Here is a 287376-nt window from a genome sequence, read left to right as displayed (position 1 = left end):
TGTGTGTTGCTTCAGGTCCTGAATGTTGACAGGGATCATAGCACCAGATATCAGCGTCTGAAGCTCATGGTGGTCAAACATCCGCAGCCACTCCAAGTTAATTAGGTCGGCCATGCCCTGCCTGAACGCTGTGCAGTGCGTTCTGATCTATAAGCAATTTGAGATTTTATTATGAATAAAACATGAGCTTTTAAAAAGTTTGGTTTATATCAGCACTGTTGAAATCTGGTACATTATATGATGCCCATGAATCAAGGAATATGGTGAAAACAATGCCTGTGTTTTCACACTTAATATTTTTTATTCTGTGTTTTCATTATTATTTATAAGGATAATGATAACTTTTTTAAGTCTATGGATTTCATTCTTGAGTCTATCCACAAAATTTAAATATTAATTCAAGCATTGATAAACTACTTTGTGTTGTTAGAACCTTATGTGCAAATTTACATATCTTTAAGTTTAAAACTGTGATTTTTTTCGAATCCATCTCAAAATATGACAACTAAAGGGTAAATACCTGTAGGACCAGAGAAAACATGTATTTCAAGTGAAATATACTTTGAAATCTGATTTTGCAATTTTCACATTCAGAACATGTGTAAACATTATTGTTATAATTCATTACCGTAATCTGATTGAGACATACCTGCTTGTTGATTTTGTAGTCTGCCATTAGGTGTATGTACTCTATTTTGTTTACCTCGGTCACAGTAATATTTCTTCCATTATATTTCAAATCTACCTCCTGTTCAAAAAAAATGTCATCAAGTATAACAACTACAAATTGTGTTGGTTATTAAATTTGTTCCCTAAAGTTTCATAGAGGATACTGTAAACCAACTTTTACTTGTGAGCGAGAAAATTTTTACGAGGTTCCGCAGAGCTTCTTTGTGGCAAATAGCAACACGAATGTTGATAAGGCTTAATCAGGAAAATTAGACCCTGCAAACTAGTTTATTTCTTGTACATCAGAAAACAGTCGTAACAAATAAAAGTTGGTTTACAGAGTACATGTATATGAGTTTATGTATTGCTGAAAAACTTTTTTATCATCTTATCATTAAAGTGTAACTGCAAGTCTGCGTTTTGAGAGACATATATATATAAGAATAACCTTTTACCTTTCTAATTCCAAAATTGTCATCTACTGTCGTGAAATTTAAACCTAGATCCTCCACTTCTTTACCATTTAATGTCTTCAGTGACAGCAAGTTCCTAATGATAAACATAATGGTCACAAGAGCTGAATTCCCAAAACATATTACCGGTACTACAGGTACCGATACACAAGTTTGTTGAGAAATATAGGAAAAATCTTTAACATGGAAAATGAAAAAAGTTTTTATACATGTAGAATGCTACATAACCTTTAAAGCTTCCCTATTTATATCTCACTTTTTATCTTGCATATGTTATAATGCCTAATATAAGAGCATGCAAAAAATGAAGGTTAATAATGATTTACATGTAATCCATTAAAATAAATCACAAAAAAATGGCAGCTCCTTCCATGACCTACCTGTACATTTCAGGGTCAAGAGAAGCCAGGTGATGAATGTCCAAGTCACCTCCGTGTCGACTAAGAATTTTGGATAAAAAGAAAGTAGCAAAAGGAATTTCCACCAGCATGTTTTCATAGATGGCCTGTCAAACAAGAAGAAAAAACAGTAAGTTTCTTCTGACTCAAATTCCAGAAAAAATTTCAATTCTAAAGATAGAATATCAACAACGTGACAGTAATCAGATTGTACCTTGCCCAGCATGCGTCCCAGGAAGTAGTAATGCTTGGTATATTTTTCCATCAGAGACACAGACTGTGGATTTGGATACAGCAACCTGTCTGTTGTCATTAGAAACAAGCCTCTGTTTGGATCAAATCCTGTCTTTAGGAGCTCCGACAGAAATTCTCGGAAAATTCCGCCACCATCTATACCAGCTTCATCTAATCCTGCTGCATTCATGAGCTGCACTCTCATTTTAAGTTTAAGGTTTGGTTCTGAAAAAAAAACCCAGAAAAAATTTACTATTTTAAGATATTCTTCTCTAAAACTGGCCAAAAATGGTTCATTAAGTTTTCTGAGCGGTATTAAATGTCTTTTTTTCCCATAAAATGTTGCATACCGTTTTCTGGTGAGAGTTTGTCATAAGCATCCTCATAGATGTAGTTCCGTCGGATGGACACATTAATGGAGGGACCAGACAGGAAGTTGTGGGCGTCACCCTGGTTCTCATCCTTGTCATTCTGTATAAGCTTCTGTAAAATCTGAAGAAACATTTTATTTTTGAATGCATTAAATCATTAAAACATTGTCAATTTTTATGATTTGTAAAAATTCAAGTTTTAAGTTCAAAATTCAAGTTTCCATGCTATCAACTAATAAATGTTGGTTTTAAATAAATCATTATTACTGCTCACATATGCATGCAGTTATTTGTTAATTATCATCATACAACTACATTAAAATGAATGGAAATAAATAGAGGCATTGCAACAACTTTTTGAACCTGTTTTCAAAATTAGTTTTACCTTGACTCTTTCCTCAAATGAAACAACAAATGGGAGTTCAGTGAGTATCACCAGATTCTTGACATCTGTGTTCGATAATGGAGGACCATCATCATCTAGAGAAAACAAGGAAGGTTAAGATATATCGTTGTGGAAAAATATTTCTAAATTAACTACCGGTAGATGTTAAGATATATACTATAAATTCCTTAATTATGCAATTACGTGGTACTTAATTCCGCAATTAAACGTTTTGCATCAAATGATTTTTTGCGAAAAAATAAAATCACAAATGCCAAATGTTTATCATATTTTCATTCAGTTTATATCTGTACAAAAAATTTAAGTGAGATTTTACACTCCGCGAGATGTGCTTCTCGCGATTTTACTTGAAATATCAGTTCCTCGCATTTATTAAGGAATTTACAGTATTGCTTGCTTGTTCAATTAATATTTCCCACCTATCTGTACTTTAGTGAGGTGCCTCATCGTGCCAAATGGACGCCGGCAGAAGACGGATCCTCTAGCTCTGTACATCTGGGATGGCTACAAGGATAATGATAGTATGAACCTTGTAAGCTAAAATTACTTCATATCAATAAACAACATGAGCAAGAAACAATGACAGGACTTACCTTATCAGCATGTATCTGTACCCTGTCAGACAGCCAGGAGTTAGGAGGACAGAATCGTCTTCTGGAATCTCTGGTGTAAAGCTGTCTGACTAGGGTCGCAATGACCTAGGGATAAATTGAAATTCTGTTAGCATGAACTATAAATAACATGCACTTTAAAATAACAAAATTAACACATACAGCCAAACTTCGTTTTCTCAAACTAGATGGGACTGTTTAAAAACTTTGAATTATCAGAGTATTCAAGATATCTAGGGTAAAATACTTAAAAAAAAGGTGTTTGGGACAATTAACTTTGACATATGCGTTGTATTCGAGATATCAGTGTTTGAGATATCAAATTCAGCTGTATATAGTATATGAGTCGATTTAAAAAATAAATTTCAAAAGAAGAAACATACCTTGAACAAATATGCCCATGTTTTGGTGTGTCTATAAGGGGTTTCTTTGTTGTTGACCGACCAGTCGCGAGGATCCTTCATGGCGGTCCTGCGGAGAGCCTCTCTATAGTCTTCGGTCAGACTCCTCTGGGTCTCAGGGTGGGCCAGTTCTATGATCCCCAGACAGGTGTCCCTGAGCATTAACACCATGGGCACCAGCTCCCTCAAGGAGAAGGGCATGCTGCTATCCTTGCTGCCTGATGTCAATAATAAAATTAGGGATAAAAATGACTGTACTCTAAAGATATTGATTTATAACAAATGTGTTCAAATTTGCATGATAAACTTTGATATTCATTGAAACAGTATTAAACCAAATCATATGGGTACTAGTAATTGATAAAAAGGTTCATGTATCATAATTTCAGATGTGTTCTAAATGCATGTATTAAAAGATGGCCTATTGAGATAACTGCCTACTTTTCATGTCTCCATAGAAGTCTGCATCATGAAGGGTATAAAGTGAGTGACTAAACATGGAACAGAAGACAGAGAGCAGGGGGACAATTCTCTGCATGTCCTCATCCGACATCTCCAGTCCACGAGACAGTGTCTGTAGCAATGTAATCTGGGATCTATGGAGAAACAAATACATGTGTTGTGCACAGAATGGATGACTACACAAAGAATTTTAAATCTCCGCAAATGTTGTCAAAGTTAGATCACCCACAAGAATATGCTTAAGCACTTAATTGACAAAAGTGAAATGGAGAATATTTCAACTAAACTTGCAAGAAAAGTGTGCATTATATTGCAAAATTCTGTTTGCTCTCTCTCTTCCCATTGGTTGATGAAAGAAACTTACCCTGTGACTGTAGTGTTGGATACACGAGTACAGGTTATCCATAACGCTTTCATAAATTTTGTGTTAAAAGCTAAACTATACAATAACCTGCAATGAAAAATGCATGCCAGTACTTGGTAAAATCAAAAGCCAAAACATGTTACCAATTCACAATAAAATATTCCATAGAAACAAACAAGTTACTACAACTTAAATATTTATAAATTTTCAAGTTGTGATTCAGATTTCGTATCAGAGTCAATCATGTTTTCCTTGCACTCATTTCTATTAATATTTAACTACATATATTGAAATAGAAGAAACAAACCTAAGTCTGTGAATGGAGATATGCTGTTGTAGCATGAGAGAATGACATATCAGACAGACAGAGGAGAGAAGATGAGCGTCCATTTCTTGATTTAAACATTTCACCACACAGCGCACAAACTTCTGGGAATTTAAAAACTTCACACATTCTTCAGCAACTTCGCGCAATTCCTTTGAGATCATAACCTGAATGATTAATAAAAGGTTTATTAATCTCCATCATTTCACATTTTATCACTGCATTTTTAAAAGATCAAAGCTTCTTTTTTTATCTTTCATTACATATATTTAATACATGATTATAAAGTGATCAATCTTTTCATATTGATGGTCATAAGTCTTGAAGGAATGTGTCTACATGCTATATTTACCACAGAATCCTCCTCATCACTACTGTCACTGTCACTGTCATTGTTGGACTCTAACACACCAGCTGGTAGGTGTGGTAGTAGTGTCTTAAGTACCGACAAAAAGTCTGCGGCATCACTAACACTCAAACTCTCTAATAAACAAAACATTCCTGATTGAGAGTTAAAATCCTCACAGAAAATTGTTACTGTCAACATTCCTTCACAAAATTGTATCCTTTTTCTTCAAATTTAACATAACAAGAAATGCTGAAATTTTATGCATTAAATCATAATTTTTTTTATACTGAAGATAAATTTCATAACAATATACAAAGGGGTGATGAAACTTTTAAAAATACCTTGCGTGAATTCTTATCACTTACGTTACATGTATTTCTATGCTTACCAATATTTTTGTCTGCAAAAGCAATTACAGATCCCAGAAGCCATGGAGATGGTTCAATGACATTTGACCTTTTTGAGGAGTTTGGGGTGGGGGAGGTCTGCTGAAGGAGAGACTGTATCAGCTCCACAAAGGGGAAGGGGAATTTACTGTAAACCATGGCAGGAATCAGGAACTGTTCCACTTGTTCAGAGTAAGCAGGGCAAAACAGGTAAAAACAGGCACTCTTCAGTACCAAATCACTGCAAAAATGTGTAGAAGTGATAACTGATAGAAATAAATATCAAGAGAGAGACAGAGACAGAGAGACAAAGAAACAGACACAGACAGAGAGAGAAATATGTGCAAAGATAAACAGTGAAATGTTTTAATTCTTGGGTAACATTGAAAAGAACTTGCATGCAAATTCAAGTTTATATTCATTTACTTTCAATCTTATGTTGATGTTAATAGACAAAATCATTAACAATATATTAAGTCATATCACTTCTCATGAAGCTAGCCTATTCTAATCCGTGTATCAGTACTCCTAACTAAATCTGTTCAAAAGAACTATTATCATATTTTTTCATGCTATTTCATCATCTATCATTCTTCTTTTTGAGCGTTATAAACTTGAACAACAACAATTACAATGGAAGGCAATTAGGTACCTAAATTCCTTATCTTTTGACATAACAGCAAACTGAATAGGGCTAATGATCATGTTAAAGATGCTCTCTGCCTGAGGGGTGGGTGGAGTGGGAGATTTGTCCAAACTTTGTGGTACTTTGGCTTCCAACAGATGTCTCATTGATCCAAAATATTCTGTAACAAAACAATTAAAATGCATAAACATGCCCAAAGTACCTCTTATCAATAAAACAAAATATAATAACATAAACATCAATAATTTCATATTCAAAATCATAATCAAAAATTTACAAACCCTTTTTAATAAGAAATATCCAAATGTTTCCCAAAAGCTTCTTTTTGTCTTTAAAGGTATCCACAGAAGTAAATATTTCCAGCATTCTCATTGGAGGACCCCAAGATCGAGTGTCAGAAGCATTCTGCAGGTTCCTTTGATTAAAAAAAAAAAACCCAAATCCAAAAGGCTACATTATCACAAATTAACCGAAGGCCATTAAGTAATTATTTACATGCGTGTTCCATGTGTTGTACATTTTCACTTATCATTTTAATTCAATATTTTTGGGCTTACTTCAGACACAGTAACAGAAGATGCTGGAGAAGAAAAACACCAGACTTCCCACTCTGTGTCACTGATGACTTGATCATATCTTTCTGCTTGATGACAGTCTGGCAAAGCTGAATCTGAACAATATTATCAACTTACATGTAGTTTACTTTTGATCCATTTAGTTGTTGCTTACTGGGATATATATCATTGGATCATTTAAATAATCTGCACATTGATGAAATTTTCTGTAAAATTTTTCCTTCGATACATAGATCAATAGAAATATTATCAAATTCATTTCTTAGATGAACAATATATATTTACAGATTTCTTCTAAATTGAATTGAATAACAAACCAGTCTGTCCTGATCTTTTCCAGAGTCTGTCCTGTAGAAATAACAAAGTCTCCTGATGGCATTGAAGATAGATGCTGGGTCAGCAATCCCTCTGCTCATAAGTTTATCATACTCATCTCGAAGGATTTCCCTCTATGCACACAATGTAAATAAAAAATAAACAGTCATACAATTTTGTCTCAAAATCAATGGAAATAACTTTGATATTTCATTTTGATCATTTCCAATGATTTAAGACACAGAATTGAATTTGAGATACTGGTACATGTATCAATGTTTGAGAAACCAAAGTCAAACTGTATCTTTAATATTCTTACAGTGATTTATTCTATTCAAAAATGTTCATAGCTTTGTGGTAAAACAATACCATGGTGTATTTTAAAAAATCTGACAATTGGTTGAAACAATACTTTATAGCATACTTATGTATGAAAAATGTAAATGAAAGATCTTACCTGTCTTTTCCTTACAACATGTCCACGATAAGCAGACTGAATTTTTAATGATGAGCTATGCCTTTGTCTTATTTCCTGAAAACAAAACAATAAATGGTTTACACTGAAACAAAACCTAAATATGTATTATACATGTACATGTACATACAATTAAGGATTCAGTTTAAAAAAATTTCTTTTCTAAAAATATATCAATGTCCCAAGTAAATTATAATTTATTTCTTAACATATGTATACATTCAACTATTGTGGCTAGTATACTAAATGATGAAAACAATATTCATCAATTGAAATATAGTTACAATGTCGATACAATTATCATGATTATACCTCCCTTCTCTCTCGCTCTGCCTTTGCTCTTGTTAGTAAGGAATCTGTTTGTTCCTACAAAATGAGAGGAGATCTAATTTGAATTTTACATTGAAAACAAATAAGAGATGCATAGACTGGAGAATAAAAAATTAATTAGTGAAGTAGTTTTCATGCACACACAGGAACATATGCCCCACCTAGGATCAAAGATCAACTGGCTTTAGCACAGTAAACTAAATAAAACATTTCAGCTTTCTGGGTATGTAACAACTTCAGGATACTGTGACCTCAAACAATTAAGTATCAGGTTTATCTACTATCTACCTGTTTTCATGAGTCTGTTTTACCCAGAGTCTGTACTTACTAATTCTTGTTCGCTCTATATTCATTTTAAAATAAAATTAAACACTAAACCTCAGCCTAAATTATGAAAACAAGTTTTAGGTAACGACGACAAGCTATGGGCTAATGGCAATAAAGTCAAAACAGACTCAACTATGGGCTAATGGCAATAAAGGCAAACAGACTCTGTATGAAAAAACATATATTCCAACAAAGAAACCAATAATGAGGATAGTGATTCAATTAAACAAATAATATGCTTATGTATATAATACATGGAGTTTGAAGTGTGTTTTACAGACTTGGTAGTATGAAACACACTGGATTGTTTTAATAACATTTGTGGTTTCAATATGATAAATATCATTTGGTAACAATCAAAATTTGCCTGTTTTCTATATTTCAGGTTATTGGCTAATATAATCTATACTTCCTTAGGTATAAGTACTATCATGGTACTTACAGGCATGAAAGTCAAAAGTGTGTTTTTAATAAAATATCTTACTTTCAATCACTTAGTTACCTTTTTACTAGCCCCTCTTAAAGATTGAACTGGTTTTCTTCGAAAATCTCCTTCAAAACTATACATCTTGTTGGTGAAATTCTTGAAAAATGTGAAGTTCTAGAATGTTGTCAATGTTTTGTCCAGCTGAGCTGAATCATGTATAAATTTATCTTACAAACGATGAACATGATTGGTCTTTCTTTTTCCTTTCGTCCAATGACAGGAAGTTTTACAAACGATACCCGACTTCCGGTTAACTCTGTTTACATTTTTAGTTTGACACGTGTTTTGCAAAAATGTTAGTTTTCGTAGGTCTTGGTTTAGGAGATGCCAAAGACATAACAGTAAAGGGTTTAGAAGTGGTGAAGAAATGTAAAAGAGTGTATCTAGAGGCCTACACGTCGATTTTGACCGTAGGGAAGGATGCCTTGGTATGGATTTCAATTCATGATGTTATTACATTACATATGATATGTCAGTTAATTGTGGTTTATACAGTTATAGAGGCATATATGTATCTACTCTTTTTACTCATCTTAAGAAATATACTATTATCAATTATGACACCATGTATCAACTTGAGACATAACGTTAATTCTTTTAACCGAACCAAGGATTCTGATTGATATAGTGCCTATGACTCAAGCAAGTGATCACTGATCATGCTAATAACACTGATCTTTGGCTCATGTGTATTATGAGTGCAATGAATGCTATTTCAATATTACTTTCAAATTCACCCTCAAAGACATAAACATTCACAGATTAGTACTTAGTTCAGGTTGATATTATCAGAGACATAAATAACATGTTATTTATGTCTCTGATATTATTGACGGTTGATATTTTTTTCTACAGGAAGAGTTTTATGGAAGAGAAATAATTCTAGCTGATCGTGATATGGTTGAAACAAATTCAGGTAATTTTTTTATTTCGATTTTTATAAGAAAAGGCTGTGATTTGAAAGGGAAAAAAAGAAATCATTCCCTTGTATGACATTTTCATTACATATTTCAGATGAAATATTAAGTGGAGCTGAAGAGGAAGATGTTGCTTTTCTTGTTGTTGGTGATCCATTTGGGTTAGTTTATAAATAATTTACCAATGCTTTACATCTCAATTTGTTACATATGTACATGTGCAATAAAAAACAAGACGGAGATGTAACGGTATATATGATATAGTTCCATTGTTCTCTGTTTTGCTGTTCACTTTTGCTGTACTGTTCATGAATCTTGTTGAACCCGTCTTTCCAAATGTGTGACAAATATAAACACTTTTGATCATTGGTGATAAACATTTTTTTTAGAATTTGCTCTTTGAATTCCATACTTTTTACAGGGCAACCACTCACACAGATTTAGTTCTCAGAGCAAAGGAGAAGGGTTTGGATTACAGAGTTGTACACAATGCTTCCATAATGAATGCCTGTGGTTGTTGCGGCTTGCAGGTAAAAAAAAAACCAGTTTGAGTTAATAATTAATAATTTGCATTTCCTGGTGTTGCTTTGAGTTTTAATTGTGTTGTGTATTTGGTATGTTTCATTGTATTTATTTATCATTCTTTAATCTAGCTGTACAACTTTGGAGAGACAGTTTCCATAGTGTTTTGGACAGATACATGGAAGCCTGACAGTTACTATGATAAAATCAAGTCTAATAGAGATAGAAACATGCATACTTTATGTTTATTAGGTAAAATATTACAATAACACTTCGTCCATTGTCTAATTGAAAAGTTTTAATATTCTTTTCTAAATGAACACCAAAATTTTTTTTGAACCTTTTAATAGTTGATAAAATTTTAACTGTGAAGTTGCAAACGTTTAGGCCAAGGGCATGGTGATGTAGTGAAAACTTTTGAAATATATTTTTCTGCTATATAGATATCAAAATGAAAGAACAAACCATTGAAAATTTAATGAAGTAAGTATTCTTTGATGAACAATTCTTTTGTGCCATTGATTTCAAATGAAAGATATTGCCTAAATTTGCTACAGGCCGATTTATCTTTTGAATCATATATAAGAACTAAGAATATTTGTTCTGTTCAGAGGAAGGAAGATATTTGAACCTCCCAGATTTATGACAGTGAAACAGGCCTCAGAACAGTTGCTGGAAATAGTCGAAAATAAACGACAAGAAGGAGACAACTCACTAGGTAAACTGTAATCTCAAAAAACAAATAGAAACACTGGAAATTCTGTAATACTTTACCAAGAGAGCATGAATATTAATGGAAATGCAAACTTGAAAAGCAAAGGCTTGAAAAACGATTTAAAACTTATGTACCGGTACATGAATTGTCACTTTTCAGCATTTACTGAAGACACAGTTTGTGTAGGATTGTCTCGCGTTGGGTCCGATGCTCAGAGAATAGTTAGTGCCACCTTACAGGAAATGACCCAGATTGATCTAGGGGAACCCCTGCACTCATTGATTATCCCTGGAGAAATGCATTCATTAGAGAGAGACATGCTTTTACAGTTTGCAATTAGTGATAAAACAAAAAACATTTTGTCATCCATATGCATTTGAGACAGTTTCACTCAAATAAAAGTATTTATTATATCATTTTTTATTGATAAATGTTATTTAATTAATTACAGCTATCATACTTCTTTAAGATACCCAAAATGCTTTTTATTAGCTTTTGGCTATTAATATTCTTGTGCAAAACTTTGCAACTCCATGAAGTCTTTTAATGGAAAAAAGAAGAAAATTGACTTAAACATTGAGTTTTATTGTGTTGTGTATTCAGATGCATTAAATTACATTGTATCAATATAATTATCATTCTTTACTCTGGCTTTACTAGTATCCATCGTTTCTTGGACAGATACTTTGAAGCCTGACAGTTACTAGTAGCAGAGAAAGAAACATTCATACTTTATGTTAATTAGGTAAATTACTGTCACCATAATAATGAATTAAAAATTATACAGAAATTTGTTTAAATATTGATTTTTAAATTGCACAAATTGTCGACTTTAGAAATGTGTAGCCATTGTGTCAGAGAAGAGTCAGTTGATCGTGTACAGGTGAGCGATATGGCCTCAGGACCTCTTGTTAAGGATTCGTGTTTGAGCAAAAATCAAAAGTGTACATGAAAGATTCAATTTTTGTGTGCCTACTGAAGATGGTATGCAATGAATTAAATGACGCTTGATGTTTCACATGCACCAGTATCTTGATCGTGAAGAAAGTTAACATGTAATGTACGACATGTATTAGCTGTAGCTTTCCCATTTGATTTTCAGACAAAAAAAAATAATGATAAAAAGATTTAAAACTTGTTCAAAGTGGCCAAAACGGCAAGAAGAAATTATTCTGTACTATAAATGTCAATTGAGATCAAGAAGATGGATGGATAAGGCGTGTAAAATCTCTTTAGAAGAACTGATAAGATATTATTTAAACAATAAAATGCTTCTTTGGGGATTCATTCGGGATATGAAGGTAGCGACATTGCAGAAAAAATACATAACCCGCATGTAATTTTTGCCTGCAATGATCGCTACCTTCATAACCCGCATGAATCATCAAAGAAAGCAATTTATTGTTTATATTAACATATCTCTTTTAACTAATTAATAAATTGATTATGAAAAATAAGTAAAAATCACTAAATTACTGTTAATGTACATACGTACGCTAGCTAGAAGAAACAGCCAAATCGTCTTCTGTGAGACTTTGAGTCTGACATCATCATGATTACTTCGTGCAGTCCGTGATATTTTGTAGGTCGCTGAAGGTTTAGACCAATTGATAGACAGGGCGTGTCAATTTCAGACCTGTCAATATCTTCTCAGTTTCAGCCGCTGTAGATTTTGACCAATCGATAAACGGGGCATGTAGATTTCAGTCTGGCTGTTTCTATGGAGCTATGAAGTTTTTGTAAGAAATAGAGGGAATAATACTTGGTAGATTTAAATATATAATTTTAAATATCAACAAATCTAATAATTAAAAAAAAAACATTCAAACCATAATATATTTAACATCGTTTTGTAACTATTAGAATATGTTTAATATTGGTACTTGGAATATGTTGATTGAAACAGGTGTAAACGTATCAAATCCTCCAAAAAATGTTTTGTTTTTAGAACGTTAATGCCTTTTGTAGTGTGGGTCTGTGCTCCATATTTTTTCCATAGTCTAAAGTAGGTCTAATGGAAAACAAACCGATTTCAATCAACAAAAGCATGGAGAGATGACCCCTATACATGAAAAATACCATTTTGTATCCCCAAAGTTGAAAGAAAAATAATGCAAGTCCATAAATTCGTGGCTTAAGTCAAATATACCGGTAGCTCTGTGGTTAGAGCACCAGCCATTATGTAATAAGACTTTTTATGTTATGGGTTTGATGCCACCAAAACTCAAGACAATTATTTTATATCGTTTGTTAAAATATTCAAAACTAAATATATACAGTTAGAATTCTTGTATTATAATATTATTAAATTCATTAAATAGAAAACAATTGAATTTGAAATTTGTTTACGACTAAATCTAATGGGAATTTGCGCTATCTTATACCCCATCTTCTTTGTAGCTATTGCGCAAAGGTAAAGGACTTTGGTAAATTACATATGCCAATCTAGAAAACACAATTTTTAAAGATTTCATCAAATATATAATCTTTTGAAGAACGAATTTGCACAACCCGTCGTCGTGCAAACACAGTGTTGCACAAAAGGAGGTGTGAAAAGTTTAAGCACGATCGCGTATTTGGAGGGTACAGGTATGGTGTTAGAGTGACGGTTTTTGTCGTTTTCATGTTGTTGAACTGCGCGAAAGTGCGTCAGTCACAGTTGTTGAAATGGTATATTTTGTCAACGGTACTAAGTAAATTACTGAGTACGTAAAAAAGGGGGACTTTGCTTCGATGGTAAAAATTTGTAGATTAACTATTTGTTGTCTAAACCCTGATGAAGGAAACTATAGCTGCGTTACGGCGAAGAAAAAAAAGGGTACCCCCCCCCCCCCCCACACACACACACGGTAGACGGACATCTCGGCCCAACGACACCTCGGCCAAGGGCGTTTGACACCTCGGCCCAGACGGGTCGGCCCAAATTTATTGACACGTCGGCCCATGTAAAAGACACCTCGGCCCAATGAAACTTTCGGTTCTAATAAATATAAAAAAAAATAGGGGCAGATAATTACTTTATCTATTCATTGATTTCTTCTTTCTATCTCTCTTTTGAAGATAATGACCAACGACATGAAATATTGAATTGGTGCTAAATGTGATAAAATTGTCAGATGATATTTAGCATCAAAATGTTTGTACAAGACGCGCACATGATCATTATATTTAAAATTAGTATGATCATATTTATTTAATCAACACTGAATGATTAGTATATCGTTATACACAACATTAATGAATAAAGTTCATTTAAAGTCTATAAAAAAATATTTTTTATGTGGAAGGTTAGATAGAAACATGCCTAAATCAACTTTTAGTGAAAAGGTCATGTCTATTTTTTTTTAAATTTACATCGATATGTACAATAAGCGCGCATAACTGCGGACATCATAGTCGGGTCACACTTGCATACATGTATGACTAAACCTGTCAATCAAACTCTGTGTATTTGTTTCATTGGATGGTCATGCGTCTCATTTTTTTTTTGTCAACAGCCAATTGAAATTTGATGACTTTAAGGTTGTCGAAATCTTATTAACTTTTTTCACTACAATAATGATAGAATATGTGAATTTTGTAGATCGGAAATTTCAGGAATTGATGACACACTTGAAATGTATATTGGTGTTAAATCTAGGATTAAAAGATTGCAATACTAAGTATTTAGATATTTTCATGAATTTATTAAATCTACAAAGATTGACCAGAAAGTGGACACAATAAAAATATTTTGCGTAATAATGAAATGAAATGTCATGATGTGTTGTTTCTCTGACGATTTTGTAAATCTGATATGGGGTGGTAATCATCCAAAGGATATATATGGACTTCGGTGATTATCGTCTTATAATCAACTGTTCGTAATTAAATCTTCATTGTCACCCGTGACTCGCGTTTGCGACTCCAAAGGAGAGTGCTGCATCCTCTTGTTTGTTTAACTATTAGCGTCATTGTCGAAATTGTCGTCATTTTCTTAATTTTACTTTCTTGTTTGCTTACAATTAGAACTTAATGGTCTCATTTTTTTTTTTATTAATTCAATTTCTTTTACAAGTATTTGATATATAATATTTTGATAAAATATATATGTTGATAAAATAAAAACATTTAAATCAAATATTTTTGTTTTAATTTTGCTTGAACCGAGATGTCTTTTACGTGAGCCGAGGTGTCTCAAATTTTGGGCCGACCCGTCTTGGCCGAGGTGTCCTGGGGCCGAAGTGTCGTTGGGCCGAGGTGTCGTTGGGCCGACATGTCTGACATTCACACACACACACACACACGATACGTTGAAAAACAGTGCAGGATGTCTAAATATACTGCTCCTGTAGGGATACCACCTATGAGAAGAAAAAATATTATGTGTCTATAATTTTCTCTACGTTTTAGTTCGATCTATACCCCACTGCTGTCGACAAGCGCAGTGTTTGACGTACATTTGTCATTTTACAGAATGCGCACTCGGAATTTTCAGAACGAGTCTACTTTCATTTTAATATTTCCAGTTGCTTCTTGGTCGATTGCTAGCTTCAAGAGAGAATTTTATCAAGGTAAATATTGATATATATTAATATTTCGTTTCCAAAAAAGTAAATTTAAATCCAAGCCACTTCTGAAATGTTGGTTTTGGGGTGAAACTTTGCTTGTTATAACGTCAGGCCGTCCAGCCGTCCACTCTAGCGACAAGTGCAGCTGAAGTGTTGTTTACGTTGAATTGTACGTCAGCATTGGTTATTGGACTTCTCATTATTCCCTTATTTAAGAAATACTTAGTTTTTGAAAGGTTCTAATCAGCTTGTTTTATTTTATTTGCAACACGCGTTTTAGAAGAGTGTACAGTATAGTTTTCTTAACGCAGTGTACGTTAAACAGTTCAAGTTGACCTTATTGCACTAATCATATAGCCTCTTATGGTTATTTTTACGAAGTACAATAAAGTCATAATATACGGTATTTGCAATCTAATGTTGTATCCCAACCACTGAAAGTAAAATGATATAAATTAACAGGCATTTATATTTTTTTATACCAGTCAAGTACAGTTAGTTTAACGTTAGAGAATCAATAAATTTATTTGTAGAATTGTAGCCTAGCAGACAACAAAATTATTGAATCTTGGATAATCATGCTCTTGTTTAATACCCAAACCGTGGTTTAGCGGATAACCTCTAGCCAAATGAAAAACTGGCCTGGTCCAAGTATTAATTAGTTCACTTTGTGAGCCCCTCATCATCCAAAATAAGTTATCTTATTGGGTGTTTATTTCTCCAAAACAATGCATACTCTAGTAACTCAGGTTCAAAGAAGACAAAAAAATTTCATAATGATTAAAAACAAAAATAGAATTACGGTAAGTTTTACAATCAGTTACTTCTTCCTCATGGCCCTAGGCCAACACTGCGACTTCTTAAAATGATATCATGGGATGTATTGCTTTTGTGCCTGTGTTTGTTTATGAATTAAACTTTATTGCTCCATGATAAGTGAATAGAGTGGTTTGAATTTTACATGTTATTTGTAGAAATTTCATGATGTCTGATAATGAAGAGGGCATACAGGAATTTCAACCTGTCAGTGGGATGGTACAATCCCAGGACATCCATCCTGATCCCAGCATTCCATTTCCTGAATCTCAGGTAGTTAAAGAAGGTATAAGTGACATCCCTATGGACACACCTAAACCAGGATCAGAGGACACAGACTTTGTCCTATCAAAGAGCGATGATGGTGGCCGTACGTCTGAATCTGATTCCATTGTTATAAGTGAGATCCCTACGGACACTCCTAAGCCAGGGTCGGAGGACACAGACTTAGTTCTATCAGAGAGTGATGGTGGCAGTAAGTCTGAGTCTGATCCCATTGCTAGCATTAATGGCCCTTACACTGAAAATGAAGATGACTGGCAGACTCCACACAACCTTGATCTGGATCAAAATGAAAATCCTCCTAAAATGGAGTTAAGAGATGGTTTTGAAGATAGGAAATCTGAAGAAGCCACCTCTGGAGATCTTCTAAAAGGCCAGCAGGTTATTGTGGAGAGTGTTACAGAAAATGAGAAGCCTAAACTAAGTCAAGAATCATCAAGAGCCAAAAAAGCCAGGAAGTTAGAGGCTTATGGTGATAGGTTGAAGCAAATGAAAGGAAGCACAATGTACATAGACTTTAAATGTGCAGTGTGTGAGAAATCTCTCTCTGATCCATGCTATCTGGATTGTTTACATGCCTTTTGTGCTGGCTGCTTAACTGTGGAGGAGGAACAGAAAATAAAATGTCCCACATGTCTCACTGAGACAGGGCTTCCTGAAGGTGGACTTGATGCTCTTCCAAGAATTAGAATCCTAGAGGATCTTGCTGAAAAGAATTCTGGAACCAAACATTGTGAGGTTTGTAAGCTGATGAAGAAGGTTAATGATGCAACTGGTTTTTGTGTTGAATGCAAGGACTACCTTTGCCAAAATTGCTGGGATGTGCATAAGTTCACTAAGTTTACTCTCAATCATGAGGTGATTTCTTTAGAGGGAACATCCATTGAAGAGTTAGAGAAACAGAGTAAAGGGCAGGAGGAACATTCCAAATGTAGCAAGCATTCCAGTGAAGACCTCAGGTATTTCTGTAAGGGTTGTGAAGAATATGTCTGCACTGATTGCATTCTGCTGGATCATCAAAATCATCCATGCATTTCAATCCAAGAAGCTTTTGAAAGGCAGATGGTAACATTTGATATGCTACTGAAAGGGGTTGATGAAAAAATTCAAAGAATAGAAATGGAAGAATTTAAACCTGAAAGAAATGTTGTAGAACTTGCTGAAGAAGTTCAAGTTGAAAAAATCAAATCAACCATTGAAATGGTTATCCAGGGCTTACGGCAGCAGGAAGCAGAGGCAATTGCCTCAGTGCATCAGAAATTCCAGAACTTGAAACAGCATAGTCAGAAAAGACAATATTCAGCCCAAGAGATTCTATTCCATTTGAAAGAGGTTAAGACCATTTGTGGTCGCCTCTCTGCACTTAGTAATAACGAAGAATTCTTGGCTCTTGAGAAAAAGTTTTCGAAAAGACTTTTGAGAGTTCTTAATATGACTGTTATGCCAGAACCACTCTCTTGGTTTTCAACTCCAGAAGCTGAAGTTGAATCCTGGCTGATTGATGATAAGAAATTGAAGTCTCTCTTCAAAATTACTACCCATAGCAAATGTCATGATTGGGTTGAAGATATGCCATGCATTGGTTCATTGAAGGAATTCTATCAGGACAGAGAAGCCAGCAAGAAGGCGGGCCATCCAGAATGGTACAAAGGCAATGTTCAGAAATCCATGGAATATAACCATAAAGTGGACGAGGATCAGCACTTCTTTAACAGAAATGCTGACTTGGATCCAGTGAGGTCTATATCCACACAGAGTGAGAGTGGAAGCACTGCTAATTCTGAGAACTATGAAGATGCAGGAGCTAGGCCAAAGATAATTAGCCCCAAAAAGAGGCGTGGTCGAAAAAAAAAAAATGCTGCTATCTCTATGGAGAACATTACCCAATATCATCCGATGGCTGATGAAGGGTCATGTGAAGTGCAGGAATCTAATTTCTATGATTCATCTTTGTATGGGCAAGTTCCAGGATATGTGGGAATGTCAGAGTATTTGAATCATTCCTTATATACCGGTAGGCCAATGCAGTTTCCTGGGGAGGGTTTCCATCCTGGGGCACACTACATGATGAATTCTGTGAGTCTGAATTCTTTAACAAACATCTCAAAGACAGGCAAAGTTCCAACCAGAAAACCCCAACAACAATCAAGCCAGCCTGCCAAGCCTCAGAGCAAAACTTCGAAGGAAAAAGATAAAATTAAAGTAAAGCCAGCTCCTGCTGAAAGTACCAATAAGCCAAAGAAAGCAAATGCTGCAAAAGTCAAACCTGCATCGGTTTCCATCACTCCAAAATGGAGACTGGACACTAAATGCTCAGATGACAAAGACACCCCGTTCCTGACATCAGTACACCCCATTCAACATAATAAAGTGGTGGTTTCTGATAGTGTGAACAACAAGATAAAAATATTTTCCATCGAGGGAACCTTTATCAAAGCCTATAATGTGGAGAACCCAACTAGTGTCATTTTTGTGTGTGGGGTATTAATTTGGACCTCAGGTCCCAATGTTGTCATTAATGAGATGAATGATGAATTTGTTAAGGTCATCAACTTCCATAATGCTTCAATTCCACGCCCATTGTCCTGGTATCCTCAGAGTCAGTTTGCTGTAGCCAATGGGGATCACTTGAGGATTTACCATGTGGACAAGGAGAAGTCAAACTTTACCAAAAAGAGCCAAGTTTCTTTTGAACTTCCCAATCAACAAAAGATGTCCAACATCTTCTCTGTAAGGTCCAATGGCAATGGCAAGAGTATTGTAATGACAGACTGGGACTTGAAGGCCGTGGTCATTGGGGACAATGAGGGCAAGGTCACAGGTAAGTCCATCAGTTTCCTACCATACATGGTAGTTTTGCATTGTAATCTTACAGCTTTACATTTCAGTAAACTTTTACTTTATACACTAGAATTAAAGAATTTTTAAGAAAAAATGAACAGAAATTCCTTTAAAGAATTATTTTTTAAAAAGGTTGTATTTTATTTTTAAAAGGGATGTATACCGGTGATAAAGGTACCAGCTGGTACCCAGGAGGGGCCTGCTTCAATAATGTTGGGGATGTCTTTACCCTGGACTACACTAACAACCGGCTGCTGCTGCTGTCAACTGACGGGGAGATGATACAGGAGTGGAATACCGCCCCTACCATTACCCAGCCGTGGTCCGTCGTCTGTGGGTCGGCCAGACAGCTGTTCATCACTGGGAGTGACCATTATGTACATGTGTACCAATACATGTATGATGAATAGTAGGGCTGATTGTGAAGTTTGCAATATTACTGGATCTCATTGGATATTTGATGTAAAAGGATGTGATTTTGTTGGTATAATTGAGACTACTAACACACACCAATGCTTTTTATAAGTATGTGTGACTATAAGTATTGGGTTACTGCTTATGGAATAAATATCATTTTAGATTTAACATCAGAATTAGTTAGTTAAATTATAGACCTTGTGGGAACATGTACTAACTGTTAAATGTATTTGTAATTCATTTGATGAACTACATGTTCTATATAAGGGTTCTACACAATGCTTGTTTGCTTTAAACTGATAACAAAAAGATAATTGTCTTATCAAGTTATGTGCTGGTGATTTTTCTTTTCTTTTTTTTAATCATATTATGCACATTATCATTGTCAAAATATCATTATCAAACTGCAACTATTGTGATCGCAATTTTTTTTATCTGAGGCTAAAGTAAACCACATACTTACAATTGTTATATTTTACACATGTAGTTGTTAGTTGGTGCAAAGGGGAGAATGTTTTGATGTTCACTGATAGCTATATTTTGGAACTCTCACGTTTGATCTCGTAGGTTTAGTATTACTTATTAGTGAGTTAATTTTCTGAACTCATGCAATGTTATTACAATCATTTCATCCAAATGTCTGTCTATACCTGCTTCTTTTGAAAAGCAAAATTGCAATACACATCACTTATTCTTCATTTTTTAGTCAGTCTTAGGTTGATTTCTCCAAATGGTTTTAATAAGTTTAAAATTATTGATATTATTATCAGTACTATTAGCGTTGGTGGTGCTCACCATCTGAAATCCTTTGACAAACAAATAAAAATCAGTAATATGTATGTAGATAATGAAAACTAATTTCTTTGTTGGTTTGTGGATAAGAAAATTCAATACTAAGTCACGTGAAATTTTTTTTTGAAATAGAGAAAAAATGTATTAAATTGATTGTTAATGAGAGAATATTGTGTATGTAAACTTTAACCATATCACTTTAAATCATTTATTCCTAAAGGCAGTTTATCATTGATTTCTGTCATTATGATAAAACATGCAACATGTTGCTTTTACTGTTCACCATTTCAGCATTATACTAGTAGAACCATGACATTTACCATGCTTAAGTTTCCTTTTACTACTGTGTATATTACATATTATTTACAATCTCTTCATTGTTTACCTTTCTCTGTTGATTAAATCTAAATTAAAGTTTCGCTGCTACACTAATGTCAATCATCTCGATGGTTTTGATTTAAAATTGACATCAATTTTTTAAAATCTTGCTATAAAACGAGAACAGCCTAAAGAGTAACCTCTCTGCATTAGGCTTTTATTTTTGTATAAATTGGATATGGGATAAATGTGCTACAAGAATTTCTTTAGATGTATGTACCAGTATTAATGCATTGGTCTCTTGTCTATTTGTGTGCTCCTTTTAAAGCTGAGATTTATTGAGTTGTAGTAAGATTATTAGACATGGGCATCTGAAGTCTGTTGAATATAGGCCTCTCATCATTTCGTATATTTTTTAAGGTAAAAAATATTTATCCTAAAAATTGAATTTTTAAACTGAATTTTTTAAAATTCCTAATACTTTATGTAGTAGTATGAGTTTTGATTAAATATTGTCACTATTTCTGGACTAGAGTACATACAATTAGTTTATATTTAGGCCAATGATATATGCGAGAAAGTATCTTTGTTCAGGGACAACATAAAAAGCAAAACATGTGGTCAACTTTGTTTAACTTGCAGAATCATTCATTCATCAAGTGCCATATTCGTTAACCTTTACAGAACTATGTTCTTTAAAATTTAGATCAGTTGAATGGGAAACTTATTTTGTTACGGCATGTTTTATCTTTTTCGCCATTGTTATATCGCTAAATAAAATATTTCTTTTATTTGACTTGATTCTGTTTGATGTAATTCTGAAGGCGTGTGATGAAATATTCATTACTTTTTTCAAAAGTACTAATTTTTTCACGTTTGTGAATTTAGTAACAATGGAATCCCCTTAAAATATCAGATATTTTTTTTTATTTAACTAGGATATTTATACATATAAATTTAATATCTGAAATTCCTAAAGGGAGGGGGGGGGGCAGATCCGTGGATGTACCATATTACTTCCTACCAATACTGACCGAATAAGGAAGCGTAATATTAAAAATTAAGTGAAAGATTTTTCAAAATTTAATACATTGTATTATTGTATTCATACAGCATAATGTCGAAATGCGCGCGAGTGCATTTATTAGAAGTAGTCAAAAATAGCAGTCTTCATAAAAATATTGCATTCATGTTTAAATCGGATGTCAAATCCCAAGTGCTGATATAAATGCTACACCTTTGAAATTTTTTCCACATTTCGCAAAATTTCGATCGCGTAATGCGCGTGTGTATCATGAACAATTTAATAAATTGCATATTTCTAGAGTATTTCTAACGCTCAATTACAACGGTTTATCGAGCTTATGAGACAAAAATTGTCAGGATTATGTAATCTTTTATCTCGCACTCAATTTGTTTTGGTCTGTTGTGACGATAGCGTTATTACTGTCGAATGTGATCAATGGTACAAGCATGCAACTCAAAATTCACAAAACTGTCATAAACATAATATCACAGTCGGTAGGCATCGTTTATCGACTTTAAACTATAGTTTCCAAAACGTAAACTGTAAAGTTTGCGATTTGTTAAGTGCAGTTTTCATTTGCAAAATCATAATAGTTTACAAAACTATAGTTTACAGCCAATTTTCTAGATCATTTTTGGGGTTAATTTTGGCGTGCCTATACGAGCATATTAGCACTTCTATAACTCTCAGATTTATTGATTAGTGAATAATACATATTTCCTGAGAATGCCCACGTCAAAACTAAGGACAAATGCAAAAGTCTACAATTATGCTACAAATGCTCTTGGTTTTTTTTAAACCATCTCTAGTACTATCCATTGCCTACAAATATTTGCAAGAATAAATGTTGACGATGCCATTTTTGCCTGCAACTAGAATCTGACCAGAACTGTCAAAGGCAATGTTCATGGGTCTCTCGAGGTAGTCCTTCTTCGTCGAATGTTTCAAAATTACTTTAAATTTGGGGCTAAGAATGGTGATCGCACCTTTCTGTTGGTCGGCAATGAAGACGTTGTCATGGATATCGACACACACGCCACCTGGTATCCAGTCCCTCGTGGACTCGCTTTTACTGTGATATTCGTAAAGAGTTTTCCCGTTCTTCCCGACAAGGAAAACAGAATTCGTCCCCCAATCCGATGCAATGATTTCGCCCTTACTGTTGCAACAAATGAAAGACAAGTTTCGTCGTCTGGTCCTCCTGCTTGCTCTCGGTAGCTGGATGCTACTGATGACGTCACCAGCTTTGTCGAAGATATACACTTCGTGCGCACTGCTGTCGGCGACTGCGAAATTCTTGTTTTCGTAAACGCACGTAGGGTATGTACTGCTGGTGCCATCCATGGCAATTTTACGACTGTACCCTGCCGAAAAGAAAGCAACGGAAAAACTGTCGCTGCAAATAACTGTGTCATCACAGATGGAAATGCTATATGATTTCGATCTCGATAACGTTTCCAGAAATTTTCCAGTTGAACTAAACTTCTTGATTTTTCTGTTGGCATTGTCTCCGACTAAAAAGAATCCCTCGGTGCTAGCAAGACTGCTGATCTTCGGACAAGTTTCGTCTTCGTTGGTGAATGTGTTTACTTTTTTCACCATCAATAACTGGGACACTTGAGGCGCTCCGCTGACATCCGAATTCTCCTGCGGCAGTAAAGCTACTGAATTCGACGAACCTGGCAGGAAATCGAAAAATCGAATTGTTTCCACGTTTCCAAAGATATTTCGAAGGCGCACCTCTGGAAACTGGCAGGTCATTTCGTCGCGCAATCGTGGAAGATTTTCTAAGTTGCGAAGCCTATGAAGAATTATTGGCTCTAAATATATAACCTCATCATTTTTTCCAGACTGAGCTACTTCGTTGGAAAACTCGCAACTTTCTTGGATCGTCTCCTTTCTCGATCTCACTTGAATGACATGATCCCTGCAAATCTGTCGTTGCTTTTCCATATGCTCCTTTACCTTTTGAGTGACATCACGCTTTTCTGTTTGAATTTGCGTAATAAGCTGCTCTGTTGCGTTCTCCAGGTCTGCAAGAATGTGCTCTTCTTTTTCGTTGATGGTCGCTTCCGTGTTGTTTATACCTTCTTCTATGTCGTTCAGATGTTTCAGCTTACTGTCTAGGAACTGTAGAGAGGTTGCTATTTCCTGACGTTGATCAATGTCGGCGTCATCCACAGCCACCGTGTGATGACTGAAGTGGTAGGAAAGCTGGCACTCATGACATACTAAGAAGTTGCAGTCGTAGCAAAATATGTCCAGCGTCTCTTCTGGGTGGGAAGCGCAAGGTATCCTGTTCAGTTGTCTGATGGCCTTGTCGTGTGTGCCCTTTACAACACTCTCCAGATCTACAACTTTGTGGTTGATGGTTTGGCGGGTGGCTGAGTGAGAAGTACTGCAGTCCTGGCAGAGAAGATCGCCGCAGTTCAAGCACTTGGATGTAGCGGTGTTTTTCTTCTTCCGCAGGCTGCATATATCACAGACTTTCCCCTTGCTGTTGTGCGAATTATGTACGCCAAGTATCCCGTTCAGATAAACATTGTCTTGGAAGCCCTCCACTCCTCCTATTGGTATGATCGTGGTTTCCTCGCATTTTGGACAGTGGAATTTATCTTTGCTTTTGTTGCTATCGAGAACGGACAGAAGACATCTCGAACACAGCGAATGCAAACATGGAAGGACTTTTGGTCGTTGCAAAAGCTTTTTGCAGACTATACAGTTCAACGCATCATTCTGTTCTTCTTCAATCTTTCCAGACATAGTTGGAAAATAGCAACACAAGCACTGTTGTATTAACTGCTGACATCTATGGTATGCCGTGCTCATACATGGGAACAGATTAAAGGTATATCGAGCCTGCCAAACATTTTAAACACACGGTTTCGACAGCTTGCATTGACAGAAATAATTTGATTTATAAGAGTGAAACAGATAAGGCTCTGTGTACTTGCTATCCACATGTATTCCTAAGGTGAAACATTCGAGAAATAAAAGACAGATTGAGTATCACTGTGTTTTACATTATGTAGTTCTGTCGTGTCTTGATCTGTTGATAATAAGCATGCTTGTACGCACCTCCTGTTTTGTTATGTTTTTTAAAACGTGAGTTAAACCGTATTGCTGCACATTTATCTTTGGTGATTCGATTTTGCATGAAAGAAAGTGGGCGCTTAAGATGTACATTCGGCAGGAATCTGGGCACACAAGGAGAGTGAAAATTTCATCAATTAATTTTGAATATTTTTCGAATTATAACCGTTATTAGGTTTCTGTTGGATGTGGAATAAGTGGAAAAATATTAGAAATGCTAAAGGTTTTATCATAATATGGGTCTTAATATAGCAACACGATGCAATTCGTGCAAAATCCTACTTACTTACAACTGTTTTTAAATGATTTTGTTGTCTCTGGGTCTTCTCTCCACATATTTGAAACGTGTAAAGATAACATATTTCAACATTAAAAATGTCGCTTTTTAAAAAAAGGTGGAGGGATGACCCAGAGATGACTAATTATGTACTTTTTCAAATTATTTTTTGAAGGATAAAAAACAAAGTCCATTGATATAACAATGTTGTTTCAAACAGTACTTTATAGAGCATATTGACAAGTCTCGCATGGCTCAGTGGTTTCGTTCTGGATTAGTGAATACAAATATTCAGTGTTTTGGGTTCAAATCCAACTGGTGGTCTTTTTAAACAAATTTAAACTTTTTTGTTTTAAATGTTTGTCATTATAACATGATGTTGAATTATAATATGCCGGTATATTTTAATTTGTTGTTATTGATTTCTAGATCTGCTGAATGAACACTATTTTCTTTTCTTATTACTAGCTTTTTTAGGATATACACAATATAACTTCATTAAAATATGTTTGCATTAACATTTTCAACTAGTTATCGGTATACCTCTCATTGCCATTTTTTGAAAGCTTGTGAATTTTTTAATAACCGGAATAGCCATGTACTTCAACTCTCAACATAATATATTTTTGTTGAAACCTGTACATAGCCTTTCGAGGTTATAGACATTTAAATCCCAATTGATTCGTGTCGAGGATTCCTGCAAACTTACAATCTTGTGCGCTCACTTTCTTTACAACTTTATTCTATTGCATGCAATACGCCATATGTATATAGCAGACTCAATGGGTCTCGAAATTTTGTGGCGCAACCTTACGCGCAAGAAATCTATATCAAAGCTTTTTCACCAGTTCTATATATTTTTCCAGTGAGTGGTCCATTTAATAAGTACTAGTAATCTGAAAGTAATGCAAGTATTTACAACATCCGTCGACTGCGAACTGATCACACTTATCAATCTTATATTCATCTGAATTTTGTTATTTTTTAAATTTTGTCACAGAATCAATGTATATTTTAGGTTTCGCTCTCTGAATAGCCAGTTTTTCTTGCGTACGCTTGGTGACCGTGGGCCTCTAGCTAAATTGTTTATACTTCTAATTCATGCCTTCCAACTTTTAACAGAAATCTTACCATTCGCGTTACAACTTATGCACGAATCTATATACTGCATTTTTCAAATCATAGCGCGATCGGTCTTTTCCGTCAAATCAACGAAAAAGAGCGAGCGATGTTCCTATTGCTTATCAAAAAATCTTAAAAAATCGAAGAGTGTCACTTGTTTAAAATTGAGAATAATACATATTCATAAGACAAATAATTTGACCATGGTCATTGTGAAATAACCAATGTGAGCCCTGGATATTCACAAATGCTTCACCATACTAAATCAATAGTTCCATTAACGGGAGGTCAAAATCAGGAAATTCTGGGCTCTAAAAGATATAATTGTTCCAAAAGCTATTCTTATCTCATTAAACTACAACCTTTGGATCTGTATTTGGCAAAAGGTCAGGTAATTGCTTTAATCTAAGTGTGACGTTGTTTGGCGTGTTTCAATCGAAATTAGTTTTACCTGTATCGATAATGAATTTCCCTCCATAAATATACACCCCTTTATTATTACGCAGAATTTAAGAACGCTTACGGGTTAAAATGCAAGGAAATGCTTTAAGTAAACCGCGTTTAAAAACCGCAGTTTACATAATTTCACGAAAAATATTTGAAGAACCAAAGTCGAAGACACATTGTAGAATTCTTAGCAGTTTGATAAGCAATATAACGCCCGAAGAACAATCAGTAACGTCCCATCTCTGACACAAATACATTGAACAGTTGTTGAAATTAAAAAGTACACGAAAATACAAATACCATATTTTAGTTTTAAAGAAAATTTAACGTTTCCCCTTGGTACGTCAATAACATGCGCATCATTATAGAAGGCATTGATGTAATCAGACAATATCCCCAGCCTATTTAAGAAATAAACGAACGCCAAGGCTTTTAATTTCAAACATGTCTCGATTTCGGAGGTTATTCATAATTTCTTAATTCTATGCTGGTTAATACCTGCAGACATGAAATTAATTTTTGTTCCAACTCCCAGACGCGCGAGCTAAAGGTATGTAAAGACAAAAACAAACGTATGCAAATTGCAGTCTTTTATTTCAATACGAAATAGCTGCAGTGAAGCAAAAAATAAAACCTGTATAAACAATCGATCTGGATGTACAAAGTTTCTGCTGATTGGTAGTAGAGCGTGGCCCTGGGCCAGCTACCCTCACTGATTAGTAACAGGTCTCTCACCTATTGCTACAAATGATAAAGGAAACAATCATATCCAATCAACTACCAATGGTCACAAGATACAAAATCATTCAGTCTAGAGGAATGCACCACACTGATGAAATTTGGATCAACTTTATAAGATATTAGGGGAAACCCTCTAGCTTTAGTTGATATGGTTTGAACTCAGATCTACTTGGAGATGGGTTGTAACCTTAATTTTTTTTTACCCCACATCGTGTTGATTTAACATAGTTGATTTAACTTATTCCCTAATTTACATTAAACTATCTCTGAACAACCAAACCCTTACTCAATTTTTATCAGCATCAATTTCTGTGATGATTATTATAAACATTTATAGACTGTACAGCTATTAGATGTTCTATACATCCATTAGTAAATCAAAAGGCAAACTCTTTTCAGGCACAAGTACAAATGGTGAAAAGGAAGTTTCATCAAAGGAAATATGTACCTGATATTATAACTAATGTTATATCAAAAGTTTTAGAAACATTGTTAACATTTATATTTCATCGTCAGCAAGACAAGATTTTTCTAATCTAACAAAAATCATGTCATAATGTACTTCAAGTTCTGCTAATTAACTTTCTATAACAAAAAAAAAAAATACTGCTTTAAGTGTTCAACAATCTTCACGTGATTAAACAATGCAGGCTGTTTTAAATGCCCTATCCTTTTTTTTGCATAGCATGATTTACCTCCCCTCCACAATGAGGTCAATTTGAAAATTAACTACTACACATACCACTACAAAATTTAACAGTTGGAGTGAGAGCTGTGAAGTATGAATACATGTACTACAGAATGTGCTTTCACAGAAAGTGATCTTGTTGTCCCTTGGTCAAAGTTTCATCGCAGAGAAATCATGGACAACAAATTCTTTATCATATTTGGCATAACAAAACCTCCCTATACATCAAAGTGCCAACCAATGCACACATCATTTTTCAACATTCCTCTGTAAAAACAAGTTGTAAAGTCAATGGTTTAAGACAGTATAAGTGTATAACATTGTGCCTGAATAAGAGTAAAATGGATTTGTGTAAAGAATGTTTTAAGGTATACAAGTTTCATTTTATGGATTATGGTTTTAACTTCCAAGATATACTGCTGCCATTTTCTTGCAAATGTACAAATAGGATGTTTCTTTCTATTTTAGCTCCGACACAAGATATTGCATTATAATTTTCTTATGAACATTGAAAAAAATAAATAGAAATTGACACATTAATACTGTAGATTCAATTCAAATGCTACAAAATATCAGAGCATTTTCTATGTCAATAACCTGGATAAAAAACGTTATACTGCTTCCAACAACAATTTGCTACAAAAATAATCAATTTACAACTTTAACAAATATTCTGCAATAACAATGACTAAACTCTCTGCAGATTTTATATTAACAATTCTGGAAAGAATCTGTAATTTGCTTCTTTCAAAAAAATTTTAAGCACCCTTTTAAAAATAATCAATGAAACCATAGTTCAGAAATATTTCCATCTGATAATTTAAGATCCTGAGGTCTAACATTGTTTCCCCCTTTTTGATACCGGTCGTCGGATCAGCATGGCACGTGCACCTGGTAACAGTGAATCAGTGAGGTGCATCACAAAACTTCCAAGTTCTTTGTGACTTCAACAGTTGATGATTTTCTCTTAGTATTGTCACATACATGTATTTAACACAACTCTTATAAAGGGCAGTAAATGTTATGAACAATCAACATTTTTTCAACTATAATTCTTCACAGCATGCTATAATGTGTCTTTAAAACATTGTCATATTATTTGGTAATAGAAACATCTGATATTGATATATGAAAGTGTTCTATCACATCATTTAAAAAAAAACATACAATAATTAAAATACACTCTTAAGAATAGATTTTTTTTCAATTTTCATACACATTTCAAAAGAAAAAATTCATACAAACATAAGTATTAAACCAATCAAATCTTTCATTGTTCATGGGATGCAAAAAATGGTATGTCTGCAAATACAATTGAGCACTTGATGACTATATTTGAAATATTTCTTAAAGCTTGATATCTTGATATCATTTCAAAAAAAATCATGCAAATTATAATCAGTGTGCCTGTGTACATGTTTATGTAATTGAGCAAAGTGATAATGACGTAGTTTGACTTAGATGTTATTCAGTTACATCTGGCTGAATCCATACAAGATGTTGCATTTTAATTCTATAAATCTACAAACTACTACAGGTGAAGTATTTAGAAAAGAAAAACCAACATAGATAAATATATTTACATTATGGAAAGCAAGGTTTAAATAATTCCAAAATGCATAATACAAAAGCCAAACAAAGTAAACTATATTCAAATATAGATATCCCAAAATTAATCCACATTCCAAAAGAATGAGCTAATGTTAGATTTTTCAAATGAAAATCTATTTAATCAATTGAATTTAATTTATTATCACAAAATGTTAACTTCTAATTTATTGACTTATCTGAGCTCACTTAACCCCATTGAAATTAATGAAAAATGAGGTGTTTAGATAACCAAATTGTCTATTCACAGAACAAGTCTTTGAAAAACTGAATTTCACCTACAAAAATAGAAATATGGGCTTCAAAAAACAATGATATCCTTCCCAGGATATTTAAGAGAGTTCAAGTTTTATAAGGAAAAATTCTCCGTAGAGAAAAACTTCACTGGACTAGCAGAGACAGTAGAGTAGACAATGCACCCAGTGCATGACTTGTGGCACAAGATATGTGTGATGAGGGTGAACTGGAAGGATCTGGTATCATGCATTGTCATCAGTGTCTGAATCTGATGAGGATATAGTGTCATTCAGTTCCGAAACATTGGGCTGGTAAATTGGAACATGTTTGGGGCTTAGAGTCTTCTGAAACCGGCCATTGTTTTTCTGTATGGCACTCTACAATATTAAATCACAAAAACGTTCATTGTAAAACTGAATTGCATATTAAGCTACAACCATCAAAGAAAAGCACTATGAACAACAAATTAACCTGTTTGGAACATCTGTCTTGAAACTCTTTCTTCTCATCTTCAGTGATTTCATATTCCTCTTCATCACTCTCAGTCCATCCCATTTCCTTTAGTAACCTACAAAATGTACCACAACATGAGTACAATAATCTAAACTATTACTAGACTACACTACACTACTATACTACATACTCTAGACACTAGAGTGTGTGAAACACGTATGCTAAATTGAAAATTCCCCTTGCTGGATGTACATCATAATGTACTCCAGCTACAAATGATGTTTGTTCAATTATCACATTCAAACATTTCATCACCTTTGTTCTGCTTCCAAGGAACTAGAGAGAAGACCCTCAGAGTTGTCATTCATTTCAAGTTCACCAATGCCGTTGGTGACTAAATCCAAACCATCGCTCTGTGGAACAAACAATGGTAAACAGTTATTCATCTTGTTAATCATTATTTCATCTTTTGAACTCATGGTCTATCGAAATACAGAGTGAACATAAATCTATATAGTTAACTTTTTACAAAACTTTATGACATTTAAAACAATCTACTGTAGTAAAGTCTGGGCAGATGGTTTTGAAAACAGAAACTGATACAAAACTAACAAATTACATGTACACAAATTAACAAAACAGTACTGAAATATTCCTGCATCACAGCTTCTACACATCCACTACCTTTTGTCCGGCTCTTTCAACATCTTCTGGTGAATACCCTGAATTTTCTCTTCGCAGAGCTCTTAGAAATTCACTTTTCTTGTCACCCAGATTCCTGGGCTGGGTAACAAGGCGTGTGTTTAGAATCTCCATGGGAGGTGTGGGAGACAGTCGTGATCCCTGCACAAATAAAAGCTACAACTGTTGAGCAACGTTCAACTCATATTTCAATGAAATAGAAAACAAGAGCAACCTAACCCACCCCAAGCTCCAACATCGATTGACGAAACTACATTTGGGTGACTGGCAAATATACTGTGCTTTAATGTTGAAATGCCATTTAATTGTATGTAACACTCTAAACTTTCAAGGTCATTGGATAGATATAATATCCAAAAGTATATACATGTTTATATGTACCCATGTCCAAATACAATCTGAGGGAGTATAATTTTACTGTATATGACAACATACCTCTTTATTGGGTGTCACGCCTGGTGGTGTTAATGGTTTGCTGCTACTCGCAAATCCTCCATTGAATCGAACGTTCTCCTTTGGCTTTCTGTTCACTGAACCCTGGAGCTAAATTTTTCGAAAAATGTGATAAATCTTTTAAAATAACAAAAAAAAATCTTACTTCTAAATACATAACAAAAAAATTTACTCAGTGTGGATTTGTTTGAATCAACAGTAATGGACAGGTTATCCTACACGTAACTGATTACTATTCATTATATTAATATCTAATGATACATTTTAGTAACTATTATATGTTTATCACTGAGGATAATAATATGTCACAGAAGAGAGGTAACTTTACCTTATTTGGCACTAATGTTTTATAAATGTTAGATGAGGGTCCTCGTTCTCCAAACTTAGAAGTATTGTTTTTCCCATGAGGAGGATGTTCTAGAAATAAAAGTTAACAGTTTAATTCAATATCATTATGGAATTCATATGGAATTCATACAAAACCAAAATAAACACAAGTATGCATAGAAAATACTTCAGAGAGAGAGAGAGAGAGAGAGAGAGAGAGAGAGAGTGTGCATTACCCCAAACACTTCCACCATTAGTTATCTTGCTGGCTTTTTCATTATTTTCATCTCCATTAAGTGAGGGCTGAAATCATATGAAATGAAAATTTAAAAGAAATACAATCACTACACTATTATTATTTATTGGTTTTATTTAGAAGTGCAAATATTTCTCACTGTCGATTAACATTAGCTATGAAATTCTGAACTTATTTATATCCACAAAAAACAAAGTATAAAGTTGTGGATGAATAGGTTTAAATTTTGAACTATTCATTGAATAATGACAAAGCAATTGATAAGAAAGACAAGTGTTACTGAATATTGATTGGCTTAACAACCCGTAAACATAAACATAATTAGTCATACAAAATCCTCCTGTAGGATTGGCTTCTCCCCTTCCTCATCTTCCTTTGTCTTGGGCTTCTCATTGCTGTCTTTCTCCTTTCCCTCTTTGGAATTTGATCTTCCTTCCTTTTCATAATGGCTTTTCTTGGAATTTCTGTTGCTAGGATAACTACTAAAGAATGGCTGCTCTCCATAGTAATCAAATGGACCAGCATAGAGATCATAGTATCCAGGATAGCCGCCATTCATCTATAAGACACACAACCAATACCAATTCTGAATAACGTTTTCAAATAGGTGTATATTTAAAAGTTATGACAGTTTGTCCTGTGATAACTTTTGACAATTCAAGATCTATCGGAGTTACACAACTCTGCTTAGAATATTGTCTTAATATATCGGCAGAAAAACATGCTGCCCACTATAAACTAAATCCATATTCTATATAATATTAATGTTTAATTTTGCTAATGCTAAATATCCCAATGATTAATAAAAGAATATCTCAAAGCAGAACTTTCTGTGGGTAAAAAATTTCATCAATTTTTTTTTAAATTTTAAAATGGTCTTAAGTGAGAAATTGTCATATACTCGTGTAACATCTTGCTGAATTTTCCATTTGAAACTGAATGAAGTTTTACATCTATTGAACGTATCAAATACCTGTCCAAAACGCATGCTGGGATGTTGGGGGTATTTGGGCTCTCTGCTTGGGGGTGATCTGAATATGGAAGGGTTAGAGTTGTAGTGCATTCCATAGCCATTGTAATATCCATAGTGCCCATAAGGAGGGTAAGGGTAATAATCATCATCTACAGAGTGGTGTCGAGGAGGGCCCCGTCTTTTTCCTGAAATCAAACAACTGGTCCATGAGGATTTTTCTATGGTTGTATTGAATATTTTATCAGTATCTATGATCGGCAAGTTGAAAGTTTGAAACACGCTGAAAAATCTGACCAGCATTTACAATTTTAAAACTTTATAAGGATGACAGAAACTATTGATTATTCTAAAGTCCCACAGTACTAGAAAATATTACCATCATAATAATTTTCAAACGAGTTCTGTCTGTGAAGTTCTGCGTAGTTTGGATGCCTGCTGTAATAGTTTGGTCGCGATCTTGCTGATTTATCACTCTCCAAAGTTTTGGAACCTGCTGGCTTCTGGAAAAGACAATAGATATTTTTACTGAACAAGCAACTGAACTAAATAACAATCATTGAGATAATAAACATTTCCGAAAGCCTAGATATAATCTGGACAAAGATTTTAGATAAAGATCAGTATAAACTTGCCCAAAGACCTAGAAAGAGTTATCAAACTGAAACTTGTTTATCAAAATTGCATCAATTTTGATGATGATGCATCATTTCCATCTTAGGCTAGAAGGAAGTCTTCGAAATAATACTAAAAACAAACGTCTCAAAAACCAGTATGTTGAAAAGATAAATCTTGATTTCAAACACAAGGATAAGACTGACACACAAGAAGTGTTTGTATAAAACAAATGCCTGAACATGTTGTGATGAAAAAATTAGTACTTGACCATACTGTTTTTGTAATTATTGTACACAAAACAATTACAATGAATGCCAATTCTTGACTTATCACCATCCATAGTTATTATTACTGTTTTATACATATTGTGAACAAATCATTCAGTCTTTGAATTGTGTACCTCTGACAGATCTTTTAAAAAATCTGAATACATTAAAAAAAACCTTCCTTTTGTTAATTCCCAGAGTAAAATTTTCAATAACTTTCCTTTGTGTAAGAGTAGCCAATTAGATAATTAAGGGTCCTCAACACCCTGTGACTTATATTTTTATGCATCATAACATGGTGATTTCAATCCTTTGTGAAACTGTATATTGTCAAACTTAGGTGTCTATATCTGTAATGCAATTGGTTAAAGTTCAGTTTACTGACCCTCAGGTCACGAGTTCGAATTCAGCAAGGACTTTTGTTTTTATTATGAATATCAATACATTTTAAAAAGTTGATTTTCCCTCAAAACTTGAACCTTTTATTTGTAATTTCAAGTTGAATACATGCTTGAAATCCCTATCTCTAATGAATATAGAAGTTCAGGCTTGAATGCAATACTTTTTCCAATTGTATAGAGGACACTAAACACACTTCATAGAATTTGTGATTCATTAAATTTTTCTGCAATGATCGCTACCTTCAAAACCCTAATGAATCATCAAAGAGAGCATTTTTATTGTTTATATTTATTATTGTCTCCTATGGGAATTTGAGTCTGACACTATCATGATTATTTTGTGATTTTTCTTCGCTCATTGTAGGTTTTGACCAATCGATAAACTGTATATTTCAGTCCTGTCCTGTCAATTTTAGTTGCTGTAGCTTTTGACCAATTGATATAAAACAGGGCATGTAGATTTCAGTCTGGCTGTTGCTATAGAGCTATGAGTTAACTATAAGTTTCCATAAGAAATAAAGGGAATCATACTCGGAAGATGTTAATATCAATTTACAATGGTTTTTTGACATCCCCATGTTGGCATACCATAGTATGAAATGGTCAAGGCCATCCAGCCCTCTAGAGTAATTTATATACTCACAGGATTCTCTTGTGATGGAATCTTGAGCCATGCTGGTGCAAAGTCGTGCTTGGGAGCGTTATGTGCTGCCATCACATCATGATGATGACAAAGGTCTGTTAAAATGAAGAAAAAAAAACCCCTAAAATCTTAGCAGTCATATACTGGTGTGCGACCAGTTCTCGCCAAGTACCGTTTCTCGCCAGTACATTGTGACGTCATTTTATCAACACATAAAATTATATACGAAAAATGACATCACAATGTACTTGCGAGAACTGGTCACACGCCAGTATAGTTCTTATATGTCTTACAAGATGATTTCTTTTTTTTAGGAAAGATTGAGCATAAATAATATTTGAAAAATTTTGACATCTAAAAATGTGCATATTAGTGATTTAAAATATTCAATATCATCATCAAAGAGAACTGTCAAAAAGTTAAAAGAATATAGTTACCTTTTGTTGTAATCTATATCCAAAATATTCAGCACTTCCTCTCTTTTAAACAGATGCACTTCCAATATTTTCATGAAAGTTAAAACATCTAAGGCACTTGCACAACGTGATAAGTTTTTGAACAACTCGCACACTCTTGGATTCCGACTCTAATCAATCATTGGGACTTGTAGCTTACACATTCCACACACAGACAAATGCCGTAGCACTTATCCCAAAGAGGATAACCCTCAATCAAAATTCGATCATGTACTCATAATTTTATCTTGGCAATATAAGGATGATCTTCTAATGAAACAAAAATAGTCAAAAACTGATAAAGTATGGGCTAGCTGGCCATGATTCGTTACATATTTTCTTTCCAAAATAGAACTATTAAAGTTGTATGTTCCCTGCAGCAGATCTGGACCGATATATAACCATAATCAAAATTTAGGATCCGTCACAAACAGCCATTATTTTCGTCAGCTGGTCTTTTTCACGGAATGGCCTTGAGGTGTCTTGAAGTGAAGATATGTTTATGTTCTTTGAAGTGACCGATGAATCTACAATAAAATCAGATTTTAATGTTCCTTATACACTTAATTACTTAAATAAGCATGTAGTTTTCTCACTCAATGCATAAAGCAAAGATTTTTTCCCGCCGAATAACACCATAATATGTCACATTTCAAATGCACATGGAAAAGTGTTTACGTCAGATAATACTCAATGCATAAAATTCTAAACAAAAGAAAGGCACTCACTCTAATGATTAAATATAACTCTATGTTGTCTTAAGCTTTAGTCTGGTACACTGTCAATCCCTCATAGTTATGCAATTAGAAAATATAAGCAAATATTTTATCACTCTCACTGCAAAATCGCAACAGAAACAAATATGGCGTCAATTATTTCCCACAATGCAATGCCGCGTAAAAATACTTTAAAATAAATATTCACAAATATTATTGCATCTATTACATTTTACTCTAATATAGCATATCTACTAGTTATTAAAGAAAAATATTCAAAAAAATACTTTTTTTTTAAATTCGACATCCGGTGATGATTAAAAACGCCTCCATTTGGTTTCGACCCGGACCAAAACTTCACGAACATGAACCGAAAATAATTGATTGGATAGGCTATATTGTTTTTTAATACATGCAGCAACATCTGGTCGTATCTTAAACTAGTTAATTAATTACATTTTTAAATAACCAATGTGTGAATAAGGGCCGAATTGACAAAAGGATTTCTTAAGGACTGTACAGTCTACAACAATCGAGCTACTGCGCTCCACATCGCTGACTTTTCAAGGGGGTGAAATATCCTACATATATGAGAAATTTTTTAATGCTGTTGAATAGGAAAGTAACGGAAATTTAATTGCAATTGGGGAAAGTGTTCTAATCATTATTATCGGGGGAATTTATTGAACAAAATGTTACAGCTGAAATAAAAATCATACCCCCTTCCAAAAAACTAAGATAACACTCTAAGATATTATGATGGTTTTCAATTTTTAAAGCAAATTAAAAGAATCATTATTACAAAAAATATTAATATATCTTGCTTTATAGGACTCGATCCTGAGCCTCAATATTATCGGATCATCTGTTCTGTGCGTTACTGACTAATCTTAATTCTCTTCGAACACGTAAATTGTTGACACCAGCCACATCAGTTTATGATCATCAATGGCTACTTATACCGGTCATTTTGTTTCGAAATATTAAATAAAAGTACTGAAGTACTGAAATCCGGGCTCTTTTGATGTGTCTTTATGCATATTGTGCAGTAAAGACTGAAAGTCTCTCTCTCTCTCTCTCTCTCTCTCTCTCTCATGCTTTTAAGACATTAAAGCGTCAGAGAGGCACCAAATTTTGTAAGCGACTGTAAACAAAAATATGTCTGTTCATCATTAGAGTATACTTCTACTCTCACATCTTCGCTAGCCAAGGGTTAACGATCCGCTCCTCTCCTCGACAACCCTAGTCTTCGCTAGCCAAGGGTTTACGATCCGCTCCTCTCCTCGACAACCCTAGGGTTGTAGAGGAGAGGAGCGGATCGTAAACCCTTGGCTAGCGAAGATGCTAGTCTCATTACTCATTACAATGTAACTTGCACCATCCATGCATGTTTATGAATCTTATCTTCAATCAAGAGCAATTTAAATAAGTCTAAATTCCAGATATTTGCAGTGTAGTTAGGGTAAGATAAAACAACGAATTATTTCATTCAACGCAGTTTAAAACCCATCTTCGCTAGCCAAGGGTTTACGATCCGCTCCTCTCCTCTACAGATGTTTAAAACCATTATGACATTAAATTTCTATTGGAAATTGACCAAACTCTATAACAAATTACTTGAAGTAAAATTAAGGTCAAGATCTGGTAAATGAAAGGTGCCTACAGGTTAATGAAATTCGGTATATATAAGTTCTTTCACTAATGTTTCATAAAAATGGAGTGAATGGGGGCTTAAATTTTTGGTAGACAGAATGAAAAAACGTATTTTGAACTTTCATTTTCCATGAAATATGAAAAAATTATTTACAAATATCGGAGTCACGTCCATTTTTACATATAAAATGTATCTAGTCCCAATTTTGCTAAACAAGGGACCATCCAACCCCTGTCGTTTTAAGGGAGTACAAAATGGAAATTTTACTCAGATATGTATTTAAAGATGTTCTCAGAATGTGGATGCTTTATATCATGAAATAGAACCATTCTAACAAGACCTTGGACTTTCGGTATTATGTAACTATCTATTTCTTGTGTCAAAACAAGTGAAAAATGACGCTGGTTTGAAGTGAAATATACAGCGATTGCGTGGTTTTAGCTCAAAAGTCTTGTTGATTTCAATAAGCTAAGGCAGAGTGGTCAGCAAGGGCTATGTCACATTGCTGTTTGACATAACTACCCAAAGTACAAGCTCCTGCTAAAATGGTACTAAATATCACGCAGAGACAAATGTTTCTAATGCATTTGACAAGCTAGTTATATGGCTACTTGTTTCAAAGTTAGCATTATTGTTGCTCTGGTGAGTGATGTGGTCCATGGGTCTCTGTGTTTAAAAAAAATTACTGGTGTTACTTTTGAGAATGCTAACAACGTTTTTTGTATCTGGTAAATAACGCCTTGCTCTTATTGTTACACCTTTTGGTAGCTACTTTAATTAATTACACCGTTTTGGAAGGCGTTATAACGCCTTTCTTCGATCCGCTTTATAACGTCATTTGGAACTGTGGAAGGACGAGACATAACCAATTTTAATTTTCAGAAATATTAATAGTTCATGAATTCTGTTCGGATTAACTTTTAAGACAACACAAAACTGAGTTAAAATTTGTTAAATGGGGTGTTTAATTTTTTTCCAATCTTATGAAAATCATATGATGTTTTACCGTCCTTACAAAATTTGATAAATATTTAAATTGTATTGGAACCGCAGTCGCTCGGAGCCTCCACATATTCACAAGTGTTTAAAAAAAATGTGTTCCTTTTCTATACAAACAAAAAAGCATGTAACTCATTGTATGCCGTTTTCATTATACATGTATATGGGTGAATTCTTTTCCACTGATTAAAAGTGGGTAGGGCGTCTATGAAATTTTGGAGGCTAAGACGGTCGACGAGCAAGAAAAAAGAAGGTTTTGTATTATTATAAATGACGTTGAAAAATATATCAATGACAAAGAAGATGGGAAGATAAGATCGTGCAAATGCCCACTAGTTCGGTTTGGTCGTGAAATATTTTTTTCCCAATAAAATCATTTCAAATACATTATAATACAAGCTTGCAAATGCACAACTTCTAACTATTTGCATAATTTTTAATATATTTAATAAACGATCAGAAAAAAAAATGCCTAAAACTTTGGTGATATCGAACCCACAGTTATCAGTAAGCCTGTCTCAGGTGCTCTACCCACTGAGCCATTTCATACACAACAAAGTGGGTTGTTCAATTACTATGTGTGACTTTGGTCACGAATTTAAGGACTTGTATTATTTTTTCAAAATTAACGTTCAATTGTTGGGATACAAAATGATACTTTTAATGTATAGTGGGTCATCTCTCCACGTTTTTGTTGATTGAAATAGGTTTGTTTTCCATTAGACCTTATGTAGACTATGAAAAAAATATGGGGCACAGGCCCACTCTATAAAAGAAAGACCCTTGAAGTTAAAAAAAAAAAAGAAACTATTTGGAGGTTTTCATACGTATACGCCTGTTTGAGTCAACATATTCCAAGTACTGAACATATTTAAAGGTTTTAAATCGATGATAAATATATTGTCTAAAAAAATCAGATTTATTGACATTTTAATTTGTCAGTATCATATCCGTCCGTGTATAGGCATTTTACACGCCTTATCCATCTATCTTCTTACAGAAAAGTTTGTTTCACAATCCATTTCTTTAAGAAAGTGGAAATTCGTTATTAACAAACATACATTTCATTTTAATTTGATTTTAAACACACTGCCTTATAATTATACGCAGACAACCGTAGCATTGTAAACTTCATCTTTGAGGGCATATCCAAATGAATTTCTGAAATCTATGACCATTGCTGATTACGATACAACATTTATTCTGCTGGTGGTATAACTCTTTACAATATAAATTCACTAAAAAGAATTTATATACAATGTACTGATATACAGTGTTCTTGACTTACATCTGTACATGTACCTGATATTTACTGAAAGTCAGGTTGTACTGTACCAGAATAAATAATTAAAGAAGACTTGAAGATACTGCATTTTAATTCTCAATGTAAAAATAGACACTGACTGTATTTGAGGTTCCATCAGCATACAAGTGAACATTCATACATGCATTGAAATCCATGTGAAACACAAAATTGAATGTGGTTAATGTATTAAACATTTTAAATGTAAAAACATACAAAATGTAGCAAAACATAAATGTACAAAATTACATTATAAAATTCTAGTTCATTACAGTTTAACTTGTCTAGACTATTAAAATCATGTTAAATCTTTTTTACTTTGATTTTCATTTTTGGAGGGACCTATATCCTGAATTTTGTTGTTCTTGCCCAACATGTAAGGTGTATACAAATACTGCTGCAGATAACAAAGAACATACAAAAATACCCTAAAAACCTTGTTCTGGAGCCCTCTTAGCAATACAATGTAAACTCATTCATAGACCAGCAGAGTATAGATGTAAACTCACATGCCAAAATTATGACAGTTTATCAAATGCAACACCTATATAAAATTTTGATAGGTGCTGTATTGCAACATGTACCAGTATATAAAATTTCGATGCTGTATCATTTAACTGTTGAAGGATGCAAGCTCAGAAATGGAGGCCAAAATGATATTTCAAAAATACATGTAAGCTACAAAGCCTAAAAAAACTCAGCATCTATCTATTCAAAATTTTTTTAGAACAATTCTTTGAAAAAATGTTGGTTTTAAATGGAATAAAGTTTTAGTTAAAATAAAATAAAATTGACATACTATAGGCACCTGGGTGATTTATGGTGGTATGGGACATCTGTCAATATTAATGTAGAATAAAGTAAATTATAATAAGGATACTTTCACTGATTTAGAATTTTCAAATCTTAAAATATTTAACAAAAAATACATTTTAAAAATTTGTGGAAAGGCAAAAATTTTTAAATCCCCAGTTTTAAAATTGATACTCAAAAACAACACAAACAATAAACTTGAAATGGTATATCGATGACAATGGTAGAAGTTACATTTGTTTAAAGCAACAGTTAAGATGGTATGAGACATCTGTCGATATTAATGTGGATTTAATTACATTATAGTGGTAATACTTTCACCAGTTTGGAATTTTCAAAATTTACAATATTTAACCAAATAATATGTTTTAAAAAATTTTGGAAAGGTAAAAAAATTAAAATACCCATTGGGACTCGAACTCATGACTTACAGATTCGTAGTGGACCCTCTCACCCACTGCGCTACGCTCTTAGGTGACAATTTTGGGAAGGAAACTATTTCTAAAATTACACTTGATTTTATTGTTTATTTTGATAAACAGTACAACATGGAGGTGTCCCATACAATCTTAAAAGGTGAAAACAATAGATAATGATGTTCATACATACACTTCATGTTAAAGTAATTCTACATTAAAACATGTAAATCAATTAAAAACAGTCATGACTTATATAAGAGATTGTCAATTGTTATACGCAGTACTTGTATAACTGTTCCCAAACCTGACTACAAAGGGAAAAAAAACAATAAACAAAGATCAAAATGATGCTGGCGGGTAACCAACTAAAAAACATGTCATATAAAGGTAATTCAATAAATGAAATATCATATTAATGCTGAATATCACAGGAATTCCTAGCCATTAGTCGAACACTACTGTCTTTAGAGCATCCTCTTCTTTGATTTCTAGTGTTGCGACGGCTCCATCGTTAAACTTAAATGAAGACCCACCATCCACAACTAAACAAGCATCCCACATACGAGAACAGATCTCAATCCTGGAAAACAGATGGTTTTTATCAGTTAACATGGCTTATTTTTATAAGATGAGAATGAGAAAATGACAAAAGCATTCATTATCATAGGTTGGATTTTAAGGCAACAGAAAAAACATACCACACATTGTATAGCATTTTACATCATTCTTCTGTTATTTTGTGATATTATTTTAATTTGAACAGAGACTTGGCAATGTATACAACAAATAGCATGAGGGTGAGCATCCACAGTGAAGATACAGGTATTTTCACCTAGAATATACTTGTTAGACTTATATTACTGGTATGAAGTAAAAAGGATTTTTCGGACACATTTTAGTTGTATACATGTATGATCACTTACTTTTTGGCAAATCCATTCGGATGTCCCACTTGAAAAACACCTAGAAAGCAACATAGTTCTCGGATTCAGAAAGTGAAAAAAAAAAACCAAAACAATAAATGCATGATACTTCCATAAAATCAAATTTGATAAAATGAACACTAGACAATCAATCCTAAGCTTTTCATGAAATATTACTTAGAGATGACAGATTTACCATTTCTGACAGGGTCCCTGGTTGTAAAGGCCATTTTTGGTTCACTAGGATCAAACTTCAAGGAATCATTGTATTTTTGGGTGACTTTGTAGATCAAATTTGGATCCAACAAATTCACATGTTTACCAGGCATTAGATCACTGGCTGTACAAAGTGAAACAAAATGATAGTGAAAAATAGTACTGAAACAGAATGTGTGAGACAAGCACTAATAACATAGCTCATGGAATACTATTCTCTTATTTGGACAGGCATAGTCTTCAGGCTATACCTGTCCACTTCCCAAAAGAGAATGATAGAATACTTGTACTTGTGCAATTATTTGTGAAATTAAATATGCTGGTGGCCACATAGTTGGCTCCATAAACCTTTGCTTGGTATATAAATGCTGGATTGATGTCTACTTCTCATTAAAATTACTGTCAGAAACTTTTCTAGTGCTGTATTTAAGATGTTTATTGGATTTTTACCTTGAATACGGATAATGTACCAAAGTGGTTTTTTATGAATATGGTAAACAAACTATTTACCATATCCCAGTACGGTCTTTATAGCTTGCTGAGGGAGGTTGTTTATATGGTAAAACCATGATGTCGACCCAGTGCCTGTGCAAATGGCAATTCCAGAACTCTTGTGCTTCTCACTGGGATGATCATCAACTTTTATTTCATAGTATGAGACTCTGTCAAATAAATAACACACCAAGGTACATGTATTAATCTGTCAGCTGCAAGTCAAATATACAAAACTAATTTAAATGTTGTTTGAATTTCATACATTCGCTACTCTATTAAAAAGGTACTAGAAAGTAATACAGAAAGCATTTTGCAAGATTTTAACAAGAAAAATTATACCTGGAGGACAAGCTCTCTCCGATAAAGACCTCATTGAGAGCAAGCACTGGCAAAATTCTTGGACTACTGGCATTCTCAGTAACATTAACATTTTGTCGGTATGTTTCACTTTCCATAACATGTTCTGAAAATCGGTGTTCATAGAACTGTAGCTGTTGATCATGAAGTTCTATTGGTTCATCGTTTTCATGTATTCCGGACATAGTAATGCGAATTCTTTGGCGGCGTTTCCACCTAAAATAAAAATAATACAGTGTTTCTCAGTTAATTATTTTCTGAAATATCATTTAAGGTGGCTCACTATACCGTGAAATATTTTCTCAAATCAGCAGAAAATTACTTGATTATGATCATAATGGATAAGAAGTATTTAAGTCTAAGGCAAAAAAATGTGCAATTTTGGATGAAAAATTACATTTTCAAAAATTTAATTCAGTTATCAGGAACAAAAGCTCCAGGCGGATTCCATCTCATGACCTGCGTTTCAGAAGCCCAATACTTTAACCACTGAGCTACGATGATATACAACCAAATCAAACGATATCAACAGTTTAACAAAACATTTAAATCTCCACCTTGTGACATAGTGTCTTAAAAAGTATAAGTGTAGGTGAAGTGAGGTACCTTAATTTTGAGTAACAATATATTTGACATTTAGATTGCTGTTATATAAATATGAATGCTAATTCAGTTCATGATTTTATATTAACCATAACTGAGATTTGGTTCTCGTTGATATTTGCACCAATACCTTCAAATATCAAGTACCCAGTACAGTTGAATGTCAGCCGAGATTAGAACACTCAACAGAATTATTAACCGCTGAAAAAATCTGTAAGACACAACTTTTCAATAACGATTTGACTGTATATTGTGATATTTTTAAAGAGCCTGGAATGTTTTTTCCAACATTGATGTCATATAGTTCTACATAATGAATATCATTGGAAACAAATAATATATTTTAGAAGTCTTATGGTTTATACAAAAAACTAACTTGTATATTACTGGTACCTAAATTTTCCTTCTAGAAGTCTCTTTAAAGCATGTTCAAATCTGGCCCCAGAATACTTCTCTTTAGGCAGACAAAGACACCCCTCTGACCTAAATAAATATGACTTCATTTGTTATTATAATTGCAATGCATATTAATGTATGTAGCAATAGATAATAAATAAATAATCACAATAGAGTTCAACATCTACGGTACATGCATATCATTTTGCAATTTTCCCCGTTACTTCATGTTTTTTGGAGGTGTAATTATTAAACCTCATTAAGACACACCTTCGTCTTTGAAATACTGGTTACCGAAATTGCACTATGAACTTTGATGTTAATGGCTAAAGAAAGGTAAGAATACTACACTTGTATAAAAAAACTCAGGGCATGATACTTATTAAACCATCAACAAGTTTACCTGGAGGGGTCAGTGTTAATTCCAATTAGTGGTTTGTTTTTGTCTGTTACTTTGCTTGCAGCTAACAAGTATGTGCCATCTCCTCCAGCTGTGAATAAAACATCAGCCCACCGAATCAGCTCTGGAGTGAACTGGTGACGTGAAACAACTTTTGTTTCTATTCCGTGATTCCTGAAAAAAATAACCACAAGAAAACATAAAGATACCTCAAATCAATCCCCAATAGTGCCATGATAATCAAATTTACTGTCAATATTAAATAACAAATACCTGATAAAGATTTCCACTAATAAATATATGATTGTACATTGTAATCTGATTTGAAAAAATATGTGAACAGAATTGGAATATGAATTATTAATTCAACAGTTACTATAATAATATATCCTACACATACCAGTTGTCAAAAATAGAAAAAAAAATGTGTACAGAACTAAAATATGATTCATTAATTCAACAGTTTCTACAATAATATCTACTGCACATACCAGTTGACAGATCAGTTTATAAATATCAGCATTTCTTGTTGCCAATAAATGTTTCCAAAGATAAGACTTATCCAACATTTAAAGCTTCTTAAAGATATGTATAGTTTTATGTACTGATAACCTTTAAATAAGCACCTCTTGTTAATACAAAACAAATTTATGAATTTTTGTTAAAATTTCAACTAGACTGTAATAATAAATGTGAAAACATACACCAAAGACTTTGTGATGCTGTCAATACTTCTACAGTGGTTTTCATGGCGGCTTCGAAGTCCATTGTAATCAGATCGTTTCCCTTCTAGCTGTAAAATAAAGTTAAAACTAGGTTTGTATTTATGTTCAGTTCCAAGTTAGGGCAGCTTAACTTCGATAGGAGGTCATCTTCACATGGCCTTTACTTCCGACCAATCGGGGAAGGACTGTCACAGCTTTAGAAAATATATTTGAACTCTTCAAAAGGTGATAGAAAAATTAATTCCTGCTTGTTTTCTATGTATTAAACCTCCAGAGTTGAAGAGTTACTTGTTATTTTAACAAGGCCTTGGACTTTCAGTAGGACCTAACAATCTATTTCTTGCGTCAAAATAAGTTAAAAATGACTCTGGTTTCAAGTGAAATATACAGCGATTGCAGTCTTTGCTCAAAAGCCAGACAAATCTTGTAGATTTCAAAGAGCAATGGCGGAGTGGCCTTCAATGAAATAGACAGGCCTACGTCACATTGCTGTTTGTGGCAACTACCCAAAGTCCAAGCTCTTGTTAAAATGATTCTAAAAGCAAAGCAATACATTACATGTATTACAATTGTATGCAAATGTAGTGATCATGTGGAGATGATCTCTTATCAGTACCTCTCAGACCATGACGAGTGAAAGGAGAATGGGTTGTAGTGGATTTAATCAGTTCTTAGAATGAAACACACAAGACTTTGGTGGCAAGAATATGTACTTTTGAGAATTGGTATAAAGCTAGTATAATAATTAGTTTATAGCACACATACACGAGTTTACATAGAATCAGAACTGTAGCTCGAAAGGAAATTTGGGTTAACTAACCAAATCAAATAACTTTATATGTATTTCGTGCACAAAAGGTTTCGCATGTTTTTGGACTTGTTTACCTTATTTATGTATAGTCTGTAAAAATATTAACCGTAATACAAAAAAAATCCAGAGACATTTCATTACTTTAGATGTCATTACTTTACTTTTCTCCAAGCCCTCACCAGCCCCAGTAAGTGAAATGGTATGGTTCGGTACCAGTGTGGTTTGTTTACAAGTAAAAATGGCAGCATTTGATATTAATGTTAATTTAACATTCTTCACTTTTTGAGGTCAGTTAGGTTGTTTAGGAAACATTTGAGGCAAGTAAACTGGTGAATTAGTTACTGGCGTGTTAAGTTTTGGACTTATTAATTTAATCATATTAATATTTTCATAATTCCCGAGATATTTTACTACAGTACTGGCATGCAACCAGTTCTTGCCGAGTACCATTTCTCGCCAGTGCATTGTTACGTCATTTTTCATATATCATTTTATGTGTTGATAAAATGACGTAACAATGCACTGGTGAGAAATGGTACTCGGCAAGAACTGGTCGCATGCCAGTACTGTAGTAAAATCTCTCAGGAATTTTTTGGTACGAAATTTTTAGTGCGCAATATATATACAGTTTTTTGCATGCATGGAACTGTAAATCTACAGTCTGTCAACTGTGTACCAAGTGCTATGCCCTGCACTATACTGGGAGAAAAAGCAAAACCCAAACTTCCCGTAGAGTTACAGTTCTGCAGCGCAGCTAGACTAGAGTTTACATATTTATTTACATAATGTTTAAGTTCCTCCTCGGTTGATCCTTTGTGTACTGTTTTCTCAAATTCATATCTAGTCATTTTCTTCAAAATCACAGCTTTCTTGGGTTGAAATTGTTCGCTACCATACGTTCTTATAATACTATACGCAAAGTTGCAGTTGTTCAGCACTTGCAGGTGCGTGACCTTGCTGGCAAAAATGGAATGGAGTCCATGGAGTTGGGTCAAAATTTGACAAGCCATGTTTAAAAGAAGCTGTCTGACAAGGAATGTCTACATCTAATCCTGTAGCATTAATGCTCAAGTCTAAAGACCATTATGCACATTTTGTGTGCGCATTTTCTGTCAACATGACACCATATTGAAATCAAAAGTAGAGTAAAAAGGTTGCCTTCGTACAATTACTAATATGTACATGAATGAACATAATTTTGGTTTTATTAAATGTTCATTTTTTTTTGTTGCATAAAAAAAATAAAACTCGAGTTTGTATTTTCTTATCGTAAAAAAATTGCCGGAAATGTGAAAAGATACGAAACCATCACTAAATAAAAATTTCCCATTGCAAGACGAGAGAGTGACACGACACCGGTAGTCTGGTGAAGATAAAACAAAAAATTACATCTACAGGTATACTCTAGATAATAAAATAATGTTACCGCTTCATAAAGACGATGGTAGCTACCGACCTGGTTGGAGGATCAAAGAAAAATTCATGGGATGGATGAGGTAACGTGCATCATCTGTTGTTGTTGATAAGCATGGCATATGTTCATATGTTATGCATGTTTACTATATTCATGTCATGCAAATTGTGATCTGCAGAGATTTTTAAATTTTTTATGTATAGTAGATAAGATTGATTTTATAATAAAACTTTATTCATATTTAATTATCATTAGAAATCTTCTTAGCTTCAATTATTTATGTATAAAGTATTCTATAAAATGAAATTTAAAAAATTAAAACCACACAATGAAAACTGTTGAAAAATTGAAATAAATTATGATTAAACAATGAAATTTGGATTTAAACAATGAATTGTCATGTGTTTTTTCTCTTTGCAGGTTGATATTTTCGGAGAAGACTTCAAGAAATATTTTTTTCTTTCTTTTACTGAACTTATCATTTGCTTTTGTGGAACTCCTGTATGGGGTTTGGACTAATAGGTAAATATAAAGCAGTCTGTTTGAGAAAAATTTTGTTCAATGTATCTAAATAAATTTCAATAATTTGCGTGCTATTTTAATATTAAAAAGAGACAATATTAGAATGAAATGACACTAAATGTTGTATCTTACCGCAAATGCATTTTAGATGGGGTTGCTTTTGTAAATGTATTCATTTTCATTTTGATCCTATATACTACCGGTAATACTATTACAGATGGATATAAAATGTACCTTTTTAAAAATAAAAATTACTGGTACACACCCAGATCTAGAGTGTTTTGTTGGATAGATTTATATTGTTTTTAATTTTTTAATATATTGAAAAATAAATTTAGATAATGGATTTCCTTTTCATTGTAGCCTTGGGCTGATTTCCGATTCCTTCCATATGTTTTTCGATTGTACGGCCTTGTTAGCGGGATTGGCAGCTTCAGTTATTTCCAGATGGAGGGCAAATGAATCATTCTCTTATGGGTAAATATTTTACAGTACATACACGTATTTTTTGATATCATATTCCTTTTTGTAGAACCCCACTCTGTAGGTCCCCTTTGCTGATCAGTCTGTCTACCCATTACTCTTTCCATCTGATGTCAGTTTATATCAAAAAAATATTTTTATTTTATATTGGAAAATACTTTCTTTTTTCCATGGCTAAATTTGACCAAATTTCACACATAGAGTACCTATGTGTAAAGGGTTTTTGTGACCAAGTTCTTGATCAGAGGTCAAGGTTAAAATCACCTTTGTGTAAAATCCTTGTCTGATGCACATTTTCTCTTATCCTTGTATATGGCTCATACTTTACCTAAGGAGTGCCTGTGGGTCAAGGTGCAAGTCAGACAATATGTCCATCTCTTTGTCCTTGCCTGGATATCCCTTTCCTGCAGTATATTTCTCTCCTTTATATGGCCCAATTCTTCTTAAACTTTATCTGTGTGTAAAGGATATGATACGTGATGGGTATGCTGTTATTTAAAAGCAAATTCCTAGGTCAAAGGTCAACATCATGGTAAAAAATTTATCTTTTTTACAATCCTTGTCTGACTTATGTCCTTTACTAAAAGTGGCACCCTTTGAGATTTTGGTTTTAATTGTTTAAAGAATATACAAACCTTAAAACCAATAATTTAATGTTGTATGTTGAAAATTTTATTAGGACTGAAAGTTCAAGAATAGGGAATATAGCAACATGTATTTGTAAAAGATTAGATCCTTGGAGAAAATATAACATGTGTCTGCAATCTATATCAAAACAAAAAATATTATCTAATAAAGTTATGTATGTTGTAAACAGGTATGTGAGGGCTGAAGTTCTGGCTGGCTTTGTGAATGGGCTCTTCCTGCTTTTCATTGGATTTTTCATTTTCTCTGAAGCTATTGAGGTAATGATTTTGAATCTGTGATATTATTATTTATTTATGAAAAGGAAGATCAAACATATAGTCTTTATATAATGAAACTCCCAGAGAATTATCTCCATATCAGAACCAAAATGTTATATCAGTTTTCATAAAGGTCAAGTTCAATGAAGTTCAATGTTACTTTCTACATTCATGTATAAGCATTGCTTTTTTGTAAAATGTACCATTATATGTGTAATTGAGTGTCTATTGTGTTTTTGATCAGCGTTTAGTGGAGCCTCCAGAGGTTAAACATGAGCGTCTTTTTCTGGTGTCGGTTGGTGGATTCATTGTGAACATGATAGGAATATTTGCGTTCCAACATGGACATGGACATTCCCATGGAGGAGGAGGTACATTGCCAATCAAAAAATTGTTTAAAATTTCTTAGATTCCATGTCAGCTCTCTTTCACAAAATGCTTTTATAATAATTACCTTTGTTCAATGTCTGGTAATTTTGCACAGTTCTGCATATAGGTAAACTACTAAACTTATGTGTATGACACAAAGCATCAGTGCGTATCAAATATGGAAGCAAGTTTGTGTAAAGAAGTGAGAGAGAGAGAGAGAGGGAGGAGAGAGAGATTATTCCCAAGAGACTCTTTTAATGCTTGTACATTCGTGGAGCAACCCTATATCACTCTTTTACTAAATTTTCCTGTTAATTTTTATATTGTGTGAAGTATTTGATACTTAAAAATTTGTTTTAATTTAGGTCATGGGCATTCACATGGAGGTCATGGACATAGTCATGGTCTGGGTAAGAGATTTTTAGTTGTAGCATTTTTCTTGGTCAAAACTCTATTCTAAAGACTTTAAAACTAGAAAAAGAATTAAGATCTTCTGTTGTTTTAATAGAATGGTGAAAAATTTTGACTGGTAGTATTGATTTTATTTCAGGTCTAGATTCTCCCGATTCTGATTGTTCTAAGGATGAAGGTCATGGTCACTCTCATGGGGACTCGGGTCATGGTCACTCTCATGAAGGAAAAGGTCACGGTCACTCCCATGGGGGAGACAGTCATGGACATTCTCACAACACAGCCAAGGCATCTCAAGCACAAATCATGCAGGGTATAGAATGGCTTAAACTCTTTTCAAGGTTTCTTGCAAAATAACCTAAATGTTGTTGCACCTTTTTATCACTTATTTTTTTTTGTACGCAGGTGTTTTTCTACATATACTGGCAGACACTCTAGGCAGTGTAGGAGTGATAATCTCCTCCTTACTTATATATTACTTTGGCTGGATGATAGCTGATCCTCTGTGTTCCATGTTCATTGCTGTCCTTGTTACAATAAGGTTTGAATCTGGTACATTTGTACTATTGTACTACTATCTGGAGGATCTCTCTTACACTTCTTTATGGTTATAAGGGACGCTGTCTCAATTTCAGCTGCAAATTTACAAAATTACATTTTTCTGATTCTAACATTTGCAATGCTTGACTGAGGTATTTAAGGTCGACTAAAATTTTAACCCAGTAAAATTACATTAAATAATTAATTGATGTTATCTATTTACAGTGTCTTGCCTTTGTTAAGAGATTCTGTTGGGATATTAATGCAGAGGACTCCCAGAGAATTAGACCATGTGTTGCCCGGTTGTTATCAAAGAGTAAGAAATTTATCTTATGATATTTGTAGAAAGTACATTGAAGAACCTAAAGTTACTGTTGCCAATTTTTAAAGTTCTTTTGGGCGTAATTCTGTGGATTTAAAAGTCTTGTACATGTATTAATATAATTAGAATTTTCAGTTAAGAAATGCCTTTTTTTTAAGTGTTCTTTCTGTTTATATATCTGTTTTGATAATGCAGTGTGTCTTTCTGGTCATATGCTGACAATGCACTAGATTTCTACCAAGGTTTGACTCTATGTTTTTGTTTCAGGTCTCACAGTTAGAAGGGGTATACAGTGTACAGGAGCCTCACTTCTGGACTCTGTGTAGTGAGGTGTATATAGGGACCATCAAGTTAGAGGTAGCCATGAATGCCGATACTCGATACATTCTAAGTCAAACGCACAACATTTTTACTCAGGTAAGAATCATTAGATGATCAGACTAATCAATTATTAGTTTACAAGATTATATACATCAAAAAAGTATACATGTAAATTCATCATAGTCAATTTTAAAACATGTATCAATTTATTGAACCTTTACATTGAGAGAATTTTTAAATATATTAGTGTTGCAAAATGTGTTTCTATGTACTTGCAGGCTGGAGTGAGGCAACTTTATGTACAAATAGACACTGCACCCATGTGATCCATCCATAAAAACTTTAGATCAAACACTTAAAATAATGGACATCAAACAAGGGTCATAATAATTCGTAGTTACTACTGAGCAACTGTTAACATTTTATTACATTTGGCGGACAAAACAGAAAGAGCATTAAATGCCAATTCAGCAGCCATGGCAGTGCTCAGTAGGGTGAGGGAGTAAATTTTGTTTAAGTGCCATCACTGTGGGGGCTTATGTAGATGTAGAAGTATCTGGGATTATGTCACTGTCATTAAACAGTGTGAAGACTCTGATCCCTGGAATGGTCGTCTTACAGGGGAGACTTCAGTGTCTTTGTCATATAGCTGTTTGTACGTGCATCATTGTGCAAGAGAGTGTCTGTGAAGTATGTGCCATTGTACTTGTCTGCAAGTGTGTGAGGTTTTAAAGTGTTGTGACAAAAGTGCGATTGGAAAACAAGTTGCTTAATTTATTTTTTTATTGTTTTAAAAAAATATTTTTATAAGTATGAGTGTAATTGTTTATATGTATGTCAAGCTTATGTTTAAAAAAAAATTTTGTTCATTTAATGTGTATGAAACGGAATCACTGCCATGTCATTTAAGAGATCTGTGTATCTACGATAGGGTTGTATATAAAAAAAAAAATCAATGTCCATGGTATATATGTCATGATTTGATTATCTAAAAGCAGTATAATTGATAAACACTATGGAAATAGATAAATTATAAATGAAGGAATGCAGCACCTTTTAAACTTATACTTAATGGTGTTACGGCACAAATGTATAAACGAAACAGTTCAGACGAATCAGTGTAGACAGCATTCTGTAAAAATAAATGTCTCTTAATATAAATACTGATACAATCCTCAGCAGTAATGTTAAGTGTTTTAATTGCTTGTTAATGTCAAAGAGAGATATTGTTGGTGTTGATGAACGTTGTTGGATTAATTTGAAATTATCTAGTCTATGAACTGGTACCATTGAAGGACCAAGACATTAAATGTACATAATTATAGTTTATATATGGTGCTGGTGCAATAAAGGCACAGCTTTTATGCTAAAATAAAATGCATTATTTTGTCTTTTTGTTTTCTTTTTTACTTGAAGTACACTTTTTCAGTGTTCAATTGTAACACTTTGTTTTAAAATATGTTAATATTTTGCCGACGGTGATCTGAAAATTACTTCCGTTACAGCTTTAAATTTGTTATAACCGTGTTCGTTATGAACTGTAATTTTCTATAGGTTTTTATAAGAACTTTGCCGGGATATGAATAATTATTCGTTATAGCAGTAAATGCATTATGACTATGTTCATTATATTCAAGTTTTGCTGTAATTTGAATTAGTTGATGTTTAAGCACTTTCAGGTCAACCATTGCATAGTCACAGATCACACCAACATTGATGTACCGGGTATTATAATTTTTCATCAATGGCATAGACTTTAATCTTACAATTATAACAAACATTAAGAAGGGATAGGACACCCATTTGGTGATGATCCTTCTTGTAGAGCTCTATCCTATACATGTTTATCAATAATTTCTTTAAATGTAAAAATCACATTATATTCCTCCTTATATAAATATGTGTTTTATTGTGAGGAGTGTAATGTCTTAAAGCTGTAACATGTACTCTAAGGATATAAACTCTGCTGGTTAAGAGTAAGGTACTAAGTTTGAGACTCGCCAGATTATCAGTAAACAATTTCTAATGTTTATTATTGTAAAAGGACTACATATGGTTTGAGCCCAAAATGGCCTCCAAATAATGAACGTAGTCATTTTTACTTTGTTTGTTTTATTTGTATAGATATACATTTGAAGTTTTTTCATAAATTTCATTTTGATTAAGTGCCCATAATTTAAAAATATTACATTATACAAAGTTTATGTTTCCCGCCATTTTCGCATTTTTAGCATAAAACAGCTTGTTTTCAAGCAGTTTTTCTTTTAATTAAAAAACATTAAGCGATTGCTTGAACAAACAAAATATTTTCACCAAAGTGTATCTCTAAAGTACTTATAAGGGACAAAAAAATTTGTTCTTGTTCAAAGGGTCGCTCTATATTTCCCATTTGAAAAAAAATAGGAAAAATGTCAAATATTGACAGATTTTGATTTAATTCTAAAAGTAGCGTCACTTCTGACATCATTTACTGACAGCTAGAAAGTGCATATAATTAAAATAAATAGGTGAAAAACATTTTATGTCAACTCTTCTAAAAAATAACACAAAAAATTAATGTACCTGAATTTTTTACACTTTAAAAAATTGCTAATTAAGGTCTTTCGATTGTCGCATGAAGTCATTGGGAGCATTCCGGAATATTTTACTGTTATAATTAGTGTCATGTGATGTATGGTTTTGCCAATCTTTCTTAATTTAACTTGTGTTTTACACATTTTAAGCTATGAAAAGTGAAATGACACTATTGTTTAACAATTTATGGAGGGTAGTTTGAGTTGAAATCACTGAATTCAATGAAAAACTGATAAAACCTTACATAGGAAAAGTTGACAGAGACTACAATGCATTATTTTTCACCTGGCAAGGTATTCATTTCTTTGCAGATTTCGATAGGATATATAATGAGTTACAAATGTACCAATATTCAGTGAGTTTGCACCATTATTTTAAAAGTTATAGATGTTTTATGTTGCTAAACTGTACTTATTCATGGTTGAAAAAAATATATCAAAATTCACTCTAACTGTGATGGCTTTCATACTGGCAAGTTTAAATTGCCTTTAAATGTTAAAATACATAAAATAAAGGATTGCAATTAATTTCTTTCAAAAATTGCTTTATTATATAGAAATCAGTAAAAAAAAAAATGTGATGTTTGATTGGAGAGCAGTCATCGCTATAATTGCGTTGAAAGTGTACCTGTGTTAGCTCCTACAGCATGAACAAAATATTTACAACATACCAATATTTAAAGGACAGGTGACACAAAATTATTTTCTTCTAAAAACATTTTCTTTGATAAATATAAATCAGTTTATAACAATTTTTCCATTTGACTAGCATCAGATAAGAACACACAGCTCAATTAAGTGTGCTGAAAATCCCAGCTGCAACAGATCTCCGAGTTTTGCCGATCTTTAATGAGATAAGAAACCCCTGTGTGTTATTTGTCAAAGATGATCATGACATAGTCAGCTATCGGCTACATAGTAAACAGTCAGCAATGGACGAGGATTTACTTACCCATATAGGATAGTGTATTTGTGTTCCAATGATGATTTTGAAATAAAGCACTATCAGATTAAACTGAATTTATTAAAAGCATATTTTATTAAACAGCTTAGTGTATGAACCCTCCTTGAAAACAAATTTGTAGTAAGATTATAGGTTATATTGGTTAATGGAGTTTTTGAGAAATTTTGTGTACATAAGATAGTGGTAATAGAAATTGAAAAAAAGTAATTAAATTAGAATGAATCTGAAGATTCTGTAATTGATAATCATTTATAGCAGATTATCATCCTGTCAGCCAGACAGGCAACAACTTGTTCAGATTCTCAGTATTCAGTAAATATATTGTTTGAATATGCAGATTAATCCAATCTTGCAGATCCAAAACATTGATTGAAATAAGTTGATATCAATCTAAATATTTAAAAAAAAAAAAAAATTCAACTTGGAGCACGATGAGTTAGATTTTTATTATATCGCATATAAATCCTTTTTTGTGTACTATTTGTAACAATTAGTGTTGCTGTAAAAAAAAAATAATTCATTGTCCATCTGAATCTAATGTCAGTATATAAGAATTATTTAAGTCATCAGTGTGCATAACAGCTCGTTTTTGGGCTTTTTTTAAGGTTTGATCAATAGAGAATAAATTATACACAACTCAGAAGTACACTGTACTATCAAAAAATGATCTTCATAAACTATATTAAAAGAAAGATCAAATTGCATTTGGATAAAATTCAAGGAGTCTGAGCTAGATTAGTATGTTTTTAAACCTGAATACTATGTTAAAAACTACTGTTTCAGTCTTAACTGATTTTGAAAATTGGTAGTTCTTTTAATTAAATTCAATAAGCAAACATGATCAAATACCATACTAAAAAATGAAATTAAAAGATGTTTGGGTTACTAGTATTGAGATTAAGGTAGACCCCTGATTTTGTGGAACTAAAGAAATTTACAAATACATGTATATTTGCTTACATGCAGGTACCAGGATTTCTGGTAATACTTCTTAAATAAAAAAAAATCCTTTATCAAGTCCAATTAACTTAATTGGGGTTTATTTAGGGTTTAAGATCCGGTGAAATTCCTGGTTACGAAAAGTCTCTATACATTATCACTTACTATGTGTTGACAAAACAAAATCCTTCCTTCAGCAACAATGATTCCATGTTTTTGATGATTTTTTCTTTTAAAAATGCAACATCTGACATGTATATTTTTTTCCAGCATGAAGCACATAGATCAATGAAAAGTTAATAGAACAGGTCATATTTTTACTCCTATTCATAATTGCTGAGGAAACAGAAATGGGGTTTCTAAGCTTAGAATAACTCTGTTTATGTACAGGGTTTTCAAACTTTTAGTAGCAATGAGCAAAAGTTAATGACTTCAGATTTTAGATAAGAGCAAGTTAGAAATCCCTATGATTGAAAGATACAGCGAATGGGCAGTGTGTCGGCTATTACGTCGCACTGAAGGTTTCCGATCTCAGAGGCTTCAGATATGCATATTGAGGTCACGCGTCTTATCAGCTCAGTAATTCAGCAATAGCTGTGAAACAGATGGGAGTAGTAAGGACAATTTTGCAGAAATTGTATCCCACTCACAATCCAACTTGTTGGTCAATGTTTTTGTGATTGTGTCACCTGTCCTTTAAGTTCAATTTGAATGTTTACATATTTAAACTTCAAATTTAAACAAATGTTTCACGGATTTAACCAAAAAAAACCCATCAAGGGTGGAGAAACCTTAAGGGGGCAACATTTGACTAATATCATATATTAATAGTTATTTGTAAATATAAAATAAAATTTTGAATTTCACCCATTTCCATTATCTCAAAGTACTGGGATGACCCATTCCACTTAAAAGAAGAGCAATCCCTGTCTCATACTCTGTGCTATTCCTACATCAAACTGGTTTTCAAAATTTCAAGATGGTTTTAAGACCTTAAAATTGGAAAGTTGTACCATAATATATAATGTAGAACAATTTTTGGGATTTGACATGAAGTACATGTACATTAGGAACGGGATAAAACACAATTTTCATCAGAAATGATATTTCATAGAAAGAAAAATTGGATGTTAATGGTGTTAAAAAGTTGCCTCAGTATGTAGACAAATACACAAGTAAGCATAAATGTACTAATAAGTGCACTTGGCTTGGAGAGAGATTTTATAACTAAATGAACTGAAGTAAAAAATCCAGATACTTGTACATTAAGTGAGTTTATTATACATTGATGATTGACAAACAAGAATAATTTGATTGACAAACAAGAATAATTTAACTTTCTTTAGCTTTACTCTGCAGACTGTCAGCCATGAACAATTTTCCAAAACTCTGAGAAGCAAACTCCTCAATTTGATGACAGTAATTGTTAATCTGTCCCGCCAAAAGCAGGCTGTCCAGACGGGCTGGAGTGGGGATCGGCTTGAAGATCTTGTTGATATCTTCCTCAGGAAGTGCGGTATCTCCTTTCGATATTCTCTGTTGGTTCTCCTGTTGCTGTAATAGTAACAAAGGAAAAGTAAATAATCTCCCTATAAAATCTGAAATCTGTGTATGATCAAGTGACAACATATGTGTCTCTTGTACATGTACAAAACAACCTTTAAAAAATAATTAGTATCAATAGGTAACTGGATTGTGTTGAGAACACTGAAAGTAATTTTAATTTCAATAGAAAAGAGAGAGAGAGAGAGAGAGAGAGAGAGAGAGAGAGAGAGAGAGAGAGAGACTTGCTTACTCTTTTCTGTAGGTATTGTTGTTTTTGGATCAACTGTTTTTGATATTGTCTCTGATAGTTCAAAAATCTGTTGGCATCCATGGCCACCTCATCAACACATCCCATCAACTGTCTCAAATTCTTTTCTAACATGGAGCTAGAAGTGAAAAGATGCTATTTATTATTACTTAAGTGAGAATTAAATTAGTTAAAATAAGTTTCTAACCATGTCACTTAAAGAAATTCACAAGGATTCCTGACTCTTTTTCTCCCACTGCCTAACAATTATCATCATTGCCACATGTTCAGTATAATTAAATTTTAAAAAACCAAGGGTTATAGAAGTTTATTTCAAGTAACACAAAATGGGTTTTATGTCTATTATTTTAGCTTCATTTTCTACCTATGGCGTCTTCACAGTATTCATTATACAATGTACATGTAAATGAACTATTTGAATTCTGTCTGATATATGAAAAAATTTCTGGTACAACTAACTACTCGTATTCGATAGAAACAATTAAACAATCATTCTTGTACCTCTAAAAAAGGGAACACAAAACAAACCTTGTTGCCAAATCCAAAAAGTTGTAAGTCTCTTCTTCTCTAGATTTAGGACATTCATCTACTTCACACAACAGTGCATTGACCAGATGGGAATTCTTTACCACGACTGGTATTTCTTCAAACATTGATTCAAAACTAATGCTTGCTGCTTGTATAGCCTCAGGTGTGAAATCTCCATCCCTGTAGAAGTCCATCATTGTGGGTGTCAAACGGTAAGCTTTCAAGGCAACGAAACCCTGAGTTGTACGCAGTGGGTCTAAAAAAATTATGAAAGAAGTATTACTCAAACATTTGTGGGTACATTTGAATGTAGTTCAACATCTGTGGAAAAATCACAATTGATAAACAAATCTAATTTGACCAGGACTTATTTTTTTTGCATGTTTATCATGCAAGTTAAAGAGAAACATACACCACAATTTTAACTCCTTGAATTGCATTTCAGTACAAACTTAAAAAGCAGTTGCTATTTCCTCATGGTTGTGAAAATGACAAAATGTATGAAACTTTAGCATGATTTGTAACTCCTTACCGTAAATCAGCACCACTGACTCTTCAATAGAGTGCTGGTAGTTAAATTGAGAATCAACAAAAGCTCTACTGATGAAGGAGCCAAACAAAGTGCTTTGATACCATCCAACATGAAGATGGTCAATATTCACATGCCTCAAATTCCTCATCATTTCCATCTGGTACTGAACTGTAAAAGAGACCAAAGTCTAACTATATCAGAAAACAAGATTCTGCTTTCAGCATATGGATAAAGATGTATGTAAAACTCATTTTTTAAATCACTTATCTCAGCAAGATGTCTGGAAAACTGTATGATATAAATAACAAATGGACAACAAATAAACTCTACGAATAATTCCTTGGCAAAATTCTCAATAAATATGATAAATGAGTGCACCATTAAACAAGAGGCCCATGGGCCACATCGCTCACCTGAGGAACAATAGGTATGATAAAATCAGCTTAATGGAGTCATAATACAAACTTTCTGGACAATGTACAATAATACATGTAGATCCTGTATTAATAAAATCTGTTTTTCCCCTGGATATTCTTATGTTTACAATCATTAGCCCCTTTTCTAACAGGATGATTTTATAGTCATAGCACAGTCTTCGAAATAACCCAGGAGTCCGATGCCCGGGACCAGGTAAATTTGTAGGCGGGCATGTAAAAATTGCCAAATTACATGCCCGAAGGGCATGTGTAAATTTTTTTGTCAACGTACAATATGATAGACTGGTCCTTGGTCTCTTAGTGCGAAATATCGCGCATTTACTGTGAATATCAGACAGGCATTGCCAGTCTAACAATTTGTTTACTTGCCATTTCTTCCATCCTACCCAAGTTATTCGCGTAACTTGCTTTGTGCAGTCTACATTCTCGGTACTAATTATCAAATAAGCGTCAATCGTAATCATTGAAGTGTTTAGTTAAACCTATTGTATATGTTTGCTAAATTACGAAATGTACATCTTTAGCTATTTATTTATTTTGGTTGCACCATACATGTACTGGTCAATATAAGAATTTTGAGTTGGGCATGTAAAAATTTGAATAGGCTGGGATAAAATGATGGGTCTACATGCCCGAAGGGCATGTGCTGAAAAAAATTTGTCGTGAAGACTGATAGCATATGTTGAGTATTGCAGTTCTCAAAAATATCCTTAACAAAAGTTCATATATGGAATATAAACCTACAAAGTGTACTACATCAAACTCTGAACCTTCTTGTGAGGCCAAAGAATGGTCCTGGGGCCAAAGTCTTAACAATTATAAAGAATCATCTGGCTGATTAGTTTCTGAGAAGAATATTTTTAAAGATTTACTCAATATATTCATATGTTAAACTTCGACCCCCCATTGTGGCCTCACTCTACCCCCGGGGATCATGATTTTCACAACTTTGTATCTACACTACCTGAGGATGCTTCCACACAAGTTTCAGCTTTCCTGGCTGATTAGTTTCTGAGAAGAAGATTTTTAAAGATTTACTCTATATATTCCTATGTAAAACTTGAATCCCCCATTGTGGCCCCACCCTACCCCCGGAGGTCATGATTTTCACAACTTTGAATCTACACTACCTGAGGATGCTTCCACACAAGTTTCAGCTTTCCTGGTCTTATGGTTCATGAGAAGAAGATTTTTGAAAATTTCTCAAAATTTTTAATAAATTCCTAATTATCTCCCTTTGCAAAAGGGCGTGATCCTTAATTTTCACAACTTTGAATCCCCTTAGGCTAAGGATGCTTTGAGCCAAGTTGAAATTGGCCCAGTGGTTCTTGAGAAGATGTTGAAAATGTGAAAAATTTACAGACAGACGGACGACAGACAAAATGTGATCAGAATAGCTCACTTGAGCTTTCAGCTCAGGTGAGCTAAAAATGAATCTGAATATAGTTATACATTTCTAAAAAAAAAATACCTTCATCAAAGTCTTCTTCTTCATTGTGTCTTGGGAAGGGAAAGCAGTTGGTAATCTCTAGGCGATTGTCCACCACTAATCCCAGAAGAACACCCTGTACAAGATCTGTGCCTCCCGCCCCCTCTTCCTGGCAGTGTTTGATAATTTTTAACACAACCTGCAAAACATACTCAACATTGACTTCATATAAACCGAATTTCACTGTTTCTTATTTCAATGTGACAGTCAGACTGGTTTTAATTCTGGTGCCAGATAGCTCTGTAATTAGTAGGGCTATCATGGGCCACCAAAATAACAAAAAATCACAGAACAATATGTTCGATTCAGTTTCCATTCTGATTTTCCAGATTTTGGTTTGGTTCCGATTTGTGTAAAAGAATCTGTATTCTATAAAAAATGGCATCAAAATTGAAAGGTTCATTAATGTGGACTTGTTGTTTGTAATGAACATTGACTTGTATACAACTGGCAATGCATACCGATGGTTGATAACTCATTCTAAATGAAAAATATCACGCGATTTAACTGTGTATAAAGGAGAAACACTTGTTCAAAACCCGAAATCAAACTGAAATTTTTTTGTCCCGAACCAATCAAAATTTTTTTTTAGAAACATGACAGCCCTAGTTGGTAGAGCACCTGACTAGAGATTCAGGGGAATCACAGTCTGGTCCGTCATTATTTCTCCCATCCCATAAAATCAATATTTATGCTTTGGAAATAGAACTTTCTTTTGGGATGAATGGACATTTTGAGGCAATTTAATCCATCGCTGACTAAAACTAAATAATATCAGTTTATTAGTTGTCTGATTTTTTAAATAATTTGTTAGAAAAGCAATTAACTAAAATTCTACAATTGCCACCGCTCACCGGTGTGTTTACATGACATATTCTGAGAAAATTCGAAATACGTAATTTATGCTGAGCGATATTTCTGACTGAAAAGAGAGCGAGAAAAGTTACATCGTAAACTTATGTTAAAAATCAACATGATATGTGGTATATGGATTAAACAACTGAAGAGAAAATAGCCATACCAGTCCATCTATCTGAACATATTGTACAGGAACGTTTGCATGCTTCTTCGCCGACGCCATGACGGAAGTAAAGACTGAATCTTTTAGACGCTTAAGGAAGAGAAAATTTGCATTGCTGCAAGCGTCTCTTTCACTTCGTTAGGCCACTGTACATGCTGTAGATGATGTAGATGAAGGTAGACAACAGTCTGTATACTTTAAAGGCTTGTGCTTGTAGTAGAAATCTCATTTAATTTTTGAAGTAACATAAATTTATTTTGATTATCTTATCCTTAATCATATGGTCATATTTTGTTGTTTATCATGTTTCTCAGCCATTTGATTTTCAAAAAAACCCTCTATCAATCTATACTTTATCATCATTTGTAGCTATTTGTTTTACAGATATGAAGCCATGGGTATCAAACGCCAGAAGCAAGTACGGAAATCATTAGCATTTTACAAGAAAAACTTTGGATACTCTCCCCCATACTATGTTTTAGTGGACGGCACATTTTGTCGAGCTGCATTAAAACAGAAAATCAACATCAGAGAACAGCTTCCTAAATATCTAGAGGCAGAGGTCAACATCTGTACAACACAATGCATTCTTGATGAGTGTGAAGCCTTTGGTAAGAACCCCTTTATGAACAACTATGGTGTCTGCATATGTAGGGCCTTCACAAAAGCCCTACAGCATGTTCAAATTAAGTCCTATCAAGTACAACTCGAGAACACACCTTAAATTTGCACAACACACAGTTGCGCAAACAAAACTTTACGCAACACACTATCGCACTGTCACAGAACACATCTACATATATGGCCAGAAATTAGTCCTGACTTTTACCCCTTTTTATTTGTAACCAGTAACATTGGTTATATCAGTAACAAACCATCCAGCGGAAAGAAAATAATCAGTTTTGTCATATACATGTATGTTACTTTTGTCACCAGAAAACAGTGCATTGTTACTGGTTACAAATGAAATGGGGTAAAAGTCAGGACTAATTTCTGGCCATATCTAACAAAACATGCAGCAAGAGTTTTGTGAAGTGGCATGTTGAGTGACAGCATAATGAAAAGTTGTGTAAAAACTGTAACAGTGTTAATAGTAGTAGAAGTTTTGCTAGCCAAACTGCATGACAGCACAATGGCTAGTTGTGTGAGGTATTGTTAGCGCAACATTAGGTTGTACAAAATTTTGCTGGTGCGACAAAATCTTGTGAAAATTGTGTGTTAGTGCAATGACCTTTTTTACAAAGTTGAGTTAATGCGATTGCATGTTGTGTGCTTTATATGGGTACCGGTATTTGCATTGGCGCAACAGTGTGTTATGTGAAGTTTAGTTAGAGTGACTGTGAGTTATCTGGGATACAGATGTTTATTTATGAAACTTTGTTGTCTTTCTAGGTTCTGTTTTATATGGACCCCTAAAAATACTTCAACAATATCAGAAAGCCCCATGTGGACATTCAAAAAGCATCAAAGGGGCAGATAAATGCATCCAGCACACAACCAAGAAGACTGTAAAGTATATAGTAGGAACACAGGTATAGTCATTGCCTATCAGTATATCAATTTTATAGTACTGTAATTGATGTTTATATTAAAGACTTAGAATCTAAATGCATGTAGAATTTATTAGTAAAATTGGGGGGAAAAAAACAAATGTATTTGTTCTCAGACACCACCATATTAGGTCAAATGCAGACATACTGATTATTTCATTGCCATATTGAAAGGGGGAATAGCTCAACTTATTAAGTTAAATTTTAAAATTAATTTATTCCCCTCTGCAAGTCCTCGCTGCAATAAAAATGGAAATAAGATACCTGCCTCATTATATCTTGAACTTTTTGGCTCAAGAACCAACAAATGAAATTTGTTTGGCCTTACAAAACTATTTGTATCTTGTTTGAAGGACCCTGTCTTAAGGGAAGTCTTACGGAACAGGACAGGACAGCCGATTCTCTTCATAGCTTTCAATGCGATAATGTTAGAAAATCCATCCACAGCATCACTTATGGCAGCAGAAAAGAAAACAGAAACTGAATTAAAACCGACCTCACACCAACAGACTGTGATACAAAAACTAAAAATACAAACATTTGGAGATGAGAAGGAGGTTGTAAAGAAAAAGAAGAAGAAAGTGAAGGGGCCAAATCCACTTTCATGTAAAAAGAGTAAAAAAAAGAAAACTGATATAAAACCTAAAACTGGTTCAGAAGAAACAAAGAAACGCAAGAAAAGGAGGAAAAAACACAAGTCTGCTCACACTACTGAAGCTGTGTTATAGACTTTTGAACAATTGATCCAAACTGAACATGACATGATTTAATACAGTGAGACACATACTGTACTGTTTAACTGGTAGTCATTTTTACACTTTCCTAATAAACTCTGTCCAAAGATATCCTCACATCATATTTTGCTTTATTGTTTGATATTTATAGAAACCTCAGGGTTTCAATGATATTTATTCAGGAGTGCTTATTCCTATAACTTTAATTTCTCTGTTTGTTTCCTTATTTTGACTTCATTATTTAACGTGCTCCCAAATCAGTGGGGGGCAAACTCCATGATAAGTTTTTTTCTATATGTACCGGTAATTTAAGAAAAATGTTTGCTGCGAAAAAAAGTGGATGTGGGGGGTGGGGCAGGCTCACCCTGATTTTTCCACATAAATCTGCTATGACCTTAACCTTAGATTAAGAAACTTGGTCCAAGGTCACTGTACAACCTTTACCTAATGCCGTGTTAATCATTATCCTAATTTTTGTTCTTTAATATTTTGAGACTTATACGGTAATATAAGACTGGTCAGTTGATGCATCTTGGAACTTCTGTTATGATGTTCCAAATGTAGGTTAACCAACTTAAATATATAAAAATTCATTCCAAGTTGCCAATAGGCCTTAACAGTCACCTGAGTAGCATATAACCCATACACAAACTTGTTGAGGAGTCTCATAAATGCTTCTAATTAGGTTCCATTCTGGAGTAGAAAAATTATAAATTTGTAATGATGACCACCTCTTTGCCTGAATTAATTAAATCTTTCAAAAAGATCTATGAAACCTATAATTTTGGCGAAAAACTTAAAGATCTGGTCTACAAAATCATGAATTCAGTTTTCCTTTCAGGTGTGAGAGAGTAAAGAAGATAATTTTTTAACATATATGCATTAACACCTATACATCCATTTTGGCCCTGCCCTGAGTCAAAACCCATACTCCAGGGGACATGAAATTTAAAATTTTAGTAGAGGACTTCTAGGTAAACATATATTAATATGAAGTCAGTTTTTCATACAGATGTGTGAGAAAAGAGAAGATGATTTTCAAACATTATATGCATCAACACTATATTGCTATATTGCCCCCCCCCCCCCCCCATATCCTGAACCCCTGACCCAGGGGCCATGAATTTCACAATTTAGGTAGAGGAGTTAGTGGACACCATAACCATTATTCAGTTTTTTTGCCCACATTTGTGGAAGTAAAGAAGATTTTTAAAGATTTAATACATTTTTACTATATGGCCATATTGGCCCCACCCTAGAGCCTGAACCCCTGACCCAGGGGCCATGAATTTCACAATTTTGGTAAAGAGCTTCATGGACATTATAACCATGCAACCAGTTTTTTCCTCATGTGTGGTAGTAGAGAAGATTTTTGAAAATTTATTGGCCTTTTTTTTTTTTTTGCATATTTGGCCCCACCTGTGGCGCCCCAGGGGTGGTAGAGCCATGAATTTCACAATTCAGATTTATCTTACCATAGAAATGCCTCACACCAAAAATGGTAACAATTAGCCTTGTAATTTTTAAGAAGAAGTTCAAAATGTAAAATTGTTAACGAACGACGACGGACAAAAAACAGATAGCAATAGGTCACCTGAGTTTACTCAGATGACCTAAAAATACAGACCTCGTAGTAGCATATCATTATAAATGGGAATCTTTGAGGATCTGATTTTAATTAATCAGACAAGGGCAAATACCAGTACTTTCCAAAAAGAAATTTGAATGTGAAAAGCATTGATGATGGACAGCCAATGATCTCACAATTGCAGTTATCTAAACAACTAATGAAACCCTCAGATTTTTATAATTTATTGTAATTCATTCAGATTTGAAGTTCTGACAAGAGGTGATGTTGTAAGCATGTGTTTCGCTCTTGGTTCTCTGTAGTTATAGTCAATAAGTCCTGGGTTTAGAAGACACAACTGTTCATATGCATAACATAATTCCCTCCACTCCTCCATAGAAAGTCGGAATGACTGCTTTGTGGGATCCACACGTGAAATTTTGAAAAAGTCATCCACTAAGTTTGACATAATTGGCGGGAACAGATCTCTGAAAGACAAAATTTGAGTATGAAAAATGAATTATTTCTTTGATGTTTTATTCAGAATTTAAAAAGTATCGGTATATGAAAACAGGTTAAATAGATATAAAGAGCAAATGGCCAACCCTTGAAAGCTGTTTTATTTGTTTAATTTTTTTTTTTTTCGTAGTAACTCTACATACCAGAGTATCTGTGATAGATCAATAATCATGTCATTAACTTTTTGATGTAAAAAGGAGTACAAGAACAAATGCAAAAATAATCTTACTGTGCTCCCCTCTTGATATGCTTTTGTCTGTAATGAAATATTGTAGATACAACTTTCTCAACCAATGAAAATGGTTGGTCTATCAGGGGAGTATTTAATGGTTCTATGTATAAAACTGCCGCATGTACTTTTGGTGCTGGCACAAAAACTTTCCCTGTTAAAAAAAACATATACATGTATAATATTTTTAGGATTGTTAAAAAGTAACCTGTTATTTAAGTAGTTTAGTACCTGTAGGGTGGACCAAGTACTAAATTTAAGAATCAGTTCTCAATGAAAAACAAAACTTTGCAATATACTCTTTATGGTTCGTCCCTCATTTTAATGTACCAATATCTCAATTATCAATATCCATAATCTAACATTAAATCAAAATCTTGTCCTGTTTTAATAAAAATTAACAGAATACCTTGGTCATCTATTTCGTTGTTGTTTTAAATTGGGAGTATGAACTATGAACATGCTTAAATTTTGAATTTTATCTTGAATAATAAAGTCCTTCAGTAATCAAACAGAGAGGCAAGTTAGTACGGTAACCATTGATAAATAGGGATTGAATTGACAAACTCTAATGCATTATATATATTTCTCAAAATACTTGTATTAAATATTTACTGTATGTTTAAAAAATTAGGATTCCCGCACCCTTTCAAATTAGAAAATACAGCAGTCCTTACCAGGTATATGATATCTGTATTTTATTTTACACAAATACTGACTCATGATTGAAAGTCTACATCTGTGTTCAGAATCTACATCTGCTAGAATTCTCTCTGCCACCTCATGTTGAAAAGTAAGAGTCAACGGCACACGTCCAAGTTGCCAAGGTCCACTTTTCTTGGAAATCTGTTCCAGCCATTTTAATAAAAGTCCAAGAGACACATTGAATGGCAAATTTCCAACTATGTTCACTTTGGGGGTCATTTTTTGCCATGGCCTTGCACAATAAGGTGGAAACAAACTGTGCATGTCAAAATATTTTGCATCTCCAAGATGCACATCTAATCTGCCTCCAGATGCTGCTCTTAAAGCCTGAAAAAAGTTAAGTTTAAAACTTTGGCACAAACAAACAAAATTTATTGAGAAAATTCAATTTTTGGTCAAACCTCTAAACCTTTAATAAATCAAGAAATCTTGTGTCTTAATAAAATTAACAATTCTGAAAATATATTATGGTACTCTTCAAGCAAGAGCATAGAAAAATATGGTACATGTACCTACACCCAATTAAAAAGATAGAAAAATCTGAGAGTTTATGAAAATTAAAGGGATAGGATAAATTCTTCAATGAAACTACACATGCATATTTGAACAGGTTTATGATATATGCTATGCTCTATCTATACTTACCTCCAAAGGTGGCAAAAATCTCTTGTCTTTTTCAATCACATGAACTTTTTCTGCATCACTCTCTAGTAATGCCCTAGTTATTCCCCCTGGTCCAGGCCCCACTTCACAGATATGTGATCCTTTTGTCACTGAGATGCAGTTCACAAACTTATGACACACATTCATGTCAAGGAGAAAGTTTTGAGAAAGCTTCTTTGTTGCACTAAGTCTGTAGAGTTTTACGATTTCAGATATCCTTGGCATTGGTGGCAATCGGCTCCCCATTCTGCTTTTTTTTCTTCACAAAATGACTGTAACATAAAAAGAAGACAGAAAATTGTTAGTTATCTTTCACAACGACCACAAGTTTTAATCTAAATAATAAGTACCGGTAAGAGGCCCTGTGCTACATCATTAATATAAGTTACAATACTGAAGTGAATTTTGAAAAACTTTAAAAAACCATTGCATCGACACATTATCTTTGCATCTACACACTATCTTCATGTTTCATTAATAAATTGAAGACTCTAATTCTTTACCATACAAGAAAGCATTTCTATGTATCTATAAGTTTTAGGCATAGTAATTCCTAAGATAATAATTTTCCAAAAATTGTCCTTGGAAAAACTTTGCACTTATCAAGTGGACCCATTATTTGTCTGGGGTTTCAATTAAACAAAATTGAATTGCAAAATTTAGATCACAAATTGGATTTATGTTTATGTTCTCAAGATTGAAGATCATTGTTGCAAAATGCTGAGAAGTTCTTGCAAAGTACTAATAAAAATTATGTTATTGTTATGGCAAGCAATGTAAAGGTCTACTAAGGTGTCTCGGGAGAGAATGTTTCAAACATATAATTTCCTTTATTAATTTTTTTACAGTGAGAGGTCAACTTATGAGTAAACTATGTGCAAAGTATAAAGTAAATTGAACGGATATATCATATGTCCGAATCATCCCCAACATTTATATAAGATTATATAGGGAAAAGGGGGTTTTCATTTTCAACATCATATGTAAAAAATTACAAAGTTTAACATACAATTTTCTTTTAATTTTCAGTGATGGAAGGTTAATGTTGCCAAATTAAAACAAAATTAAATGAATATATTTCATGCCATCCGCCCTCATAGTTTGGTCCTATAACGATGTCGTGCCAGCTATTTAACATATAGAATTGTATAGAATAAAAGGATGATTACGAATCAAATTGCCGTAAAGCAACTTTTATTCGTGACGACTTTATTTAGCGATTTACTTCAGATAAACTGGTTTGTGACTACTAATGTTCACGACCAAGCCGCACCCAGACCCCTCTTGTTAAAACAACCATACGACAATGACTAGTTCATTGTCAGAAATTTTTGTGACGACAATGTCCTCGTGAACCTCACAAAAATTTCTCGCATGCAAATAAAAGTTGGTTTAACATAAATTATATTTGTAATAGATAAAAAATACCTTTCCACTCACACAGAACATGAAAGGATCGCTGCACATATGCTCTTTTGGCAATTTATATTTTCGATTTTAATTATTAACGCTGCAATAAAAATGCACAAAGTTTATGTTTGTCAATTGTTACATCACAGTCTCAACTGATGTCATCATAAGATGTTGACTCTGACATGGATAACATTGATTTTGAAGAAAGGAAAAAATGATTAAAATACTACTGAACATTATTCTAACGATTCATTTCTACTTAATACTAATTTCTTATCCCCAAACTGCAAATCATATCTTTCATAATTAAATAATTTACTGTTAATATTTTGAGTGATTTTTTCCAGATGTGTTATTCCACCTTAAAATTCATAAACCTGTAGGCATCTTTCAATTTCATTGGCTAGATCTTGACCTTAATGTTTAATCTAAAAATATTACCTCGACCAACCTTGTGAAATGAACAGACAATAAATATCACGACTGTCACTATGATAAGACTAAAGTTTCTTCCATCAATCCATGTTCCATGCCTGGAATATATGAAGAAGGAAATTCGAAACGCTCGATAAAACACTGAAACAACTACGGTGATAAAATAAATTTCCGGATTTTTATTCCGGACTTGAATAGATTTTAACTATTATGTATACCCAAGATGGCAGCTAGTGTGCGCCAAAATTTGAAATAATGAATCGTTAATACCATTGTAACCATGTATAAGAAGACTTTTACACTATATGACATATTTGTGACAGTTTTGTCATTTTTCTCATATATACTAGACGTAGTATCAGGTAAAGATATTGTCGCTTTATTGCACCAGAAATGATTTATGTCTTAAGATATGGCTACAATTCTTTTGTTGAGTTTAAAGTATTAAATGGGGATTTAAAGTCATAATATGAGATTGTTGACCGATGTAGAGAGAGTATGTAGGAGTAGACTGCAAATAGATTTGTCCAGATAATCTGGATCTTTGAGTTTTAATTACTAACGTTATACCAACATGAATTCATGTGGCTGTGCTATACCAATAATATTCCAGACATTGTTTCATATGACCAATGCCAGGTTCATTCTTCAATATTAGTGTTTTGCATTTTCTTACCATTTCTGTTATAGATAGGGCTGGTTCATCCCATTTACACGTCATTTAATATCTGGTTAAAATTTTTGGGGGTGTGACATGTACACTGTATAGAGGAAGTTAAAAATATAAAGTTACACTATGCTCAGTATTACAATGTCTTAACTTAACAACTTAGGGGTATAATTTAGTTACCTGTTAAAGTATACACTTCAACTTTAAATTGGGGGAGGGGGTTTATTTTATACTTGGGGATAAATTTTCCAGTCCCCTTTTTTCTGTACGCTTTTCTTGCCTTTCATATTAATTCTACTTATAAAATGCGCTCTTAACTTCAATGACAATAACAAGTTTATGAGTCTATAATATCAATATCGTGTAAATAAAACTTACTTTATTGCTGTTATATTATCAATTTACATTTATTTTTGTCATAGATGTGGCTGTGATAGTAGTCTTTTTCCTTGATGGACATGCTGTATGGGGAGCTATATCACTGGCATTTGTGGCACTTTCCACATTTGCCATGCAGATTTTCAGCTTTTGTTGGCACGTTACAGATGGGTCCATGACAGTCAAGAACTTCTTGATTCATGCCTTTTTCTTGGCTCCTTTACACAGGTATTAAATGTCTTCTTGCTCCTTCATAGCAAGCAGTATTTTTGTATTCACTCATATGCAGCTATGTGTTTTTTAATCTTTATTTTATTGATATTTCATCAGTTTTGTTTGTAAGTACATACAGTCTGTATACATAGTGTAAATTCATTTTCTACCATAGGTACTGGAGAGTATTAAAGCTTGGAATTAAGTCAAGAAGAACCAAAAGCCATGATGATTTGGATGCAGTTTACTGTGCTAACAATGACATCTGCTTGCTGCGACTATTTGAATCATTTTTGGAGTCGGCTCCCCAGCTTTTGCTTCAGCTCTATGTCATCATCACATTCCAGCATTTTGATTGGATTATTGGTAAAGTGTCATCAACAACTCAGAAAATTTTTGTCAACCTTTCAAAAATTATGTATTTTTTGTATATTATTCAGTGAAGATTTCCATTTAAAATGATTCAGTTAAATCTGATATATTTTGTTTGATGCATCCAGTGTTTTATAACACATTGACTATAAATCTAATTTTTTTTTTTAGGAATATCGACCTTTTTTTCCTTGACATCAATTGCTTGGTCTGTGTCGGCATACTCGGATGGTTTGCGCCTGGCTTATCAGACAGAGTATAAAAGGAGTGGACTGACAATGCTTGTACACACATTATGGCAAACAGCCATGCTTAGTGGCAGAGTCCTTGCTATTGTTGTATTTGCATCACATTTCAAGGCTTGGACCTTTCTGGTTTTGGGTAATGTTTGCATTTTTTAAAACAATACTTTCAACTTAAAATCTGATAAGCATTTTAAGGAGGCTGGTTGGTCAACTTACTCATCAGATCTGCCTTAAAATCTTAAATTAATATATTGTTGGCCATAAACCATATTTTATTGATTTTTAAAAAAATCTTAATACAAAGCTCTAAATGAGATTATTATAGTCTAAAAATGGCCACAACCATCAAGTCCTCTTGATGATAAGCTTCCTTTTACATAATTAGTTTACATTGAAAGCTCACTGCAATCTATATTATGCACTGTATTGCTTAACTCTCAATACAAATTGTTGGAGGTTTAAACTTGTTACTGTTTGTCTATTGCAGGATTACACTGGTTGCTTATGACAGCATGGATCACTGTACAGAACGCTGATTTTGGTGATACAGCTTGTGAGAAACGTATCTTCAATGCAGTGTCTGGCTTTATCTACGTCTTTTGCTTCTTGAACTTGAAGGATGGCTCTTCACGTAGGCGACTGGCAGTGTACTACATTGTGTCTATGGTAGAAAACACAGCTCTGGTTATTCTGTGGTTTCTTTATAAGAGTGAAACTTCACCAGATTGGCTGAGCATTGTAGCACCCACTGTCATATATGGAGGATTTGCCTTAGGTATAAAAATATTAGAATTTTCAGAACAAATACCAAGATAAGACATATAAAAAGACATATTGATTTATGTTATCACTATAAAATTCCATTTAATAATTTTCTTTTATTTAATCATTATTAAGAGCAATAGAATCTACATGTATACTGATTTGTGAAAGTGTATTCATGAATGTTCAGTTATTAAACAAAAGAAAAATTGTTTGATTTCCTTCTTTGACATGAACATCATTGGTAAGTTATAGGGTTCTCTCTTATATTATTCAGGTTCTATCATGATGTGTCTGTATTACTGTTGCTGCCATCCATCAATGCCAAAAGTCAAACAGGAAAAAGAACAGGAAACAAACTGGTTCAAACGAATTGTTGCAATGAAGGTTCGTATATTTAATACACATTGATAAAAAATATGAAATTGCAATAACTTCTATGAAAAAAAAATTCTAAAATACATTTATATGAAATGTTATCCAAGATCTACAGAAAAATGTATGTTTAAATAATTCAAAATTTTTAAATTAAAGGTAATCTGTAACATATTTTTTCTTTTTTGTATTAGCGCCAGGAGCATAGAGATTCTTTCTTCAATACATCAGACTCATCATTTCGTATCTCTGAATGGCTAACCACATCAGTAAACCTCAGCAATTGTGACAGACAAAACAACAGTGTTCAACTATCACTGAATTCTGCTGTACCAGATGTCATTCCAGTGAGAAACTCTGCACGCTTTTTGAGTGGAAAATCCTTATCGACTTACCACAGAGCCCCTAGTATAGAATCTTCTCTGCAGGAATCTGATGGAAATCTGACCCTTGAATCAGGCCGTGTGTCATATATCAGTGCAAGCAGCTCAAAACAATTAATACCCTCAAGCTCCAAAACGCTTTCTCATAAAATCAAAGCAGAAGTTAATCGAGCCTTTTCTCGCGATCATGATTCTTCCAGTGGACTTGTGTTGACACCTCAAGATAGTCCACAAAGTTTTCAAAGTTGTATGGATTCAAGTAATGAAATATATACCAATAAACATTTCTCTCTATTAAGCCAAAAGAATGATCAACAGCAAAAGAAGGATAGTCCACAAAGTCTTCAGAGCTGGAAAGAGGATGTGGCTACTGGTAGTGGAAGTTCTTCTTTTGAGTATGGCAGGAACAAGTTGTCAATGTCACCACTTGATCCAGCAAAACTTTGGGAGCTGTCGCAACAGAGAATTACTCTGGAACCTTCCAGTTATTTCAATGACTCTAAGCAACAAAGTGTTTCCCAACCAGCCAGAGAAAATGATTCATGTCGCCTGACTTCTTATTTTCCAACTCCTGTTGATTCCAGTATCAGTGGTACTAAGAGCTCTTTAGCTAGAACAAGCCATCGTAGCACCACATTTAGTGACTCTCAGTACAATTCAAACTCGGAAGTTTCAGGAGAAAGATATGATGGAAGCTACAGCTACAGTGGTACATCCGGAAGTCAGTACCGGTCGCAGAGTAACACTGGAACGTCCGATCAAGTGGAGTCCTCAGAATTGTCCAATTTCTTTGCTGATATTTCATCCCTTCATGTGCCTGTTCCCAGCCACGGTAGATATATTTCTTCTGTGTCTGATATTACCGACCAAACGAATGCTTCATTTCCATGGCCAGATGACCATGAGGTGTTTTATGATGAGGGTGACATATCAGAAATGGTCTACAAGCAGAACATAAGGGAATCGTTGCAAGGGAAAAGCTATATGTATCATATTTGCCAAATTTCTGATTTCACTCAAGCTGGTGAAACTCCAAGAAGGCTCTCCTACAGTGGACCATCCAATACAGACCCCCGTCCTAATAGCAATGGAAACCAAAGAATTAATTCCTTGCCTGGAAATTCATTTGAAAAAAATAAAGATGATAGTGGATATCATTTTTCAGAGACAGACGAAAACTCAAGTTCAAACATCAACCCTTACAAAGGTGCTTTCAATTTTGAAAATCATCAGAAATTAAATAAAGCAGTAATAATTAATTCCTCATCAAGTGATATGTCCCAAATGAAATCAGATAACGCAGAGGGTGGGACTCCAAGAAGAAGGTCCCTTTTACCAGGTTTAAGCTATTTGATGAGCGATTCGGATACAAGCTTCATGGATAGCTCTACTGAGCCTGCAAAATTTCAAGCTTTTACCCCTGAAGTGAATGATAGCCCAGAAAACTGTGATAAAAATGGCTACTACACATCCTATCAGAACAAAAAAGTCTCCCCATTGCAAGTCAGCACTATTGAGACATCTCCTATGCGATTGGGAAGAAGTGTTGATCTATTTGATTCCAGCAAGCTAGAGATGAGTGATTTGGAAACTCCAAAAGCTATTTGCTTGAAGCCCCCTATCATTCCTCCCATCTCAAGACTAGAAAAGCTGCAAGTGGTGGATCTCAAGGAATCCCCATACAAATTTCGAGGAAGATCCCAAGACAATGTACTTCACTGCTCTTCAAATGAGAACGAAAGAGATGAATTGAGTATATCTGATTTGACCGAATCTCCTTACAAATTCCGCTCCAAGTGCTCAGATAATATCATTCAGAGTAAAACTAACAGAAAATTTTACACCATTCCTGAAAAGAGGGTGGAAGGGGTGAATATCCCCCACAAAAGAAGTCAGGCTAGATACAATGACAAAGAGAACAGAGTCTTGGATGAAAACAGACACCACACTGCACCAATGTTAAGAAACAAAAAGAAAAAAGGAATCAAAGCCAAATCAGCAGAAAAACATTCCAAACCCAAAACACATGTCAGTGCCCTCAAGTACTCATGTTATGCCTATTCAGATACTGACTCTGATGGAGACATTCCATCAGATTTTAGTGCAAGAAGTCATTATGGAGATGCATCTGAACAGGAATTTGAATTCTCTCCAATGAAAAGCTACAGAAGGGAATCTACCAGTAGAACTGCTCTTAAGTCTGTGGAGAATAGCCCCACCTTTTCTCCAATAATCACACCTGACCGTATGAACAGGGAAAAGGTGTGCAATGCTAATGGGCCTCTCATGAAACCATTTGTCAGTACACCAGTACCAAGATCTGCACATGGGGGTTCAGAAAATGCACTTTATTTGGTTGATGAACCCTCAACAATAGCTGTGTAACCATTTTGTTTCATTTCATTGTGAAATATCTGTTTCAACTGTACCAAAGTATTATTGCCATTTAAAAAAAGCATTCCTTAAAGAAAACAAGGTGCCAATACTATATCTGTTCCTTTATAATTTTATCTAACCTATATTATTTCAAATCTTATGCAAGGGATTTAAAATATTGATATGAATTCTGTACACTTTGCAGTGTTTGTGAAATGTATTGTCAGCCTTGTTTGAATGGGCAGTTTTACCATATCAGTTATTCATATATTTTAATGATACATGTACTTGTATCCTTATTCTACATTTCTTAATGTATCTAAAGACAGTAAAAAGTAATCAAACCAAATCAATTTTTTTACAAGTATGTGTAGGGTAATAGAATTATAATGAATTAAACATGTCCTGCACTTTTTAGTGCTTTTGCATTACAAGACAAGGGCTTGTGATAGATTCCAGTGCATAAATTATACTATAGGTTTATTGGCTTTGTCTCAGTAATTAAAAATTGTCGAGCTGGATGTATCTGTGATTAATGAAATAGACAATATTATTTACATTGACAAACAATTTGTTGATGCACAAGGCTTCTTGTTATTTGTTGTACCTTTATAGCTTTTGTAGTCTGAAACAATCTCTTTTGTAGATTTTTATGCAGTAGGCAGCTTTATAATACAATCATATCATGCTGGCAGGGTTTTTCTGTATCATTTTATATCTGTAAATGTCAATTTGTTAAAATACCAGTATCATTTTAGTTTTTAATAAAGAAAAAAATAATGTTTGTACAATTTTTCATTTTTTTAAATGTTTATCAGCAACTTCTGTAATATCATGTTTACAATTGTTTTAAAATAATTCATTCAAAGATAATTTACATATTGAGACTGAACTTAAAGGGACTTGGACACGATTTGACAAAAAAATTTTCAAATTTTGTTTTTCCATTTTCAATGTTTATACTGATAAATATAGAAGTTTATAATACTATGTCAAAATTTGAAAGTCAAATATCAAGTTATAAGCAAGATACAGAGTTCATAATTCTTTGTTTTGTAAACAAAGCTCAAATGTTGTCATTTTTACATATGTGTTGTATTGGTGTAAGTTTAATCAAATGTAACTTTCTTTTGTTGAAAATAGTATTTATGAAGATATTGAATTAGCTTAAATTGTTTTTTACATGTCATTTTGTCTAAGAAATAGTAAAATTCTACATTACATTTTTTGTAAACAACTATAAGACTCGAGCTTTGTTTACATGACTATCAATTCTTACCTCTGTATCTCGCATGTAACTTGACTTTAACATTTAATATTTTGGTCAATCATTTAAAATGCACAAGTAAACCATTTTATACATAAAAAATAAAAATAAAATTTTTGATCTCAAATCGTGTCTAAGTCCCTTTAATTGTAACTTGTATTATTTATACCCGTAGAATGTAGACGATTGCTCTCTTGATATCCACGGCAGCAAGACATTGACCTATACAACATCATGGACTTTGACCAAAAGAAAGGAATATGTCACAATTTGAAATTGAATCTTTTCGAATATTTGTAATTATTGTGTGAAGGATGAGATCTTGTTACATGTCGGACCCTTTTTATAAAACGAAAATCTATGATGGTTACAACGGTTTTCTAGAGTCAATAACATAGACAACACTTCCTAATAAGACCGTTTTTTATTGTGATGATTGACATAGCACATTTATTATACTTTCATGTTAAAGACTGAAATCTGATTGGTTTAGACGTTCTATTACCCTCAGCGTTAGCAACAAACTTGGCAACGGGTAACGCAACCAACTGTTACATGCGCATAAATTATTCGCGTACGGTTTGCCGTAGAATTCACGCGGTGTGTCTTGTTAGGTTATTTTCATTTTGTGGAAGCTTGCGCCCAACAGCATGTCAATTGCGTCACTGATGAATTGTACGTTACTTTGATTCGTAGTCTTATCGCAGAAAAAAAAAACATTGGTAAAATTACACTCAAATCTGGCCATTTTTCTTTCCGTTAGCCCAGAAATCTAAACCTAAATTAGGAGTCTATATACGATACCAAATTTAAAAAAAATACTTTTTTGAATTGATATTCAAAAATCGTAAAGTTCGCCATTTCTAACTACAAAACTTAACCTATTTTTTTTTTTATAGATGGATGTAAATAGAAAGAGGCGCTTCTCAACCCTATCTATTTTTCTCTTTTCAATTTTGCTGATGGTAACAATCTGATACAAGTTCATTGTCAACTGACATTATTTATTGCTTTGGAACAATGCAAACAATCTGAATTTATTTAAGTCATAAAAACCTTGTTGACAGTGGAAACAACACAATTCAAAATTTTTGTAAGTATGTAATAAAACTAGGGAAAACTGTAGGAAAGTTACAAAGTGGTTTACGTATGGAAAATCGGGTCTCCGTCAATGTTCTAGGATGTAACCCATCTGGTTTATACTAGTATGATATAAAAGAATTCTAGATATACATGTACTTAACTGGTCTAAAACATCTTAATCCCTAATTTCAAAATCATAAAATTCATATCCTGGAGGTTCAGGCCCCATGATCATAAATAAATAAATGTCTTAATGTCTCGATCTTGATGGGAAACGCAATTGCTGTTAATCCTGTCTTGGTCATAACGTAGTCAATACGAATTTCAATTGTCATATTATATTAAAAAAAACAAAACAATTATTTTATGAATGACTGAAATTTTGACAAAGTCTGACATTTCTTCATGATCCAGAGGATAGGTGTTTTATTAAGAAGACGAATCAATATTCTTCCATCATTGATTTGTAATTTGATAGAGTGGGGGGGGGGGAGAGGACTTTAGCCCTGTAAAAGATTTTGCAAAGCAGCACAACTTTCCTTGTTAAATAGTCTTAACATTCAACCGTGAAACTAGTTTAGCTTTATTTTCTCTACTACATGTCTGTACAAGTTCTCTATCTTTGTCTTTTTCTTTGCCGCATTTTCCTAAGAATTTCTACAGAAATAAATAAATTATTTGAGGGACTATTGTTTGTTTTGTTGGTTTTGTTTATAACGCATAGAATGGTGGATGTGGCGCTTTGATAAACGGCACATCATTATTAATACATGTACTAGAGTTGAATACCGATCCATTCCATGTGTTATTTTAGTAAGTCTTTATTTAGACCTTGATAGTTTAATTTAATTTAATAAGTATTTTATTCAAGTATATAAATACATTGAATTGGATTGAACAGCAGGCACAATGCCTATTTATGTTCTCTCCTGTAGTCAAGGTATAATATGAGTAATTATATATAATATATATATATACATATATATTGCCATGGAATTTTGTATAATAGATTAATATTGTAAATAGTATTGGAAGGAGGTACAGTGCAAAAAAATAAACAAAACAAATAGCTCATGATAGGAAAATGAAAATAAAAAAAAATTAGAAAAATAATGGTTAATTGCTAAGGTTGGAAATAAAAAAGTATATGTAATGTAGGGAAAAAATCAGAAAGAAAAGAAAAAACATGTAATAAAAACAAAACAAAAATTAATAACAGAGTAGAAAAAAAATGGAAAGTTTGGGGGGATGGGGTGGGAGGGGGAGGGGGAGAACAAATAAGCAATAAAAAAAGAAAAGAAAGGAGTGTAAGGAAAGTCAGTGGTACCCATTTTGATACATTTTTTATACAATGTGTACATTTTTACCTATGCATTTACTTAAATCTGTTTGTACTTTTTATGTAAAAATGAATTTTATCAAATAATAGTAGGTTATTTTGAAATGTTAGTTTATCACTTCCAAAAAGTAGATTCTTAATTGTGATTGGTATGGAATTGTCGTTCATATAATCAAATAGAGATTTTCTTTGGGAGGCATATGATGGACAGTGTAAGAAATAATGTTTAGAGTCTTCCACTTCAAGAAAGCACTTCTGACATAGTGGAGAAGCAATAAGGTGGTGTGAATAAAGGTCAGCATTTAAGTTACTACTGTTATTTCTCAACTGACAATGCCAAATATTTTCTAATCTTTTGCCATGGTTAAATAATTTATGCATATACAGTTTTTTACTATTAATATTTTTGAGGCTGTTCTTAAATGCTGAAACTGTAGTTATATTTTTTGTATTTTGAGGTAGATTGTTCCATAATATAATTGTAGATGGTATAAAACTATTGAAGTAAGATGTTGTTCTTGCAACAGGTGTGCGATAGATGAAATTGTTTCGAAGATTGTAGGTATTATGTGGGGGGAAACATTCATCAACAATATTAGATAAGTATTCAGGGGTATAATTGTTTAATATTTTGAACAATAATATTAATTTATGGTTACTTCTACGTTTCTTAAGTGTTTCCCAGCCTAATTCCTGATATAGGTATTGTTTAGATGAGTTTCGTCTAAGACCAGTAATTATTCGTGCAGCTTCAATCTGTATACTTTCCAATAAATTACTTTGTTCATCTGTACAATTGTCCCAGATGAACAGCATGCTTTTTTGTAGATATTTGATATATGATGTGACCATCCCCCATTTGATTGCAAAGTAAGTCCTAAATGACAATGATTATTTTTTTTGGATAATATTGTTTATAGTGTTACCAAAAGAGACCTGGGGATGGGTTTTTTTCTTTCTGGAAAAGTTAACATTTATTGTTTTGCTTGGATTAAAATCCACCAGCCATTGATTAGACCACTGTTTGATTTTTTCAAGATCAGCTGTTAATGATTTAGCTGAATTATTATCATTATCATCAACTATTACAAAAAGTGATGTGTCATCTGCAAAGAGTCTTATTTGGTTGCATATATTTTCAACAATATCATTAATGTAAATAAGAAAGAGGAAGGGTCCTAACACTGACCCCTGGGGTACTCCTGCATTAGTGGTTTCAATTCCTGAGGAATAGCCCTCGATGACAACCTTTTGTGTTCTATCAGTAATATAGTTTTCTATCCATCCAAGGATTTCTCCTCTGATTCCATATTTTTGTAATTTATAAATGAGACCTTTATGCCAGACCTTATCGAAAGCTTTTGATATATCACAAAATATGAACATAATATCTTTACCTTTATCGAGGTTAGATATTATAATATCATAAATTTCAGTAAGCTGATTAATAGTGGAATCAGAGGGCTGAAATCCTGATTGGTTTTTAAATAAAAGATTGTGGTCCTTCATATAATTGTGCAGGGTTTTTAAAAGAATTTTTTCCAGTATTTTACATAAGGTGCATGTGAGTGCAATTGGTCTATAGTTTGAGGGGTCCTCTGGGTTGCCCTTGTTCTTATATACAGGTGTAATATGTGACAATTTCCATATAAAAGGTAATTCTTGATGTTGAAGTGTAAGGTTAAATAATTTAGCGATTGGATGTTTGATTGAAGGTATGATATTTTTAAGAATCTTTGGTGAGATACTGTCTGGGCCTGGAGGTTTGGTGATATTTAGATTTGATAATGGATCAACAACATCTTGGGCTGTGATGTTAATTCTTTCTATGCTGTGAGGGGGCCCTGGGCCCTGAGGTGGAAGCCTGGGTTCATTAGTTGTTTCTATATGTGATATGCTTGCAAAATGTTTGTTAAGTTCTGATGCTTTATCTACTGGGTGTATATGTATTTTACCATTAGAATTTATTGGAGGTGGTACTTTTTTTTTATTGTTACACTTTGATAATGATTTCACTATTCGCCACCATTTACCAGGAGGAATTGATTTATCTAGTATTTGTGATGTAAGCTTTTGTTTATACTTGTTTTTTTCAGTACGAACCATGTCAATAACCTGATTTCTTAAGCAACGGTATTTGTTCCATTGGTAGTCACTATTAGTTTTTTTTTGCTTTATAATGGATCCTATTACGTTGGCGCATTTTACGTCTTATGGCATTGGTCATGAATGGTTTATCAGAAGGGCGAATGACAACTACTTTTTTAGGAATGTGTTGGTTCACATGCTGTGTGAATACATCTGTGAAGTTTTTATAGACCTTGATAGTTTGCAATATTGTAGTCCAAAACTATGCAATTAAAAATTAGAAATGAAATTACTATGGCATTAGTAACAACTAGGTAAGCGAGTAATACATTTACTGAGACATTCTCAATTTTGGTAGTATCAATTGTCAGCTCCATATCTCTGCCAGTTTCACTATCTGTAATAAAATTTGTTGGTTCTACATAATTATTACTTATACAAAATCACTGTAAAAGATGTTGAATACTCACACAGTAAATTATTACTATAATAAATACAAACAAGTTCACATTAAGATAAGAGAGTAGGGATATTTTCTTTTTAATATCCGTAGCTCCATAGCTCTTCTATTTCCCAGATTCAAGACACCAAATTAGGACTATACTTAAGGATTGAATGCTTATTTTTGGATGTCTTTATTTATGGTTACATTGAAATTAATGTTAAAACGGGCTTGGCCCCTGTGACCGCGCGTTAGCGTGGTATGATAATTTGTCTGCACCGCTTGGTGTGTCATAGAACCGACGACATCCAAAAATAAGCATTCAATGCTTATATTTATATTTTCATACTGATGTCTATTTGTATGAAATATAATTGTGTATCGCAGCCTTAAAGCCATTTTTACGCTCTTAGTCAGGGATATGAAACATACATGCAATATCCATATTAACATGTTATTTACTTATTTCATGAATGAATGAATGCGACAAAAAATATAGTGCGAGAAACTTTCTGGAGAAAAATCTTTTTTATTAAGAAGTAAATATGTACATTAATGATAGTTTTTCAAAATGACATATCAAATTGGTTTTGTAAATTGAAAGTTTCATTATATATTGCAAAAATAAATATACTAAAAAAACACGTGGAGACGTTTATATTTGTGTTCACGGCGCATGAATTAGCAAGGTGTACTGTATTCATAGCAAATAGAACGTTGCAGATTTCCAATGCAAGCATAAGGGGAAATATATACTGAATGTAAATATATGTATATACACGATACCAATTATTTTTAGGTCACCTGGGTCACTGAGGCGACCTATTGCAAATGGTCTTCGTCCGTCATGTGTCGTCCGTTAACAAATTTACATTTTTAACTTCTACTTGAAAACAACAAGGCCAATTGTTACCATTTTTGGTGTGAAGCATCTCTATGGTATGAGGAATCTAAATTGTAAAATTTATGACTCTACCACCCCTAGGGCGACACAGGTGGGACCAAATATGCAAAAACAAAACAAAAAGACAAAACCAAAAAGACACAAACAACAAAATTTTTAAACATCTTCTTCTCTACTCCCATACATGTCAGGCATGTAGCATCACACCCCCCCCCCCCCCCCCAATTTTTGCAGCAGGAAAGATTTTTCTTAAATTTACAATACAGTGAAATTGAAGAGGTACTAGTACACAATATTGTGAAATTGATGGCCCCTGGGTTAGGGGCTCAGGCCCTAGGGTGGGGCCAAGTGAAAATGTATTAAATTTTAAAAATCATCTTAATTCTCTACTTTCATACGTATCTGAGAAAACTAAATGCATTGTTATTATATTCATAAGACCCTCTATCAAAATTGTGAAATTCATGACCCTAGCTGGGACAGGGGTACAGGCCCTAGGACGGGACCAGTATAGCTATATAATGAAAATTTAATAGATCTTTTAAAGAATTCTTTTTTACTCCCATAAATGTTTGTGAAAAACTTATCGCATGATTATGATGTCCACATAGTCCTCTACCTTAATTGCGAAATTAATAGCCCCTGGGTTAGAAAAACACATATTAATCCTAAACAATCTTCTTCTCTACTCCCATAAATATTTGAGAAAAACTAAATGCAAGGTTATGATGCCAAAAAAGTCCTCTACCTAAGTTGTGAAATTCATGGTCCCTGAATCAGGCGTTGGGGGCATAGGGCGTGGCCAATATGGCCGAATAGTGTAAAAGTATTGGTTTAATACTTTTTCTGAACTATCACAATCATGGGAGATAAAGTCGTGCTGTGCATTTTTATTTATGTTCATAATGTCCTGATGTTGAATTGTGAAATTCAATGCACAGGCCTAGGGCAGAGGTTGAAGCTTTTATGGGTTAGGGGATGTGAGAAAATAAGCTTTATACGCGTTTTGTATTCATTATATTAAATGAAACTGTTAATATAATAAAATATTTAGGCCAGAAGGTCTCTCAATACCAAAAATTTTGCCCCCTGGAGCTAAGGTTTAGGTAATCCGAGATTCCTCCGACTCTTCATCACCAACCCTCTTTTTTGTGAATGAATATTTTACAAACATCAAGCAATAAAAGCAGGATAACAGTCAGAGGAGTCTCAGATTAGGGTTTCGATTTCAAATAAAGCTTAAAATGCAGACATGAGAATCTCTGACATTTCAGTCTGAGGGATATGGGACTCAGGTGACCGTCAAGGCCGGAAGGCCTCTTGTATTTTTTTTATTTATTTATTTTCTTTTTTTGCTTTTGTGAATTTATTTCTACTAATAAAGTTTCAAATCAGAAAAGCTCAAGTCGGTTAAATTCTGACTACAAAACATAATCTAGCTGATAAATAAAGAGCTATTTTCCGCGATATATATTCTATATATATAAATCTTCAAACTTGTTGATTGTTAAAATCTGATACAAGCTCACTATGTCTTCACACAATATTTATTGCTTTGGAACTAAAGCAAACAATCAAAATTTTGTTGAACCATAAAAACCTTTTTGAAAGTAGAAACAACACAACTAATTGTTGATTCGTTTACAAACGGTAGGTACATACAAAATCATTGCGCTTAATTTGAATGCTATGTTGATTTATGTTATTATACTCATTAAATTTCATGTTGATGTGGATATCTAGTCTTGGATTTATTAGATGTCATTCTATCAACAGGATTGAAGATTGTGAAAAAACCTGAAGGAATTTGAAGAGAGTTTTAATTTTACGATGGCAACTTTCAAATCTCCAAAGAGTAATGCTCAATACGTGGTGGAGTGCAAATTTTGCAAAAACCTTTATGTTAAGTTCTATTGTAGAAATTGCGGGGATGAGATGTGCGAAAATTGTCATGATACACGTATAAAGGACCCCACCTTTTCAGGTCATACAACTGTTCCTTACCATCTGAGACACATAGCTGGAATACCATGTCGGGATCACCCGGCCTAATCAATTTTATGATCAAGGCTGTGAGACTTGTTGTATATACCAATATGTAGCGAATGCAAAATAAGGTCTCATTTATCACATACACCGACTGATCTCAATACAGTATGTGATCTTGCAAAAAGGGTAATTCAGGAGGGATTAAAACAGATGCAGATCAGAAAAAGAGAAGTAGATACTAGTATCAACTATAACAGAGGTTTGGTGTTTAATCATATTCAAGATTTCACCCAAGCCAAGGTAAACCTGAAAAGCAGAGCAAAGGAAATGAAATCGTGTATTGACGGTATCCTCTCTACGTCAATTGAAGAAGTTGAAAATCAGGAAATGCTACATCGCAGAAGTTTTAAGGAATGTTTTGGCGAACTTAAAAGACAGAGCGAAAAACTTGGAGAAAAAATAAGGTCGTGTGAAATTTCTCTAGATACATTAGATCCTATTAGTTTAACTTTTTACAGAAAAAACACTGCTTGGAATGGCATTTTTCGACCATTTACTAGTAAAACCAAGATACCAAAGATTACCCGCATTATGCCAAAAGCTTTGGATCAATATAACATGGAATGCTTATTTGGAGCTTTGTGTTTTGAAGAGGAAATTCTTGGACAAAAAGAAGAGATTTCTCCGGCAAACCGACCCCACATAGCTGTACCAAAACCAGTGGCAGTACCAAGGCCTTTGGTGGAGGAGGGACAATTTCCACATCGTCACATACAAAAAACTCGAAGAGAGAGAGATGAACGCAAACGCCCAATCTCTGCTAGTTTTCATAGTCCTGAAAATCTGAAACGCTATGGAATGGGACTACTTGAAATACCCTCGCAGCTCGGAGAGTTCAAATTATGTTCAAACTTTCTGTTTTATATTGTATACAGCGAGCAATTGTCATGTGTTTATGTCAGTGGTGACAAATCTAATGTCTATGCATATTGGAATGTTTAAGAAGTTAAAAATCCTTCATCTAAATTAAAAATAATAGATGTTTCACATGAACCAAATGGACTTGCGATCGGTTTCAATAATTGCCTTGTATATTCTGTTGGCTACTATGGGGTCTTTGAGATTGGAAGAAACATCAATTCTGACCCAAAACGACCGGTTTCTGAAACAGTGCAAAGCACCGGTCGGTTAATTTTCCACAAAGAAGGATATACTGTACATGGTGTGTTTTACACCATGTCTGGGGAGTATTTGATCTGCATGATACCTTATAATAACAATAACCTTGCCGCTGTTGTAAAAGTTGATGTACATAAAAAGGTAAAATGGGAATGCATGTTCATCTTTAACTCCAAAAAGGAACCACTTTTTTCAAGACCAACATTTGTTTGTGAAAACAGAGTAAACCAGAATATTTGTGTCTCAGACTATGATATGAAAGTCATCGTTTTAACTTCTAGAGGAGATTTTGTTTTTAATTACACAGGTCAACAACCAGTAATTAAAAGAACGCCATTTTCTCCTCGAGGAATCGCTTGTGATGGACGGGGAAATATATTAGTTGCAGACGTTGGAAACGATCTAGCTAGTACATATGTTGAGAAGTAATGGAGAATTCATTACTTATATCCTGTCATCCATCAGTCCGGTATCTAGACCTTGGGGCATCTGTGTAGATTCTGAAAATAGAATATGGTTGGTAGAAGAAAACACTGACTCAGAGTACGTTAAATCATTTACCAAATTTAAGGTCTTTCAAATCTACAAGACAATTGCACGGTCGTAAGTCATATGATGTAGTTAAAGATGACGTCATAATCACAACTTCTAATGTCTAGTCCTGAAGTTGAAGCATCTTCGCTAGTTAAGGAAGGAGTCTTTTCTGGTTTTCGACTTGTCAAACGTAAATTTGATTAATTGTTCATTAAATCAAGATGAAAGGAAATTAAAATAGTATATTTTTTCTTTCTTTTTTACTATCATACAACTTGGCATAAAAAATGTAATCAATGTTTAGAATGGAACAAGGACTATATTTTTGGCGTAATATTGGCGTAGGAAAATATCACATGTTGCGCAATCAAGAATTGCTGCAGATTATATATATATAATGAGTCTGTTTTAGCATTTAAAAAACAATAACAATAATGTTAGATTTTTTTTTACTAATGTGAACTAATAATATGATACTTGGGTTTCAGAATATGTTTTTAAAATATGATTTGCCTATCAAATAACATTTTTATAAGCTTTTTAAAGCGCCCATTCTATACATTGATTTTTGTGAAAAAATCACTAAAATCAGTTTTTCTCTCTTATGAAACGGTCAATATATTAGCTTTTCTGTCAATTTATATCTTTATATAAAATCTTCATAATACATAAAAATTAGAAATATTTTATTATTGTAAGCATAAAAAATAATCAAAATTTCTTCAAAATTTAAGAAAATTAGAGGAAATGCAGGCTAAGCAATATCAATTTTAGTATAAATATTTATTCCAATTTATTAGTATAAGCTGATAGACACTCTCATGCTCTATGATTTCATTGAAGATTTGAATCTTCAAATCTCAAACAAATGTCTACAGAACTATAAAGAGCTACACTTATTCTTATCACTCTTTACGTTGAGGAAAAGGTAGTGACCTTGACCTGACCTTTATCCGAAAACAAAAAGGTCAAATTTAATTAAACTGATAGAATCATTAAGTATTATGATCCGTTTGACTGTGTCAAAATTTCATGCATTTCTTATTATAAGAAGTATGTTTGATAATAAAAAGACTCCTTCCTTAAGGGTTTTCGGTCCACTTCGCTCCCCTGGCTAGCGAAGATGAAGTTGAAGACGACCTTCGATTACTTTTAAAGATGTAAATTTTGAAAAAAAATCATTAAACAAAAATATCATTTAAATGACAACGACAGACATCAAATGTATTATTTACGTATATTACATGTATAGTCTGTCCCAAGATATCCTGAATTTAGATTTTGCTTAATTGCTTGATATTTATAAATACCTCAGGGTTTAAACGATGTTCATTGAAAAGTATGAAAAATTTCCAAGATTTCTCGGCCAAAACGCCCGTGTCAGGTTATCAGGTTTCAAAACAATGCTTAAAAATGTGATGTCTACGGGGATTTTGTATTGCAGCAAGCCCGGATGATAACGTTGAAAAATTGCGCGATGTATTTCGAGTGTATTCCGAACGGAGAAAAGATGTAAACATTCCCCATTATAAATCTCCGTTAATATTTGTTCCTGCGAATTTTTCCGAGTGAAAGATAGTAATGTGTCAATGAAATTATCTTGGAAATTATCCCTTTCAACTATTTCAATTGCACTTCTTTCACAGGTATATGTATTTTTATTAAAAAACGTCCAAATGTGCTGCATAAATATTTTGGGACAGACTTTATATACAATTGTAGTTATTAAATTGAAATAATCAAAGAAATTTGATATCGAGGAGTTCTGTTTTCAAAGTTTTTTAATCACACCAGAAAATATGTTGTAACAAGAGATTTGAATGCCATAGTTAAAAAATCCAGTGTAAATATATCGATTGGTTGTCAAATTCGGATGCTCGACATGGTTCCTTCAATGTTGTTATAAGACTGTGACTTACGGGGTTTTAAAAATATATATATTATTGAAAAACTACATTTTAAGATTTCATAAAACAATGATATACCCAATCTTAAAGGGGGTTTATCCTCGCAGAAACATTACTTTATATGTGTATACTAGTATGTAAAATATTGTTGAAGTGTTTGCTCTACAGAATTTGATCAGATGACCAACCAAGTTCATATTCCGGTGAACTGTTTAGCTTTACTGTTTGTTTCTGAATTGAAGCCGATATAGCATTTGTTTTTTGCGTTCAAGTTTGAGTTTTATCGTAACAAGCCATATGCTTTATGATAAATATGCTAGCTATTCATCATTTGTAAATCTTAAACTGAGAATACTTTTTTGTTTTTAAGTTAGAACAATGTAACATTAGGTTACTAAACAAAAATGATAATTTCAAATGAAATTAATGTATATATACAGACAAAAAAATGAAGTAATTGTGTCTAAATGATGCAAAATGTACGTAGAAAATGAGTAGACCTGATCCCGACAAGGCTTCACCTATTGAATGCTACATATCGGTATATGTACTTTTATCATATTGTATCAAATAATAGCCTAATGTATTCTATATTATGATATGGTACAATTCATTTTATACATCATTCTATTCAATGCAATGAGATATATTGGATATGACTAGCATTTACTTCAATCTAATCAAAATTGCATTTATTTTAAAGCATATACAAGGTAAATAATCTCATCATATGATTAGATATCAAGATGCACCATCCATCAATGCTTTTTGAATTAACAAAGATTGAACAATTTAGACATGACGTTCACAAAGGCACTTGCTTCAAAAACTTTAAAATGTTTGAAATAGCATGTTTATTTTTTCTGTGTCCATGTACGAATAAATGATTGAATTGCTCAGGTTGATTCTTTTATTTCATCAATAAAGAATAAGGTTTGAAGCTTTTTACTTCCTGCTTAATCGACATTTTTCGAACCACAGAAAAATAAAGCATTCATTGCATCTCACATTTCTTGAATTTTAACATGATGATATAAAACAGTGAAATATATTTTGACGAGTGCCGCACATAGACAATAGAATTTTTTTTTCGCCGGGCTTTGCTGGTTGTAGGGGGACAAATTGCCTATGTTACTTTAAATAGCACAACTCCAAGGGTAATCACTGATTACAAAGCTCACCAAAACGAGGCATCACCTTTATGAGACATTTTGATTGTAATAAATGTACATGAAAATCATAGTTAATGATCTCTTATATCAAAATATCACACATTGTAGCGTAGTTTGACACAATATCATAAATAATTATATAATAACAAACTTGTATGATACAATATCAAATTATACATCAAATTTGATACAATATCATCACATTAAAAAAATTGTATCATATCATAATGATACATTATCGCTTCATATAATACTTACAATATCATATTATGTGATACAGTATCATATCATACAATATCATAGTAAAAGATTAAATATCATATTAAATGATAAAATATCTCATGCATACAATTATTGTATATTACATAATACAATTTCATATGATACAATATCATACCATGATTCATATTGTTTTATGATGTAATATTGTATCAGATGATATGACACTGTATCATATCATCTGATATTGTACACGGTGTTTTATAAGGTTGTATGAAAAGATATTGTATTTTATGATATGATAAGGAATTCAATGCTAAAATATTTCATTATAACAAACGATAAAAATATCATATGATATGATACAATTTTGTATCATGAAATGTGACATTGTATCATAAATGTTGTATCATATGATACAACACTGTATCATATTACACGATACAGTATCAAATCAAATCAAGCAAGATTATATTATAAAGTATTATTTAACGTGATACAATACCATGACACAACAATATCATATTTATACAATATCATATATGATACAATACAATATCATATCATATGGTATAACGTTTCTGTATTCAGGCAGTAATAAACCTAAAAATCCTACACGGTCACAATCATATAAAATTGCCCGGATTTCAGTATATCAGCTCTTTGATTATCAGAAGAATTTCAGTTTTACTTTTATCTGCTATAAGTAAAACATACATGTATCTTGTTACTGAACAGCATACTCAAGTTGACCATAAGAACTTCTAAAAACTTATTTGAAAGTTGGCACAATAAATCTAGAGAATTTTGCATGATACTGGACACATGAACGGGGAAAGGGTGGTACAAAAGATTATATAACAAAAAGCCCAGGGGCCACATCGCTCACCTGAGCAACACTTGCCTTAACTCTGATCAAATTAGCATTACAGTATCAAAATATCTTGACCACTAAGTACAGTAGATCTTGCTCAATTTTTTTTAATCTGCCGATTTTTATCCCCATATTTTTTAGGTAAATATCAAGCCCTCTTTGTTGTTGTACCTGTAAGAAGATTTTTCTCTATTCCTTAATCCCCCCCTCCCCCTCCCCACTTACCGTTACTGTTTTTTGGACTGAAAACTTTCCAAGAATAATTTTGAATACTAAGTATTTTCTCTATACATGTATATTCTTATGTTAAAATGCACCCCCCCCCCCCCCATTGTGACCCGTCCTACCCCCAGGGACCATGATTTGAACAAACTTAAATCTATACTATCTGAGAATGTCTCCACTCAAATATGAGCTTTCCTGACCTAATACTTTTTGAGAAAAAGATTTTTAAAGATTAAAGATTTTCTCTATATATTCCCATGTAAAATTTGATCCCCCCAGTGTGCCCCCACCCTACCCCCGGGGACCATGATTTGAACAAACTTGAATATACACTACCTGATGATGCCTCCACACAAGTTTAAGCTTTTCTGGCCAAAAAGTTTTTGAGAAGAAGATTTTTATAGATTTTCTCTATACATTCTTATGTAAAAATCCATCCCCCATTGTGGCCCCACCCTACCCCCGGGGACCATGATTTGAACAAACTTGACTATACACTACCTGAGGATACTTCCATACAAGTTACAGCTTTTCTGGCAGAACAGTTTTTGAGAAGAAGATTTTTGAAAAATGCGAACAAATTTAAAATAATTCTGACTTATCTCCCCGTTAAAGAGGGTGTGGCCCTTCATTTGAACAAACTTGAATCTTCTTCACCCAGTGATGCTTTGTGCCAAGTTTGGTTGAAATCTGCTCAATGGTTCTGTAGAAGAAGATGAAAATGTGAAAAGTTTACAAAAACGCCAACGACGACACACAACGGACAAACTTTGATCAGAAAAGCTCACTTGGGCTTTCAGCTCAGGTGAGCTAAAAATCAATTCAATCATAAATAAATATAAAAAATTTGCCTATGTAAACTTAACATTCTGTCTGGTATCCATTATTTACGAAGAGGTTATTATATGCTGTTTAAATTAATTACTTCATAGAAAGAATTTTTTTTTATGTTTTTCAAAAGGAAAACTTTTAAACGCATCAAAAGAAATGATATCATTTTCTATTTTTTCCTTTATTCATTCTCAAATGACCCATTACGAATTATTCATTGTTACGTGATATCGCAAGCTTATTTTTTTCTTTTACCGTGTAATCTTGACATGTTGATCTAAGTGAAAAATGTGTAAGGGTGAACCAAACTTCACGCGGAATTATAAACATGAGCTTTCCAACAGCTTGCTCAATGACTGGTCAGTACACAAAAGTTTTATTTGTACGAAATTAGATTAATGCACTGATGTAAAATGATATTATGAAGAATAAGCATATGATTTAATTGATTTAAGTTGACCATGAAATTAAAACTTGTAATTGGATTTTTAATTTGAATTGAATAGAGCATATATTTTTTCAATCGATTTATTCAATTCAAATTTAAAATCCAAGTACTATTTTTAATTTCATTATCGACTGAAAATAATAAATGCATATAAAAATGGTTGACAATCACATGCTGTAGGTTAATTATAACCCCTTTTTGTGTATTGTAAATTGCAATTAATTTAAATTATGTGAGATGTTGTAGCTCTGCAGCATGTCAATCCAAATTCGTCCGCAGTGTTATAGATTTGCAGCTTTTAGATGCATAGGTGTTTACATTATTACTCTCAAGCCAATCTTTTTTTAATAAACCACCAAAACTCATTACTACATGGGTATAGTATTTTAATATTCTTTTCATAATACATGTATATATTAACCAAACATCAGAATACATGCATGCTTCTGGAAATGGTTTTTATACATGTATACTGGGTATTCTGTAATAGGTACCGATATCAATTTTTTTTTCTGAAACCAGAAAAATCCCCCATATTTTTAAAGGAGAACACTGACATTTATTATATGAAATATGCAAAGTTACATTTCTTTGACTCTTTTCAGGTAAAAAAAAATTCAATACACAAAGGAAGTTCTAAAACTGTATTCATATCTTTTCACAAAAATTTACTATTTATAAAGGAGCACCCTTGAACTCTAGCAGGTAATAAGCAGATAATAATGGAGTTTGATAAATCTATCAGTTACCAGTATATACTCACATCTCACCATTTTACTAGTAACACTATAACACATAAATGTTGTTCCCATTTGTAAATGTCATAGTTTTAATCCTTTATTAAGAAAAAGAAAACTATAGCATGACAATAATGGTATATGGTTATGGCTCTGATGAAAAAAAAAGATGCATGAACCTTGCAAATTACAGTAAATAATACTTAACACTGCGGATGCATATATACATGTACGTTGCCAAATTGATTTCAACTGTTTTGTGTGCAGAAAAATCACCTATCAGTTCTTATTAAAAGGTCTTCAAACTTTTTATCATTTAAAAAAAACCATATTCAATATTACCAAGCATAAGACCCACCCCCCCCCCCCAAAAAAAAAACAACATGTACATAAATGTGATACCGGTAATTCAAATAAAAATACTATACATAGTACATGTACACATATGTATGAACTGCAGGTATTATGACACAACATTATTTTTATTAATAAGTCTGATAATTATTTACTCCCAGCTTTCCCAGTCCTCATCCTAAAAATAAATAAAAATCAATTTATTAATTATATAAGATGAATAAAACAAACCAATCAAAGCTGAATATGATACATCTATTGCACAGGGGTTCCAAATAAATCTCATCTTTCCACAAGGAAACACCTATGGGAGATATGAGGGGAATAAAACTTCATTTTTCCAGAACATTCATTCAATAAATTATTTATCAAAATACTATGTGATGATATAAAATAATAAAATACACTGGATTCTAATAATTTTTCAGTTGTGTGTTTCTTAGGAGGCTGGGTGGTTAACAAATTATCCATCAGGTCTTCTTAAACTCTAATTCATTTTTTTTGCCATAAAGTAATATTTAGTAAAGAAAAAATTCATTCTTGTTAGCTTTAAAGTTAGTATTTTACATTAATTTTGTGAAAGCTTAAATTCAATAACTGCCCATGTTGCCACTTACCATTTCCCCAGCAATTGTGGTATAGTCAGCTGCAGACAGATTGAGCTTTTTGGCAATTTCATCGGCAGCTTTCAGTTCCTCCTCTGTTAACTCCACATCAAAGTCTCTCTCCCAGTCATCATCAGTACTGTTCTCTGTAAAGAATTGGGAATTACATACATGTACATGTATAATTGTAATGATCAATTATTGCATATTATTACCTGACCTGAAAACCTGAACTTTATTTATTTTACAACGATTGATATGCAAGTTCTACAACTTATATTAATATCTCTCGTTGGCACGGATGTTAGCGCGAGGGGGTCATTGGTGTGGGAAGAAGCCGGAGTACCCGGAGAGAACCCACGTGTCCAAGCGGGCGACCACCATACCCTATCACATACAATATTATTACCATACATAACACATACATGTACCGTTTATCAGGGTTTTTTTCGCGTGTCACAAAATTTGCAAAAATTGGGAAAATGTGTAGCATTTTAAATTTGCGTCAGTCATTTTTTGCGATTTAAAATGTTTCTTATAGAAAATGATACAGAATATAATTTCTGCGTATTCAGTAATTTGCGATTTAAAAGACATTGCGGAAAAAGCGAAAATTTGATCATCGCGAAAAAGTTACCAAAATACGGTATTTACATTTTAGTATAATTGTTACATTTGGAAAGATTGACTTTACTAAAATTTGATATGGAACATCAGTTAACCTCATGCAAATACTGCATAGAAGATCCATTTTGAACCTTGCTGTTTTAAGATAGAAATTTTTTAACTTTCTTCAATCATAAATTAAAAACTACTTGGTAAACTTTTATCTCACCCCAAGTTTATCATTTTTAAAAAGAACAAGACAACTGCAATCCAAGATAAATCTTACCTTTGTTGGAATCAGACGATGGGGTGACTCTGTCTGGGTTGACCAACACAATGTCCCCTTTATCCTTTGTCTTAACCTCTTTCTCAGGCATGTCAGGTTCAGACTGATCAGATGTACTGTCTTTTACTATGGAAGCCATTTCCTGTACATTAGTCACATCACTCGGGGATGGACTTGTGATTTCACTGTCTTGATTCTCACTCTCTGGCACAGTTTCCCTTTCATTTATGTGTTCTTCTTCAACAGATTGTTTTAGATTTTCCTCAGCTGGAGGTTCAGCCACTGAAGAGTCCTCTTCTACCTGTGGTAAATCAACTGTTTTCTGTTTTATTTCATGAGGAGTTTCTTTGTCAGTTTCCTGATGGGGGTGACTGACCTGATTTTCATGTGTGCTTCTGTTCCCAGATACCGGTATATTTTCTGTTGTCTCTGTTTTTTCTGCTGGTGAAAGTCTCACACTAAGTTCCTGCTTGCGACTAACTTTCTCTAGGGTAGATTCCTCATCCCCACTCCAATCATCTGAAATGAAAATTTTCAAACTTTATTTTGAAAATTGCAAAGTGAAACATTTACAGTAATCAAAACTTGACATCTTCAATTGCATAGATTCATACTGTGGAATCATTTAATTTCGTGGGGGCCAATTTTAGTGGGTTGTTGGTTTTCTGCTTATAGGGATGGAATTTCGTAGATGCATCGACCTTTAGTTTCAGTAGGAAAACTAAATCTTTTATAATTAGTTTTTGTCAAGGATGTAAATTTGTGGGTGACGGCAATCCACGAATACCACGAAAATTGCGCTAACATGAATTCTAATGATTCCACAGTATTCCTAATATTTCTTATAAGTATTCCTATACCTTCCCAGCTAATGGAGTCCTCCTTCTTCTGAGCTTGCTCTGCTCGCTTCATTAATGCCAATTTTCTTGCTTCATCTTGTTGAAGTTGATGGACCTTATAAAAATATCTTTTCCAAAAGTCTGCATGTGATATTTCAGCAGGAACCTTTTTAAAAGAATTTAAAAAAAAAAAGTCATGAAAATAATAAACAAAGATATTTAACAGGACATGAATTTATGAGGTAAAAATAAAAAACAATTACTCATTTTGTGAAAAATAAATGTATTTAAAATCCAGATTATAGTAGAGGATTTTCATTGATAGAATATTCACATAAGAAATTTACCAGTTTGGTGTAAAAGGCACGAAGCTCAACTTTGGAAACAAGCAGTTCTGAAACTTCCCCTTTGTATTTGTCTATATCAAATGACTTTTGCCATTCCTGATATCTTTCTTTCGAGCCTGATGGTTCACTGCAGTATGTTTCCGGATCAACTTGTATTGCATGGAGCCTTGCCTTGGCTCTGTCATACACTGCCTCTGATCTGATTGGTGTTGCGACCGGCTCCTCTTTGTCCTCTGCCTCTATGACCAGAGCCTTAGACAAGCCCTCCAGAAAAGACGTTACACCAGTCTTAAATCTGTCTTTTGCCATTGACGTGTTCTCGGCCTGTATTAAACATATTTGTACACAAGTGTAAATAACATACACAGGTTATGAGGTATAATGAATTCATTTATTAAAACACTAAAATGCTTTCTTTAATTAGTGATTCATGAGGGATAAGAAGGTGGGGACATTGCAGAAAAATACATGACCCGCATTAGCGGGTTATATAACTTAACAAACTGATAAATTTAATGTAAAAAGTAAGTGAAATTAACTAAATTACTGTTAATGTACATCAGTATGTTAGCTAAAAGAAACAGCCAAATTAAGTTTGAGTCTGACATCTGATCATCATGATTATTTTGTGCAGTGGGTAATTTTTCTTAGGTTGCTGTGGGTTTCCGCCACTTGATAAATGAGACGTGTCAATTGCAGTCGTGTCAGTTTCAGTTGCTGTATTTTCTGACCAATCGATAAAATGTGTGTAGATTTCATTCTGGCTGATTCTATAGAGCTATGAATTAACAACATGTATAAGTTTCAATAAGAAATAGAGGGAATCATACTCGGTAGATGTAAATATATATTGATGCAATAGTCTTTGGTTCTTATTTTATTACCAATAAGAATGTTAACACACCTTTAATGTCTCCTTTAGTTTATCACTTGTTTTAGCCACAGCTTTACTTGTATCTGTTGACATTGTACATGTGTACTCCGCCAAATCCTTTTGCACCATTTCAAGTGCAGCTTTTGACTTTGAAGAAAAAGAATACAGAAAATAAAAAAATCATACAATATTGAAAGCAAAAAGCTTAGAATCTCTTAATATGGAGTGATATTGTCAAGAATACTACCGTATTATCAGATAACATTTAAGGAGGCTGGATGGTCAACAAATTAACCATCAGGTACTCCTTAAATATGATCTCTTTAGCTGCATGTAAACTGTTATTTAGTAAAAGAAAAAGTCCATATCAGTTACCTTTTAAATTTCAGCATTTTCCTATATTCTTATAGAGAGCTCTCATTTTAAAGGAGATAAGTAAAGTCTAAAACTGGCCATGACTATTGAGCTCTCTAAATATAAAGTATATCCAAACCTTTTCTTTAGCAACATTGATCCAGCTGCCCCACCAGCCCCCATCTTCTCCTTTTTCATTTGAACTATAAAACAAGAAAACCTTTATTGAAACTGATGAAGAAATTGATCTAAAAATCTCAAAACTTAAAAATTAATACAAACTCAGGTACTTTAGCTTTAATATTGACTACATTATATAGGCATGACATAGTTTACAACATTTTCTATGGAAAATATTTGTTAATGCAGAACAGTACAACTACAAGACTTAAATTAGTGTGAAAAAAAGACAGGAAAGACTGAACAAGTAAACGTATCAAATAGATACATGTATATTGTCTTGATGGGGTTTGAGTCTAGGTTCTCTAGCTGACATAAAAATTCTACAAGCCAGAGCTAGTAGGTAGGAATGTCATTTATCCGACTGTTCAGCTTCATCAGGTTCTCTTTGACCACCATCGAGCTACATGTATCCTGGTTAATTAATATTTACAGTCCATACAACCTAGACTTCAATATCCACAGTTTTCTCATGTTAAATTATCATGTAAATATTGTATTTAAAGGAAAACACAAGACCATATCTGCTCTGTCCCAAGATATCTATCAAATTGTCCAAATGTGATGGAAACATATTAGAACCATTTTAACAGGAGTTTGGACTTTGGATAGTGATGTCAAATAGCAATGTGATTAGGCCTGTCCAATAAGTCTGGCTTTTAATTGAGCTAAGACTTTGCAATCTACCATGTATATTTCACTTGAAACCAGCATCGTTTTAACTTGTTTAGACGTAAGAAAATGATAGTTACATCTAATAACGAAAGTCCAGTTAAGGTCTTGTTAAAATCCTTGTAAACAAAATAGACTAGTTCATCTTGCTTTTACCTAATATATTATTATGTTTACATGCACATGCATTGCAAAAACAATAAAGACTGCATGTGATACTAACTTTCTGTAGAAATGAATTAAGTGCTTACAAATACTTTGAACAAACTTTTATTTGCGTGCGAAAACAAAACAGGTTAGGGTAAGGATTGGCCGCGAACTAAAGTCGTCACGAACTATAGAGGTAAATCGCAAATTAAAGTTGTCGCAGATAAAAGTTGGTTTTATAATACTAATCTAATCAAGGGTTCTTTTTATTTTTAATCAAATCATAAATTTAGAGTTTTCTATCAAAAACTACTACAGGTTATAATCACTTGGTTCATACAGTATTCATTAATCACTTGATATAGCACAAATATAACAATACTTAATGTTTAAAATTATACTGGCACGCCAGTACTGATCAAATATTTCCAATTTCTGGATTTAGTTGATATCGTTTAGTGTTGTGATGTCACGGAAAATTGATATAATATTAGCATCTCAAGTAAATGTTATCCGTCTTAAAATAACAATTGTATTACAATTGTGTATTACGGACAGCTGTATGAAAATAATGAAAGTGTTATTGTTTACAAAATATTACCCTTCTGCCATCTGTCAGTGAAACAGTCTCTAACCGAACGTTTTTGTTCCAAAATATTTTCCGAAGATTAAAGTTATAACTATTCAGTGATCCACAGCAAAAATATAGTTTTCATCCAAGTTTTGTAATAATACAACAAAAGAAATGACGTTGTAAGCAATCTATATTTATCATGTTTATTCGAGATTAAAATGCAGGAAATCGAGCCCGACTTTAAACCCGAATCGTCCTGGAATATGTGGCGGATCTAACAAACTTATACGCATAACAGTCTAAAAAGTACAGTATTTCTTCGTGGGCGAGCAGTTTCTAAACATGGATGCTTTGGGGTTGAATGTTGGACGTATGGGAATACTAGAAAACTAAATGGAAACACAATTCTTTGAATTTATCAAAAGCCAGCAGAGTATCATTCACTAAGTTTCGTCAGGGACGTATATTCTACGTTATACGTCCCTGGTTTCGTCTTATCCTTAATTGAACACCATTCCTCTGATTTTCCAGTTCCCTGGGATTTTTTATTACTTCTTTTTTAATTCTAGCTGCAAGTTAGCTTGTCTAACAAACATGAATGTCGGTTTAAACATAAACTGTCTATCTCTTCATCACCGGTATTGATTAGTCGTCCATTCAGACCATTAAAGAGCAATTAAGAGTAACATTGCTAATTTTTTAATAAATACCAACTCTTTTTGACAGAGATTGAGGAAAAGTATTTTTTTTTTTATGAAACTCAGATAGTTATATGAAATGATAACCGATTATATGCATGGAGAACTCGAAGCCTACTGCATGACCCGGCCCAGTGTGTAGGTCACGTGACCGCAATGCCATTGGGGATGTGTTACATACTCAGGAGTGGGGACACTAGTGCAAATATCTGGAAATATGAACTCTGAGTCTGAGAAGTATATTGGAACTCTTGATCAAAATTTATGCCCATCTTGTTTTGCAAAGTGTTAATTAAAGACCACAGATCACATAGGCGTCGGAACCGGGGGGGGGGGGGGGGGGGGCTTAGCCCCCCCCTTTTTTTTTTCAAAGTTAGATCTAACCATTATGGACATTATAGCATCATAGAAGGTTCAGCCCCCCCCCATTTTTTTTTCAAAGTTAGATCTAACCATTATGGACATTATAGCATCATAGAAGGTTCAGCCCCCCCACTTTTTTTTCAAAGTTAGATCTAACCATTATGGACATAGCATCATAGAAGGTTCAGCCCCCCCCCCCCCCCCACTTTTTCTCGCAGGAAAGATAATTGTTCCTAAATTTACCTTGAAAGATTGAGAAGTTGGAGTCATAGGTATACTAGCCCCCCCCCCCCCCCCCCCGGAATAGGAAATTTCATGATTTGGGGGAAAAAAAATTGGTAGATAAGATCCCCCCCCCCAATATTTCTGAGGATTAGTCTAGACCCCCCACTTTCAATTTGCTTCCGACGCCAGTGGATCATGAATACTGTGCTGTTTTAAAAAATCATTTTTCTCCATTTATATTCCAAGATGATGTCCGATGTCATGCTTCACAGTTATATATATAACGACTGCCTGAAAAAATAAAAATGACTTAGATTGTCTGGACTGGCCATCACAGTTAACAGGCAGTGTTTTTGAAAACATATAGTTAATACCGGTATTAAAAATACGTTAAAGAAAATCATTGACAGCTATATCAGATCCAGAGATGATTTGATTACTGAAGTTTTGAAAATATGGTTCTCTCTATCTTTTCCCTATTTCAGAAGCTTATACCACCCAATTCCAAGAAGATTAAAAGAAGTAATTGCATCTCAAGGCCACATTACTAAATACTAAAAATTTCAAGTAAGTGTCTGTTGTAGTTTTTAGAAAAAAGTTGCATCAATTTTTGGCACGTCACTGTAAATCTAAAGTTTGTGAATTTGACCCAACCCTCTCTGCCTGCATATTTGTCCTTCTATCGGTGTCTTTCACTCTCAGATTTGAATGTTTTGATAAATCGAAGTCATCTAAATCTCACCCTTATCTTTCTATCTCTCTTATAGTAGGAAGTTTCCTTATGATCAGTTATAAACATTTTCATTCAGAAATAACAAGCACATGAAATTGTTTTCCTTATTTCTGATTATAAAACGATATATTTTATATCGATTTTTCTGGTCATTACAATAATGTTTCCTTGTTTTTGCCAAATCATGTACTTGTAAAGGCGAAGACTACGGGAAATATTGCCCTTTCCTTCTTGTTGTCATTTCAAAATGATTTCCTTTGAGCTTTCCTTGTTAATTCTCACAAATTTTTCTCTGTTGTCATATTCTTCGAATGCTAGTTGCTCAAACGAGCCCAAGTGCCGCTGTTACCAAAGCCAAGAAGATTTTGTTGCTGACTGTAGCAATCTAAAAGTATCGTCTTTTCCGGAATTTAGCGACAATGTGACTGTGATTAATGTGAGTAAAAATGATATCAGTTCCTTTCCACAGGAGTTTCCACCAAAACTCAGGTATCTGGATATATCTGAAAACAATTTAACAAGCTGTACAGCATCTGTTGAAATCCCGTTTTTGGATACATTAAAGATGGACGCTAATCACGTGGGTAATGGCGAAGCAATGGCAGGTTTGTTTTACAACCTTCAATCTCTGCGATTTCTTTCGATCAAAGACAACAACGACCATTTACAACTCAAACACGAAAACTACCCTAAAGGCCTGTTTGAGAGACTAGTTAACTTAAATAGTTTGTTTATAGATGGATTCGAAACTGCGGCTATTGGCGACCTTTTTAACGTTACCAATAATCTAACCCTCTTAGACATGTCTGGGATTAAAAGAACATGTTTCTTACCTATCATAAGAAAAGACATGTTCCAAAAATTTAAAGAAATCGAGAATCTGTCGATTTCATATTGCGAGATTAAAAGCATAGAAAAGGGTGCTTTTGAACACTTAATTAAGCTTGTACATTTGGACATTTCCCATAACGAAGAACTGACACTGGTCGTGTTACCTAACGTTACTTTTAACATCAACGCAGGAATAAAGCATTTGAACTTTGAAAAGCTGCAGTGCACCATGGGAACAACTCGAGTCTTCAGAACAGAGTATGTAGAGCACCTATCGAACACGTCACTGGAAACAATTAATATTGCATCCAACAGAATCGCTTATCTACAAAAGGAAGTACCCAAAACTTTCCCCACGACGCTGAAACTTATCAACGCTAGTGAAAACTTCTTACTACCCGGAATTTACTTTTTTTACATGCAGGAGTTGAAGGGGCTTACTACAGTGGATGTTAGCTATCAGTATCACCAACATCAAAGGTTCGACGAATTTTTCCAGCGTTGCAATGATGAAAACAATCAATTACCCTACAGTCAAAAGGGGAGGGAGTTGACATATGGAGAGACAGATATAGCCGATGTAGATCCGACCAAGAAAAGCAATAGTTTGCTTGACTTTCCTTTTGCCTTAAATGACAAACTTAACCTAACCTTTTATATGCCACCCAAATTAAAGATTTTATACCTTCATCATACACATTATACTTTATATGTGAATTTGTCCATCATAGCAAACAACAGCCAATTAACACATATATATGCAAACAACAACTTTTTTATCGAAAGCTTGTATCCGATTTTTGGAATAAGTAAGTTAATCTACTTAGATTTATCGTACAACCTTCTGAATAATATTTCGGGAATGAGAGTAAACGATTTCTACAACTTAAGATATCTAGACCTGTCATTCAACAATCTTGGCAGTTCCTTTGAGGATGAAGCTTGCGCGGCCTCTTTTTCATCTCTTCATAATTTAGAAACATTAAATTTATCAACAAATCGAATATTACGAATTGCGTCGGGTCTTTTTCAATCCTTGAAAAATATTAAACACTTAAATTTCAGTTTCAATAAACTTAACGAATGGCCAATACAAATGAATCACATGAAGCTTCTAACGTCCTTAGACCTCTCTTACAACGAGTTAAAGGTTCTTAGCAAAAGAAATATGGATGATCTTAATTTTCTTGCCTCGGCAAATCTGACCATTAATCTTTATGGAAACCCGTTGATCTGTACGTGCGATAGTGTCCAGTTTTGGGCGTGGTTAACTGATTTATCGCACATGACTATCCGTAACGTCGATCATCACAAATGTGTCCTGTCCAATGGTTCCAGTGTAGCAATTGGAAATGTTTCTCACTTTGTCCAGGAGCTGAGAAAAGAGTGCACCACCTATCTTTTCATTACTCTTGGAAGTTCAATATGTGTTCTGGTTTTTCTGGTTATTACGACATGGAAAATTATCCACAGATACCGCTGGACTTTACGGTACTGGTACTACGTATCAAGGAGCGCGCCAAAACGTTACAAAAGTTATCAGCATCCCCACTTCCGCTATGATGCGTACATGTCTTATGACGAAGAGGACCGTGACGTAGCCTTGCGTTTAACTGAAATGCTTGAAACCAAAAAGCAAAAGAAATGTTGTCTCCCGGAGAGAGATTTCATGCCAGGAACCAACATGTTTGACAACGTCATCAACGCAGTTCACGTCAGTAGAAAAGTCGTGTGTATCATGTCTGAAAATTACATGATATCTTATTGGCCAATGTTTGAATTTCAAATAGGACAAATGGACGCAATGCACTCAAGCTACCGAAAGAACAAGAAGGTGTTCATTGCTGTACTTCTCAGAAGGAGTCTCCGAGTGGAAACCATGCAACCTGCCATTTTAGGGGTACTAGAATCTGACTGCTGTATTGCATGCAATTCGGACGAAAATATTCTATTTGTATGTTCAGAGAAACTTGATAATCTTTTACAACTGGACATGTAACTGTAATTGCGATACAACTGACATACATTCGTCATTTGAGATAAGTACGATGGCATCTTCTGTAGAAAATTAAAATCGAATGTTCTCATTTATTCTAGAATTGCTCATTTTGATCATTGAAGAAACTACCATTGCTCACGCTCACACTCACTATTGACACATTTAACACACGTGCACAGACGAAAAGGAAAACCATATGTGGTTCTTTTGTTGTTACTAACATGTGGTTGTATGAGATTTATTTATCAAAAAAAAATCAATTAGTTATATTGTCATATATAAGTTCATATGATATTTTATATTTTGGCTTTGTAGTTTTAGAACCACCTAAATAGAGCCGTAGGCTTACACGTACCTTTAAGACATAGTTTCTACGTATGTTCTGTTTCCGAAGGGGTGTTTTATGTACGAAATTTATTGCTTTTTTAAGTTTGTTTAACTTTGTTTTATTGGTTTATTGGTTCCCTCGTATTTTTTTGTTTAAATATATTCTTTGCTTAATCTTCTTGGTGACAAGTTGACATGATCATGACTGTTCTAAAGACGTTTACTGAAACAATATTTATTTCTTATATGGTTTTGTCTGTGCCGTGAGGAGCACTCTCGGAGTGTGTGGGGTTGTCCATTCCCATCAGAATGGTATGCATTATGTTTATTACTTTTATAATGTATTTATGAATATGTCATATCTACAAAACATTGTATGAACTCGGTGTAACTGCTAAGTATTTTGTAACAATAATTACTCAGATGGAAAAATATGTAAAAAAAAAAAAATATGCCATGTATTAAGAATAAGGCATTATCTACGAGTATAGCGTATGTGAATTTTATGTTGTTTATTACCAATAGTTAATATTATGGACCAGGCAATATTGATTACAATGATGGGACCAGTACAAACAGGCATGGGGCATTGACTTTCTTCATAAAAAAAGAATGGGACATAAACCGTCTTTTAGTATAAAGTACTCATGGGACAAACACTTTTTTGAATTAGTTACAGTTCTCAGCTCAAGAGAAACATTTCTTATTTTTAAACATATTTTAAATCAGAAAAAGTACAAATGATACAGACATATTGCATATTCATTGGTTTAGCCTAAAACAAGATTTAGTGATAGAAGCATATGACAGTGAGGGTGAAGAGAGTGGGGGTGAGGAGAGTGGAAATGAGACAGAGGAAAGTGAAAGACAGCAGACTGAAGTGACACGGAGAGGTACAAATAATAATTTGCTTGTTACAAATTCAAAGAGATCAGTTAAGTTATCATCTTGGTTAAAAGATTACTCTTTATTGTAAGTGAAAGACATTTCCAATTTTCAGTTTTTGACATTAAACTATCATGTATGCAGTTTGTACGATTCTCTAAAGAGCAGTATCTGGTACAGTATATTTAAAGGTATTCATCAGAAGCATTACAGTGTTTGTTGAGGGAAAGCATTTTACATTTTATTGCATCTGTGTTATACATGTACATGCACTGTACTGTAGTGTATAAAAATAATTGTTAACATTGTACTTTTGTAATTTTTGTTGCAACAATCTTACGAATATGATAATGCACATGTATATCCTTGAGACAGTAACTTTTTTAAGCCTAAAGACATGGGATACATATTTTTTTTCATTGTGAAAACATGGGACAAGTAAACTTTTTAATGAATATTTCTTTTGTATCGGTCCCCTCATTGTGATAAATTTTGCCTGGTACCTTACGTTATACCAGGGTTTTTATATATCATCTGATGCATTGTCACATCTGTTGATGCATTGTCACATTAAGTGTTGATGCTCAGAACCGACAACCAGTGTCAGATACATATTTGATACATGTCAGATATATATATATATATATATATATATATATATATATATATATATATATATATATATATATATATATATATATATAATACACCTCTTCCATCCTGTCGCAATTACATAAAGATATATTGTGATGATGAATGAAATATCTTATAGTACTTGTTAAATTTAAGTTAATGTAATAATTTTATCATGTTTACAACATTGTATTTGTGACGGCGGGGGTGGAGTGTTACTATTTAGCTTCGATACATGCTTCCCATAACATCCCAATCCAAATCTGTATTTATCTATATACATGTATACAGGTGCTACACAAGAAGTAGACCACCAGAAACACAATCCAGTTTGTGCGTCCCAGTAAGAATAATACCGTCGGTTCGAAGCTCGACGATAAAGTCTCTACGACAGACTGTGGAGATATACTATCTCAAATGATTTATGATAGAAGACTTTACTGGACAAAAAGAGTTATCGCTCGTGATATAGTCGTCATAAGTAATTTGTCACTCTTGGTTCTGTAGCTTTTAGCACTTAATAGAGGACCACTTTCGTGACATTGTGAGCTAATTTCACATTATTTAGTTTAGCTGAAGACTGAAGGTCCAACTTGTGTAGTTTATGGAGCTAAACAAAAGAGAAAAGTTTAAAGATGGACAAGATTCAAGAATGAAAGCAGAATATAAATTTTGAGACATCTTGACGATTAAAACCAGTTACATCTTATGCGTAATATTCATGCAGCATTCAGATTGATTTAATAAAAGGAATACATATGATTTGAGCCTAAAACAGCCCCATTGAAATAAACATCGTCATTTTACTGTAATTCTTTGTTTTTTTTGTACAGATATACATTTGAAGTTCTTTTCTTAATCTTCATTTTGATTTAAGTGCCCACAATTTAAAAATATTACATCACAAAGTTAACCTTAGATACAACACAATGGTATCTCCTTTAATTTTTCATCCTAGTGAATATAAGAAATTTTTCTACATGCATATTTAAAATACACGTGAAGTTAAGTAATCAATTACTCTCTGGTTGAGTAAAGAAGATAATATAAATTTATGGTGTGCCGTAGGTGGCATCCAGAGGGAGTTAAGAGGCACGGTACGTTTTAAAGAGATGGTTACTTTTACGGATATATACAGTACGCACGGCAGAATGGCAACGATACGATGTGATTATAGCTGCAAAAGAATCTGTATTAAGTTTTCATCTTTAACCCGTATCTTATCCCGAGCTGCACATCATTCAAAGTATTTCATAGTGTACATGTACATGCATGCATACGCCTTAAACATTGGCCGAAAGCTTAAATAGTGCTCATTAATACTCTATGGCCCTGGGCATCATTCGTTTACATAATTTACTTTCGTTTTGATTTTGCTTATTGCAAATAGGGTGAGCCGTAAAATTTTACCTTTTATCCGGTATAATCAACAAACCAGATATATTCCTATATTTAGTCTGATTTGAAAAACCTTCCTGGTTATGTTACTGCAATACATACAGACGCTCTCCACACAGATCATGGTGTAAACCATGGCCTTACCGTTCACAGAGGATACAATCAAGTGGTCGGACGATACATTCTCCATCCGAGATGTGGCTGACAGCAATCTACCGACAGTGGTCAAAGTGGCGGATGGATTTTACAGCGAAAACGAAGCCGAAAGTTTCTCAAATGGCGACCTTATCAAGTTGGATTTTAAGAAAAACTATTCCAAAGTCCGTGCGCAGTGCGTGGGAAGAACACCAAGGGAAGATAGCTCGGGGTACATGTCTCCCGATAAAGACATTCTGATTCCTCTCGGATACAAGGGAAAGTTGAAAGTAGAGTGTATGAAGAAAACCTTCAATACAATAGAAGAACTTATTGCGCATTTTCCACACTATGTTACAACGGGTCGTCCTTTGACTGGAAAACGGGGAGTTTATTCAAGCGAACAATTCCGGATTGAGAAGGGGGTCCGACTTGAGTTGGACAGGGTGATCCCTAAGGCAGGGTTAGTTTGTAAAATAGACGGTAAGGAGGTTCTTCTACCCCTGGGTCAGCTGGCGCGATTTGATGTGGAAGCCGATGACAAGGAATATACTATCCGTGAAGTTATAGACAGTTTCAAACTACCACAATATGTTCGCTTCTTAGATTCCGATTTCGAGAAAATTGTAACGTCTGATTTAACAGAAGCTATCGATAATATTAGTCATTTTGAAGGATATTTAAGGCTTGTTGGGCTCGTCCAACAAGAAGTGGTAGTCGGCCACCACAAACCGTCTGGAATTGCGGCGATCACATCGGAAAAGGCCAACCAAAGAGCGATCGCCATTCTCCCTCTGGACAGCGAGGCTGTTCAGAATATAGAGGTATATCTCCCAGTGTATGAGGAGGAGAGTGACTATGAATTCTTCTTGGCGCGAAATTTCTCTAAAAACATGAACTTGGATGTTGTCGATGGTGGTTTATATTTGGAATTCAGTAAGTGTCCAAGGATTCACCTGCTGAACACTGAGGATGATGACGACACCCCGCCTCCCCGACCACCCCCTCCTCCCGGCTGTAAGTTTGTATCATATCTATCTTATATACTCCGAACATCTCAACTCAAATCTGTAGATCTACATCATATAATTTCTTTAATCTGTATCCTACAAAGGCTACAACTATCATCCCTGGTTTTCCCTACTTTTCTTTCGTTATGCTTTTGAGAATTGGTTTGTGTAGATTCAAAATTAGAAGCAGATACCATGGTTACAGATCAAGTTTAATGGTTTTTTTTTTACCAACAGGTCATGGAGAATATAATTGTAAACGACTTGTTTTTCTCTGATTGAACTTGTCCCCGAAAACTCAATTTTAACTCCGTAAAATTTCTAATGTAGATCTTATATGTTGCAATTATCTCTCTGTTCATTTGAGCAAATATTACTTCAAGTAATTTTTAGCGCGATAACACATAATGTAAATCATCATATTCTTTTCAATTAAATTTTTATGCGTTTATACAGCAGAAGAAGGTAATATACAATGTACATGTATTGTACACTTTACATATTTAGATAATCTTGTTATATTAACATACCATACATATTTATACAATTAACAGAAAAATAACTCTAGTTTTATATATTCATTCGGACGTGTCTCTGGCCATGTTCTAATTATAAAAATAGCATATCTGTGTACTCATAATATAGGTGTTCCCAGAAGATGATGCAAGCTTTGAACAATTGCCATGCATTCCATGTAATCGTTATAAAACGATACAAGCTTTGAAAAATGTTTCATCCGTGTTCTAATTATGAAATGATATGCACAAGCCTCAAAATTCGCCATTCCGCACGCAGTTGTTTGCGTTTAATGAAATCAAAATTTACATGAATTTGACAAAATGTCATTAGGCATTTTAAATTATGATCGGTTCCTTTTGATTTGACTTTTCGCATTATGTCACGTTCAATTGACATCTGCGCCGTCAATTTGAATTTAGTTTGATTTATATTGACTATATATAAATGCAAGGGTTTTTTTCATGTTAAATTGTTGTGTTTAAGTGGAAATGAGGAACAATTAATACTGCATGTAAATGTAAATAAGGAAATGAACAGAACAGAGGATCAATGATTGTCTAACAAAGGCAATACAGTTACAATGTACATGTATATACTTTTTAATATGCATAATAGGTTTCCCCTATCATTCATATATTTTTAATGATTGGATTAGATCTAACCTTATCTTGCAAGTTCCTAATATGCAACTTGGCTACAGCATGCTTGTATAGTTTATAACCTTGTTTTAGTTCTAAATGGCTTTTCTTTTTGCATTAAGATGCTCAACGTTAGATGTAATAGCAAGTAGACAGCAAGGCGGCTATTAGTGCTGATGTGCAAAATATACTTTCGTTTTCAAAGAATCTACAAATATATATTTTAATTTTCCTTTAAGGAAATAATTGGATTGACTAAATCCACTCTATCCTGCAAATCAGCCGACTGGATGAACCAAATATAACCTCAAAAATTAAAAAGGATAATATAAAACAACCACTCTGGGAGCATTTGGCAAAAAATGCACCCTTGCGACTCTCCAAAATTATCTAAGGGGTGTCTTTTAATGTGATAAGTTTTTTTCAAGAAAACATTAGATATGTGTATGGAGTTATTTCACATGCACCTGATGTTATTTGTTTTTCTCATAATAAAAATAAATATGTAAAATGAAACTAAACATATTCTTGTGCGAAGTCCATTAATAAAATATGTTTTAATAACACAATTTAAATTTAGATTTATAAAACATTATAAGATATGTAGAGTAGACAATATATGTCAACACAAGATCAGTGCTTACTCAACTCTTACACAACATTAATAAACATTGACAGTCCGTCATTTTATCGGTATTTTCCAGTGAGCGATTTTGAGCGCAAAATGTACTATTTATACACAATGACCACGTGACTTGCGCACATTCTTCGCGAACACTCTAACCATGCAGCCATTCTACACAGAAGAATTCCCAGTGTTGAAATATTCATGTATAATGAATGGAGACAGAATCGGATAAAGTTATGTACGTTAATCTGTAATTATGTAACTGTAAATCCAGGCGATCAATCATCTCAACGCTCATCTCATCGAAGTCAACTACATTCTATCAAAGACCCATTTTACTTTTACTGATACACCTGTTTAAATCAAGATGTTACACTGGATCCCCTGCTTGGTATTCTGCAGGTATTTCATAACAATCAGAGCTTGATACGCTAATAAAAACTTTGTTTTTGCTCAGAAAGGAGCTTTGAGGGGGTAGGGGGTGGGGGTGTATTCATATATTCTCAAAAATGACGATATTAAACAGGTTTACCCAGAAGACTTTCCTTCAATTCAAAAAAATATTCTATAATCCACTCAGTCCAGTAGCTTCCGGGGCCTTTGCTTCGTTGACCTAATAAATACCTCCACCCCCTGCCCCCCCCAAAAAAATAAATAAATGAATAAACACACACACGACAAACTAACAAATTTCGAACCCTTGATCCGCCCCTTTAGCTATTTTGTTTAAGCATATATATATATGCAATATATAAATTGGAATTGTTTATAGTAGTTTCTTCCTTCTAATTATCAATTGTTTAATAGAAGTTCTTCCTTACGAATATGATAATCATTGTGTGTACTTAACACCATCCGATTATTATCATACTAGTTCATTGTAAGTTCGAGAAAAAACCCCATTATACCATCAAATTAATGTAAGGGGCGTATTGTTCCGTTCTCTACAACCAGATTATGCATTGATAATAATAAGTGTGCTTTGAGTAACTGGTCCATTTGTTTGATGGGTGTTTAATTTTTTTTTGGGGGGGGGGGTGTAAGCATTTTGACGTTTTTTCCTTTGTGAAAGCTTTTGAGTTATAATCTTAAACTACATATATAAGACCATTCATATCTTCTATTTCATTTGTTGACGATAAAAAAGCACATGCACACTGAATGATATTTTTGCCTTGCATAGGCATACTAGTACCTCATTTACATTTTACAAGGATACCGAACAGTTTTTATTAATAAGCAGTTGGTTTCAAATACAACATACAAGTTTTATTGAATGAATTAACGGTATATGTATATTTAAAAGTTCGGTATTAAAAAGAATACGGATTTTTATGATACGTGTAATTAAATGTTTTGGAATCAAATACTATAGTACAACATTTTCACAGATGTGAAACCCTTTAAGCAAGATAGACTCTAACGTAGGTTTGCTGGATATCTAAACAACCCATAGTAAAGAAGTCATATCTGTGTTATGTTCTGGTCGAAGTCCTTTAAAGCTTTCATGTGACATTAATAATTTATTGGAAAGAAATTTGACTTTTATGTACACTGTGCATATATTACTTACTTCAGATTGAACACATACTATAGGTTACATGTTCCAAGCACTATCAACAAAAATACGCCCGATTTATAAAGGAGAGGCTTATAAGATTGCAACACTTTTTTCGGAAAACATTTTTCTCCAAAAAAAAAATATTCATCATTGTTTAAACAATATGCTTAAATCGTTTAAATGTACCTGTTTTTGAGACCCCAAAAACTTTGCTGAATCTACAAAATGAAGCATTTAATGTCATTTGTGTAGTGTTTTCTGTAGGCATGTAGAGAGCTGGAAAAAGCTAAGGGAATTGACCTTTCTAAAAGTTGTACAGTATTATCTTTTTTCTAAAGATAAGCAAACTAGGCTTGTAAAATGCCTAATGTAGGACGTATAAAAATTGGGGGAAAAACCAAATAGTTTTCAGTGATATGTACATGTATGTACTTTTAGTATACTATGGATTTTAGGGCTTATGGTTCAGCACTAAAAACTTACAGACATGAAATTCATGAACTGGTGTAAGAGAACATTGTCAAATTTAGAATTTGTATTTCACAGGGAGTGTCTAGTCATAGATGTAATTAATATTAGACAAAAGTTTGGAGTGATGACCCTGTATACGTCATACTTTGGATTTGTTTAAATAATTTAAAATTAATGTTTCCTGATAAATTACGATATCGTGATTTTATTTAAGACTACAATTCTCGCCAGCACTTACGGAAAGGAAAAGACCCGCAGTATTTATGTTGTTTACGTAGAATATACTCACTTTGAAATTTTAGATGACGTCCTATATAAGTTTTATTCAAGAGACAACAATTGTGGAATCTTTTTTTCATGTATTATTAGCTTTTGGCGAAGTAGAAAAATTACTTGATTGACACAGTGTATTGTTTAAATTTTAATTGGTGGTTTTGTTATAGCATTTTCCTCCATAGGCAATCCTTTTATAGAATGTGAGCTGACCAACTTTTTTTTATGATAGGCGCTTTTCTGGCAACCAGTATTTTTTTAAAATATAGGCATAACCATTATACTTACAAAAAATTGTTGCATCACATATTTGATTAAGTTGTCTAAATTTGCCGCGCTCACCTCTAATTTTTCCGCAATTTAGCTTACAAGTTGTTATCCTCAAAATTTGAAGATTTCCACCAAGTAATTACATAATTATATTTTCATGTTATATAATGCTTTTTTTATTTAGATATTTTAGTATTTTTTTAGATATACGTATTCAATTGAAAATATTTACTTTGGCGTTATTCGTAAGCATTCAAATGCATTTTGCATGTTAATTTAAGGAAAATTCTAAATACTTTAGCTCCGAAAATAGCCTGGTAATGTACGATGAAGTTTTGGGAATTATTTGGTTTAAATGTTAATAAATAAGAAATAATGATTCAAGGAAAATTATATAAAATTGAAGAACGTCTCGTATATCCTTAAGTTTTACTGGACACCATATTACTATAGTACGTATAGTTTAGTTGTAGATAAATACATTTTATAAGGAATCAGTAATGAATCATTCTGTGGGAATATTAAGATCACACCTATGAACTATAATTTGGGACTATGGGCATAACTCAGGAACATGTGCCACTCCTACATATGTGAGGGTGCGACAAGCAAAATACAGGGAGTGATCTCAAGCTGGAGCCCGTTTCACAAAGATTTCCTAAGATGTTTCTTAAGATAGAACTTAACATATGCCCCTGTTATAATTTAACTTAGGAAGTTCCTAAGATGTGTCATAGCTGTTTCACATAACGTTCATAGCGTAACGCACTTTAATTAAGAAACATTCTAACTTAGGCCGTTATTGTTGTGATGTACGTAAAGAACAAACTTTCAATTCCTCCTCCCACCCTTTTTTATCAATTAACCAAAATTATATGCCCCGCTTTATAAAATAACAGAAACCATTATTGTGTACTTCAAATGTAGCTAAATATAAATATATTATTATAGCACATTGATTGCAACGCACTTGACGCATATTTCCTCATAATACACAATAATCCGGATATTCCTGTTGAAATAAATAAATTTCAAATTTTGTTTATTGATCCATCCATGATTATTAAGATGGCCGAGAGTTCAATGCATGAAATAGAATGGTCCAAAGAGACGGTTGCCATCACATCTATTGTTGACGATTTACCTACCATTGTAAAAGTTGCCGATGGTTACTACTGTGAAAACGAGGCAGAAAGTTTTTCAAATGGCGATCTGATAAAATTGGACTTTAAGAGACGTTACACGAAAGTCAAAGCTCAAGCAATACGTGAAAATTCTCTCCACATGGACGAGGAGGAACCAGGTATTGTTGAAGAAATTCTAATCCCTTTCGAGTATAATGGTAAACTGAACATACACTGCCAAAAAGACACCTTTTACAACATGAAAGAATTGGTGGAACATTTCCCAAGGTTTGTTAAAGTTGGCAAAGCGTTTAATGCTTACAAAGGGAAGCGATGGAAAACACAGACTCGAATACTAACAGACGATCATGTAGAGCTAGACAGAGAGATTCCTAGCATGGGACTTGTGTGCAAAGTCATGAGCACGAGGGTCTTGATTCCGTATGACACAGAAGTATTATTCCATCTCATACCGGATAAAAAACAGTACACGGTTCGTGAAATTGTTGAAAAGTTCAAAATGCCACAATATGTGCGTTTCATTGAATCAGAACTCAAAAAGTTTATGACTGAAAATTTGAACGACGCCATTGCAAACATTTCTCATATTGAGGGCTGCTTTAAAATTACGGGTGTGTTAAATCAGGAGGTATTGATTGGTCATCATAAGCCCACTGGAGTGTCGTCACAGAAAAGCCAAAGATCAATTGCCATTTTGCCTCTTGACAGCGAGGTGGTGCAGAATCTGGACGTCTATTTACCAATTTACGAGGACATCTCCGACTACGAACTTATGATGGTCCAGAATTTCTCTTCAAACGTTAACATGGATGTGGTTGAAGGGAGTCTCTATTTAGAATTTCAAAAGAAACCCAAAGTTCTCTTTCTCCCTTCGTCCGATTCACACCAGGATATTCCGCCCCCTCGACCTCCTCCCCCGAGTGAGTATTTTTTTAGTTACCCGTGTTCTAGCTTCCCGGCCTACATGAAATTATGATATTGAAGGAAATAACAGTTTTATTGTATCGTATAACATCATTTTCTGATCTATTATGATACAATTTCACCAAATTGCTCTTTGCGTACATTTTTAGGAAAAGCAATTCGTATTCATATTATTCCGTTTTTAAAAATGTAAAAGAAATCAAAATGATTTATCTTGTCCGCACTTTTTGGAAATATTATGAATAAAAGGGTAAATCATAAATACGTATGCAATCTTAAATCACACACTAATATACATGTAATCTATGTATTTAGAATATTATATTATCGCGGTCACAGTGAAACCTAGTCATGGAAGTCTCATCCACACTATTTTCTATTCAAGTTTTTAAAGAGACAGGGAAATATATTGTAGAGTTTGGTTGTTATCCCAATCAAATTATTAATTTATTCATACCAACAGCTCATATTTTATCAACTTATATATATATAAGCCCATCTTTGAACGTAAAGATTTAATGGTTATTTTTTTAATAGTTGAAATAAGGATATAGGAAATGTTAACCCTCTGATCAAGTACGATCACTTCCTACACTTAATACAATTACAGCATGCTTAAATCCTTACGTAATTGAGCTTCGTTTACCTAGTTACCTATTTTATCTATTAAAGCTTTTACATATTTACTCCCAATGAAATCGTTTTCTTCTTTTTTCTTCTGGGTTTTGTTTTTATTATTGGCTGTTTTTGGTCACACTTCCTCCACAAATAATGCCGAGGAAGCAAGGTTACTACTTTCAAAAGGTCCAGATTTAAAACAATTGCAAACTGGAAAGTTTTTAGTTTGATTTTAACTGCGACCACTTTTCAAAAGGTTTCTGAGTACCGGATCCATTTGTCAACCCTGCAGAGTACTTATCACAAGTACAGTACTCTTGTACACTGTATTGTCATCTCAGCTACTTTATTTTAACGCTGTCATATGATATTCTAACCCGTATTTCATATCATGGAAAGAATTACTTTAATAACTCAAAATAGTGCTTATACCAGTATCTATCTGATATAATTCCAGAATATTATAAATACAGTTTGTTCAGGAAATATGATATACGTGTATTGACTTCCATTTTAAATATAAAAGCATTTTAAAAAGCTGTTCTCCGGTATTATTACAATTTATTTTATACATGTATTTACATTTTCCAGTTTATTTGTCTATGATAACCTACGAATCGATTTTGTAACATGTACATGTAGTCCCGTCATTTCATCAGTGACTGTTTTAATAATTAATCGTACAATTGCTGAAAATTATATAAGAACTCTTCGATATTTAATTGTCTGACCAATGCATCATAGCGATTGTAACTAAATGTATTTTATCTTAATTCTTTGTGTAACTACCATCCGTGAATGTTTAACAGGGAATTAAACAAACTGCTTCCAAATGTTGTTAAACAAGAAGGGCCAGAGTCTTAATGACAAAATATTCTCAAAAACCTGTTTTGAAAAAGGAAGTTTTAATCAGTATTGCGCAGTATTTTGGTTCCTTTGTACCAAATATTTAACGCATGCATTGGCTCAAATTATGCAACAGAATCTTTAAAAGCCTGTTAAGTTACGAGACTTCAATTCAAAGAAAAAAAATATTGCTAGCTCTTTCTGGATGTAAAACACAAATGAAGAGCGATGGTTGACGCTAAGAAGTCTGACATCAGCCCATGCAGTCAAGCACGAAAATATTTTCGCTTATTCAATCTAAAAGATATAGAATTGGACACGAGTTAACGATGTAAAAATTAATACTTGCTGGTACTTAATGAAATAATGTTGTTAATAAACACTTGTTTAATTGTTTTTTATACGCGGACAAATTGCCTTTAACTTGTAAGCTCGTAGCTGCAGGTCTGTAGCTCCCGGTCTGAAAAAACGACCTGGGAGCTACAGTGCCTCCAATCTCTCACCAGAGGGCGTATTACGCTGTGTTAGTGAAGCTTGCGGAACGCGCCCTCTGGTGAGAGATTGACAGTGCCTCCCATAGTAAAAAAACTGCAATTTACGGCGCACAAAAAATTGCGCTAGTTTTGGACTGATTACTCTCATTTTCGAACACATTCTGTACAAATATTTGATTCCAAAAAATTCCTCAGACAATTTACTATAGACATCGTTATTTCACTTGCCTCTGATATTCTTTTAAACACGATCACCAGCCCTGTAAAGTGAAGTGGTGTAGTTTGTTTACATGTAAAAATGGCGACTCTCGATCTCGATGTGAATTAATAAACTTTATTTTCCGAGGTCGGTTAGCATGTTTCAAAGAAAGTCTGAGGCAAGTAAAGTAACAATATCAGTAGTAAATTGGCTGAAGAATTTAATGGTATTAATTTTTTTCACAGAACTTGTGTGAAAATAAGGTTAATCAATCCAAAACTAGCGCAATTTTTTGTGCGCCGTAATTTGCAGTTTTTTACTATGGGAGGCACTGTAGCTCCCAGGTCGTCCATCCGAATTTTTTCAGACCGGGAGCTACAGTCCTGCAGCTAGTAAGCTCGCAGTTAAGTGTTTTGTTTGAACACAATATAAAAACTGTATGACATATAGGAATTTATAGGAAATATTTCCCCGTGCAGTGATTATAAATCTGATAATAAAATATATGCTAGAATGAAATTGAATACCTATTATGCGCGTGCCTAGTTACAAATTTGCAAACCACCAATCCAACTTATTGCAATAACATTCAGGATAAAGAGCCATTTTAACAAGACCTTGGACTTTCGGTTGTAAGTAGCTATCTATTTCTTGCGTCAAAACACGTTTAAAATGACGCAGTTTCAAGCGAAATATACACCGATTGCGTAGTCTTAGTTCAAAAGCAAGACAAATCTTGTTGATTTCAAAGAGCAAAGGCTGAGTGGCCAGCAATGAAATAGACAGGCCTACGTCACATTGCTATTTGACACAACTACCCAAAGCCCAGTCTCTTGTTAAAATGGTTCTAAAACTTTACTAACCATAAGTCACTTGCATATGCTTGCAAGATTATATAGTTATAAATCAGTACTTCTCGTGTACATGCATGCATTCTGTCAGTATGTATTATAAGTAAAAAAAAAAATAGTCATGTGTACATGTGACCAAAACAAACATGAAACAATCTTAGAAACTTGAAACCATAATCACATATGTGGCGCCCTTGAAATGTGGTCACCAGTCCAACCAGTGGCAACTCAAAGCTTGTGTCGAGGAAATTAGACTGTACCACTGTACACTATTTTTTACCTATAATCTTTACACTGCATAATTTTAATAGCAGGTATATGTGTTAAGTGTAAATTGTAATGTCCTGTTAAGGTTATAAAAAAAGGGCAATGCATGTCCTATCGGTTTTGAACAAATACTTCTTTATTTGTATCTCCCAATCACATACATGGACTTGTTAAATGCACAAGGAAGTTTGAAAGTCGCAATGTGGTTTGTAAATAGAACAAGCGCTATTTAATTTATCCTAACACCATTGCATTTTTAGACTGTAAAAATTGCTTTCATACAAATGGGTACTGCTTTTGAAAGAACGTATCGTACGCACTTTCATACACTTAAATTCTCTCAAAAGTTGCACTAAATTAAACCAAAAGCACTTCAGGCAGCTTAATACTCATGTGTCATTTCTAAGCAAGTTATTTATCAGACATATCTTGAAATTATTTTGAATGCATATATGTACATCTTGCACAGCAAATATGCCACAAATATGTTAATTTTGTTATTTAATTTTGTGGTTTTAAACAATTTAATAGTACTGCAGTATGTTAATTTTGAATATATAATTTATATCAATATTATTTTACAATGTATGTACATGTAACTTATTAAAACAATGTTAAGGAAGGAGTTTTCTCGTTATCAGACATACGTCTTGTATGGAGAAATTCAAGAAATTTTTACGCAGTCAAACAGTCAAACAGACTATATTACCAAATGAGAGTGTCAGTTTAATCAAGTTTTCTAATCAATGTCAAGTCAAGGTCACTATCTTTTTCCTCAGCTTTAAGGGTGATCAAAATTGCTGTCGTTATCTATAGTTAAGTAGACGTCTATTTAAGATATGAAGTTTCTAATCTTCAATAAAATTATAAAGATATTACAATGTCTATCAGTTTATGATACGCAATTGAAATAAATTTTTAAAGAAAAATTGATATTGCCGAGCCCGCTTTTCATCTGAATTTCTTAAATTTTGAAGATATTTTAATTATTTTTCTATGCTTCCAATATTGAAATATATCTCATTTATACAAATTATGAAGACTTATATATAAAGGATATAGATTGACAAAAAAGCTAATATATTGACCACAATCGCAGCTTATCGGACCTTTCCGACAGAGCTTGGAAAAACATCTCGAATGTTCATGACAAACCCCCCCCCCCCTCCTTTTTTTTTTTTTTTTTTATAAAATTTGATATCAATACAACTCATTTTACGATTTGTTGAGATGTGAGCTAAACTTCATTGAAGTCAATGATATACCCTAAAATATACAACAGAAGCGATATGTATACAAGGCTGTCTAGCCATCTAGCAACTCCATTTTGTATCAATCGCAACTTCTCGGGCCTTTCCGGCAAGCTCGGAAAAACACCTCGAATGTAATAACCTAGGCGTCCATGACAACCCCCCTTTTTGTAAAACTTGAAATAAATAGAACACATTTTACGATCTGTTGAAATGTGAGCTATACTTCATTAAAGTAAACGATATTCCCTAAAATATAACACAGAAGCGACATACAAGACTGTCTAGCCGATACTTATTTTAATGGGAAGCGACTCCATTTTGTATAAAATTCTAACATCCGGTGATGTTAATACATTCGAAGTGTTTTTCTGAGATTGCCAGAAAGGCCCGAGAAGTTGCGATTGCATTTTGCATAAAACTCGAACATCCGGTAATGTAAATACATTTGATGTGTTTTCCCCCGAGCTCTGCCGGAAAGACCTGAGTAGTTGCGATTAATATTGACCATTTATAATGAGAGAAAATCCGGTTTTAGTGATTTTCTTTTACAAAAATCTATTTTTAACTTATTCTGAATCCCAAGTAATTTATTATTAGTTCACATTGGTTGAAAAATCCATTAATGCTATTGTTTTAGATATGCTAATTAAGTAAGTCCATGAATCTTCAATAATTCTGAATAGCAAAAACATGTGATATTTGCCTACGCAAGTGTTCCACCAAAAATATAGTCCTTGTTAGATTAGTTGTAAAAACCGAAAGATAGAAATGTAATGTATAATACTTATTTTCTTTCCATCTTGATCTAATAAACACTTAATCAAAGTTGACGTACTTTTCATATTTTGACATGTCAAAAACTAGACAAGACTCCTTCCTTAACTCAATGATTGTAGTCTGTCTTTGGTATATTGATGATATTTTTGCTACATTGCAGACGCAAGCAGTAGAGATCTTTCAATTCCAAAGGGTAAGATCTTTTTTGTTTAATAATTCAACAATGTAAAATTTACAACATTGAGTACGAAATGAATTTCATCGTTGAAAACCAACGGCCAGATTTGCATTTGCTTAATTGGTGGGTCAACTAAGTTAACTTTTCTCGTTTTCAGTAATATAAATTCTTTTTACGTGCATTTCAAATCCATCTTTGAGAGAGCAAAACAGATATACATGTATTGTTATGAAAGTATACCGTTGTAAATAGAAGCATGCGTAAGCAAGAGCGCGATTGATGATATTTCCTTCACGGAAGTGTGAAGGAGCCAGCAGGAGAGCAAGAACAAGAATTACTAGAACTCATAAGAACGAGAAAAATACAGCGAGTTGGTCTACAGGCTGACGGTCAGTCTGAACGTGGATTTCGATGAATAATGAATAGAAATTAAAATGCATCTAGCTCTAGAAAGAATCATGATGTTATAATTGGATCATTACCAAGTCAATTATTCTATCGATCTGATCCTAATCATTGATAAATGCAAAAAATAATGTTAAATAACACACAAACCAATAAATCTGTAAGCCCTTTTCAATTACAGCTACCCCACAACGACCCGATGCACCCCACTTTCAGGATTCAGACAAAGCCAAGACTAGGAGAAATCCTCCTCAAGTTCCACGTTCTTCGAAGCCCAAAGCGCCCGTAAAAAGTAAGCAGTACTTGTATACACGTACATGCATTTTCGCATTTCTTCAGCATGGTGTATATCTATATGAATGGTTTTTAGCTAATTTCAAAGATGTGCATATGATTGTCCTGTTTCTCTTTATAACTACTGCATGAAATATCATCATGTAGAAAATGTAAAGAAAGTGTTGCCGAGGAAAGTTCCTGAGCCTACAATTTATTCGGACGAGGAGGAGTGTGCCTATGAAGAAATGAGTGCTCTGCCAAAAACGTCAGTGGTTAAACCTATACCACGTAACATACCAATACCTAGGGTACAAGCACCAGTTAGACAGCATGCCTTACCGGGTACTTACTGGAATGTTTTTCATCATCTCCTAATGCAAGCAATATAATATAACCTTTAACTGTAGCTACATTATATCCGGATTCATAAGCATGTAATTTTGATTTGATGGAAGTTGATTAACACATGTAGTTACCGGTGTTCTTCATAATTGTATGAGTGAAATGTAACCTCCAAATTCTAGTTTTTGAAATGATAAACAATCGCTAACGAATGCCTATGACGAGTAAAGGATGAAATGTTATTCATGTCGGTTTAAAAATAATAATCTTAGTAATAGATTGTTAGATATCGATCTATGGTTACCAATTCAATATTTAAAAAAGATTGTCACTTTTTTTCAATCATCATTCAGTTATCTAAATATTTCTTTACAGTCCTTACAGATCCAAAAGCAGACAGCCTTTCCGATGACGACTCAGATAATCCTTATGAGGAGATACCGGAAGTGCATGAAATAGAGGGTAAGCTGTGCTTGATCCAAAAATACTATTGTAGAACCCCAACCAAACGCTGTGAAAATATATTGAATTTCTCAGTAATTAATCTTCAAAATTATTTTTTTTAATCCAGAAAAATTAACAAAATATTCAGTGCCATTTCTTGCATTTTAACAAAACATGAATCGCAGAGATTAAACGTAAGTAGATTCAACTAGATCCTTGCTAAGAACAGCTTCTAGCAGCTTGCTATGTTTTCAGAGAGTTGTTTTTTCCGGTTAAAAAAAAAGGGTCCTTTTCTAAATGAAGAAAATCATTTAACTTTTCCTTTTTGTATGTAAATATGCCTTCAAACGTCAATCATGCTAGTTAGTCATGTACTCATTTTGTTTGGTAAAAGAAGTCGTTTTATTGAAAATAAATTTTAGACGTTGATGGGCATTCGGGAGAGCGTAAGTACTATAGTATACTACTACTAATAGAACACTGTCTGAAGTACTATAGTAGTTTGCTTTATCTTACCAGAGCACAGTTATGCTTCTGACGTTATAAATATTCACTTGCTTCATAATGTTGTTTTTTTTCCAGATTTTTTGTCAAAATAATGTTTTAATTATATGTAAAAGAAGGGAGGATTTAAACACCGCCATGAGTTACTGTCTAGGAAAATTCGCATGTCTTTGTGTTTCTCAAGCTATGTATCATATACTAGTATTTGTTTTGTGAAAGACAAAAAAACGAACTCGAAAAAATATAAATTGTTTTTGATCGGTCCATAATAAATAAAAAGATTACAATGAAGTAACTTATTGATATCAAGATGGCCTCTTGGAGATTTTATCATTTACCTTGTTTATTATATATATATATATATACATATATTTTGGAGGGGGGTGTTGTTGTTGGTTTTTTTTTTTTAACAAACTAACAGGTCAAACTAAACCTAAATCTGTTTAATGAGATCTGAATCAGACCATATAGCTTTTTGCCTTTAACAGTGTGGTTCCGGTTTATGAGCGCCAAGTTAATGTTAAAGTTAAAAATACAAATTTCAAGATAATACGATTTAAATTTAATGTGGTACTTATTTAATTCTATAAATGCTATATCTATGCTCTACATATAGGAATTTTAAACTTGTATTAACGTGTGAGCTAGTTGGGTTCCTATTATCGGCAATCCTTGTGTGCTTCATTTGTTTTCAACGCACAAATTTCTTTTTTAAGAAAAACAATCTTTTAAATGAAATACTAATAAGCTAAATTTTATATGATTGAATGAGGTGGTGTATTGCAAGATATACTAGTATTTAAAAAAGACATGAAGCCTACTGCCAGCTGATAGCGTTTAATTAAATTCATAGTTATTTACTAGTAAATCTGTATTTCAGATTATTCAAAGAAAACTGGATTAGACTTTACGAAGTTACCAAAGGTACATTACTATACTATACTTGTCATCATCAAAATAGTTAAAGTACAGCAGATTTAGTCAATTGATTACGTCAGCTTGGTATACAAACAGCTGGCGCAAATTATAAGAGACAAGTATATAGACACAGAGCAATATGTTGACAGTAATTATTCATCACATTCGTTTTTTTTTTATTTTATTTTTTTTTTAAATATTTTCTTTAAGTACATGATATAATTATATCGCATCCCATATTAGCCCTCTGTCGCTGTATGTCAGCCATCGGGCCTGGCGGCTCTCGGGCTAATATGCAGCGAGCTCGGGTTGATATAGGATGAGATATGAAATGCCATGTGATAATCTATGTATTGCATAAACATGCAAATATGTATCTTATCATATGGAAAATTAAATGACAATAATCTATAAATCTATAAAAGCATATTTTATCAAAATGGCAATGTTGAATTTTGATTGTATGTTTATGTTGTGTAAAGGGTCAAAGTTCTCTTGGTAATGCACGAAATCATGCTTTTTAAACCTTTTAACTGTTTCTTTCAGACTTTCAGGGTTGGCCTGAAAAAGGTTCACCATGAGCTAAAAAAGCTGAAACGGTCCCATTCCACAGAACTTAAGCACCCCAGCACTAAAGAAAACCACGTTCTTCCGAGCAAAGACGACCTGTGTCTCGGCGAGATCAGAAGTAGTGACGATGACGACGACGGACTTGTGGAATACGACTACCCGGATCTGACCAAGCTCGCGTCCATGCGGCGTCCGCCTCCTTCCGGCGATGATCCCCGTTATCAGTCATCGCCGAAGCCAAAGCCGCCTAAACCCGTCGGCAAAATCCAGCCAATGTCGCACGAGACAAGCGATTTAATGAAGTTCAGTGACATGACTACCGGCGAGGTTGTGGACCTTTTCAAGCAGACTATGCTGCCGGCTCTTGCGTCAGCCTGCGAGAAGGAAGGTTTGGATGGCAGCTTTCTGAGCTCGCTGAGTGATACACAGTTGAAGACTGTTTTTAAACTTAGTGATCTACAGTTGATTAAAGTCAACAAAATCATAAATGACGGATGGCGCCCACACGTAAATTAGATACTAAGTATCTTGTAAGTTGTAATTTTTTTTCTCAAAAGTCCGTCGACATACCGTAATTGTCTCCGAAAAACCCTTATATACTATCGAAATCAACTATTGGAGAAAACTGCAGTCACGTTTATCAAAATTCGTATATTTTTAATGACACTTTTTTATAATTTTATGCATAATTTTGCGACGTGCCATCTTAATGTTTCGAAGGCAGCAAAAAATATCAATCTACAATAGGATTCTCTAATTTGCGATTCAAAGAGTAATTTCTTAAACACTGATGTCCAGGTGAAATCAAGATTCATCGGTTAACACATATACTTTTTAATTGAAAGCATGTATATGTCTTGCAACACGATAACAGGACGGACTTGTAAGTTCTGTCTCTTGTACACCCTATGTGTTTATGGTCGAGTCTCTGGAACGAAAGGGGGAATGGATATGACATCACTGTGTATAAATTGATATCAATTTAACAAGGAAGTGATTGGAAGGTGGGTTCGACGGATAGTCGTTTTGACATCACATGAGAATGTCGGAACCTCGGCACTTTATGACGTTTCCCAAGCCGGAACTAAAAACAAAATGGGGTTCATTACTTTCAACTTCCTTGTATTCTCCATCTGGATAACTAGAATCATCCCTTTTTCACAAATGTCCCCCATTTTGGGAAAACCGTGACAAAGAATACATGTAGTACAAGACAATACAAGAGTACATGAGTCCAAACTTTCAACAAACAATATGTGCAAGATATTTTGTCTTTCAATTTTAAAAAACTGTAGAAAGTGATTTAATATTTATTTCAATATATGAACAATAACGCTTTCTTTTCCAAATCTAGTGGTAATGAAATGTGGTCAAGGACCTTTACTCATTTTAAAGACCCTTAATTACGCTGGGTTTTTCCCCCTTTAATTATTTATCCAAACAATACACACTCAATAGGAAAAGAATTGGCCTATACCGATGTGATCATATAATTTTCAGTCCTGTGTACATGTATACAGCACATATATTCAAAGAGAGTTAACTTGTTTTTGTAATAGAGTCTATAAATCATATCTATGTATGCATTATAGGAGTAGGAGCATCAAATACAGAAGGTTTATCGTCTAACATACCATTTCATACTGCCAAACTATAACAATTACGTTTTACTTAAATAATTAGCATGCTAAACTAAAGAAATCATCACCTTTGTTTCGTGTTTTTGTTTCGTTTTTTTTTATTACTAACAAGTACCTGTATTTGACAAAGTCTTTCGGACAAGACTTTAAAGGTAGAGTCCTAATAAACAGCTTTTGTCATATATATTAATACATGTATGTATACATTTTATACAAATTGTTGTATTACTCGGTTTTTCACTTTTATGTATTATGTAAAAATCTATGTTTTTCTTTAAACTTGATAAAAAATTAAGGAGACTCGGGGGTCAACAATTAAACCATCAAATCTGCCTTTTATTTTCAGATGTTTTAAACTTTTCAATTTTATTTTGTAAAGAAAAACTCCATATATATTAGTTTTATAATTTTAGTATTATCCTATATTTTCATATAAAACTCTTATCCTAAAGGAGATCAATATAGTCTAAAAATGGTTACGACCATCAAACGCTCTTAACCATTCATTCGAGGGGTTATTGCAAGGTAACAAGGAACGGTCTCTTTAGAAATGTAATTAACACCATTTATTAATGTCCTCTTTACACTTGTATTTCACGAGTCTCTTTTGCAAATTGAAATCGCTCGAATTTAGATAAAAGCATGTGAATTTATGTATATTTCGACGGATTTAACGTTAGGGCTGCATGTGATATAGTACTAGCAAGTTGTAATTATTTGTTTTGTTTTATATTAATTTATGTTAAACTTATACATTGAACCAATTTAATTGATGGCTTAATTATCTTGGACAACAGGCAAAGCCTACAAAAAAAACCCTTGTCCAAACTGTTGAGCAAGCGCACGGGATCGATTTTTTGTCTTTTAAAGACATGTGTAAATATTAGCTTTTCGGTATGCTGTATTTTGCCTTACACAAATAAATGTTCAGAAAGAAAAGTTGGGTGTTGTTTAAATCTTTTTTAATGTGGTACAAGTTTTCAGTTTCTCATCAGAAAACCCCGGTAAGGAAGAGATGCAATAGTTATGACAGTATATCCGTAATCATCGGTACTGTGCAATCGTTAATATATAAGAGCTGTTTGAAATATTATGAAAGTCTTGATAATCTAAGATCCTTCAAAATTCAGCACAAATCTTGAAATACACGAATGATCTTAAAGTCAAGGTTATTCGTATCCAAATTTATCCGAGATGATTATTATTTATTTAAAACTGCATGACATATTTGTCATTTAGAGCACATATAAACACAGCATTGACGACCTTCATAACTTAATATAAGGATGACGTTTACTCAGAATGAAAAAAATCCACTGATGATAATGAAAAACCATGTATTGTATGTTATAGACCTTTGATTGTTGTGTTATTTTTTTACCTTCAAAAAGTAGGTCAATGACCTACTTTTTGAGTTTATGGCCATTGAATATTTTTTGAAAAATCAAGAAAAATCCCTAAAAATTTACACTACAATTGAGATTTTTTTAATTGTAAAAATATTACAAATGAAATACAGTTTATGAATGGTAGGGGCACTAGATAGGTACAACGCATTAAGATTTCAGCGATAATTTTTATTAAAAATATTCCAGTCCGAATTTCCTCTATCAGTTTTCAAATTCCTACCCATTTTTTATCCAATTTTACAAAAAATTGAATGATAATACAAAAACATTTATAGTATTAAACCTCTTAAACTGACTTTATTCTGTTGGCATAAAATTTATATGAGGTCAATGATCAAAATTTTGAGATATGGTGTCTTTTATCGTTTTTAAGTATTTTTCAATATTTTTACAATTCGTGTCATTCGATTGATTTTTAAATAATTAAGTGAGGTAAAACCAACAGCACTTAAGCAAAATTATATAGACTAAATTATAAAGTCTTAACTTTTAATATTAGAGTACTGCCAAAAAATTTTAAGCGGAAAACAAAATCTGCAACATTTAGTCGGAATTTCCTCTGTTTGGCTAATAGTCTATTTTTGTTTGAGCCTAATTTCATAATAAAGAAAAAATATCGAATGTAATGTCAATAATAATTCATTTCATAAATACTTTTTGTGTTTAGAACAAGTTTTACTCATGAATTAAACTTATAACAATCCGAATTTGAGAACTCAAACCCTGAGTAAACAACTGCCTTAATGCTACCAACGACAGTCCAAATTCATTTTTTTTCAATGTTGCCAACGACAGTCCAAATTCATTTTTTTTTCAAGTTTAATTTTTCAAAACAAAACAATTAAATAACTAAAATTCACTGTCGAATTGTTAACAAAAAATAATGACAAATTTTCTCAAATTTGAATCTTTATGAAAATTGTTCCATTGGCATTGGAGTTTCAAAACAGCTTTCCGTTTGTTTTAGACCTTTTCGTTGTGGAGTTTACTGTAGGGATTATGGGATACTGTGCTTATTTTTGTTAAGAAGGCATTGTGACGCAAGTGGTTTCTTTTTGTGTCCTGTTCTTCTGGGGCCGCATCTCCAGGTAAACTTCTCTTTCTGAATTTCAAACAACTGTAACAAAAAGAAAAAAAAAGATTTACTTACGAGAGATGGTCGTGACCATTTTTAGGCTGTATTAATCTTCTTTAGATTAAGAGCTCTAGACAGAGGAAAATATTCAAATTGATAATTAAATCTAGATTCTTTTCCTCTTTACCAATAAAAAAGCTATAATATATAATAATAATACAGAGTTAATATAGGAAAAAAATAGTATAGAACACTTTTAAAAAAAACCCCATCGCTCCTCAATATAGAAAACTTTCAAAATAAAACTCCATCGCTTCTCCGGATGGATATTTCCTAAAATCTTACCACATAACCACCGTCAGCATGATGATGACAACTCCAGTCATTGCCAAAGCTCCCAAGAAAAACATTCTCCATGGGTTATTTCTCATATGATGCTCGTCGTCCGACTTAGAAAATCCGAACTCTCCTTTATCTCCATGTTTTCTTTTGCGGAATTGTGGATCAGAAATAAACCTGTCATCGTTTTTTCTTTTGATTAACTGTGGATCGGAAATAAACAGGTCAATGTTATCCTTCTCGTAGTTAATGTCCTTTTTACTGTCATCCGTCTTCTTGTCCAAATCCACACCCGAATCTTTGTCTTTGTTATCTTCACCGTCTTTCTCTTTGTTTTCATCGATACCCAGATTATCCTTGTCTTTCATCTCAAAGTTCTGGTGAAGTATCATCAACATTTTGTGCAAGTGTCGATCTTCTGAAGAAATAATGTATCCCGTACAATTTTAATTTATGTATGTTCCAATTTGTTGTATTTGTGATGTATATATTTCATTTATATTGTACTTACCAACAAGACACAACTGTTTGTTGAATTTTGGGAAGTCCACACATTTGGCAGCCCCAGTACAGTCGCTCTCAGACACACAAGACTTTGGTACCCCAGGAAGGCGAGCTACTTTCATTTCGAGCATCTTAGTCAGAGCCTCTGTAATTAAAAAAATGTTTGATTTCATATCAACAATTTTAATTAGAATCACAGCAATGATCTTTTCAATACAATTTAAACATATTTTTAACTTTACGGAAATTTTTCCTTTGAGAACATATTTTCAAATAAAAGAATGTATCATTTTTATCTGGACCAGGTTCCAGACTGCAAAAGGTAATTTTTCTATATAATGTTATCATACTGAATTCCTACATCGTATTATAACATTTTTTATTCGCAGGATGATCTAATCAACGATATCAAAACCTTTAGCTTTTTCTTTCGCTGCTGATACATTGTAAGTCTCTAAGGTTCTGTACCTGACATACACATGTTGATTCCTACTTTAGGCAGCTCTTTGCATTTCATGGCGCCCTCACAATCGCTGTCCGCTGAACAGCCTCTTAGTTCAGATATCATCTTCTTGAACATATTCTTCTTCTTGTCGAAATCCACAACCGAATCCTTGTCTTTGTTATCTTTGCCATCTTTCTCTTTTTTGTCATCGATACCTAGGTTATCCTTGTCTTTCACCTCAAAGTTCTGGTGAATTATCATCAACATTTTGTGCAAGTGTCGATCTTCTGAAGAATAAAGATAGCCCCGTGCAATTTTAATTAATGTATGTTCTTATTTGATGTACATGTGCTGAATATATTTCTGTTTTATAATACTTACCGACAAGACACAACCGTTTGTTAAATTTTGGGAAGTCCACACATTTGGCAGCTCCAGAACAGTCGCTCTCAGACACACACGACTTTGGTACCCCAGGAAGGCGCCTTACTTTCTTTTGAAGCATCTTAGTTAGAGCTTCTGTAATTCATAAAAAATTTGCTTCCATATATAATTTTTGAAGAAAAAGAGATGCTCTACTCAATACAATTTACACACATATATTTTACTTTATGAACATATTTTCATTTGAGAATATAAGTTAACGAGTGTGTCATATTTATCTGAACCTCTTTCATTACACAAAGTTCCATGTACTAGTATTCATATTTTTCTATATAATATTATCATATTGAAATCCTACATCATATTATGACATTTTCAATACGAGGGAAGATATCAAACTCTTTAAGTCTTTCTGTTGTTTTTTTCTTCCTGTTGACACATTTTAAGTCTCAAAGATTCTGTACCTGACATGCACATGTTGACTCCTACTTTAGGCATTTCTTTGCATTTCTCGGTGCCCTCACAATCACTGTCCGCTGAACAGCCTCTTAGTTTTTTGAACATGTCCGCCTCTTTTTCTTTTAATCAAATATGCATGGAAATTAAGCTGATTATATATAATAATAAAAGTATTTTCTCCTATTCAATTTATCTTATGCCTTATTATGATGATTTGGAAATCTTTTAAAATTAATGTAGTGAATTTTAATCTTACTTGGAACACAAATCCCGTTTGGTTTCGATTCTGGATTTAGACATGTCGCTGTGTTTGGACAATCGCCGTCAGTTGAACACAGTTTCGGCGGTCTCGGAAACTTTTTGTTCCTAAAACCACCTTTTCTCTCTATAAGGATAAATTAAAAGTTTCATATTGCCTTTAAAATCATTTGATATATACATGTATTTCTAAAAAAATCACAGATTTTTTTTAAGTGTATATATATATATATATATATATATATATATATATATATATATATATATATATATATATATATATTTATATATATATATGTATATCACAAACAAAAAATCAGTTTCAAGATTAATCAAAGTACTGAAGTACTGACGGGAGTTGATTTTATCGATTGTTATTTATTTTAAAATCAATGATTTGTTATTTAGCATGGCAATTAAATTCCTATAAGTATTTGAATTACGCACATATGAATCCTACAAGAATTTCGTGAAAATCCAATATCAATCATGTTGTGTAATATTCAAAGAATTATTCCATCTATGTATTAGTTATGGAAATAGTTATGAGAAATTGTATGGATCCAAGCAAAATTGAACTCTACTCTCGTTCAACCAGACTCTCAGCTGTATCCGTTAATCTCCGACAAGCAAGAGAGACTTTATGCTTGTCGGAGATTTACGGAGACAGCCGAACGTCTTATATTGAACTCTGGCGTAGGAATACATAAAATGTACGACTTCAAAAAATATCTAACTTGTTCGTACCATTTAAAGTCAGACTATTTACAAGGTATCTATAAATGAGTTTCCTTGAAGAACAATGCTTAAGAACTCATTACATCAAATTTATTGATTAGAACTAAACGTTGTCAGCGGTGTTAATTTGTGCTTAGGTCCAAACACTGTTTCACTTTCGGTTTGCCTGAGTAACTGCATAGGAGAGTTGATTAAAATCAACTCCCAAAAACGATAATTTTGTTCTATTATATCATGTATAAATTATTTCCTTATTTATTTACTGCCTTATGATTAACATGATTTACCTAGTAGATATTACGCTAAAAACTTATTTATTAGTTTTCCTTTCCTAAAAAGATAATATAGTAATTTGTAAAATACTTACCTCTTTGTGCTAAAGAGAGAGCTATTAGTAGCGAAATAACGAAAATCTGAAGATACTTCATGGTTACTCTTCTTCTCTTCTCTGGATCTGCGTCCTGTAACTTTACCCTTTAAGTATACTGGACACCAATATCATGTGTAAAAATAGCCCGCGATACACAACAACATCCGCCTCGCGTGTCGGACACGGTCTCCACGCATGAATTCATATCCTATTGGCGTTTCTGGCAGTATCAAGTTATATCACTTTATCGAACGTCTTCGTAATGGGAGAATAAAAGTTCATCGGTGGCCTAATTATTGACGGGGACCACGAGACATGCAGGTGTGTAAACAACTTTTATAATAATTTATTTAATTTGTTTCTTTCTTTTCACTTTCTTTTTTTTTTTACTTGTTTAGATTAAATTTATATTGAATTCATTTTCCAGGCCATTGAAGTCGTGTAGAAGCCTTTTGTTTGGTCTTTGATAAAATATTTAATTTTATGGTTATATGTATGATTTTTGACAATTTAAACAGGTGTAAAATATGAATGTATTAGTACTAGTAGTTTTAGTTGTTTCTTTTTAAATGATCATTGTATCATCTTTCTTTATTTAAAGTTGAAGGGTTAGCATTTCAAAATGGAGAGAAATGATAATGATGGTACCAAAGAAAGTGCAACATCGTCCAAGGTAAAAAACAAAACAAAAAGGAAAACGAAAAGTAAATATTGTATAAATTTATTAAATGCTTTCAGATACTAGCAATGCATGCACTCCGGGATATCAATAAGAAAGTGCTTGATTCTCTCTTTCTAATAGCTCCAAGCGGTCCGCGATGTCTTCAGAAGAGCCCATACATATCTCTTGGTGAAGCTAGGTCGCCCTGTCTCTGCAGCTGGAGACGGAAATAGAACCGTAAGTCCCAAACAATCCGGTAACAGAAGACTCCCGTCGAATCAAGAAATACAAGAGGCTGCACACGATTATAATTATCCGGACCTTACACTACTTCAGAGAGATGTCAATCTTCCTCCGGCTCCAGACATAAGTACGCTTCCCAAAAAAAATATGAAAAGAAAGCAGGCCCTGCGAAATGTGAACAAACTGAACTATCCGGTGGGAAAGAGATCTTTTAGTGTTCCTGGAACTAGTGAAAGGAGACACGATGTTCCGATAACAAGAACAAATGTCTCAATGAAGGCAAGATTATTTGAGCGAAAGGATAGCGACAGCGGATCGGACGAGTACTTGTATCCAAAAGCGTCGCCAAAACATACTCAGAAACGTTTTATCCCGCCAAGTTCAAAACCGCCGTTAGTAAACAAGCCATTCCATATTAGAGTAGTGCCAGAAAACGGCACTAAAGCCGAAATTAACGCGAACCATGTCGGCAACGCACGCAGTTTCCTTGCGTCAAACCTGCCACCGTCTTCGAAGTTTTCAAACACATCGCCGCGACCTTGGAAGCCCCCATCCCAGCAAAAAATAGCCAACATCAATACTCCCCCAGAATATGTAGATATGGAGAATTCGGAGGTCATTTCTTTGAATCCAGGAAAAGAAAAATCGTTTGAAACTCCCAAAATCAAACCGGTGGGTAAAGTGGTGGGGGAAAAAGTACCGATATCACGGGAACCGTCGGTAAAACAATTTCCTTCTGACAAACTCTTCAATCAGTTGAGTGTGGTAGAACTTGTGGACTGTCTCCGGAAATGTGGACTGGCGGAAATGGCCAATGTCTGTCAGTCGGAGAAGCTGGACGGGTCTTTTATCAGTCAGCTTTCTGCGGAGGAGTTACAAGAACTCAATTTGTCGCCAATACAAATCATGAAGCTTAGCAAGGTCAAAAGTGGTTGGAGACCAAAAACTTCACAGTTTTCGTAGATGGATTTGCCAGTGTATTTGAAATGAGCTGTCTATTTAAAGAAGAACTGTGATTTTCCCAAAATTTACCGGTGAATAACATGAATAGTTTCAGTTCCAGTAACGAAAAAACCACACTCATTTCATTTAGTACAATGTTATCTGTTATCAGTTTAGTACAACAAACGCATTTGTAAATTGGGTTTGTTTGACAGACAGCAACTAACATTCATGACATTGTTCAATTTGTTTGTACCTTTTCCTTCATTAAAATGACTATCGTGATTTACAAATACAGATTCTTTCATGGCAATCATCTCCAGTCATCTTTGCCAATAAAGCAAATGATTTCTCTGGACGAATTACTCATTTGTATAATGCAAGCGTACATGTAGCTGAATATAGGCAATTAGTCTTGAATAGTATTTCAGTTTAGCATACCGGATTTGAAATCATGTAAACCTAACTAAAACCGTTAACCTCGGAATGAACCCAATGGTATACATGTACATGTGATATGATTACATATTTGCCATATTGTCAGTCAAATAAATAATTGCATGCACTTCTTTCTAACATACTAGTAAAGACCCTCAACAGTTTAAAAGAAACGTACGAAATTTTGTTCTATCTGAGAAGCGGAAGTTACAAAAGTGCCAGTGTTGCTGATGTATGAGATGGGCTTACTTTTGTGCAATGTTTCACATTTTTATGTACTTGTGCAGTTTGAATTATTGACCTAAACTTTAATGTTAGAAGTCAAGATACAAGCGAGATACAGAGGAAAGAAGTCGTCGTTATGTAAACAAAGCTCGAGTCTTACATTTGTTTACAAATACTAGTAATGAAAAATAAAGAAATTAACTTTGACAAAATAACTCGTGAAAATAATCGGATTAATTGTGTTCATGAATAATTTTTATCAACAACAAAAAGCAACATTCTATTGATATTTCATACGTGTCCATAAAAAGATATTACATGTTTCTTATCTCACTATTTTCCTTGCCAACACCTGACCCTTGATTTGGTCACACTTGAATACCATTTACCCAATTATACTCAGATATTAAAAATATAAAGTAAATAGACGGACTGAAGATTGATTGAAACTTGTTCACCAATACAACACATATGTAAAAAAAAAAAATATAACAGGACTCGAGCTTTATTTACCAAAAAAAGAAGTCTAACCTCTGTAACTCGCTGTAATTAGATATTTTGACAAAGCATTTAAAACATCCATATTGACCATTCTAGACATTAAAAAATGAAAAAGGATCAATTGTATATAACAGAAGAATTAACCTATAGGGCCTATCGGGCCGGTATTGATTTCTGTCTTTACGAAAATCATATCGATTTCCGTTTCACTTCTTAATTTTAGGCCATACACAGTAAACTCTTAGGTTCTAGTTCTCACAATGTATATTGTTTGAAAAAAGTTTCACAGTCGTTGTCCGAGCAGTATGAGTTATGAATGCTTTTTCACTTTATCTTTAAATTTAATTTTCCCGTATGTGATCATAATTACGATGATTAAATTCTCACATATTCCGTGTCAACAATGACGTTAAAATCGGGTTTTCATTTTTTTAAAATTTGAACATTATAATTCAAAATTTATGAAACAGATCTGCATCAAGAAGAAAAACACATTCATTTGCTTTAATCAGAAGCAATGTTTATAATAAATACAATATTTTTAAATTTTAACTTATTTACTTCACAACGATTAACATGCAAGTTCTTATATAAACGTCTCTCGTTGGTACAAATGATTTACCCGATGTAGTTCTTAATGTGAGAGGATAACGCAGATTTTGCGATTTTTTTTCAAAACGTGCATGATATTTTCAGAAGTTAATATAAACAGAGGTAAAGTAATGGCTAATCCCGTCAGTGATTATACGTCCTTTTACAACTGCATTACTTCTCCCACAATTGTACGTTTCCTACAGATATTCTGGAAAGGCAAACGCAACAGTGAGGGTTTTTTTTATTACGTGGCACCTGTCTCTGGTAACACATAGTGAATGATTCTTGTCCCCAAACAAAGCGTGCTTACACTAAGGTATAGCTCTGATTGCTTTTACATGTAGTAAAGTATGCGCTTACAGTATATATATACTTTTTTCATCGATATCTTTAATTCAAAGAGCAAATATGCATTTAAGGAAGAAGATCGAAGTAGAATATACAAAAGGCGCAATTCTGCATAAAAAAGGAAATAAAATGGTGATTTTTAATGCTGTTAACTTTAAAAAAGAAAAGGTAACAACCGAGCCAGAGCACATAAAACATCATGTATGACATTCATGTAGCCAGTGGTTATAACCTACTGAGCTATCCAGAACTTACACTATTCGATGTAAATATAAACCACTATGATAGAAAAAGTTTCCGAAATTTTGTTGCTGTTGTTGTTGTTTTTGTTGTTGTTTTTGTTGTTGTTGTAAATTTGGACACCAAGACTGGGCTGCCCCTAAAAAAGTCTATCTTAATTTATTCATATGAACAAAACCTATAAAATGTCTAAGATTTTTTTAAGGGCAGGCCCAAATGCCATTTTACTGAGAAAATGCTGTTTTAGCCAACTTCGAATAATAAGGATAAATTTGCAAAGGCAACATGATGGGTTTCAAAATGCAAATTCGAAAAATTTAGAAATATGTACGATAGAAAATGTCAAATAAAATTTGATTTTTAAATGTGATTTTTTTTCTTCGGGAAGTCAATCTCTCTTATAGGTCAATTCTTTTATTATATACAAGTGTCCCTTTTAGCTTAAATTGAGTCAAATCCCTTAAACAACAAAGCTGCCACCAAAGATAACTTCTTAGAAGATCAAACCGTTATTCTTCTGGACCAAAACTGAAGCACCACAGATAATGCAAAGTTTTACATTATCAGTTATGTTTGTATAAGAAAAATCTTAAAAGTTCTTTTTTTTGTCAAGAACAACAATAGTAATGAAGAGCCGCGAAGAATTAGATAAATGATTATAACCTACATAACATTATTACAAATGTCTTTTCATCGTCCATGAAATTAGATAAATGAAAACGTGTCTTTATGTATTACGCACAAACTAGCGAACATTATAATTTTATAGAGCCCTTGAAGTTTTTAGTGTCATCCTGTCTTCATTACACACAATGTAGTGTCCTATATAATTTATTTCTGATACAATCTGTAAAATACTTCAAATAAATAATGATTGATTTCTTCATTGTGAAAACATGGTCTACAGCTAAGTGCATCAATATCAATAATCTTGTTTATAGGGATCAATTATGCAATAATGAAAAGAAAATGTTGTTGTTTTTTTTTAATTTCAATTTTCATTTTAAATTTTTCTTCGTCAAGTCTTCATGTTTAATTTTGTTTTCTCTTTCTTTTTTTTGTTGTTGTTGCTGTTCTTTAATTTCTTATTTTTTAATTAAAAATGTATATACCTGTATCTGAAAAGTGGCTTTGCCATAAGGAGTAAAAAAGGCGAGCTAGGTACATGTATTTAAATCTTTAAATTGTATCGCATATTATATAGGTGTCTTTTAATTTATTTTTTTATGTTCTTTGGAAATAAAGTGAATAAACAAATACATTGCTTTAACAGTTATTTCAAATAAATTTGAGTGAATAGTGATAATGTCTCTTGCTTTCAAACACACCTATAATCTTATAATACCAGAATGTAAATTGCAATTGCTTATACGTGCATATATATATTCATTGGTTGAAGTTACAGCTTCGTTTGGGTTAAGTCTACTGCAAACACCCCCTGGATATGTTTTCTGCATGGTCTCCATGCAGACGTGACATTTATTCGGTGAAAAGTCAAAGTTATGTAAAATCCACGTTCCAGCTTTTGCTGTGTACAAATTACTGCACTTAGCAATGCAATCCTTTAGGCAACGAGGTCCGCCGTATCCCGGCACATGAACTTATGCCCGACGCTCCAAATGTCATGTTGCATTTAATTATAAAACATTAGAGTTTCTAACATATGTGAAGTATATTAGTCTGATCATAATTGAATTCTTGTATTTTTTTTCATAAAAGAGATTTATGCGGTATAAAAATGTAATATGTAAAAATGGCAGTTCAGGTAGTTGAACAGGTGTGTTAATTAGGATTTCTTTTAATGTGCTTGTGTTTAATTGGCTTTGTTATAATTCTGGATGTGTATTTTTTTTTATATATGTAAATAACAATGTCAATGTATGTACTGAAAAGTTGCGTTGATGCATTTTGTCAGCTCGCAAGCTCTTTGATCCACCAACCCGTTGCCTTTTGTCTATTACGTCACTAGGGTAAAGTTTATTAATCCGGGCACCTTGCTGTACTTTGGAGGCGTGTAAGTTTGTTTTGCATGGGAGAAGAGGGGAGTCGGTGATATGTCGATTTGATACAGTTTATAAACAACGCATAAAAGATTTAAGAGAAGCATACAGAATGGTAAGTATTGAAGTCATAATTTCATTATTTACGTATTAGAACGTGAATTTCTGCAATAGTGCACACTGACAACGGTTTATATTGTCATAAAATGTAAGGCCTAGGGGGTGTTGTTTATATTATGTTCCGAACTTCCATAGTCTACGTACAAATGGCTTTCACGACTCTAATATTTTCATTAATGTCTGTCTTAATTACTTGTTTTCTCCTAAGAAGTAAGCATTGCTTGCACAGAGGCACTGTGACTTGGTGTAAAGACAGAATTTTCTCAGACCAAGTCTGATATTCTCAGACTATTTCAAAATTCCAATGACCTTTAGGTACCAAGACTACAAACAAATAATAATTATTAAATTAATTGTTGAATTAAGACATTATTTTAAAGGGATATCCATTTTGAAATTTTATTTCTGATCTGTAATTATGGTTACAACAATGTAGGCCTACTTTGAAACTTTATATACACCATGTCCAATGTTTTCTCCTCTGTCAATTTTTGGTGGTTTTCATAAAAGATACACTGACCAGGTATATAAGGTAAACATTCCAAGATCTCCTCTTTAAAATGTCATCTCTTATTTTTTTTTCCTGATGAAAATGACATCAGATTATGATTTGGAAATCTCAGACATCTTTTATTTATATATATATTCTCTGAACATCTTGCACGTTTTTCAACATTATCATGGTGGTACTTTTATGTCCGTTGCATGGCAAATCACAGTAAACTTTTTTATCATTGTAAGTCATATAATTTTTCAGTCTGACAAGCATGGGGGTGAATCAAACTATAACAAAGGAAAAAATTACGGAATCTTTTCATAATAGCACAGAATGTTGTTTAAACCCTGGGGTATTTAAATAGATAATATTAATGAAATATAAAGCAAGAAATAATACAGGTATATTTAGGGACAGAGTAATTAGTGCACTATAATTATTGATTTTATTTCAACCTATATTTGATTATCAACCAATTAATATTGATATAGAGTTTGATAATATTTTAAAAATGGGCCCATGAGAAATGAATTATGTTAATTTAATTTTGTGTATACAGTTCATTTTTTATAGGCCTATTAGTTAGTTCATGTGAAAAAAAATCCCAGTTAACAAACGTTGATATAGCATATTATAATTCCTATCATGTACATGTTGATTTTTTTTTTCATTTAAGCCAGGGTTTGGGGGGGGGGGGGGGGGGGTTACCAACCCATTTTGATGTAAATCGTTTGAGAGATGATGTATGTGGTTCAAAAAAAGTTTAGATTAAATAAATTGGATAGAATTACATTATTGCAGCTAAGATGAACCCATTGTGCAGTGCACTGTCTATGTAATGTATGCACTGTCATGTTTATGTAAATTGTATCTATCTCTGATGCTAGTGATACTTCCAGTGATTGATCCATGTAGAAATAAAAAGGGAGTATTTATAAAATGAAGAATAATCTTGAGCAACTGAACATACCAATTACTGAAATGTTGGAAATTCTAGATTTTGAAATTCAGCAAGGATATAAAGTGTCGTGACGTGTTGTTGAGAAATTTGCAATTAAGAAGACTTTCCAAAAGTGGTGAAAATCCTTCACAGAAGACTTGAATTTGATTACCAAAGTGATTAATGATTTAGCACAGTTGAGGGAATTTGTAAATAATGTAAATGAGAAGTGCATGGTTTATAAACAAGCTTGATTGTCAACAGACGTCATTACACAGTTACAAGGTCAGAAATAAAAACCTCACCCATGGGATATATGAAGAAAAGGGAGAAACAAGCGTCACAATTACTAATTACATAACACAAACTTTTGATGCTGAATCCATAGTGCTCAGTTTTTCAAATTTTCCTTGTTTTTATGATCATTAAGAATTCTCATGTAAAGTGCATTTGACAGCTACTGAATTAACATGTATGTACAGTGTTTTACACAGTTGAATACATTGAGAGACTCTTGACTTACTTTTTGAGGCAAATAAAAATTGCTGTAAATGTCGCACATTCTTCATAAGGCTCTATCAGCTGAAGTAATTTTTTTTTTGTATTTGACTGTATGATTACTTGTATTTTGTATTATGTATGTATAGAATATGGATTGTGCAGCTAGAGTATTCTGTACATTTTGTAGGCATTTATTGCAGCAGTACCATTGCCATTTTGAAGAGTGAATAATTTTGCTAAAACTGCAGATAGGCACACAACTAACAGCATTCTAGTTGCTTGATATCTACATATCAAATCAAAGGATTCAATAAATTCTCTGTCAAAAGTCAACCACCTGGTTAAAAAACACTTCATGCAGATGTACCAGAAAATAGTTAAACTACAAGAATAAGTAATGTGCATTGCAAAATGGTGCAAGATAACTGGAAAATGTATTTGTACCTTTGCTTTTCTGTGGCATAAATGATTATCTATATTGATACTGATACAAGTGCTATTGTAGCTTACAATGCACAGATATCTGGATAATTATAATCATGGGACTGTTTATCTGCGATTTTATTGACGGTATTTTATGTAGATAGTACAGATTATGGACCATTGGATTAGGTCGGAGGGTACCTAACCAGAGGTCGTTATCTCCACAGATGGGAGGAGTGGATAGTGGTAGGATTTTCATTTTCAGTGTCCTTTTTGTTCAGAGGAAATATTAATAGGGATTACAAGATTTCTTTCCTGAATGAGGTAGCCTGCTGTTTTTTGAAGTTGGTGATGTGATGTGAGAGAGAGAGTAGAAGGATTTGGGGGTCAGACAGCGTAAAAGGTTTTATCTGTGTAATTAGGTTATTTAAGATAATGCAAGGATGTTGTCATGTTACAGCTTGCCTTGATGTAGAGAGGAGTGTAGGCTACAGTGATAAATTTTTATTACTTACTATGTTTAGATTTGTTTAATGGAGTTTAATTGTATTGTAAATGAATTTAAAGGTTGGACTAGGTAGTAACAGTATCACAAATGTGGGCTATTTATCCCAATAAATGGTTGCAATAGATATAACTTCATTTTCATAATTGATAACAACCAGATAACAAATATGATATGTAAAATTTGACATTTGACTTTTTATGCATTTACATCTAATTTGATCATACCTGAAATCAGTGTAAGCTTTGGTTTTCTCCTCGATAGAAAGAAGAGATAATATGTTACTTGTATTTGTAAATCTTTAATGTACATTTTAACTCTGTAATTAGAAGATTTTACTTTGAACAGAAATGAACTGAATTCATCATATTTTCTTTCTTAATTCTTATAGTTTTGACCACTCTGTCCAAATTATAGCTGAATTCCCACCACACAAGACTCTGAAGAGGAAATTCTGTGTATCATTTAAAAATGTCTGAAGAAACAAATGCCACTGAGAGCTCAGTGAAAGAGCCTGCAGTAACTGCTGCCGATACACAAAAGAAGGTTGTCAAAAAACCCTCCTTAGGTAAATACTGAACAACATTACAAAAATCACTCAACTCTGTCTAACTAAATATGTACACGCATCCTGTAATCATCCACATGTGTACTTTCAACAGCAACAAATGAAAGTTGTCAAAAAAACCCTCCATAGGTAAATACATCAAAAATGAATCTAGAAAGGGGGGGGGGGGGGGTCAGGCAGGGGGGTTTGCCCCCCCCCCCCACTCCAAAAAATTCAAATTTGCTGAAAATATACCTTTGGACCCTCCCCCCTCCCACAGAAAATTTTTCAGGAATCCACAGATGTACACATTACAGTCAAATAATCACTAAACTCTTTGCATCCACAATTCTACTTTCTGTTACAAGTACATATGCTTTCTGGTTTGTTATTGTATGTGATACCATTTAAATACCATACGTAATAGAAAAAAAAAGATTTAAAAATAAAGAATTCTTCCTGTGTGTCAGGTGATAGGTGTCCATGTTAAATACAGTGTATGTGTGTCAGAGTCATGATTGCATGTCTCTTTTGTGTGAAGAGAATGTATGCTGAAGGGAAAGGTGCTTAGTCACAAAATGAACTCCATCTTTCGTTTGGTTACTGACGTAACATCATGTAAGTAACACAGCAGACATCTGAAAGAATTTACGGATTTCATTTGTCATTGTTAGGTCAGTGAGTTTAGGTAGCAAATGAAAATTAAGGTGTAAATTTGTCATGTTCTATCTTTTCAAATATTTGTTTTCACAGGAAAATAAGCAATTGAGTATAGACTGGATTTGAGAATTTATTTTAAAGTCTTTGTTGAATTTGTTGAAATGTGTGTAGCTATAAATTACTGGTACATATTCATCTACCAGTTAAATACATGGTATCCTTTTGTTATTTGACAAAAATACATCATTTTATTTTCAACACAACAGTTTTATCTTCCTGATATTTTAATTTATATTTTAGATCCCAAAAATGACCCCTATAGATTTAAAGGTGAAGGGGTGGTGTTTAACGCTAAGCTGATCGGAGCTAGTGACGTTCCTGAAGCCCGTGGGGACAGGATGTGTCAGGAAACGATTTTGGCCCAAAAAATGGCTGTGAAAACTTCAGGTCAGCATAAGCAGAGAATCATCATCAATATTTCAGAGGAGGGAATCAAACTCATTGACCTTAGAACAGCTGTAAGTGTAACAATCACCATCAGGTTTTAGTTGTGGGGGATGGTTAGGCTTTGATGGACAGTTTCCTTGTTTGATTTGTGTGTTGCATTTGATATTAATCAATGTGTTATCACACAGCTGGGTATTTTTAGGCTTATACAATATGTTTACTATTGAATGGTATCCTTTGTTTGTATTTTCAGACATTATTACATCATCACCCTGTGCACAAGATATCTTTCATCTCAAGGGATGTAAGTGACAGAAGGGCATTTGGTTATATCTATGGGACAGAGGAAAAAACACACAAGTTCTTTGGAATCAAAACGGAAAAAGCGGTGTGTACACGTAGGATAGATTATATAACAACTTCATTCCTCTTTTAAGGAATATTGCATTTGTACACATAAAGCATAGCATGTAGATACAATATATGTTTAAATCTAGGGAATGTATGATTTATTTTATGTACAGTTGAACTTCGATATCTCGAAAACTGACATCTCCAATACAATGAATATGTCAAAGTGATTTGTAAGTCCCAACCACTTATTTTTTAAATAATTTACATTTGATATTCAATGTTAGCTCATATGAGAATAATCTTTGAAATGTTTACAGGCAGAGAATGTGGTATTGGCTCTTCGGGATCTGTTCCAAGTGGTGTATGAAAACAAAAAGAAAGAGATGGAGGCTGCTAAAAAACAACAGACAGAGCCCACAGATACGGCAACTAAAGAAGAAACCCCACAAACCGGTAAATCGCCTTATACTGCCACAAAATTACTCTTTTAGTATTGGTATTCAGCTTTGAAAAGTTTGAAAATAAAGAGGCTCTGTGCAATATTTATTTTTTCAAACACGTAACCAATGTTAAGATTTTGTCTGTTAAATATTTACATTTATTGTGCAGTGATTGGGAAGGACCTGCGCCACGCGCCATAGTTGCATTTAAGAGAAAAATGGCGCATTAAATCAATTACTCTAAGCGCCGAAGTGCGCATTCAAATTTCTCATCGGTAATATAAAAGGTTTTAGCGATATCCGCTGGAAATTTACTCTGTACAACTTACCTAATTGTTTTTTAATACATTCGTGTTGAAACAAAGAATTTCATTGGTCTTGTTGGTAAAACAGAAATAAACAACTGATAAAACATTTTCACTTATTTATGCGTGGTCTTAAACAAGATCATTCCAGAATTTCCTCCGAAAGAGAAGTTGAAGTCATCCAGTATTCTGAGTTCTCAGTAATATAAACTAACCCCAAATGCAGTAAAATGATGATTATCTAATTGAAAAAGATGTTTTCACAGCCTCAATTAATCCCTGTTGTGATTATTAAAACTTGTGACTCAGGACTGCCTTATCATGCTTATCGTTAGGAGTTATACATACGGGTGATGCAACCACACTGTGCATTGAAAATTACAACCGATGTTTATTAATTTAAGTGTTGATACTACAATTAGTTGTAACTTGTAATTAGTTAATAACTCGCAAAATTAATGTTTGAATAATTTAGAATAAAAACTGTTTCCCTACAGTGATCTTCAAAATTTGAAAGATTCTCTACATAACGGTAATAATTGGGTCAAAGGGTTTGACTTATACCTCCAAAAAAAACCAGAAGTACAGAGACTGATTTATTTATCATTTAGCAAACATCATTATAAAACATTGCATATAAACACATCAAATAAGTGAAATTTAACCAGTTGGTTAAGTTTTTAAATGTTTTAGAAGTTGTTTTGCTCTAGGTTGGTCCTTGGTAATTTCAATTTTATAAAATGGCCCCAGTGAATAAATAGATGGCCCTTTCATTATGAAAATGGCCCATTAAAATTAATAACTGTGGGGCCATAGTCCCATTGACATTTTTGGCCTTCCCAATCACTGATTGTGGCTATTGACTCTCAAAATAATGTATTTGACACTTGCCATATTGTAGAGCTCAGATAATTATTTCTTTTAATATTTATGATATTTAGTTGAAATAATGTACTGTGTCTGTTTATCTCGTAGTTGTGAAGCTTGGAGGAGATTTAACTGCTGAGTCATCCACAGATGATGAACCAACATCGAAGGTAAGCAAAGTGTGGCATAGAATGTTTACCTGGGGTTTTGTATTTTTGTGAAAGAGAAATTTGGAAAGATTCCTTGCTGCAACAGCTTGTCAGATATGACCATCCTCCAAAAATTAACATGCAGATATACACTGTATAGATTATGCTATCAAAAGGAATCCCTGGATTGTATTAATTTTAAATTTTAAGTTTTTACATTGATATTGTATAAAATCAATAGGAAACACTAAATGAAGATGAAATAGATGAACCTATATATGAAGTAAGTTTTTGTTTAATACACTGACTAGTAGAGACTTAGTTATCAAATGCATCTAATATTTTAGTAAAAGTGTGTGGCTACTGCTAATCTATCCTATGTTTTATTTGCAATTAACTGTTCTTCTTTTTAATCTCTTTAATCTTCTTTTTAATGTTTTCCCTGAGATGGGGGGGGGGGGGGGTACATGGAAAGGTGGTTAATGATTAAGAATGAGATCTAAAAAAGAAATATAATTGTAAAAAGTTTCATCAAAATCCATTTCTTAAATTATAATTGGAAAGGATTATGTTAAAAATATGCAGTTTTTAAAAAAAGTATCAAGTTATTTCTTGATACTTTTCATGATTAAAAATGAATTAAAAACCTGTAAATTGTTGTTAGCATGGACAATTATAAGTGTATCTTTAGAACACCTGCGTGAATCTTGTCACACCTGAGCTACTTCATGACCTGACATTGAACTTCATGGTACATTAGATTATTCAGTCTGATCTAACGAGCTAGTAAAGCTTCCTCAGATTTTGTGATTTGTCACTCACTTTGCTTTTGAAGTTACTTTAGTAAGATATTGAATGTTATTTGTTTAATTAACAGGCATTATTTCTAACAGAACTGCTCAAGTTTCTCTTCTTCCTTTAAATCTAACTTTACTGATCAAACTGTTGAAATTTAAACTAACATGGATTGTATTCGAACACCCTTCAATAGCTTCTAAGTTCTAACACTTTTTAGTGTTTTGTAATGCTGAGAACCAAAATCTGTAGAATGCAAATATATATATTAAAGATGTTAATGAAAACAAACTCTCTGGCTGCCATATTGTCATCTATTTCTAGCATCTTGCTTCTACAGAAATTGAAGGCAACCACATTGCTTGTTTTATCCAAAGACAGTCTGTTGTTCTATTCCGAGGCTAAACAAAATGAATTGTTTGCACTATAAAATTAATTCAATTTCATTTGAATCAGTGTCATTGTTCATATAAAAATGAAAAGATGTGACATGAAATTAGTGTATTGGTACCTAGAAATTAGTCTTATGAATATTTCAAATAGAAAATTAGATTTGAAATTGTTTTTGTTTTTTATGCATAATGATTAGAGATCAGTTTTTGTAGAATGTTTCTAGTATCAATTTCCTTATTTTTTCCTAGTACTGGTAGTCATATTTAATTGATTGATTATTAAATATGTTGATTACTGTTTTTATTGTTAAAACTACTTTTCTTGTTGGATTTTGTTATATAATAATTATGATATCTACCGATACATTCTATTGGTCAATTACAGGGTTGTACTGCACTCTGGTGACTGTTTTAAATGTGACATTCTGCTGTTTTTGACAGGTTCCCCCTAACAATGGACCAGTGGAGAAGGAACCCACAGATTTGTTTGCTCTGCAGACTGAGATAGTCAGCATTGAACAAGTAATGGACAAAAACATTAAAAAATCTTTGTATGACAAAGTAAAAATTGGTGTTTCATCATCTCTCATATGTTGACATATTCTTTGTCTCTTGTACAGGGCATAAAACAGATCAACAAGATGGAGTCTCTGTTTGATGACTTTTCTGCCCCACCCACCTCTGCACCAGCAACCTCATCTGCATCCTCCACCACATCTTCAGATCCTTGGGGAAGTTCAACAGAGAACACAACCTCAAACAAATCAGCAAGCTCAGACCTGGATGAACTTAATCTATTCAGCAATGAACCGGCCCCTGTAAAGAAGAAGGATGACATCATGAGCCTGTTTGGCCCAGGTGGTCAGCCTGGATTTGGTGGTCCCCAACCACAGCAAATGTTTGGTGGTCCTCAGCCTGGTATGGTGGCACCACAACCAGGGTATGGAGCCCCTCAACCAGGCATGGGAGGGCCACAGGGATTTGGAGGACCACAGCCACAGCAAGGGTTTGGAGCATTTGGACAACCAGCAACACCGTTTCCACCAACTTCCCAACCAAATCCATTTGGTGCTCAGCAAGGGGTATATATGCATATTTAAGCATGTATAAACATAACGATGAATTTGAGTTATTAGAAATTTTAATTCAATTGAAAATATCTAATTGAAACTCAAGAATGTTGAATATGTACATGAATAGTACACTGTTGATATAATTTTAGGGAGGATTTGGAGGTCTTGCACCTCCACCAGTTCCCCAAAGGCAACAGAGCACTCCTAATCCATTTGGAGGGCAACAACAACCAGCTGCAGCTCCTCAGCAACAGAACTTTTCATTGTTTGATGAACCTGTTCTGGCTCCAATGAAAGTTGAAGATCCATTTGCTGCTCCAGCAAAATCTGCACCCGAGAAAAAAGATGCTTTTGCTGACCTTTGTAGCATTGGCACAGCAACTACAGCCAAGTCTCCAAAAGACTTGTTTGCTGCACGCAATGCTCCTCCAAAAAAATCTATAAATGATATGATGGGGAAAACACCTGATACAGGTCCACAGCAGGCAAGTGATCCATTTGGAAATGTTGATGATACAAGTCTTCCTGCTGCCGTCGATTTTTCCTCACCATTTACATGTAAATCATCAGACCCATTTGACACTTCCTTTCTCAAGTCTTCCCCTGCTGTAAATATTCAACCCACCAGTGCTTTAAATGTGTCTGCTTCTAGCAATTGCACAGAGGAATTGACTCTGAATCAGAATTGCTTTGAAAATTCTGAAGACTTTGATCTGCCTTCACCGCAAGGACCACCCCCTCCCTTGCCAAATGACCCACCCCCACCTGCACCCCCACCCAGACCAGTTTCTTCTCATAACGGACATTCAGTCTCTTCCATGCCTCTTCCTCCCTCAAGAATCTCAGAAAATGTGCCAAAAACTGTGTCACCTTCATGCAATTCACAAACCATTAACGGTAATACTCCTGTTCCACGGCCTCGACCAAGGACGAATATTACGCCATCACTACCCCCTAGAAACAATGTCAATGCACAGGAAGCACCGCCAACAGAGCAAAGCACCAAAAATTCTCACTCGGATTCTTTCAGCAGCTTTACTATAGAGGATCCATTTGCAACAAATGATCCTTTTGCAGACGCTGATCCTTTCTGTTCGGATGGATTCGGGTCATCTGGTTTTGACAGTTTAAATAGTAGTGACCCATTTGCATCATTTTCTAGTCCAATGAAAGATGGCTCCAGCACAAAAAATGGAGATTTTGTGAGTGATTCCAGAAATGATCCATTTGCAGTGTTTGATAGCTCTTTTGGAGACTCGTTTAATTTTAAAGGTGGTAGTTTAAAGAAAAAGGGTCATCGAAAATCTAGTGGTGGTAAACCCATGGTAAGTAGGAGTAGGAAAGTTGTAGTTTGTGTTTGCAGTGGCTGATATCTTAATGCTTTGTCGTTACTAACAACTCATAACAGTAACAACCACAGACAAGTTTCTGATTGTATCAAAATACTTATTTTATAGTACATGTACCGGTATGAGTAAAAGCTTAATACTACTATTTTATTTACTAGAATGATGATTTTACCATTAATAACTAATAAAAAATTAACTTCTGATATGATAACATGGTTGCTTTTACTCATCAATAATGTACCGGTAACTAAAATTTGAGTTTTTGTTTTATTCTTGCATGTAGTTTTGATATAATGCTTAATTTTCATGAGCTGCAAAACAGAATTTTTAGAAAATCAAGTAATACATGTGTACATTGCAAACAAATCTGGATGTAAAAGAAGGAGTAACAGCTAAAGGCACATTGTGAAAATACATCTAATATAATTTTTGTACATGCCTCACATGTAATTTGTTTAAGGTTCCTCGACACATCAAAATTTTATTTTATGGATCGATAGAGAATCTTTTTTGAAACATGATTCCACAAAACAGAGATCAATATCGGCTTTCAGTTATTTTATACGAATTTTTTTGTATTTTTTCAGTGAAATAGGAAAAACTGTTTGGCAGACAAACAGAATATATTAGAGCTTTAAACTTGTTGTCAATTAATGTGTAATATAATTATAAATAAATTCATGCCAAAGATCGTTTGGTCAAGTGTTTAATTTTTTAATTAAAAAAACATTTCTGAAAATCAAAATTGTAATTCTTTAATATCTTTTTAATCTATGGATAAAATTTTAAAAATAACATATAGTCACATAAACTATTTACTAAACAATGATATTTTACAAAGAAATTGAAATGAAAATGCGAAATTTTGGAAAAATTGCTATTTATCAAATTTTAACCGATCCCGATTGAAAAAAACTGATCCTGATCAGAATTATTTTAAAATTGAAATTTTACAAATAAACTGCAGTTTTTTTTCTAAGTAATTGATATAAATTATAAAGTTAGTAAAGGACGAAACCATTTTACAGCTAAACAACCTGAAATTTTTGCAAAATTCTGATTCATTCTAACTTTATGTGATTTCGTTCGGGATCAGTTTAATTACGATCGGGATCGGTTCGATTTTAAAATTTTCCATTTTTTCTTTAATTTCACTATTTGGTTTCAATTTCTTGTTGAAATATGTTAAATGCGAGTAACAGTTTATCTGCAGTTTTTATCCATAGATTTAAAAAATATCTACAATCCTTTTTTTTTCATTTTCATAAATATTTTTTTTACAAAAATATTTCAAAGTTTATCTGGCCGTTTTTGATATATATTTATAGATAATTGTATTGTGCAGTAATTGATAACAAATTTTTAGCTCTAATATATCTTGTTCGCAGCTAAAACGATGTTTCCGGTTTCTATCAAAAAATACAAAAAAATTCATATAAAATAATCAGAGGCCGATATAGGTGTCATTTTTGTATAATCATTTCTCAAAAATGATTCTTCATCGATCCATCAAATAATGCATTGGTGTGTCGAGCCACCTTAATATGCTTTATTTTGATAATTTTACCAGTAATTTTTTCTTGCCTGCTTCTCCCTGCACTGAATTATTCTTTATCATATTTTATTCTACCCTATCTTTTATTGAATATTATGCACTTGTCTTAAATTTTATTCTTTTTTATTATGTATGTTGTTTTCATTTCTCATTCTCCAATTTTGAAAATGCTGTGGAAGCATTAAAATTCAAGGGGACCAATTTTCGTGGATTGCCTAAATTTTACAGGTTTGTGGGGATGTAATTTTGTGTATTATCTTATACCTACAAAAGGAAATAAACTTATAATCCAAATTTATTTTAAATTATTGGAGGATGTTAATTCCTGGATGAGAGATACCCATGAAATCCAAGAAAATTTAGCCACCAAAATATCTAATGATTCCACAGTACTCAAAATTGGTAAAAAGAAAAAATTCATTTGGAGAATTGCATTAATCTGACAGACTATTTTCAGAAAAAAAATATAATAGAGATATTAATATTTAGAAGGTGAATGTAATGTTTTTCATTACCATCAATAACTTGTACTGGTACCTACTTACATGTATACTGAATACAGGGTTCTTTTTGCCCCATTTTTTTTTTTTTTTTTTTGCCTTTCTTTGCTTGTTCATGGTTTTGCCCTCTTGAATTTGCTCAGACAGTTTATGATAAAAACTCTTTCTAATTAACACAGTAAAGAATTGTATTGAATTTGCCCAGGCTTAAATTCGCCTGCTAACAATGATGGCAGAATGAGCAAAAATATAACTAAGGGCAATTGATTCTCTGCATACAGTATGTATTATCTATCAAATGTAGAGAGGTCATTATATCACCTTCAAAAAGGCAGTAAATTAAATAATAATGTACTCTAAAAATGTTTAGGTATTATTTTCATACAGAAATGTATAACCTTTCAGAAGTTGCATACCATGATATATCCTTGTGGGCTGTGACATCAGTCAGATTAAGTTTTGTGAAGGGTAAAACCAAGGTTATATTCTTCACCAAATATGCTATCTATAAAATGTTTTAATTCAATACACATTTGAGTTTAAATATTATGATACATGAGCTTTTGTTACCCCTTTCAATATTTCATTTGAATCTTTATGTTAATTCATAAAGCAGTGTTTTTTTTCTTGGAGATTTAAGGTTGCCTTTTCAATTTTTTGTAGCCTGCAGCCGACCCCAATGATCCTTTTGGATTTTTGGTAGCATCTAAACCAGTCCAGAATGGCTCTGTAAGTTTTACTAACTTGTTCTGATATACTTTTACTGCGGATTGTTGTTATAAAATTTGGTTTCCATTTTGAATCCATTTTTAAGGAGGCTGGTTGGTCAACAAATTAACCATCAGATCTGCTTTAAACTTAAACAAAAGATATTTATCATTTTCCTATATCTTTATACAGTGCTCTTTTTCGTAGGAGATTTAAATAGTCTAAAAATGGCCACGACCATCAAGCCCTCCTAAAACTGCTTATTTTAAGTGTATTACATAAACTTGTAAAAGTATCATACATGCTATTCTTTATACTTCTGTGCCAGCTTATTATCTTTCTGTGGTATGTGTGCTTGCAGCAGCTACGCTTAAATTATGCAGATACAAATTTAATTGGCATTACTTGTGAAAAATCAGTGTGCATACTGGCGTGCGACCAGTTCTTGCCGGGTACCATTTCTCGCAGTATATTGTGACGTCAATTTTCGTATATAATTTTATGTGTTGATAAAATGACGTCACAATGTACTGGCGAGAAATGGTACACGGTGAGAACTGGTTGCACGCCAGTATACTTAAAAGCTTTTTATAAAAAAGGAAGGTGAAAATAAAGGCATTTATATATAGCAAAGCTTTATCTTGGCTTGTATCCTAACCTCTGCTTTCTATTATTTTACAGTAAATGGATTTTAACCTTAATTTTGTGTAGGAACCAATATATGCAACAGTCAATAAAGTTAAGTAACGTCGAGTGATGGATGACTGGACAATCTACAAAAACCTGCTGTGATGATGTCATCATCGATGATGTCACAACATTAAAGTGCTCTTCTGCTCTGTGCTTCATTCAGAAAAGTAATATATAAACAATATATATATAGATATATCGTCACGTGTCAATAATGATTTGTTTTCCTTTTGTGATTGTTTTTACACAGTTTACTGCTTTGTTACTGTAGAATATAATGATTGTGTTACTTTGTTCCTTTGGACTTGTTTGGAGCAATGATGATTGGATTCATTATATTGCTTGTTGGTTTGTTTGCAAGATTTTAAATTATGATGAGCCTGTTTACAAACAAAAGAATATTGATGCTTAATGCATCATTGTGAAATTACCAACTTGGAGATTAATACCTGTTTGTTTTTCCTTGAAGGTTTTTATTATTTATTTTTTTTACTGTTATAGAAAACCACGTGTATATCATCATTGAAGTCAGAAAATTATTTAAGATTAACAGATTTTAAAATTATGCAAAAGATATGGTATTTGGAGTTAAGAGCATCTTTTATTCTGTATGAAAAGCTCTTATTTTTAAAGCTTTATTGTTTCATTGAAATTACTTGCTATTTATCAACAAGAAAGACTGTTTTGCCATTCTTCATGAAACCATTGGGGGGGGGGGGGGGGGGAACAACAAATATTTCCTTCAATTCAAAGAGTAGTTTGTAGCATTTGAAACCGGTATTTTAACTGTGATATATGTGATTTCAGTCCTGAAGTAGGATTTTGACAAGTGACGGCACGGTTGTAGTTTTTCATCTTTGATATAAATTATCAGTATTTGTAACCATTATGCATTGTTTATTAAATAGACCCAAGATTTTAAAAGAATTTTATTTGCAAGTTTTATTAGTCTACAGACAGCATTTTTCAACCACCTAAAGTACACTGTCTTCCACTCATTTTACCGAGATAAAGAACAATACTCCTTACTGCTGAAAATTATGCATGTTTGTTCAAGAATTCAAGTGCAATATAGTAGTGTTTAGATTATTAGATCATTATACATATGCAAGTATATTTGTTTATTTTTTGTGGTTTGTTGCAAGGTTCCTTTTGTTTGAGAGCTCAGAATTTTGATCCCTGTTACAAGTTTCATATGTGCAATAATAAAGATATGTATTGTTGCTACTCATTTTAACAGAAAGCACGCCTGTAGTACAATAAAATATATGAAAGAATTCTGAGCGTGTTTTTATTTTTCATTGAAATGGTATGAATATTGGCATATTTGGCACCTGTGTTGAATAATTTATCAACTGTGCATGCAAAGTTAAAATTATCAAACAAACATGCCTTTGGAATAAAATATACAACTATACTACTTCAGGGGAAAAAATACGAATTACAAATACCAGTATACATGTATATGCAAAGCTTGGAAAACTAGATTGATATGTGTATACAAAAATTATTACTGTTTTCATTCAAAGCCAAAGATTCCTAAATTAAGATTACAATATTTTAAATGTCATGAGCATATATACCCAGTTTAATAAGAAAAGGGTTCTTGAATATTGAATGGACAATATTAAGTCTGCTGGTCATAATGTGACAGTCTGATCGGTTTGAATATCAGCACCAGATAGCTTAGTTCTTGGAGCACCTGACCAGAGATTCAGGGGGCCCATGTTTGAATCCTGGTCTGATCAGTCAATTGTTTTCCCATCCCATTATATTTGGTGCTGTGCAAACCCCTAGAACTAATAGGTTAACTCCTGCCAGAGGAAGAACCTGGGGTGGACTTCGAGGGCATAGATCACTTAAAGGGGGAGGAATGTGATGGTCAGACTGGTACAAATACCGACGCTAGATCTACACAGTGTACATTAAAGGCAATGATATATTTTGAAACCTGTGAGGAAATTCAGTTAACTGTAGATGTGCAGATGCAAATTACTGTAATTATGCTACTGAGCAATGTACCGTATATAAATTGTTATTGATGTCCATTCTCACCTAAACTACCCTGCCCTTTCTCTCGGTGTTGACTTGAAAACAAGTTGTCTCAAAGATTGTAAGAACATAGAATAACTATTTTATCAGATCTTATATTACACTTATTACTATATAGAAATGTATTGCATATCTGAAATTATCAATTCTCTTTCATTATCACCTTCAAATGGAGCAACTTGATAAAAAAGTACAATTAATCTTTGCACACTTTGAGAAAAGTGTATGACCTTAAGCAGGTGGAATTTGCAGTAGTTTGATAAGTACTGAACTAGCAATTGATATGAAATACAACCGTCAAGCTATTTTCTGCACCTCTGGGAATATTTTAATGTTTATATAACCAATTTCTGTTTATCCAATAACTTCAATAAATAAGCTGCATTCATTGACACCACCACTTTTCTTTTTTAAAATGTTAGACATAAAAGCATTTTAGTTCTTAGAACAATTAACCTTATAGCTGCAGCTTCAAACCTTGATGCTTTAGTTCTTTCTCATGCAAAGCTTCATCAGATTAAATGCTGTTGCATATATTTTAAATTCTGAAATAAGAGATAAGAAAATTGAGTTATTCCCCTTTTAAATTGTGGACTAAAACCAGCCTGCTGCATTTTGGCAGGGAATTAGAGATTATTCTGGCTTTGGTAATAAGTTTGTTTTTTATGCCAACATTTATATCCAGATTAAATAAATGGTAATTGTAAAGTGCTGGGACTCTTATGCACTCAAACTGCATGTGCTTATAAACTTAGTAACCCGACATTCAACAACAGACAACGTTTAAATATAAAAACCCCACATTTATTCAATTCTCATGAATAATTCATACTTAACAACACATTTCAATTTCAGTAACAATGGAAATGAAAAGATGGGCAACCAAGCTTTGATTTTTTCACATAATTAAGTAAAGCTATCTGCTGAAAAAAAACACATGAATAGAAAATAATAAATAAAGTCCCCAGAGTAGAAAACAATATTCCATCTAACATTAAAACACTCAATTCACACATGCATCCACAATCACGCTTCCCCATTCAGATACAGGCATACTAAGTCAGTTACTCAATCACATTCATAACTGGACGATCATGAGTAATGGAATTGTGTAGTGAGCAATGAAGAGGTATTATGATGTTGCCCAATTGGTCTGTCTATATGCTGCAGATTGTACTCATATATCCTAACACAGCTGGTGCATTATAACTCATCCTTCACTTTATCTTCATCATCCTGAAAAAAAGATTAAGAGAAAATTAATACTTGTTAGAAATTATCACAAGAGGATGTACAATTAAATACATGCAAAACTTATTTCCAGTTTCGAAAGATTAATTTCTGGTAATTTAACAAACCTTCTTCTCATCATCATCATCACCACCCTCTTCATCATCGTCTTCATCATCATCATCTTTTTTGTTCTTGTCTGTAAAACAATGAAAGACATGTCATTAAATAATTGTAAATTGAATCATTCTGGAACTAAAATTTGGACCTTCTTTTAGTGGAAGTTGCTTTTAGTAAATCTTAAATTCATACCTTCTTCCTCTTTCCTCTTCTTCTCCTCCTCTTCCCTCTTCTTTCTTTCTTCCTCATCCTGTTCATCCTTCATCTTCTTTTCTGGATCTTTTGTTGCTCCCCATGTTGCTTTGCCAACCTCCTCAGCATGTTTTTCATCATCAGTGACCAAGATGTTATCAAAGATTGTTCCTGATTTCACCTACAAAAATCGCCAACATATCGTCTTCATTTAACTATCAAAGATATACACATCTTTAAACTGTGTTCTTAACATTTACAAAATGCAGTCAACAAACTGACTTTAAGTTCCTTACCTGCCAAAGATCAAATCCAACGGCACCAATGTCGTCATATTTGTACAGGTTGGAATCGGGGGTGTATTCTGGGTTATCAATTTCAGGGTGGACCCATTTTCCTTTATAATCAGGGTTATCAATCTGCTTTGGTTTCCATTCTCCCTAATCACAAATAAAATTAAAAAGATTATTAATTTTTGTGTAAAAACAAATTAGATTGGCTGTGTATGCAAGTTAATATTTTTCATTTACAAAATTAATACCATTAAAAAAATACAGATGCATGGCATGAGCATACCTTGTACTCTGGGTTGTCAATCTGGGGTGGCTCCCATTCTCCGTCCATCTCATCATCCCAGTCGTCGGGTTTCTTAGCATCTGGGTCGGGGATGTGCTCAGGCTTGTCCCAGTCCTCTGGTTTCTTGTCATCAGGGTCATCAATCTTTTCACGCTCATCCCAGTCATCGGGCTTCTTGGCTTCTGGATCCTACAGTATCAATTTAAAATGTAATTTCATCAAATAGCGAGGGTTTTATAGTCATTTTTATCGAATTCTTAAATATCTTCTGATTATCTTGAATAAACATGATAATATAAACTTCAGAAACATGTTCCCTAAACTTGGCTTTTCATACATGTCACTTGTGCAACTTTTGTAATATGAAACAGGTGCTCCTGCATAATTCAATCATGACTTTATAAATGTTCAGTTCTCACCTTGATCTTCTTTGGTGGAAGGAAGTCCCAGTCCTCCTCAAGTTGTCCACTTTCTACTTTCTCATTATCGATCTTGACCACATAGGAGTTATCAGGATTGACAATAAGAGTGTACAAGTGAGTGAAGACATCATCTTTACAACGGATTTCTTTCTTGCAAAGCAAGTTCTTTCCTTTGTAGTTGAAAATGACATGAACCTTCTTGGTGCCTGGTCCACAAATATCAGGTCCTAAAAAGAACAGAACAAATGCATTATAATATATTACAATTTCAATTGGGAATTGAAACATGTATTTTATTGGTCTTTGTTATTTTTTACCATTGACGCAGAAATCTACTTACCAAACATAACAAAGTATGGAGAATCTCCATGGAGTTTCTTCTGATCAAGATCTTTAGGGTAAAGCTTGATGTATCCACCCCCACAGTCAATGTTTTGTTCGTGTTTTACTGTGAATTGGATAACCAGTGGTTTCCCTTCATTGCTAAAGGGTTTTTCCAGCTTGGAAGAAATTCCATAGAATTTAGCATCCTGAGATGTCTGGATACCTTTAGGATAAAGACAATTTCAATTTATCATAATGCTAATTGTAAATTCTACACCTTCAAGGCATTTGGGCAAATTAACAAAAATCACAAGGCAAAATGATTAATTAATAAGCATTTAATAAAATTCAACCCAATTGTACTTTTCTTACCCCAAGGAACATAAAGACATGTCAGATCTAAACTTTAACAAGAATTACCTTTATCTTTGTCTGCATCTCCATAGAATTTTCCAGCTGTCCAGGCAAATTTACCCTGGTCTGCTCCTTTAAATGTGGACTCCACCCATCTGTCCCGCCAGCTTTCTGCGATTAGAAATACGATATTTTAATAAATGACAGTCACGCGAAAAAAAAAATGTTTTGGCAAGTAGGTATATGCACATGTTTAAAAAGTTACATTTCTAAGTAAATATCCACAAATTGCATCTAAATGAAAATTCCACTGTTAATTTAACGACAAATTTTCAATTTTTCGACATATATATATATAACATAAAATTATCACATAACATGCTTCTCTGTAATTTCAACTTTCATTGATCGGCTTTCCATAAAATAAAACTGCATCTTAATAGCAGAATGTTTCCAAGCAAAGAATGTTATTACCTGAGTCGAATTCTTCCCTGAAGAACTCTGTTGGGTCTGACAGGACAACTCCCACCAAAAGGAGCAAACAAACACACGTTTTCATCTTGGACGTGTCCTCTGCAATAGTGATGTTGGTAGTGTAAATGCCGGCTTGTACCACGTGACTCGACAGATGGAACAGTTTCATTGGTCCACATTGCAAAACTTCAACCAATTAAACCCCACCACGCGCAGGGCGATCGAGAGATCGGTCAAAACCGGAAGATTTTTTGCTAATACGTTGCGATTGGACGAATCTTTAAAACTTTTCGCGCCATGTTTCAAATTAAGATATATTCACCAATTAGTTAGACATATCAGCATATTGATAACATATTCAATGATTTTTTTTAAACAAAAAGAAAAAAAAAGTTATAATATTTTCAAACATAAATGGTTAAGATAGCGATATACTACACAGATAAAGCAGATAAATTTTAAAGCTTGAAGCAAAATGAAAGTTGGGGGGGGGGAATCAGAAATCTGGACAAGGTAAAAAAAAAAAAACAATTCCCAAAATCATGAAAATCCTAATCCGTGGGAGAGGGGGGAGTAAACCAATTAACTACCAATTTTTTTCCCCCCAAATCATGAAATTCCTTATCCGTGGGGGTGGGGGGTATTTTGTTAATTATGTTTGCTGCGAGAAAAAGTGGGGGGTTGACCCCTCCTTCATGCTATGTGCCTGATGGTTAGGTCTAACTTTGCAAAAATAGTGCTTAGCCATCCCCCTTCCGACGTCTGTGCTTAGTTACAATGTGGATCAGTTAATCATCTGTACATCCTGTTAACATCAGATTAGTACTGTAGTGTACTAGCTGTAATTATTGATATTCACATCAGAGGTAAAACAAAACATGTTATTAGAATAAACCCAGCGTAGTTTTATGCAGTAGTTGATATAAATAATCTCGGCTACCAATTTTAAGCATATTTCAAACTTGAGATTACAAGCGTATTCAAATATCAGTTTCATACTTGAACCTTTATAGACAATTATATAATATAAAACAATAAGAGTCTGTAGATCTATACATAGAACTAACTAAAAAAGTACAACCTCTACAAACAGTTTTGTTATTGATAAAACTCTAACTCTTGTGACACTGTACAAAATAAATGCACGTATCATCGTTTTGAAAGTGGTTGGGGGGGGGGGGGGGCAGACTCATTCGAAAAATCCTGACAAGTTAAAAAATACCCCAAATTTTCAAACAAAATAATGAAAATTCTTATCCGTATTGGGGGGGGGGGGGGGGTAGCGTAGTGTACCTAACTTCAAATTTTACTGTTACTTTCCTTCCTTTCACTTCAATTATTTATATGCTCCCAAGCCTCATGACAAATCCTCAATCCTAATCCGGGCATGTTTGCAATTTTACTATTATTTTTCTCCCTTTCACTTCAATTATTTACATGCTCCTAATAAACACAACTCCATCTTAATTCACTTAATTATATATGTATGTAAATTGAAGAAAAATGTTTGCTGCGAGAAAAAGTTGGGGAGGGGGTTGTGGAGTGGGGGCCCAGCCCCCGGCCATTCCCGGCGATGCTGTACGTGTCTGTCACAAAACATGATCTTTTGGCTTGTTTGGCTCTGGAATCAGGTTTTTTCATACCGCGCGTTTAGATCAAATTCATGTCATTACATGTACTTGGAAAGTTAATACATCTTTTATTTGGGGTTAGGAATACATGATTTGAATGAAAAATGTACACGTACATGCATTTGTGGGTTTTGGTTTTAACGCGTATAGAGCTCCCGGCCATTTCACAGCTGACATATAACTTTACTGCTATTAATACTGCCTTAAATTACCATAATACTTGTAAAATTTGAATTTTCTATTACGTACTGTACCACAGTATGTGCAACGTGTTGAATGTCAAACGGAAGTAACGATGACTTTTTATGGTGGCATATCTCTGCCCCTTGTGTGCAAGTTATTTTTCTATCAAATATGTCGACATGCAAGATAAATATGTTGACATGCAAGATAATTATGTCAACATATACAACATAACTATGTTGACATGCAAGAAAATTGCAATTAGATAGAAATCATAAAAAGTCTAAAAAAATCTCAAAAATCGCCCACTTGTGACATCCAAGATGCTATATGCTAACTTTTTATGTCGACATGCAACTTACTTAAGTTAACATGCAAGATGAATATGTTGACATGCAAATTATTTATTTCAACATGCAACTTATTTATGTCGATATGCAACTTATTTATGTCAACATGCAACTTACGTATGTTGACATGCGAGATAAATATGTTGACATGCAACTTATAAGTTGTATGTCAACATGACTAAGTTGCATGTCGACATAAATATGTTGCATGTCAACATATTTATCTTGCATGTTAACATAACTAAGTTGCATGTCGACATAAATAAGTTCTATGTCGACATTAAGAATTTGCATGTTAACATAAATAAGTTGCATGTTGACATCAATAGGAAGTGTATCCAGCATCTTGGATGTCACATGTTGGCGATATTTGAGATTTTTTTTAAAACTCTTATTTGATTGCAGTTTTCTTGCATGTCAACATAGTTATGTTGCATGTTGACATAACTATCTTGCAAGTCAACATGTTCATCTTGCTGTCGACATAATTGATAGAAAAATAACTCGCACACAAGAGGCAGAGATATGCCACCATAACTTTTAGATCCACTCCTATACCAATCTTATCACGTGACAAAAACACCGTCAGCCAGCCAAAATGGCGACAGTGATTAACTCTGTCTTTGCTATTTTGTTGTTGTTTATTGCGTTTTGCTCGGCTGACAGTATATTTAGTCGAGTCCTTGATGATATCTCATCGTGTTCAAAGTCATGTGCTAATACATACAGTCCCCACACATTTGAAAAGGTAAAATTGACAGGTTAATTTAGCAGTTTCTATGTTCAACCAACTACTGTAGAATCACAACAAAGTCATTGAGTGATTGACATCTCTTTTATTTATTGTAGAGTTATTTAATGGATCCATGCAAACGAGGATGTCGTTTTTACTCTATAATGGAATTAGTATATTGTAACCATAACAATCAGAATCTCACTCAGCAAGGGTGCATTGCATGTAAGTATATATACTTCATTGATTGTACATAATCTCGAGATTCGTTGAGACTGAGAAATTCGGACTGACGTCTCACAGTCATTTTTAGCTCACCTGAGCCAAAGGCTCAAGTGAGCTTTTCTGATCACAATTTGTCCGTTGTCTGTCGTTGTCGTCGTTGTCGTCGTCGTCGTTGTTAACTTTTCACATTTTCATCTTCTTCTCAAGAACCACTGGACAGATTTCAACCAAATTTGGCATAAAGCACCACTAGGTGAAGGGGATTCAAGTTTGTTCAAATGAAGTGCCACGCCCTTATTAAAGGGGAGATAATTGAGAATTATTATAAATTTTTTGGTATTTTTCAAAAATCTTCTTCTCAAAAACTATTCAGCCGAGAAAGCTTAAACTTGTGTGGAGGCATCCTCAGGTAGTGCAGATTCACGTTTGTTCAAATCATGGTCCCCGGGGGTAGGGAGGGGCCACAAGAGGGGGATCAAGTTTTACATAGGAATATATAGAGAAAATCTTTTAAAATCTTCTTCTCAAAAACTATCAGGCCAGAAAAGCTCAAACTAAAATGGGAGCATCCTCAGGTAGTGTAGATTCAAGTTTGTTCAAATCATGGTTCCCGGGGGTAGGGTGGGGCCACAATTGGGGGATCAAGTTATACATAGGAATAAATGGAGAAAATCTTGAAAAATCTTCTTCTCAAAAACTATTAGGCCAGAAAAGCTCAAATTTAAATGGAAGCATTCTCAGGAAGTGTAGATTCAACTTTGTTCAAATCATGGTCCCCAGGGGGTAGGGTGGGGCCACAATTGGGGGATCAAGTTTTACATAGGAATATATAGAGAAAATCTTTAAGAATCTTCTTCTCAAAAACTATTTGGCCAGAAAAGCTCAAATTTAAATGGAAGCATTCTCAGGAAGTGTAGATTCAAGTTTGTTCAAATCATGGTCCCCAGGGGGTAGGGTGGGGCCACAATTGGGGGATCAAGTTTTACATAGGAATATATAGAGAAAATCTTTCAAAATCTTCTTTTTAAAGACTATTTGGCCAGAAAAGCTTAAACTTGTGTAGAGGCATCCTCGGGTAGTGTAAATTCAAGTTTGCAAAATCACAGTCCCTAGTGGTAGGGCGGGACCGTGATGGCGGTTTGAATTTTTACATAGGAATATATAGAGAAAATCTTTAAATATATTCTGGGAAAGTTTTTGGTCCAAAACTCAGTACTTAGTGTGAAAGCACAGGTTATGAGATTAAAGGTTGATTTAAGTTTGATGAAACCATGATTACCTAGAGAATAGTGGGGCCACGAAATGGGGGGGGGGTATATAGGAATAGAGAAAAATCTTAGAGGTACAACATCAAAAGGGGCTTGGTATTTACCAAAAAATAAGAGGTGGATAAAAATTGGCAGATTTTCAATTTTTTTTTAGCAAGATCTACTGTACTAAGTTGTCAAGATATTTTGATACTGTAATGCTAATTTGATCAGAATAAGGCAATTGTTGCTCAGGTGAGCGATGTGGCCCCTGGGCCTCTTGTTTTCAATCTCGACGAATCTTGCTGAGATTTATCAGATTGCTGAAGTTTTTAAGTAGATATAGGAATAAAAAAGGAAATTCAATGAAATTAATTATTTTCCAAAACTTTTACATAATAGCCATTTATATATTTATGAATGCTATATAGCATCTCATTGGCTATAACTGTCAATCAAAGTTGAAATGATCAGTATAAGTGAAATCTAAGCGAGATTCGTTGAGACTAAAAAATTTTGACCAATAAAAATTAAATTAAAAAACATTTTGATCTTTTCAAAAGCTTTATTTCAGCTTGCTCAATATTATGTTATACTAAGATTGCGTTTTATTAAAATTACACTTCAAATCTTCATTTAAATCATTTAGGCCTAATTGCCTCTAATTTAAATAACTTTTCACATGTATTGAAAATTTCAAAAATGGATAATAATTGTTATATATACAGCCATAAAAAAGATATTTGAGGTGAACTACATGTTTGCAAATTAAAACATTATTGAGCTATAATGATTTTTCAATATTTACTATAGCATGTGAAGAGGCCTACAATAAGAGTGAGGAACTGGATGCATGCACATTAGGCTGTAAAAGTCAGGTTCCTCATGTTGTTGAAAATCAAAGCCAGGTAATTTATAGAAAAATAATAATGCTCAAAATTACAGATATAAATGCTTATGATGAAAGTGTAGAGAGGTATGCAGGCATAGCAGATCTTTTCATATTTACTTTGCAGGATGACTTCATGGATATGATGTATCCCTTGATGTATGTTCACAGTGTATATTCTAGCATGTTAGATAGGATGTATTCCGGTATGTCTGCCAGCTGGTCTGTATATGCCAACAACCAGAGGATCATTATTGTTAAGTCCCAGCCACAGTTCTTTGCTCAGATTGACAGTACAGATACTGATGATGGTAATCTATAATTTCACATCCAGCTATATTTTATGGGAAATATCATGTACCGGTAACAATTTAAAGAAACAAAATGCTGATATTTTATTAATTTTGCAACATTATAGGCATGATACCTTTGGTTAAAAAAAATCAGTGTCTATATATTTCTGTGCATGTAGATTATTTAAACACAAATGAGACATGCAGAGTAGTGTTATACACTGTATATAAATTTTTTTGCAGAGTACAACACCGCTAATTACTTTGAAACCAACCTGGACTCAGTAGACGGATCAGCAACACCAGTGCTGAAAAATTCCCAGATTTTAGGGTTTGGGGATTCCATGGAAATGTCTCAGAGCCAGGATGAGAGAAACTCCAGTGATTGGTTGTCTTGTGTGTCCAAAAAGACAGGAATGCCCCGTCTAATTCTTAGCTTAATTTTGTTATCTTGTGCTGTAATGATGATTTGGCTGTGTTTGACAGCAGCAGTTACTTCCCCTGACCACAGGATTAAACAAGAGTCTAAGGTATTATTACAGGCACAAACAGTACAATACCCTTCAGGATTACTGCATATTTGTTCATTAATCAGTCATTGAATACAAAGATGTTTGATCTCCTTTATTAAGAAGTTTTCAGTTAAAGGTACATGAAAGAAGTTGATGCAAAATTGAAATGCATTTTTTTTCTATATATTTTGCAGAAGCTAAGCATAAATGGTGATTTAGAGTATCTAAGAGAACAAGAGGCTATGGGAGTAAGACTTCTATTTCCACAGGAAAAGCTGGATGCAGACCCACTCCCAATCAAGATTAAAGTTCAGAGACTGTAAATAAAACCAAGAACTTTTCAGACTTCATTTTATAAAAATTTTGCTTGTACACCTTCTTTAATCTTCAAAATACAACAGACTGTGATAATTTAGTGAAAAATTGATCTACATGTAGTTTATATGAAATCCTTACTAGGCTACTAATGTTGGTTTGGATTATATGGCATGTGTTTTATGGGTATATTACATTAAAATGCAAATATTTTGGGAAGATGCTGTACTATGAAATGTTAAAGATCTCATCTGGTTGGAATGTGTCTGAGGTGATATTTTTCATTTTCTTTCTTTTTTCTTTGAATATTTTCAAGTGCAGTTGGTATTGCAAAGAATACTGATGTAACAGAAAACAACACAAAACCTGTTTTTTCTGTACTTCTCCACATTGCAGGGTAAATGTGTAGAAAGTGTACACTCTTAATAGAGTGGAATAAAAAATCCTCATAACATGTATTTAAAATGTATGTATTGCATTGAATGATGACTCTGAAGGGAGGCTTGTGTTTGTAGCAAAATAAGACCGAAAAAATTATTTTTTGTTTCTCTGGCTCTAATGAATTTTATTGCTTAAATGAAATGGGAGATGACTCAATTTTGAAATTAAAAAGAATATTCACCCATTTCAGATCTTTTGATAAAGATAGGAATAAATTGCCTATGTGCCAACTATTAGAAATTTTCTGTGAGAAACTATGGATTATTTTTTTGGCCAAAGTGATACTGGCATTAGTAATTAGCTAGCTTACATTCCCTTATATTTTGTAAAATGAAGTTTAATATATATTTTTGAAAACTCCGAATTTTTCAACCCAAGCAAATACAAACAATTGATCACAAATTTTACTTTTATATCTGTTGTCTTGCACCTGTTCTAGAATGTTTTTTTATGATATAACTCTAAAATAGTGACCATGCTTGTTGGTGTTCTTTTTCTCATTTTGTAAAGTGTTATTGAAGTCGGCGCCTTCTGAAAAATTGTTAATTTAAGGGATTCCATCTTGCATCAAAGGAGATGTGCACATCATATTTCATTGATATATCACTACATGTATGTATATTGTACCTGTAGATTCATATATCAGATATATACAACATGATACTGTATTGATGTACATATTGAAAACATCCTCTGGCCCAGTTTAGTGTTAATTTAACAAGAAAGAGAGTGTGCATTTACATTTCTGGTCTGATCCGTTCCCAAGTGTCAATACCTGTGATCAATTGATTCTTAGTGTATGGTTCACATTTCAACATTTAAACAGCTGTTTAAATACATGCATTAATATGTCACTAAATATTCAATTCAACATTTGAAATGATCTTCCCATGGCATTTCAATCATTAAAATTTTTTCCTGTTCTGGTATTGAAAAAAATATTATGAATGAAGAAAAAAAACTTTCTTAAAATGCATCTTAAAAAATAACTTGTAAATCAGTGATAAAATGTGAACCATACACTGTGTGCTGAAAGGTACATTGTTTAATTCATTGGTTCATCTCTTAAACTAAAGTTTTGTGTATTCCTGTGCACACATTCACATCTATTTATATGACATCAACTCTATTACTGTGTTTTGCAACATTTAATCTGGGTCAGATATTTTTTTTAACTATCAAAACTACATGGTGTTTAAGGCGAAACACTCACAAGTTCTACCATACGTGGGAAAAAACGGGCTAAATAAAATTATATGTGTAACGCAGGGAGATCGACACTTGTAAATTATGTACAGTTTTGTGAAATGGTGAATGTTGAGATGTGCTTGAATAGCTTGCGGGTGAACTTCCCCGTAATTTATCCCATTGATGTGCAGTACAACTTGTTTTAAACTGAAATGTACTTAGTCTTAAGTAAAAAATTCACTTTTGAAATATGTGTACTGCAGCAGATATTATGTGGAACCTATGCTATCATTAGAGGGAAGTTTGCCATTTTGTTTTCAGTTTCTCTTAGAATATTTTTTCTATGCTTACAGTAATGATGGGCAGGGTGTGGTTTGTTTTATGTTGAAAGGTATCTTTTATATGTGGTTATACTATCAGGTACATATGTCATTTGAATATTGGATCATTGTAAACATATGATTTTTCTATAGGGTTTAATTTCTTAACTGTCATAATATAATAATAAACAAACGTTTTTCACTGTGAAATATACCGGTATGTACATTATTTAATTCTAAAGATTTTGTTTATAATATCAATGATTTGAAGATCAGACATTGCTACTAAAATATTTAATGTGTTTTAAAATGAAATAAAAACCCAACATGTCCTAGTACTTCACCTTTTGGATAAATTATCAATATTGATTAGATTTGTTTTAATGATGTAATATTTGTAATACATGTATGTGGGTCTGCAATAAAAATTATACTAGTGGTACTTGTACATTTATCTCTTTATCACGAAACAAAATGCAGAGGGCGTAAAGTTTTTGACCCGTCATTCTGTCAGTCCATTATTAATCTCAGAGTTATGCCCCCTTGTGAACAAAATTAAATAAACTATATGCACTTATGAAAAAAAAGCTTGAGCTCATATCTTTTTAACTAACGGACAGAATTTGATGTCTTGTAGTTAAGACCATACAGTGAAGAACTGCAGTATTAACTGAAATTTTGATTCCTTTTTTTCATGAGAGTTAATTGTGTTCTTTCTTTCTCAGTACTTGTAATATTGAATGCATACATCTAACATAAGTCAATAAATAATATAAACATGGGGTATGTGAGGTGCTTACATGGTCTTTCATCTGTGTATACTGATAGAGGAGATCATAATATGATTACACAAAACTAGCAGTAAATATGGTATGAGTATAAAATTCATGATCAAATGGTAATCAGACATAAAACATTTTGAAGTAATACCTTTAAAAAACTGGGCTAAAGAAATTAAATACATGTATATAGGTACTCAATGTAACAGATTATTGCCATTAAGACACCAGGTATACCTATCATTAAAATAGTATGAAAATAATAATAGATAGGGAATGTTATTTCACCTTTTATTTGTATTCAAAGTATAATTAACTTACATGCATTTCATTTTTCAAACATTCATGAAAATTGCACGCACCAATTTCGAGAAAATGATATTAATACCGGGTATACCGTATATTTCACTTCATATTTCATAAACATATTTGCTATGAATAATAAATTATGCAGAAATAGACATCAGATGATCCTTGTGCTAACTAATTGGTTTTTTGGCCATCTCCTTAAATGACTCAAATAGTGAATACAAGCTTTCACTTTCTGGAGTCTGACCAAATTCTGCCTTCAGTGAGTGGAACTGGTGGCCCTGATCCTCTGATGAGGACTGTGTCCGCTTCTCCTCAGCAACGGCTCGCACCTCCTAATAAAATGTCATGTAAATATTTTTATTATGGATTTGTTAGATTAATTGTATTCATGTTTCTCGGAACCATATTATTGTATGGGACAAGAGGAAGGATTTTGTTTGTAAAACTAGCCCATGAACTTATGACAGGGACACAGTACCTATTGTAAATCAGGTTCATAAATGTGTCATGATATTTTGCTATAGAGCATAAATTTAAAACAGGATGTAATTTCCTAATATAAAAAGGATTCAATTAGGTACTTAACTTACATTATAATAAAATTAAGAAAATCATAATACATGCAATTAATGATTTCATTTTCAATAAATTTACGTTGAAAATTTACTGTATGTTCCTATAAATTATCTCAACAAGTACTGTACACTATTTAAAGGATTTCTCAAAATATTGAAACATTATTCCAATAAAAAATGTTTCTAATAAACAGAACAAAATATACCTGAATAATGGCCTGTTTTTGGTTTTTTGACATCTTCTCTGTAGTTGGAATATCTTGATCCAATGCGTAGCCCTCAGTGGAGATGAGCTCGAGCTTGAGGGAGGAAGCATGGGCCCTGGAACTATTTGGTATTATTTTGACCTATCAAAATTAAGGTTAATGTACAAAGTCCTGCATGATTTAAAATATGTCTGTATCCTCCCAACGCCATCAACAGATTTGAGGTTTGTGTGAATCAGACTTTTTAAAATACATGTATAAACAAAATTACAAATAGCAAAAACATTCTATTAAATATGAAATGTAAAATGTATCTAATACATATATATTATTATAACAGTAACTTGATCCAAAAAGTCGGATCACGTCGAGTTGCCAAGTGCCTGGCAATGAGACGTTATCCGGCTTTTTGGATCAAGTTACTGTTATGATGATTAATTTATGATATACCCTTTTCCATTTAAAAGTTTTAATTACAAAACTATCTTTTTAAAATCAACTGAGCGTATGACGTTTACTTATATAACAAAGCTATTTGGAAACAAAGTCTTCCAAAATGTGTTAAAATACAGACGTTATTTAATGTGTACTACATCATCCGTATCAGAGAGTGGTGATATGGAATCGGAAAACCACAGCGTGGTCTATATAATCGACAGCACTATCACCAGTGAAATGACATCCATTTCACTTTTGATAACTTTTAGCATATATTTTCATAGTCTACATTATTTTACTTTATTCTTATCCTATATGTTCCCATACTTAGCAATTCCTTATTGACATCTAAAGCATTCCTTATTATTTATTTCTAAAGGTTGTCCAAGGTGTTGTTTACTTCTTAATCCTCTAGAATATTTAGTGATTTCACAGTAATTGTTAATCTCTATTGTCAATGACACTGCTCATGGCACTGGGCACTCATAGGTGTTTGTTAGGGTAAACAAAACCACTTTGACTTATTCATATCAAAGGGATGACACTGATAACTTAATTATTTGATTAGTCCTAAGTGATAACTTTACCTTAGGCAATTAATAGAGGAAATTAATTCTTGTACATTAGTTCTTTTAGAGAACAGAGTTAGCTTTGAGACTTCGGACTGAAAGGATGTATAGGGTGAAGCTAGGAAATCATGTAGAGTGTTAGGAGACAAATTTCTAATTCATCTGTTAGGCCCCTTCCTCTAAATAACAGTCAGGAACAAGACTTGCTCATTAATGTTGTTACCTGCATGTGTAGATTGATTATTTAACATTCAATCTTTAATAAACATTTCTCATATCCTGCCATTTGGACTTTGTGTATTCTTAATTTACTTATTCCCCTTGAGCTTAATTCCCCAAATGAACGTGCACCATCGCCTAGTTATGTACCAGACATCCGGGCGTGGTCACAGCACCATGACAGCATTTTGATTCGATGATCAAGTAACAAGAAACACAAACAAACAGTGCATACAGACCATTGTTAATATTCTATCCATCCTCTTTAAAGGTATACATATTCTCTTAAAGGATCTTAAAAGATATTTACTATCCTAGGATATATATGCTTCATTTAATTTCGATTTCAAGTAATCTGTGCTAGCACTAGTTAAAATTTTGCATGCAGATTTGGGGAAAGGAAAGTTAATGACTGACTTCAGTTTGACACACGTAATAATACCACTCCCTTTACTGTGTTCAGAATTCAGGTGAATCTATTACAGGTATGTGAGAAGAAACCATTTTCAAGGGTGATAATTCTACTCACCGTGATGTGATCCAGTAATGTAAATGTCATAGAGCTGACCAGACTGTTGACACTGACGCTGCCCTCAGACTTTGTAATGCTGCCACCTGTCCATTCAGACTGACCAGATTCCTGTACATATAAAACTTGGCCATCCTTGTTCCTTAAATAGACTGGTGCTCTTATGCCATACCTATAGAGGGGAAAAATGATTTTTTTTTTTACTACAATGCTGGTTAACATGTACATGTATACTGAAATCATCAACTGTAAGTTCTGAACTATTATTGTTTAATGTTTACCTTGGCACAAAAACCATGAGACCATTGGCTCTGATCTGAAATACGATGGCATCCGCTCTACAGCACTCATTGTTCAGGTCTTTTTGTTTGAAGTACAAATACTGAAACAGTTCCTGTGAATCTCTCTGTGCATTCTGTGCTGCCTGAAAATTGTAAATCCAATTCTGTAATTGTATGTTTATTATGTCTATTTTGATTAAACTAATAGATGTCTTGCAGTAGGATTTAATATAAACTACCAAAATGAGCCAATAATAACCCACAGAAACTCTTGCTATCTGTTTCATACCTGCAACTATGAATTTATGGTGTGATGAACTGTGTTGTAATTACTCTGTTCTATCTTTCTGTCATGGTGTGATTATTCTGTACTGATATTTTGTCATGGTGTGATTAAACTGTAATTATGTTTTGTCATGGTGTGATTACACAATACTGATATTCTGCTGTGATGTGATTACACTGTACTGACTTTCTGTTTTGATATGATTACACTGTACTGATACTCTGTTATGATGTGATTACACTGTCCTAATTTTATGTCACAGTGCATGTATGACATTACACTACAGTGTACATTGACATGCTGTAATTATGTAATTACACTGTATTGATATTCTGTCATGGTGTGATGAGACTGTACTGATATTCTGTCATTGTGTATGCAAGACATTATATTATGCTGTAATGATGTGATAACACTAACTGATATTCTCTCATGGTGTATGTATGGCATTACATTATGCTGTAATGCTGTGATTACACTATACTGATATTCTGTCATTGTGTGATTACACCCTTTATTATTCTGTCATGGTGCATGTATGACACAACACTATGTTGATATGCTGTTTTGATGTTATTACACTTGAATGTACTGGTATTCTGTCATGATGTTATTAAACTTTGCTGATATTCTGTCATGATGTATACATGCTATTACACTATGCTGTAATGATCTTATTACACTATACCAATATTCTGTTCTGGTGTGATTACACTGTTTTGATATTATGTCCTAATGTAATAACACTGACCTAAAAATCTGTCATGGTGCATGCCACACATTACACTTTGTTGATATTCTGTTATAATTTTCTTTAAAACTACTGATATTCAGTCATGGTGTGTTTATATTGTACTGATATTCTGTCATGATGTGATTACACTATCCTAATATTATGTCATGGTGCATGTATGACATTACACTACATTGATATGTTTTAATGATGTTTATTACACTGTACTGATATTCTGTCATTGATTATGCATGACATTACATTATGCTGTGATGTTATGATTATACTAACTGATATTCTCTCATGGTGTATGTATGGCATTACATTATGCTGTAATGCTGTGATTACACTATACTGATATTCTGTCATTGTGTGATTACACTGTACTGATACTCAGTCATGATATGATTACCCTGTTCTGATATTTTGTCATAATGTGAACACAGTTTGCTGATATTCTGTAATGGCATTACACTATGTTGATATGCTGTAATGATGTTAAAACTCTTACATGTACTTGTATTCTGTCATGATGTATGCAAGCCACTACACTATGTGGTAATGATGCTATTACACTATACTAATATTCTGTTCTGGTGTGATTACACTGTTTTGATTTTCTATCATGATGTAATAACACTAACCTAATTATCTGTCATGGTGCATGTCACACATTACACTATGTTGATATGCTGTTATATTTACATTTGTTATACTTTCATGTTAAATACTGAAATCTGATTGGTTTAGACGCAGTTCATAATCCGTTTTGTTATATTTTCATGTTAAATACTGAAATCTGATTGGTTAAGACGCAGTTCATAATCCTTTCTATTACCCTCAGCGTTAGCAACGCACTTAGCAACGGGTAACATTATATAAATAGTGCCTGTTTGGGAGGGTAACAGTTGAAATTGACACCCCGTACGCGCATAATTTTCGCGCATGTAACATTTTTTAATGTTACCCGTTGCTAAGTGTGTTGCTAACGCTGAGGGTAATAGAAAGGATTATGAACTGCGTCTTAACCAATCAGATTTCAGTATTTAACATGAAAGTATAACAATAAAAAATGTTACATGCGTGAAAGTTATGCGCGTACGGTTCGCTGTAGAATTCACGTTATTCCTATATAAAAGCAGTAAAATTTTCTTAAAAATTAAGACATTCAGTATAACAAAATAAATAGTGCCTGTTTGGGAGGATAACAGTTGAAATTGACACCCCGAGAATACCATTGTCAACCTCCGCTTTGCGTCGGTTGACAATGGTTTTCTCGGGGTGTCAATTTCAACTGTTATCCTCCCAAACAGGCACTATTTATATACTACCAAGTATTATTTTCTCTATTTCTTATGAAAACTTATAGTTAAATTATAACTCTATAGAGACAGCCAGATTGTTACTACCTTTATATCCCAAATGAATCGCCAAAGAAAGCATTTAATTGTTTAAATTTCCTTCACAAGCACTGATTATTAGAGTACATTAAACTGATATTCTGTCATGGTGTGATTACACTTTCTGATCTTCAGTCATGATATAGTTACACTGTCCTAATAACTGGTCATGGTGCATGTATCAAATTACACTTCCTTAATATGCTGTTATAATTTCCTTACACAGTTCTGATATTTTGTATCCCTTACAATGAAATCAAATTTGCAAAGCACCAAACCTTTAATTTAAACAAGACTACCGATTGTTATAATGTGATTACTGTGTACTGATTTTCAGTCATGATGTGATAACACTGTATTGATATTCTGCAATAGTGTGATTTCACTGTTTTGATATTTTGTCATGATTCAATTACAGTATACTGATTTTCAGTAATGGCATGATTACAGTGTACTGATATTCAGTTGTGTGCTGATATTCAGTCATGACGTGATTACAGTGTTCTGATATTCAGTTATGGTGTGATTACAGTGAATTGATATTCAGTCATGGTGTGATTACAGTGTAATGATATTTAGTCATTACATGATAACAGTGTATTGATATTCAGTCAAGGCATGATTACAGTGTACTGATATTTAGTCATGGTGTGATTATAGTGTACTGATATTCTGCTATGGTGTGATTACAGTGTACTGATATTTAGTCATGACGTGATTACAGTGTACTGATATTTAGACATGGTGTGATTACAGTGTACTGATATTTAGTCATGGTGTGATTACAGTGTACTGATATTTAGTCATGGTGTGATTACAGTGTACTGATATTCTGCTATAGTGCGATTACAGTGTACTGATATTTAGTCATGGTGTGATTATAGTGTACTGATATTCTGCTATGGTGTGATTACAGTGTACTGATATTTAGTCATGACGTGATTACAGTGTACTGATATTTAGACATGGTGTGATTACAGTGTACTGATATTTAGTCATGGTGTGATTACAGTGTACTGATATTTAGTCATGGTGTGATTACAGTGTACTGATATTTAGTCATGGTGTGATTAAGGTGTACTGATATTTAGTCATGGTGTGATTACAGTGTACAGATATTCTGCTATGGTATGATTACAGTGTACTGATATTCAGTCATGGCGTGTTTATAGTGTTACAGTATTTTGCCATGCTGTAATTACAGTGTACTGAATTTTAGTTATGGTGTGATTATAGTGTACAGATTTTCAGTCATGGAACATGTTTGGCATTGCATTATACTGTGATGATGTGATTACACTTTACTGATATTATGTCATGGTGTGATTACACTGTTCTGATATTCAGTCATGATGTAATTACACTGTCTTAATAATATGTCATGGTGCATGCATTACATTACACTAAGTTGATATGATGTTATAATTTTCTTACACTATACTGATATTATTTCATGATGTGATTACACTACTAATACCAAGTCATGGTTTGGTTACAGTCCACTGAAATTCAGTGATGGTGTGAATAAAAAGTACTGATATTCAGTCATAGAGTGATGACAGTGTACTGATATTCTGCTATGGTGTGAATAAATAGTACTGATATTCAGTCATAGAGTGATTATATTGTACTGATATTCTGTCATGATGTGATTACACTATCCTAATATAATGTCATGGTGCATGTATGACATTACACTACATTGATATGTTGTAATGATGTTATTACACTGTACTGATATTCTGTCATTGATTATAGATGACATTGATTACTAACTGATATTCTCTCATGGTGTCTGTATGGCATTACATTATGCTGTAATGCTGTAATTACACTATACTGATATTCTGTCATTGTGTGATTACACTGTACTGATACTCAGTCATGATATGATTACCCTGTTCTGATATTATGTCATAATGTGATCAGTTTGCTGATATTCTAACATGGTGTAATTACACCTTTTAATATTCTGTCATGGCATTACACTATGTTGATATGCTGTAATGATGTTAAAACTCTTACATGTTCTGATATTCTGTCATGATGTATGCAAGCCACTATACTATGTGGTAATAATGCTATTACAGTATACTAATATTCTGTTCTGGTGTGATTATACTGTTTTGATTTTCTGTAATGATGTAATTACACTAACCTAGTTATCTGTCATGGTGCATGTCACACATTATACTATCATTTTCTCTATTTCTTTTGGAGACTTATAGTTAAATTATAACTCTAAAGAAACAGCCAGACTGTTGCTACCTTCATATCCCAATTGAATCACCAAAGAAAACATTTAATTGTTTAAATAATTTCCTTTACAAGCACTGATATTCAGTCATGATGTGATTACACTATTTTGTTATTAATTGAGCACATTAAACTGATATTCTGCCATGGTGTGATAACATTTTTCTGATCTTCAGTCATGATATAGTTACACTGTCCTAATAACTGGTCATGGTGCATGTATCAAATTACACTTCCATAATATGCTGTTATAATTTCCTTACACAGTTCTGATATTTTGTTATGATGTGATTATTGTGTACTGATTTTCACTCATGATGTGAAAACACTGTACTGATATTCTGCAATAGTGTGATTTCACTGTTTTGATATTCTGTCATGATTTAATTACAGTGTACTGATATTTAGTCATGGTGTGATTACAGTGTACTGATATTTAGTCATGGTGTGATTACAGTGTACAGATATTCTGTCATGATGTGATTACAGTATACTGATATTCAGTCATGGCGTGTTTATAGTGTTATAGTATTTTGCCATGCTGTATATACAGTGTACTGAATTTTAGTTATGGTGTGGTTATAGTGTACTGATATTCAGTCATGGAGCATGTATGGCATTGTATTATACTGTAATGATGTGAATACACTTTACTGATATTATGTCATGGTGTGATTACACTGTTCTGATATTATGTCATGATGTAATTACACTGTCTTAATAATATGTCATGGTGCATGCATTACATTACACTAAGTTGATATGATGTTATAATTTTCTTACACTATACTGATATTATGTCATGATGTGATTACACTACTAATACAAAGTCATGGTTTGGTTACAGTCTACTGATATTCAGTGATGGTGTGAATAAAAAGTACTGATATTCAGTCATAGAGTGATGAAAGTGTACTGATATTCTGCTATGGTGTGAATAAAAAGTACTGATATTCAGTCATAGAGTGATTATATTGTACTGATATTCAATCATGATGTGATTACACTATTCTTATATAATGTCATGGTGCATGTATGACATTACACTACATTGATATGTTGTAATGATGTTATTACACTGTACTGATATTCTGTCATTGATTATACATGACATTACATTATACTGTGATGTTGTGATTACACTAACTGATATTCTGTCATTGTGTATGCAAGACATTATATTATGCTGTAATGATGTGAAAACACTAACTGATATTCTCTCGTGGTGTCTGTATGGCATTACATTATGCTGTAATGCTGTAATTACACTATACTGATATTCTGTCATTGTGTGATTACACTGTACTGATACTCAGTCATGATATGATTACCCTGTTCTGATATTATGTCATAATGTGATCAGTTTGCTGATATTCTGTCATGATGTAATTACACCCTTTAATATTCTTTCATGGCATTACACTATGTTGATATGCTGCAATGATATTAAAACTCTTACATGTTCTGATATTCTGTCATGATGTATGCAAGCCACTATACTATGTGGTAATAATGCTATTACAGAATACTAATATTCTGTTCTGGTGTGATTATACTGTTTTGATTTTCTGTAATGATGTAATTACACTCACCTAATTATCTGTCATGGTGCATGTCACACATTATACTATCATTTTCTCTATTTCTTATGGAAACTTATAGTTAAATTATAACTCTAAAGAAACAGCCAGACTGTTGCTACCTTCAAATCCCAAATGAATCACCAAAGAAAACATTTAATTGTTTAAATAATTTCCTTTACAAGCACTGATATTCAGTCATGATGTGATTACACTACTAATATTTTGTTATTAATTGAGCACATTAAACTGATATTCTGTCATGGTGTGATTATACTGTACTGATATTCTGCCATGGTGTGATAACATTTTTCTGATCTTCAGTCATGATATAATTACACTGTCCTAAAAACCCATCATGGTGCATGTATCAAATTACACTTCCTTAATATGCTGTTAAAATTTGATTACACAGATTATTTTGTTATGATGTGATTACTGTGTACTGATTTTCAGTCATGATGTAAAAACACTGTACTGATATTCTGCAATAGTGTGATTTCACTGTTCTGATATTCTGTCATGATTTAATTACAGTATACTGATTTTCAGTCATGGTGTGATTACAGTATACTGATTTTCAGTCATGGTGTGATTACTGTGTACAGATATTTTGCTATGCTGTAATTACAGTGTAATGATATTCAGTCATGGTGTGGTTATAGTGTATTGATATTTAGTCATGGTGTGATTACAGTGAACTGATATTTAGTCATGGTGTGATTACAGTGTACTGATATTCAGTCATGGTGTGGTTATAGTGTACTGATATTTAGTCATGGTGTGATTACAGTGTACTGATATTTAGTCATGGTGTGATTACTGTGTACTGATATTTAGTCATGGTGTGATTACTGTGTACTGATATTTAGTCATGGTGTGATTACAGTGTACTGATATTCTGCTATGGTGTGAATACTGTGTACTGATTTTTAGTCATGGCATGATTACAGTGTACTGATATTCAGTCATGGCCTGATTACAGTGTACTGATATTTAGTCATGGCCTGATTACAGTGTACTGATATTCAGTCATGGTCTGATTACTGTGTACAGATATTTTGCTATGCTGTAATTACAGTGTACTGATATTCAGTCATGGTGTGGTTATAGTGTATTGATATTTAGTCATGGTGTGATTACAGTGTACTGATATTCAGTCATGGTGTGGTTATAGTGTACTGATATTCAGTCATGGTGTGATTACAGTGTACTGATATTTAGTCATGGTGTGATTACAGTGTACTGATATTCAGTATTGTTGTGATTACAGAGTACTGATATTTAGTCATGGTGTGATTACTGTGTACTGATATTTTGTCATGGTGTGATTACAGTGTACTGATATTCTGCTATGGTGTGAATACTGTGTACTGATTTTTAGTCATGGCATGATTACAGTGTACTGATATTCAGTCATGGCCTGATTACAGTGTACTGATATTTAGTCATGGCCTGATTACAGTGTACTGATATTCAGTCATGGTGTGATTACAGTGTACTGATATTCAGTCATGGTGTGATTACTGTGTACAGATATTTTGCTATGCTGTAATTACAGTGTACTGATATTCAGTCATGGTGTGGTTATAGTGTATTGATATTTAGTCATGGTGTGATTACAGTGTACTGATATTAAGTCATGGTGTGATTACAGTGTACTGATATTTAGTCGTGTCGTGATTACAGTGTACTGATATTCTGCTATAGTGTGATTACAGTGTACTGATATTTAGTCATGGTGTGATTACAGTGTACTGATATTAAGTCATGGTGTGATTACAGTGTACTGATATTTAGTCGTGTCGTGATTACAGTATACTGATATTCTGCTATAGTGTTATTACAGTGTACTGATACTTAGCCATGGTGTGATTACAGTGTACTGATATTCTGCTATAGTGTGATTACAGTATACTGATATTCTGCTATAGTGTGATTACAGTGTACTGATATTCAGTGATGGTGTGATTACAGTGTACTGATACTTAGCCATGACGTGATTACAGTGTACTGATATTAATCATGGTGTGATTACAGTGTACTGATATTCAGTCATGGTGTGATTACAGTGTACTGATATTTAATCATGGTGTGATTACAGTGTACTGATATTCAGTCATGGTGTGATTACAGTGTACTGATACTTAGCCATGACGTGATTACAGTGTACTGATATTAATCATGGTGTGATTACAGTGTACTGATATTCAGTCATGGTGTGATTACAGTGTACTGATATTTAATCGTGTCGTGATTACAGTGTACTGATATTAAGTCATGGTGTGATTACAGTGTACTGATATTCAGTCATGGTGTGATTACAGTGTACTGATATTTAGTCGTGTCGTGATTACAGTGTACTGATATTCTGCTATAGTGTGATTACAGTGTACTGATATTCAGTAATGGTGTGATTACAGTGTACTGATATTTAATCGTGTCGTGATTACAGTGTACTGATATTCAGTCATGGTGTGATTACAGTGTACTGATATTAAGTCATGGTGTGATTACAGTGTACTGATATTTAGTCGTGTCGTGATTACAGTGTACTGATATTCTGCTATAGTGTGATTACAGTGTACTGATATTCAGTAATGGTGTGATTACAGTGTACTGATATTTAATCGTGTCGTGATTACAGTGTACTGATATTCAGTCATGGTGTGATTACAGTGTACTGATATTAAGTCATGGTGTGATTACAGTGTACTGATATTTAGTCGTGTCGTGATTACAGTGTACTGATATTCTGCTATAGTGTGATTACAGTGTACTGATATTTAGTAATGGTGTGATTACAGTGTACTGATATTTAGCCATGGCGTGATTACAGTGTACTGATATTCAGTCATGGTGTGATTACAGTGCACTGATATTTAGTCATGGTGTGATTTCAGTGTACTGATATTTAGTCATGGTGTTATTAAAGTGTACTGATTTTCAGTAAGAGTGTGATTACAGTGTACTTATATTCAGTCATGGTGTGATTATAGTGTACTGATATTCAGTCATGGCGTGATTACAGTGTACTGATATTCAGTCATGGTGTGATTACAGTGTACTGATATTCAGTCATGTTGTTGTTACTGTGTACTGATATTTAGTCATGGTGTGATTAGAGTGTACTGATATTTAGTCGTGGTGATATTACAGTGTACTGTTATTTAGTCATGGCGTGATTACAGTGTACTGATATTCTGCTATGGCGTGATTACAGTGTACTGATATTTAGTCGTGGTGTTATTAAAGTGTACTGATTTTCAGTAAGAGTGTGATTACAGTGTACTTATATTCAGTCATGGTGTGTTTATAGTGTACTGATTTTCAGTCATGTAGCATGTATGGCATCGCATTATACTGTAATGATGTGATTACACTTTACTGTCATGGTGTGATTACACTGTTCTGATCTTCAGTCATGATGTAATTACACTGTCTTAATAATATTTAATGGTGCATGCATTACATTACACTAAGTTGATATGATGTTATAATTTTCTTACACTGTACTGATATTATGTCATGATGTGATTACACTACTAATACCCAGTCATGGTTTGGTTTTCAGTCTCTGATATTCAGTCATGGTGTGAATAAAAAGTACTGATATTCAGTCATAGAGTGATGGCAGTGTACTGATATTCTGCTATGGTGTGAATAAAAAGTACTGATATATGCTACTGATATTCAGTCATTGTGTTATTAATGGTTCTAATTTTTTGCCATGGTGTAATTATACTGTACTGATAATCAGTCTTAATGTGATTACACTGTACTGATATTCTGTCATGGTGTAATTACTGTGCACTGATATTCAGTCATTATGTGATTACACTGTACTGATATTCTGTCATGGTGTAATTAACTGATTTAGGCTAAAAAGATTTGGTAGATTCTATAAGTATTCAGCACAATGCTTATTGTATTTCAGCTGTATTTTCTATCCTATTTCTAATACCCAAGTAAGCTATTGAAAATTCTAAAGAAGGATAATTTTTCAAAATGTGTTTACCCTGTGTTGATGATTGATATGTTCACTTAGTTCATCCAATTCTTGGTTGCCTGGTAACCCTTCTGATCCCTCTGCAAGCACAGCTGCCATTAATTGTCGATGAACCTGTAGTCAAAATGAAAAGCAAACAAAAAGTGCAAAAAATCTACAGCATACATACATGTATATAATTTGTATTATAAAATTGTCATTGAATTTATATTGTACATATTCAGTCTTATATATTTCATCTAATAGAGGCTGTATAACAAGAACTACAGACCAGTACATCTGCATATCTTCTGATGGGGGAGGTAAAGTGTGTGTAGTAGTCTAAAGCCAAGCCATAATGGAAATACTGGTCCCTTGGAAGAGAACCAGTTGAAAAGTAAGAGGCCACGGACATCGCCTGAGTAGCCAACATTCTTAGAATCTACAACACCAAAAAAGATCAAGCATTGCCTAATTATAAGAATGACACAGTGCCACTGAATTAACCAATTTCTCCAATTATAAAAAATATACAAGTATCTATTACTAATATACAAATAGTTCTGAAAATATAACGGTGACTGCTTTTGTTGCATTATGATGTGAAGTTTAAAACTTCTACTGACCTTGTTTATTACAGGGTCCTTGGAATCCACACATCTATCCAGTGTTTCAGCCAGGGCTTTGTTTGAGGATGTTTTGACATCAAAACCTTTGGATTTGGCACAATTTTTCAGATTTTCAAACTGTTCACTCTTAGGTAAGGGATGATGTCTTAACTGAAATAACATGTAACCACAACTTTTTTAATAATATGCAGATGATGACGATAAGGGTATTAAAAATATTCACTTGCTTATTTCTTTTTTTCGAACAACTTAATGTCTACAGTAAAAATAAATATCTGATTTACATGTAATGTTTAACCATTTCATTACATATCATGATATGATATTAGATATCATAAGCTGCTTGCATGTGTATTATGGTTTTCTAAATAATCTAGTGCTCATTTATTTATTTTTTATGATGTTACATACCAAAGCTTGGTTTGGGAACACCTCTACTATCTTTTTGGCTACCCAATGGTTGGCAAAGATCATACACTCTGCAATGGTGTCATGGATTTCTAAATGCTGAAATAGAATTTTCAATAAAAATGAGAATCATATGAGGTTCTTTAAACCAAAAGTTTGATAAAGGTAGAAGTCTAATTGACTGGAATATCTGTTTTAAATCCAGTAGAGATTTTTTCCCTCATATGAAGGGCTTTAATATAAGAGCTTTATGTTAAGGCCATATTAATTCATAAAGCTTCCTTGACATGGCAGGATAAATCTTACATCTTTGGGGTTGAGGTCCTCCACACTCTTTGTCTCCGTCAGTTGGACCTGCACCTCCACACTCTCCAGCTCCAGGGCACCTCCACTCACCCTGCGGGCCTTCAGACACCTCGCTACTCTCATCAACAGAGTCACAGCACAGCGCAACTCTTCAACTCTGTCAATGCATAAACACAATAAAACCAAAAAATGTGTGTTTGATCTGAATTAACTTGTACCTAACTGGGAAAATTAAAAATTGTATATTTCTCAAACAGGCAGGTCAGAATTTACATTTCTCAAAGACAAAATTGTGGTTTTCTTGAATATTTACCTTTTCTCTGTCTCCTCCTCAAGCATGTTTTGTAGTTCTGGAACATTTTTAACAATTTCTGTCAAGGATATTCCATCATGCATTGCCTGTGCCATCTGTGAATACAGACAGGATACATCATAATGTATGTAGCAAACTGATATTGACACAATGATTGGTACTTTAAACTTTAAGGAAGACTCTCTTTCAGACTTATCCAAATTGTGTACCTCATAGAATAGCTTATAGCTGGATCGGATAATTGTTTTCCCATACCAGACATCTACAACCTCAAAGTTCTTATCCAGCTCCCATATAACACTCATGGCAAATCTAATGTTCGAATGAAATAAATAGGTGTAAATCATTTATCAATTACATCAACATACATCCCAACATTTGTTGATAAATATAAATCCCTTTCCCTTTTATGTCAAAAGAAAAACCAAACACACTACATACAAAAAGACAAAAAAATTTCATGCTACCTAATATATATATGTACATGTAAACTCTGCTCAAACACAGTATATACAAAAATTTCAGATTTTACACTACCTATCCACACCACTGATCAGTGAACACAGGTTGGCACTTAGTATCCCTGGTAACATGTCATAGCGCCGGTCAGCTAGGTACACTGTGGTTGACCGACTCTTGGCCTCCATGTCTGTCAGCGAGTCAGGCTTCACAAAGTGTGTGACGTCAGCAATGTGAACCCCCAACTCAAGGTTTCCATTAGCCAGCTCCCTGTCAACATCATCATCATTATTATTATTAATCAACATTTGTTATCATGATTTTTCATGGATAAAATTGAGTGAGAGTTCACAAAGTATGATATATGTCAATTTTTTCTCTCCATTTTCCCATTAAACCAGTTTAAAAACACAATATATGACACATTTTAAAATTTAAAATTTGCTAACCTAACAGACAAGGTATCATCCACATCTTCACAACCTTTAGGATCAATGGAGAAAATAAGATGAGAGGATCGTAAATCTCTACGCTTGTTGAGCTCCGCCTCCTCTATGCACCACGGGTTGTCAGGTGTGTCAACAGGAAGCTCCTTCATCTGTCAATCAACTGAATTAATACCTATACATACAAGTATTTCACTAGTGTTGGTTTTCCATTAGAGAGTGATAGAAATAAATATTGTTTGAGGTATGGGGGATCATATATTTTTAGTAAAATCTACAAACCAACACTAGCTGAGCCAGCTCTATTTCTAGTATAGAAATGTTTAAGAAAATTCATGTAAAAGAATTGTTGTATAAACGTACAATGTATGTGTACCTTTACATGGACAGTACCTGTGCTTCAGAAAATGCTGAGACATGTATTGTATTTTCAAGAAGAATTGCTGATATTTCTGCCTCCAAATCCTCAATGGGTCCCAGAGTTTTCACAAAATGTCCATTTGGATACTGGGAGTCAATTTCCCATGAATCAATGCGAACTACAATTCTTTGATTTTTCAATTTCTCCACTTGCCTGGTACTGATGCGAATCTTTGGAATGCGATAATCCCAAGGAATGACTAAGACTTTACCTCCTTTTTCACTAACTTGCTAAAATAGACACAAGGACACTTAAAATCCGTATCTGATTCAGTATATAGCAGCAAATTAAAGTGTGATATTTTTGCCTAATACACCCGATTCAGAAAAATCATTTAATATACAAATAGTATAAAGTGTTGAAGTATTGGTCTAATTATTTTTACAATGTTGGTATGTTTTCTTATCAAGCAAAATTATTTTTATCGAATTTTTCTAATTTTCAATTTGTTCACCATCAGGACAAATATTCTTCCAACAGTTTTAATATGCATAAAAAATGCTATCAAAGTGTCCCACATCCTGAAACAAACTGATATTTACAGTGACTGTAACGTATACCTGGATAAAATGTTGTATATATGGTAAACCAAATGAATGTACCTCATCGGAAGCAAATGAGGCGACATATTCCCTCCAATTCCTCTGTAGTATCCCCACCACACGGCCTGTGGGCATGACGTTTTCATCTGTGGCACCATCCTCCTCATCTCCCTCCCCCTGACCTAGATACAAACAGTTCCTCTAATGATAATGTCCTTGCTCTTAACATAATCACAAAATGGATTCTATATTTTCTATTAATCAAAAATTGATAAAACAGGAACTTAATTTGAACTATAATGTATGGTATATTATAAATTTTGCATCCATGGAGGTCTAAATTTAAATCAGCACTAATTAATAAAAACCGACCCTGACCTTCCTGACTCTCCTTGATGACACTTGACCTTCCCCTCCACTCTGACCTTGGTAGGACCTCCACCACCGCCAGGTCCCCATGGACAGCCCGGTTTCTGGCTGGCATCCCATGTATCAGAATGTCCCTGTCATCTTCAACAGTGCTACCAGATCTAAACAAAGATTTCTTGATACATTTATCCTATTGTTATCAACATTACACATAGCAGTACATATACATGGCTTGGACAGACAGAATATGAAAGACATAAGTAAAAAAATTAACAAAACACCATGCTTGAAATTTTTTACTTTTCTGTTGCATATAGAGAGTAAGGCTAAAACATCTGCTTTCTTAAACAATTTACTGTACTGGTATATTCTGTTATTATTTTTGGGCAGTTTGTTTCTATAGATGCATTAACATTATTACATTACTTCTATTGAATGTACAATCTACATGGATATCAATTCCTTGTTTTTAACTAGGAATCTGCAGTACTTGAATTGATATGTATACAAGCTGCAAGACTTCAATCATGAATATAAGCACCTCTTCTGTCTGACAAAAGCCTCCTGTCCAGCATTGTTCCTGTTGACATTGATGTGACCTTGCACAAACCTTCCAGACTTGACCCCAGATTCTAAAATATCCAGAGGCAAATATCCTTTGTAGTCCTTTTCTGTGAATTAAAAAAAAAAAGACGAGAAGATCTGAATTAGAAACTAAATTAATTTTCTTTATTCCTTTTTATCTCACTTGATTAATTGATTGCATTTATTTTTGTATCAAAAGTAAATAGGCCTATTTCTCAATACATTATTTCCTAGGGAGTACATGTATTATATTCAACAGACCTAAAATAATGAAACTTTTTATATGTTTTTCCTTATGTGTTTTCACATCAACTTATTGGGTAGGGCTTCAGATGCAATAAATTTCCATTGAAATATATAGACTAGCATGTCTAATAACCTTTGACCTTGGTCTCTAATGAGGCGGTCAATGACTCATACAGCTCCATGACTTCTGGGATATGAGATTGCCAGAATTTCCTCAGATACTCTTCCAGTGATAAAACAAACACATTTAATGTCTTGTTTCCATATTTTTCAATGGCCTAGATTAAAAAATCAATTTATTGTAAGATTTCAAGGTATTCAAGGGTATAGATAAGAAAATACAGCAAAAAGAACAACGACATAAAAAATTCTAATTAAACTAATGATATAACAACAAAGTTATTTGGTCATTTGCTGGAATTTGTTGTATAAAGCCAAGTTTTGATACAGATGTACAGAAGATACACATTACCATACCCATACATGTATATCATTAAAGAGGCACAATCAGTGTAAAACCCTCATTAAAATTGCTCTCTTTGTTCAGGAAGACACTAAATACATGTATACATTTACCTGTTTATTTAGAGTGACCATGATAATTGGTTTCTGTGTTGCCAGGTGATGAAAATACCACTCTGCCGCAGCATATGTACTTCTGTAAATAGAATTTAAAACAATAAGCATACTCAAAGCTAACATCTTCTAATGGTGGTAGGAGGAAACTAAAGCTATTATTATATTTGCTATGGGTGAATATGAGTGAATATCAAACCTAGTTTGCCAGTCACAAAGTGTTTCTCCCTCTTCCCTTTCACAATATGCATACTTCTGAAATTCATTGTGGAATATTATGGAAGCTTTGCGCTTATCTTTGACCAAATTCCTCAATCTGTTGTATAGGCGCTTACTTCCTTCATGCTGAACCTGTCAATAAAACACTGCATAAACCACTGCACAGATATTCAACTGTTTTTTGTCACATATATATAAAGTAGATAAAAATCTACAATTTTTAGAATAAATAAATACTTCAGATCTTTTAAAAGGTAAATGAACTGCATGAACCATGTAGACACAAATTATAAATGCTTTCCTTGCAAAAGGGCAATATTATGTAAGCATGTATAAATTTGATCATGTATACATGCATGTACAATCTTACTGAGTGAACCACAGTTTGAAGGAAGATTATTCCTGTAACCACAGGATTCTCCAAGACTTCTAGGAATTCTCGTGCTACTTGGCAGTCTGGTATGAGGTAGTGGTTGACATCAGCTGGCAACAAACTCAGCCCTCCATCACCTTTCAACATTTTTTTTATCCAAATTAATTCTACCATTAATTACCATTAAAATTCAAAATGCTCAGTGACACATAATATCAAACTCAGATCATCAAACTATTTATATAATTTTATGTCAACCTGAAAAAACCAAATATGGTGGGGCACATACTTTATAAATTAAGGTTACAAGAACTTCTATGAAAGGAATAACAAAGATTGTAAAGTTTTCATTCATCACATTAAACTATATATTATTTGATTTTTTTTTTCTCTTTTTTATACAACTTCACAAGTTGGGACCAATAAAGCCCATTTGGGATAAAAAAATAAATCAGTGCAATAGAATTTTGAAATTAATTTGGCAAATATTGTGTTGATTTGCAATCAAATACATAAAATGAAACAGTTTTTAGTAAACAAGCTTTTCTTTAACACTAATGTATTGGAGATTGTTCCCTTGGTAGATCCAAAATGTCTTGGGCCATCATAAAAAAAAGAAGTTGCCAATGGGTAGGTAAGTAGGTAAATATTTTTTTCTACAAGGGCATTATAAATTAAAATATAAAAAAAATAAATCATTTCATTTATTAATATAAAACTTATCAACATGACCAACTGCAAAGCATGTACCAATCAAATTTAAAACATATTTAACAATTTATCTATTTAATAATAAGTTCTTAATTTAACATTGTTTATTTTAAATCTAAACATGTTTGTTTCAAAGATGTGCATGGCCATAAATTCATTATCATTTCATTGCTGTTGTACATGTCAACTTAAATTCAAAGATAATTTCAATTCTAATGTACATGACAACTAAGTATTAATTAATTTCTCTCAAACTTCAGGAAAATTAGATTTCATTAAAAAAAAATTCTATTGTGGTAAAAAAAATTCCGTCTGCCAGATTTAATTGAGTTTGGTTGCATTTGGAGAAACAAAGTTAATTTTTATGGCCTTGTGGATCAGTTTCATAAACTGTTGGTTTACAGTAAAAAGCTTGCTTACCAAAGGTTGTTGTACATGTATTTGATGTACCGGTATATTTATGGGGATTTATTACAAAAATTACTCAATGAAAAATTCCAAATGTTTGCACCGTGAATTTATATTCCATTTAGGGTATTATATCCTGTTTGGGGGATCCAACTTGTTAAATACAGGTTATTAATTTTGAAATCAATATAATATTATTATATATCTGAAAAATAGAATTCAAACAGCTATCACCCAGGTAAGCAGCAGTACTTACATGTACCTGTGCTGTTTTGACAGACACTGAGACAGAGAGGACTTTGACATGGAACATTCTCTCTCCTGTACACTTCCCTAACCACACTAATATTTCTTCCATGAACACTTCTGATCCTCAAAAGTTTGTTGCTTTTTTCCAATTGATTATCATGGACCATGATTTTACTTCAAATTATTGTCTTTTAAGAATTTAAGGTTCAGAATGAGCTATCGGATGATCAACCATTTTTTTCACATAGTTCAGACCATTTGTCTACATTTGTCTACAATCCCTTATGCATAGTCATATTCTGGAAACACTGGTACTGTGATATTTGCTCGTAAAGTCTCCCCAAAAATAGTGTCAACTAACTCTTGAATGATTACTTATAACCTGAGAAAATTCAGTTTTGATATTTCGAAACAAGAAGTTGGACGGTGAAAGTAAACTCGAAACCAAACATAAGCGTTTCCGGAATTTTAAGTTATAATTCAAACCGTAAAGTGCAGAACGACAATAAACACAAACTTAGGAAAACCAAACAACCCATACCCCCTCCCCAAAGAAAAAAGAAGAAAGGAAAAACATTAAGATCATCAAAACTGACTGTTGGGGTCACACGGTATATGATACATGTAAAACAACCCGACCTCACGGTCACCACCTCAAGAATAGACTTGTCAAACGACATACAATGTAGCACCATTCATACCAGCGATAAACAAGAACAAATATAGACGATGGTGTGGAAATATGAAAATGTAACAGCCTTATACTTATATTAGAAGATAGACCGTTTTAAAGCCATCAATATACGGACCGGAGTCATTAACATACTTCAATGTAAATTGCAAAATGTTTAAACCAACAGCATGTGAAATCATCTGAAAGCCACAACATACTAACTGCCTGCCAACATGGTAGACGGAGCTGTGAAACACAGCTAATAACTTTGGTCCTCGAACTAGCAAAATCCATGGATAGAGGAAGACAAGATTTGGTCGTCCTATACTTCTCGGAAGTCTTCGATATAGTTCCGCACCAACGTTTAATAATTAACAAATTTGAATTTAATGGCATCCGATGAGCAGCTCATGGATGGATAAAGGCTTTCCTTACTGACCGATCACAGCAGGTCATACTGGACGGTTCAACATCAGCTGATCAGAGAGGGTGAAGGTAGTGAGCGGTGTGCCTCAGAGGGACGTACAGTACCTGGGCCATTGTTATTCCTCATCTTTAATAATGATCTGCCGGGATGTATTACATCGAGGACGAGATGACGGGATGAGACTGTAGTATACAGAGGTAAAGTTAAAGGCATAACGGACGCGAAACTGCTATAGAAAGACCTTGTAGAACTAGCTTAGAGTGGAGGAACAAGGGGCGTGTCATTCCATCCGGCCAAGTAAAAAACTATTCGGGTAACAAGATCAAAGAACCCCATCGTTTTCCAGTTCCAACTTGAAGGGCACCCATGTTTGGAATTTTGAAAAGAGAAGAAATTTCGAGCCAGGAAACCAAGAGGGCTGCATTTTACACAATACATGTAGTTATAGACAATACTGAAGTACAAATAAAATGTGATGTCAGACTGTGATATTCAGAGACTCACATTGGTTCAGGCTAATAAAACACGTGTACAGCAGAAAAGTTTGGACCAACTAAAAGCTAGAGCAAATAAACGTGAAAAATATTTGGACCTGGATAAAATGAAACTCGTCAGAGCGACATAGCCAGATTTTAGTTTGGAATCTAATTCCTACTGAAGCCAGTGTATGACACACTCCCTTGCAACAGTGGTGACAAAATGAAGATTCAAAATGTTAGCTGTGTGGAAAGAGAGGGACCATGGCACACATCCTATCAGGATGCCAAGAAGCACTGGCTCATTGAAGATGTAGATGGCGACATGAAAAATCCTGCGAAAGTTTGGTGATGTGCGGATGTTGTTAGGAGAATAGAACAACCACCAGACACGAAGCACACACAGCTATACATTTTGAAGTTCATAGTAAAGGACTAGCTGCCACAAAAGCGACTAAACTGACATCCGAGCTACATAGAACTACATAGAAGGTATAAATGAAAACTCAGACTGGGCCTGGATAAGAGGTAATTTCAGGTAAGTTTTCCCTTCCATCGTTGAAGCTAATCCACGATCAGAGGCAACGTTAGTGTCTTAGAATTAGAAGTAAAAGACTCTGGTCGCAATAGAATGGACCGGGCCGTTGGAAAGAATTTTTGAGAAGGCACAGACCTAATGAAATACTGAAGGGATAAATCTGATGCGCTTGGTTGTTTCCGTTGGTTGCAAAGAGTTCCCAGTGCAATCATCATGTAAGCTGCTTACAATATTAGGAATGTCAGAAAGAACATTCAAGACAGCGATCAGAAGATCGGGAATATCAGCAGAGGTTGATATTGTACTCTCGAGACGACCCGTGCTACCGTCACACCTCCATACACATATACAACCTTCTTCCCTGGAATTGATGTTGTTACCAGAAGAAAGTTTTGTTGGTTTTTAAAGGGAACTTGTAAGGACAGAGAGCCACGATGTAACGTGAAATTATGTCCAAAAAATACTTAACTACAAGAAAAGGGTACACATGTATCTTCAATATCACTGTTGGAATTCTCCCACGTCTACATATATGTACAGTTTTTGATTGACAAGTCAACATGTTAACTGTCACACTAACGGTTCAAAATACATGTAGTTGGATAGATATATTGTCAAAAATAGCTTCAGTTGACTCCGGAAGGAATTGTGTAGAGTTTTGTAAAAAAAAAAAAATATTCGATACACAATTACTGTTTTTGTCGACGGCACCTGATGTTATACATTTTTCACAATACAGAATGCCTACCTAATAGTACACACTAGTGTATTATAAGGTTTGGATACCATTTTCTATAAAACAAAATAATAGTTGCAAGTAATTTCTTTATATAACGACTGTTCATTAAAACCCAAATAAACAATTAAAGACCTCAAAAAGCATTTAGTTATGGAATGTTCTATCATGTTCCAAGTTTAGATTCATTTTTCAGGAAGTGTTTCCCGGAAACAAGTTGACAAGTTGTGCTACTAAACAAACTTGGAGATTGATATCGTAAAGCCTTTGTAAGTTGTAGGCCAATATACAACGTTGGCCTGCAACAAGAAAGTAGTTATATACAACGTGTATCCAATGACCGTCTTTGGAGAATGAAGTGACGAGGCTTATCCAGCTGACTGATACAATTTGTATCGCAGTTGAAAAAACCCTTACTCTCAAACTCAGGGAACTTAGTGTCATCTAACCAACATAACTTACTTAATTATAGCCAGCAGAACTATGATGACTGTTTTCCGAAAAAAAAAAAAACAACTCCAAAGAAAGAAATTCCTTTTTTTAACAGAAAATAACGTTATATTAATCCCTTTTACCAATGTGCATTGTAATTTTACTGAAGTCAAAACATTAGAATCAAAATGAAACTGATTATATTTTTTGTATCTCTGAAGCTATATCTAAACGGTATACCATTTACTAATACATGTATGGCATGAAGGTCTTAAACAATGCAACTGGTAAAATGCTGTTTACAGAAAATGGAATTGCTAAATGTAAAATAATACGTGCTTGTGAGATTTGTAACAGATATGTTAGATAAACTAAATTTGTTTTCTCTCTAGAGTCAGACGTGGTATTTATGCACTTGGATGTTGTACATTGGAAGGTCCTTAAAACACAGTATCTTATTCTCAGGGCGAGTTACAATCTACAGAAAGGGCGTGCAGATTCTTGATTGCCTACCTCTAAGTCATCACTCGCGACACTTTACGTCAATTTCAATCATGAAAGGGGTGATGGGATTTAACCGTCTTTACAATGCAGGTCATAGCATAAGTGTCCGAAAATTCAGTGACCCTGAATAAAAAAGTGGGACTTTGTACTACTTATGATAACCGTGACCAAAAACCTTTTTGCGGATACTTTAAAGTGCTCACTTCTGGCTGACACACATAAAACCCTACCAGTTGTGTATATAAGCAATCTATTCCTCCTCGTTACTTATGAAGAGTTTTTACTTTCCAGTTAATTGAACATGTCGAATGGAATTCTAAATTTTGTGATAGGGACGATCTTGATATTCCATTTAAGTAAGTCCTAATGGTATTTTATCTACGTATTTTTTAAGTAAGGGCAACTGAATGATATCTGTAACAATTTAAAAAAAAAGTAGGCGTAAACACACAATGTACTGACACAAGAAAAGTGGGAATCTAAGTCTGACCTTTGGTGATGAAGAACCATCTAGAATTCTGACAAGACAGACATTCAGGCTTCTTGCAGCAATTTAGAAGTTTTTTTTAGAAAATGGATTGATATATAATTTGACCCGACTAAGTAAAACAGAACAAATGCATACAATATTTGCTTCTTCTACCTCTAAGTAGGGGACTGGCGGACTTATGTAATTTTTCTTCCTTTGAAACAAGCTCAATCGTCTTTGTAATATAATTAAAATGTGAATTTTACAAAATAATTTATTTTATTAAGAGATTAAGACTTTTATGAACCTTAGTTGAGTATATTAAGGATATCATTATAAGAGATAATTGTAAAGTCTTCGTACATAGACACCATCAGGTTCTGTAGGTTTTTAAAAAAATATTTTTTGTAGAGATGGAGGTTCTTGTGAAGATGCGGTCTATAGCCGAACTTTGACCAGCTGTTGGGTCCATCTTACATGAGCACAACAGAGGGGTTGAATATATTAGAACGAAGTTCAAGCAATTATTCACATGTTTTTTTCTTCTCATTTTAGGTGCATATTCTTGGGGCGTGAAGATATTTAAACCAGATACATGTGACAAGAAACGTAATAAAATACATGTACATTCTTTTCTGTTCTACTGTATGCTACAATAATTCGTTCAATTTACCCAATAAAGGTTGGAGCAAAGCGTCATTTATTTTGGTATTCTACATTATAAACAGACACCTGGTTCCTCCATGGCAAGACATACCATTACTTGTTTACTGCCATCTCTGACTCTGGATTTGTCGGGGCTTCCGAGTCAAAAGCAGGATTCAAGTACACGTGTAGGTTCAGTGTTGATGTGGCAAGGAAATGCGAAGGCTTATTAAAGGTATCATGATATATGTTATTCTCGTGATTCGTTTATGAATTCTGGTTTAATCATTACACCCATTTTATTATATTATTAACATACTACTACAACTAATAATTATAATAGTATTAAATATCATATAAGATATTTATAATATAGTTAATAATATAGTTATTGTTTAAATTAAAAAAAAATCATCGACTAGTATTGCATATTATACTGTACTAACAAGAACAAGTATCAAAATATATTAAATAGTATATAAAATGTTTATTTGTTAAACTATTTCGAGGAAATATTTTGTGATTGATATTCCATTTTCTTTCTTAATTTACCCACCAGATTGACCATTGTGATCTATATGATAGACAGCCTGGTGCAGACGTAGTGTACAATAAGTCTGCAAAATCTGACTCGTTCAGCAAACAAATGTCAAAGTAAGTTTTATCAAATTCTTTTCTTGAAAGACTCATTCATAATTTGTCAGACAACTACCTTACCTTTGGGTTTTACGTAATCTTTGCTTCACTGTTGCAGAAATTCGGTTTATTTCCAATACCACTTAGGGGAGGTGAATAGGGAAGGAATTGTGACGTCAGAGGTGGAGGACCCGGCTATTCTCAACATTAAGCGAGCTATTCTGTCATCTCTCCAGCTAAGGATAATGCCAGTGGACCAATACGACAAACAACCCCACCAACAGGTCAACATTTTTATTCAAAATTAGGTTACATCGTAGAAATATCAAATAATTTTTTACTGTAAATATGATACGTAATTTAGATAACTATAGATGTTTTGCTCATCGCATTGTTGTTTTTTCTTAATCTCCTTGGAGTTTTGGTATTTTAGGTTGCTTTGACAAATACGGTTTGCAAAATTTATTGCTTTGCAAAATTTCAAAGGTCGTTACGTTAGAAGACTCCATGTAAATGAAATTTAATGGAAACGTTGCTATTTTCGAAGTTTAATTTAGTTTTGCTAATGGAAATGCCAACCCTTTCAACAACGACATAACAAAATATAACAAATATTTTGCATGAAGGAAAAGAAGATCAATACCAAGTCTACCAAATCTTATTTTTCCAATGTATATATATGTATTCCAGACTGACATCTTTGGAGCTTGCCCAACTGACTACAAAGTTTCAGAGTGTGATCCCGACGTCTTCTACACAGAAAGAAATCTGAGGCTCTGTGAAATGCCACAAATTTATAGTAGACCAATGAATATTCTCTCAATGATCCAAAAGCCATACGGTGGATATAAAATTGGAAAAGTCTTGGAGGTATTTTTTTTGAATTTGAAATTTTAATGCATATTGGATTTCTTTACAATTTCTTCACAATTCCCAAATGTTCATATAACTGTTTACTTGAATACATTTGTGATTTTCAAAAAAATAATTTCTTCACAATTCCAAACGTTTCTACCTTATTGTACAAATACGAGAATAAAGCAGTTTACTAGCAGATTTTATATTTGGTTTTTTTCTTTATTTTTTGCCTACAGGCTGTTTACCCGTTTTCATCTACTGTTAAATGCAAGCATGAAGTTAATAGAAGACATCAACTGAAAATGGTAAACTGTCTCCAGCAGCAAATATTTGAACCCACCGCCTACAATGGATCAGTGTATGCTTCTTACATGACCAACATCAGGTATTTTTAACAAAATGGATTTTTAAATGTGGGTTAATTTCAAATTTTTGAATGTTTGACTTAACGCCATATTTTTCAATTTTAGCCAGTCATTGGAGCTGAAAGAAGTCGTCAAACTTGATACTCGTTCTGTGAATAGGAGAATCCGTGGTAAAAAATATGTAGATATTTTGTTTGAATTTGAGACTAAGAACCAAGCAGAGACAACTACAGAGAACATTAACAATGTGTTACACCAGCTTGTGGATGGGATGAAAAAGGATAACATGGAGGAGGTACCAGGTCTCTACCATCAACTAGTTTATACCATGAAAAATTCCAACAGTAAAACTTTGTTAGGCATTTTGAAAGATATCTTGAATTGCCATGGCAACAACACTGTCAACTGTGATTCCGTTTACCAGGTGAGTAACTGAAAAAACTAAATATAGTATCCCAGGAATTTGAAAGTTGAATATTGTCAAAATCATGAGTTCTTTTTTCATCAGTACGCAGAGAAGGATTATTTTTTGGACGGTCTGTTGTCCTGTGGAACACATGATTGTTTGGAGGTGTTCGCTGATTGTTTAAAGAACGGACAAGTTTATGATCCAATTATAAGCTCACTGTTCTCATACGATCTCGCCATCAACCATAAACCCTCTCCAGAAATCCTCTCTGTTTTATTTGTGAGTCTTTTATGTACTTGTCTCAATATTCAACTGCAAAATAAAGATGGAGTATCAAAGCTTATTCACCTATTAATAAAGTCACGACAAAATCACTGATGATGTGTGTTAACTAACGTACATGTAAAAAGCAATTAACATCTGCGTAGTGTAGCTTATTATTACTATATGTATACTACATAACTATGTATGTTTAATGCAGGACGTGTGCAAGAACAGTAGCAAGTTCGAGCATTGGTTACCGTTAAGTATCATGGTTCAGAGGTTCTTGCAAGAGACTCATACCCCGGAATTTCAGCAGGTAAATACACTTATGATAATTTTCTACCTTTTTTGGATCCACATATTTGTAAAATTGCATTTATCTGAAACAAGCTTAATCTTTTTTTTTTTTTTATTAATGTCAGTATGACTGTTTTAATTCATATCTACGTATACACTATTTTTCTTTATGATTTAAATTGTTAAATTGTTTTTTTTAGGATCATATAATTATGGAGTTTGTTTCACATATTGCACACGAGATTGGATATACTTGTCAATCAGATATGTGGCAGCTCCTAGACGCACAAGGAAAGGAAAGTAAACATGACCATCTTATTCTAATGTTTAAGGTACTATAACTTGTATATACATTGTAGCAATAATTATAAAAAACTAGACTCTTGTTGCTATAGCAACAATAAGGTCTTCCGTTCCTCATGTATTAATCTGCACAAATCTCCAGTTATCTTGTAAACAGGAAATGGATATAATATATACATTTTGTCTTTCCTCAAAGTTTGGATGTTCAAGTTTTTGTTTCCGGGTAGTTGTAATATCTCGTTGAAAAAAGGTTTTTGTCTCGGGACCGGAAACGAACAAACAGAAGTGATTTAAGAAACGGAAAGTAGATATTTTAGTACATTTACCTACGGTACGTTACTATTCATCACATTGAGTAAAATGTTTAAAAAAAAAAATAAGAATTTAATAAAAAAAGTTCTATTGCTTGAACGTTTCGAGTAAAACCGGAAGTGACGTACGACCAAATGAAACCCGTTAAACACATGTTCAATCAAATGTCCATCATTCATTTAAGCTTCGTACCTTAATCTCTCACAGTTTCTGAGATCTTGCGGTTACTTTGTTTTTTTATAAAAGAAGGCTACCTGAGATATTTGAGATGTCTCACCGGAAGTAGAGGTTTTTTTTTTACCATGTGTAGATGACCTTCTGTATTTCTATGGCTAAAATGTTACTTCAATGCTAAATAACCAAATATTTCTAAAAATTCAAAATTTGGTGTACTTCCTGTGACGACCGGAAGTTACGCCGGATAAAACAAAATAATGTTAACACATGTACATACATAGGTCTATCATCCTACAAAGTTTGGTTGTTGAAGTCGTTTCCGTTTTTGAGATCTCGTCGAAATAAGGTTTTTGGTTTCGGGACAGGAAACGGACAAACGGAAGTGCTCAATGTAAATTGTATTAAATATTTCTTGTATACTTGCCTTTTGTACATTATTTTTCATTTATCTAACTAAAATTATCAACGGAAAACAGATAAACTGATAAACAGTTCGATTTTTTTCAACTCTTCCTGTGTGGACCGGAAGTGACGGAAGACAAAATGAAACCAGTTAAACACATCTTCAATCATATGTCTATCATCCATGAAAGTTTCGTGTCTTTATCACTAATAGTTTCTGAGATATCGCGGGTACAAAATGTGTTTTAAAAAAAGCTACCTGAGATGATTGAGATATCTCACCGGATGTAGAATTTTTTTGTTGATTTAACATTGCATAGATAACTAATGTGTAGATTTATACTGATATAATTAATTTGTGGAATATGAATTTTTTGCGTGAAATAACTATTTTTGAAGTGCTTCCGGTGACGACCGGAAGTTACGACGAACAAAACAAAAGTGTTTAAACACATCTGCATACACAGGTCTATTATCGTACAAAGTTTGGTTGTTCAAGTCTTTACCATTTTTGAGATCTCGAGGTGACAAGCTTTTTTGTTGCGGGACAGGAAACGGACGACCGGAAATGAATTTTGAAAAAATGAAAAAAAAACGTCCCTAGCGTTTATCATTTCCTATTATTCCTGAAAATTTCAAGGAAATATATCCAGTCATCTCTGAGAAAATCGGGGAAAAAAATAAGAATAATAATAATAATAACTAGACTCTTGTTGCTATAGCAACAAAAAGGTCTTCCGTTCCTCATGTATTAATCTGTTAAGTCCATTTCTCTTGTAAACAGAAAATGGCTATAACATATACTGAGAAAGAATTCCAAAGAAATAAAAAAAAAACCAAAAAGACAAAATGTCAATTTTTGAGTACTTTCTGTGACGACCGGAAGTTACGCCGGATCATATAGTACATAGTTAACATATATTCATACATTGTTTTGTCTTTCCTCGAGGTTTTGATGTTCAAGTTTTTGTAAGTTATAATATCTCTTTGAAAAAAGGTTTTTAGTCTCGGTACCGGAAACGAACAAACTGAAGTGATTTAAGAAATTAAAAGTAGATATTTTAGTACATTTACCTACGGTACGTTTCTGTTCATCAAATTAAGTAAAATATTAAAACAAATCTAAAGTTAAAAAAAAACTTCTAATTCCTTGAACGCTTCAATTGAGAACCGGAAATGACGTACGACCAAATGAAACCCGTTAAACACATGTTCAATCAAATGTTAATTATACATATAAATTTTGTTTCTTGATCTCTCACAGTTTCTGAGATCTTGTGGGTACTTTGTTTTTTAAACAGAAGGCTACCTGAGATATTTGAGATGTCTCACCGGAAGTAGAACTTTTTGTTGTTTATTTATAATGTATATATGAACTTTTGTATATCTATAGCTTAAATGTTACTTCCATGCTAATTAACCAAATATTTTTAAAAAATCAAAATTGGGTGTACTTCCTGTGACGACCGGAAGTTACGCCGAACAAAACAAACTAATGTGAACCCATGTACATACATAGATTTATCATCCCACAATATTTGGTTGTTCAAATTGTTACCGTTTTTAAGATCTCGTCGAAATAAGGTTTTTTGTCTCGGGACAGGAAACGGACAGACGGAAGTGCGCATTGTAAATTGTATTAAATATTTCTTGTATACTTGCCTTTTGTACATAATTGTTCATTAAAATAACTTAAAATATCAAAAGAAAACAGTTAAACTTATAAACAGCTTGATTTTTTTTAACTCTTCCTTTGTGGACCGGAAGTGACGGAAGACAAAATGAAACCGGTTAAACATATCTTCAATCAAATGTCTATCATTCATAAAAGTTTCATGATTTGATCATTTATAGTTTCTGAGATCTCGCGGGTACAAAAAGTGTTTTAAAAAAGCTACCTGAGATAATTGAGATATCTCACCGGAAGTAGAATTTTTTTGTTGATATAACATCGCATAGATTACTTATGTACAGAATTATAGTTTTATGTTTATTCTATGGAAAAGAAATTCAATGCGTAAAAATAATTATTTTTGAAGTGCTTCCGGTGACGACCGGAAGTTACGACGAACAAAACAAAATAGTTTAAACACATCTACAACTATAGGTCTATCATCGTACAAAGTTTGGTTGTTCAAGTCTTTACCGTTTTTGAGATCTCGAGGTGACAAGCTTTTTCGTTGCGGGACAGGAAACGGACGACCGGAAATGATTTTTGAAAAAATGAAAAAAACGCCTAGAGATATTATCATTCTCTTTCATTCCAGAAAATTTCAAAAAAATCTATCCGGCCATCTCTGAGAAATCTTGTGGACAAAAAAAGGAAAAAAAAAATAATAATAACTAGACTCTTGTTGCTATAGCAACAAAAAGGTCTTCCGTTCCTCATGTATTAATCTGCACAAGAAATCCAGTTATCTTGTACACAGAAAATGAATAATATATATATAAGTTTTGTGTCTTGATCTATCATAGTTTCTGAGATCTTATTTATTCTTTGTTTTTAAAAAAGAAGGCTATCTGAGATATATGAGATGTCTCACCGGAAGTAGAACTTTTTTTTACCATGTGTAGATGACTTTTTGTATTTCTATAGCTAAAATGTTACTTCAATGCTAAATAACCAAAATATTTTTAAAAATATCAAAATTGGGTGTACTTCCTGTGAAGACCGGAAGTTACGCCGGATGAAATAAAATAGTGTTAACACGTGTCCATACACAGGTCTATAATCCTACAAAGTTTGGTTGCTGAAGTCGTTACCGTTTTTGAGATCTCGTCGATATAAGGTTTTTTGTCTCGGGACAGGAAACGGACAAACGGAAGTGCTTAATGAAATTTAAATTTTTTATATCGTGTTACTTTCCTATTTTACATTATTATTTATCGAAGTAGCTAATACTATCAAATTAAAACAGTTTAACGGATAAACAGTTTGATTTGTTTGAACTCTTCCGCTGTGGACCGGAAGTGACGGAAGACAAAATGAAACTGTTTAAACACATCTTCCATCAAATGTCTATGATAAGTAAAAGTTTCGTGTCTTGATCACGTACAGTACCTGAGAACTTGCGGGTACAAAATATGTTTTAAAAAAGCTTCCTGAGATAATCGAGATATCTCACCGGAAGTAGAATTTTTTTGTTTATTCAACATTGTATAGATGACATATGTTAGGATCTATACTAATATCTTTATTCTATGGAAAATAAATTAAATACGTAAAAACAAAAAAATTTGAAGAGCTTCCGGTGACGACCGGAAGTTACGCCGAACAAAACAAAAATGTTTAAACACATCTACAACTATAGGTCTATCATCCCTCAAAGTTTGGATGTTCAAATCTTTATCGTTTCTGAGATCTCGATGTGACAAGCTTTTTGTCGCGGGACAGGAAACGGACGACAGGAAATGAATTTTTAAAAAATGAAAAAATCGCCTAGAGATATGATCATTTTCTATCAATCCTGAAAATTTCAAGTAAATCTATCCAGCCATCTCTGAGATATCTTGTGGACAAAAACTGGGAAAAAAATAATAATAATAACTAGACTCTTGTTGCAAAAGCAACAAAAAGGTCTTCCGTTTTGATATACATGTATCAATTTAACTGTAAGACATTGCTTCTCTCAGTATTTCATAACAGTTAGACAACAGGACTTAATTGACTATCAATTTGTCTTACTTTGTCAAACAGAAGCAGTAAATCTCTTAAACAACATGAATTGTTTGAACTCTTCCGGTGTGGACCGGAAGTGACGGTTGACAAAATAAAAACGGTTAAACACATCTTCTATCAAATGTCTATCATCCGTGTAAGTTTTGTGTCTTGGTCACTTACAGTTTATGAGACTTCGCTGTCATAATATTTGTTTTAAAAAGACTACCTGAGATATTTGAGATATCTCACCGGAAGTATTTTTTTTTTGTTTATTAATCATCGGATAGATGACATATGAAAGCGTTTATACCTTTATATCATTTCAGTGTTAAACAAATAAAATGCGTAAAAACATAATTTTTGAAGTGCTTCCGGTGACGACCGGAAGTTACGACGAACAAAACAAAATAGTTTAAACACATCTACAGCTATAGGTCTATCATCCCTCAAAGTTTGGATGTTCAAGTCTTTATCGTTTCTGAGATCTCATTGTCCATAGCTTTTTATCGCGGGACAGGAAACGGACGACAGGAAGGGAATTTTGAAAAAATGAAAAAAAAGCCTAGAGATATTTTCGTTCTCTATCAGTCCTATAAATTTCAAGAAAATCCATCCATGCATCTCTGAAAAATCGAGTTAAACTTTTAAAAAACTTGGTTTGTTTGAACTCTTCCTGTGTGGACCGGAAGTGACGGTCAACCAAATAAAAACGGTTAAACACATCTTCTATCAAATGTCTATCATCCCTGTAAGTTTCGTGTTTTGATCACTTACAGTTTCTGAGATCTCGGGGTTCAAACATTTACTTTAAAAAAGGCTTCATGAGATATTTGAGATATCTCACCGGAAGTAGAATTTTTATGTTTATTAATCATCGGATAGATGACATATGTAAGCATTTATACTTATATTTCAATTCTCCGAGAAATATATTAAATGCGTAAAAGCATAATTTTTGAAGAGCTTCCGGTGACGACCGGAAGTTACGACGAACAAAACAAAATAGTTTAAACACATCTACAACTATAGGTCTATCATCCCTCAAAGTTTGGAGGTTCAAGTCTTTATCGTTTCTGAGATCTCATTGTCCATAGCTTTTTGTCGCGGGACAGGAAACGGACGACAGGAAGTGAATTTTGAAAAAATGAAAAAAACGCCTGGAGATATTATAATTTTCTGTCAGTCCTGAAAATTTCAAGAAAATCCATCCAGCCATCTCTGAGAAATCTTGCGGACAAAAAACGGACAAAAAAAAAAAATAATAATAATAATAATAATAATAAGAAACATTACAATCACTATAAGGTCTTCCGTTGGAAACGGAAGACCTTAATAATAATAAAAAACATTACAATCACTAGAAGGTCTTCCGTTGTAACGGAAGACCTTAATAACTAGACACGATCTCGTTGCGAGCAACGAGGAGGTCTTCCGTCCGATTTTAAGAATATGCAATGACCTTACTCTTGACCTTCATCAACGAAACGTAATCGGAAAAGGAGGCGGGATCTATGAGTAATGGGGGAAAGACTATCTATCCCTTTGGTGTCCCTTATTTGAGGGATCAGCTCCTTTTCATTCATTTTAGTCAAAAGGTATTTTTGTGTACCACTAATAAGTATTTAGAAATTGGTTACCGTTTTTGATATATCTGTAAAAAATCGTTTTGATATCCGGTCCTAAAACTCCTTTTAGGGTCCAGATAAAAACAATATATATGGTTGTACCTCAATATTTTGAGCATCTTTTGTTAAATATTGCTTTCCAAAGTTTTCCTCTATTTTGAGATATTAAACATCAAAGCTTTAGACCTCTTGTCCCTTAAAATCCCTAATTACGTAACATAAGTGTAAATGATTGCCATGTACAGGTACATAACATTAGAATGAACATAATTGCTTCTATAACGCATCACAAAATATTTCACGGCAAAAGGTTATCATTAAAAGACTTCAGAGCTCCCTCAGCCCCTAATTTGAAGGGCCAGCCCCTTTTTCTTGATTTTAAATGAAAGCTTTTGTCAATTCTAACACATTTTGTTCAAAAAGTGTTTACAAATTATGTACCGTTCTAGAGATATCTTGAGAGGGTCGTTTTAGGGGCCGACCCTGTAACTCCTTTTAGGGACCGCATAACAAGGAAATTATGGTTTCAGGTTGTTAAGCTGTATATTTTGAGCATCTTTTGTTAAATATTGCTTATCCAAATGTTTCTTCATTTTGAGATATTGAGCATCAAAGTTTTGGACTTCTGGCCCCTTACAAATTACTAATTACGTAACATAGGAGTAAATGATTGCCATGTATAGGTAAATAACCTTAGAATGAACATAATTGCTTCTATAACGCATCACAAAATATTTCACGGTAAAAGGTTATCATTAAAAGACTTCAGAGCTCCCTCAGCCCCTAATTTGAAGGGCCAGCCCCTTTTTCTTGATTTCAAATGAAAGCTTTTGTCAATTCAAACACATTTTGTTCATAAAGTGTTTACAAATTATGTACCGTTCTCGAGATATCTTGAGAGGGTCGTTTTAGGGGCCGACCCTGTAACTCCTTTTAGGGACTGCATAACAAGGAAATTATGGTTTCAGGTTGTTAAGCTGTATATTTTGAGCATCTTTTGTTAAATATTGCTTATCCAAATGTTTCTTCATTTTGAAATATTGAGCATCAAAGTTTTGGACTTCTGGCCCCTTAAAATCCCTAATTACGTAACATAGAAGTAAATGATTGCCATGTATAGGTAAATAACCTAAGAATAAACATAATTGCTTCTATAACGCATCACAAAATATTTCACGGTAAAAGGTTATCATTAAAAGACTTCAGAGCTCCCTCAGCCCCTAATTTGAAGGGCCAGCCCCTTTTTCTTGATTTCAAATGAAAGCTTTTGTCAATTCAAACACATTTTGTTCATAAAGTGTTTACAAATAATGTACCGTTCTCGAGATATCTTGAGAGGGTCGTTTTAGGGGCCGACCCTGTAACTCCTTTTAGGGACTGCATAACAAGGAAATTATGGTTTCAGGTTGTTAAGCTCTATATTTTGAGCATCTTTTGTTAAATATTGCTTATCCAAATGTTTCTTCATTTTGAGATATTGAGCATCAAAGTTTTGGACTTCTGGCCCCTTACAAATTACTAATTACGTAACATAGGAGTAAATGATTGCCATGTATAGGTAAATAACCTTAGAATGAACATAATTGCTTCTATAACGCATCACAAAATATTTCACGGTAAAAGGTTATCATTAAAAGACTTCAGAGCTCCCTCAGCCCCTAATTTGAAGGGCCAGCCCCTTTTTCTTGATTTCAAATGAAAGCTTTTGTCAATTCAAACACATTTTGTTCATAAAGTGTTTACAAATTATGTACCGTTCTCGAGATATCTTGAGAGGGTCGTTTCAGGGGCCGACCCTGTAACTCCTTTTAGGGACTGCATAACAAGGAAATTATGGTTTCAGGTTGTTAAGCTCTATATTTTGAGCATCTTTTGTTAAATATTGCTTATCCAAATGTTTCTTCATTTTGAGATATTGAGCATCAAAGTTTTGGACTTCTGGCCCCTTAAAATCCCTAATTACGTAACATAGAAGTAAATGATTGCCATGTATAGGTAAATAACCTAAGAATAAACATAATTGCTTCTATAACGCATCACAAAATATTTCACGGTAAAAGGTTATCATTAAAAGACTTCAGAGCTCCCTCAGCCCCTAATTTGAAGGGCCAGCCCCTTTTTCTTGATTTCAAATGAAAGCTTTTGTCAATTCAAACACATTTTGTTCATAAAGTGTTTACAAATTATGTACCGTTCTCGAGATATCTTGAGAGGGTCGTTTCAGGGGCCGACCCTGTAACTCCTTTTAGGGACTGCATAACAAGGAAATTATGGTTTCAGGTTGTTAAGCTCTATATTTTGAGCATCTTTTGTTAAATATTGCTTATCCAAATGTTTCTTCATTTTGAGATATTGAGCATCAAAGTTTTGGACTTCTGGCCCCTTAAAATCCCTAATTACGTAACATAGAAGTAAATGATTGCCATGTATAGGTAAATAACCTAAGAATAAACATAATTGCTTCTATAACGCATCACAATATATTTCATGGTAAAAAGTTATTATTAAAATACTTTAGAGCCCCCTCAGCCCCTTATTTGAAATGCCAGCCCCTTTTGCATGATCTCAAATGAAAGCTCTTGATTTAATTAAGTTTTTTTGTTCTACATGTTTTAACAAAATGTTTTCATGAAAAGAGATATTCAAAGAAAACCAAGAAAAATCACGACGCCTTTTTTATCCTAATTTTCAAGCTCGGGCGAGCTTCGGCGCTCTTTGAGATAAAGATGATTAATGACCATTAGACACTATTTCAGTCTTTCGTCTATCAGCCCTGAAAAGTTCAACATCATATCTTAAATGGTAAAAGAGGAGTTCTCGTGACAAAATACCCCTATAAAAACCGATAAATCCATGATATCTCAAGACCGGAAGTGACGTCATCAACAAAAAAAATTTCCAACAAGATTCAGATCAATACCTATCAGAACTGAAAATTTGACGTAAATCAGTTGAGCCGTTTCCGAGAAATCGCGTGCACAAAATCGGTAAGAAAAAAAAAATAATAATAATAATAGGGAAAAAGAAACCTAAGAAAAACAATAAGGTCTTCCGTTGGAAACGGAAGACCTTAAAAAACCTTACAATCACTATAAGGTCTTCCGTTGGAAACGGAAGACCTTAAATATAGAAGTATCAATTTAACTGTAAGACATTGCTTCTCTAACATAAATAAAAAATGGATACGAAAATTATTGTGAATGATGAAAATATCAAAATTGGGTGTACTTCCTGTGACGACTGGAAGTTACGCCGGATAAAACAAAATAGTGTTAACACATGTACATACATAGGTCTATCATCCTACAAAGTTTGGTTGTTCAAGTCGTTACTGTTTTTAAGATCTCGTCGAAATCAGGTTTTTGGTCTCTGGACAGGAAACGGGCAAACGGAAGTGTTCAATTTAAATTGTATTCAATATTTCTTGTATACTTGCCTTTTGTACATTATTTTTCATTTATCTAACTAAAATATATCAAAGGAAAACAGTTAAACTGATAGACAGCTCTTTTTTTTAACTCTTCCGGTATGGACCGGAAGTGACGGAAGACAAAATGAAACCGGTTAAACACATCTTCAATCAAATGTCTATCATCTATGAAAGTTTCGTGTCTTGATCGCTTATAGTTTCTGATATCTCGCGGGTACAAAATGTGTTTTAAAAAAGCTACCTGAGATAATTGAGATATCTCACCGGAAGTAGAAATTTTTTGTTGAAATTACATTGCAGAGATTTCCTATGAATAGATTTATTCTTATATATTTATTCTATTGACAAAAAAACTGATGCGTAAAAAAAAAATATTTTTTAAGTGCTTCCGGTGACGACCGGAAGTTATGACGAACAAAACAAAAGTGTTTAAACACATCTACAGCTATAGGTCTATCATCCCACAAAGTTTGAATGTTTAAGTCTTTACCGTTTCTTAGATCTCGAGGTGACAAGCTTTTTGTCGCGGGACAGGAAACGGACGACCGGAAGTGAATTTAGAACATTTTAAATTAAAATCCTCTAGATCTTTTTATTTTCTGTCATTCCTGAAAATTTTATAAAAATCCATTTAGACATCTCTGAGAAATTCACGAGAGAAAAAGGGGAAAAAAATAATAATAATAACTAGACTCTTGTTGCTATAGCAACAAAAAGGTCTTCCGTTCCTCGTGTATTAATCTGCACAAGAAATCCAGTTATCTTGTAAACAGAAAATGAATAATATATATAAGTTTTGTGTCTTGATCTATCATAGTTTCTGAGATCTTATTTATTCTTTGTTTTTAAAAAAGAAGGCTATCTGAGATATATGAGATGTCCTACCGGAAGTAGAACTTTTTTTTACCATGTGTAAATGACTTTTTGTATTTCTATAGCTAAAATGTTACTTCAATGCTAAATAACCAAAATATTTTTAAAAATATCAAAATTGGGTGTACTTCCTGTGAAGACCGGAAGTTACGCCGGATGAAACAAAATAGTGTTAACACGTGTCCATACACAGGTCTACAATCCTACAAAGTTTGGTTGTTGAAGTCGTTACCGTTTTTGAGATCTCGTCGATATAATGTTTTTTGTCTCGGGACAGGAAACGGACAAACGGAAGTGCTTAATGAAATTTAATTTTTTTATATTTTGTTACTTTCCTGTTTTACATTATTATTCATCGAAGTAGCTAAAACTATCAAATAAAAACAGTTTTATGGATAAACAGTTTGATTTGTTTGAACTCTTCCGCTGTGGACCGGAAGTGACGGAAGACAAAATGAAACTGTTTAAACACATCTTCAATCAAATGTCTATGATTAGTGAAAGTTTCGTGTTTTAATCACGTACAGTACCTGAGAACTTGCGGGTACAAAATATGTTTTAAAAAAGCTTCCTGAGATAATCGAGATATCTCACCGGAAGTAGATTTTTTTTGTTTATGTAACATTGTATGGATGACATATGTAAGGATCTATACTAATATCTTTATTCTATGGGAAATAAATTAGATATGTAAAAACAAAATTTTTTGAAGTGCTTCCGGTGACGACCGGAAGTTACGCCGAACAAAACAAAAATGTTTAAACACATCTACAACTATAGGTCTATCATCCCTCAAAGTTTGGATGTTCAAGTCTTTACCGTTTCTGAGATCTCGTTGGTACAAGCTTTTTCAACGCGGGACAGGAAACGGACGACCGGAAACGATTTTTGATAAAATGAAAAAAACGCCTCGAGATATTGTCATTTTATTCCATTCCAGAAAATTTCACATAAATCTATCCAGTCATCTCTGAGAAATCTTGTGGACAAAAACTGGGAAAAAAATAATAATAATAAAAAACCTTACAATCACTATAAGGTCTTCCGTTGGAAACGGAAGACCTTAATAATAATAAAAAGAAACATTACAATCACTATAAGGTCTTCCGTTGGAAACGGAAGACCTTAATAATAAAAAGAAACATTACAATCACTATAAGTCTTCCGTTGGAAACGGAAGACCTTAACTAGTTCTTTTTTATTTTGTTTTCGCAGCTGACACTTTATTGTGTCCATACAATATGTATGATAAAATAACACTGCATGGTTGTGTTAATGATTTATTATATTAGATTTTTGATTGCATTCAACACTGGCATCGATATAAACGAACTTGGAATGAAGTAATAGTTTTAAGATATACTGCATTATCTGTGTTTTAAACACACTACACATGATCTTTGTTTCATTCATTGCAACACTGTAAATTAGAGTTGGTATAAATTTACAACTGTGTAGTAAGCCATTTTCCCTATGACACAACCAACATGGATAAGTTTCTAGCTTTTTATTTATCAGAAATTAAAGCTGATGAAAACAGTTTGAAATTTAAACCTTTCTTTGAAGCATGTTCACTTGTATGTGATTATATATTAAATAGCCGATACATCTATAGCTTATTTTTAGGTGCTTGGTAACATTGGAAGCGTTATACAGAAGTTTCCATCCCTGAGTTCACAAGTTGACAAAATAATCAAATCTACGCTACTTTGTGTAGAAACCACAGAAATTCCGTATCACTTGTCTAAATCAGCTTTACAGGTACTTGTGTTTATAGCTGATAATAAGATGAGGAATCATTTTGTAGTTATCACCAGATATATATATTTTTTCTTTTGCTAGTGTGTATAGAAATTAAATCGCAACAGTTTTGTTTTTTTTACTTAAACGCGCGATTTATATAAAAGAGAAAATACAGCTTTCAGAATTGTTCTTAGTATACATGTAACCATGGCTATATATAAATAGGCCATAAGTACCTTAAATGCGACAGCTGATATCAGGTCGTCATTGCTGACCGTTCTGTATGACATCAGACGAGAAGCCTCTCTTAGAACCCAGGCATTTGTGACTTTGGCAGAGACTGCAGATGAAGACTTGTTGACTACACTGCTGGATGTTCTGCATACAGACCCAATGGACTATATGAGGATGTACATGACATCTTTCATTGAAGGAGTTATGGAGAACGAACAGCCCGATAGACAGGGGTAATTCTACCCCAAATTTAATCCTTCTTTTTTTCCAGATTAACATAGAGTTTTCATGTATAAAAGTTTTCATGTTAATTTACTAGGTTTCATTTGTGTTCAATGATATGACGGATTTGCAATATTTGAAAGAAACGTTAATTACTGTCATTAGTAGAGGATTTTGTTTTTTCTGTTACAGGTATCGAGATCTCTGGAAAAAAGTTTTAAAAAAGGATGGAAGACACCTTCCATCTCATTATTCGTTCCTAGTTGGAAGATCACTATACATCGACCTATCTAGATACTTCAAGTAAGCAAAGACAATTAGCACTGTGATTTATAGAAGGTAATGTATTTTGCATGTATCTTCTCAAATCTCTTTCATGTTAGGTTACCTTTGAGCAGTACTTTTCAAGGCCTACAGTTGGAGCTAGACATGGTGTACGACCCTCTTAAACCATCCTACCAATCAACCGTCATTAAACTAAATTATTTCAATGGGAAAAAGCACAATATTCTGGAAGTTGGAACAGATATGAGAGGTAACTTTGCCCACTGCCAAATCTAGTGTACTTATGTAATTCTATAGTGGTAAAAGAGATGACTTTTAGTGTAATACTAATAATGTAATGCTGTAGTGGTAAATAGTAAACTTTTAAAACACAGATAATTTTAAAATTCATGTCACTCTCTTTATTTTTCTTTCTTTAAAATCAAAATCTAAACTTTGGTAACCATTCTGTTAAGATGACAATTGGTAGCCTCTTTACTCAGTTCGAGTGCTGAATGTTTTGAAATAATTGGTGTCAACTCACATACTATTTGTTTTTACCTGGAAAAAACCCCAGTATAATTCTTGTCATCATTATAACAAAGGATGGTGTTGTTTTAAATCAGCTACCCTTTATCATTATTTTTTTGTGCTGCAGAAGTATTTTAAGTTGTGTGGACCTCTGCACCTATTCCAATTAATGCCGACCTCTGCACCCATTCCAATTAATGATTCTATATATTGATGTAACTAAAATTTGGTGCTCTATTTTTAAATTTGTATCATTAACATTGAAACAATCTTTTTTTTACTGTTTTTTTTTACTGTTTTTTTAACAAACTTCATGAATATTTAATTTAGCTATTATATATGGAAAAAAACATTAAAGTAAAAAAAACTGGAGAAGTTTTAAAATGTCAGATATTATTAGTATTTTGAAAACATTTCTCCCAAATCATCTGTGTTCGGATTCGTGAAAGTCAACTCCTACATGTATATGTGGATTCACCAGTTTGATATTATGGTAATATTGCAGCTCTTCTGATTTTTATCATATAAGCCGTCGGCTCTTTGGTTGTCAGGTTTGGTGCTGCAGGATGGGAGTAAAAGTTATCAAGGAATCTTTTCCATGATCTCGCTCTTCAAGAGGATTAAAGATGAAGTGGATAAGTCTGACTCGGTTAACCCTAAAGAGATGTTTGGCAACTTTCATACAGAGTTAGTCCAGGAAATCAGAGGATTGTTTCAGCGCATAAATTATCAAGGAGACAAAGAAGCACTCGGTGGACTGCTACACTTGAAAGTGTTTGGTAATGTTATCATCTTTTTAATTTAAGAACAAGAGAGAGACTCTTAGGACGTGTCCTTCAACAATGTCTTCTTGAAAGAACTTGTATAATGGGAACATCGAAATTGAACAGAATTTCTAGAAATTTGAACATGACTATGGTTACAATTACTTGATTTTTTTGTAGGACATGAAGTTGCTTATGTTGAAGCTGAACGCTTACTGGAACTTTTAAGTGTAAAATATTTAACAACCAAAGGACACGAGTTTTTGGAAGTGTTCATGTTTCATTTTAACAAGGGATACAACCGCATAAAAACAAGGTAGTGAAAACAAGACTTAATGTAAATTACCCATTGTAAAGTTGTAATGGACAGAGCTGAATATATTTTAAAGACAAACATAATGGACATGATACGTGCATATTGGTTCAACTATAGCTAAACTGATACAGTATATTGGCTATTACTTAGATTATATTTTTTGCACTCTCAGATCATCCCAGATCATGGATTTGACCAAAGTGTTACCCACTGTCAGTGGAGCATCCTTAAACATGACAGTCCTTGTCCTTCACACATCTGCTACAGAGGTCAAGGCTAAATTATCGTTAGAAAATTTTCTGTTGGGACTTGGACCACTGGAGACGCTAGCCCATGTCTCTCATCAGTAGGATTTACAAATTTTTGACACATTTTTTCTAAATTATTGTAAATGTTTATTTATATGAATATGTTCGAGATATAGATGTATGTACTTGGTTGAGTCCAGTAAAGTTCATTTAAAACAAGGGTGATGTTTTGATATACATTACATCAAATTTTGATAGTTAAAAAAGTTAATAATTGTTTATCTTAATATTTCTAACCACATATAAGTACATGTATCACCATTTATGTTTTATTTTTATTTTAGAGGAGCTTTTGAATTCCTTGGACAAATGACTGTAACTCTACCTTCACTAGCCTGTAAGAAAGCCAGAATGGTCACACGTGGAGTTTTGAGAGGTGCACTAGATGTAGATGCTATGTTGACGGCCTTCAAACCAAGCATCGAAGTCCTAGAACACTTCAAGTTGACTCTATTCAGCAGAAACGATGGAATGAAAAAAGAGTTTGCATTTATAAAGTACGATTCTGTCGATTTATAACATTAAAGGAAAAATATAAATCGTATTGCTGTATACATTTATTGTAAACTCAATATGTTTTCTCGAAATCATTTTAGAAACAAAATGGTTCTGATGCATGGCGATGAAATAGATATAGAGGAAGTCCCTTTCCTTCCAAATTACCATGGGAAATTTGAACGGTGTTATGCTTGGTCCCCCCTGACAGACCAGGAAGTGTGTGTGAGTGCTGACTACCCTAATGTCACAAGCTCCACATCGCATGCCTACTTCCCTTTATCTGGTCCCTCCTTTGCTTCAATTTTCAGGAAGAACAGGTACATTCCTGCATATAAAAGTCTTCGAGTCTGTGCCTTTTATTGAAAGATTGCAAATTTTGTCTCCAAATTATTTAAACCAAATCATTTTATCTCTTAAAAGGTATTTTTTCTTCTTTAGGGGTTGTCTTTCAATTGATTTGAGTTCACAGGTCTTCATATTTTATTGTTTGACTCTGAAATTAAAGGGGCATGGTCACGATTTTGGTGAAAAATGATTTTTCCGATTTTAATATTTATAATGCTTCAGAAAGGCATTTTTAATAGGCAACCGAAATTTGAGTCTCATTTGTTGAGTTATAAGCGAGTTACAGAGTGTTTGTTTACATTTTGAACGTTGAAGTAAAAAATTCAGTTTTAAACCTTAAACGAATGTGTTAAACGTTAGGAATTGGATATCTATGCTTAAAAAAACCGATTAACAAATAAGCTGGAAAAAGATTTTTTACTGGAATATGGAACCTATGTAAACAAAAACAGGGCACGAGCCTAAATTGTTTACATGACAAAGAAATGTGAGCCCCGTATCTTGCTTATAACTCTACGAATGACTCTCAAATTTAATTTGATCATTAGAAATGCATTTCTAAAGTATTGTAAATAATAAAAACATAAAAATAGAATTTGACCAAAATCGTGACCATGCTCCTTTAAGAATTATTGTCTTTTAATAAATCGTATATTCTTTTTAATGAAACGTTTAAATTAGTAGAAACAATTGCAATTGCAAAATGTAGCTATACTAATATACGTACATGTATTATATTCAAGCGAATATGTTGGATTTGTCATTAAGATTTATTGTGTATAGTAGAGTAATTGGTATGTATTTCGTACGTTAACCTAATTTCGATCACCTTGTATATTAGTTCAACTATCTCATGATATGCGGTTACTTGCATTGATTTATATTTACTTTCATTCCAGCACATTTAGAGATATGAAATTAACAGCCGATTATCAGAAGAAAAAAGAATCAATTGACATTGAAATAATAATTGATACAACAGGTGAGTTATAAAAACCCAGAGTAAATAGAGGGACAACTATTGTTGAGCAGAAATATTCATTTTTAAAAATATTCATTTCATCGAAGTTGTATTTACATGTTCCTCAGTAGAAAGTAATGATTAAAATGTATGTATAGGTACTAAATTCATTATTTTAGATGTTTTCAGCCTATAAATCAGAAGGCGAAATGATTCTCTTTATACTGTTATTTTTTTGAATTTACTATTTATTTTAAACCAATACGAAATTCAATTGTGTTAAAATATAAAATATTGGAGTCAGATTGTGATTTGCAATTATAACTATGTTGGATTAACCACCAACATTGCAAATGTTGATAAATTTTCAGGTTATACCGGAAATCAGGTATTTAACCTTACCTTCAGTGACTTCAAGGGTCCATTTTCTTCCTTTACTGCTCAAATGAAGACCCCCAGCAAAAATTTCAAGTTCGATTGGATTAATGATAGAGTCATTAGTCGTGTAAATGGCACAAAAGTTACCAGAAAAACACGTGGAATTACGATAGAAACCCAAGGACAGCACTTTTATGGAATAATATTAAAGGTAAGAAATAGAAAATAAAATAATAATTCGCATTTTCAGCATTTTCAGATAAAGATGACTTGATTTGAATATGACTATAAATTGTATTGTTCAATGAACTAATGAATTATATTTTAATCTTATATAATTAGGATAACGATACACACGTATTCTTCAACCTCAACCCAAGAAACCTATCATTGGAAGTATTTGCGCCGGAGTTTAAACTGGAGATGAATTTGGAAACTTACTTTCATTATAGATATAAATTTTTGAAAATACAAAGGAAACTGTTTTGGTATGTCAGTACATTTTGAGATCACATGTTATCCCGAATCTTTGTTGTTTTAAGTTGTGCATCATCAACAAAGCCATGTCGTAGCAAACATGCATTTATAGAATAAAGAAATCTAAGTAATTTCAAATATTTAAGTGTTAAATCCAGATACTTATATATATTGGGTATTAATGGAGAATTCATTTGAGAGTTATTGTAACACATGCCGCTTAATATACTGACAGTATATCAAATTAATTTCTTTTCTCTTTTTTTTCATTCCAGCACTAAAAAATGGCCTTTGTTGTATCCACTTCACATTAACACAAAGTTTGCATCAGAAAACGGAGACAAATCTGTTTTATTATTTAAATTTGAAGAGAAAAAAAATTACATTAATGTCAACAATACAAGAAATCAAAATTTTTCAATTCATTTCGGATATCCAGGTAAAACCCATATGATACAATGTGCTACTTTTAAAAAAAGCAACTGAAATCAAAATCATCTTTTTATGTTTGGTTGTTAAAGCCATTTTTATGAAGATTTCTCTTACTTATATCACAAAACTGGCCATAAACAGTGTTCAAATCATTTTTACTTTACTTTTTTACTATAAAAGGTCAAGATATTGAAACGGAAATAGGTATAAAGAAAAGCAATGGATCACTGACTGATGTTGAAGTTGAAGTTTCCTATCTGGGACAAAATCAAAGTCAGGTGATAAAAACTAGACCTAACTGTAACCAACCACTCCCAACAACAACAAAAATATTGTTCATGTTTTATCTCCTTACAGGAATGTTTGTTAATTGGTGCTAAAATAGAAGAGCAAGATGAATCCACTGGCGGTGGATATCAATACTCATTCGTAGTGGAGCAACGACACAAGTATCAAGTAATTGTTTCCACCAAGGTCAAGGATTTCTCAAGGGAGATTGGAGCAGACTTTAATTTGACCTATAAATTATTGGGCACTAACGACGATTTTCGGGTAATTAAATTTAATCATATAATTTCAATATTAGATAATATATGCTCATTTTGTTTATTTTATAAGACCTGATTATTAATGGCACCGCACTACATAAAAATAACTTGTACATGCTTTTCATTATTCACTAGGAGAAAACAACAGAAATTCAGAAATTTGTTCCGGATCCTGACTGTCGGCGTCTTGGATTGTTAGGGCAACAGAAAGTAACGATGAGGGCTAAAGTGACCGGGAACATAGCCACTCTCCGGCTCAAACATGGACCAGGCGTTAATATTGACTACAAAATGGCCCTAACTTACCCACTCTGTAACAACTACATATATTTGATCGGCGAAGGAAATGTTGGAAAACTGGTCAAGGGAAATGGACGAAATTATTGGTAGTATTTTATGTATAAACCATTCACTCTTTTGATACCATTCTGCGATTGTGTGCGAAGTTGGTTACTGGCGTGTACATTTTTATACTGCACGGATAGCTGAAAAAAGAGTTAACCGTTTGGTTATTTTCTTTAAAATCAGATGAGATAAACTTACATTATACGTGCACAGACAAATAATCTGGCAGTATTTAGCAAAGAAGAACTGTACCCGATCGTGTGAAGTGACACTGACAGTAAAAATGTTATTCCTATTATAATATCTATTTTACTTTTTATTAAATTCCCCTTTAACAATTCAGTCAGCGATTCTGACGTTTGTATCTTTTTGCGAGAGTATAAAATCGCGAGCGTCAAACTCCTTTTGTACTTTTTTTATAGTGAAAATAAAAGCAAGATTTCAAAATCAGCGAGGATTATTTCTAGCGATTTTAGACGGATATTAATAATTCGCGTTTAAATAGAAAATTACAGTAAGTGAAAGCTAGTGCTTCCTATGTCATCATACCTTACATCACTAAAAGTCAAGCGTCATTTGTGAACGACCCTCTGTGGTACTAATTAGCTCACTATATGTTTATTTACTGGTTAAAATATAAGAATTTTAGTAACATTTAACTATTTTGATAATAAAACGTATAAGTCGTTCATTCACGATTTATATGTATACATGAAGCAGATCTTCTAAATAATTATTCACTTTAGCAAATATAATGTCTTAAAAACATGTTTAGTATTGATAGTGTTTGTGAAATATACTTTTATTTTCGATGTTCTAGGCAGTGGTTCACTTCAAGCTTTTTATATGGAACTCACAAGGAGGCTAATATTCCAAGAGAGGATTTAAATACTTCTGTTGCCACACATTTTAATTTGACTCTAAAAAGCATCTTTGACAGTGAATATGAACATAGTTTATCTATTCTTGTGCTGAATAATGTTGATCCTTCCTGGTTTTTCAACGTCTCCTACATGTTCCAGTTCCTAAGGAATGCACAAAACAAATCTGATTTTTTTCAACTAAAATCGCACCAAGACACTCCGTGGCAATTTGTGAATTATCATCTTGAAAGTAAGAGCGTTGTTCAATATATAACTATGTATAGATATGCTAAGACTATAAAAATCTGCGTGAATGATATTTTTGATTAAGATATAAGTCCAATGATAAAAAAATAGTTCTTAAAAATATAATTTAGCTGTATTGAGGAATTCTTAATTTTAGTCGTGGCTTATTTTATTTGTATCATCTTAACCATAAATGAACAATCGTGGTATTAACAAATGCAATGAGTTATCTTTTTGAGCATTTTTTTCACAATTGCTTATTCGCATACCATGTTTTTATGAGCAAAAATGGTTATTGCTAATTTAGTGATTTCATGTTTTTACTTCATAAAATATTAATGTAAATATTACAATTATTAAAATTACAATGTTTTCAAGTATGTTAAAATTGTGATTATTTTTAATTGGCTTTAAAAAATATAATTGCTAAAAAATCAGTACCACAAAAGCAAATATCTTTTACTGTCCATTTAAATATTAAGGAAAATTTCATCAATCAAGGTAAAATTTTAGTAGAATTTTGTTATTCGTACAATGCTGTTGAAGACTGGTCAAACCTGTAAATGTATGCACTCATAATATGTATATAATAATAAAGAAGTATCTATATGTATAGTAAAACCGAATGTATTTTAAATATGTTCTAGTTGCATTTTTTTTCTCTTTTTTAAAATGAAACGACGCCTTTTTAATCAACTTGAACACATATTATTCCCCAATCAGATATAATAAGACTAAAATTATTAAACAAAACTGTTAGCTTAATATTCAAGACATTTTTTTAAAGATATCTTGTCATTAATTGCTACTTTGGGCCAAAACATTAAACCTATTAAAAACCGATTTTCTGTGTTGTAGAAAATTTAGCGTTAAGACGCAATAACATTTCACGTTGGTGGATTGAACTCTTAACCAACTTTTCTAATTCCTACTGGAGTTTGAATGATAACTTAACGGTTATTGTTCTTAACAACACGTCTTCTTTGGACTACAATGCAACTGTGCGCAGTAAGGTAGGTATTATTTCATTATACGTTGAGGACACTGTAGTATTGATATGCTGCGTGTCATATATAATTTGAAATTCAATACTGCTGAAATATATTTGATCGACCAGCGGCTACTAATATACTAATAATATATACTAACAGCGGCTACTAATATATTAATTTTCACTGAAACAAGTAGTAAATTAGATTGAATAGGTACATATCATATGTGTATTTAAAACTTTTATTTGTTTTAATGATAAGCATAGAATATCATATTTTGATAACACCTGGTGTGGTTTTATTTTTTGTGACGACAGATCTCGTTTATCCCTCTAATTGTAACTTATGGATTGACTGGGAAAAAAAGGTGGGGAGAATTTCCAGATTTGCAGTTGTATTTTTCGCCAGAAAATGCAGAATATTCTGTCACGGTAAACTTCATCACGCCCTCCCGGTTGAACATAACAGTGACATCAGAAGTGAAGGTAAATTATAAACGAATTGTAAAATCAAAATTATGTTAATTACTAGAATTTGATCAATCATCCCCTTCAGATGATTATCAACGTAGCATCTTCTATCATTTTGCTATAATTATGATTCATTGGAGCGTTGCAGTATATACATGTATTTGGTTGACGGTTAAGACTTTCGCCCCTGTACACTCTTTAAGAAAAAACAAAGTAGATGACAAAAAATTTAAGGAAGATAAGAGGTAGATAGTTAAAAATTGCCAAGCTATTTTGAACAGAGACACTGATATGCTAATTTTCATGCACTTTTAAAGTTTTTTTTATTCTATACTGGCTAGTGACAAACTCACCGGATATGCTGATCAATTCAATTATAACCCAAGTATTTGACTTGGTAATACATTAATTAGACTGTACAGATATGTAAAAATAAGGAATGATTATTCAAATTAAGACTTTCAAAATAACATTTCTTAGTTTGAAGAATGATAAAGGCTCATGAATATTAATGTCCTGTTGTTTTGCAGGCCAATAAAAGCCATCTTCTGACCTTGGATATGGAATTGACGGGCCCTACCCAGCTGACTAACACACTTCACTGGGACGCAGATAAGGCATCCATACCTCTAAAACTTCGGGGACTTGGAGTCTTAAAAGGCATCATAGCCCAAAGCCTACTTAAAGCCAGTGGTACCATGATGACCAATCTCAGGAAACCACTTCCTGAAAAAGACGTTCCCTTCTTGAACATGGTACAACAATAAGACAATTTTTTTTATTTACAATTGCTTGGTTTTGCAAGTAAAACGTGATAATAATTTTAGAATTTTTGATCGTTGTTTCATTTGAATAGTTTTCACTATTATTATACATTTCTGAGTATTCGTGAGAATTTAATAAAGGGATTGCATTTATTTCATTGTAGACTGTACGTGAGTTCTTCGAGGATCATCTGAAGCCATTTTTGCACACTGTGCCATTTACTAACACCTTAAATGGCTTGTTACAATGCAAATTGAATTTAAATAATGCAACAGGTAAAATACCATAAACAAAAGAATAGAGTTGTATGTAAATGATAATGAGTTATTTAATATGCATCTGATTTTTTATAGGGTCAATATTCTATTGGCACATGGATGTGTACATTGCAAAATTGTTCAAGTTACTTGGAAGTTCTCTTACAAACACTCCAAGTATTTTTCTTGGGACATCTGATAATCTACAGAGGATAGTTGTAGACGTTTTGACGAAAGGAAAGCTTGTCTGGGTAACTCCAATTCCAGTCAAGCTCTCTAACTTCTTTGTAAGTAACAATTTTCAATCAAAATGCAACTTACAACTTTCCAAACAAACTATCACCCATGCATATAAACATCTTCATTTATCATGACCAATTTTTCATTTTAACTGGAAATCATAATTATCTTCACCGAGATATCGATCTTCAAAATCTTTTCAAATTTTCCCAATACCTCCTATACATTTTCAATCTCTTATTCAAATTATTTCTATTTTGTGGTCGAGTACCATTACAGAACAGTTCCCTGTTGGGAAATAGTACACATTACACATATAATGATTTTATAATCTGGGCAGAGATCGGAATTAGGCATTGGACAAAGATACATCAAGTACTTGGCATCAGTTTCGAGAAGTGGAGAACTACATTCATCAAATCACGTTGCTCGCATTGAAAACTTCAGAAATATCAAAACATTTGATGGAAACGCATATACAATTCCAGGTACAATATTGCTTTCAACAAAAGTATGGTAAGTGATAGTTAAATGAACTCAAAGAATAGAATTGGCATAAAGTTATTTTTGTTTGTTTGGGTTTTTTGTAGTTAGCGATTTGGGGTGCAAACATTTGCTGACAGCTGACTTCCAGCAGGGAAAGTTTGCAGTGGTTCTCTCAGTCAATGAAATCTCTCTCTTAACTGTGACACAATCAGTTACTGTGGACGCCCAAGGTAGATTATTCCTGGGAGATTGTGACACACCAGTGTAAGTGACGTGAAATGTCTACTCTCTGAACTTTATTGATTTTATGAATAAAATAGTAATAGACAATAATTACAATAGCTCGGTGTTTAAAGTGTTAAAATGACCGATAGAAAATCATATTGCAACTGTTTGCATTGCTGTTTTTGTAGCAACACTAATTTTAACTTCCTTACGTGTATTACCATTATTCTCAAAAGTTAATTAATTTGAATGATATGTTTAAAATGTGTATAGGATAAGAGGTAAAGAGTATATGTTGCATTTAGTAATCAAGATGGACAGCAAAGATAGTTGCTATAACAAAATAATTCAGTTAAGTTAAATTTCAAATATCATTAAAAGGGAATAATATTGTGTGCATATTTTGTAGAACATCTTTCCCACAAATTCAAAGGGAAATACAAATTGAAAGGCGAAGCAACAAATCAATACATATCAAAACAGACTATGGTGTAAGTCTAACCTTTAATATCGTCCGTAATGATTGTCGCTTGGAACTTACCTCAAAGTTCCGGAACCAGACCCTAGGGCTTCTGGGAAATCCGGACTCGGAAAAGGGCACTGATTGGAGAAATCCCGATGGAGAAATAATGATAAATCTTGGCCAGTTTCTCCCAGATTATGCCCTAGGCCATCCCAAGTATTGTCACCAACTAAAAGAACCACAAGATGTATCCCATCTGTACAAAGAAGTCAGTAAGTAGACACGTCTTCGTGTAATTTTCTTTGACCTTGTTTGATATGCTAGAACCCAGTGCGTGTAATTGGATAATCCCTGTATCTTGCCCTCTTTCATAGATGATGAATATAATATAGGAGATAATAGATGTTCTCATTGTTTCACAGGTCTAGCAAATCCCAAAGTCATACCAGTTGAGATTGTTTTAGTTGCGTTGGAGACCACAAAGATGGCTGAGGGTCTTGATTCTGTACTTTTGGATTTTATCAAATCTCTAAAGAAGAGGTTTACAGATATAAACATTGGCGTGCTTATTTCCGGGAGCAAAAATATCATCAATCCTCATCAGTAAGCATACACAAAGAAACCTCTATTATAATTCCAAGATATATTTGTTATTAGTTGTTCTATCAGTATCTTTATTGAGAATTTGAAAATTTGGCATATGCTAACAGTCACATTTTCAAAAGTATTTCAATCGTAATGCGTTAACATAGTTAAGGTTCAATGGCATCTTTTAGTTCGTTTGAGTCTGTATGTTTTAACTTTATTACAATAATAATGTTTTTTTAAGCTGTCCTGAAATAATGCAGAATTAAAGTCATTTGTTTGTGAAAAATAACTTTGTATGGCATTTGTTTTTAAAAGAGAAGAGCAATTAATAATAGTATAACTTAGTGTACATGCAGTGTATTTTAAACAAATGTAGATATTTCATGGACGCCAAGCTCATTAACAGCACTACATTGGAGGAAATATGGAGAACGGAAATCACTACAGAGGCATCTTTATTGTTGAACATGGCTGCCTCCTACCCATACAGAACACACAGTCATAAAATGATACTGCTACTATCTCCAAACTATGTAAGCGAATAACTGTAATAGGTAGATCGAAAGAATAATTATGTTTATAAAACATCAACATTTCTTCGACATCTAGTGACGTCTAAGTTTAAAGGAATGCAACTCGAAGAGACATAAAAATAAGTACTATTAATTAATAGTCAACTATCATACATGTATTTAAATAGTTGAATAAGGTTGAACTGCATTTTTAACATTGGTTTTTAAGTTTGTGTTAGGGAAATTCATGGATATTATCATGTAAAAATAAATTTCATAACGTTTTGATTCCGAATACCAAAGTATGATTGTGTATTGATATCGTATACGTTATAATTTTAAAAATGTTAATTTAGGTTTAACCTAAATTGATACAAAACTTTCAGTAGCTAAGTGAAATATAGGATTAACATTTCAACCCATACCGATTTGTTAGAATGTTTATTTCATATAAACCATTGCCCATATATTGGTCGTGTCAAATTTTTACAGGATGTCTTGAATGACTCGAGTTCCAGAGACTTGAACACTTTGTTTGACCAGAGAAAGATTACGTTATATATGGCGTCTAACTACGCACGATTCAAGAAAAACGTTCTAGGGGTTGGCTGGGACAGTGCAGCCATCATGCATCAGTCCAGGAGATACATAATGATGTCTTTTCCAAAGGTAAGGAGCCTAATGAGAAATTCTGCACTGTATTGGATTATATCAAATTATATGTTTTATTGACTTTGGTATCCCTTAACAAAGTAATCAAGAGCGGCTTTTTGAACAAAATTCATTCAATCTATTGCACAAGTTGTGTGGGTTCTTTTTTTTTTTCCATCAGACTGTGTCCTTCGATTTATCTATCTTTTGTTTTTAATTTTGTAGTAAATGCGTTGATTGTGCATGCATTTCAGAGTGAAGTAGCCGATATTCTGGAAGACACATTAGGAGCCTTGTTTGACTTGGAACCAATAATGAGCAGAGACCTCAGTAAAATTGACACTTTGTCGAAATACTTACACGAAGAAAGTTCTAGAAACAGCCAGTGTTTACAGATATGATGGTGTATATATCAAACGCGTGTGGTATTGGAGTCATCTTGAATGTTTTTGTGTTGAAGGTAATAATATCAGTGTACTGGTATCCACGATGTTTCATACAAATGGACAGTTTGTGTTAGTACTTTGGTTCTTTCACATATTGTTCAATTCATTGTTTTTACATAAGAACTTGATTTTTGCATTATACATTATAGTACTCCTGTAGATAAATTCACAAATATTTGGAAGTTTTTAAGTTTTTCCAAATACTTGAATGGTCATCGCTGGAAAAACTGAAGAAATTTTAACGAACATTGTATGCATATAAACATGAACAATATTGGACAGCCAAATGTTTCCATAAAATACTGATGGACGTGAAAAAGTCACAAAGTTGTAACATAAAGATAACACTTAAACTATGCATATATAAGTATAATACCAATAGTTAAAAGTTTGACAGATTTTTATTAACAATCAATAATATAATTAACATAAAGCAAGAACATCCTCTTTATAATTGAGCTAGATCTGTTAACTAAAACATTTAGTTATTACCTTGAATATCTTAAAAGTCAGACGAATTCATCTATATAAGTTAAATAAGCTTCTTAGCTTCGGATGATAATGCAACTAACTGTAGTAATTTACATAAAAAGCTACAAATTATTTTGTTTCATTTAGGTATTGCCACAAAGCCATTAAAAAATATTGACTCAAATTCAAAAACAAACCAACACAAATTTAAAAATTTCAATCATGAGTAGACCTTTGTGATTAAACTTTCCGAAACAGTTTTTAAAGGATTTGAAAACACAATGGCACAGGAACATGATTTCATTATAATTAATACAACGTTTCAGTTAACATTGTCTAAACACCTGATTAAATGTAAATGAGACTCATAAAAATTGCAACAGGAACTAATGATTAAAGCAAGACTTATTCACTGGTTTACTCCAGACAGTGTCTGAGATATAACTTTCTGTATAACTGGCTCTTTGTCTAATAATCTTTGGGACTCTGAAACACTGCAGGACAGAATGGCTGAGAGCAAAGCACGAGGAACAACCTAGAGACAAACAGAAAGTAAGCAGGTTACCATATACTGTACATATTGAGACTTCTGTATTCTTATAGCCTGACAATTGTCAATTTGATGTGTTGAAGATTTGACTGTACCTGTGATAGAGGTGTTGCAGTTTCAATATGACAAGATATTGGGCGTTCCCTGATTTCTTCAGATAAGTTGTCTGTGTTATAAATAGATCGAAGCAAACAGTCCTTGCTGTCCTCTAACGAGAGCTCGGAAAATCTCTGAAATGTATCATATCATATATGAACAATATATCATATCACAAGTTCTAAAAACAAAATTAAGATTTGTCATTCGATAGAAAACAATTTTCACAAAGAACGCAATTATTAAAATGTGTATACCTGAAATAATTATCCAACTTAATTAAAACACTGAACTTTTATATTTTTTACATAGAACCTTTATAAATCAAAGTACTGAAGTACTGACGGGAGTTGATTTTATCGATTATCATTTATTCAAAATCAAATGTGTGATTTTGCATGACAAGAAGTATCAGTAATCGAAATATTTCTGAGAAATTGTATGGATCCAGGCAAGATTGAACTCTTGTCTTGTTCAACCAAACACTCGGCTGCCACCGTTTATTTCCGACAAGTAAGAGAGGCACTGTTTTGTCGGATATTAACGGAGACAGCCAAGCGTCTGGTTGAACGAGACTTCATTGAACTCTAGCGTAGGAATACATACGACTTTAAAAAATATCTAAACTGTTTGTACAATTTAAAATCTTACTAATTTCATGGTATTAATAAAAAAGTTTTCTTGAAAAACAATGCTTCAGAATACATAGCAACGAATTTATCGATTATTTTCAAGAACTAAGTGTTGTCAGCGGTATTGATTTGTGCTTAGGTCCAAACACTGTTTCACTTTCGCTTTGCCCGAGTAGGTGCATAGGAGAGTTGATTAAAATCAACTCCCAGAAATTAGTCAACTGTGATGCTGTTTAAAAACAAATTATTTCTTTAAGGAAAAAAACTCCCAAAATCTCTTTTGACATCAATTTTAGATATTAAGTTATGTCAATTAATTATTAAGAAACCCTTAATCACACAAAACATTTTTTAAACATATCATAGATTTAAAATAGCAAAAATTTAAAGTGAAAGATCCGAGAAATTATACACTGTACTCTTTAACGGGAAAAATAAATATTCACCAATATAAAGTAAATACGTTTATTTTCAAAAATAAAACATTGGCAACATATACACGTAAAATTATAAACTTTTTCCAAGTAATAATGCATACCTGTATAATGCCAATAGCTCTATGGAATAGCTTGTTATTACTGAAAAAAAAATACAATTTTATATAATTTAATGATAAAATCCAGATTTATTTTAGGTTCTTCACACCATGTAGATTGTTCTTTTTACCACCGTACGTCACAACATGACTAGAAATGTTTTGAGAAATTACTCATATCAATTAATTTTGTTTAATTTACTATAGAATCAGACTTTTTGGCCCATTAATTGCAATGCAATTCTTAAATTCTTTTTTAAAAAATGTTGTCATGGGTTAAGGTGGCTCTATACACCACTTTTTGATGACGCAGTACGCAAAAAAGTAAATCTGGAAACATCCATTTCCGGTACTGGCTGATTTAAACTGAGGTGAATTGTATGGGAACCGCTATTTTGAAAATTTTGTTAAATGGATAGATTTAATGTGATAATTGGAAAATTCATTACTTACAAGTAATGTGGTATGTGACACCTTTACGTTGTGTGGTATTATTTATCGAAATAAACAATAAAATCAAGTATTAATTTTTAAAGAGTTTCTTTAGCATCATCGATATGTTACACTGTAGCGCAGTGGGTTAGTGGGTGCACTACAAACCAGTAGGTCATGAGTTCGATTCCCGTTGAGAACAATAAATAAATATTTCAATTATAATATACTTTAATGCACATTAATATCGACACCTAACGGGGATGAGAGGGTTGCTTTGAATTTCTCTCAGGTTGGGATACATAAATCCTATTAGCCTAGTCAAAGTTCCCCTTTATTTATTTGACTTAGTTTTGCTTTAAAGCGAATATATTCACTTATACAGGGCAAAGTCTATAATGAAATATGTATGTATTTATCATTCCAACATTATATTTAGGAAATTTTCTTCAACTCAGAAAGGAAAAGTCCCCAAGGTGTTTGGGCCTTGCGACTTAGGAACGATAACCCTTACATGAGGAACTTTCATACCAAATAAAATTTAAAATATTTTTTGTGTTTATTTGCAATGGTTTTCATTCAATTTTTTGTGTCACATTTATTAAAATACATTTTCATATAACATCAAGCAACTTCTTCAGATGATTTGTATACAGAGTAAGAAAATATGAAAAATTATGTTTTGGGGAAATACTAAAAAAAATTGCAATAATAACATTTTTGAATTTTAAGAAGTGTTATATTTTTTTTATGTGTCCGAAGGAAATATCCATCATATGACAAATTAATTTCTCTCAATTTGTTGATAGCTGTCTTTTTAAAAATTATTTTACAAAAACACGAAAAAACATTTAAAAAATCTTTAAAAATACCTATAGTATCCCTATCGTCATTTTAATATTTGATAAGTATATGTTCTGTGGTCTGCTATTGAAAATTGGAATAAACTGTGGGTCTATAGAGCCACCTTAACAGTCACTTCAGTAAAAAACAATCCTATGAAGGATTTATACAGTGGTGAATCAGAGAACAAGATAAACTGAAAAAAGAAAGACTTGTTGCCATGTTGTTATGGTTATTGTCGGCTTGAAATGACTGTCAAGCATATAGATTTCAAGATATTGTTGGACACATACATTTTCATGTGTGGAGTTAGCATCACACTTTTGCAAAGCAATTTATATCTTCTTTGAAAATCCCATCAAAAACATTTTATTACTTTATTTAAATGAAGTTTTCTCTTTACCTAACTTTGAGGTCCACCATTATATTTTGAAAGACTTTTCCTTTCATGACATGAGCACCTGTAGTGATGGCATTCAAAATCCACTTTGTACTGATCTCCTCAAACAACATTGAAAACTGCTGGAATGCTGCCTCCCCAATCAGGGAAATTAAGGCTTCCCTTGGCAGTGACATGTTAACCTCAACATCAGTGGAAATGACCTGCAAAACCAAACTCACATTTAAATGATAAAGGCTTTCCTTGGTGATTCATGTGGATATGAAGGTAAAGACATTGCAGAAAAAATGCATAACCCGCAATTGTGGCTTTATTAATTTTATTTTTGCAATGATCGCGACCTTGCACAACAAATACAATGGTTTTCTCGGGGTGTCAATTTAAACTGTTACCCTCCCAAACAGGCACTATTTATATATTATTATACTTTCATGTTAAATACTAGAATCTGATTGGTTTAAACGCAGTTGATAATCCGTTCTATTACCCTCAGCATTAGCAACACACTTAGCAACGGGTAACATAACGAATTGTAACATGCGCGTAAATGATGCGCTTACGGTTCGCAGTAGAATTCAAGTCATTCTTATAGAAGAGCATTTAAGTTTTCTTTAAAATTGACATTCAGTATAATAAAATAAATAGTGCCTGTTTGGGAGGATAACAGTTGAAATCGACACCCCTCGAATGGTTTCCTCAGGGTGTCAATTCTAACTGTTACCCTCCCAAACAGGTACTATTTATATAGTATAATACTTTCATGTTAAATACTGAAATCTGATTGGTTAAGACGCAGCTGGTAATCCTTTCTATTACCCTCAGCGTTAGCAACACACTTGACAACGGGTAACACTATATAAATAGTGCCTGTTTGGGAGGGTAACACTGATTACGATTCATAGCTCTATATTGCAACTAACAGGGCTGAAATCTACATGATCCAGTTCCAACCAGTTTATCAAGCTGTCGAAACCTTCCGCAACCTAAGAACCAACTGCGTCTTAACCAATCAGATTTCAGTATTTAACATGAAAGTATAATAAGATGATTTTGTGCAGTCCGTGATTTTTCTTAGGTTGCGGAAGGTTTTGACAGCTTGATAAACTGGTTGGAACTGGATCATGTAGATTTCAGCCCTGTTAGTTGCAATATAGAGCTATGAATCGTAATCAGTGTTCTTCAAAAATAGATGAGAAAATACCCAATAGATGTAAGTACATGTATAATTTTAAAAAAGACTTCGTTTTCAACTTGACACATAGATTTTCATGATGCCCAAATTAAAAAAAATAGGTAGCGGGGTATATTGGTTTTGTCTACATTTTTCTCTCTATCTCATTGTCTAAAATTTGAACCATCCTCAATACCTGATACTTAATGGTCTTAAATGTAATTTATTGACAACTTATAAAGGTTGATATAATTCATCAAGTTCAAGGAATTTAAAGTTATAGATTGGTAACTTTTCAGTTTAGCCACATCTGGGGCATAGGTGTCATATTGTAAATTCTGAACTTACTGAGTGGGTGTAAATACAAAATTTTATTAATAATACAAAATGACAACTTACACCCATCCAGTAAATTCAAAATTAACAATACAACATAGTTTTTTTTTAGGTAATATTTCTCTTTTGAAATTTAATTATGTAAATCAAACATATATTTAAGATTTCTATGTTTGTTTTATTAAAGCTTAAGACAAAAATGAGATCTGGAACATAACATACGAGATGTACATATCAAAACAATTAAAAAGAAATTTTCTTCTGTTTTTTTTACAATAACAAAAAACTTACTGTGCTGGATTTTGGTGCAAAAGATATCAGAGCTTTCTTGCAGAGACATTTTGTCATTCTTTGATCAACATTTCCATCTAGAAATATATAAACTAAAGGTCAACTCTGTCAATAAATATAAAGTACAAATATAGCTATTATAGTTATAACCATTTAGAGGGTTGTTTTCCCATGTATTTATTTTGCCTACCATCTATTAATAGTTTCCCTGGCCCTGTTGTTTTTTAAGATACAAAGCCATATATTTGAATTTCTTTACAATGCACACTAAAGTTTGCCCTTTAATAATGAGGGTGAATTTTTGGGTTAAAATAACCTTACATGTAAATATATTAAATGTACAAGTCCCTTAATTTAGAGGACCTGATGTTCATGGATATTCAAACCTCCTAAAAAAAAAGAGATACTGTATAATTGAAAAGTAAATTATATATCTAATTTGAAAGCTTTCATCTTTTTTGTAATTAAAAAAAAAAGGATGAAGGCTAGAAAAATCAAATTGAAAATTTCAGAACAAAATGATGAGTTGACCATCCAACTGAAAATTGTGTAATTCAATACAATGTACATACCTTTTCTTTTAAAAATATTTCTTAAGCAAAACTTTCATGAAAGACATGTAGGGCTTAGATTTACATTTTATTGTTACCTTCTTGCCCTTCCTTGTTTATTGATATATAATTTATATGAATATATTTAACATACAGGCTTCTTTTGAACATATAAGCTATGGGAGATTACAATCAATATTTAACTATATTCAGATACTATAATATCTATTTACGAAAACAATACTTCCCATTTATGAGGAAGAATATATCTACTTGGACTTTATTGTAACTCCTTTTTGGCCAGTAGTGTTATACACATGTAGATAATCGTTTATGGGTTCTATTGTTCGGGAAAAGGGGTTTTAAGGGGTTTAATTTATATTGAACTACCAGTATTCCAATAAAGGTGTATGACACCTTCTCCTAACATAACTCTTCAAGTAACTAAAATAGCAATGAAAATTGACATAATCTCAAAAATATATTTTGATTGGAAATAGTTGTATTACTCTAGAGATAATAAACAAACAAAACAATAACAACGAAGAGAATATTTTTTCTCTGACTATGAGATTAAACATTGATGTTAAATAAACAAGTAAACTGCAACCTTTATCAAAAACTTCCTCAATTATAAAAAGTGTACCTACCTGAGGTTATGTATATAACAACATCAAAAGGTTTCACATGAGGTAGAATGTCCTTTATCATATCATTGAAAGAAATCTGGAAATGTAATCCCTGAAAACAAAGAAAATCACATACAAATAGAAGTACTTCAACACAATTTCGTTTGTACAAGCTTTGTCAATTTAAACAAGAGGCCCAGGGGCCACATCGCTCACCTGAGCAACAATTGCCTTAATTCTGATCAAATTAGCAATACAGTATCAAAATATCTTGACAACTAAGTACAGTAGATCTTGCTAAAAAAAATTAAAAATCTGCCAATTTTTATCCACCTCTTTCTTTTGGTAAATACCAAGCCCCTTTTGTTGTTGTACCTGTAAGAAGATTTTTTTCTCTATTCCTATATACCCCCCCCCCCTCATTTTGTGGCCCCACTTTTCTCTAGAGTATCATGGTTTCATCAAACTTATATCTCAAACCGCCATCACGGCCCCGCCCTACCACTAGGGACTGTGATTTTGAATTTACACTACCCGAGGATGCCTCTACACAAGTTAAAGCTTTTCTGGCCAAATGGTCTTTAAAAAGAAGATTTTTAAAGATTTTCTCTATATATTCCTATTTAAAAATTCATTCCCCACTGTGGCCTCACCATACCACTGGACTATTATTTTAACAAACTTGAATCTATATACGATTTGGAAATGCTTCCACTCAGATCTGGGCTTTCCTGGCCAAATAGTTTTGAGAAGAAGATTTTTTAGAGATTTTCTCTATGTATAAAAATGTATCCCCCATTGTGGCCCCGCCCTACCCCCAGGGACCATGATTTGAATAAACTTGAATCTACATTATCTGAGGATGGTTACCCGCCAATTTGAGCTTTCTTGGTCAAATAGTTTTTGAGAAGAAGATTTTTAAAGATTTTCTCTATATATTCCTATGTAAAACTTGATCCCCCAATTGTGGCCCCACCCTACCCCCTGGAGACCATGATTTGAACAAACTTGAATCTACACTACCCAAGGATGCTTCCATTCAAATTTGAGCTTTCCTGGCCTAATAGTTTTTGAGAAAAAGATTTTTAATATATATTCCTATGTAAAACTTGATCCCCCCATTGTGGCCCCACCCTACCCCCAGGGACTATGCTTTGAACAAACTTGAATCTACACTACCTGAGGATGCTTCCATTTTAATTTGATCTTTTCTGGCCAAATTGTTTTTGAGAAGAAGATTTTTATAGATTTCTCTATATATTCCTATGTAAAACTTGATCCCCCCCATTTTGGCCCCACCCTACCCCCGGGACCATGATTTGAACGAGCTTGAATCTACACTACCTGAAGATGATTCCATTTTTAAAGATTTTCTCTATATATTCCTATGTAAAACTTGATCCCCCAATTGTGGCCCCTCCCTACCCCCGGGGACCATGATTTGAATAAACTTGAATCTACACTACCTGAGGATGCCACCGCACAAGTTTTAGCTTTTCAGGCCCAATAGTTTTTGAGAAGAAGATTTTTGAAAAATACCAACAAATTTTCAATAATTCTCAATTATCTCCCCTTTAAAAAGGGCGTGGCCCTTCATTTAAACAAACTTGAATCCCCTTCACCTAGTAATGCTTTGTGCCAAATTTGGTTGAAATCTGCCCAGTGGTTCTTGAGAAGAAGATGAAAATGTGAAAAGTTAACAATGACGACAACAACGACAACGACAGACAACGGACAAATTGTGATCAGAAAAGCTCACTTGAGCCTTTGACTCAGGTGAGCTAAAAACAATATAACTTCAAGAAAAAAAAGCAAATTGACAATGAATAAGGATTTAAGACAGTTTCGTAATCTTGTAGCTTGAACTTACGAGAGAGCTGAGGTCACCATCATTGTTCCTGAAAGACTTGTAACCACGATCCAAAAATCCTCTTACATCAGAGAGAGCTGCCAATGGTAAAAGTATAATTTTTAAAAACATGTTCTACTTATTTTGAATCAAACCTCAATTTCAGATGTGGGGAAAAGTGAAGACAAACTTACAAGCACCATAAGTTGGAGGACATTCAGAGGCATCGATCATTCCCATAATTCCAAGAGTACCCTCCCCAACATAATATATGCTACCATTTGACTTTAAACTGTAAAGAAAATACAGAAAATACAGAAAATACCTAAATTATCTACATGTATTAGATAACATAATCATATCAGGAATGTAATATTATTAAACTACTGGGCAGTACTGTATATTGTCAGAATACTAAAATCAGACTTTCAGAGGAACTGTACCTATTTCCTGCCAGTTCCACAATCTGAGCAACTGCCTCCATACTTCCTTTTGCATTATAGAGATTATTACACACAACTTGATAGCTCTGAATGAAAGACTTGGTCTGCCTACAATATCAATGCATTAGACTATATTACGGTATATTGCAATTGGAAATCAAGAAGTTGGTCAAAATCAATGAAATAACATCATATAGCAGAGATGCATACAAATGGGCTCTGGATTTGTACATCACAGTTTTTTTAGATGATGAATAGAGTTACAAACCATGGCCTGTCTCCAGACTTGGCTGAGAGAATAGCACCAGTAAAAATGGTCTCCAGAAGGACCTTAGTAGCTGACCCACTTTTCATACGACTAGATCCTGTGATTGGCTCAGGCTTTAAAGAAATTCACAGTAATTTGAAAGTATTGAATAAAACACTAAAAATTTTGCAAATCAAAATAAAATAATCTTTAGATTTGGTAATGATAGGTACATACCCCTACAACTGGATTCAGTATAAAAACATTTGACGAAGATTTCATTTCTTCCATTTTGTTTATCACTAAAAATAAGATAATGAAAGGTTCAATACAAAGGATAAGGATAATGTAATACAATGTATTTATAAGCAAGATTTATACAAGAACCCATATGCGCAGATCCAGAATATTTTCCAGGGGAGGCAGAGGGATATTTAAGTTTCCAGGGAGGTCTGGACCCCCATCCCCCTTAAATCCACGCATAAAAACCTAGTCTTTCATCATAAGATACGACATACAAAATATGAATATCATTAAATTTAAAAGATGTACATTTACCTTAATTAAACCAATAACATGCAATTCGCACTGTGCAGATATAAAGACTTCGATACAATGAATAAAGAATGAATTATCTGTACATGCATTTTTCACTTAATGATATCATACCAGCTACAAATACATGTACATGTATTGTTAATTATTACAATTACTGTACAATTATTTAGTAAACAGACACTAAACACATAATCATATAAATCAAATTCTAAACTTGCCTTGCAAAAAAGTTGACTCCCATTTTTCTATTGGATTATTTCTACATAAAAAAAAATAGTCAGCAATGTTCTGTAAGCTAATTAATATGTTATTTTCATTAAAGAAAACCGCAATTTCCATCCATAACATAAATGTGCTTGATTCAAGATTGCAAGACTAACAATCACATACATAATTAATATACATTTGAATTCTTTCACAAATTTGACATTGACCCTAGATCATTTTTTAAGAATAAATTTGCAAACTGCAACATACGAGGGCTGTCCAAAAAGTTCGTGGACAATCGCGTTTTTGTCATTTTAAACGGGTTTATATATGCACATTAGATACCAAAATTTTTGTCATAAAATTCCAAATCAGATTAAAGTGGTTTTGAATGTTTTCATTAAAATTAAACTTAAATTTTACTGTATTAAAGTGTCGCGAAAAGTACGAAGGGCCCATTGTCAAAATTGTCCAAACTTGATTGAGTTTTAAGATATGAATATTAACAGTATTTTTAATACAGGTAAAAGCGTCAAAATATTCAACTGTGACGTAGCCAGAATTGTGAACGTCATTTTCATACGTCATTTAAAGCCGTTTTTAATTGAGCAGAGGATATTTCAAGGAGTTTACGGCAAGAACATGTCTTTGAAAACGCCAGAAATAGCGACATCGGCAGATCGCATGGAACAGCGCGCCATCATTAAATTCTGCGTAGACTGGGGAAAACACCTATCGAAACGAAACAAATGATGGAGAACACAAAAAGGCATCGACACATATCAAGATCACTAGTCTACAAGTGGCAAAAACGATTTTCGGATGGAGTTTGCGATTTAAAAGACGCTGAAAGTAGTGGAAGGCCTTTGCTTTGTGACGATATAACGAAATCCCGCATTCATGACATTGTCATGAAGGACAGACGTCAGACGTTAAGAGAAGTCGCGTCAATAAGTGGTGTTAGCAAATCTTCGGTTTTTAATATCCTCACTGAAGACTTCTGTATGAGTCGTGTTTGCGCAAGATGGGTGCCCAGACTTTTATCCGATGAGCACAAAAAAAGACGAATGCAGACAATAAACATGATTAAGGCTTTCATACAGAATTTCAAAAGAGGAGGAGAGAAGTGGCTTGACAGAATCATTACTACGGACGAGACTTGGCTGCATCATTTTGATCCAGAAACAAAAACAGAATCCAGCATTTTGAAACACCGGGGTTCACCAGCACCGAAAAAGGCAAAGGTTGCAAAATCCGTGGTTATACAAATGTACATATTCTTTGCTGATCGGCACGGAATGATTTTGGTCCACGCTGTATCCTCCGGTCAGACGGTGAATGCTGCATACTACTCCAAGGTAGAGAACTACCCATTTCATCACATTTAATTTGTAATTACAGATTTAAAAACGTCCATTTCGCTACATTTGACATATTGTAATTCATAAATTTAATACCAAGACATTCTAATCTTATTTTTGATTTATTTAATTACTATATATATGAATAAATTCACATATTCTAAAGCCACATACAGTATACCAAACGAAGCATTGGTTTTATTTATTACAGGTGTTACGCCGCGACTAAGTTAAGGCAATTAAGAAAAAACGCCCTGCCATGGCTGTGGACCTTGGAAATATCATCCTACACCAAGATAATGCACCTGCACATACGGCAGCTTCCACGTGTCTGGAAATCGAACTCCTAGGATTCGATCTTCTTTAACACCCGCCATACAGTCCGGATCTTGCTCCGATGGATTTTGCAATTTCTCCTTTCATCAAATCACTGCTAAGAGGAGTAAGATTTTAGGATTCTGATGAACTTAAATATGCTACTCGAACCATTGTATCTAAAATCGAAAATCGACAGTAAATGGTATTCGGATGTGTTCGATTTATGGCTAAGAAGGTGTGAGAAGTGTTTGCAGTGCAAAGGTGACTACGTTGAAAAGTAACAGAAACCAACGCGCTACGTACGACGTTATAAAAACGTCGTGTAACCGTCAGACTGGGCCGTGCGGCCTGTACAGGCAATGTTTTTGTAGTGATAACTACATTATGAGAATGTACATTGTTCTGATTTTTATACACATGCATTATTATAGTCTATATTAAAATATTTTAATACTTTTTTAAATATAGCGTCGTTATTTAGAATGAAATAACATGTGTCCACGAACTTTTTGGACAACCCTCGTATACAGACAACATCGGTAACCCATGTGCAATTTGCATCGATTCACTACATTATCTTTTACATAGAACAATCAATCTCAACAACTTGAGGAAGCTTGTTGACTGAAAACCGTGGTTTGAGACGATGCATATAAGGATAGATATAATGCATACTACCTATGTAGTATGCTTTCTCCATATTTTTGTTTTTCATACCTTGCTAGATGGGTCGGATTGAATCCCAGCACTACAGGTGTGAACACACCTAAATTCTCCATACAATAGTGGAGCTGGCCCCCAACATAAGGGGCAGACAACCCACATGTAATGCCAATAAACAGAACCTTAGTCTTCCCATCTGTTATCTATAAATAATTATATCTATAAACATAGGTAATCAAAGATTACAAAGCTCACCGAGACGAGACATCACCCTTATGAGACTTCACCTTTATGAGACCACCTTTATCATTTTAAATGAAAATCATACTTTATGATCTTGGATATTCATGGATTCTGTTTTGACACAATATCGTATATCATCTGTTAAAAATTGTATGATAATCATGTGTTCATATGTTAATCAATACAATAATATAAAATTAAATATTGCATCCTATCATATTTACAACATATATCATATAATACAATAAAATACCATAATAAACAATGATGAGATATGATATTGTAACGTATGATATGACAGTGTATTGTGTTATACGTTATTGTATTTGATCAAATAATACAATATCATAATATATAAAACAATATAGTATTATATTACAATATCATATTACATAATACATTATAACATTGAAAAATATGATATTATATTGTATAATATAGTATGATATTGTATGATAATGTATAATTTTTGATACATAATATGATATTGTATCATATGATACAATATTATTTGATACAACATTGTATCATATCAAATGATACAATATTATGTGATAAAGTAAAATATTATATAATACAGTATTATATTATACATATTGTATCATATGATACAATAATATATTTTACAATATCATACAATACAATTTCATGTGATGTGATAATATATCATATTATAAACCAATATCATATTATACAATATTGTATGATACGATATTATATAATATAACAGTATCATATTATACAATTCCATGTGATATAATTCTTTTTTACAGAAACTAATATCATATTATACAAAATCGTATGATACATATTATAGAATATACAATATAGTATCATAGGATAGAATATATTATAAATTGCAATAGCTTATGTAATAGTATCATGTGATTAAATAATAAATTAATAATACAATATAATATTATACAATATTGTATCATAATATACAATACTATACATAACAATATCATGATACAATATCATAACATAAAATATCAAAAAAATTTATACAATATCATATCATATCATATAACTTTTAATAATATTACATATGATATTTTATTGTATCATATTAAACAATATTGTTTCATACCATACATTACTTTATCATAGGAATCATGTTATATCATTTATCAACAAACACATCTATCTATCGAGCAGGTTTGAGCGAGGTAGGAGATTTTTTTAGCATCCTGGATAATGGAGATCAGGCTCTGCATCTGAAGCAACCTCTGCGTTTCATTTATAATATAGTTAAATCAACTATGCAAGCTATCATCTATAAAACATGTGACCTGTTCCAAAAAAACTAAACCTCATCCAGCATCCGAAACCTATGGCTCAGATTCAGCATTCAAGCCTGTCAGGTGCATCAGTATACATAAGACACATCTCCATGCAAGTTTGGTGAAGTTCAGACCAGTAATAACTAAGATATCATCATCAGAGGGCACTAGCAATTAAAACCTTAACCTGCTCCAGCATCTGCAACCTATGGCTCAGATTCAACATCCATGCCTGTCAGGTGCATCTGTATCATAAGACACACCATCCATTCAAGTTTGGTGAAGTTAGGACCTGTAATAACTAAGATATATTTTTTAGCATCCTTGATTATGGAGATCAAGCTCTGCATCTGAAGCTTCCTCTGTGATTCATTCATACTACAGTTTAATCAACTATGCAAGTTTGAAAAAGTACTATTATCTATTAAACATGTGACCTGTTCCAAAAAACTTAACCATATCCAGCATCTGAAACCTATGGCTCAGACTCAGCATTCAAACCTGTCAGGTGCATCAGTATCATAAGACGCACCATCCATGGAAGTCTGGTGAAGTTAGGACAAGTAATAACTAAGATATAATCATCAGAGGGCACCTGTTTCAAAAACTTTAACCAGCTCTAAAAACCTTAACCTCCTTCAGCATCCGAAACCTATGGCTCAGATTCAGCATTCAAGCCTGTCTGGTGCATCAGTATCATAAGACGCACCATCCATGGAAGTCTGGTGAAGTTAGGACAAGTAGTAACTAAGATATAATCATCAGAGGGCACCTATTTCAAAAACTTTAACCAGCTCTAAAAACCTTAACCTCCTCCAGCATACGAAACCTATAGCTCAGATTCAGCACCCAAGCCTGCCTGGTGCATCAGTATCATAAGACACACCATCCATGCAAGTTTGGTGAAGTACAGACCTGCAGTAACTTAGATATTGCTATAAAAGGGCACCTGCAACAAAAACTTTAACCAGCTCCAAAAACCTTAACCTCCTCCAGCATCCGAAACCTATAGCTCAGATTCAGCACTCAAGCCTGTCTGGTGCATCAGTATCATAAGACACACCATCCATGCAAGTTTGGTGAAGTACGGACCTGCAGTAACTTAGATATTGCTAACAGAGGGCACCTGCAACAAAAACTTTAACCAGCTCCAAAAACCTTAACCTCCTCCAGCATCTGAAATTTAGGACTCAGATTCAGCATCCAAGTCTTTAAAGTCCATAAGTAGGTCCAGATGCATCATCCATGCAAGTTTGGTGAAGATAGGACAAGTTATAGCTTAGATACAGGACCTGCAACAAAAACTTTAACCAGGTCCCGACGCCGACGCCGACACCGACGCCGACGCCGAGGGTATAGCATAAGCTCCCCCTGACTTCGTCTCGGTGAGCTAAAAATTGATATCTATAAAAATTGATATCTATAAATAATGATATCTACAAATAATGATATCTATAAATAATGATAACCATCTGTTATCTATAAGTTATGATATCTATAAATAATGATATCTATAAATAATGATATCTATGAATAATGATATCTATGAAATGCAATGCAAAACATAATTATATACTCTAGAGTTCCTTTTTACTTTTTTTCTTAAACTCATATTACTGCAATGAAAAACTGATTTTTGGATGGAGTGAATAGATGCAAAATCTACCAATCAATGACCTCTTTTAACATTTCCACTCCACAAACTGGGTCATCTTCTGGGGCTTCCTGGGAGGTAAATAAAGCTCTACAATATAAGGAAAACAAGCTGGTTAGAAACAGAAAAAACCCCTATAAAACAGCTATTGGATGTTTGCAATGATTTGAGATGATTGCTCCTCTTATTAAGCTTTTAAATAAACGTAATCACAAAACATAACTACATGTACCAGGTTTTATCATAACTGAGGAAGATAGAGTTCATTGACCTACTTGTCTCTTCCTGCAATGAGATACTTGAAACATGGTGTCCTTGATAGCTCTGACAGCTTAGCATTGAAGGTCCTCTGAAATATTTTGATTCAAAAATATTGTGTATATAAACCAAAAGTGGCTCATTCAGATTCAATAATACAGTGTAAACAAAAGAGCTTTTTTTATTTCAATACCAAGAGAGGGAGAGCTTACTGCTGTTAAAAATGCAATCCTGCCTGAAGTTCCACAGCCACTTAATACAATCAGGCCAGAGGCAGGGTTCTGTAACAAGATTCAATAACTTAATTTACAGTACATGTAGTTGCATAGTATTCAAATTCATAGAATTCAAAGCCTATTCATTGTAGCATAGTAATAAGCTTCTCATATTCATGTCCAATCTGTTGCCTTTTCCTGAATAAAAATACTTATCTTCCTTATTTACTTTGCATGAGCTATTAATAATAAACATAAAATATTTTATGCCTGATAGGTACATTCACATATGTGCTTGGTAGAATATTGAGTGTGCAAATCTATGAAGGGTAGCCTATATATAGCTATGAACTCACAAAACTCTATAGCAAACACAGTAAAATATAATGCCCCCAGTAATACATGTACTTAAAAACTTCATAGACAATATGTTATTTGAAGAAAACCTCAATGATTGAAGCAGCAACTGTGATGATCTTATCCAATGTGGCCAATACTTCTTCATCATACAAACTCTGGAAAAAAACATCATTAAGAATTTTCTTTGGTTAACAAAGAGTAAAATATTAGTATCAAGTTAGATCAAGTTTTACATTATAAATTATGAATCTCTATTTCTTCATTTTAAAATAAACATTATTAAATCACACTAATATTGTGCATCTTTATTTAAGTCACTCTATCAAGTCTAATATTTGCTATTAAAAAGAACACCATCTTTTAAATAACATTTTTCTCACTTTGGTTGATAGATTTCTCCAAATAATGCAAAACATTCTTTTTATTATACTTTCATGTTAAATACTGAAGTCTGATTGGTTTAGACGAAATTGGTAATCCGTTCCATTACCCTCAGCGTTTGCAACACACTTGGCAATGGGTAACACAACGAATTGTTACATTCGCATAAATTATGCACGTACGGTTCGCCGTAAAATTCACTTTATTTCTATTTATAAAAGCTGTAAAATTTTCTTAATATTAAGACATTCAATATAATAAAATAAATAGTGCCTGATTGAGAGGGTAACTGTTGAAATTGACACCCGAGAAAACCATTGTCAACCGACGCGAACTGTTGAAATTGACACCCCGAGAAAACCATTGTCAACCGACGCGAAGCGGAGGTTGACAATGGTTTTCTCGGGGTGTCAATTTCAACAGTTACCCTCCCAAACAGGCACTATCTATATAATGGTATATTTTTTTTCACAGCTTTACCATAAACAGACTTACTTTATACTCATTCCAGCCTTCAAAGATTTCTTTGTCACATTTATGAAGAAGGGAAACTATTTCTACCAAAAATAAGAAAGTAAGACTAAAAATATGTAAATAAATGTTACAAGTCAGTGGCGTAGCTACCATGTATGCTTATATGCCTGAGCATGTACATCATTTGGGGGAAAAAAGGAAGAAACTCAGTAAAAAAATAAATAAATAAATAAAAATAAATAAAGAAAAAAAAATTCAAGAATTAAGGTCCATACTTAGTTATTTCCGTCACCGTCACTTTATCAATGCTAAACAAAGACGTCTTAAGTACCAAATATAGACACGCAATGTGGTCTTACAGTACCATATTAAAGAAACAATACACATTGCATGTACCTAATAAAGCAAAGATTTCTTTTGCATTTGAACTTAGTTTTACAGATCATTTTAAATTTCCCCCATAGAATATCACAACTTTATTGAGAGATTCATTACCATAAACTAGATGAAAATGAACTTCAGAAATAAAAGCTTTGAGTGGGTCAAAAACAAACGTCAAAAGTTTTTTCTTATTTTAGCTTTAATAAGTTTTGTGATTTCATTTTATGCCTAAACTATAACAAAACAATTTTAACTGCCTAAATTATGCTTAAATAGTGAGCATTCCTATCAATTTCTGCATTGATTTTTAGTGTTAAAATCGTCAGAATCCATGAGCTTCCGGGTTATTCACCCTGGACCCACTGGGGGCCTTATGGCTGCCCCCACACCCCCTGCCATTTTAAGCATGCACTTCGTTTCTGGTCTAGCTACACCACTGCAAGTACTTGAATTCAGAAATTCAGCTGTTTAAATCATTTTGACATATCAGCAATGAAAATGTTAAGTTTACCTAGAGGACTTGCCACATCTACATTCTTTGTGATCGGATTCACAGCCTCTGTCACAGGAACTGACATTGCCCCTATCAAATGTTAGGTAATATGAATTGTAATATATTCAAGCTTCTATCATGTTTAAAGAACGAGAAGAGTTGTTCCCCTTGAACGCATTTTCTCCACTTCTCCTCCTTTCATTTTAATTTATGTAAACGATTATATATCATGGCAGATTTCACTGTAATCTACATTTTCTTTATCCTCTCATTGCAAGTCAGTATAGATAGTGAAATAATGCGGTGACACAGTTTATGAAATAATTTATAAGAAAACTTACCTGCCTTCAGACTTATAGTGGGCTAGCTTTGCCCGATATTCCTTATCAGGTCACATGGTCATTGAAGAGGAGTAGTTATACAACTGATCTTCCATAACAACTAAAATATCCGATTAAATTCAAGTACAGTAGTTGTCGTTGCTGTTGAATCTAGCGTTCAGCTCATCGAATTTTACCCACGTAACGTTTACGATACAGATACTACGAAATAAACATTACGATCTGTGAACTACAATACCGACGACAGGGAAAATGGGAGTCTAACAATTGTCAACTACTAGTACTTCAGGGGTCTGACCCAACATACTATACAAACACGCGTGGGAGGATGCAGCACGTACCGTTTGACTGCAGGCACGAAATGAATATTGAAAGTACATCGCGCAACGCGCGGTGGCAATATAATTCCCTTTGATCTTCTACTTTTGCGATTAAAAAAAAAGAAAAATTTGAATTGAATTGCAAATCGCTAGAGCACACACTATTAACAAATAAATATTTTTATTATCTTCTGATTTTCCACAATAACATCGGGATCGTCATCGTTGAAAAAGAAAGGGCACTTCCGCTCCTAGGAAACTAATGTAAACAATTTCAGAATGCGAAACATGCATTTAACGAGCTGAATTTTATCAGTTCCATTTGTCTTTTTGTGGGCCCTTACCCTTGTAGCCATTTAAAGAAACGGTAATCAACACAAGTTGTACATTTATGTTAATCAATTATCATATATTATCCCGTTTTCAAGAATTTTTTAAGTGAAAGTGTGTTATCAATAAATTATCGTCGGGATATATCTTCGCCATTTTACTTTGATTTTTTTAAATAATAGATTATGACGTTTAATATTAAACGGTAAAGTTATAGTATACCATATATGTTATTACAAAAATGTCAGGCAGTCTAATTAAATAATCAACACTTACTGCATGTCCATTAGAACTACATGTATAACACATTTTTTTTTAAGAAATGGAAAAACACCTCACGCAGGATTTTGTGGAAAGAAAGATCCATTCCTTGACAATATTACCTGTTGATTGGGGCCTCGAAACAAGAGGGACTTACTATGAGTTAGATTTAAAGATGTGTCAACTGCGACACTTAGAATACAGTTTCCAGTGGGGAGATGAAAGGTTTGTTTCTGAAGAATATAAAGCAATATGTTTTCATGAGTACACATCATATCATTTATGTCATCAGTAATATTTTTTATAGTTTCAATTTCTTCTTGCACTATGAATAAAAGATTTATGGTATAGTAAAAATATAACTAAATATTCCTCTGTTTTCATTGTATGTTAAATTTAGCATTATCTGTACACTGAAAGTAAAATCTTAAATTTGGCAAAGAAGGTCGATTCATTCAATGTGTTTATTTTTATTTACAGTGACCCTCCTTCAAGGATAACCTCTGCAATTGACACTCCTTCTCGAATTCTAAAGATGGATATATCATTGAATGAACTTTCCTCTCTTGAGCATGAAGCTTTTATACCATTACAGAACCTAAGGGATTTGAATGCATCACTCAACAAAATAACCAAGTATGTTCATTTATATATGAAACATTTTGACTCATGTTTTTTTTTTATATTTAATAAGATATATGTGTGCAAGATGGATTTATATCATCAGATAACCATATATTTTCCTGCATCTCTAAATCATTTTTAGACACATTATTGAAAGCAGTTTTAACTTTATGTTTAAAAAAAATCATTTATTTGAATAGCAATATTTTAATGAAGTTTACCTTTTTCAGATTCATTGGGATAGAGGTATTAAAGAAACTTTATTCTTTGAATCTATCCCACAATTCCATATCTCGTATTGAAAATCTTGTGCGAAGCACATCATTAGTCGAGTTAAACTTGAGCATGAATGAACTTGAGGACATATCCTACATGCCAAGCATGATGAACCTCCAAGTCTTAAACCTGAATAACAACAAGGTAGATCTAATTTCTCCATTGTATCAAAACTTTAACTCAAGCAAACTATTCATTCAGTGAGATGGAATTCAGAGTGGCAGAAAAAAATCTCTTGTAACTTCTGTGAATTAAAAGTCTTGGATTGTAAAATGGTAATTATTTCTGAATGACCAATTAAAATATTTAAATATTCAAAAATGAAACAAAATTAAAATCATAATTTGTCAACTTTTCAACCATACACTATAAATTTTAATCGCAGATTTAAATTATTTTTGCTCCAGGATATAATGCTTTCTTTTTGTTACAGTATGTAATGCTATCTTTTAACAAGCACTAACTGTTGCTTTTATTTAAGATCAAATCTCTTGATGGAATTCAAGCATTACCCCAGCTGAGGGAACTGTATGCACAAAGAAATGATGTGGTATGTGCAATTATGACCAAGAGCTTAAAGATTTATGTAACATCTAATTTGCATCAATTCATGACCATTACATGTATATATCTCCAGATAGAGGCGATTCCCCTGACTAGCTGTTTCCACCTTCAGATAGTCAATTTATCTAATAACAAAATCCAGTCCCTCCACAGTACTGTGGGTGTCCTTGGGCAACTGAAGAGGTTGGATGTTCTCTCTCTACATGTAAGTAACAAGATTTAGTGTAAGTGTGCCAGGATTAGAATATAATGTAGCTGGTCATCTTAGCTAGCCAAGAGTTTCTGAATGGTGTGTATTGAAAACCCTTGACTAGCAAAGATGATAGCTAGTATATGCATTCATATCTAATCATGAGATATGAATTCACATTAGGTACTAATGCACCTGTCTTATAATATACCATTAAACTCTGAATTCACACTTACCTAGTTGATTTAAATAACCATATACCTAATTTTAGGGTAACCCAATTGAGAGAGACAGATCATATCAAACCAATATTTTGAAAGAAACAAATGTCAAGACTTTGGACAACATTTCAGTCCGCCCATTACCCAAGCCTACAGTCAGTGTAAGTAAGATCAGAAACAAAATAAAAGCATCAATTACCTGGACATCCACTGTACAGTAGTTGTATACTGATGCTGAGGGTTTCAATCACTCTGTATACACTCAGATAATGATACACTGAACAACTCATGAATTGCATGATTTATACATTGTATTTTAATTGCATGACAAAAGTTGCATTTGTATGATAAGTTCAACAATCGAAACATATACAATAAATTGGTTCAGGCATTAGAGGCACTGTTATGCTATTCAGATAATATTTGGAGATTTTTATTCCATCGATTTCAGGTTGAACATGACCCTGGTGCTAGTCGACACATTCAGAACATCAACGCCCTCAAAGATGCAGCAAGACAGGCATTTGAAGAGCGTATGAAGGAATCAAGAGCTAAGATGGAGGAAAATATCAACTTCATGCAAAGGAGAATACTGTAAGATTTCAAAATATTATTCATTGAAAACTCCATGAAGAGTGAATTAACAGAAATAATTATTGTAATAAGAATGTTATATAAGATCATCATAAATAACAATCAGTATTATTAACATCTGAGTTTATTTTACAGGAGTTTACAAAATGAATACAATGATTATGAGGAGAAATTAAAGAATGATTTGGATGCTTGTTTGAGGTAATTATTAGACAAAATATTCAATCAAACATATTTCTCACAAGTACCTGTACATAAAATGGGGCAGAGATACTTTTTGTCTGTATAAATAACATTATTCCTGGAACTAATACAAGTTTGATGTTTAGATATTTAGACAATTTATCTGCCACCGAGTCAGCAGGGGTCCAAAGAGATCATGTCAGGGACAGCATAGGAACCCCCCACCCCAAAGTCTGGCAGGTCAGTGAACCGTAACCAGCAAGCACTGTTTTTTACATCTGACATTATACTCATCCAGGAACCATGAATCTTATAAATTTTTTGCATATTGTCTCATATATCCAGTTACAAAAACTCTTGCCGTCTGTCACACTTTTTAATTGTTTTCTGATTTTTCTTACAGGGGAGGAAATCTCGTCATCATGATCACCAAGTGAAAACTGATTACTCCAGTATAAGGGACACTGAACGAGTAAGTGGACAATATAAGTACACATATATAGGTCTAGTACAGACCATAGTCAATTCAATTGTCTCCTATTAGTCATTACAGAGTACAACTTTTTTGAAACTTTATTCTTGTATGAAAACAAACATGTATTAATTTATTTATTTGTCAAAACAAAAGATGACAATTTTGTCTCCTATGCCCTTCTTTAAAAAATAAATTTGTAGTTTTTATCAAGCCAAAATATTTAAACATGACATACAGACATTTGATTTTCATTTCAAATAAAAGAGTTGCAAAACAAGAATAACCCAATTTACATATTTTAACAAAGTTTGAGAACTGAGTTATCCACTTTTTCAATACAACAATAACATAACTCAAAGATACAGCATTTAGACCTAATGTAGTGATGGCTGAGAAACAAACATTAATTTATTGGCCTGAACAGAAAGTTTCTACAAATGAAATGAGATTAAAGTACCTGCAAACGAAAACCATGTTTAATTCTATATGTTTAGTAAAGAACTATATATGACATAAGTTAAATTTGGCCCCCATAATTCGCAATTTTTTAAAAGTGTTTCGGGTACAATAAAATGTTACGTCATTTTTTAGAAGAGTTGATATAAAATATATTTTCACCTATTTATCTTATTTATTTGCACTCACTTGCAGTATATGACGTCAGAAGTGATGCTATTTTTATGATTCAATCAAAATCGGTTAAAAAAAACGACATTTTTCTTATCTTTTTACGAACGGGAAATATAGAGCGCATGCTTGAACAAGAAAGATTTTTTTGTCACTTGTTAGTCTTGGCTAGATACATCCCTGATTAAAATATTCTTTTTGTTCAAGCATGCGCTCTATGTTTTCGGAAAGAAAAACTACCGTACTTGAAAACAAGCTGTTTTATGCTAAGAATGCAAAAATGGCTGGAAAAGGTTGTTTTTACGATGTCATACACTGTATTTCTAAATTGTGGGCACTTGAATCAAAATGAACATTACGTGAAAACATCACATATATCTGTACAAAGAAAACAAAGAATTACAGTAAAACGACGATGTTCATTTTAGGGGGCCATTTTAGGCCCATATCATATATAGTCCTTTAAAGGTTATTTAAACATGCACATATGAATTATAGAAACAATTTAAAATCTTGTGTTTACATTACATCTCACCAGGTATCTACATGTTTTAACTTTGATATAAATTCTCATAATCACTGCTTTTCTTAATTTCAGTTGCTTCAGTTTGCTTCAAAAGAACTTTCACGAGAGGGCACATGACCAAGATTGGTTTGAATTTTCACATGACTTAAAGAGAAGTCACATGATCACAGAGAAGAGACACATGATCACATCAAACACTGCTAAACGAAAGCACATGTCTTCCGTATCACATAACTACTTTATGTTTCAACTGGGCATATTATACTGTAATATTTGACAAACATCATATATACCAACCAAGTCCACGTAAAGACATTGACTTACTTATTCTCCTCCCTGCATTCCGTTTATGGATGGTCTTAAATTCAGAGGATGTTATATTTAGCGGGATGATAAATGCTTTGTAATACCCTCAAAGAGCTAAGGGGTAAATGTGCTGAAATGTTTAAATATCATACAAAGTTCCTGTAATCATATTGTATGCAATCTGCTTTGAATCATAATTCTTCCATCAAAAGTGATTAGTTGGAATGATAGATGTAATCAAGACGAAATACTGGCTTGTAGTTAGAACAAAAGGAAAAGAACTCGTTATGTTAGAGCATATAAAAAATAAAGAATGTTTTGACATTGTTCTGTGTAGAATTGTTTAGTCATTTTGAATAAAGGCAAAATAGTTCATGTAAGAAGAAATGTCCATAACCCCAAACAAGATAAGTTTCAAATTACTTTGTGTGAAAGTAATGGATTTGGAAGATTCTTGTATGCATCTTTGATTCAAATTATTACTCAGGTAAGTTGATTGTGAGAACTGTTTTGAAATACGATGAAAGAAACTTAATTAAAAGGTCAACGAAATATTATAAAATTTTGCGACTGTGAAATAAGATGAACACATGACTTTTGTGTTGAACTAAACAATCCAAAGTAATTTAATCAACGGACCTTAAAGGGACATGACCACAATTTTGGGCAAAAATTATTTGCCCGATCTTAATATTTACAATGCTTCAGTAAGGCATTTTTAATAGGCAACCAAAATTTGAGTGTCATTCGTTAAGTTAAAAACAAGTTACAGAGCTTACAATTCTTTGCTACATAAACAAAGCTTTTGTTTACATTTTGAATGTTGAAGTGAAAATTCCAGTTTTAGACCTAAAATGAATGTGTTAAACTCTAGAACTTTTTCTTTATGACTAAAATGATTAAAAAGATAGAAAAACAGCCTGAAAAAGATTTTTTTTACTGGTATATAGAGACTATGTAAACAAAAACAGGACACGAGCCTTATATATGACAAAGAATTGCGAGTCCTGTATTTTGCTTATATCTCTACGACTGACTTACAAATTTCATTTGATCATTAGTAATGTACTTCTTAAGCATTGTAAATAATAAAAACAGAAAAATAGAATTTGACCAAAATCGTGACCATGCCCCTTTGAATTTTTATGATCCAGAGATAGCATATAATGATATTCCAACTACTAGTACTGACCAATTTAAGCAACTGGCTTTGATGTGATAGCACCAATATCAACTTCAAGCTGTCCTTTGATTTTGGCATTGACATGTAGTTACAATCTCCTTAGCAGTTTCTAGATCTTGTGGTGTCTAAGTCGGGAATGCTATAAAAGAATCGAAGGATTGTTGTTGCCTTTAGTCTTGCTTTTTATGGACGGTCGGCTCGTTGAGGTGTAAACAAATGCACGATTTAATTAACGTTCGACGAGCTGCTACACGACCTGACACATGTGCGACTTGGATCCATGTACAGGAGTGACCGTTGAGCGATTTCTATGTACATAAGTATATAGAAGGTGGAATGGTGCATGGCTTGTATGTTTATAAAGGCGTAACATATGCACGATTTGCTTGTGAATACATGTAATTATATGTTATTGGTAAAGATCTGCACGATTTTTAGATTTGCAGGGGTTTTAACTGGAGCACATCTTTAAAGAAGGCGAAAAAGTCTCATGATTTTTATTCAATTGGATGTGAGGTGTTTAAAAGCACAATTCTTACATATCATATGAACAGCCGTAAACTGGTTCCATCTTTTTAATTATAAATAATTATTAATTTCGCATGATTTGTACGTCGAGGCGTGAATGGCCTAATTCCCTGGCTTCCTATAAAGCTCCGCAAATACATTTGCGGGATAACATGGATAGAAATTGAAACAGAAAAAGGCGAGGTTATAGATGCAAATCAAATCAAATTATAAAGTAACGATGCTAACAAAAATTCTTTTAGAATATCAGTTTTGTCTAAATTGACAATTCTGATCGAAGAATAATTGGAGTACATAGATATACACATTATAATACGATTATGGGTCTGATGGCTAAAATAATATTCAGGATATCTGACGAGATATACGGCACAATGAAAGTAAAGATACATGTATGTTTTCAAGTTTGTAAATCCAGAAACCATTATTGGAAAAACATGTATATCCAAGCATTTCCTAGCGGTATTTAACTTTAAAATGATATTTTAATATTCACTGGTGTCATGTTTGATACCATTCGGGTAGCACATTTTTAGATGTCGGTGAATTGGAGGTCATCCTTTTTACATGCAGTAGTTCACACATACAGGAAAGCCACTAATCTCCTCAGAGCATTCGGCAATACCCCATATACTTTAATATATCTAATGATAATTGGATATTCTATTCATTAATAGTTAACGAACCAAGTTTGACATTTTAGGTTTACCCAAGACCTGTTCATGTTATTGGGGTATGTATACATGTAAAAATATTCCTAATTTTTGTTCGCATTAAATTACAAATCCGGTTGCTACAGAACTGTACCTCTGGGAGTCTGTCAATCCATTACTTGTAACGCTACAGTTTTGCAGTTACTAAACCCAGAAAAAAATTATCAAAATAAACTTGAATTCTTTTTTTTTCACTCTTCGTCCAGGATTACCCTAGACCTGTTCAAGTGACTTATAATCAGGTACGTGCAATTTTGAAAGAAAAAAAGAGATCGAAAAAAAATTAGAAATTCGTAATCCAAAATTATAAGTTCACATTCATGAAATACGACACCTTTTATTATCACACAGGAATACGCAAGACCTGCTCAAGTGAATTATAATCAAGTATGTTTTTTTTTACGATTCTTAAATGCAGAAAATCATTTTACTTTTTTAAATTTAAAGTTTAGAATTACATGTAAAATTAAAAGCATGTTTGCTGATAATTATCATTATTTATGACGTATATGTACTATGCAGTTAAAACTTATTTACAAAATATAGAATAAAGGATATCATTGATTCGTATCTTCCTATTCTAACTGTAGACACGCCCCCTCCACCACGCCCCTCCCATGCAATATGACCGCAACGTGAGAGTGCATGTATGTATCAACACTGTCAAATGTTCTAGCAATAATCAACACAATAAAATTTAACAACGGTTATTTTAGCTGCATATCTCAAGCTAACACCTCTGTCAATACGTATAGATATTGGTAAGAAAACAAAAAAAACAAAAATGTTTATACCAATGCACGAAATGAATTGTTTTCAAACCTTTTGAACTTGAATCAAATTAACATTATTAATTGTCATTTACTTTTGTTGGGAGATGAATCTCTGAGTGTCAATTTAAACCAACATATTTTTTTATCTGTTCAAAGATTTATCAGAGATTGTGGCAGATTCCTGCAATCTTACTGCCTATAGACCAAATTCAAACAGAACTGTTTTTTAATACATGTACGTTTGTTCAATAACTTAACTATATTAGTAATATCCATTTCTATGTACTTTCCATTCTAAACTACTATACAGTTGTAAATTGTTATACTTGGTAAGAACCTCGTAAGTTGTAAGAACTTGTGTTCGAACCATTTGTATATGTTTATGCAATAAAATATGTTCAAACAAAAACAAAAACAAAAAACAAAAAAAAAAAAACAGAAAAATATATTTTTAATGACCAAATCAGTTCAATGAAAATTTAAAGTTTTGACTGAATTTGGCAACAATTTATCATCAAATTTTATCCCAAACGTATACTTGTATCAATTTGCACGATGCATTGGAACTGTTGCTTAATAAGCCGTGCATTGCAGAGACAACCAGTACAACCCGTGCCATCTCTTCCCCTAGACCACAATGTCAGGGTACGTAGTTGTCTTGCACTTGATTGCCATACTTATATATACTTATCACTGCATTGTGATTTGTGTGTGTGTGTGGGGGGGGGGGGGGGGGGCTAAACTTTGTTGAATTATTCAAGTCTATCATAATGCGTGTATAAATATACGCAAATGGGGTGTCAACTAATAATCCAATTCACCAATTTTAGCGAAAGCGAAGCAAATAAAATCATCTATTACACTTAGTTAAATCACAGCGTCTATAAAAAAATGTTCTTTTTATGGAGTTTTATGTCAAACAATTATGACTATATTCAGAAAATACTTTTTATCATTTCATTCCCGTTTGAACAGAAACCAATCTAGAAGTAGTTTGATACGGTTTAGATTTTTTTCTGTATAAGAATCTCTTAAAATTGCGTCTTTCCAAGTTTTCAAACAGATTTGGTAGAAGTTGTGATTCATTAAAATTTCTATACGAATTACAATATGCCAAATATATACATGTAAATATCATTGAGAGAATAAATGAATAAAAAATCCACCATGTAGCATCAAACCCTCCATAGATTGATTCAATTTCAACGTGTGCATGTTTAGACATCGTAATTATTACTTTCTTTTTTTTACTTCAGGAATACGCGGTTCCTGTTTATAGCAACAGGGTAGGTTGAAGAATAAAATTAATGAAATTATCGAGAAATTCATACTTTACAAGTGATATGGAAACGTTTCAATGTTCTGGAAGAATATCTTTTAATTAAAGAGCAAAAATTATGAACAACACTTTCATAACTACTTGTAACGTTTGAACAAAACCAGTAGTTATTTGTAAAGTTTTATGTGCGATATAAATTGTAAACTACCGTCCGATCGATATAATAACATGCAGAGAACAGTGTATTTTTACTTGTATGAAATAAAATATTTCTAAACCAATCTTTTACAATCTGTTATAGATAATTTTATTGCTTTTAAACTTTTAATGTAACATACATGTATACCTGAAGCATACAGTTATATGCTTTTTACAATATCCTTATTTTATTCCTAGGAACAATATCCCACTTACCCAGCAGAGTATAGTTCCAGGAAAAAGGTAAGATCTACTAGATTCCGACCTAGAATGTTACTATTTGAACTGTTGTTAATAAATTCATCTTTGAGACAACTCAGTTTTTATAAGATCGAGTTTAATTGGTTTTCAGGAAATGAACTGACCCTGCTTTATCTGAATAATTTGGATCAAATTAATTTTTTTTAGCTTTAGAATTTGCAAAATCTTGATGTTTTCGAAATGTTTTCTGGAAAACTTCATATCTATATATTTAATTAGTTGTTTAAACATATAACAAATTAAACTATTGCTTGAAAATGCCTCTTCTACACCAAGAAACGCTTCATCTGTATGATGCAACAAAGAAAGCCGTGTATTGTTTCTTGTTTAAACAGAAGCCGAAACCACGGGCGAAAAAGAAAACACCACGTGATCGGATAAAGACGGATTATTCTAACGTCCGGGAACCTGGGAGAGTGAGTCTTTTTCTTTTTTGAATGATGGTGCATTAATATAAATGAACATGTAATAATTTTGTAATATTTCTTTTTAGCCTTTTACAAATGCTGAAATTTTAAATCTTCGCTCTATGTCAAGTTTATCTAGAACATTATCTCAAACAAGCTTTGTATCTTTTTTTTTAATAAGTCGTTTAAAAATTGCATATTTTAATTTCTGTATTGCATTAGAAATAATTGGAAGATTGTTACAATGGTCTTTAATAGTTTTATCTCATATTTCTAGGTGTTAAATACACCTAAAGCAAATGACATGTATTTAGTTAGCAGTTTAGATAACAAACCTTTTCAATTCACTCTTTCAGTTGCTGTCATATGCTGCACATGAACTCTTCTTTGAGGACACAAAATAGATATGATTAATACTCTGAATTAATATGTTTATTCGCAATAAAATGCGATGGTAAATTGCAATAATTTTGCCTGACCCCAAAATGTCAACAAAATTCGAACCTCTCAAAATATGATTCAAACGAAAGTAGGCATACATGGATTGAAGATGTATCAGATCATATAGGCACATTTATGCAGTAGTTTTATTGAGTACATTTTACTTTGTATTCAAATAAAGATGGTTAATAAAGTGAAAAAAAATCTTGATCTACACGTCTTTCATCTGAAGCATTTGTAATGCGCAAAGCAAAATAATTTTAGTACTGTTCATGTACAGGCATGGTATCTTAAAGAGAACATATCATGAAGAGCATTGTCATAAAGCATAAAATAATCATTTCACGTGTACAAGGTAGAATACAAGTATAAATGATCATAAATGAGTTATACATTACTGTAATAAAACTTTTACATGATTCTACCAGCGAAACATATTAAAGAAATCATATTCATTGTATTCGGTTTCTTGTTCTTGTCCTAAAATTCCGCCGATCGCATGGACGACTCCATTGGTGCCAACCATGTCACACTCGAGAATATCTGAAGAGGAAACAGTAAGATGCCTTCCCGTTTTCCTTATAACCAGCTCGACTCCTGAAATAGTTCTCACGTTGTGGAACCCAAAGACGTGCAGACGGAAATTGGAGCAGCACATGTGTCCTTGATAACAAATAGAGAAAAAGGTTAACTACATCTTCATTTTTAAACTCAAACGAATAACTAAAGATTAATTTTTTCCAAGGGTTTTTTGATCAGTTTAGAACCATTTTAACAAGATCTTGGACTTTCGATTAGACGTAGATATATCTACATGTATTTCTTGCATCAAAACAAGTTAAAAATGACGCTGGATTCAAGCGAAATATGCATCGATTGCGTAGTCTTAGCTCAAAAGCCAGACAATTTTTTTTGATTTCAAAGCGTCATGGCTGAGTGGCCAGCAATTAAATAGACAGGTCTACGTCTCACTGCTGTTTGTCACAACTACCAGTTCTTGTTAAAATGGTTTTAATTTAATAGTTTATCAACAAAATATCGCATAATTATAAATTCAATCACTTGGTAATACTTTAAAGAAAGCAAAATGATTAAAATTACTGCTTATAAAAAACAACCTCGAATGACGTGATCCTTGACGAATTCCTTCAAATTGTCTTTACTGCTTTGCAGGTTTTTCATTTCTTCCTCTGTCAAGGCATTCAGTACCTGTTGTAAATCACATTTTATTGTAAAAAATGCAACAATGAAAAGCGTAAAACCATTATTTAATTATATATTCATAACAAATACTGTAAATCATGACTACCTCATTTGTGGGCGCCAACACGGTGTACGGTCCGTTTTGCTGTAACTCGTCAGCCAATCCGGAATTCTTCATCAACTTGACAAACTCTGAGAACCGATTGTCCACTTCCAGAACATCTACCACGGTACCGACTGGTGGAATCAAAACCTATCAAGCAGAACAATAAAATAGACGGTCTTATCGATATGTGTTACACATATTGTATCTATCTTGACATTCATTGTATTAACTTTAGAACAAAATATGGACGTATGGCTAAACTGGCACAATGGTCTTCAACAAATTGAATACTATTTGTTTTCAGTAAAATTGATATTATAATAAATGAATTTCGCATCGAAGAAATTTGATACATGAATTCAAATGAAAGATATATATATATATATATATATATATATATATATATATATATATATATATATATATATATATATATATATATATATATATATGATAAAAAAAACCTTATCTATGAGATGGATTACGGCGTTGCAGCTTGGAATACCATACTTTACAATTGATGAACACTGGATAGTTTCTTGGGGAGGTTCGAAGAATCTATACTGAAATAGTCGTAAAATCACATTCCAACAAGTATTAAGAGGCTTATAGTGATGGTCAAGTTAGACGACACAGCTCTTCCTATAAGGTAGGTCCGCTTTTTGTAATTCTTGTGTAAAACTAATCAAGAATATCATCGGTTCATACTGATCAAAAGAAATTTCAACAATGGCTTCCTAAAATACCTGTAAAGAACTGATCATCGTTCAAGTCTACAGGCTTTCAGATTTATATCATTTTTTTAAAACCAGATAGTATATATTTCGACATCACATTATCCATGAAACAATCGATTGTACTGTACCTGTTTTACTTTATTTGTGTCATAAATATTTTTGTTATGAGTTTTATAATAATTAGAATAACTAACAGAATAAAAATACATAAGCACATTTAATTAAAATGTTGTTTTTAACAAATGTATTCTTTTCCACTAATAACAAAACCATTCTATATACTTTTTCCTCCACAATGAATTAGAATTTTCTTTTAATTTGCATCTGTTTATGATCTTAATTCATGTACATGTATATGCTTCACTTGTTTCATAATGTGGGACGAAATCAAAGTATTTGTTAGAATCGATCTCTTACATAAAGTGATCGGCTTCTGTGGACAGTCAGGGTTTTTTTTGTGTTCCAAGTAGAGAATTGATGACCATCTGCAACACGACACATGGACAGCTCCTTGATCACGTGATATTTTACGATATCCGCCGTGTTGGACTCATTTAATCTCGCTCGATCAAACTCGGACATTTTCTGAAAGAAACTTGGAACCTAACTAATTTTGAATGAAGTATAGCAATTCATTGTTGTTTAAAAAATTGATACTATTACTCATGATATGAAAGTATTTGACCCGTACTGAAAACGCTTCATTCGTGGGAACTAAAATAGTTATATCATTGGCTTGTTCCAATGACTTCTTCAGGCCTGCTTCACTGATCAAATCCGAAAGTCGAGTTAATTTTCTCTTCTCCAGAACCTCCATTACTGCGTAAGCTACAGAAAAGAAATATTACAAAAATTTTAAAACTAAATTAATATTATAAACACAGCTTTTTTACAACGTGGTTACCTTCCTCAGGAATAATGACGTCATCAATAAGGTGAAGTACTCCATTGCTAGCCATGATGTCGCGATCGATTATCTGCGACTTTTCCACAAAAATCTTGTCGTTGTCATCACGCATCAACTGTAGGTACTTGGACAGCTTGTTCTTGGTTTTGGATTTGTGAGAGCCACTAACTGCCGATGAGCAAATAACATTGGGGAGCAGGTGGTTGTTAATAATCTCTATAAGAAGAAAACAGTCCATGTAAAGTATAAGTAATAACAGAGATGACAGAAAATACAATCGTAACTATAACAGCATTTTTGTTCAATTTACTCTTAAGACAACGTTTGTCAGTCAGTGTTCTGTTCAAGAGTTGTCCATCCAGCTTTCTAAATGCGTTGTCTGTTGGAGCTAGTAGAGTAAACTGTCCTTCCAGTCGAAGATCGTGACTAATCCCACTTGTTCCAAGAGCTGTAATTAAAAAAGAAAATGTGTATTTACATGTATTTTGTTAATAATAAAGACGCAGTTAACAATTTTACAGCACAGACAAGTGATCAACATCAATTGTATTGTACCTGTTTTAAGATAGCTGAGTTGGGGATTGCTGCTGACGATATCCGTCAATGATTTTGTCACCGGCTGCAAAACTTCATCCACGACATGGATGACGCCATTAGTGGCCAGATTGTTTCTTGACAAAACACGTTTACAATTTGCAGTCATAACCTGCAAAATAGATTAAAGACGTGAAAATATGAAATGAAAAAAAAAAACAACGTACAATATTTCGGTTCACAGAGGATAAGAATGTTTACCCCATTGTCTACCATGTCGTAAAAGTTTATTCTGATGGTGGAGGATTTAGAGTTGGCACTTGTGATCGTCTGCTCGTCCTCCAGTGTGGTGGTCGTCAGAATGCCACCCGTCACGTGACTCAAAACTAGGTCAGATGCGTCGCTCACAATGACTGTGCTGATCGGCGGCGAAATTCTAATGACAGAACCCATGTCCTGAAACAACTCGTAAAATTGAATGTTGATCGAAAGGCAAGCTAGTATCAAAGATCGGAAAAGGACCCCATGAAGAAATTTACACATTCTTTCTGCAACAAATTACTTTTTAAAACTGTTATTATATCTAATTATTTACTCTCTTTTAAATTCGATGTAATTAAAACATAAAAGTTCAATAATCTGGACACTTATCTTTTTATACGTGTAATAGTTAAACAGATTATATTTTCAATACTATATAATAGTATATCATCACCACTCGTTTAGCCTACGTTAAGTAAGACGTTTTCATATGACGATACGAAGCTGGGTCCTTTTTTGAAAGCCTCGTTTGTTGGAGCAAAAATTGTGAAATTTGCGTCCAAGGTTCCCTTTAGTTGTTCCTTGAGACCAACACTTTCTGCTGCTCGAAGGAATTCTGTCAAATTTAAGGATTCTGCTGTTTTTTCGATGTCATCCAACTGCTGGTCTGTTTAGCAAAAAATACAATGCAGTTCTTGAATATGGACTAACAGAGAGAGAGAGAGAGAGAGAGAGAGAGAGAGAGAGAGAGAGAGAGAGAGAGAGAGATTCTTACACTTTGGACATCCGTGTTGACCAGATCTTCTAGTGTAACCGTGGCAACAGCTCTTGGTAACTCTTTCTTTTGTAGTTTTTCCATTGCTTGTCAATCTTTAATAAAATGGAAACAGATTTTCTATTTGATATAGCTTATTGATTAAACAAATCAAAACACAAGAAATAAAACAATAAGAAAGCAAATCACACAATAGTCTTCTTCTCACGTCTTTGTTATAACTATTGGAAAGAAATGTATCCACTGACAAGGACTCACGTTTCGGTACATATGTACGCGGTCTTCTTGTCTTCACATGTGATCGCGGACGATGAGTATTGACCATGGCCGGTGAAGGAAGTTGAAGTGTTCCCATTTTTGCGTTCTTTATGTGTGCAGACATTTGGACTAAAACATTTTTTAAAAAATCAAATTCTTCATTATTTTTGCTTAGATTTTCAGAAATTTAAACAAAACTTTTATAAAGGTGACTAAAGTGAATTGACTATCACTTCACTCACTGTCTTACCTACCTAATGCCTAACCAAATATCTATTTGCATCTAAATCTATTGTGCATATAATTTTACTTCTTAAAAGATATTGTTACAAACTTTTATACTGTTACAAACCTATATGCAAAAATACTTAAATAAAAAGCGATTCGTTTTTTCATTGCTAAGTGAAACAAAATTTAAATACAGATTTTTGTCATTTTATATAGGCTACCGATGTTCTGTGTAATTTTGCATACAAGAACTTTTATAACTCCAGTGACGCAAAAACTATGCCAGACATTGATAAAAATTTTATTTTAAACAATATTTACTATCAAATATTACCATGCAGCTTGTAATTGCTATTAGAAAGACAACATACTTGCATTGTAGATAGATATTAGTTTTGTTTTAATTATTGATTACTGAAAACTATAATTTGTAATACGTCATCCTCCACACAACACACTTATCCACGAGGGCTTGGTCCTTGTGCACTTATCCTTGATTTTGAATCTTCACGTTCAGTCGAATGAATTTAAAAATTTGAATTAGAACATTTTTAACAAGACCTTAAACTTTACTCAGTAGGATTTAATTAACTGTATTTTTTGCACCAAAACAAGTTGAAAATGACGTTGGTTTCAAGTCGAAAATACACAGATTGCGTAGTCCCAACACAAAAGCCAGACAAATCTTGTTCATTTCAAAGGGCCATGGCTGAGTGGCTAGCAAGGCCTACGTCACATTGCTGTTTTTTAAAACACAACTTCCAAAATTCCAAGCTCCTGTTAAAATGGTTCTATATCATTCAAGCGATTAACTTTAAAGAATTTATCTCCAGCAATAGTTCATATTGTCAACAATGATCTTATGAATTGACAAATGTAAGCATTGACTAACACAAAACAATGTTTTCAACAAAATTTCCAAAGAAACAAACACAACAAGTACTGTATGTTAAAAAATAAACAAGCAATAAAAGGAGGATTTACCCATCCCACCAATCTGTTGTGAATGAGCCGCTGTCAAAATTGATGTCAAAATCAAACCAAGGAAAGTTCCATCTAAAAATTAATTAAATGGTTCAGTAAATAATTGAATCTTTTATCAATACTTAAATCAATAGGAATAAACTTTCATTTACCATACATGTATGTACTACTTTAAAAAGTTAAGAATTATCCGTGTAATAATCATTGCTGCAATGATAAACTTTAAGAAAATATTTAAGTTACTTTAAAAAAGTGACGAATGTTGTTCAGTTCCATACATATCATTAAATAATTGATAACAATATCATTTAATCGCAAACGTCACTCAAAACAAAAGTTAGCGATTAGAAAGATGCCATGGTTTCTGTAAATATCAACCTTTTTTGCTACTTGACTTTGTCTGTAATCGAAAATCTGACCCCCATGGTTTTGTTGTCTTTAACCTTTAATTACACTAAGTATAGTAAATAATTAGCGATTCTTTACCTATGTCTCCACTGTGATCCCAAGCGTCCGCCTCGGGGCCATTCATCCCGTTGCCGCCATCTGTTGCGGTGACGTTGATGACGTCGATGTCGTCTGCTTTCAGTGTCGTCTGCCACCAAAAGCAGCAGGACCAAAATTACTAAAATCCTCAAACGCAACATTCAGGACGTTGAAAAGATGGGTGCTGGTCGGACTGGTATATAATTTGCTTCTAGCGAAAAGTGCAAGTGTTTAGTAAATAAAATATGCCTCAAGTAAAGTGGCCAGGATATTGCACATTACCATCGCCCTATGATTCAGTAAGCCATCATACAATGGACCCTTAACAAAATGTTTCATAACACTTTGAAGTGGTTGGAACACATTGTGCATTCTTAAACGTATGTAATTTCAAAGTTAAACCACTCTTGGTGTCTGGAGAACATGCACTTCTGATATTTTTATATTGTTGTCTTAGTTATTAAAAATGCACAACACTTTGCTTATAACATACATATGACCGACGGTGTTTGAGTGCAATCTATACTTAGTAGTCACAGGCTGATACTCATTAGCCTCAAAAGATATTGTGAAAGTACGGAAGAAGTATCCTTGTTATCTGATTTCAATTTCATGTCAGTATCTGTCGTTAATTAAGGTTCACTTCCAGTATATATTGATGTCTGGTATTTTTTTTTTACCTAACGCTACGAATGCAATATTTCTCATCTCAATTCTTTAAACGATGTCATTCATAAATTGGACAATTCAGTCAATCTTGTGTTTTCTAAATGTATGTTTATCAGCATACATATACTTATATAGCTGATATGAATATTGAACCGACAACAAAATAACGTTTGCTAAAGCAAATACGTGCTCTACGTCTGGGTGCCACAGAAAATTGAGTTACTGCAAGCATTTATTCATTTGTTCAGTGCATAAATTTTAAAGATGGTGCATTATATGCATTGTTGATTTCTTTTATTGAAGCTTCAATTGAAACATTGATCTTTTATGCAACTGGCATGTGTATTAATAGTAAAGACACAAGGAAATAACTCATTAGAAATTACTAGATTAATTGCCTTAAAGTGGAATAACACACCTGGAAAAAGTCACTCAAATTAACAGGAATTTTTTTATAATGAAAGTCCGACACTTTATCCACTCGGGTATTGGGTAAGTTACATCTTTCAGTTCATAAAATCCTTTTAATAAAACGAACTGTCGTTTCAATCAGCTATCAGCCATTTTGTGATGATGTGTTATTCCACCTTAATTTTAATTCCCACCAAAACGGCAGAGGATGATATAAGGAGGATTATTGTCGACGGACAAACAACACCGCGGGAAGTCACTCACACAATGCCTCTGTCCGCGTCTGACCACCCAAAACTGGTTTATAATCTTAATCTTCTATACATGTATCAGATAATCTTGGCGTACACATCAGTTACTAGTAACTCAACTGACTTGGATCAAAACTATTTGTGTTAATTACAAACTGATTTAAAACGTTATATATTTCACAGATTAAAATTTAATGGCGTGCTTATCTAAAGACTATTTTAAGGTATCACATTTTCCTTTACTCAGTTTTAAAATTTTTTGTACCACTGAGTAGGATATTTCATGTACTTTGTTAGGTGATGATCTTTTTTCACAGGGACTACTTCTTTGAGGGCACATGCAGCAGCTTCCTGGGGAGTGTGCAGTCTGTTTACATACAAATGGAAAACACGTGGTTTTGAGGGTAGACCTCTTTGGAGCTAGATATTTTGAGAAAATGCAGTATCGCTTGCCCTTTTTATGGTGTTAGCTGATGAGATAGGTAACAAATAACATTTCCTCCGAATATTTTGTTATGAGGAATACAAACTGATTTTTAAGAATTTTTTCCCCTCTATAGTGCTATATAGTGAAAACAATTATCGGTGTGATACCTTATATAGTTCTATAATTACATTTTAAAATTGTACAGTACGTAATCTTGCCGCTTATCGTTTGCAGCAAACATGGCAATGTTTTGTTATCTGTAGGCCATCAAAATTTTCAATTTTAAACGTGTTCCTAAATCCTTTTTTTTTTTAAATTTTTTTTTATCTTTTTGCCACTAACAATCAATATAATTTCATGTGCGTCAAAATTTAGTTTTCTTAATAATTACCATCGTCTGACCTGCCGTGAATGGTCAGTGATTTATTGATGTATTTAATTTAGATAAAAAGGACACAAAATGATGCATGTTTTCCAAGTTCATCGTACTAAACTTCAAAAATTTGCTCGACTTAGTATGGTTGCACAACCTTTGAATGACTTGCTATCAAACCGATCCCTCACGGGCGCGTACATGTATATATATGTAGTGCACATGCAATGCAATATTTATTTTATATCTATATACACAATCTTGAATAATATATGTTGCCGCGCTATTCTTGGTTTTTCCACACTAGATCTTATAGCTGCGCGAGCTTTAACTGATAAACTTCTACAGTAAAACATAGCATGAAGCTATTCTGTTAGTCGAGTAGCGTTGATTGATGGCTTTAATTGTATATGTAATATGTATAGTTAGAGTAAGCTTCACATTGATAGAGAATTTAAATATAATGTAACCTTACAGGATATGATATTTATGTAAAATGCACTCAATTTAAGTTTCCCTGTCCGTAAAATTATTGTTATTAAAGTCAAAATAAATCAGCAAAAGTCCTAGATCTTCATAAATACTTCGTTGTGTTTGAGTACATGTATTTATTTCCACCAGGGACAAATGTGTGGGGTTTTTTAAAATAAAATTTGAAACATAAAATTAAGATGTTCTTTTTTCTTTTTCTTTTTTTTTTAAATAAATGAATTTATTTGACTTTGTCTTCGACTCTTCATTGCGTGTCCCAGCGTTTGCACCAAGACAAACAGCGTCCTGTCGCCATTTGACGCCTGCCTACGGCGTCTTCTGCCACGACATTGGAACAAGTACCGCAAAAGTCGTCAATTTTATTGTTGACTCTAACAGCGTGTTTTTGGTTTTTAACAACAACAAAATCCCAGGTTTTTACTAAACTTGCCTGTTCAGAAAAGTTAGAGTGCCCACAAGTGGTTCACTAGAAAGCGGTTTTTCACTTATAAGTATGAGGTATCTTTGTTTCTTTGGGGAATTTGACACTTTTGACTCTTGTGACACATTAACATTTGCAAAGTAAGCGCTAGCTAAGTAGACGTCCGAGTACACCATGTACTAGATAAACACTGGAGTTGCTCAGTTTAAGAAGTTACTAGTATGTCGGCCTCTTTACTGAACAGCTACGTGTAATGGTGATAAATAAAATCACGAATTTTTAAAACAACAAACTGATTTTACCAGTACTTTGCAAAATACACTTTTTTTCATGATAGATCTCAGTCAATATTTTATACATCTGTGGTAATTACTCAAATGCCGATAAGTTCAAACTTCTCCTTGTAAAAGAATTCTCCTTAATATCAAACATCTTTTTTCATATAAAATAACTCAAAATAACAAAAAATATATTTATTAGTATAACGGAAGTTAAACAGAAAAGATGAAATAATGTTGGGTTGAAAAAAATGGATCTACTGAATGATATAGGAGGTCTCTGTGGTCATCATTGGTAAACTGGTCACCTCCTCTGATTCGCTGTCATCATCTGTTAGATCCTCGTCAGCGTCATCAAAGTCCTCAGTTTCCTCCATCATATCGTCATCCTCTTCTTCCTCAGGTATATCGGAAGTGTTGTCGACAGCGGGGTCTTCCTCTGGAGGCATGATTTGAGGAAATTCCGTCTCCAGTCCCTCTTTCTTGATCAGTTCCTGAAGCTTCTCTAGTTGCTCGGTCTGCAGACAGAAGCAGGATGGTCTGTTGCCATGATTTTTGTGGTGCCACATCTTCCTCCTCTTCATTTTCCTCCATTTCTGGCGCCTATCGACTTTGTTGCCCCGTCTTGCTTGCCACCTTCTGTGTGTCACCACTGGGTTCACTTCGTCCCGGCTGATCTCTGTGTCCTCTGGTTTATCTTCCACCGAGTTTTCTGGGGACATCATTCCACGGCGTTTGTTCATCCACTTCATCTTCCTCTGGCGCTTCATTGCCCATTTCCTTTGTTTCTTGGTCAACCATTCGTTCTGCTGTGTGGGGGCATCTTCATCGTCTTTGACGTCATCATCTGCTACATCAGGGGGGCTATGAATAAAAACCAAAAACATTTGTTCATCGCAAAGTTCTAAAATAAAGGGTAGATCAACAAAAATATGCGTATCAATGCTGTCGAACTTTATGATAATTACAAAATATTTCATTAGAACAAAAGTGTAAAATATAATCATTTTTAAATTTTGGTTTGCATTGTGCCTGTTTTTAAAAAAATATCGTTTGGGTTGCATGCGGTTGACGTCGAATCAAATGATGTAACATTTGATTCTGCGTGACCACTGACCACTTTTTATACACATCCAGCTATCAACGTACAATAATTCAATTATAATAAGTTATCATCATCATCATCATCTAAAAAATGGACTTACCCGTGTATACCGGCCTGCATTCCAGCGAACTTTTGTCTCCGCCATTCCTTCCTTCTCCCTCCTCGTCGCGCCTCCAGGGCACTGACCACGGCTAGGACAAGCAACAGCGACAACCAAATCTTCATAGTGACCGTCAGAGTACTACTGCCAGAGTGTGAGAACCACCAGTATTTATACTCACAGACCGACCCGAAGCTGCGTCGTTAATCCCGATCACGCGGGGTTATTTTGAGGAAATTGTTTACATCCTGAGGCTCTCGCGGTGGATTGCCAGATGTTTTGAGTGCATTCTCCCTCCCATCCGTGTTCTCGTTTTTGCCCTTTGACTCTTCAGACCATTGTTTACCAACTTTGCATGTTGTATTTTCTTAATGACAGGCAACATACAAATGTTTTTTGTCGAGCAACCATTCATTTATCCATACCTACTTTTTTTAATTTGAACATTATGTTATATACATACATGTATACAGTAACTACTTCGTAAGTTTTTGGTGGAAATTAATGACCTTGTCTTGGAATCTGGCCAGTGAATCATTGCCCCATGAGGGTCAAGCCATCCCGCTGACTCACTACGAAAACAAATTCAAACTCAGCAACTCCAACAAAAACAAAAACTCGACCCTCTTTTTGGACGTGTGCATAATTATCATGGTTTGAATTGTTTTTAGTGTGAATTTCATATGTTTTATGTATACCAAATTATTTGGTTTGAGCGAATAAACTGAACCTGAAATTAAACTTGATACATAAATTCAGTACAAATTCTGGATTTAATTAATCACTAAAATGGTCAGACGAGAATGCACTATAACATACTTATTTCTTATTATCCTCCGACGGTTGCAGAATACCGGTATTTAATTTATATTCAATTTTACGCACAGACTTGACTTTTTCAAAAAAATATACATAATTGTATCCTGTTAATTATCAAAAATGAGTAAATTGAAATCACACATTCCAATTAAATTTTTATATTTATACAGCAAGTTGTTTTACAACGAATTCAGAATAAACGTATAACGAATTACGGCTATCACCAAGTTTTTTCTATGGTCCCTTGGAATTGCATTTGGCTATAAACGAGTTTTGCTGTATAATACATAAATTAAACTTTCATGTTTATCTTTGCTTATCTCTTGACGTTTTGTTTCTATCCGTTTTTCATATTGAATGTGTTTAAAGTGGCATATAGGCCTGACGGGGCTGCACGGTGTTAATTATATCAAATTGTATACAAATTATTAATTACCTATTTACTAACGTTAACTTATATTAGGACACACATATCAAACGACTAAAAGGGGCATTACTAATATGTTCAGGAACATTTTACTTGTTGCTAACCAGCATTATTTTTATAATCATATTTCCGTGGATAAACACCATTTCAGAGGTTAATTCCAGATCAAATACAATGTTACGTGTTCCTATATTTAAAACCCTGTATAATGCACTTATGTCGATTGTATCAGTAAAAAGTTTAGATCGACTTGTATTCATCATACATATTAAGAACATTTTCACAATAGTTACTCAGCTATATAATCAGTCTTCTTATTTATTGTTTATCGCTATAATAATTCATACGAACTTAAAACTACATTATATAATTATGGCTTGAAAATGCTTGTCAAAATAAACTCATTATCTAGGCTGGTAAGAAAACACGTAAAAGCAAAACAATTTAGTTTTGTAGCTACATTATAAATACATGCATTTGTTGTATATTAAGCATAAACGCCGTACGCGAAGCATACTTGCTCTCTTGATCGTATTAACCCCTGGCTAACTTTGAGATGACCCCGATTAGTCACTGGCTAATTTGCTGCAGAGCATGGGGAATACCCCCAAAGATCACGAAAACAAGTTCTGGATTTCAACCTCCAGGCAAAAAAAAAATTATATGATTGTAATCAAAGGAACAAATGCGAATAAGATAAAGTAAATGTATATTCGTTTGAACGTTATTACTTGACTAAAATCATAATAAATATACACCAACATTTGCTTTATATATACACAGAGCATTAACATCTGAAAGTTTGTTGATTTTTGACCAAATTTAACGCACTTTGATTTTTGCACAGTGTTGTACTTAGCAAGAATTAAGCAAATCTGAAATTTCGGTATGAACATTTTTGTTTGCTATTAACAGTAAACTATAATATTCTGGAACCTATTGCTGTGCGAAAAAAAACTTTTATAGTAAAAAGTTTTCTTTTCATTATTCTACAGGTACTTTACCGTCCTATTGGTCAAACACTTATTTACAAAGAAAATCACAAAAATAGCAAGGTCATACATTTATCATAAAATCTATATTTAACATATAAGCAACATACTTTTAGATAAATACCCCCCCCCCCCCCCCCCCAAAAAAAAAAAGAACTCCAGCATTTTTGGCAATATCAGATCATGTATAATATCGTTATTATTTGTTATTATTAATTGCCACAGTTTTTTTTTATCGTTCTAGATTATGATCTTCTTTAAGACGATAATTCTCTATTGCTGGCCACTTACGTAAATGTTTAAGAAGTCGGGATTGTTCTACAAGTGCATTTATCTTTAAAAGGATCTAGAGCTGTAAGTGCAGTCATGTGATAACCATACACAGCTGATGATGATTCATGGGGTATCATGTGACATAGATGCAGCTACAAGTACGTCAGTACTTGCCAACTAAGCAGTGTAATTTTTCATTCAATAAATAGATCACTCATATCAATGATATGTGACTATAATGTTCTATATCAATAAACCATCATCATTGATGGATGCCATATTTCATTATTAGGAGAACTCTGCATTCATTCAAATAAAATTAAGTCAGCAAGCCTATCTAGCAGTCCAAAGGTCTCAGCTATTGTTAACAGCTTTTAAACCAATTCCTTCACACTTTATGATGGTGGAATTTTTTGTCAACTCTTGAACTTCAAATTTTGCCTGAAATATTAAACAGAATAAATATCTATATATTGGATTCAATATTGAATCACTCTAAATAGAATTTATGTTTCTTTAATAGAGCAATTTTACCATAAATTTAACATTTGTAACATGATACAATGTATGGGTACCTTCCTGATTGATTCATACCTTGGTCATCAAGGAAGCCACATGGATTGCAGTTTCAGTGTGGAGAGACATGGGTCCACAAAGGATTTCTGATTTCCCTTCAGCAAGGGCCATTAGGACAATCAACTGTAGGTAGGAAACATTGATTTATAAAAAAAAAACAATTGGATGTTGTTAGAGAGAGAGAGAGAGAGAGAGAGAGAGAGATGTGTGTGTGTGTGTGTGTGTGTGAGTACACTACAGTACCATTCTACAGGGCAGAAAGAGTTGTCTCACCTGATCTTGCAGGAACTCGTCCACACAGCCGCCATTGAACAGGTTATTGACCAACATCTCTCCTGCCTCCTGTCCCACTTTCTCTGCGGGTTTACCTGTGAAATTGGGTTACAATTATTAATCGTTAACTAGTTCAAAATATGATGTAGTGAGTGGTGCAAAAAAGTCTAATATTTTATGTAGTTCCCACTTGAAAAATAAGTTGCAACCCAATCTATTTGTATGAAATAACAGTCGTATATTTGAAAAACCAACATTAACAAGAAATAACATTGAAATGAGTATATTTATAACCTTGGTGACATTTGATCTTTTGACCTAAAAATCAATGGGTGTCAACCGAATGTCATTGCACACCAAATCATGTCAAGCCTATGATGTTTGGTGACTGTACAGCGAATAGCCACTGACCAACAGTTTGACATTTTAAGAGATATGTCTTCTTCTTCAAATGAGGTTGGCTGGGGATGGGTGGGTGTGGGTGGTGGTGGTGGTGTAAAAATAATATTTTAATTATATTTTTCGAAGTACCTTTCTTTCCTAGTGCTGATCCCGCCAGCAAACAGCCAGTGCTTGTCTCTGCTATTACTCTGCCAAAAAATTAATTAAATTCATCAACTTTTATTGATTTACTGCATTTATGATATTTGTTAAGTGTACTTAATTAAAACATTTATCACAAACGAATTTGTTCACAAATACATGTAGCATAACTCTAAGTAGTTAGCCCTTAGTGAATTCAATTTGTAACAATCTTCAAATATAAAGAAGATTTGTACTACTTACAGAATCCCACACCCACTTCCTATTCCCTGAGTTTCCTTGACAATGTCTACATTGATGGGGATTCCTCTGTAGTCCTCTGTTATGATTTCTCTGGCACACTCTGACATGATATGAGCTACCTGTTTAAAAGGCATTCAATATTCACATTTCAAATATTGTTACAAAATAGATAGCAGATAGAAGATAGCCCTGCCAACTGAAAGATTGAATTATGAATTGTTTTTCATGTTATAAAATCCAGATTCCAGAAAAATTGTGATGTACATGTATTTAAATAATAGCAAACTTAAAAACCTTTCGCTTCTAATTTTGTGTTCAAGATCCAAATGAACAATTATTCAGTGCAAAAAGCAGTATTCTGTACCTTTTTTGGTATGACCCCAGCTACAAATGATATTCCATACACTCTCGTGACTGTCCCTTGGTCCATCAGTGTGACCCCCCTGAGGCCAGCACTGGGGGTCACCTTTATGTTAACTTCTCCTCCTCCTTTAGGAAAGAATCCTCTAAAATTAAAAAGAAAACATTGACAATGAAATTTCCATGTTTCTTTCCTATCGTACCACTGAGAGCAAAATTACCATTCATAATAATTAATTCTATTGATCATATATGAAATCAATATGTAAAGTACATGTAAGAAAAAAAAATACTTTATCTAAAAATACTTAACAATAAGATGCAATTTAATAATTACAAATCTATGGCTGAATATTGCCTCTAAAACTCAATCAACATACTATAAACTAACTTTTTTTCACTACAACTTTATTTCGCTATTTGCAGTAGACAAAATGGTTTGCTGCAAATAAGTTTCACAATCAAGATATAGATTGTCTTGAAAATAATATAACAGAGGCATTTGAGAACTGATTTTCAGTGAGTAATATTCACGAGGATGAGGCTCTCATGCACCTTGCAAAAATTTGGTTTATGTACTAATATCATCTCCATTCAATTTAAACCAATATTGGCTTACCTTTTTTTAATATGACAATCAAAATGAAGTCCAAATTGTGCAGCAACTGGACGAAATACCTGCAATGAATCAATTCTGTATTACCTGACGAAATACCTGCAATGAATCAATTCTGTATTACCTGGTTGTTTTTTTTTAGTTACAATTAATCTGTCGAATTATAGTAAGAGAGAGAGAGAGAGAGAGAGAGAGCTACCATCATGGCAAAGTCAATTTGAGGAGCCATTTCAGCATTGGTTCCCCCTATCAATGTCATGTGTACATCTCCATCACTGAACAAACAGCATGGCACAGCGGCCTGCATCAGCAAACAAATACTCCTGGAGATAAAATATTGTTGGTTAATTCTGAATACCGGAACATTCTGTTGATTGTGAAGTGTTCAATACTATTAAGTGTTCATCAATACTTAATATGGATAATACTCTCATGTAAACTGTCAACGGACAACCAGAATATGCATATTCCTGTTCTCGTGTAAACATTACAATAACTGAACAATTATCAAAGACTATATATAAGTGACATAATTTCATACCCAGCAGTACCAGTGTCAGCTTTATATGATCCTGCCCTGACCTTGCCTGGGGTCAAGGTCACCTCTGTTGACCCTACAGCAGCATTCTCCAGCTTCCCTCCACAAATTTCTGCAACAAGCTGTAATCCTGTGAGATGTTGGGCTCTGGAAAGTCATAATGGACTGATCACTAATTAATATAACTCAGAAGAGTATATACAGTCGGAAAGTAACCCTGTGCTTGCTATATACTATTCGTATGAAGCAAATGGTGGATCTAGAGAAAACTATCGGTCCTTACACAAGCACTCACCTGAGGCCAGGTTTTTCCCTGCCAGCTCTTATTTTCTGGACACGTATTGGCTGGTTTAATAAACAACTCAACGTGGCAGCATTCCTTAGAATTTGTCCTCCCTGAACAAACATAGACAATTTTTATAAAATGTTCATAAACACACAAAATCCCCCATGACACGAAAATACACAGACTTTTAGAGACTTGGGGAATATGATACATGTACTACTATTGTAGTTGTGAGGTAGAAAAATTAAGTAAAATATTTACCCCCTCTAATACACTTCCATCTATATCTATAAACTGATGCTGTGCCATGTTGGTAAAATGTGATTTGAATGGATAAATATATTGCACAACAGTAACCAAACGTCGTCTGACAAATTGAAAATAAAACTCGCGCATGGGCATATCTTCGGGATCGAGAAACAGTTCTACTTTCATTTTAACTCGTCGTATTGCGACACACCTTGCAAGTTGAGATAGCCTATTGCTAGAACTAAATCTATGTTTTCTTGAAAAGTATGAATTAGAATATTTAAATGACGCTTGCATCCGTCGAGTTATATTCATTCATACAATAAATTATGAGCAAGGAGAACATCGAACCCGTGCGTCTGGCCACTGATGCCCTACAAGCACATGAAAGACTTCATCTTCACTTAAGGCAGAGCCACAGGCATACCAATGGTACTGTATTGTTTATTGAAGATAATATTGTGATGCCATGTTAAAGCAATTTGAAACACGAAACATTTTAAATCGCACCTTATCAAATAAACTGAGAATACAATACTGTCAACATGGTCAATAGCCTGAATCTAATGATGGTATGGTACAGACTGTTTAAATTTTGACATGTTTCCTCCAGTGTTTCAAAAGTCTGTCGACACCCTAGAACAGCTAAGGGAAATTAAGGGGGAGCTGGATGGATCGGCCAAGAATTTCGACAGTCCTCAAATATGTGATGACTGCCTGATCGAGCTGAAACAGCAGGTGCTTATGCACACACCCTCCTCTGTGACCTCAGACAACAGGGACAGGTTCAAAGATCTCATTAGCAAGACATTTGAAGGTAGATTTGTCAATCAGAAGTCAATGAAAACTGATATAAAGTAGAATTCAATACATGTATTAAATATTAAAATTCATATGGAAACAATTAATGATTGATTGTAATTAAGTACATAAATTCTAGCAAAGTAAGATTTAATGCAGTCAGATACATGTATAACATTATTTATGTCCCTGGATCAATGCAAGATTTGTTTACAAGCTAGGGAGTAGGGAATATAATAGGATTAGTAAATAACTTATGTAGATCTTTACTTAATATGTTTCAGGAATAGAAGTACTGTCAGCCGTCCTTCTGACCTGCCCCTGGTACCAGGCCAGTCAGGATGAACGTGGGGAGCAGGCTCGGCACAATGTTCTATTTATAGTTTACCTGTCACATGACCATCAGTTTTTAGCCCCAGTAAATCAGCACACCCTAAATGAAAAATTTGTTGAGGACAAGGTATATGTAGATCCTGCTAGAATCTTTGACATTAAAATGTAAAAGATTTATAGACTCGTATCTTTTGTAAAAAAAAGAAAAATCAATACTATTGAATTTTTGTCTGAAGTTAAAAAATTTACTGATTGGGATGTACCCTAATAACAATAAATTACCAATTCTTTAAATATTAGACATATGTCATTGACATTATATTGGAACACATTAGGGTTTTAAATGTCTTGACAGACAGTCTACACTTTTTTGCATGGCTCTAGGATGAAAGATACAAAATTTGTAAAAATTATAAATCAACAGAGATTCTACATCTATATGCAACAATACTTGCTTGAGTAAAAATCTAGACTTTTATGGGTCATGTAGGCCTGGAAAAGGAATTTGTTTTTTATGGATAAGGGATGACTGTATATTTTCAGGGCTGGCTGTATGCCATAGAGTTGTATCACTTTGTTCACTCCATTGCGAAGGGTAAGGCTAGATGTGTAGAGGTGCTATACTGTCCTGACTCTGCTCAGCTTATCCAAAAGGACCAGTGGAAACAACTGAAAAGTCAGCTGAACTACAACAAAGTCACAAGTAATCATAATTTGCTTCTTGAAGATGTACTGTAACTTTAAAGTACACGTTTATATGGGAAAAAATATTGAAAGATGGATCATACTAAATGGAAATAGCATTTTCTTTTAAAATATGAATTCTATGCAATTTTGAATTTCTTGAAGGTTCATTTTCATTAAACTACATGTACTTGATAAAAAATTCAATGCAATTTTATAAATACACTGTACGATTATTTTTTTCATTAAATGTTTTTGTAGAGCTGCGTGGGTATGTGGAAGCGTGCAAGGGTCAGTCCATCAGTGGCATAGGGAAGAAAGGAAAGGATGAAAAGTTTCGGCTGGTTGAATCCACCACATTTCATCAATTTTGTGATAGCTTCAGGTGTGTTGATTTGATACGTGAACGAGACTCTGCTACTGTAGCACTGTACAATGATTACTGTAAACCAACTATTATTTGCGACAACTTTATTTCGTGATTTCCTTGAGATGAACCAGTTTTTCTATTACAACTATATGGCAAATACTGGTCTGTGGCGAGAAATATTCGCCACCACGAGGCTCTAGTAAACCTCACAAAAATTTCTTACATGCGATTAAAAGTTGGTTTGCAATATGTATTTCTCTTTTTATTTCTCCATCTTGCTGTCTGTTGTCAGGTTGATGAACCATTTATACAATGTGTCAGCTGACTTCCCACCATGTACAGACGTCACAAAGATAACATGTCTTCCTGATATAGCCATGAAAGGGAAAGAACTCCTTCACAAACTCTATAAGGTAGGATTTAAATCCTTCTCCATACCTTGAAGTTGCATAAAGCTAAAATAAAATTATTGTTTGTTTGGAGTTGCCTTCCATCTCATTGAAATACCCCTGCTGATGAAAGTTTATTAGCAAATATTAAAGAACTTTTTTTCTATTATGGAGATTTTTATTTTTTACCAGTTTAATTGGTTAAACTTCAAGTGTGAAAAATAAAAAATGTTCCCTCCCTCCTACATGTAGGTCTAGGAACCTTCAGGCATCAATTTCAAACAAACAATTTTTTTAAGGATGGCCTAATGTAGGAGCAGTGGAATTATTATTCTGCTGTAGTGTGAAATTTTACATTTGTATTGAGTTTAAAAGAACATAAATATTGCAGGACCCAGACGTGTCAAAAAGAGACCTATTTGATGTACTAGTTCAATGGAGGGATTCTGTAACAGAGGATCTGAAAAGTGTACAGTACACTGATCAACTGGAGGTAGATGAAATCATTTCAAAATGGCAATTAGAAACCAGATTAAAAGGAAGACAGCTCAATGTGCCAAAAGGTAATGTATACTAGTAGAGATTTTAAATAGTCAGCAAAAAAAAAATTCACAATGGATTTTTAAAAAATAATATTGAATTCAAATGACGGATTGTATAGTACATGCATTGATCCATTTGTTTTTGTGTTTAGTGTTACCAGATGAGCATTCTTCATTGACCACCCAAATGCAAGAAATAGGAGGACAGGTTGCTAAGTTACAACCAGAACAAATCATTCTGATCGCCCAGGCTGGAAGTCACATGTACGGCTTAGCCACGCCTACTAGTGACGTAGACTTCCTGGTGATCTATGCAGAACCCTCTCAGGTTTGATTTGTAACAGTTATTACATAGCTATATTGTAACAGTTATTACATAGCTATACTGTACAGTTATTACATAGCTGTATTGTAACAGTAAAACATAGCTATACTGTACATGTTTGTGTGAATATAGATCAGTTCTCAAACTTTTCTTAGGAAATTTATAAAACCTTTCATTTCAATCCATAGTTGTATTGTAATACATTTATTTATTTATACAATGTGTAGATGTTCATGTTGAAAAGATAATGGTTTAGTTTTATAAGATGATAGAAATTGAATTTATTTTATGAATTTTCAATGTCATCACGGATATATCGTGGTCACTGACCGTAAACTGTACACATATCAATTTGTGTATTTACTTGTTGAAGAGATGTCTGTAAAACCTAGTACATATGTAATGGTAAACAAAGTGGAATAAGGTCAGGTCTACTCTCAGTGTTTTCTTAACTCTTTTCTATTTATTTCCAGAAGGTGCTGGGCAGATGTAAAGAAATAAAGGATAACTTTGAGAGCAGAGGGCCCTCCAAGCTTCTGGAGTATGGTGCCTATGAAGCTAGACTCTTTGGTGAAATGCTATTGAAAGGAAGTGTCATCATTTTAGAGGTAAATGATGGTAAAATGTATATATTTAATTTATGTGTTATATATGATATTCATCATTATAACATTAATAATTGGTAATACCAATATACCATATGAACTCCAAGGACTCTGAACTGTGGTGTAATATGATATACAGTGTTTTGATGATTAAATGCAATACATATATTTCTATATGAAAATCTATTGGATATAAAAATGAATGCATCTTGATACAATACACAGAATTGAATTTTGTATTTGTATATTTTCTTGTATACTTACAGCTAGTTTTTGGAGACAATCATAATTATATGAGCCCTATGTGGAAGGTACACATTTTAATATACTAGTACATGTATGATACTTGTAATTAGATATTGCATTTTGTTCACCCACATTTCTATTATCATTGAATCCTCTTTGTTTTGTTTGTTTCAAGGAGTTAGTAAAGCAGAGAAAATGCTTTGTGACAGAAAAGGGAATTCAGCAGTATTTAGGGCTGATACAAAACAATTATAAAATGTTAGATAAAGAGAGGGAGGTAGCTGCAAAGGAAAGGAAGCTTTTATACCAGGTTTGTACTGGCTAAATCTTGTAGTGTTCTCCTAAGGAAAGGTGAAATCAGATAGTTTTCATAATCATGTACATGTATCACATTTATATATGAAGAGAGTTTTCAGTTGTTTATTGATTTCTTAGACATTCTTGTGTATGAAACTTGATGCATTCATTGGCGTTACTACCTCATTATGATTCAACATGTACATGTAATACTAATTTCAACCTAAGCCATATGTGGTACTTATTCTTTGAGTTTATAAAAATCATAGTTTGATTAACATTTTGTTAGAGTGTATCAGGTTTTCATGAAATTGTCCTTATTCCAGATATTCCATAAGTCTGATGCCGTAGAGAGAATGATGAATGGAGATATACCCAATGTCCGGTGTACAGGCGAACTCAGGGAATTTATAATGAATATCAGAACACGGCCATTAGAGGTTTGTTACAGAATGATGTTCTATATGGCAATAAATAAAATTAATACTAATAAAACTGTCATTTATAATATGATTAGATTGTTAAAAAGTAGATTTTGGTGTTCCTTACTGTATGGTTGGTACAGTACCAACCAGACCCAATCTAACACCAGAGCAGACCCCAACTAAATCCTGGTTTTACCGGTACCGTTGGGGTTAATTTACTCGGGGTACGATTTTTGGAAATTTGCATCCACTGGAAGTTTACTTTTGGTCCACTGGGGTAACTTTGGGTTTACTCAGGGGTTGCTTTTGAGGTCCACTTTACTCACTGAGGTGTGAAGCAGACCCGTCTTTTATCTTACCATCTTACCGCCTGTAATCCCTTCCCCTTGTACCGGTATATTCCAAATACACATGAAGCACCTGCCTCTGATCAGGGTTTACTCTCTGTGTCCACTCTGGGTTTACTTTTGGTTTACTCAGGGTTAACTCTTGGTCTGATCTTGTAAACCCAGAGTAAACTCCAAGCAGACCTCAAATGTAAACCCAGGGTTTAGCTGAGGTCTACTTTCTGTTGTGGTGGATCTGATCTGTACTGTATGTAGTTAATGAAGGAGGATGGATTGTCAAAAGATTACAAATCAGATATGAGACAAAGGATAGCTCAAAATAGGTTACGTGTGACATTAATATGTGTCATGACTTTGACCCTGCAACTCTTGTATAGGTAAAAATCAAATATTTATCAATTTTCCTTAAACACTGTAAAATACACATGTACATGTATGTCCAATTCAGTAAGTTGTGATTTAAAAACATGATATGCTTTTATGTGGAAAATTCCAGTTTAAACATACTGCTTTGCGGTGAAATTCAAATTTTTAAAATAAAGGTGTCTAAGTAGCGTAGTGGACAATGCAACCGCTTTTCACCGCTGCGACCCGAGTTCGATCCCCGTGATCAACAGTGGTTGTACAAATGTATGTGATAGGGTATGGTGGTCGCCCGGTTGGACACGTGGGTTCTCTCCGGGTACTCCGGCTTCTTCCCACACCAATGACCCCCTCGCGCTAACATCCGTGCCAACTAGAGATATTAATATAAGTTGTAGAACTTGCTTATCAATCGTTGTAAAATAGATAAAGGTCAGTTTTTTTTAAAATAAAGATTGTTTTGTTGATGGAGGCAAAGGTCATTTTATTATTTGGTCTATAACTTTTTTGAAGAGAGGTGTGGGCATTTTGATTTGTGTATTTGCATAAAGAATGTTCAAGTGTCATATCAATACGTAATTTTTAAACATAGTTTTTTTCTTTGTACATGTAGTACATGAAATTAACCTCATTTTGTTTTTAAAATAAAGATAACCTGACCTGGAGTGTGGATTTTTTCTTTGTAAAGTTCAGCTCTAATTGGATTTGTTATGTTTTAGAATGAATATGACCGCAATGTTCTGCTTACAAAGGCCAAACAAAAGATTGATGGACTTCTGACAAGTCTCGCAGCCAGGAAAACTCGTCTGAAAGAGAACATGGATTTCTGTGCAGTGACTGAGTGGTTACTACGTGTCCGAGGTCTGAACTGTCCCAGTGTCTGAGGCATTGTGTAGGTTACAGTGGATATTGAAAATATTAGTCCATGTACTGGTATATATCATGATTCAAAACTTAAACAATGAAATGAAATTCTGTGGCTCCAGTATTCAATATTCATTGAATACCACCAAATTTCGGGAATTTCATTGTTGTGTTAATCCATGAAATTAAATTATCATCAAAGGGGAATATTTAATAACACTTTATGTATTGATGGGGTCATTGTCCATGAATTTACGTATCCTTGAAACTTCGATTTTCATCGAATCCACAAACACTGGCTCCCATGATTATTGATAAAATCACAGAATCGGAATATGTTTAGTGCAATAAATTCTACCCTATTTGTATAGTCTGAAATGTTCATATTTGTTTCAGACAAACTAAAGGGTTTTTGAGGAACATGCTTATAAATGTACTTATATTTTCAATTTCTGTTATAAATTATTGTTTTGTATTTTTTTGATAGACTTTAAATAGATTTATCTTTTATATTTCTTTTTCTTTTAAATAGTATCATTATAAATTCATATCAAAGACTGTTTTTGAATGATTAACTTTAAATTATCATATTAACAAGCATCATACACATTAATTTAACTTTAATTTACTAGCCAAGGCTAAGAGAATAGTTTTGGGTAGAGTGTTGGGAGAGAAAATGGAAAAAATAAAAGAAACGCCAAAAAAAAACCCAGGTTTTTTTTTTATCAATATATTAGTCAACTGCAACAAACAACGATAAAAAAGAACGTTATATGTAAATTTTCATTTTGTACAAACTCTAGGGGTTTCATTATGTGCCAGACAAACTTGGTCTAACCCAGTAGAAATTTTCACTTTTGAGGCAATATCCAAAAACACACACAGACAAACTGGCCAATGGTTTTGTTCATCAATGTTTGTTTATTTTTTTAATCAAATTTTCTATTGGTCTTTTTTTCCCTTTCCGTCCACGGGAATATAGTATTCTCTTAAAAAAACGTACATGAAATAAAGTCAAATTTAATATCAGTTTTGGTTAAATGGGTCAATATTTGGCTGTGTACTCCGGTGGGGCGTTGCTGATGGGGGGTGGGCTGGCAACTGGGAACCAGGCCTGCTCCTTTGTCCTCCCACCAATGGACGGGGTGTAATCCCGGCCCAGGGAGTGAGTGTTCTTCTCGGGATTCAGCTCAGTGCGAGAGTCGCTAATCTTCTTCTTGCAGCATTTCACGCGAATTATGCTGTAAAAGATGAAGGAATAAATACAACCTGTATTTTTTTTTTCAAAGTTGACCAAAAAAAATCGAATTGATTTAAGAGGGTTAGATGGTCTTTTCCATTTTTAAGACTAGATGTATTATAATACATGTACATGTACATGTACTCATAATTTTGAGAGGAAGAGTTCTGTATGATCAGATAATATTCAAATTTTATTTACAATATGTGGGGGTTTTTTTTTGGGGGGGGGGGTATTAAGTAAAAGTTTATGACCTAAGAAAGCGTATCAACAATTTTAAGGTAGAATTGATGTGTACTAATTGACCACCCAGCCTCCTTATTATACTACATACCAGCCGACGACGATGCCGACGACAGTCAGGACGACGACAAGGATGACGATTTTGACGATCATCGAGTGACGCTTCTTCCGGTGACAGTCGTCCTTGTCCTTCCTGTTGGATTTCTTGTCACAGTCATCATCGTCGTCATCTCGTTCTAGATATTAAGAAAAAGAAGGCGATAATGATATGAAGATGTGTACATCATAGATTCACAATCATTTAGTAATTATGTTTATGTATTATTTATGATGGCACAATTTCCCCCAACAGTGAACGAAATGTTGCATACACTGATCCAGATATTTGTAAAAGGGATGGGGGGGGGGGGGGGTCGCGGGATACATTTGTTTGTCAAAGGGTTGGGGGGGGGGGGGGGGGGGTCGTTACTAAATGAATTTAATGATTTTGAATTTTAGAGGGAGGAGGGTTTTGGTTCCCACTGATATTACCCTTAGATCCGCGCATGTTTTGAGATTGATCTGCTAGCTGCCTGAATGAATAGATTACCTGCTTTTATGCAGACCTTCCCCGACCCCCCGGAGGTAACTGTGCAGCACTTGTCCCCAGCTGTGGAGCACTGAGTGTCATCGGTACAGGTCGGCAGGGAGCCGTTCGATCCCGTGGCGGGAACCGTATCCGGGCATTCTACAGACAAACAAAAAGTGAAATTATGTATAGTGATATTCAGTATTTAAATAGAATAAAACATCTTTACACTCAAAATGAAAAGCTGATAAGTAACTTCTTTTTATTTTCAAAATAAGAATTATTTATTCTTAAGTATAAGTCTTAAGTTCTTTATAAGTATTTTCAAATAAGAAAAAGATTACACATACAAGAGCCTTTATTGTGTGTAAAGAACGTTGGTAAAATGTTTGCAACTAAAATGAAAAATGATAGCGAAAATGCCTTTCAAATGGTTGTGATTCTTACCTAGGTGAGAAGATGCAGCAATCTCACCTGAAAAATATCAATGTATACATGCAAAATACAATTTATATTAGAAATTCATTTCTAAAATTAATTTGTAGGTTATTCAATTTCTCTTTTGTTTTCAGATAGAGATATACATTTCCATTTGAAAAAAAATCGATAAATTAAAATGTATCTTTTAATACTTACCGACAAGGAAAATAATCACACAGAAAGCGAGTGTTTTAAACTCCATGCCTTACGGATATCTCCCGCGTAATGATAGACTATGCTAACAAGCTAGATTTCAAAATTACCCGAATACACGATCAACAGAAAAAATTCTTTGTTAATGTATTGACAGTCTTTAAGGTTCACGGATTAAAAAGGACAACTTCGTGCCTCCGATAAATCGTTTACCATTATACATTCATCAATGGGTCTTTAAAAAGATTTTAAAGCATATATTCCAACTTCGTGCGATTAGGCAAATAGTTCTTAATTTATACACTGATCGATTATACAAATAATGCTGCCTATCGGCGTTTGAATCGTCCTTGTTCGGAAAATCACGTAATTTTTTAATGAGGTTATATCTATTGGGTAGTTTGATAAAAATCGATGTTGTAATAGTTGAATACAAAGAAGTCATTGTTATTCCACTGAATGTATGATAAGCATCCATTTATTATTTAAATGCGGGTTCAATATGATGCAGGAAAAGCTTGATTTTTTCCTTAACATTTGAGTACTCTAAAATGGAATACTTTATGTTGTTTAAATTTACTATATTGGCGATTGGACAAATGTTCCGCGAAAATTTAGTCATTGTGAATACATTGTCATGTGATTTCAAATTTTTATCACCTAAAATCATCTAGCCTGTAATAATTAATAATTACCAGGTCTTGCATTTATCTCAAGGTCACAGTAGCACTTGCTTAACTATTGCTGTCTGTCGTCAATCCTACGTTAGGCGTCGTCCGTCGTTAGTTACTTATTAATTAAATAATAATAACGAACATGACAACATACATTCTTCCCTGGAATGCTTAGACACATGTAACACCCACCCCCACCCCCCACCCCCCCCATATCATTTTTAGTGTTTGTCTTCTTGCAGACAAACTAGAGGTTATAAAGAGCCAGAAGGTCTCTGTCGCAATAAAAAATTCATAGCCCCTCTGATTCAGGTTCTTGGTTTTAAGGCGGCACAATACACTGTACAATGCATTATACACAATCTTCTACTCTAGCTAGGGCATCTTACAGGCAACAAAATGCGTGTTTATGATATAGGTAGAGATGCTTGTAAAACTACACGTAGTTCGTAGTTCCAATAGAAGCTTGTTTCTGACCATTGGCATAATAAGTCTGATTGGTCATCTACACTGCACATAGCATTGCAATTTATTGCAACCCCCCCTCCCCCTATCATTTTTAGCCGGGCTCTGCTGAAAACAGAGTCCTGGCTATAGGCAGGCAAATCGCCAATGTTACTATAAATAGCACAAATAAACAAAAAACCAAACAGCGTCAAGGTAAAGCTTCCGCTATACCAAATAGTTACACAAAGAGCCACGTTTTGTCAAAAGTGTTGGCATTTTGTTTCTTTTTTTTAAATTTCTTATGAATTGTCTCTCTTTTTTAGTTTTCTTATTAATAACGTGCTTTTAAAACATTACTATGCATTTTTGACACATACAATGCGCATGAATTTCCATGAACTTCTTTGCTGCGCGATGAAGAAACGGGGATTGAATATATAATGCTTGTTGCAAAATTCAAGGCAGCAACTGTTAAACTTTTTAACTTCTACTAGACAGACATATTTTTTGTTTATAGCAGCTTACAAAATTTGGTCGCTCTCTGATGCTTTGCCGACATTAAAAGCATGAGAGAGAAAGAGAGAGAGAGAGAAAGAGAGAGAGATTGAGATTTTCAGTCTTTACTACACAATATGCATAAAGACACACCAAAAGAGCCCGGCTTTCAGTACTTCAGTACTTTGATTAGTCTTTGTCTTCTTGCAGACAAACTAGAGGTTATAAAGAGCCAGAAGGTCTCTGTCGCAATAAAAAATTCATTTCCCCTCTGATTCAGGTTCTTGGTTTTAGGGCGGCACAATACACTGTATAGACAACACAGTGACAATGCATTATACACAATCTTCTACTCTAGCTAGGGCATCTTACAGGCAACAAAATGCGTGTTTATGATATAGGTAGAGATGCTTGTAAAACTACACGTAGTTCGTAGTTCCAATAGAAGCTTGTTTCTGACCATTGGCATAATAATTCTGATTGGTCATCTACACTGCACATAGCATTATAATTTGTTGCTTTATGACGGTGTAATGAAGAATAATGACCCCCGTAGAATAATGACCGGGGGTCATTTTTCGACGTTGAATAATGACCCCCCGGTCATTATTCTACGCAGAAAAATGACCCCCCGGTCATTATTCTACGTAGAAAAATGACCCCTTTGCCTGAAGAATAAGTGTCATTTTCATGAAAATGAGCACACTCCACATGAAGAAAAGTGACCCCTGTAGAATAATGACCCCCTTGCAGATTAAATTTTTTTCAGTATATTTTTTAGTATTTTTAAAATAGTCTTTACTTTATTGTAATTTTACAGTTTACAGAAAGTAACAGAAATTATAATTCATATTCAAATAAACTTAAAGTGAAAGAAGGGGTATAGCTTAGAAAAATAAAAATCCTTCCGTTATAACAAGACATTGACGTATTGCATCGAGGTATGGTTGACATCTTAAAGGGGCATGGTCACGTTTTAGCAAAAAAAAAATAAAAAAATTTCCGATCTTAATGTTCACGATGCTTTAGTAAGGCATTTTTAATAGGCAACCAATATTTGAGTGTCATTCGTTGAGTTATAAGCAAGTTACAGAGCTTGCAATTCTTTGCTATGTAAACAAAGCTTTTGTTTACATTTTGAATGTTGAAGTGAAAATTCTAATTTTAGACCTAATGAATGTGTTAAACGTAAGGAACTGTCTATTTATGCTTAAAATGAATAAGAAGATAGACAAATCAGCTTGAAAATATATTTAATTCAGGTTGAAAGATATAACAACGTTTTATCGAGCACGTGGTTTGCTATTTATAGTTTGTTTACTAGGGGTGGTTTACGCGTAGTAATACTGGTTAGACCAGTTATTAGGGCATGACTGGTATGCTTTGTGATTTTAAGTTATTCGAGCTCAAGACTTAGCGCTGTTTACACGCTTTGCAATGTCGGACTCTGAAAGCGTTTTGTTGGGCGGGGACACCGACAAAAATTCTTCAACTCCAGCCGCCGATATATCGGACACTTTCAACCTATTTAAGTGTTACTTGGATTCTTCGCTAAACTCGTTCAAGAAGGAGCTTTTTGACAACCAAGAAGGTAGAGAAATTGATTTAGAGAAAAAACTTAAAAAAGATATAGCGTCTTCATTAAAGAGTCCGGGCAATAAAATACAGTTTGAATTCAATGAAGAAATCATCGCAGATTTGCAAAAGTTAAAGAAAAAAGTAAAATCTAAGAGTGAGTGCGAAGCATTCGATAGCATCATAACAAAGTTGTCTAAAAGAAATAAACTTATCCGTATAGCAGACAATTCTCCAGCAGGGTGGGCCACAGTTCATCAATATGAGCACAACGACATCGCCTCTGATTCGGACGATGACAAAAAACTACGACAGGCAGAAAACAGAGCTTTGCGTGCTATTAAAGAGAAGAAGAGGTTCCAGCCCTACAAACCACGCCCGTCCGGCTACAGCGCTCCTCAGCCTGCTACTGGCAGTATTCCTTCCGCTGCTGCTGGAAGTCAACAGCAGCTTTTTCGTGGCTTCGGGAAACGCCGTGAACCATCTTCCTACGACATCTGTTTCCACTGCAAGTCAGTCGGGCACTGGAGGAAACACTGTCCCCTGTTCAGCGCCGCCAATCAGTCAAGCGGTTCGGGATCAGTCAGTAAATGATAAGTATGACGATTTTGATTTCATGGCTTATGAAAGTTTCTGTAATTTGAAAGAAAATGATATCATATCTGAACATCAAATCTATTTGAAAAATTTAGAAAGCTTTAGAGATTCTAAAGGTGTAAAGCATCGGTTAAGAAATGCAGTACAATTTTGGAAGAGTATAAATGCATCTGACTTCATTATCAGTACTATTAGCACTGGCTATGTAATTCCATTTATTATGCCACCAAAAGAAATGTACATGAAAAATAATAAGTCTGCCATATTCAATGCTGAATTTGTTTCTGACACTGTTTCAGAATTGTTACTTTCAAGTTGTATTATACAAGTTCCTTTCATACCTGTTGTGGTAAATCCGTTAAGTGTAGCAATGAACAGTTCTGGTAAGAAGAGGTTAATCCTTGATCTGAGTGTTTTGAACAAGTTTGTAAGAAGAGACAAAGTAAAATTTGAAGACTGGAAAATAGCATTGCAATATTTTCAAAAAGGGTTTCATATGTTTAAATTTGACCTTAAGTCTGGTTATCATCATATAGATATTTGCTCAGCACAACAAACTTTTTTGGGTTTTTCTTGGAATAATTTATTTTATGTATTTACAGTTTTGCCTTTCGGTCTTTCTTCGGCACCTTATATTTTTACAAAGTGTTTACGACCAATGGTGAGATACTGGAGGCAGTCGGGTGTCAACATTGTGTTGTATTTAGACGATGGCCTGGGATTGGCTGAATCATACGAGAAAGGGGTATCTGATAGCCTTTTCGTTAAAGATTCCTTAGAAAAGGCTGGGTTTTTGGTAAATTTGGAAAAGTCTATTTTTGAACCTTGTCAAATGTTAGAATGGCTAGGAATGATATGGAACACTAACATGTTTTGTTTGTCTATTCCAGAGAGACGTATACAAGATTGTAAGAGCACTTTAGCAGATTTGTTTCATAGATTACCAAAAATTACTGCAAGACAATTGGCTCAGTTTACGGGCAAGGTTATTTCTATGGGACCAGTGATCGGTAACATTAGTAGACTTTTGACAAGAAAGTGTTATGAAATTATCGAGTCCCGATTTGCATGGGATAGTTGGATTAGATTTGATAGTTCACATGAGTTTTTGCAAGAACTTTCGTTCTGGTCGAAGAATTTGGACATGTATAACTGTCGTTTTATGAAAGATTATTCTAAATCAATTGCTATTTTATGCACAGATGCTAGTTCAGTAGCTGCAGGAGCTGTATGTCAATTATCAGGTACACACAAGTACTTTCACAGTAATTTTTCAGAAGTAGAGAGTGCACAAAGTTCCACCTGGCGAGAACTTAAGGCAATTCAGCTTGCTTTATTTTCGTACAAAGAAAACCTTAGTGGGAAGTCTGTGAAAATATTGACTGACAGTAAAAATTGTGTTTCAATTGTCCAAAGTGGCAGCACGAAGAATGATTTACATGTAATTGCTCTTTCTATTTTTCATTTGTGTTTGCAGAGAAAAATTTCGTTAGATATTGCATGGATTCCCAGAGAAATGAATGAAACGGCAGATTATTTAAGTAAATTAGTGGATTACGATGATTGGTCTGTATCTGATGAATTTTTTGAATTTATGAATAATATGTGGGGCCCTTATACAGTGGACAGATTTGCAAATTATCTTAATAAGAAATTACCTAGATTTAACTCTTTGTTCTGGAATCCTGGTACTGATGCAGTTGATTGTTTTTCTCAAGATTGGAGTTCAGATAATAATTGGCTAGTGCCACCTATTCATTTAGTAATGAGAAGTTTAAGGCATCTTATGTATTGCAGATCACGAGGTACTTTGATCGTTCCTTATTGGCCATCGGCGCCGTTTTGGTCTATGATTTTTGGACCGGATATGACATATAGAAGTTATGTAACAGATGTTATTCAGTTTAATGATGTAAGAGATATTTTGTGCAGAGGCACGTCTAAGAACTGTATATTTGGGACTGAAAAATTTCATGGTTCTTTATTGGCTGTTAAACTTTGTTCTGTATGAGCAGATTTGAACATGGTCCTAGTACTGTTGTACTGAGTGATGTGGTTAGATGCTTGAATCGTGCATTTGTATGTATCTGTTGTATATATTTTATGCTATTGCAGAATGACGACTGATGAGATGATATTGTGTAAGACACGGTCCTAAGAGCATTAGGCATTAGTGACATGGTCTTGGAATTTGTTTTTGACATGGTCCCTGTTATGGACAGAGCGACATGGTCAAAATTTGAAATAAAATAATGTGAGGGACTAACAAATGTTTCCGTGTTTACATTTTTCAGATGTTTTCCAAACAGGAAGATGGGCCTCAATTCAGACATCGGGGGAAAATTTGGCGGACCTGAAATTCTTCTGTGAAAAATCCAAATCTGAAAGTACTTTTCGTAAATATCGGTATGCCTTTAATTCATGGATAAAGTGGTGTTATTCGCAAAGTCCTAAAGTGCAACACTTCCCTGCTTCTGATTTCAACGTTTCCATATATTTGATTAATTTATCAAAACAATTTAACTCTGTTGCAAAAGTTAATGAAGCCTTTTATGCCATTTCTTGGGCTCATGAAATTTCAGGAACACAAAATCCTTGTCATTCATCATTAGTCGTTTCAGTTTTGGAGGGAGCTCGCCGCTTAAGTGCTAAACCTGTTACCAAGAAAGAACCAATAACTTCAAAAATTTTACAGCAAATAGTGAATCGTTACGGGACCGGAAGTAGCAGTTTACCAGACATTCGAATTTCATGTATGTGTCTATTAAGTTATGCAGCTTTTTTACGTTTTTCAGAACTGGTCAACTTAAAACGCTCTGACATTACATTTTATGAGGACCATCTTTCTTTGTATATCTCTAAGAGTAAAACAGATAAATATAAGACTGGGAGTAATGTAATAGTTTCTAAAACAAATAATGTTACTTGTCCGTATGGTATGTTACAATTGTATTTGAAAATTGCTGACATTGCTTCGGATTCTGATTGTTTTATTTTCAGGGCGTTATCATTTTGTAAAAAATCTGGTAAATATAAATTAAGAAATTCTGGACCATTGTCTTATAGTAGAGCAAGGGAATTATTACTTAATGCTTTGGAAAGTGTTGGTGTGGATAAGTCCAAATTTGGTCTTCACAGTTTAAGGTCAGGGGGCGCTACTGCGGCTGCTAATGCTGGTGTGAGTGACAGACTGTTTAAGAAGCACGGCAGGTGGCGATCTGACAACGCAAAAGACGGTTATGTTCATGAAAATGTAAAATCATTGATGTCTGTGTCTCAGTCATTGAATATTTGAATGTGTTCAATAATAAATATAACTTACAGTTTTTCTTTTCCCCTTTCTTTGTTACGTTCGAAATGCGCTAGTCTTGGAGCACTTACCCATAATCAGTGTTGTTATGATTGAATAAGGTTGTAAATATTTTATGTTCGTTTGAGATAGTTCGAATTAGAACATAAATATATTTAATTCAGGTTGAAAGATATAACAACGTTTTATCGAGCACGTGGTTTGCTATTTATAGTTTGTTTACTAGGGGTGGTTTACGCGTAGTAATACTGGTTAGACCAGTTATTAGGGCATGACTGGTATGCTTTGTGATTTTAAGTTATTCGAGCTCAAGACTTAGCGCAGTTTACACGCTTTGCAACCACCCGCCCACCCACTTATACATAATCATTCATGTATTGGGTTTGATTGCACAAAATATTATTAAAATGCATAATGCTATAATATTTCTGTTGCAGATAATGAGTTTTGTCCCAAGAATTCGACATATATTAACGCGGTATCTATGTATTTTATTGAATAAATGCGCTAGTCTTGGAGCACTTACCCATAATCAGTGTTGTTATGATTGAATAAGGTTGTAAATATTTTATGTTCGTTTGAGATAGTTCGAATTAGAACATAAAAGATTTTTTACTGGTATATTGAACCTATGTAAACAACAACAGGGCACGAGCCTTGTTTTTCATGACAAAGAATTGTGAGCCCTGTATCTTGCTTATAAACTTTACAACTGACCCTCTTTCATATGATCAGTAGAAATGCTTTCCTTAAGCATTGTAAATAAAATAATGAAAACAAAAAAATAGAATTTGACCAAAATCGTGACCATGCCCCTTTAACAATTACATTTACATATATTTATGGTGTTCCGATAGGGCCACTACGACCTTAGGGCGAAGATGCGAAGTTGCAAAGGCGATAGTGCGAAGGCGAAGGAGCAAAAGTGCGAAGATGCGACGACGAAGCGCGAAGATGTGATGCCTAAAGTGCGAAGTTGCGAAGGAGCGATACTACTATCGCTCCTTCCCAACTTCGCACTCTGGCCTTCGCATCTTCGCCTTCGCCTTTTTTTGATTGCATTCAGCAAGTCTCGGTCGATTACATGAAATTTAATGCAGGCACCATACTCGCCAAGGTTTTTTAAATAATCCAGGCTATCATTGGTACGCATGCGCTAGGCCATCGCGCTTACTATGAATGTTTATATAGCATTGAATGACTTATTTTTGACGTCGTCGTGTCAATAACTGCCGTCAGGTGAGCAGACAAATTGAATAACGCGCGTTAGCGCGTTATGATAATTTGTCTGCTCACCTGACGGCAGTTATTGACACGACGACGGCAAAAATAAATCATTTAATGCTTATATTTACATTCCCTTACTGATGAAATCAATTGTTTACTTTTAAAATAAATCGATATAAAGTGCAGATCACGAAGGGAGTGAATAAGTAACAGCAAGAACAGCTGTTTTGTAAAACCGGTTTAAACAGGTTTTCACATAGACTGTTGAGATAAGATCGACGAGCATGAAAATATAATCCATGATAAATAACTCTTGAAATGTTGCTTTTAACAATAAAGTCAACTTTTTTGTTGAATAATTATAAAACATGGTGTTTTGACAACATTCATGAAATACATTTTTTAACTGATAACATAGAAATCAGTGTTTGAGAACTACTTATGTAAATTACTCGTAAATTCATACGCAGTGAATAGGTGTTGCATTTAGATGCATTTATTAATGGAAAAACACAGTAGAATGTATATGTTAAATATTTTAATGTGTACATATGATATATATGTTTACCAGTGCTGGCTATACTCCATACAAAATTTGATGTCCACCATAATGTGTACATATGCACTTCCAGACTCCTGTCACTAACCAGCCGTCTGTTTACCGTGGACCAAACACAGTAACATTCTCATTTCATTATGCGACACTCCTTGCTCATGCATGAATCTAGAGGGGGGGGGGGGGGGTCCGTCCCCCGGGAAAATCCATTATTAATAATTTCACGCAGTAAAAGGGGAGAGGAGGTTCGGACCCTATCCCCCTGGATAATTTAATTTTATCAATTTTATAAAAATAAAATTTCCAAAATATGCCTCGGAACCCTTAAACGATAAAGAGTTCAGCAATTATAAAACATAGGTAATCACAGATTTCAATGCTCACCGAGACGAGGCATCACCTTTATGAGGGATCACCTTTATGAGACCACCTTTATCATATTATATGAAAACCATCCTTAATGACCTTGGATATTCGTGGATTCTGTTTTGACACATTATCGTATATAATCTGTTAAAAAATTGTATGATAATCATATGATCATATGTTAATCAAAACAAAATATAAAATTAAAAATTGCATCCTATCAGACTTACAATATATATCATATAATACCATAAAATACCGTACAAAAATTGTGAGATATGATATTGTAACGTATAATATGACATTGTAGTGTGTTAAACATTATTGTATTTTATCAAATAATACAATATCATACAACATAATACAATATAGTATTATATGAAACAATATCATATTGCAATAATACATCATAACATTGAAACATGTGTTATTATAATTATTGTATAATATAATATGATATTTTGTTTTGCCTCGGACTGGAATGTCTCGACGTCATTGGATGAATAGCGTCACGTGACTTTACCGACCCCACAAATTTCTGTACACAGTCAGTAACAAACCTAATAAGTAACAGTATTGTATGATACTGTATCATATTTGATAAATAATATGATATTGTATTATATGATACAATATAATTAGATACAACATTGTATCATATCAAATGATACACTATCATGGGATAAAATAAAATATTATATAATACAATCATATTATACATATTGTATCATAGGATACTATTACTTATTAGGTTAGTTACTGACTCACTACGGAAATATATTGGGTTGATCAATCTCATAGATGGCGAGGCGAAGCCGAGCCTTCTATGAGATTGATCAACCCAATATATTTCCGTAGTGAGTCAGTAACTAACCTAATAAGTGTTTTGTTTTCTCGAGGACTATCAAGCGACATATTTATTCACAAATAGCGATGATCTACGCAAAGCCATGTACAAGATGCCTTACATCTCTTCCAATTTAACTCATTTAAACCCTTCAAAATTTTCATCCCACCTTTCAAATACTCTTTCAAAATCTTTGCTTTACCCATGTTTACTTACAATGTTTTGTTGCTATTCAATTTCAAATGTTTTCTCCCTTTCCTCTGCAGAGATTTGAGCAAATTTCGACGCTGCCATTTTGTTCTTCTCCAGACAAAACAATATGACGTCAATATTCTAAGGGCAACTACTCTAATTTTAAAGAATTTCAAAGGGCAACAACTCCAAATACTTTGAGAACTTACAGCATGCAGTTTATGTATAAAA

General features: G+C 33.5%; 27 protein-coding genes across 45 annotated transcripts in view; 13 read left to right on the top strand and 14 right to left on the bottom strand.

The window, feature by feature from the left end:
• The window catches only part of LOC128167017 (ubiquitin-protein ligase E3C-like), a 10357-nt gene extending 1576 nt beyond the window's left edge, over nt 1-8781 (bottom strand). Inside the window, exons 1-22 of the mRNA XM_052832507.1 lie at nt 8620-8781; nt 7773-7826; nt 7443-7517; nt 6988-7119; nt 6653-6765; nt 6377-6510; nt 6102-6255; nt 5452-5690; nt 5067-5197; nt 4697-4881; nt 4390-4476; nt 4005-4159; nt 3546-3781; nt 3145-3249; nt 2971-3055; nt 2531-2625; nt 2125-2266; nt 1755-1999; nt 1523-1647; nt 1125-1218; nt 650-748; nt 1-147 (exon numbers count right to left, since the gene is read on the bottom strand). The exon at nt 1-147 is cut by the window's left edge and continues 10 nt beyond it. Of these exons, the coding sequence (XP_052688467.1) occupies nt 1-147; nt 650-748; nt 1125-1218; nt 1523-1647; nt 1755-1999; nt 2125-2266; nt 2531-2625; nt 2971-3055; nt 3145-3249; nt 3546-3781; nt 4005-4159; nt 4390-4476; nt 4697-4881; nt 5067-5197; nt 5452-5690; nt 6102-6255; nt 6377-6510; nt 6653-6765; nt 6988-7119; nt 7443-7517; nt 7773-7826; nt 8620-8685 (2898 nt within the window). The 5' untranslated portion in view covers nt 8686-8781. The remainder of the gene's footprint in view (nt 148-649; nt 749-1124; nt 1219-1522; nt 1648-1754; nt 2000-2124; nt 2267-2530; nt 2626-2970; nt 3056-3144; nt 3250-3545; nt 3782-4004; nt 4160-4389; nt 4477-4696; nt 4882-5066; nt 5198-5451; nt 5691-6101; nt 6256-6376; nt 6511-6652; nt 6766-6987; nt 7120-7442; nt 7518-7772; nt 7827-8619) is intronic.
• A 54-nt stretch (nt 8782-8835) lies between these two features.
• LOC128167019 (diphthine methyl ester synthase-like) lies at nt 8836-11558 on the top strand. Its single transcript, XM_052832508.1, has 8 exons — nt 8836-9032; nt 9460-9520; nt 9619-9682; nt 9943-10051; nt 10175-10295; nt 10487-10526; nt 10655-10761; nt 10918-11558. Exons 1-8 carry the CDS (start codon nt 8898-8900, stop codon nt 11136-11138), a joined length of 858 nt encoding a protein of 285 aa, XP_052688468.1. The 5' UTR covers nt 8836-8897; the 3' UTR covers nt 11139-11558.
• Nucleotides 11559-15127: 3569 nt separating this feature from the next.
• Nucleotides 15128-21570, top strand: LOC128166417 (uncharacterized). The gene is made up of 3 exons (XM_052831569.1): nt 15128-15311; nt 16283-19227; nt 19401-21570. Exons 2-3 carry the CDS (start codon nt 16290-16292, stop codon nt 19655-19657), a joined length of 3195 nt encoding a protein of 1064 aa, XP_052687529.1. The 5' UTR covers nt 15128-15311; nt 16283-16289; the 3' UTR covers nt 19658-21570.
• Nucleotides 21571-22442: 872 nt separating this feature from the next.
• LOC128166418 (E3 ubiquitin-protein ligase TRIM56-like) lies at nt 22443-24762 on the bottom strand. Its single transcript, XM_052831570.1, has one exon. The coding sequence runs from the start codon at nt 24628-24630 to the stop codon at nt 22624-22626; it is 2007 nt and encodes a 668-aa protein (XP_052687530.1). The 5' UTR covers nt 24631-24762; the 3' UTR covers nt 22443-22623.
• Nucleotides 24763-27317: 2555 nt separating this feature from the next.
• On the bottom strand, nt 27318-36448 carry LOC128166313 (vasculin-like). The gene is made up of 13 exons (XM_052831406.1): nt 36287-36448; nt 35541-36085; nt 35104-35198; nt 33555-33678; nt 33179-33363; nt 32537-32764; nt 32186-32252; nt 31951-32039; nt 31605-31712; nt 31152-31310; nt 30783-30880; nt 30486-30582; nt 27318-30391 (listed from the first exon to the last, which is right to left on the bottom strand). Exons 3-13 carry the CDS (start codon nt 35173-35175, stop codon nt 30257-30259), a joined length of 1362 nt encoding a protein of 453 aa, XP_052687366.1. The 5' UTR covers nt 35176-35198; nt 35541-36085; nt 36287-36448; the 3' UTR covers nt 27318-30256.
• A 3837-nt stretch (nt 36449-40285) lies between these two features.
• LOC128167705 (NAD kinase 2, mitochondrial-like) lies at nt 40286-47534 on the bottom strand. The gene is made up of 9 exons (XM_052833577.1): nt 47171-47534; nt 45557-45645; nt 44856-45026; nt 44450-44539; nt 43436-43669; nt 43112-43263; nt 42582-42725; nt 42386-42425; nt 40286-42042 (listed from the first exon to the last, which is right to left on the bottom strand). Exons 1-9 carry the CDS (start codon nt 47396-47398, stop codon nt 41907-41909), a joined length of 1284 nt encoding a protein of 427 aa, XP_052689537.1. The 5' UTR covers nt 47399-47534; the 3' UTR covers nt 40286-41906.
• A 191-nt stretch (nt 47535-47725) lies between these two features.
• On the top strand, nt 47726-64372 carry LOC128166327 (zinc transporter 7-like). Its single transcript, XM_052831425.1, has 14 exons — nt 47726-47884; nt 48223-48324; nt 48688-48801; nt 49625-49712; nt 49957-50083; nt 50447-50491; nt 50632-50805; nt 50898-51033; nt 51258-51348; nt 51622-51771; nt 57511-57707; nt 62356-62582; nt 63364-63503; nt 63875-64372. The coding sequence occupies exons 1-14, from the start codon at nt 47808-47810 to the stop codon at nt 64247-64249; spliced, it is 2043 nt and encodes a 680-aa protein (XP_052687385.1). The 5' UTR covers nt 47726-47807; the 3' UTR covers nt 64250-64372.
• Nucleotides 64373-66051: 1679 nt separating this feature from the next.
• Nucleotides 66052-69917, bottom strand: LOC128165277 (dimethyladenosine transferase 1, mitochondrial-like). 2 transcript variants are annotated; one of them, XM_052829656.1, is made up of 5 exons: nt 69803-69917; nt 67921-68210; nt 67248-67602; nt 66571-66724; nt 66052-66310 (listed from the first exon to the last, which is right to left on the bottom strand). In XM_052829656.1, the coding sequence occupies exons 2-5, from the start codon at nt 68182-68184 to the stop codon at nt 66067-66069; spliced, it is 1017 nt and encodes a 338-aa protein (XP_052685616.1). In that variant the 5' UTR covers nt 68185-68210; nt 69803-69917; the 3' UTR covers nt 66052-66066. The 2 variants fall into 2 exon arrangements, with proteins under 2 accessions (XP_052685616.1, XP_052685615.1); XM_052829655.1 differs by having other exon boundaries at nt 69793-69909.
• A 21-nt stretch (nt 69918-69938) lies between these two features.
• On the top strand, nt 69939-76344 carry LOC128165276 (uncharacterized). Its single transcript, XM_052829654.1, has 7 exons — nt 69939-70148; nt 70879-71062; nt 71223-71413; nt 71591-71800; nt 72152-72439; nt 72704-72813; nt 72996-76344. The coding sequence occupies exons 1-7, from the start codon at nt 70067-70069 to the stop codon at nt 75567-75569; spliced, it is 3639 nt and encodes a 1212-aa protein (XP_052685614.1). The 5' UTR covers nt 69939-70066; the 3' UTR covers nt 75570-76344.
• Nucleotides 76345-92430: 16086 nt separating this feature from the next.
• LOC128165275 (BSD domain-containing protein 1-like) lies at nt 92431-98838 on the bottom strand. The gene is made up of 8 exons (XM_052829653.1): nt 98664-98838; nt 97203-97266; nt 96740-96856; nt 95836-96159; nt 95510-95654; nt 94650-95168; nt 93770-93903; nt 92431-93330 (listed from the first exon to the last, which is right to left on the bottom strand). The coding sequence occupies exons 1-8, from the start codon at nt 98672-98674 to the stop codon at nt 93304-93306; spliced, it is 1341 nt and encodes a 446-aa protein (XP_052685613.1). The 5' UTR covers nt 98675-98838; the 3' UTR covers nt 92431-93303.
• Nucleotides 98839-100859: 2021 nt separating this feature from the next.
• Nucleotides 100860-106118, top strand: LOC128165274 (toll-like receptor 4). The gene is made up of 2 exons (XM_052829652.1): nt 100860-104124; nt 105622-106118. The coding sequence occupies exon 1, from the start codon at nt 100903-100905 to the stop codon at nt 103483-103485; it is 2583 nt and encodes an 860-aa protein (XP_052685612.1). The 5' UTR covers nt 100860-100902; the 3' UTR covers nt 103486-104124; nt 105622-106118.
• Nucleotides 106119-106761: 643 nt separating this feature from the next.
• Nucleotides 106762-124445, top strand: LOC128167489 (uncharacterized). Of its 6 annotated transcripts, none has more exons than XM_052833240.1 (9): nt 106765-107880; nt 119768-119800; nt 120372-120482; nt 120632-120808; nt 121184-121270; nt 121438-121446; nt 121675-121698; nt 122637-122680; nt 123221-124445. In XM_052833240.1, exons 1-9 carry the CDS (start codon nt 106863-106865, stop codon nt 123758-123760), a joined length of 2043 nt encoding a protein of 680 aa, XP_052689200.1. In that variant the 5' UTR covers nt 106765-106862; the 3' UTR covers nt 123761-124445. The 6 variants fall into 6 exon arrangements, with proteins under 6 accessions (XP_052689204.1, XP_052689205.1, XP_052689200.1 ...); XM_052833242.1 differs by lacking the exon at nt 106765-107880 and adding an exon at nt 112719-114298; XM_052833241.1 differs by lacking the exon at nt 121438-121446 and having other exon boundaries at nt 106766-107880.
• Nucleotides 124446-125470: 1025 nt separating this feature from the next.
• Nucleotides 125471-131004, bottom strand: LOC128167487 (uncharacterized). Of its 2 annotated transcripts, none has more exons than XM_052833236.1 (8): nt 130863-131004; nt 129756-129884; nt 129505-129618; nt 129038-129175; nt 128680-128943; nt 128219-128356; nt 127714-128125; nt 125471-127410 (listed from the first exon to the last, which is right to left on the bottom strand). In XM_052833236.1, the coding sequence occupies exons 1-8, from the start codon at nt 130921-130923 to the stop codon at nt 127257-127259; spliced, it is 1410 nt and encodes a 469-aa protein (XP_052689196.1). In that variant the 5' UTR covers nt 130924-131004; the 3' UTR covers nt 125471-127256. The 2 variants fall into 2 exon arrangements, with proteins under 2 accessions (XP_052689196.1, XP_052689197.1); XM_052833237.1 differs by having other exon boundaries at nt 127714-128122.
• Nucleotides 131005-131051: 47 nt separating this feature from the next.
• Nucleotides 131052-133187, top strand: LOC128167488 (uncharacterized). Its single transcript, XM_052833239.1, has 3 exons — nt 131052-131186; nt 131467-131538; nt 131668-133187. The coding sequence occupies exons 2-3, from the start codon at nt 131488-131490 to the stop codon at nt 132730-132732; spliced, it is 1116 nt and encodes a 371-aa protein (XP_052689199.1). The 5' UTR covers nt 131052-131186; nt 131467-131487; the 3' UTR covers nt 132733-133187.
• A 3852-nt stretch (nt 133188-137039) lies between these two features.
• Nucleotides 137040-153859, top strand: LOC128167485 (disabled homolog 1-like). 10 transcript variants are annotated; one of them, XM_052833225.1, is made up of 12 exons: nt 137040-137172; nt 140434-140610; nt 141550-141767; nt 141950-142084; nt 142368-142503; nt 143771-143832; nt 144053-144094; nt 145440-145520; nt 145619-146080; nt 146221-147396; nt 150139-150204; nt 150895-153859. In XM_052833225.1, exons 2-12 carry the CDS (start codon nt 140514-140516, stop codon nt 150928-150930), a joined length of 2511 nt encoding a protein of 836 aa, XP_052689185.1. In that variant the 5' UTR covers nt 137040-137172; nt 140434-140513; the 3' UTR covers nt 150931-153859. The 10 variants fall into 10 exon arrangements, with proteins under 10 accessions (XP_052689185.1, XP_052689186.1, XP_052689184.1 ...); XM_052833226.1 differs by lacking the exon at nt 137040-137172 and adding an exon at nt 139539-139783; XM_052833224.1 differs by lacking the exon at nt 137040-137172 and adding an exon at nt 139540-139861.
• On the bottom strand, nt 153708-156804 carry LOC128167486 (calreticulin-like). The gene is made up of 9 exons (XM_052833235.1): nt 156618-156804; nt 156210-156314; nt 155806-156012; nt 155463-155692; nt 155044-155232; nt 154764-154907; nt 154468-154648; nt 154284-154354; nt 153708-154161 (listed from the first exon to the last, which is right to left on the bottom strand). The coding sequence occupies exons 1-9, from the start codon at nt 156784-156786 to the stop codon at nt 154129-154131; spliced, it is 1329 nt and encodes a 442-aa protein (XP_052689195.1). The 5' UTR covers nt 156787-156804; the 3' UTR covers nt 153708-154128.
• A 2557-nt stretch (nt 156805-159361) lies between these two features.
• Nucleotides 159362-165382, top strand: LOC128165765 (transmembrane protein 59-like). The gene is made up of 6 exons (XM_052830590.1): nt 159362-159529; nt 159631-159739; nt 161800-161894; nt 162003-162186; nt 162412-162698; nt 162875-165382. Exons 1-6 carry the CDS (start codon nt 159380-159382, stop codon nt 163001-163003), a joined length of 954 nt encoding a protein of 317 aa, XP_052686550.1. The 5' UTR covers nt 159362-159379; the 3' UTR covers nt 163004-165382.
• A 618-nt stretch (nt 165383-166000) lies between these two features.
• Nucleotides 166001-186778, bottom strand: LOC128165764 (DIS3-like exonuclease 1). Of its 2 annotated transcripts, none has more exons than XM_052830588.1 (22): nt 186363-186778; nt 184985-185124; nt 184595-184746; nt 184396-184477; nt 183953-184097; nt 183530-183659; nt 182998-183149; nt 182680-182801; nt 182050-182307; nt 181660-181808; nt 181289-181480; nt 180961-181063; nt 180752-180846; nt 180439-180595; nt 180136-180231; nt 179722-179874; nt 179388-179537; nt 179126-179230; nt 168853-168995; nt 168572-168743; nt 166817-166957; nt 166001-166367 (listed from the first exon to the last, which is right to left on the bottom strand). In XM_052830588.1, the coding sequence occupies exons 1-22, from the start codon at nt 186520-186522 to the stop codon at nt 166203-166205; spliced, it is 3162 nt and encodes a 1053-aa protein (XP_052686548.1). In that variant the 5' UTR covers nt 186523-186778; the 3' UTR covers nt 166001-166202. The 2 variants fall into 2 exon arrangements, with proteins under 2 accessions (XP_052686548.1, XP_052686549.1); XM_052830589.1 differs by having other exon boundaries at nt 186369-186778.
• A 3345-nt stretch (nt 186779-190123) lies between these two features.
• On the top strand, nt 190124-220614 carry LOC128165710 (uncharacterized). The gene is made up of 40 exons (XM_052830497.1): nt 190124-190497; nt 191166-191219; nt 191339-191490; nt 191815-191909; nt 192010-192175; nt 192582-192761; nt 192986-193134; nt 193220-193538; nt 193623-193802; nt 194005-194103; nt 194285-194416; nt 206494-206628; nt 206836-207077; nt 207259-207369; nt 207450-207601; nt 208413-208640; nt 208806-208941; nt 209114-209287; nt 209534-209746; nt 209846-210064; nt 210992-211074; nt 211425-211642; nt 211774-211919; nt 212184-212347; nt 212521-212618; nt 212698-212892; nt 213024-213274; nt 214054-214346; nt 215201-215355; nt 215652-215819; nt 216335-216559; nt 216733-216844; nt 216923-217113; nt 217407-217554; nt 217657-217816; nt 218187-218512; nt 218663-218843; nt 219205-219361; nt 219833-220009; nt 220246-220614. The coding sequence occupies exons 1-40, from the start codon at nt 190443-190445 to the stop codon at nt 220390-220392; spliced, it is 6786 nt and encodes a 2261-aa protein (XP_052686457.1). The 5' UTR covers nt 190124-190442; the 3' UTR covers nt 220393-220614.
• Nucleotides 220615-220819: 205 nt separating this feature from the next.
• On the bottom strand, nt 220820-239351 carry LOC128165711 (glucokinase regulatory protein-like). Of its 2 annotated transcripts, none has more exons than XM_052830499.1 (20): nt 239108-239351; nt 238781-238852; nt 237910-237971; nt 237120-237188; nt 236671-236739; nt 236476-236549; nt 236224-236290; nt 233075-233223; nt 230690-230730; nt 230151-230215; nt 229935-230047; nt 229667-229774; nt 229418-229515; nt 229245-229321; nt 227396-227486; nt 226195-226271; nt 224400-224599; nt 222725-222764; nt 221554-221688; nt 220820-221443 (listed from the first exon to the last, which is right to left on the bottom strand). In XM_052830499.1, the coding sequence occupies exons 2-20, from the start codon at nt 238845-238847 to the stop codon at nt 221318-221320; spliced, it is 1728 nt and encodes a 575-aa protein (XP_052686459.1). In that variant the 5' UTR covers nt 238848-238852; nt 239108-239351; the 3' UTR covers nt 220820-221317. The 2 variants fall into 2 exon arrangements, with proteins under 2 accessions (XP_052686459.1, XP_052686458.1); XM_052830498.1 differs by having other exon boundaries at nt 239104-239350.
• Nucleotides 239352-239643: 292 nt separating this feature from the next.
• Nucleotides 239644-244926, top strand: LOC128165712 (dynein regulatory complex subunit 3-like). Its single transcript, XM_052830500.1, has 12 exons — nt 239644-239790; nt 240074-240239; nt 240495-240650; nt 240869-241058; nt 241396-241464; nt 241552-241683; nt 241940-242050; nt 242341-242483; nt 242619-242684; nt 242813-242906; nt 243070-243138; nt 244367-244926. Exons 2-12 carry the CDS (start codon nt 240076-240078, stop codon nt 244409-244411), a joined length of 1239 nt encoding a protein of 412 aa, XP_052686460.1. The 5' UTR covers nt 239644-239790; nt 240074-240075; the 3' UTR covers nt 244412-244926.
• Nucleotides 244927-246631: 1705 nt separating this feature from the next.
• Nucleotides 246632-250434, top strand: LOC128164974 (uncharacterized). The gene is made up of 8 exons (XM_052829105.1): nt 246632-246691; nt 247015-247044; nt 247231-247266; nt 247376-247411; nt 249054-249083; nt 249473-249517; nt 249871-249951; nt 250299-250434. The coding sequence occupies exons 1-8, from the start codon at nt 246632-246634 to the stop codon at nt 250344-250346; spliced, it is 366 nt and encodes a 121-aa protein (XP_052685065.1). The 3' UTR covers nt 250347-250434.
• Nucleotides 250435-250511: 77 nt separating this feature from the next.
• Nucleotides 250512-257117, bottom strand: LOC128165177 (periostin-like). The gene is made up of 15 exons (XM_052829430.1): nt 256863-257117; nt 256377-256448; nt 255165-255293; nt 254907-255001; nt 254602-254798; nt 254132-254326; nt 253892-254042; nt 253647-253784; nt 253334-253552; nt 253121-253257; nt 252847-253014; nt 252157-252255; nt 251693-251839; nt 251502-251592; nt 250512-251046 (listed from the first exon to the last, which is right to left on the bottom strand). Exons 1-15 carry the CDS (start codon nt 257021-257023, stop codon nt 250805-250807), a joined length of 2241 nt encoding a protein of 746 aa, XP_052685390.1. The 5' UTR covers nt 257024-257117; the 3' UTR covers nt 250512-250804.
• A 3247-nt stretch (nt 257118-260364) lies between these two features.
• On the bottom strand, nt 260365-261570 carry LOC128165181 (uncharacterized). The gene is made up of 2 exons (XM_052829433.1): nt 261390-261570; nt 260365-261048 (listed from the first exon to the last, which is right to left on the bottom strand). Exons 1-2 carry the CDS (start codon nt 261512-261514, stop codon nt 260442-260444), a joined length of 732 nt encoding a protein of 243 aa, XP_052685393.1. The 5' UTR covers nt 261515-261570; the 3' UTR covers nt 260365-260441.
• A 2193-nt stretch (nt 261571-263763) lies between these two features.
• Nucleotides 263764-267904, bottom strand: LOC128165180 (RNA 3'-terminal phosphate cyclase-like). Its single transcript, XM_052829432.1, has 11 exons — nt 267597-267904; nt 267345-267445; nt 267053-267196; nt 266711-266834; nt 266515-266573; nt 265900-266041; nt 265536-265654; nt 265281-265339; nt 264750-264844; nt 264495-264599; nt 263764-264341 (listed from the first exon to the last, which is right to left on the bottom strand). The coding sequence occupies exons 1-11, from the start codon at nt 267897-267899 to the stop codon at nt 264255-264257; spliced, it is 1338 nt and encodes a 445-aa protein (XP_052685392.1). The 5' UTR covers nt 267900-267904; the 3' UTR covers nt 263764-264254.
• Nucleotides 267879-275103, top strand: LOC128165179 (uncharacterized). Its single transcript, XM_052829431.1, has 13 exons — nt 267879-268016; nt 268198-268401; nt 268670-268845; nt 269262-269421; nt 269664-269787; nt 270065-270185; nt 270553-270724; nt 270856-271031; nt 271502-271636; nt 271900-271944; nt 272055-272189; nt 272503-272616; nt 274031-275103. The coding sequence occupies exons 1-13, from the start codon at nt 267914-267916 to the stop codon at nt 274193-274195; spliced, it is 1830 nt and encodes a 609-aa protein (XP_052685391.1). The 5' UTR covers nt 267879-267913; the 3' UTR covers nt 274196-275103.
• Nucleotides 275077-277079, bottom strand: LOC128165182 (uncharacterized). The gene is made up of 5 exons (XM_052829435.1): nt 276863-277079; nt 276674-276700; nt 276248-276385; nt 275750-275894; nt 275077-275416 (listed from the first exon to the last, which is right to left on the bottom strand). Exons 1-5 carry the CDS (start codon nt 276906-276908, stop codon nt 275221-275223), a joined length of 552 nt encoding a protein of 183 aa, XP_052685395.1. The 5' UTR covers nt 276909-277079; the 3' UTR covers nt 275077-275220.
• Nucleotides 277080-287376: the final 10297 nt, after the last annotated feature.

This window comes from Crassostrea angulata, chromosome 10 (genome assembly GCF_025612915.1).
Source record: "Crassostrea angulata isolate pt1a10 chromosome 10, ASM2561291v2, whole genome shotgun sequence".
NCBI classification, from domain to species: Eukaryota; Metazoa; Mollusca; class Bivalvia; order Ostreida; family Ostreidae; genus Magallana; species Magallana angulata.
Note: the sequence above shows the minus strand (reverse complement) of the source record. Positions and strands in the feature narration are given on the sequence as shown.

What these genes read in the sequence shown, in the direction of transcription:
- LOC128166417 (XM_052831569.1), top strand. Translation starts at nt 16,290, where the DNA reads ATGATGTCTGATAATGAAGAGGGCATACAGGAATTTCAACCTGTCAGT. An exon ending in CAATGAGGGCAAGGTCACAG is followed by an intron (nt 19,228 to 19,400) that starts GTAAGTCCATCA and finishes TATTTTTAAAAG; the next exon opens with GGATGTATACCGGTGATAAA.
- LOC128165180 (XM_052829432.1), bottom strand. Translation starts at nt 267,899, where the DNA reads ATGAATATAACTCGACGGATGCAAGCGTCATTTAAATATTCTAATTCA. An exon ending in CTGGGGTCATACCAAAAAAG is followed by an intron (nt 265,655 to 265,899) that starts GTACAGAATACT and finishes CCTTTTAAACAG; the next exon opens with GTAGCTCATATCATGTCAGA. An exon ending in TGGCTTCCTTGATGACCAAG is followed by an intron (nt 264,342 to 264,494) that starts GTATGAATCAAT and finishes TTAATATTTCAG; the next exon opens with GCAAAATTTGAAGTTCAAGA.
- LOC128165711 (XM_052830499.1), bottom strand. Translation starts at nt 238,847, where the DNA reads ATGTCAGTTCCTGTGACAGAGGCTGTGAATCCGATCACAAAGAATGTA. An exon ending in GGATTGCATTTTTAACAGCA is followed by an intron (nt 236,550 to 236,670) that starts GTAAGCTCTCCC and finishes AAAATATTTCAG; the next exon opens with AGGACCTTCAATGCTAAGCT. An exon ending in GTGGAACTGGCAGGAAATAG is followed by an intron (nt 229,516 to 229,666) that starts GTACAGTTCCTC and finishes TTTTCTTTACAG; the next exon opens with TTTAAAGTCAAATGGTAGCA.
- LOC128167486 (XM_052833235.1), bottom strand. Translation starts at nt 156,786, where the DNA reads ATGAAACTGTTCCATCTGTCGAGTCACGTGGTACAAGCCGGCATTTAC. An exon ending in CAGGGAAGAATTCGACTCAG is followed by an intron (nt 156,315 to 156,617) that starts GTAATAACATTC and finishes TTCTAATCGCAG; the next exon opens with AAAGCTGGCGGGACAGATGG. An exon ending in TTGACAACCCAGAGTACAAG is followed by an intron (nt 154,908 to 155,043) that starts GTATGCTCATGC and finishes ATTTGTGATTAG; the next exon opens with GGAGAATGGAAACCAAAGCA.
- LOC128165712 (XM_052830500.1), top strand. Translation starts at nt 240,076, where the DNA reads ATGGAAAAACACCTCACGCAGGATTTTGTGGAAAGAAAGATCCATTCC. An exon ending in TCACTCAACAAAATAACCAA is followed by an intron (nt 240,651 to 240,868) that starts GTATGTTCATTT and finishes TACCTTTTTCAG; the next exon opens with ATTCATTGGGATAGAGGTAT. An exon ending in ATGCACAAAGAAATGATGTG is followed by an intron (nt 241,465 to 241,551) that starts GTATGTGCAATT and finishes ATATATCTCCAG; the next exon opens with ATAGAGGCGATTCCCCTGAC.
- LOC128167019 (XM_052832508.1), top strand. Translation starts at nt 8,898, where the DNA reads ATGTTAGTTTTCGTAGGTCTTGGTTTAGGAGATGCCAAAGACATAACA. An exon ending in GTGGTTGTTGCGGCTTGCAG is followed by an intron (nt 10,052 to 10,174) that starts GTAAAAAAAAAA and finishes TCTTTAATCTAG; the next exon opens with CTGTACAACTTTGGAGAGAC. An exon ending in GCATACTTTATGTTTATTAG is followed by an intron (nt 10,296 to 10,486) that starts GTAAAATATTAC and finishes TCTGCTATATAG; the next exon opens with ATATCAAAATGAAAGAACAA.
- LOC128167485 (XM_052833225.1), top strand. Translation starts at nt 140,514, where the DNA reads ATGTCTGAAGAAACAAATGCCACTGAGAGCTCAGTGAAAGAGCCTGCA. An exon ending in GAATCAAAACGGAAAAAGCG is followed by an intron (nt 142,085 to 142,367) that starts GTGTGTACACGT and finishes AAATGTTTACAG; the next exon opens with GCAGAGAATGTGGTATTGGC. An exon ending in CTAGTGGTGGTAAACCCATG is followed by an intron (nt 147,397 to 150,138) that starts GTAAGTAGGAGT and finishes AATTTTTTGTAG; the next exon opens with CCTGCAGCCGACCCCAATGA.
- LOC128165181 (XM_052829433.1), bottom strand. Translation starts at nt 261,514, where the DNA reads ATGAAGATTTGGTTGTCGCTGTTGCTTGTCCTAGCCGTGGTCAGTGCC. An exon ending in ATGCAGGCCGGTATACACGG is followed by an intron (nt 261,049 to 261,389) that starts GTAAGTCCATTT and finishes TTTTATTCATAG; the next exon opens with CCCCCCTGATGTAGCAGATG.
- LOC128166327 (XM_052831425.1), top strand. Translation starts at nt 47,808, where the DNA reads ATGTTACCGCTTCATAAAGACGATGGTAGCTACCGACCTGGTTGGAGG. An exon ending in TGGACATAGTCATGGTCTGG is followed by an intron (nt 50,492 to 50,631) that starts GTAAGAGATTTT and finishes ATTTTATTTCAG; the next exon opens with GTCTAGATTCTCCCGATTCT. An exon ending in GCTGTCCTTGTTACAATAAG is followed by an intron (nt 51,034 to 51,257) that starts GTTTGAATCTGG and finishes ATCTATTTACAG; the next exon opens with TGTCTTGCCTTTGTTAAGAG.
- LOC128167705 (XM_052833577.1), bottom strand. Translation starts at nt 47,398, where the DNA reads ATGGCTTGTCAAATTTTGACCCAACTCCATGGACTCCATTCCATTTTT. An exon ending in CTTCTAGAAGGAAAATTTAG is followed by an intron (nt 43,670 to 44,449) that starts GTACCAGTAATA and finishes TTTTTATTTTAG; the next exon opens with GTGGAAACGCCGCCAAAGAA. An exon ending in GGAGAGAGCTTGTCCTCCAG is followed by an intron (nt 43,264 to 43,435) that starts GTATAATTTTTC and finishes TTTATTTGACAG; the next exon opens with AGTCTCATACTATGAAATAA.
- LOC128167489 (XM_052833240.1), top strand. Translation starts at nt 106,863, where the DNA reads ATGGCCTTACCGTTCACAGAGGATACAATCAAGTGGTCGGACGATACA. An exon ending in ACCACCCCCTCCTCCCGGCT is followed by an intron (nt 107,881 to 119,767) that starts GTAAGTTTGTAT and finishes GCTACATTGCAG; the next exon opens with ACGCAAGCAGTAGAGATCTT. An exon ending in GCCCAAAGCGCCCGTAAAAA is followed by an intron (nt 120,483 to 120,631) that starts GTAAGCAGTACT and finishes ATCATCATGTAG; the next exon opens with AAAATGTAAAGAAAGTGTTG.
- LOC128165179 (XM_052829431.1), top strand. Translation starts at nt 267,914, where the DNA reads ATGAGCAAGGAGAACATCGAACCCGTGCGTCTGGCCACTGATGCCCTA. An exon ending in CATTAGCAAGACATTTGAAG is followed by an intron (nt 268,402 to 268,669) that starts GTAGATTTGTCA and finishes AATATGTTTCAG; the next exon opens with GAATAGAAGTACTGTCAGCC. An exon ending in ATATGAGCCCTATGTGGAAG is followed by an intron (nt 271,945 to 272,054) that starts GTACACATTTTA and finishes GTTTGTTTCAAG; the next exon opens with GAGTTAGTAAAGCAGAGAAA.
- LOC128165275 (XM_052829653.1), bottom strand. An exon ending in AACTAAAGGAGACATTAAAG is followed by an intron (nt 96,160 to 96,739) that starts GTGTGTTAACAT and finishes TGTTTAATACAG; the next exon opens with GCCGAGAACACGTCAATGGC. An exon ending in ATCGTCTGATTCCAACAAAG is followed by an intron (nt 93,904 to 94,649) that starts GTAAGATTTATC and finishes AATTCTTTACAG; the next exon opens with AGAACAGTACTGATGATGAC.
- LOC128165277 (XM_052829656.1), bottom strand. Translation starts at nt 68,184, where the DNA reads ATGGGGAGCCGATTGCCACCAATGCCAAGGATATCTGAAATCGTAAAA. An exon ending in GATTTTTGCCACCTTTGGAG is followed by an intron (nt 67,603 to 67,920) that starts GTAAGTATAGAT and finishes AACTTTTTTCAG; the next exon opens with GCTTTAAGAGCAGCATCTGG. An exon ending in ATACAGATATCATATACCTG is followed by an intron (nt 66,725 to 67,247) that starts GTAAGGACTGCT and finishes TTTTTTTAACAG; the next exon opens with GGAAAGTTTTTGTGCCAGCA.
- LOC128165274 (XM_052829652.1), top strand. Translation starts at nt 100,903, where the DNA reads ATGATTTCCTTTGAGCTTTCCTTGTTAATTCTCACAAATTTTTCTCTG.
- LOC128167487 (XM_052833236.1), bottom strand. Translation starts at nt 130,923, where the DNA reads ATGAAGTATCTTCAGATTTTCGTTATTTCGCTACTAATAGCTCTCTCT. An exon ending in TCTCTCTTTAGCACAAAGAG is followed by an intron (nt 129,885 to 130,862) that starts GTAAGTATTTTA and finishes TTATCCTTATAG; the next exon opens with AGAGAAAAGGTGGTTTTAGG. An exon ending in AGTCAACATGTGCATGTCAG is followed by an intron (nt 129,176 to 129,504) that starts GTACAGAATCTT and finishes TATGAATTACAG; the next exon opens with AAGCTCTAACTAAGATGCTT.
- LOC128167488 (XM_052833239.1), top strand. Translation starts at nt 131,488, where the DNA reads ATGGAGAGAAATGATAATGATGGTACCAAAGAAAGTGCAACATCGTCC. An exon ending in AAAGTGCAACATCGTCCAAG is followed by an intron (nt 131,539 to 131,667) that starts GTAAAAAACAAA and finishes TCTTTCTAATAG; the next exon opens with CTCCAAGCGGTCCGCGATGT.
- LOC128166418 (XM_052831570.1), bottom strand. Translation starts at nt 24,630, where the DNA reads ATGAGCACGGCATACCATAGATGTCAGCAGTTAATACAACAGTGCTTG.
- LOC128165177 (XM_052829430.1), bottom strand. Translation starts at nt 257,023, where the DNA reads ATGTTGCGTTTGAGGATTTTAGTAATTTTGGTCCTGCTGCTTTTGGTG. An exon ending in CGTCATTATTCCTGAGGAAG is followed by an intron (nt 253,258 to 253,333) that starts GTAACCACGTTG and finishes TCTTTTCTGTAG; the next exon opens with CTTACGCAGTAATGGAGGTT. An exon ending in CCACGAATGAAGCGTTTTCA is followed by an intron (nt 253,015 to 253,120) that starts GTACGGGTCAAA and finishes AGTTTCTTTCAG; the next exon opens with AAAATGTCCGAGTTTGATCG.
- LOC128166313 (XM_052831406.1), bottom strand. Translation starts at nt 35,175, where the DNA reads ATGGCAGCACATAACGCTCCCAAGCACGACTTTGCACCAGCATGGCTC. An exon ending in AAACATTAGTGCCAAATAAG is followed by an intron (nt 31,713 to 31,950) that starts GTAAAGTTACCT and finishes CGAAAAATTTAG; the next exon opens with CTCCAGGGTTCAGTGAACAG. An exon ending in GCGTGACACCCAATAAAGAG is followed by an intron (nt 31,311 to 31,604) that starts GTATGTTGTCAT and finishes TTATTTGTGCAG; the next exon opens with GGATCACGACTGTCTCCCAC.
- LOC128165710 (XM_052830497.1), top strand. Translation starts at nt 190,443, where the DNA reads ATGTCGAATGGAATTCTAAATTTTGTGATAGGGACGATCTTGATATTC. An exon ending in AATAATAATTGATACAACAG is followed by an intron (nt 211,075 to 211,424) that starts GTGAGTTATAAA and finishes ATAAATTTTCAG; the next exon opens with GTTATACCGGAAATCAGGTA. An exon ending in TCAAGCTCTCTAACTTCTTT is followed by an intron (nt 217,114 to 217,406) that starts GTAAGTAACAAT and finishes TAATCTGGGCAG; the next exon opens with AGATCGGAATTAGGCATTGG.
- LOC128164974 (XM_052829105.1), top strand. Translation starts at nt 246,632, where the DNA reads ATGGGTCTGATGGCTAAAATAATATTCAGGATATCTGACGAGATATAC. An exon ending in TTCAAGTGACTTATAATCAG is followed by an intron (nt 247,267 to 247,375) that starts GTACGTGCAATT and finishes ATTATCACACAG; the next exon opens with GAATACGCAAGACCTGCTCA. An exon ending in TTCCTGTTTATAGCAACAGG is followed by an intron (nt 249,084 to 249,472) that starts GTAGGTTGAAGA and finishes TTTTATTCCTAG; the next exon opens with GAACAATATCCCACTTACCC.
- LOC128165764 (XM_052830588.1), bottom strand. Translation starts at nt 186,522, where the DNA reads ATGGTCCATGATAATCAATTGGAAAAAAGCAACAAACTTTTGAGGATC. An exon ending in CTTTGTGACTGGCAAACTAG is followed by an intron (nt 184,478 to 184,594) that starts GTTTGATATTCA and finishes TTCTATTTACAG; the next exon opens with AAGTACATATGCTGCGGCAG. An exon ending in CATTACTGGATCACATCACG is followed by an intron (nt 166,958 to 168,571) that starts GTGAGTAGAATT and finishes TAATTTTGATAG; the next exon opens with GTCAAAATAATACCAAATAG.
- LOC128165182 (XM_052829435.1), bottom strand. Translation starts at nt 276,908, where the DNA reads ATGGAGTTTAAAACACTCGCTTTCTGTGTGATTATTTTCCTTGTCG. An exon ending in TGTGATTATTTTCCTTGTCG is followed by an intron (nt 276,701 to 276,862) that starts GTAAGTATTAAA and finishes GATATTTTTCAG; the next exon opens with GTGAGATTGCTGCATCTTCT. An exon ending in TGCTGCATCTTCTCACCTAG is followed by an intron (nt 276,386 to 276,673) that starts GTAAGAATCACA and finishes GTTTGTCTGTAG; the next exon opens with AATGCCCGGATACGGTTCCC.
- LOC128165765 (XM_052830590.1), top strand. Translation starts at nt 159,380, where the DNA reads ATGGCGACAGTGATTAACTCTGTCTTTGCTATTTTGTTGTTGTTTATT. An exon ending in CAGTACAGATACTGATGATG is followed by an intron (nt 162,187 to 162,411) that starts GTAATCTATAAT and finishes ATTTTTTTGCAG; the next exon opens with AGTACAACACCGCTAATTAC. An exon ending in GGATTAAACAAGAGTCTAAG is followed by an intron (nt 162,699 to 162,874) that starts GTATTATTACAG and finishes TATATTTTGCAG; the next exon opens with AAGCTAAGCATAAATGGTGA.
- LOC128165276 (XM_052829654.1), top strand. Translation starts at nt 70,067, where the DNA reads ATGTATAAGAAGACTTTTACACTATATGACATATTTGTGACAGTTTTG. An exon ending in TATACTAGACGTAGTATCAG is followed by an intron (nt 70,149 to 70,878) that starts GTAAAGATATTG and finishes TTTTTGTCATAG; the next exon opens with ATGTGGCTGTGATAGTAGTC. An exon ending in TTGGACCTTTCTGGTTTTGG is followed by an intron (nt 71,801 to 72,151) that starts GTAATGTTTGCA and finishes TGTCTATTGCAG; the next exon opens with GATTACACTGGTTGCTTATG.